This window comes from Argopecten irradians, chromosome 6 (genome assembly GCF_041381155.1).
Source record: "Argopecten irradians isolate NY chromosome 6, Ai_NY, whole genome shotgun sequence".
Taxonomy (NCBI): Eukaryota; Metazoa; Mollusca; class Bivalvia; order Pectinida; family Pectinidae; genus Argopecten; species Argopecten irradians.
In genome coordinates, this window is record NC_091139.1 from 13,901,789 (window position 1) to 14,190,146 (window position 288,358).

Sequence of the window (288,358 nt, forward strand, 5' to 3'; positions counted from 1 at the left end):
TCTGATATAAAGTCATATAATTCAGATTTTAAATTGTTAAGATTGGATATGTTAGTGTAATTTTATTTTTCTTGTTTGTCATTTTTAATATACATTATAGTTCTCTCAAAGTTGGTATTCAGATTCTTGTTGATAATCCAAGGACGAATACATACATGTGCATGTCATAACACCTATGGGAGATATAGATTAGGGATTACTTAAAGATGCTCCACCGCTGACAAATAGTATTTTTTCACTACCAAAAACAGCAGCAGACGATTTAGTATTTTTCTTCAGTTACAAAAGTTACTTACTTTACACCATTACCGCCCTTGAAAAGTTTGAGCTTCTAATTTTGCTTCAAGTTAAAAATATAAGAAAATAATTAATTGCATCCGGAAAAAATTCCGTGGCACTATATACTATATGAAATGAAGTACTGATTGCGCATAACCCAAAGGCAAATTAAATTATTTTATATTATTTTTTGTGTTAATTAGACTTATGTATATACGATTAAACACTAATTATTGTTCAAATAATGAATATCATTTATACTGTGTCGGCGGTGGAGCATCTTCAACAAAAGATCTGTAACAAAGAAGGATTTTGTAATTATTTGTTAACCAAGGCTCAAACTAAATTAGAGAGCCATTTCTAGATATGTATTTACCGTACTCACAAGATTTCGGTTTTATTTCCAAATGCAACACAGATTTTCATTTAACAGTAGTCCAATTTAAACAGTCTACTTTGACAGACAATAGGGCTTAAATATTGGCATACATGATGCATCATTTTGACCAACAAACAAGTTCATATAAATCCTATAGGTGTTAAAGACACTAGATGTCCTCAATGACCACCTGAGCGGATGAATGGACAGAGAATATAGGTAACTCTTTGGTCACTGTGCGACGTGATCACCAGCAATAAACACCAAAACTCTAACCTAGCTGCCATTCGTTCTACTCTGCAGGTAAGACCATTTGAAATTACTTTACTTGTAATATTTTTAGCCCACCATCATCAGATGGTGGGCTATTCAAATCGCCTTTCGTCCGTGGTCCGTGGTCCGTGGTCCGTCCGTCCGCCCGTCCGTCCGTCCGTCCATTAACAATTCTTGTTACCGCTATTTTTCAGAAAGTACTGAAGGGATCTTTCTCAAATTTCATATCTCGGTTCACTCAGGACCCTAGTTGTGCATATTGCATTTTGGGACCGATCGGTCAACAAGATGGCCGACAGGCGGCCATCTTGGATTTTGATAGTTAAAGTTTGTTACCGCTGTTTCTCAAAAAGTGCTGAAGGGATCTTTCTTTTATTTCATATACAGGTTCCCCTAGGACCCTAGTTGTGCATATTACATTTTGGGACCGATCGATGAACAAGATGGCCGACAGGCGGCCATCTTGGATTTTGATAGTTAAAGTTTGTTACCGCTATTTCTCAAAAAGTACTGAAGGGATCTTTCTCAAATTTCATATATAGGGTCCCCTAGGGCCCTAGTTGTGCATGTTGCATTTTGGGACGGATCGGTGAACAAGATGGCCGACAGGCGGCCATCTTGGATTTTGATAGTTAAAGTTTGTTACCGCTATTTCTCAAAAAGCACTGAAGGGATCTTTCTCAAATTCCATCACTGCGCCAGACGGAAAAAATGAATCATCACTGTTAACACAGATTAGGCAATCTGATTAAAATACAGATCCTTATAACCACTCCGTTGAATAGAGGATCTGACAGCATCCCATAAGGGGTCATGTTCGGATGACCTTTTACCACGTGTTCTTCAGATCAAATACATTTTCAACACATTGCTACGTCAATTGATAACGCAATTTCGACCCAGTATACATATGCATTTAGCTTTGTTGTGCACTTTGGGCGAGATGACTTCGTCTACAAAAATAATTCGGACTGCTTTTTCAAACTATTTCGTCCCCAGTCAAGATTTTGGCAGTGCCAATTTGATTGGCCATTTGCAAAGGTCATCGTGACGTGACCCCTAATGGGATGTTGTCAGATCCTCTTATCAAACGTAGTGATAATAAGGATCTATATTATAATCAGATTGCAGATTATGCATTTATTTGGTGTTAGGCCATCAATATACATTTTCTTGTTTTTAAAAATCTTTTAATTTTTATGTTGTAAAAGTAGTTCGCCTTTTATAATATTATTTTGTAATTATTGTTTTTTTTATAAAAGATAGAATTAAAAGTTATTTGTTTTCCCTGGCTGAAATTAATAAGTGGAACGAGAAGATATAATATATGGGAATAGTGTAACTGTATACTGTACAGTGAATTTAAAGAGTTATCGTCCTTGTGCATCATGTAAAACTGTCAAAAACAGTCTTAACGCGGCTATGGTGGCATATTTCTGCCATCGAGTTGCCGACTTACGACTTAATGGTGTCGACATAATTAAGGCATTATATACATGTAGGAAGATGTCGACATAAACAGACAAACATGTCGACTTACCACATGTACCTACCCACATAATGATTCCAAAATTATTATGTAGAAAGTCGGTAACTCGGCGATTAATCGTGTTTATGCCCTGCTCCCTGGTGTGACACCGACTTGTCAGTTATATTGATGTCGACATCTAAACTGGTCTTGAAAGTGGAACTTTCATGACGCACTGTGTGTATGCAGGCAAGGCACCATGCAGCAGAGATCGACGTTGATTTTGTTAATTTTGTCAACTTCTTCCTTTCTTATAAAAGTTTTTATTTATTTGATTACATGTGTATATGTCTAACCGCGACAATATAATTACATTTTCATGTAACACAACCATGTGTTTTTTTACTTAAACAACTGTATTCAGATCGAGCTCGGTTGCATAATGTATATGACGACCATTCACAATTTTAATTTCCTAAATGCAAGGTAAAAGGTAAATCTCGAAAAAAATTACCACGTTAAGAACGCATGAAAACCTCAAAATACATCGTTAATAATCATCTCATCCATTCCAATTCTTCAGTGTTATATTCGCAGGGGGAGACACCCCGGAGCCACCCCAAAAACCAATGTCTTCTGCGCATTCGGTGCGCTCGCAAATTCATCAAAAATCAATTAAGCCTATTCGAATCAGAAATAATATGTTTATTAATCCAAGATGAGGTGCCCGAGACCCGGATCCCCCCAAACACCAAAATTCTCCCGCGTCGCTATCGGGCGTCGCCCAAAATCATCAAGAATAATCGTAACATTTATCTCAGACTCATTCAAAATTACAAACATATATTCCGGGGTTCACCCTCCCGACACATCTCAAACAACAAATTCTCGACCCTTCTGGCCATTATTGACCGTAACAAAAAATATCTTGTGCCTTTATTTAAGTGTATCGAGGGATGTAAAATATTTATGTATTTTATACATATATGGATCAGGGCAAGCTAACAAGTAAAGCTGGTTTCCAATATGATGGTATTGTGTATCTGTACTGTGACACTTTTTGGACCAACATCAATTATAATTTCAACACATGATTTATTAGATGATGTTTCCAAGTCATTGTCGATGGTATATATACAGAACTTTGACATCTGCCATGGCACAACATGTTATCTTCAATTTTATCAATGTTTCACAATCAAAGTCTACTCCAAGCCTTCTGTTTAAATGGTGGAAATGAAATTCACGATCCCAATAATTTCCCAATAATGATACAAAACATGCGTTCTTTGTAGTCAAAAGTAGGTAAAACAAGTCACGTGATTATACCTCATTCATGCCATTGGCCGAAATAAATATGGAATTGTACTACGGGTAAATAGTGATCACATGAGTGTGTGTTTACTTCCAAATAGAGTGATTTCTCTGACCTGGTATTTATACATAATTAGGCCTTTTGAAGAAGGTCTTATTTTTCTCTGTGTTATATGTATATGTTCTGAACCGTAAAGCAGGTAATAATATATATAATTATAAAATTTTGAATTCTACGAATTTAGCCGGGAGTAGCCGATCTTCGCTGATTTTAGATTAGACGGTTAAACCTATTGAATTGGTCAATTCGTATTATATCATTTATTTACAAAACGTGAAAATGGCAGTTTTACAACTCATTTCAGTTCATTATTTATAGAAAAACAGTGCATATGTGCAAGTCAAAATGATAATGCATGCAATATTAATAACATTTTGGAGTCTAAATATTTTCAAATAAATCAATTTCTCCGAAGAAATGGCAAGCAAAACTATCACCATATTTGGAAGTAAACACACAATCACGTGATCACTATTCTACCCATAATACAATTGTATATCCGTGCCAATGGCATGAATGAGGTATAAGCACGTGACTTTTTTTTCACTACGTTTTTACTACAAAATAGATGCAGATTTTATCCGAGTTTGGAGCTAAAACCGCGTCCCGCGGGAGGATTTTTAGCCCAAAGGTTGAATCTGGCCATTAAGACCGTAACAAAAAATCGTTGTGCCTTTATTTAAGTGTATACGAGGGATGTAAATAGGTTATCTTATATGGACTGTGCAAGCTAACAAGTAAAGCTGGTTTCCAAATGGGTATTGTGTATCTGTCTGTGTCTTTTTGGCTTATATAATTACTGTAACTAGTATTTTTCGTGATTCGCAAAAAAATGAAAAAATCACATTACGGTATGTACCACATGAACTTCGTACATCCCGACCATGCAGCTGTAGCCTGCGTGTACGTAGCTGTTAGTCCGAGCTGAGGAAGTTAGGGTGCATTTCCATCCTCTTGGCTTTAATTTTTTATTAATATATATATTAACCGTGGGTTGAAAATTCGTTTAAAAGCTGTGTGTGTTTTGTGGATTGGCATTCGTACCAAGTCTATATATAACTATACTATACTATACTATATATACTATATATATACTATCTATACTATACTATACTATACTATACCGTACTATAATGAAAATGAAAAATGAAAAACAATGATTTTTCATGTTTTATTTTCTTGCGAATCACGAAAAATACCAGTTACGTAATTTAAAAGCTATACAGGTACACAATACACATTTGGAAACCGGCTTTACTTATATATATATACATATACATAAATATTTACATTCCTCGATACACTTATACATGTATAAAGGCATAACGAATTTTTGTTATTGTCTTAATGGCCAGATTCAATCCTTGGGGTTAAAAATCCTTCCGGGACGTGGTTTTATACTCCAAACTCGGTATACAACACGCCGCAAGTTCTTTGTAGTCAAACAAGTCACGTGCGTATACCTCATTTATGCCATTGGCCGGAATATACAATTGTATTATGGGTAATTAGTGATCACGTGATTGTGTGTTTACTTCCAAATATGGTGATAGGTTGCTTGCCATTTCTCCGGAAAAATTGATTTATTTGAAAATATTTAGACTCCAAAATGTTATCAATATTGCATGCATATCATTTTGACTTGCATATGTGTACTGTTTTACTATAAATAATGAACTGAATTGAGTTAAAATTCTGCTATTTTCACGTTTTGTGAATAAATGATATAATGCGAATTGATCAATTCAATAGGTCTAACCGTCTAATTTAGGATCAGCGAAGATCGGCTACTCCCGGCTAAATTCGTAGAATTCTAAATTTATATTTATATGTATAATTACCTGCTTTAGGTTTCAGAACAGATACATATAACATAGAGAAAATGATATCTTCCTTAAAAGGCCAAATTATATATACTAAATACCACGCCAAAGAAATCACTATATTTGGAAGTAAACACACACTCACGTGATCACTAGTTACCCATATTCCGGCATGAATGAGTTATAAGCACGTGACTTGTTTTACTACGTTTTACTACAAAGAACGCGTGTTTTGTACCATTATGGGGAAAAAACCCACGGATCGTGGTATCATTTCCACCATTTGAATTTGCTAAGCAATACTATCTTATCATTGTTTATTTTCCATATTCTTTCCAAGCAAATGGTTAAGCTTCCGCTTCCACTTAACTTTTTGGGAATCTAATACATGTACAATGTACTTGTACACATACACTGTACTAAGGAAAACTATGTGCGATGGGCTTATAATGTGCTAAATTGGAGCCTACAAATGTATATATGTGTAGGACCTAACTCATTATGCTTCGGTACATTTAGGTTGTCGTACACGCAGGCAACATCTGCATGGCCGGGATGTACAGGATCACAATTTTAAATTTTGAAATCAAATACATAATAACATGAATTGACAAAATCAACGATAAAATTACATGGATTGTTCATTTCAATATATGCCGAAGCTATTTAGGTATTATTTTTATATCCATTTTATTGTTAACACCGAAAATACTTAGCTTTTTTATTCGAAGCCTATCTTTCATATGGGTGCCGCCATCATGGAAAAATTCAAACGCGTTCCATTTGGCGGTGCCGTATCACGTTAGTACAACTGGTATGAATCCGCAAATGTAACGCACGGATATATACATTTAGTGCTATGTAGAGTATGCTTATTACTGTTTTTCCATCTAGACCCCTAAAACGCCTAAAAATGGTCTTAGGGCACTCTGGTGGGTCTTGTAACAAATTCTCAGATCCCTGTGCTCGGAAGCCACTTTTTTTTTTTAATTTCGGAAGCCACATCGTTTTTAATTTCGGAAGCCACATTTAATATGGACCGTAGCAATTGATGTACAATGCATTTTACAAAATGTATTTAAACGTTAGCTTTACTGCATATGACATTCTATTGTTGGAAATCTAAAAGTATTAAAATTGTTAGTTATAACATCTACATCAGATACAAATTGTCCACTAACCCCATGGTCATCCGGAGGTCGATGTATAACATATGAACTAGGGTTTCCCTTTTTTAAAACGTCAACTAAATGTTAGTGTTGTGACTTCATAGTCGCATCGATATTAGGCTTATGAACTCCGCTGTCGAAAACCATCAGGGTAGGGTTTGCATTTTTTAAGATATTTGATTTACTAATGACAATATTCTCCGATGCTGACAGCAGAAGATACTGTCCCGATAGAAAATAAAATAATGACCCCCAAAGTGTGTATACGACCTTGGTCAAGTTTAATTTAGAGTAATCAGGGTGGTATAACACCATAAAACAAATATTGACCTCAACAAATGCACACGCTTTTGCAACATTGGTCATATAATAACCGTTTGGTTTGAAAGTTGGTAATACAGTTGATTATTTCCTCATTGCTACGAAAAATGTACTAACCATTGTACGTATAATGTACGTTTCGTGTAATAACGCCAAAGTTTCGCATCATAACGTGATTTTTTTCTTCTACCAAAATGAGCGCAATCGGCTTTCGTATAAAAATCCCGATTCTTTTTAATCAATTTTTAAAATCTCGAATTTTCTGGAGAAAAAAAATCACATGACTGTTAGGTATATTCATCAGTCCATCCACCAAATACTTATGATGTATGACAACATCCATTTTCACTTTCAGTTGGTCCCCTGTGATGTGATCGGCTATAAATCACACTTTACCCTTATCGATTTCACTTCTCGAAAGTGCTGAAAATCATATAGGTGTTATTTGTTGTGGGCATGTATCATTTAAAAAAAATAATATGTCTGTTAAGGGTTACCCGATCGACCCTAATTTCTTACCCCTGACCTTAATTTGTTCCTACTTTTCTTCGAAAACAAAATTAAAAGTCGGGATTTCGATCTCATTAATTTAGAGTAAAAGACACTGAAAAAATCCTCGCGACCTACCGACCCTTTTTTTGCCAATGTAACCCTAAACAGACATACATATGTATTCCTTTTTTTTGCCTAATCATACATATATGGACATGACACGTCAATTTAACCATATCTACACCTAGAGGCACGTATTCTGATTGCTGGTAGGTTTATCATAATGTTTGTTGTTAATTTGTCATGTGGATTTCATGATCCTCTGTCATGCACAATCAGCACTCAAATATACGTACTAGGCCTAAACATAACTTACATAACTGACCCTGTGGTCCCCAATACACATATTATAAGCCAATGTTGTTCTCGCACATTCATATATTATTGCTGGAAATACATAGATCTAAAATGAGTTTGTTTTGTTTTCAGAATGTTGTACTACTTTGACCCACAACAAACATTTCATTATGTCTTTTTGTTTGATTAATTAACGTCCTATTAACAGCTATGGTCATGTAAGGACGACCTACCATGTATGCGGTGTGTTGCGTGTATGTTGTGCGAGGTGCGTGTTTTGGGAGACTGCGGTATATTCATGTTGTATCTTCTTGTATAGTGGAACTGTTGCCCTTTTTATAGTGCTATATCACTGAAGCATGCCGCCGAAGACACCAAGGAACACACCCCACCCGGTCACATTATACTGACAACGGGCGAACCAGTCGTCCCACTCCATGTATGCTGAGTGCTAAGCAGGAGTAGAAACTACCACTCTTATAGACTTTGGTGTGTCTCGGCCAGGGGACAGAATCCAGAATCCTCACGGGGGCGAACGCTCAACTCGAGGCCAAAAGTGAGGTGGTGCAAAGAGCGGCATTAGGAAACAAAGTCAGTAAGGAAGAAGAGAAAAAATAATATCCCAAAGTTAGTAGCCTTTTACGATCATGCAATAGGGGCAGCAGGTACAATTCTAACGCCCTATGTCGCTGTCGCTGATTTCAACCTTAGAAGACAGAAAAGATAAGATCCTAAATGTAGTCGCCTTTTACGATCATGCAATAGGGGCAACAGGTACAATTCTAAGTCCTATGCCACTGTCGCTGATTTCAACTTTAGAAGACATAAAGGTCGACAACATGGCCCAGGTAGACATAATTGCATACTTCATTTGTGCTGAAATATTCAGTTACATCTATGACTTTTTTTTAGCCCGCCGTCATCTTATCGCCTTTCGTCCGTGGTCCGTCCGTCCTGCCGTCTGTTAACAATATTGTTACCGCTATTTCTCAGGACGTACTGAATGGATCTGTCTCAAATTTCATATGTAGGTTCCCTAGATGTGCATATTGCATTTTGGGACCGATCGGTGAACAAGATGGCCAATAGGCCGCCATCTTGGATTTCAAGTTTGTTACCGCTATTTCTCAGAAAATACTGAAGGGATCCTTTTCAAATTTCAAATGTAGGTTCCCCTAGGGCCCTAGTTGTGCATTATTGCATTTTGGGACCGATCGGTGAACAAGATGGCCCAAAGGCCGCCATCTTATATTATAATAGTTGAAGATTGTTACCGATATTTCTCAGAAAGTACAGAAGGAATTTGTCTCAAATTTCATTTGTAAGTTCGACTAGGATCATAGTTGTGCATATTGCATTTTGACACCGATCGGTAAACAAGATGGCTATTTATTTAAGTTTGTTATTGCCATTTCTTAGAAGGGATCTGTTTCAATTAAATTTCGTATATAGGTGTTCTTAGGACCCTAGGTGTGCATTTTCCATTCATTTTTCATCTTGGTTCCTAGTCTGAAAAAGTTGCACATCTACAGGTCACCGAAAATGACCTCAAAATAGTTTCATATCACCAATCATAGACATTGCTGTTCCTAATTTATTTATTCTAAATGATGTGACTTAAAAAAACAACATTTTTATTCTGCGAAATAAAATGTATCGATTTGTAAAACAATGTCACGTCATCATTCAGGGGAGGCCACTCTTGTCAAATTAGGCTCTGTGGAGATTGGGGTAACTTTATGTTACGCACCCGCCAAAATTATATCTTGTTACATTTTTTGTTGCTCGTGGACCCTTTGAGAAGACCATTTCAGTGAAGTTAAATTCTATTTATTGTTGTATGTAGACCGTTTGAGAGGACCATTTCAATACAGAAGGACAGCAATGGTGACATTGGTTTCGTCTTCAAGGATGGAGCAATTAAGTCACTTGTAACAGATTCATCTGCAGCAAGGAACGGTGTACTCGCAGATTCCATGTCTGACGATATTCTGTGGTTTCATGTGATCTTAGAATGTTGATGCGACTCTATAAACATGAGGGGGAAAATACCGCATTTGACGTAATTAGCGTACTGTATGTTTTAACGACAGTGAAATGCTTATAACATCGGTATTATGTTCTTTATTACATTTATAAACTTGACTGCTGATTATTTCATCTCCTGGAATGACGGCGACAGGATTCCAGGAAATACACATGTTGACCGACATACTGTATGTGTAACACGTGTGCAAGAAAGCAGTCTTTTTTGCTGTGGATATTTCTTGCACATAGATAATATTTTTGACGTTCTTAATATTATTTTCTCAATTACAATTATGCAGAAAATCGTCAGGAAAATCAGTCCGCCATTGTATTACGATTGTAAACAACCACGCTTCAGTCGGCCGATTTTCCGTGAATTAAACAATTTTACAATTTAACATGCATCTAGTATGTAATTATTTTCATCTTCATATATTTTCAATACATATTATATCTTCTAAAACTTTACTTAACTAGTGTAACTTACGATTTTCACATGTGAATCACAACGTAATAATGCAAAACCATAGTCTGATTTTGGTTTTCGTTCACGTATAAGTCGCACTGGTGTATAGGTCGCACTCCCGACCCATGAAAGATATTTGGTCAAACACTGTACAAGTAAAATGACACAACTAACACATGTAAAAGATATTTGGTCAGTCACTGTGCAAAACAGTGCAGGACTAACGTCACACTTGTTATTTCTCCGTAGTATGATACTTTATTACTTCCTAAATAAGTAAATGTTGTACAGTGCTGTACACTATATAAGCTTGGTAAGGTTTGCCTGTATTACATCTATTTTTCACAGTCCATATTTCACTGGTATTGATGTTTTTGTTCCAGGATGTTGAACTCAGAGAAATCTTGGATGCTGCTGGCATAACCGTTACCATGACGATCATGCCAACCTTCCTCTATGATCATATGGTGAAATGGTATGTATAAACATTTGCTAATTTATCATGACCCTCTTTCTACTTTTGACAATAGGTACTTTGAATTATCGGGGTAGATGAAAATTCTTTTAAACATTAAACTGTTACTTTTCTGGATATTCTGTTCTAAAGGAGAAAATAAAGTTGATTTTGTGCTTTACGGCCCATCAACAGCCAAGAAGGGTCATTTAGGACCAAGACCAGATAATGTATTTATTTGCCGAAGATACAACATTTCACTCGTATTTAAATTAAGCTGGATAGAGAAAGATTGAAATATTTCAGATTTGACATTAATCTTATTTTACTTTGACAGCATGAGTAACAGCCTAAGAAAAAAATGGACCACTCCATCCCTGATGTGTTCACGACTCGTCAAAGTTGTAAAATAATATATTTATCATGAAGATATATTATTATTATTAAAATTATTTCTATTACTTTTATACTGCCTTGTCTCATACTGTCTTCTTTAATGACCATTGATGTATTGTTATTTTGTTACTTCAACCTGTATATTTGGACAAATTAAGTAAAGCTGCATCAGGTGTTATGGCGGTACGCTTCAGTCAGACAGCACTTTAAAAAGGGAAAAGTTCCACTTTAATAACCCAAGCCACACAAGCAAACATCCATCGCATGCAGAGGAGGCCGTCCATAAATAACTTTAGCTTTAAATAGAACATCGAGCCTTATACCAACCTGACAACATAAGATTTATAATGACCCAGTGTTATTGGTCGATTTATTTAGTAGTATACTAAAACAGACTATAAAGGATTGAAACATGTAATCTGATAAATCACACTGGCTACAATGGCTTTCCGGAATTCCGGACCAGGAAGTGTTAATTGTCTACTCAAGGCCAATACTTCCTGGTGGTCAGATGACATTGTATATAGCTTACCAGGTAATTCCCCCCTCCCCCCTGAAGACACATTTGGACTCTTCTAGTTAAGGACTGAGATATTCCATTATGAAATTACAGGGGTGATTGGGTAAATTTTTTCCCTATCACATCGTTTGACAACAATGTCATTTGTTGTAGCTAATATTACTCTTTACTTTTCAATTTTGTATAGCTCAGGAGAGTTATAAATAGCCAATAGTATGTATATACAGTCAAATCTGTCTATAAGACCACCAAAGCCACATGGGAAAAGTGATCTTCATAGCCAAATGGTCTTCACAGGGTAATTTATAAATGGCCATTTGGGAGCCAACAAAGTGGTCTTATCAATTAGGTGGTCTTTATATACTGAGGTGTTTGCAAAGACTGGTTTGACTGTATATTCAAATCTTTTCATCTCTATTCATCAGATCTAACCTAAATTCAAGAAAATCTTTTGTGGTATGGTCACATCCCTCCATATTAAAATTTCTATGCGATACAGGAACCCTATGGTAATCACCTACATTGTATCTGTCTGGTTGTCCACTGTTGCTCTCTGGAGATTTCAAACGTATACAGTTAGTTTCTATTTTTCCGGAAGAAATCTAAGATGAATACCGATGCACACCCCCAAGATCCCATATCACTCTTATTCAATTTCAGTTGAATGTTTTTTGGGTTGAGAAGAGTGACTCCAGTATAATATTTCTTTTATTGCCCCAATATTATCGGCATCTTTTCGTATTACAGAGTTGTTTCTCTTGGCAGGAAGGTACGTATCTCTGATTTTGACGTCATTATTTTGCGAGCGAAACCAGTCTTCTTTTCGCAGAAAACTAGAGAGTTCAGCTTGCAAACAAAAAGTCAACACCTACTAGCAAGGGCAAATAACTCCTTAATATGCAAAGTCAGAATGAACAGCAAGGAATTTCCAGTGACACATATTCACAAAATATCAAGAACAAATATAAGAAAATTACATGTATCACTTTTAATGGATTAAAAAAGATTCACTTACATAATTAAAACATTTTACGTAATCACATCAACAGTTGGTCTAACACTGAATGTAACAGATACATATTGTTGATATTTTAATCTCTTTCAAACAGATCTACAGCAATCTTTAAAAGGAAACTGCAGATATGAAGTTGCTTTATTTCTATGACAAAATTTTGTCAATATTCAGCATTTGAATGTATGTGTAAGTATTGTTTTATACATCATAATCTTTCATGTGTATTACAAATTTTGATTACAAGTTCATTACAAGTTTAAACAGATTTAAACGTCAACATTTAAATCTGAACTAAGCTAGCAACACTTACATCACATAAATGTTTGTCAGACATTGGAATGTGTTAAGTTAAGATCAAGCATGCATAAAACATTGATATGAGGGTAAATAATATATATATTTATAAACATGATGAAAATAAGAAAGATTTATATCTCGATAACAATTTATACATAAACCATGTTTCTCCAGTCTACTGAAGGATTTCCAAGATCAGCAATCATTTTACTCATTGTGTCATTGTTCACATCAATATAATCATGAAATGTTATATATATTTAATTCCACTGTTGCTCTAAGAAATAATTAAAAGTAAAATATAAAACTATAATTCCACTCTATACTATAAACCAGCTAATTTCCGTGGCAACTTCATTGCGTGTGTCTAATAACTTTGTCTAATATCGTGGTTTTTACTCACACGGTCCTACTGTAAATGTATTTGTAGATTTTCACTGCAATTATAATTGACATGATTTCTCTCATCATACATGAAATAAAAGATTATTAATAGTATGCGACTTTGTTTACAGTACTTACCTAACAACACTTTGTAGTGTTATACCATCCCCAGAAGCACAGCTTCAATGGTCACAAAGTAGAAATATAAAAAGTTTGAAATAAATATACTATCAGAATATGATAAAACATTACTATGTTAAATATATCTTAATACTGAAAAATGTTTGTGCTCACTTTTTTTTTTATTTATTCATAAAATAAGCCTGTAACAATCTGAACACAACTTCATGAAAGTAAGAAAACGACAGTTTCGTGCATCCTTGAACTCCAGGGGTTACGATCACATATGCTCTCTAACCATGGAGACTGTGGATGCATTTTGGAAGACAAAGTTCTATCTATTGTTCACAGAGAGGCTTTAGGTGGGCTAATTCATTGTAATGATTTCTTGTGTTGACTATTCTGCATTTTCATATGAAAGAGTTATCTGCCCTTGCAGGTAGGTATTGATTATGACGTCAGGTGATTGCAAGCATAACGTCATACTTTTTGGAGAAAACAACGTGAATTGCAGTCACAAAAAAATGACGTAACAATTGATACCTACCCACAAGGGAGCTAACTATGTAATATGCAAAGACAGAATAGTAACATTGTTTTTATGTGTGTTGACTTTACTGATGAAGACAAACTAGTACTTTAATAGACCATATAAAGAGCTATCAATATATCTTCATTTATCGCTTACTGTATAAAATGAAATATTTGTGTGCACTTTCTTTCATAGTTTCGAAGTTTAATATCATTTCATAGAAATAAATATTTGTGTTGAACCAATAGAATAACTGTAAAAATTCTTTAAAACTAAAATTCATTGTTTTTATATTTATGGTCTCGTAGCAACCACAAAAGCAACGAGAGTTTCTACACAACAAATGTTTCATTTTATACATTGTTCCGTCTTTGCATATTACAGAGTTAGCTCCCTTGTGGGAAGGTAGCATTTGTAACATCATTATTTTGTGAGCACAATTCACAACGCTTTCTCCAAAAATTATGACGTTACGCTCGCAAACACAAGACCTCATAATCATTACCTACCCGCAAGGGCAGATAACTCTGTCTGTAATTTGCAAATGCAGAATACACATCACTGAAATCAAATTATAGCAGGATAATATCTGATGATATACACTTTTTGGTCTCTGAATTATTTAACACATAAAACATGATCAGATATAGACACTCCCTAGCAATATGTATGGACAATCTTAGACAGTGGATTTGAGAGAGAAACATTTAAAACAATACAATAAATGGGATTTGCTGTAAGTAAAGCCGGACTAATTATGAATGGTTATATATTGCTGACATTGTTCATATGCTGTGCATAAATCTGTTTATGGTTCTAACAATACTTCTACTTCTAAAACAACACATGTACAACAAAATATACAATTATATAATATTCAATGGATGAATTATGCACTAAAACTTATAAAAAAATATGTAGAACGATACAAAAATATGCACTCAATTATAACATAGTCCTTTGGTCCACATACAGGATTTAAACATACAAAATATTATCAAATCATAAAACCATGATTAAACTTGCCATCATGTCCATTTGACCTTGACCTTATCAGTTCATCAGATTACTCCAGCCATCATGTCCATTTGGCCTTGACCTTATCAGTTCATCAGATTACTCAAGCCATCATGTCCATTTGGCCTTGACCTTGTCAATCTCACACAAACGTCTAGGTATCAATGTAAGTAGCAGTCCCATCCCACAACAAGAATTATCAAAAATTCAATGAAAAATATTTACAGTATAACTTATCAAAACTGGAAGTCTTCTAAACCAGTATATTTGGCGGGTATTGACAAGGTTCCGGATTATACAGGTTTTAATTACTACAGCTGAATACTAAAAATCCCATACAATTAAGTTGGTATAGACAGAGATCCGGATAAGAAAAGGGTCGGTTTTGACAGGTTCTACTGTAAATAAATATATATGTAAAAGCAGTTTCCTCGAAAACAAATTAAGTTTTTATGATAATCAAGAAATGAACTAAGGCACAAAACTGAGTTACGATCATGTTTTACGAATTCATTTGGTGATGTAGAGCACCTGGTATTGTGTATGTTATAGGTAAACATTGGCAACAGGTGGAAAGTATTCACTGAATAAAAACAGGTCAATCAAATGTTTGTCTCTAATACAAACCAATACACTTCTGTAAAGCATCCTGTGGAAGCTGCATCACCATAACAACTAGCTTGTATCTGGTAAATACTCCACAACTTTATATTTTTTTTAGTGGAATTATTTAGAAATGTTTTTTATTATCTCATGTTGACCTCAAACTTTTTTTAAAGTCTAGGTTTAAAATCAGCCTAATGATCCTGAGCTGACACAAATACAATTTATGGTATAAATGGGAAGGGGGGATCCAACTTATTAACCAATCAGCAAATTATTGAAAATAGATTTGATGTGTAAACTTTAGTTAGTCTCTAATGAGGCGAAAAACTGCAGCAAGAAAACAGCATATCTTAAGGTCACATCTCAAGGTCAATGACATTATACTGAGAGTACCATTTTAATGGAAGCCATATGAAACAGATAGCCTAACCTCTTCAGCTATAAGTCACCACGAACAAGCTATAGGTTCATGGTGAAGGTATCTCTATTTGAGTATGGTATGTATATGTATATATATATATATATATATACAAATGAAGAAAAGTATTGAGGAATCAATATGCAATCATTGCATAGAGCGTCATCAAAAATATAAAAAGAAAAATTATCAAAAAGATTGTATATCATCCAAACCATTATTTATAGAATATATAATAACAATTATAGGGTATTTACTCGCACAATAATACTTTAATGTAAACATTTATTGCTTTGAGTTTTCAGCACACTCTTTCTCAGATGATTTATATCTATTTCTATTCTACTTAGCTACGGCACGGTGATGTTTGAAGCAGAGTCTAACTACATGACCCCTTCACCTTAGAAGTCTCTTGTTAAAGACACACAACACAATCCTGATGGTACACCTATATGATTAATTCATTAGATTATTTTATAAACTGTATTCTACCAGCAATTAGCCCCCTCTACCCTAGAAATAAGTATTTTAATTTAATGGGAGACTGGCTACTGCCAATATATCCCAGTAATTCATGAAATTTCCCAACGTATGGTACTAGTGTCCATCAAAACCTGGTATCTAGGTGTGTTTCTATCAGTCAAACATCCAGTTGACCTGACGCCAGTCCTATAAGTATCACTTGTGTATCGATTGTCCTTTTATTGTCCGTCCTAAATGGACTGGAATGAATTTAACATGCCCCCTTCATTTCCCGCACACAAAACTCCTGTCCGAGTTAGAATTCATCCGATTCTTTGTAGTTTGGTTCCGTAGATACGAAATAATCGTCAAAGAAATTGTACAAGTATTCAAACGTTGGTCGGTTTTGTGACACCTTATCCCAGCACTTTTTCATTATATCGTACATAGATTCCGGACAGTTTCGGGGCTTGGACATCCTGTATCCGCGCTCTACCTGTTCCAGCACCTCTCGATTTGGCATTCCTAGTAAAATATCAAAGAAGAAAAATATATCTAGATAACATCTGTCACCCATCTGTTCTTTTTTTAATCTGATCTAAACACAAAACATGAAACCAGAGACCTTGTAGTGTGCACAGAGATTAGAAACTCTGTTACTGTCTTTGTTGAAGCAGAGTTTGATAGAATATTTTCTTGGCTAACTACTATTAGGTGTTTTTTAGTTTTAACACATCATTTTTGCATAAATATAAAGATTACACATCATATTATGGTTTGATATAGCCAGTTTTTCAGATTAACATTTTAATATGATGTTTGCATGAAAATCAGCAATTTTACTTTGTTTTTTCAAAAATCATGAATCCAAAAGGGGAAGTTCATTTTTTTTTATTGATTTTTCAACCAAAACATTATTTTTCTTTCAGAAGCTGTGCCTACAGATTTTTTTCCAACTCATTCCTATTCAATTTTATATAGCTAAGAAAAATTATAAATACCTAGAAGTATACACAGTCAAACCTATCTGTAAGACCATGCATAGTCCCTATCCTATATATTACTGTTCAAGAAGTACACATATACAGAAAAAAATACCCAACCTAGGCACGTACAGGAGTCCTCCGAAATTTCTTTGTTATAAACATAGTTTGTTATACACTTATTAGAAATATCTTAAGAGAAACCTATTCGGGAAATGAGAAGTACTAAGTTATAACTATGAATTCACTGTGTTTTAGTGTACACGAGTTTCTGCTAAAATTCATGGTTGTATACATGATCTTAGGCTGTGTAACTGTTTTACCTGGGTAGGGAACCTGGCCATGGGTCACTATTTCCACTAACAGAATGCCGTATGACCAGACGTCAGATTTGATTGTGAACTTGCCGTACAAAGCAGCCTCCGGAGCCGTCCATTTGATTGGGAACTTTGTACCTGTAGGATATTCAACATTTTACTTAGTAACGACTTTCACGAATTCACAATAAATTGGTAACCTGAACAACAACTGTAGATTATCCCTGCCTGTTTTGGATAAACAAGTTTTGCAAAACAATGTAGGCTCATTTGGATAAATATTTATTATACAATAACTACCAAAAGCCAATAAGAAATTTAGAAGTACAGTGATTTAGAATAATTTTCTCCAGTTTCAGTGCAACACAACTTTATGGTAACATTTCCATTTCAGTATAAATCTAAATATTGCATAATCTAATTTTGTACAAATTTTTATCACATAATCTACTGGATATCCAGTGATTCTGCTTGTGCAATATTTTTTAATATACTGTATTTCATTGCAAATAAGACCCCACCACTTATTTTGACACATTCCAAGACTGGTGTCTGAAAATAAGAACCCCTACCTATTTTTTTCGTTTACTGGATTGCGGATTTGGAGTGTTTTTCATTGACTAGAAATTCACTGTGACATCAGGATATAGACTGTCACCATTATGTCTGATATTACTGATCTACAACTGTTACCATAACAACAAACGGTCACCATAGCGACAGGTGAACTTACCATGCTTAGGATTGTACTCATCATCCTCAATGATCTTGGCCAATCCAAAGTCAGCTACCTTTGCTACGTTGTTATCACCAACCAAAATGTTTCTGGCTGCCAAGTCTCGGTGTATAAATTTCTTTTCCTCTAAAAAGGCCATGCCACTAGCAATCTGCAGCAGATAAAACAATAAAGATTACATTTGCATGACACATCATAGAGTTATCTCCCTGTACTTAACCATACTGTAACCACAAACATCAATGCTATGGATAAATGAAGTAATATCAACAGTGATATTCCAGATAGAACTAGCAAATAGACATCTACAGGATACAAATCACTTAAATACTTAATATATAGGGTAACAAAACAATTTTTACTGTGTGAGAAAAAACTTTTAAGGCAATTAAACACACAGAAAACACAAAAACAAAACTTGAAATAAGATGAGTAATAGTATTGAATAACATATCTCTTTGTGGATAAAAAAGTAAATGGTACAAAAAATATGTAGTACAGGTAATTAAAAACAATGAATGATTTGACAAACAACTACATGGATACTGGTAGTGTGTAGCTTGTGGTGACTGTGTTTTAGTAGACTAAGTATACTAACTGTGTCTCCTTGCGGTATCTCTTACCTACAGTATAGTGTCATCTCACTGAAATATACTGCCAGCAAAACTTGAGCATGACCATAAAGTTTAAATAATATAACACAGACAAGGAGATTTACCTGTGCTGCGATGTCAACAAGCTGGGGAAATTTGATGAGCATGCGCTCGTCTTCTCGGAGGTAATCCAGGAGACTGCCATGAGACATAAGCTCAGTGACAATGTAGATTGGCTCCTGTTCAGAGCAGACGGCATACAGACGCACCAACTTGTCGTGTTTACACTGCTTCATGATGTGAGCCTCGGCCAAGAAAGCCGCTGGGGTCATTGAGCCCTCCTTCAATGTTTTGATGGCTACCTCTGTGGTCTTGTTCCATGTTCCTATACAGAAAATTACAGAAATTAATCTTACACTAAAACAATTCTATAAATCAATTCTAATTATTCCTACTCTACAAATACTCATAGTTGCATTATATTTTAATTTCAACTTGTGTTTTCAGTTTTCCTACTTACCTTTCCAAACTTCTCCAAACTGTCCAGCTCCAAGTTTCTTTGTGAACTCCAGTGTGTCTCTACTTATTTCCCAGGCATCCTTAGTTTCACGCGATAAATCATCCATGACGGGTTTAGGTTTCGGACATGGTTTAGTGAGCATTCTGCACAATCCATCTGCTCCTTCTGCAAAAATTAGCAAGATCAAAACAGATTTATTTAATGAGTTCCAAAAAGTCTGTTCATACCAAAAATTCATAATTTAACATTTAAACACAAAATGAGGACACAACATGTTTGTTGGTGTGCCTATTGTTAAAAAAATAAAGCCATATGTGCTATGAACTCATAACATTCAATTGATCTTGGTAATAAGGTGAAATATCAAGACAACAAAATGTGCACACCTTCAGTTAATCCTCCACATCTTATTCCTCCTAATCTTGTATACCTGTGTTACCTGTGCTGTATTTACCTGAGTAATGGTTGATGAGTTCCGGCAGACTGTCCAGCACCCGTCGTGCTGCGATGTAGTAACCTTTGTTATCGTCCATATTACGGATTTTGTAGTGTTTGACTGTGTCCCCTTTGGTGGCCTCATGGTCGTGTACAGAGAGTACGTAATTACCTGTAAAAACCATAAACTTGGTAACCATAACCGTGATAACCATTGGCCATTAAATACAGACTTGTAACAATTCTGTTGGTTTTTTTGATCAGATACTGATTGTTTATCAAAAGTGAGAGTATTATAATATTTATGAAAATATAAATCAATGTACTAACATAAGATTTAAAGAGCACACGTAAGAGGAGATTACTCTGCAAAGGAGAAACTTTTCAGCGTGGTAACCTACCTATTTTCACTTTCCCTATAGCTAATATAGGATATTCCTGTATGCTGACTTACAATGTATCCTGTCTTATCAGGGCTAGTTTCACTTTCCCTATAATTAAGACAGAATATCCTGTATGCTGTCTTATCAGGGTTAGTTTTACTTTCCCTATAATTAAGACAGAATATCCTGTATGCTGTCTTATCAGGGTTAGTTTCACTTTCCCTATATATAATCAAGACAGAATATCCTGTATGCTGTCTTATCAGGGTTAGTTTTACTTTCCCTATAATTAAGACAGAATATCCTGTATGCTGTCTTATCAGGGTTAGTTTCACTTTCCCTATATATAATTAAAGACAGAATATCCTGTATGCTGTCTTATCAGGGTTAGTTTTACTTTCCCTATAATTAAGACAGGATATCTTGTATGCTGCTTATCAGGGTTAGTTTCACTTTCCCTATATATAATTAAAGACAGAATATCCTGTATGCTGTCTTATCAGGGTTAGTTTCACTTTCCCTATATATAATTAAGACAGAATATCCTGTATGCTGTCTTATCAGGGTTAGTTTTACTTTCCCTATATATAATTAAGACAGAATATCCTGTATGCTGTCTTACCAGGGCTAGTTTCACTTTCCCAATAATCAAGACAAAATATCCTGTATGCTGTCTTATCAGGGTTATTTTTACTTTCCCTATGTTTAAGACAAAATAACGTGTATGTTGACTTACCTGGGCTAGTTTCACTTTCCCTGATCAAGAAGGTGCCAGGCTCTGTACCGTGTCCGAGTAGAAGTCGTTCACTTTCCTTTCTAGACAGACTTCCCATGAACCACCTAGGGAAAAGGGAAAGGATATTTTGAACTGCTTTGATGACATTTATTGAAGCATGTTGTTTTAATATCAGTAGTAGGTAATAAATATTCTCTGTATATTTCAACTTTTGATAGGAGGATTTGCATATTTTAGATCTAAAAATGGTGAAAAAAAACACAGAACATTGTTTTCTAGTTTGAAGATATGACTATATAGTACAGAATGGCATGAGACTATAAATATATCAATATTATATTTGATTTGAAAGAAATACAGTCAAATCAGAAATTGCCAGGATCAAGGTAAAACTTTAATCAATTATCAGGGTTTTCAAATTACCGTACATGAATTTGAGGTTTTCAAAAGTGGATTCAATTGTACTCAGAAATTTCTATATTTTCAGGCTCCATTCTACTCACCTTTAGAAATCTACGATCATCCAAAAAGGACTAGAATTTGTTAACAAAACATCTGCTGTACTTACTCGTAGGCATCCAATGTGTCTTCCTTGGCGACATAATTTCGGGGGATATAACCTCCTTCCTGGTTACTGTATTTAGAATCGGTGTGTTTGGCTAGCCACCAATCAGCATCACTGTAACAGAGAGGAAACATATAGAACGCACAACTAATGAGTTACCTGGGTATATTGGGGATTTAAAGTTTGTTAATATGCTCAATCATCACAATCAATTGTTAAAGATGCTCCATTGCCGACAGAGCATAAATGATATTCGTCATTTGAACAATAATTGGTGTTTAATCGTGTATATACCTAATTGTGTCTAATTAGCACAAAAATAATATGAAATATTGTATTTTGCCTTTGGTGCATGCACAATCAGTACTTCATTCCATGTAAGATATATAGTGCCATGGATTTTTTTGGGATGCAATTACCACAGGTAATTATTTTCTTATATTTTTAGCTTAAAGTAAAATTAGAAGATTAAACTTTTCAATGGTGGTAATGGTGTAAAGTAAGTAACTTTTGTAACTGAAGAAAATACTAAATCGTCTGCTCCTGTTTTTGATAGAGAAAAAATACCATTTTGGCAGTGGAGCATCTTTAAAGGTAATTTCACAAAATTTATTTACAGTAAAACCTGCCTTAGGGACTACCTTTGTATATAGACCAAGACTACTCTCCTTGAGTCCAAAAAGGCCAATAACACTCGGTAATCGCGACCTTTTACCATGTCTCTTGGTTGTTTTTTTTTTTAATTGGTTTATTGAACAGCTGATCAATTATTCTAAAGAGAATAATTTCAAGAAATTTTCTAAATTACTTCTTGATTTTGGTTTGGATTTGATTAGATTGACATTCCATTCACAGCCATGGTCATTTATACAAGTGGTAATTTTTTTCATTACATAATACTGCATGTGCGAGGTTTATTAATGGAAACCAGCAACCATTACCCAGCAACTGCCCTCATAGGATTCAAACTTGCAACCCAGAGTTGGAGGAAAATGTGTTGGAGACACCCACCCCTCCCCACACACACTTTACTTCTTGAAATGATGTTGGGGTGAATAACATCCATAATCAAGTTGATAACAGTTTTGCTTTTGTTCCTATAGGGATACAAACTCATGACCAGGTGTAGGTAATCAGGTCACCTTGTCCACAAGACAATAGCAGAGGAACAATAGACCATGGACTAATTATAAAACACCTAAAATCAGATGATAACCATGATTTCCAGTGGTAAAACTATCACTAAAACTTCCCGGTTTGTGATCGGGAAGGACAGCAGGGTAATTATATAATGAGGAAGATATTTGACAGTGGGAAACAACAGGAAAACCCTCCTTCATCCACAACCAATTGACACCCACCACATGTCTCCCAAGGATGCTCTAGTGTGTCTCATACATACAGGATATCAGGATACGTACAGTCTTTTTAAAGAGTACAGATCCTTGTGTCTATCTAATACCTTTAGGGGTCAGGACATGTACAGTCTTTTTAAGGAGTACAGATCCTTGTGTCTATCTAATACCTATAGGGGTCAGGACACGTACAGTCTTTTTAAGGAGTACAGATCCTTGTGTCTATCTAATACCTATAGGGGTCAGGACATGTACAGTCTTTTTAAGGAGTACAGATCCTTGTGTCTATCTAATACCTATAGGGGTCAGGACATGTACAGTCTTTTTAAGGAGTACAGATCCTTGTGTCTATCTAATACCTATAGGGGTCAGGACATGTACAGTCTTTTTAAGGAGTACAGATCCTTGTGTCTATCTAATACCTTTAGGGGTCAGGACAACAGGAAAACTCTCCTTCATCCACAACCAATTGACACCCACCACATGTCTCCCAAGGATGCTCTAGTGTGTCTCATACATACAGGATATCAGGATACGTACAGTCTTTTTAAGGAGTACAGATCCTTGTGTCTATCTAATACCTTTAGGGGTCAGGACACGTACAGTCTTTTTAAGGAGTACAGATCCTTGTGTCTATCTAATACCTATAGGGGTCGTGACACATACAGTCTTTTTAAGGAGTACAGATCCTTGTGTCTATCTAATACCTTTAGGGGTCAGGATACGTCCATTACATCACTCCCAGAGGTTCATAACATCGGTACATTTTCAGTTCTTTCAATTTCTCCGACATAACAGTGTAACAGCTTATTGTCGTGCATCACATATTTTGTGATTTTAACTTAAAACTGTGATATTGCTTAATGAGAAGACACACTTTAACAATTTTAAAGAGCCATATATTTGATGTTATGTCAAATAAGATTCACCTGTCTTAATTATCAGATCATATTTACCTGCTGTATTGGATCATATTTACCTGTCGTCTATAAGGAAGAGCAGATCTCCTTTCTTAAAGCTCAGATCATCCTCTGCCCGAGCGTCATAGTCATAAAGGGCCCGTAACTGTCCTCTGTGGGCTGCAAAGACAACAGGATATAAGTCTTTGAATTCTTCCGATTTACAATTCATAAATTCCAACAAGATTTTAATTAAAGATGCACCACCGCTGACAGAGCATCGACCATACTCATAATTTGAAGAAAAAAAAATTGATGTTTAATCGTTTATACATGTATATACACAAAACATAATAGATGATAATTTATTTTGCTTTTGGTGCATGCTCAATCAAACTTCATTCCATATTGGGCAGTGGCGCAGAGTATTTTTTTGGATTCAATTACGGTAATTATTTATATTATTTTTATCTTTAAGTAAAATGAGAAGCTCAAACTTTTCAAGGGTGTACATGTAAAGTAAGTGGCTTTTGTGACTGAAGAAAAATACTAATTTGTCTGTTTCTGTTTTTCATATTTGTCTGCAGTGGAACATCTTTAAAATTCTAAAAAGACATTTATAATGATGAGATAAAAATAACATTTTATGATTCTATCAATGTGTAGCACTAATTAATAAATACTACCAATTCAGTAAGCCTTTATTTTAACAAGAATATTCTTATAAACTGAAATTAAGTTGAGGAATCATAGAATCAGCGATATTTTGATTTATAAATCTTCCTAATTCATAAAACCAATAAAGCATCACATACATTCTTTTCGTGCCCCAGTGCACACACATAAACACAGTTATAAATTTCCCACAGAAACTTTCAGCAAAATTACAACTTCATGACACAAAAACATTGATTTTTTTTAAAGTTTGCTACCAACTTCTGAACACAGAAAGGTAAACATACTACATGGACACTTTAATTATTATTTGGAATAATTTTAATTGTCGATGGTTACCAAGGCAACAGGAAAACTGAATCCATCTCAGGGTTAAATGTAAAGTTTTACCTATCCATAATCAAAGGTATAAATGATGAAACCTCAGATGATTCAGGTCTCCTATTATTGATTCATTTTTCAAATAAAATTGTAAACAGGAGCTTATTAGTGGAAACATTATAAGTTTATTTATAACCAGTTTGCAATGTCATCTAACGAGATAAACTTCCTAGTGTCTGTTGTATAGATTCACTAATAAAACCCGACGATAAACTGAGCCAAAATATTTATAACACACTGAGTTGTCTACTTGTGATTTATTGTGAAATCATACAGGTAGATATAGATAAATACGATAAACTTTGATCTATTACATGACAACCAAGTAATTTTCAATAAAAAAATATTTGCTATAGAATGCCGGAAGCTTTTATGTTATGTATATAGATGTATAGTCAAACAGATGACGTTCTTGTTGAATACAGATTTTAGAAATAAACAAGGAAGGAGATTTCATATACATGTATATCATACGTTTAGCATTAAGGATTCATAAAATTGATTCCACAGTTTGTTTGCAAAATTACATTACACCAGTAACAGGAGAATTGCTACTGTAATGTGCTGTTAACATTCATATTTTAATGACAATCATATTCAAGTGGTTTTCACTGTTTTGAAATTTTATGCCAAAACATGAATGTGTTGATGCACTAATTACGTACTAATTACCTGTTCAAAATCAGGTTTGCACATTTGATTGCACAAACTTAACTACGTATTTACTGTCACATAAAGAATTTTTTTTGAGATACCTTGAATTTGGTAGATACCGGGGTATATTTTCAACTGTGTTATTTTAGTATCTCTATTATTTTCAGTACAATATATGTACAGTTGGTTGCTATAGTCAAGACAGCTTCATCTGGTTAAGTTACATTTAAGCGTAGCTGTGAACGACTGCCTACCTGTGAATGCCTACCTGTGAACGACTGCCTACATACCTAGACTTTGACCTTACGCTATCTGTACAGGTAACTTCCTGATTGAGATTACAGTGATAAGTATTTAGGATGTAAATATCCGCGTTATGGATAAGGTGGTTATAATTAAATAGTTTGGAATGTGTAAAACATAAACTTATACCAAACTGATAACATAATTAACCAAACTCGCTATCAATAATAAAACTGAAAATATATTGACAATTAAATATAGAGATATTAAGGATAGTCGTCTCCTGATAAAAGTGAAAACACAAAACAGATCAACTCCTGCTGGTCAGTCTAGATGAAAACCAGGTCAAGAAGCTTATATATGGGTCAAGCTCTGATCAAATCTGTGTCAAGCTTCAAGTCCAATCAAGGTCAAGCTCTAGATCTAAGTCAAATCAATGTCAAGATCTATTTTAAATACAGCTCAATCTCTAAGTAAAATCAGGTCAAGATCTATGTCAAATACAGATCAATCTCTAAGCAAAATCAGGTCAAGATCTAGGTTATATATGGGTCAGGCTCCAATCAAATCAGGGTCAAGCTTAAAGTCAAATCAAGGTCAATTGCAAGCTCTATGTTAATTACAGATCAATCTCTAGGTGAAATCAGGTGATGATCTAGCTAGGTCACATATGGGTCAAAGTATGATCAAATCCAGTTCAAGCTCTAGGTCAAATGAGGTCAAGATCTAGGTCAAATCCAGGTCAAATCGAGATCAATCTCTAGGTCAAATCAAGGCCAAATACATAAGTCTCAAATATAATTAATCAATATATATGTATCTATAATTTTATTTTACCTACTTATTGATGACCAGATCATTCCTTTATTAAAAAGTTGTTGGTTTATAATTACTGATGATTCATTGTTGTCATTACTGGATATGATAAAGAAAGATAATCATGTTATAATGTATACATGGCATTGCAGTTCCAAAATGGAAAAAAAAGTTAACAATATATATTTGTATTTTATATGTGGCAATTAATACTGATAAAGCATCATTTAACATACAATACAACAGTATAGTGATATGTTTATAAGGTGTCTAGATCTGCCATAGAAATCATTTAATTTAACAGAAGTTTCCTTTTTCCTTATATGGGCATGCTCTAATCGTTGTAGTGAATACACATTTGTATGAATCAGACGACAGAACATTACTATAATTAGGTATACGTATTATAAGTAGGTCTTCAGCTATACGGTGTATACATACATACATCAACATAACATGTACACAAATCAAGTCTGTTCAATATCACAACATGTGGTTTATATTTATCGTATTGTCAAGCTAAACAAGGACAATGCAGATGAAATATTTTGCCAGTATTGAAAACAAACTCTGCATCTCATTAATAATATAAGGAAAGTCCTTGTATAGCCAACATGGTCTAATTCATTAATCTGTACAATTAATCTGCAAACCATCATGATACTAAGATCTGCATGTTTTTTATATGGATGGAACCTGCATGCATTGTGTTGTACTAAATATTGAAATATTCCTGGGCCAGATTGAGGATTGGGTTTTGTAATGATATGGATTTTTATCCTCGAAGGACATAGCTCTGTTATTATTACACAGGTCTAGTTAGAAAAGATTTGTTCTGCTTTAAAATAAATCTGCATTATATCATATATATACATTATATGATATAGTGAATTATTAAAGCAAATTTATGCCAATTTTATTCAGGTCACCCAGTACATGACATCCCACATGAATTCAGTGATTTTTTAATTTACATATTGGGAGTGAATAAAGGCCCCTTCCCCTAGAGAAATTTTGCTGTATTTTTCCAATTTAATGCAAATAGTTTCCAACAATCTCTTAAAACTCTCTAAAACATACATGTTTCAAGAAAGATGAAATGTAGTGTTTTCCAAATTCAAAAAGTACATGCCCCTGAAATTACTGAGTAAGAAATGTTAAAATCATACACATTTTTCGATCTAAAATAAATCATCCTAAATATCATAATTCTGATTATGCCGTGACAAAATGTCCCTATAATGGTGTACATTATGTTTTATATGTATCAAAATGCTTATAGATTACACATGGTAAAATTGTTGTATGTGTATATATACACTGTATACATTACCTCTAGTTCTGTAACCGTTGTAATTTGAAACTGAAATATCAGTGATCCATGTAGTATGATTATCAACACAGCAAGTTAATTTTTTCTAGAGTCTAATCTAAGATTTTTTTAACCTTGAAATCGGGATTGTGGCTTATACATGGACAAAAACTAAAATCCGACAATAGTTTGAAAAAGAAAGTTTTTAAACTTACATCTTGCTTGAAGAACTGGTGACAAAAATGATTTTGAGCTAAAATATAAATATATTGTGGCTCTGGAAATGTATGGTAAGTAACTAAAAATACCCAGTAGTTGATCTGAACTAGCTGTAACTGAGTTAGCAGATGTTTGGATTAAAACCCTTCTGAATGTTTAACATATGTATCAATCTATCAATATAATATTCATCAATACATCTTAATAATAAATCTCATACAAGAACTGCACAGCCGAGTGCACCCAATACTTCAGCATGCAGCTGATATACTGCCTTAAACACAAGCTTTAACCAAAGCCAATTATGTAACTGAATAAGATGTAATTTTCAAAAGTCAAATATATATTGCAATTTCTACTTCAAACAAGGATATCTGGATTTAATGACTATTTTTTTTTGCTTTGAAAATATTCGTTTATAAATAATGGTAATATTAATATTCATGTTCCTATGAAAATGCTTCTTTGAAGACTATTATCTATTTTTTTTATATATATATATGAGAGACAAAAAGTAAGTTGTACCTATGAGAGTGTGACAACAGAACTATAACTATAGGGAAACTTATGAATGTCCAACCCTCGAATGGCAAACCATGGGTTGTACGTTCATGAATTACCCTGCTGGTTATGATTTCGTTGTCACACCCTCTAGATAGGGAAATATTCTATTAAACCATGTAAAAATATCAGGCAATATACATACAGTACTAGTGTTATAACACAGTTCTACATGGAAAATATTTAACACTTAACGATAGAAATATGTGAGGATTCCAGAAACTCTCAAGGTGATTTGAGACGACATTAAACCAGTCTTTTTAAAATCAATGAACTGTAGAAATGCTGACCATTAGTTGCCGGAACTGTAAATTGAATTTAATGTAGAAATCGGTTTTAAGTTAAACTGATTTAAATGGTATTAACCCTTTTTTAAGGTCTTAAACCAATCTCGTTAAACAAAGCTATTACAGCAGTCACAGTGAGTAAGAATATTGATTTTCTTTGTGAGCGAGTCTGCCCTCAGAAGAAGAGTAACAATTTCTACAGACTATATCAGGGTGACTTCAGTAGGACAACATGATAAATGACTGTTTCACCTCGTACTGTGACTTTTTCATACTCTGTTGTTGTGGAAAGGAGTAGATATGATAGGACCAGTATTTGGTCTTAATTTTTCAGGCCGAAAAATATTAACACCGATCCTGATCAATTTCACATCAATAAATACTCTCATACTTGCCATTCATTAAAACATAACTTTTTTTAACGATGTACACGATATGCTCCACCGCTGACGTCATCAAATTGATGATTTTCCTCTTCTCGCCAAATTTTGCTAGAAATTCATCATCTTTAGGTTAGAAAAAGGCTTGAAATGGATTTGGCCGCCACCTTGGAGCAACTTTATATTTTGAATGAATATGCGTAAATACACAACGTATGAAAATCTCTTTCTGCTCCACGAAGGCGGCCATATTCATTTTTAAGGAAAACCACTCAAAAAGTATGATTTTTCAAGGATTTTTGTGAAAAATGGCGGGAAACTGCATGTTGATGACGTCATAGTGAACATAATTGGCACATGCGGGATGTTTTCAGGATGTAATGTGTTAGCAAATGTATTCAACTGTTATATGGCAAAACATGTTGTTCTTTACTAGAGAATTAATTTTGAGGCCATAATCGAGTCTTAACGTACCTTCTCCTTTTACAATGGTTCCCAAACAAATCGGAGATTACACCTGAAATTCTGATTTATATATAAACTTTTAAATTTGAATTTCTTTCTAATTAAGAGCTCACCACACCTAAAATTCTTATTTGATATAAATTTGAACTTCTGTAATATGAACTTCTATTTCAATTTGTATCTCTCTATTCAGTCTTTGCATATTACAGAGTTATCTGCCCTTGTGGGTTGGTATCTATTGTGGCATCATTATTTTGTATGCAAAATTAAAAATATTGTTTTTTCCGAAAAACAAGATGTTGTACTTATGAACACATGGGTATCACAATCAATACCTACCCCAGACAAGGGCTGATAACTCTGTAAAATGCAAATATCTGACATTTTTATTAAACCATTTGTGATCTGAAATTTTGTCAGAAATATAAATGTCTGGTTTGACATTAATAAATTCTGACAATATTAAACCTCTCTTATATAACCTAAATCTTTAAAATCAATTTTACTTACATAAAATTGTCACTTATATCAAATGTTTAAATTGTTATTTTGGTGTAAATCAGACATTGTACCACTATCTAAATTTTAAATCTAGTAAATTCCTTGACATTTAAGTATAAAGTCATACTGATATCATCTAAGAAATGTATGACAATGTTAGAAAAATAAATTAATTGATGAACAATTACAACTAACTTCCGTTTAACCAATCATAAATTAATGAATCAATTTTTAGTAGCAATCAAAATGTTAGTCATAAACAAATTTGAATTCAAAATTACTGAATAAAACCTTTCTGGATGCTATATATTATTTTTAATCAAGATATTCAAACTTGATGTAGCAGTCAAGTTTTAGTGCAACTGCGAAATCATGTAAATTAGGATTTATTAGCGTGGATATAATTAAATTAGCACTATTTGATGGACACCTGTTTTTTTTACAGAATTTAGCACTGTACATGAATAATCGCATCTATGTAACCCGAAAAACACTAGAATAAAACTACCGCTAAAATTAAGTATGCAAGTATGCTCACAGTATAACTGTGTACATATAATGTGGACCACCAGTCCAGTGTTAATATGATCCAGTGTATATAACAATACACATACATCACTAAACGCTTATCTACAAGGAAGATAGTATCTGTCCAACAAGGAAGCTTCTTCCCAGAATCATCCTACACACACCCTAGCTGTACAAAGGTCAAATGATCTGTACTTATACTGTGTCTTGATACAGATGACACGGTTCAAGTGAATTTAGGGGAAGAAATTCAAGATCAAGTTCTTTTTAATCAACAAAGAAAACAACCCTCTGATAATGTCCAGTAACAATCTCAACAAGCTAACCTCATCTCTGACAGGCTTTAAAAATTTAAGAGTTTAGTCATGCAAGTACATTTCTTGCTCATTGTACCTATGGACATGTTCAAAATCTTGCGTTTTTCCCCTAAAATGATTGCCCACGTTGACTTGTTGATTTTCCACACCCATCACAACACTTACAATCCTATATCAGTGTTGAAATCAATATCAGTTGTTATGGATACCAGCTTTTCAAAACTGACATTCAAACATTAACCTGGTAGTTTCTGCCCACTGGGCCTCTTGAAATTCTCAAATTCTTAAAATGCAGATGTCATCGAGTAGGGTGATTCCATAAGCCCCCCCCCCTCTCTATGAGAGCCAAGCAAAACATTTCGAAAAATTTAAATCATTAAATAACGAAGATTTGGCTCAAACTATAAGAATAGATACTAATTTGAAATGTGGATCCAGATCATTTGCTCTAATGAATCAGTTTCTTACTTTGGTAAAGTGCACATGTTGTAGTAGCATATATACATATAAAGGTCTCCGACGAAAAGTTTTCCTTGATGATTTAACATTAGCTAACTACAAAGACCAAAATATTTTGATGATTCTGACGTTCTATATGACATTTTCTATCATATTCAAATGAACTACCAACGTACTGTAAATCAAACCCTTTTGCGGCTACTTAATTACACAATTTCCTTTTCAAAACACGTTCACAAAGATTAAAATTTGAAGGTTTAAAAAAATGATAAGATTAAAATTTGAAGGTTTTAAAAAATGATTGGAAGTTCCTATCAGAATCAATAATGTAGATATTAGTTAGCAGAGATAAACTTTTGCAAATATATTCAGATCGCGAAATTCACGAAAGTAAATCCGACGTGACAGATAGTTGGTTAACAATATCTAAAACTAACTTATGTGTACAATGTAATCACTCACTCACACCTCAGTGTATGATAAAAAAAACCTCCAACCATGATAACAACCTATAGTAGTGATCATGACATGACATCTTAACATCTCAAAGTTACCTCCCTTACCTGCTGGTGCTTGTGATTCGCTGTTTTGGCGACCTGTAGTTTTGGTTGGATCCTCTGTGTAGCGTTCCTTTGTCTTTGTAGCTGACGCTGTCGATTCCTCCCCTACTTTACCATTGTTTATATCAGAAAATGGAATATTCGATGCACTATTTTTGTCCTTGCTTTGACAACAACCCATGACGACCGTTTGTTTATATAATATCACAGCTATATGTAGTAACAGATGGCCAATAGAATTTGTCCAGTGGTCAGCTAATGGTCAATGTAGGTATATAACGGTCCCGGGATGTTCATTCATCATGATCAATCTGAAATTAGAACCAACAAACCATGAATATAAACCTACATCACTTTCATTTACTTACAATAAGTCAGATTAAACCATAATCCATAATCTATTCAAAAGTTGTCTTTCCTTATGATCAATCATGCCTCCCTAAACCGCTTATAGAAATTCAAGATTCTTAAAAAAGGTCTTTGAGATACATAATTATAATTCTATGTCATTTGCTAATGAACAACTATTAAGTTATGACAAAATATGAAATGATTATTCAATATCAAAATAAACAATTATGATTATTTTATGGATTTATTATAAATTCACTTGTAAGTAAATAGTAAAAATTTGAATACAACGTCTGCGATTTCTTAAATAATCATTTTGTTTGTTTATTTCATTAATTAACATCCTATTGACATCTATGGTAATGTAAGGACGGACTCCCATGTACGTAGTGTCTTGCGCGTGTGTATGTTGTGCGAGGTGCGTGTTTTCGGAGACTGCAGTATATTCATGTTGTGTCTTCTTGTATAGTGGAACTGTTGCCCTTTTTATAGTGCTATATCACTGAAGCATGCTGCCGAAGACACCAAGCAACACACCCCACCCAGTCACATTATACTGACAACGGGCGAACAGTCATCCCAATCCTGTTATGCTGAGCACTAAGCAGGAGTAGTAACTACCACTTCTATAGACTTTGGTGTGTCTCGGCCAGGGGACAGAACCCAGAGCCTTCCTCACAGCGGCAAGCACTCAACCAAGGCCAAAAGTGAGGCGGTGTCAAGGGAGACATTAGGAAGAAAAAAGTAAGTTAGAAAGAAAGAAAAGATAAGATCCTAAAGGTCGCCTTTTACGATCATGCAATTGGGACAGCAGGTACAATTCTAACACCCTACCTACAATCACTTTGGCGTAACATCTGTATGGGACCACAAATTAAAGTACTAAACAAATTTTGTTGTTGTGGTGACATACCAGTAATAATCTATGACCCGTACATGGTCCTCAGATGGTCAGTCTGATATGAACTATTAACAGAGCTGAATTTCAATAAGGATCGCAAGGAACTCTGGGAAGCTTTGTAAGTCAATGGAATTTATCTTAAACTAGTGTGTATAATGATGAATTCATCCATTGGCAATGATATCTCTACATTTCAACATACTTAAAATGAAATATAATTAATGCCTTTATATCAGCAGTAGTGCTGCAACGATAAAGCGTGGGACTATATATCACGGTATGAACTTTATAGTTCGGTGAACGGTACTTTTTCTCTGTATCACGGTACGCTCCACCAATTTCCGGAGTGGACGATATCCAGAATTTTTATGCGTTTATGAGTATTTTCCTACAAACATGGCTGCGCTTTAAATACCTGGAGACACTATAGAATTAAAAGAACCTCCTGCAACTTCAAAATCCCACATATGGAAGCATTTTGGATTTCGTACTATTGAAAAAGAAGAGGTTAAAGTGAATAGTCGGGCAAAGAAAACCAGTCTAAATGCATTAATTGGCCTTCCAAAAGTTCTCGCATATTAATACGACGGTCAAGTTCTGCTTACGTTTCCCAGTTCTGACCATTGAAATAAAGAAAGTTGAAAGCATTGAAAGCGAGGCTGCGTGGAAATGTAACTACGGACATAGTCAGCCGGGAGGACGTTTTAGGATTGCTATACTTTAAATTAATTTCTTCGTACGTAGACAGATTTTGACGAGAGATTTTATTTTTCCATTTCATAAGAAATTATACTGGATACATTCACACCATTTTTACCGACTTTAGCCATCCTTGCCCGACTGTTCACTTTAAATCAACATTGAAAAAGTCAATAATATTCACTTCTTGACAGATGAATTTTTTTATTACAAATTGTGATACGCAATGAATCGTGAGACAAGTATAGCGATACGTATCGTATTGTCGGAGGAAGCGTAATGTGGCAGCATTAACAAACAGGGTGTCAAAAGTACTCAAGCTAAACTACATGCTTCCTTTGGCCAATAGAATATCTGCCATGATATATCTATAACATACAGTTGCATGATTTGTACTGGAACACTTCCAATCAACCACATCCAACTAAGGATTGAAATGACATCCTTTACAATATTATTCCTTTTATCAAATTGTCCGTGTTTTGCACCTCAAATTTTAGAATCCTTAATGTATTAAATAGCACAACATGATCATGTACAGACAGGCAATGTTAATGGCCAACAACCAGGAAGAGATTCCTTACGGAGTAAGTCTACCTGACTGACTTTACATGGAGTCTTTACAAAGAGACACTCTCATTTTATAATGGTTCATAATGTGAAACAATATTTGAATGTATCTATATGGTTATAATACATGTGATATGTTTGATACAACCTATTTATTCACTGTATAATATAAGAATATTTTTAAGGTATGTGTGTCTCATAGGTCAAATATTGGCCGGACATTTCTTATGTATATTCTATATGTATTTTAAATATGTGACATGAAAATGAAATATATTTTTGTATATAATATGTTATTATTATTATTATATATATTATGTAAGTTAATTATTACTTTACCTGTGTGTTTAACATCGAGGACATCCTTTGGATTGTACCATCCTCCATTTTTGTAACTTGGCTTCACTATATAACTATAACGGAATCCTCTATATTTGTAACTAATAAAAAGATTCAGTATGTATAACAAACAACCTCTTCCTTGTAGAGTTTGAAGTGTTTGTGCCCCTTGACAGGCCAGCATTTCCTATTATACTATAACCCATTGACAGTATATATATAGTGTATCCCTAACAAATACAGGATGGACACTGGTAGGCAGTACAACACTACACAGAAATCATATATTACAAAGTGTGTTCCGGGAAATCATCATTGTCTGGTTATTGCTTTAATTATCAGTGTTTTTTTTATCTTAATGACATCATGATATTTCCTATTAAAGCAAAAAATATTTTATTAAAGAAAATGTTGTATTATATATCTGTATATAGAACGAAGTAACAATGATTGATTCCAATGTAAAAATACAACAAATTAGGAATGATATTATACTTCTTTTGGAATCATTTGATTTTAACTCCAGGTCTGAACTTAACTCCAGGCCTGAATCACTAGACTTCAAAATCCATCCCTATAAATCATTAGACTTCAAGGCCTAAATCACTAGACTTCAAATTCAGGCCTAAATCTTTAGACTTCAAAATCCATCCCTATGAATAACTAGACTTTAACTCCAGGCCTAAATCACTTGACTTTAACTCCATACCTAAATCATAAGACTTCAACTTCAGGCCTAAAGCATAAGACTTCAACTCCAGGCTAATGGATACCAGGATATGAAATTAAAGTTTACAGTGCAACATCACTCAAAATTACATCAATGAAAAAATACAAAACAAAATTATTGAAGATATTCAACATCAACATTTCGGCTATCTTATTATAATTGCAGATCATGTTGTGTCTAGTAGATGGCGCCCCGATCACTCTGTGGCCTCCGTTATATCAACGTAATCTCAAGACCCCACTTGACCCTGAGCACACGAAATGGATGTATGACAATGCTGTGTGGCTTTAGCTGAGCATGCTTAATGACAAACACGCAAGGGGCCTATAGGCTGACTCCAACATCATTGAAAAAAAATGCAAATCTCTTGATTGTTGTTTATCACAACAAAACAATCTTAATGAGACAAAGATAAGTGATTTGTTCTTGTTTTCTGTGCCTTGTGACTTTAACACTAGTATATGTACAACTGTACAAAATAAATAACAAAGAAATTATACTACAACGTATCACTATTAACTATTATAAAATATAAATGTTCGTGGTTATTTCTTTCATAGATTTGTGGTTGACCTATAATGGAACAACAATCCCGAAAAAACTACAAAACCTTCTACAAGCAAACATTTCATGTTACCATAAAGCACTTCAAATTTGGGGGGTTAATATTTAACGGTTTCCTATATAGTGCATATTCATGGAGGTTAAATTTTAATGTTCACCAGTTTATATCATTCTTTGAGGTATTTTTCTTAGGTACAATGAATTTCTGGTGTATATAATTCATGGATTTTAATGAGAACGCACATGTAGCAAAAATAAACTACATATGAAATATAACCTACAACAGTATATAGGGTATCATGGGTCACAAATGGAATATCAAATAAAATTACAATACCAATCATTTTAAACATTTCAATTCTGTTCTAAAACCTAAGATTTGTCAGAGATATTAAAGTTTATAAGTCCCACTGTACAATAAATCTGCATCACGATGAACATCCTACATCAGCCATTATTTGGATTAAATTCTACTTTTTTCAGTAAAAACAGAAACCTGTTAATATTGTCACTTTAAAATAACGTTTGCTGATCTCATCGCTATAATGCTCACTAGATGCACGAAAATCAATACCCTCAGACTGGGTAAACCTTGATCAGGACTCCAACAGAGATAGAATCAGTACACAGTGGAGAATATCACTAGCACAAACAATCTACGTTTAAAGAATGATGTTTTCTTTTGTTTCAGTTGTGATAGAGATGATATGACTGGATCATGCGTAACTTATGCAATCACGGAAAAGCCAGGTTTGCATCAAATTTACACAGGTTCCATTCTCATTCCCTCATAACCTTTACAAAAACAATGAGTATCCCTTATATTTATAGTTTTCTGTGTGTATTAATAAGTATTTTCAGAAAATTTCTTCGAGAAAAATTTCTTTAATAGTTTCTTTAATATATAAGTTGATCTTCCCAGGTCCTCATCATCGTCAACTTATTATAATTAGATTTGATAGCAGATTCAATTAGAACTCAGTGTCCTAAGAATCTCTACATGTGTTGGGATAACATTAAACAATGAAGCAGATAACAATATTTTACAAGCGTATGGTCACTGAATCAACGTCTGTACAGAATATCCCTATAAAGGTGTAACTTGTAGTTCTTTAGTTAACAGCAGCCTTTATTCTAATCTCATGTAAAGATGAGGATTTATGGTCAGTGAAGTCTGATAACTCACTTATCTACAGCTCCTTGTAAAAGTTCTCAGTATCCTTTTGATGTGTACATTTGTTCAATTTGTATCTCTTGTAGATGGGCAAGCTTACCGTAATAATGATAGAAAACATATGTACTTAATTACATGTATACTATTTTTTTGTACAAATGTACATATTATCATTGTGTGATTACTGATAAATGTTCATGGTCATAGAAAAAAACCTCCAAAGTTTAACTGTACAATGGTGACAGTATAACAAGGTTTTACTGTACAATAGTGACAGTATAACAAGGTTTTACTGTACAATGGTGACAGTATAACAAGGTTTTACTGTACAATGGTGACAGTATAACAAGGTTTTACTGCACACCGATGACAGAATAACAAGGTTTTACTGTACAATGGTGACAGTATACCAAGGTTTTACTGTACAATGGTGACAGTATAACAAGGTTTTACTGTACAATGGTGACAGTATAACAAGGTTTTACTGTACAATGGTGACAGTATAACAAGGTTTTACTGTACAATGGTGACAGTATATATAACAAGGTTTTACTGTACAATGGTGACAGTATAAGAAGGTTTTACTGTACAATGGTGACAGTATAACAAGGTTTTACTGTACAATGGTGACAGAATAACAAGGTTTTACTGTACAATGGTGACAGTATACCAAGGTTTTACTGTACAATGGTGACAGCTATACCAAGGTTTTACTGTACAATGGTGACAGTATAACAAGGTTTTTACTGTACAATGGTGACAGTATAACAAGGTTTTACTGTACAATGGTGACAGTATAACAAGGTTTTACTGTACAATGGTGACAGTATAACAAGGTTTTACTGTACAATGGTGACAGTATAACAAGGTTTTACTGTACAATGGTGACAGTATAACAAGGTTTTACTGTACAATGGTGACAGTATAACAAGGTTTTACTGTACAATGGTGACAGTATAACAAGGTTTTACTGTACAATGGTGACAGTATAACAAGGTTTTACTGAACAATGGTGACAGTATACCAAGGTTTTACTGTACAATGGTGACAGTATAACAAGGTTTTACTGCACAATGGATGACAGAATAACAAGGTTTTACTGTACAATGGTGACAGTATAACAAGGTTTTACTGTACAATGGTGACAGTATAAGAAGGTTTTACTGTACAATGGTGACAGTATAACAAGGTTTTTACTGTACAATGGTGACAGTATAACAAGGTTTTACTGTACAATGGTGACAGAATAACAAGGTTTTACTGTACAATGGTGACAGTATAACAAGGTTTTACTGTACAATGGTGACAGTATAACAAGGTTTTACTGTACAATGGTGACAGTATAACAAGGTTTTACTGTACAATGGTGACAGTATAACAAGGTTTTACTGTACAATGGTGACAGTATAACAAGGTTTTACTGTACAATGGTGACAGTATAACAAGGTTTTACTGTACAATGGTGACAGTATAACAAGGTTTTACTGTACAATGGTGACAGAATAACAAGGTTTTACTGTACAATGGTGACAGTATAACAAGGTTTTACTGTACAATGGTGACAGTATAACAAGGTTTTACTGTACAATGGTGACAGTATAACAAGGTTTTACTGTACAATGGTGACAGTATAACAAGGTTTTACTGTACAATGGTGACAGTATAACAAGGTTTTACTGTACAATGGTGACAGTATAACAAGGTTTTACTGTACAATGGTGACAGTATAACAAGGTTTTACTGTACAATGGTGACAGTATAACAAGGTTTTACTGTACAATGGTGACAGTATAACAAGGTTTTACTGTACAATGGTGACAGTATAACAAGGTTTTACTGTACAATGGTGACAGTATAACAAGGTTTTACTGTACAATGGTGACAGTATAACAAGGTTTTACTGTACAATGGTGACAGTATAACAAGGTTTTACTGTACAATGGTGACAGTATAACAAGGTTTTACTGTACAATGGTGACAGTATAACAAGGTTTTACTGTACAATGATGACAGTATAACAAGGTTTTACTGTACAATGGTGACAGTATACCAAGGTTTTACTGTACAATGGTGACAGTATAACAAGGTTTTACTGTACAATGGTGACAGTATAACAAGGTTTTACTGTACAATGGTGACAGTATAACAAGGTTTTACTGTACAATGGTGACAGTATAACAAGGTTTTACTGTACAATGGTGACAGTATAACAAGGTTTTACTGTACAATGGTGACAGTATACCAAGGTTTTACTGTACAATGGTGACAGTATAACAAGGTTTTACTGTACAATGGTGACAGTATATAACAAGGTTTTACTGTACAATGGTGACAGTATAACAAGGTTTTACTGTACAATGGTGTCAGTATAACAAGGTTTTACTGTACAATGGTGTCAGTATATAACAAGGTTTTACTGTACAATGGTGACAGTATAACAAGGTTTTACTGTACAATGGTGACAGTATAACAAGGTTTTACTGTACAATGGTGACAGTATACAAGGTTTTACTGTACAATGGTGACAGTATACAAGGTTTTACTGTACAATGGTGACAGTATAACAAGGTTTTACTGTACAATGGTGACAGTATAACAAGGTTTTACTGTACAATGGTGACAGTATAACAAGGTTTTACTGTACAATGGTGACAGTATAACAAGGTTTTACTGTACAATGGTGACAGTATAACAAGGTTTTACTGTACAATGGTGACAGTATAACAAGGTTTTACTGTACAATGGTGACAGTATAACAAGGTTTTACTGTACAATGGTGACAGTATAACAAGGTTTTACTGTACAATGGTGACAGTATACAAGGTTTTACTGTACAATGGTGACAGTATAACAAGGTTTTACTGTACAATGGTGACAGTATAACAAGGTTTTACTGTACAATGGTGACAGTATAACAAGGTTTTACTGTACAATGGTGACAGTATAACAAGGTTTTACTGTACAATGGTGACAGTATAACAAGGTTTTACTGTACAATGGTGACAGTATAACAAGGTTTTACTGTACAATGGTGACAGTATAACAAGGTTTTACTGTACAATGGTGACAGTATAACAAGGTTTTACTGTACAATGGTGACAGTATAACAAGGTTTTACTGGTACAATGGTGACAGTATAACAAGGTTTTACTGTACAATGGTGACAGTATAACAAGGTTTTACTGTACAATGGTGACAGTATAACAAGGTTTTACTGTACAATGGTGACAGTATAACAAGGTTTTACTGTACAATGGTGACAGTATAACAAGGTTTTACTGTACAATGGTGACAGTATAACAAGGTTTTACTGTACAATGGTGACAGTATAACAAGGTTTTACTGTACAATGGTGACAGTATACAAGTTACTGTAATGTGGTAACGGTTTACTGTACAATGGTGACAGTATAACAAGGTTTTACTGTACAATGGTGACAGTATAACAAGGTTTTACTGTACAATGGTGACAGTATAACAAGGTTTTACTGTACAATGGTGACAGTATAACAAGGTTTTACTGTACAATGGTGACAGTATAACAAGGTTTTACTGTACAATGGTGACAGTATAACAAGGTTTTACTGTACAATGGTGTACAATGTGTCAGTATAACAAGGTTTTACTGTAAAACAGTGACAGTATAACAAGGTTTTACTGTATAATGGTTGACAGTATAACAAGGTTTTTACTGTACTGAATGGTGACAGTATAACAAGGTTTTACTGTACATTGTGACAGTATAACAAGGTTTTACTGTACAATGGTGACAGTATAACAAGGTTTTACTGTACAATGGTGACAGTATAACAAGGTTTTACTGTACAATGATCATGAATGGTGACAGTATAACAGGTTTTACTGTAAATGGTGTCAGTATAACATTGTTTTACTGTACAATGGTGTTAGTATAACATTGTTTTACTGTACAATGGTGTCAGTATAACAAGGGTTTACTGTACATTGATGACAGTATAACATTGTTTTACTGTACAATGGTGACAGTATAACATTGTTTTACTGTACAATGGTGTCAGTATAACATTGTTTTACTGTACAATGGTGTCAGTATAACATTGTTTTACTGTACATTGATGACAGTATAACATTGTTTTACTGTACATTGATGACAGTATAACATTGTTTTACTGTACATTGATGACAGTATAACATTGTTTTACTGTACAATGGTGTCAGTATAACATTGTTTTACTGTACAATGGTGTCAGTATAACAAGGTTTTACTGTACATTGATGACAGTATAACATTGTTTTACTGTACATTGATGACAGTATAACATTGTTTTACTGTACATTGATGACAGTATAACATTGTTTTACTGTACAATGGTGTCAGTATAACATTGTTTTACTGTACAATGGTGTCAGTATAACAAGGTTTTACTGTACAATGGTGACAGTATAACAAGGTTTTACTGTACAATGGTGACAGTATAACATTGTTTTACTGTACAATGGTGACAGTATAACATTGTTTTACTGTACAATGGTGTCAGTATAACAAGGGTTTACTGTACAATGGTGACAGTATAACAAGGTTTTACTGTACAATGGTGACAGTATAACAAGGTTTTACTGTACAATGGTGACAGTATAACAAGGTTTTACTGTACAATGGTGTCAGTATAACAAGGTTTTACTGTACAATGGTGACAGTATAACAAGGTTTTACTGTACAATGGTGACAGTATAACAAGGTTTTAACTGTACAATGGTGACAGTATAACAAGGTTTTTGACAGTGTAACAAGGTTTTACATGGTAGTATAACAAGGTTTTACTGTACAATGGTGACAGTATAACAAGGTTTTACTGTACAATGGTACAGTATAACATGGTTTTACTGTACAAGTGCAGTATAACAAGGTTTTACTGTACAATGGTGACAGTATCACAAGGTTTTACTGTACAATGGTGAAGGTATAACAAGGTTTTACTGTACAATGTTGACAGTATATAACAAAGCTGTACTATACCATGGTAACAGTGAATAAAGAACATAATTTATAATGCTTAAATTCTGATGGCATGAGTATTAACCATTAACATTGATAAACAATAAATAGGTGTTATTTAAGATTCATAATTAAACAGCAGAATCCTGTATTGGCTAGTACCGCCAATCCAATAAAATAAATTAATGGACTACAATATTCATTATCAATAATCAGTAAAATATTCAAGTAAGGTTCTTACGTTATGCTAAATATGTATATTTAAAAGAAAAAAAATCAAATTTTGATGTATACTAGTTCATTAATTAAACAAGACTTGTAAACATGAGTGATAATGACATTAAACTTTTATTCTAAACATTAAATTAATACATGTGAGGTGAGCAGTTGTCTATGGCCACCGTGCTATCCTGACAATACATTTACTCTTCTACATAAAGATAACAATAGTTTAAAACATTTTTATCTAAAAACAAATCTGTATATCTATCATCCTACATTATCTATTTCCATAAAAACAGGAAAAGGTATGTTATAACGAGCCTTAGTAATATATAGCTAACTGTTATGGAATACCGACTGAGCAGTAATACCAGGAAGGTTATTGTAAGTAGTCTGGGGTTGTGATCCAATATGTAAGTCCCTAAAATTTACATATAGACAAAAATACAGAATTTATAATGAAGTCGCACAACAATATTAACATAGAACTATTGTTGTGCACATGCGAGTTGTATTTGTGTCGCATGAACACATGTGAGGCATGTACACACATATAAATGCACTCGGATTTAGGGAGATTCATTAAAATAATATTGAATGATGGTAAGCCATATTAATATCCTTCATTCCGTGAATACATTTAACAAAAACTTGTAAGTTCACCACATTTAAAGAAAAAGTACAATATGATATACTTCTAGAGCAGAAATAAACATTGTCAGCAATGATTTCGTGGTTTGTCACTGACTTGGCCTAACGTTACTAGCTATTACACACCATTGTTTACAACACACATATTTCAGTATTTTACATCGAAAAATCAAAAACATAAACTCTCATGAAATCAGTCATCGAGGCCTAAGTTAGGAACATTTCTAAACTCGTGTTACTTTAGTAATGGCCACTGGTCAGATGATACACACGTTACGGATTATGCTACCCGGTTAAACCCGCTTGATTAAAGTAACCAGCTAACAGACAATATATCCATATATTTGTTTAAGTGTAGTTATATAATTAACAGTGTCGGTATGATTAATTAGCGTCATTGGGCCTTCCATTGAACAGCAAACATCGGCGGTCACCAACAAGGAAGTAGTGGACGAACCCACTTTGGAAAAAATTCTTCGCGTCGTTTCACGGAAACAAAACATATCAGCAAACACACAAAGCACGACAATAACTTTGTATTGTTTTAAGTAGGCTAACTCTTACCTGTTTCCAGTTCAATAAGTCTTCACTTTCCGCCTTGTGTAAGTCTGGGACATAGTTACTCCGGTTCGGCCGAGAGACTCTCTCCTGTCAGTTTCAGGAAGTAAATCTCACACTGATCGCAGTGCCCTACCCATCATTACGAAGGGGCGATAATCCCGTCACGCTTCTCATGGTTCGCGCCAAATATTTGACATTTTCGTTATGAGCACGTGTTATTGCCTCCTAAGAAATAATTCAAAAGCAGCAAAATTCCAAATTTGTACTATTTAACAACTTGATTTTTTAGTATTTACTTATCAATTACATTAATCAACAACCGTTGCAAGCGAACCAAATAGACTACGTATTTCATTTATACATTCTTTTCCAACTCATCAGTTTTGAACATATTTTTAACTACAGCAACTTTATATCATAATCTGCAAGAGCCTGTGGGTGGAATCGGCTTAGATTATTGTGTACTAGGGTCATTGTAGATTCTTAATCTGTCCACTCGATGTAGATATTGGCTTTCTGGATCACCATGACTGTATACAATTTGAAAGGACTCAAAATGCCCGAAGCAGCACCTGCTGCATGCAACAGGCACAATACCTGATCTCATGTACTCTTGGACAATAAGTAAAATTCGTAAAGGCGTAAATCATAATTTACCCTTTTGACTTAGAATGTCAGGGTAATTCATTTGTGGATACAGTAGTACCATTATCACAACACACAAAAGGCGAAAAAGCCACTTGGTTATGGCTAATTTGACCCCTGTGAAGAGTGAAAGTTGACTGCATTCAAGATTTTTTTTTTTTTTTTTTAAAGTTTGAAAATACTTTATCCAAGCCAACTACAGATACAATATCAGGACTCTTTTAGTGGACAAGATAGAAAGTGTTCAAATCTTTTTACCAAGATTCAAGTTTTTTATGGCAACTCACACAGAAGGTTGATTTCACATATAAAGTCATAAGGATAATAACTTGTTGCAGCAGATGGTTTTGATACATGATCTTCAATAGTCCAGGGGTTACTATTACTGTTGATAGTTATCCACGCCTGGAGCGCTGTATGTTAAGTTTCTGTAAGCCTGAGATTGGTCAGTTACCCATTGGATATCTAGGACGGATATTTATCCCATACTTGACAGGGTTATCCCACGGTTACTAGGGAAAAGATAACTCTGTCTTTCGCTAGGGTAGGGAAAAGACAGCTCACACAAGCTAGACCATGACGTGACGTCATCAATGTAGCGGGATTGGACTGGGTCGATCATCGGTGACCAGGTAGCTCAGTCGGTACGTAGAGCACTCGGCTAGTATTCGGAGGGTCCGGGTTCGAATCCCGGTCTGGTCGCTACATTTTTCTCCTCTCCTGTTACAGAATTGGCGCCCAACTAAATAACCCACGGTGGTGGTGTTTGGAAGGGTCTCGTGTGTCTTCGAGGGCGAAGACTTCGAGAAAGGAGGGAGGAGTGTAGCGGGATTGGACTGGGTCGATCATCGGTGACCAGGTAGCTCAGTCGGTAGAGCACTCGGCTAGTATTCTGAGGGTCCCGGGTTCGAATCCGGTCTGGCCGCTACATTTTCTCCTCTCCTGTTACATCAATACATGCGGGGTGCCTATTGCCGGCGACATCATTAATTTCGATGCACTGCGACGTTCCTTTGATTGTGGAGCTTTGGAAATGTTTCTAAAAACTGCATTTTCATGTTTTGTCAAAGTATGGGAGAAAAGAATCAAACATTGGTCTATCAGGTGTGGGTTGATCAGCCAAAATCTTTCACTACGGTTGCGATATCCCTGTCCACTTGACAGACCCATGTGATATTATAATTAGGGACTGGTGGTATAAAGTTGTAAATGTTAATCACACTTCTGGTAAATTTTCAATGCCACAGACAGGCTAAATGTCTTTATAGAATGATTCATTCAATACAAGGTACAAGTAACCTGGCAAATGCCCCATATGGGATTTGAACTCGGAACCCAGAAGTGGAGGGCTTGTGGTAATATATTGAGACATCTCAACCAGAACACTTACTGGTACCCATTATTGAATAATAACCTTGACCCATCTTAAAGGTCTTACAGGACATACATGTATGTCTTTCAAGCTCCAACTTCTTCCCATAATAATTCAAGGAACCACAAGTTATGACTTATACATAATTACCACATGACCCAGGCCTTATAGGATCTAGCCTCACTTTCTTGAAACAAAGTTAAGTAAAAACAGGGCTTTGAATTTGTTATACTTCATTTTATTACATTGTGAATAAAACTAAGTTTTGACTTAGGTTGGTATTTTTTGTTTCAAGAAATCTGTACCACACGATATTCAGCACGTTTCATCTGAGGAAAGGCACCAAGGGATCAGCATTGAAGAATGTACAAGTGTTTTCAAAAAACAACATAACACAAACTTATGATATCCATTTTTGTATTTGTTTTCATTTATTTAAAAAGCACCTTCATTCGTATTATTTATCACGCTCTACCAGTTGTGACGTGACTTACAATTCTTCAATCACTCGCTCTTCACATACTTACTTCTCCACATACACACGCGAGTAACCTGAATTTACATCGTCATGACAACCCTAATCCCGGGTATCACCAGTTAAGTCTACTGACATGTACACTGGACTAAAGACAGAATGTACAACATCTAAATACCAAAATTCTCCATTACAGTAATGTAACACATCATTACCTGTAGTAGAAGTTCATGCCAGGTAACAAGTCTATGATTGGAAATAAGCCCATTATTATTTAATATCTATCAAATTTTTTTCTCTCTTATTTGCTGTGTTGAGGTCATACATGGACCCTTTGGGTTTGTCATAGTATAAGTAAATGTAATGGTCACATCAGCTCAGTGAGACAACAGTGAGAAAATCCACTCAGTTAACAGGTACATTCCTATCCTCACATCTACAATGTGACAAATATACTATAAACAGACTTATTTTAACTGCGATTGAATTTCGTAATTGTATTGATATTAAATATTTTTTAAAAAGATTAAAATTTGCTGTTTGGACTGCTATGCTTCTAGAGCAACAGTAACCGTATTTGAAACATTTTGTTGAATTTCTATTGCCCGCGAATTTAATCTCGACCAAAAATAAGTTGGATAATAGTATCTACAATATGACCTATGTATTAATGGTAACAACCTTAAGTAACAGACAGGCACAACTTACTATAAACATACTTATTCTAGCGGTAGTTTTTTCTAGCACTTTTCATGTTATCTTAAAGCGCAAGATTCATGTACAGTGCTAAATTTTGGAAAATAATATTACTGGTATTGAACCAATGAATTGCGCTGATTTATATCCGGACTAATACATCATAATTTACAGTTTTGCCCATTTGCCCTAAAATTTGACTGTGCTCACTAAAATAAGAACGTTTACAGTATATTGCCCTTGACAACCATTTTAACAACGTAACTTTAAACAATGGAGAAAGAGTTCCTTATTTTACTTCTGTTTACAAATATAGAGAATGAATGATTTGAGATTTAGGAAATGAATTTAGAATTTTTATGAATCCTGTGGATGATTAAGTAGAAAAAATATATGAGAGCATTTGAGCTTATCGTACTTGAGACATGATCTATATGTAGTTAAATTAATAAGAGTTGTGTTCTTTCGGCACATCTGATGTATTTGTAGGAATCAAGCAGTAATTACCTGTCAAAAGTGACATTGTATTTCATGCTTTTACCATTCTCTTAGACAGAAGACATAGAATTACACTATTACAGCTGTTAATTCAGTTTTACAAATAGCTAAATACCGAGGTTTTAAACTAACAGCTTATACAGGAGATATTGCATGAAGCGAAAATTAGGAGAAAGACTACCGGTATATATATATAAACGTAGATAAATACAGAGATTTTATACTAACAATTTATAATTCAAAACGTATTTCATTAAAGGAAAAATAGGAAAATGACTATAAAATATATAAGTATTTTTTAGATGGTACACTGATCTGATTCTTAAGTAAGTAGTTGGGAATGGTCTATATCTTGATGTCATCGTCAAGGACCCAAAGGTGATTACACTAAATGTGCAATCAACTGTGGGTCTCCGACGATACTAGGATGTCCGTGCATGGGAAAATGTAAAACAAAGAAGCCAGTATTTATAACGATATTAAATATCTGGCGTTTTTATACAGCTAACTGCCATATATTGTGTATAGCAAACATTTTAGCAATTACAACATGTCTGGTATTAAGTCAATACATGAGAATTTGCATATATGTTCCAATTTATAAGCCAATATAAGACAACAATATTTGATTTCTGATAGTAATGTCCACATTTATGTAGCCATACAGTTATGACAAACAATAACCCAGAATTTAGCAATAAGGTCATGTATGGTAATAAACCTGAAGTGGTTGTTATATACCAATATATAACAGGACTATGCATGACCAATACATATGGTCCATATCTGACAATAAGTTTGTGTTTGATAATAAGCCTAAGTCCGATAATAAGCCAATCCCTGGTGAGGTTATGCCTGGTAACGAATTCAAATAAGTCAATGCTAAATGCAAATTATCTTTTGTAAATTAATAAACCCTGCATCAGTCCAGTAAATGTGATACCATATGCTTTTCTTATTGAATAAAACTCAATGCTTTTGCCTTAACAGTGCTCTTGCTCACTATAAGATAATTTGTTTTATGTCTTTCTATCCATCTTTCTCTATAGTGCAGACTTAAACTTGCAAAAAATAAATGTAACTTATATAAAAATAATTCTCTAAATAAACAACAAAGGGCTTCAACAACTGATCTTTGTACATGTCACATAATCCCTGTTTGAATATGCATATTCATATACCAAAAACAGAAAAGAATGCCTGACCAAAATGCCTTACGATCAGCTAAATGCTACGAGACTTGTTCCTAAACAAAGTTTAAATAAACATTCTGTATAATGTTAAATATAAATACAGAATCAATTAAGCTTTTTTTGATATTAGAGGATTAAGTTATTTACATTTACATTTATTGATAAATTGTTAGGCACTCCTCTCCCGAAAATACCTGCTGTTATGCTCCATTAATTGTAAGAAATGTAGCTATTATTTCAGCAAGGTTCTAATTTCTGATTTTATATAACTGTGCCATAAGTTATACAAAAAGTGCATGACAATGAATGAAATTTGTCAGAAGATAATAATAAATATCACAACTAGCAAGTTAAAGTTAAATACATTTTTTAAGAATCACAATATTTAACATACAAAAGATGTATTTAATACCATTATCATCTATACATAATATATTTTGTGGAGAAACTCCAAAAAAAATCTAACCTCACTGATTAGCGGTGTCACAAAGACTATTACGCGCATACGGTACAAGTCTAGCTCCATTTTTACTAGAATTCAGTCAAGTCTAGCTCCGCTTTTACTAGAATTCAGTCAAGTCTATCTCCGCTTTTACTAGAATTCAGTCAAGTCTAGCTCCGTTTTTACTAAAATTCAATCAAGTCTGGCTTCACTTTAACCAAAATTCAGTCAAGCTGGCTTCACTTCAACCAAAATTCAGTCAAGTCTGCTTCACTTCACCAAAATTCAGTCAAGTCTGACTTAACTTCTGCAACCGAATTTATTTCATTAAGGTCATACCATGATTCAGTTACATGCTATTCAGAAAAGATTCTGTATAGTTCGTCTGATAAATGAGCTTTTCTACCCGTACATTTTTTATGTAGATATCAACAAAATTTCATAAAGTTAAAAAATCACTGTGGCACAAACATCAACATCATCAAAATAGCTTACTTTGATGAAAACTTGAAATTTGTTAAATTTTGAAATGATGTATTTAATTTCCAAGAAAACTCATGTAAGTAATTTTTAAAACCAGTCATGAAAGATAATTGAGTGAAAATGCCAGGGCTACTAATTTTCTACTAGTTGTTAAAGAAACTCTATCTCATTTGGAAAAAAATCTTTTATCTAGTTTTTGTAATACCAAGTTATAATTACTAGTTAGAAGAAATACTTGTAGAAAATTGGACACAATAAAATGTAGATGAGTCTTTGACACCACAGTGATTCTACCACCTGAAGTGTATGTATGTAGACTAGATCTAGCTTACATTACATTTAATATTCCTTTGACAATATGCACATCGCACCTAGTTCTATATTAACATATTAAGAGTTATCTCCCTTGCAATAAGGTATTGATTTTGAACACATTTTTTGTGTGTGAAAGTCGTGACGTTTTCAATGAAAGAATAAAACATGAAATAATGCTCACAAAAACATAATGTCACAATACCTACCAGCAAGGGCAGATAACTATGTAATATGCAACGACGGAATGACCGAGAAATGTGCTTTATTGTGAGGTTTTATTGCCTGAATTGTACTGGCTTCTTGTAATAATTCATATAAATACTTAATACTTACATAAACAAGCGGAGTAAATAATACTTGTGTGAATAAATACAACATGCTCAAAATATCATACTTGGCATGAATGTGTACACATGAATTTGCTGTCAATATGCACACATTCTCAGTACACCATTGTATCATAACAAATACAGCACACATTCATTTACATATCATCAATACATTGTATCACATGTAACCAATACACACATCCATACACATGTACATTCACCACACACACTTATGTACATCTCCTGAACATCTATCGCATACAAACATCCATTACATCTCCTACATGCATGGTCCACCAAATTGGGGCTTGTAAGTGTTGAATATATTTATGAGGGCTAGGTAAATTGAAATGAATGACCTTAAATTGTAATAAATGACCTTGATATCAAATAAGTCAAATGTCTTGAAATCATATAAAAACAACCCATTTTATTATCATATCGGGTCAATGATAAGGTTGAACAAGGACAATAACCTTTTTTTCTTTTTCAAAATTTAGCTTAGCTTACATTAAAAGTTGTTAATCTACAGTTAGATATTCTAAATATCTTTTCCAATAAACAATTGTTTTCAATATCAGCAAGTTCTTTGACGTATTTTATGATGAATGAACCAAATGCCAGAGAGTCTACATTTTAATATGAATGAAGATGTTTGGCAGAAATAGTGCCGTCTTTTTTCGAGAAGCTACAGAATGTAGAAACTATAATCTATACTATCCCACCTGCCTTCAGAAAACAATACAGACACATTTAACATACATTTACAATGTATACAACATTATGTAATATACAGTAAATACGATATTGTAATGAGAATACAGTAAGTACATTGATATTTTAGGTACAGGTTTATATTCCTTTGACAATATGCACATCGCACCTAGTTCTATATTAACATATTAAGAGTTATCTCCCTTGCAATAAGGTATTGATTTTGAACACATTTTTTGTGTGTGAAAGTCGTGACGTTTTCGCTGAAAGAATAAAACATGAAATTATGCTCACAAAAACATAATGTCACAATACCTACCAGCAAGGGCAGATAACTATGTAATATGCAAAGACGGAATGACCGAGAAATGTGCTTTATTATGAGGTTTTATTGCCTGAATTTTACTGGCTTCTTGTAATGCATATAAATACTTAATACTTACATAAACAAGCGGAGTAAATAATACTTGTGTGAATAAATACAACATGCTCAAAATATCATACTTGGCATGAATGTGTACACATGAATTTGCTGTCAATATGCACACATTCTCAGTACACCATTGTATCATAACAAATACAGCACACATTCATTTACATATCATCAATACATTGTATCACATGTAACCAATACACACATCCATACACATGTACATTCACCACACATATTTATGTACATATCCTGAACATCTATCACATCCATTACATCTCCTACACGCATGGTCCACCAAATTGGGGCTAGTAAGTGTTGAATATATTTATGAGGGCTAGGTAAATTGAAATGAATGACCTTAAATTGTAATGAATGACCTTGATATCAAATAAGTCAAATGTCTTGAATTCATACAAAACAACCCATTTTATTATCATATTGGGTCAATGATAAGGTTGAACAAGGACAATAAACTTTTTTCTTTTTCAAAATTTAGCTTAGCTTACATTAAAAGTTGTTAATCTACAGTTAGATATTCTAAATATCTTTTCCAATAAACAATTGTTTTCATTATCTGCACAAGTTCTTTGACGTATTTTATGATGGATGAACCTAATGCCAGAGTGTCTACATTTTAATATGAATGAAGATGTTTGGCAGAAATAGTGCCGTCTTTTTTCGAGAAGCTACAGAATGTAGAAACTATAATCTATACTATCCCACCTGCCTTCAGAAAACAATACAGACACATTTAACATACATTTACAATGTATACAATATTATGTAATATACAGTAAATACAGTGATCACGTTTAGATGTTGTAATGAGAATACAGTAAGTACATTGATATTTTAGGTACAGGTTTATATTGTATATATGTATAATGTTGTATGTGACATTCTTGTATTTCGAGGGGCGACTTTTTTAAGTGTTAATACGACTTACTTACATTTAAAAATATACAAGCAAATAGGAGAATAATAAACACATGTACAACATGCTGTGACATGCAATAAGGTCTGAAATGCCATAACAACAACAAAAACAACAATAACAACAACAGATTATTGTTCAGTTTTAATACTTTCTTCTGTCCATGACCTCACAATCCCCCAACCCCCTCTGACCTTCCATCACCTCTGACCTCCCACCCCCTGACCCTTCCATGACTTGACCTCTCCCAATACTAGTTGTCCCTCCCCATATGAATCCTTCCTAATCTTTACCACCCCCTCCCACTGTACTGACCCCCTCCCCATTTTCACTCCTTTCCATCTTGACCCCTCCTCGTTTTGACCCCTCCCATACTAACCTCTCCTGATCTTGCCCCCTTCCCCCGACTCCTCATCTTGACTGCTCCCTATATATAACCATTGTAACAGAAATGGACTACTAATAACAAATTGATGTATAAATCATTTTGAACAATACTTTAAAATACAGGCGATTTACTCCTGAATGCTTCAAAGTTACAAGCGTAATATATATTTTACAAGTAACACCAAAATGAAATTAATATAATTTCAAACCAAACTTAACTGGCATGTCACTTTTTACTTAAAACACTTATTTTCTTAAATGGCACATTATTTTAGATATGTAGAAATATGAAAACGAAAACTCTTAATAACTGAAAAATAAAATACTCTTGAACATGATTTTATGTGTGTCAATATCACAATTCATTGTCTAAATGAATTCACAAAAAGTCACACTGATTTAACAGATTTTGTGCCGCCGTCTATCAAGTTTTTTTCCAAGCAAATTATCTGACAGCACCATATTTACAGCAAGTTCATGTATTCAATATGTCAAGTCCCTCATACTTGTCACTTGCTAAGGGTTCCTCTTAACTTCTGCAATGGAGGACAGATGTGTTTTGAACAGAGAACAGTTTCTTTACCCTGTTGATCTATGACATCAAAGTATAGCTCATAAAACTATAAAAACCATCAAAGTTGTTCTCTTCAAATGGAGTTCACCCCTGATGCATGTGGTAATAAATTATGATTTACAGTTTTCACATTTGCGCTAAAATTTGACAGCACTTAGATACCAGTAAGTATGTTTACATTAGTTTTTAGACTACACATGTCACCATGGAGATAATATCCTCATCAATCTATAAATACTGTATTTGGTTTTTTACATATTATAAAGTCATCTCCCGTGTGGGTAGGTGTTAAATGTGACGTCATTGTTTTCTGATCGAAACTTGTGTTGTTTTCTCTGAAAAGTATGACGTTACGCTCACAAACACATGACGTCACAATCTATACCTACCCACAAGGGCAGATAATTCTGTAATATGCAAAGAAGGAATAACGTGGAACATTAATGGGTACATGTACTTTCTTTTATGATTTTCTTATTATTCCATGTGTTATCGCTGTAACAATAACACTATTACTGTATTAAAGAGCTTTTTTTGTTTTCTATATTCCTGGCTCCATAACAACCACAAAAACATCAGACCTACCTATGTACCGACAATTTCCTGTTGTACAGTACAGTAATCTCAGTAATGGTCATTAATGTCATGATATTGTTCATACTGGCTTTACTATATAATGAACATCAAATTACATTGAACAGGTCACAAGGAAACTGATGTCATTCAAATATTATTATCCTAGCAAAAATTATGTTCTTTTGAGTGCATAATTTTATCTTTTATCGGGAAACATTATTATGAAGTTGATACAAGTTACATATTAAGGAGAAAACTTTAATTTTTGACTTAAGTCAGCCCTTTTTGTTTTGACAAATTGGGGCCAGATATCATCCCTATGACTGAGAAGGTCTGATTAAATTGAAAATTTTAATCTATGCAAAAACTGTTCTTGCTAGGAGAGAAAAAAGTAGAATCCTCAAATCATGCGATCACAATTGAAAGTCAGAATGATAAAAAGTAACTCTACCCTTATATTATAGAAGTATAGGCATTTCAGCACTATAGCAGTACCAAATCTGTTTACATTAAATTAAAATTGTACAGTTAATCATAGAATGTTTGTGAGAGAGGGTGCATATACATATAAACATTTCCCGCTATATAAAGGCCATTTTGACGACGTATTAACACTGTAACATGAAGTATACATTACTGGCAGCACACATGTCCTACCCTCACAGAATTAATATCACGAATACATAACATAGATGATACACGGCAATGAAATCTTGGTCCTCGACAACATCATCTTTTGGTAAACGTATATTTGGCATATTTGTATCAGGAAACAACACAGTCACTTCCTTTCTCCTCTTTTACGCGACTCTCAGTGTCATTTTCCACTGTGTTGTCGATGTCCATTGTACGCATGGCTTGTAAAACAGGAGAAATCTGGCCTTCATCCAGAGGAGAGCTCTCTATAGGTGTCGTACTCAGCTGGAGTGTGGGCGCCGTCTGCTCCACGAGTTTATTTAAAACCTGAATCTGTCCTCTAATGGCATGTAGGAATGGCTTGTACCCGAGACTGTAAGGAAACAGCAATACTAAAGTATCTTTCATATGAGAGCATTTTATAACATGAAATGTTCGTTAAGTTGAAACTTTCACTGTAGTTGTTGTAAGGTAAGTACCATAAACATTTCATGTTACAGTGTATATGTTATATGTGTCGGCCCAGAGTTGCCCTAATTTACCACTCTGTGTTGGCCAATAGTTGCCTTAACCTACCACTCTGTGTCTGCCCAGAGTTGCGCTAACTAACCCCTCAGTGTCAGCCCAGAGTTGTCCTAAATTACTACTCTGTATCTGCCCAGAGTTGCCCTAACTTACCACTCTGTGTATGTCCAGAGTTGCGCTAACTTACCACTCTGTGTCGACCCAAAGCTACCCTAACTTACCATTCTGTATCGGCCCAGAGTTCTAGGTAGGACAGTCCCTCCCTCATACGCGCCACAATTTCCAGGGGTGTGTCTGTCATACTGGCAGTGTTCACTGTTCTCACAACGGCAAGAGCATCACGTAGCAATATTGAAAAGATGAGGGCCCACTCCAGACATCCAGCCTCCAGGGATATCTGTAGCAAGTACCTGGTGAAAAAATCAAACGTAGCATAAATAGTTATAGGAAATTGGACGAGTAACAACAAAATACAGAGATCACCTTTACTTCATAAGGAGAGTTAACTTATTTTGGCAGGGGTATCAAGATCAGTTGTTGGCAATACCTAGGCCAACTCACTCGGATCCCTTGTTGGCCATCTTTAGGCCATCTAACTCACCTGAGATCTAATTCTGACTGTACGGACCCCTTGTTAGCCATCTCTAGGCCGTCTAACTCACCTGAGTTCTAATTCTGACTGTATGGGCCCCTTGTTGGCCATCTCCTGAGAGAGAATCTCTAGTTCTGGTGACAGAGGTTCTGTACAACTGCTCACATCAGCCAGATACTCAAACTCGCCCAGTAATGAACTGTTATCTGACACTTCCATCGTGGCCAGGCTACTTTCCTCAGCTGGAAAGACGAACAAAGAGATTCTAGAGGGATCTTTCTACCCACAACTAAGTGATCTATATCAGATGAAATATTTCTTTTCGACTCTTCCTTTTTTCTTTCCCTCCTTTACACGTTTGATAATTGTAAGAAAGATGACACATGGAGTCCATAAAGATAAATAGATAAGTGAATAAACTTCAATTGTCCAATGCTGCCTGTTGGTCATTGGTTATTTATTATATGTCCAAATTGCACAACAAAGGATTTAAGAAAATCAGGTTAAGAAATTTGAGAAAGACCCCTTTAGTATTTTATTAGGAATCGTAGAAATAAACATCAAACGACAAAATTCAAGAGGGCTGACTGTTGTGTTCTAATCAGTCTAAAATTGAAATTTGATTAGCATGGAAGTAATGGAAAAATATACAAATGCAATTTGAGAAAGATTCCTTGGTAGAGTAACAAGAATCAGTAACGGACAGACTGAGGGACAGACGGACCGATTGTGTCTTACTTACTGTGAGAGACCTGTGGTCGGAGGAAAATGTCGTCAGAGAGAGAATGAGACAAATTTTGTTCATTAGAATTTGGCCTGGTTGTGCCGAGGTACTGATTATACGTCCCTCCTCCCATTTCTTCTTCTCTTTTCCCCCCTAAATCACGTTCTTTCTTCCCTACATCTTCCTCTAGTAGTGACATTGATGCCAGACTTGATGTAGAAACTGTCAAAAAATAGTCGATAAGAGTTATTATTAATAAATGAACATGTCTTAAATCTAATATAACAACAGATATATAATGTTTATTGTCTTATTTAGTTTTCAATATAATTTTGAATTCAAAATGTAATTCTAATTGTTTCCTTGTTTTCTAAATTTATCTAAATGCTGAGGCCTTTGAAAGATTAATTAATGGTTTGATTTGGATTGTGTACTTACAAGTTTTGTTTTTAAGTTGTTGGAAAGCTGAGTAGGATAGTATAGGGAACGGCCACTGGAACTGATGATGTAGATCTCTTAATGCTGTCACAAAATCCTCAACCTTAGCAGCTCGTAGCCTGTATATATCGGATAACATGGAAAGAGCTATCATATTTTTATTTTAAGACTTATCTTCATCGATTTTCATTACAAATTATTGTTACAGTTATAGACCTAAGAAATATCTAAAGTAAACGTCTAATATTCGTATTCGGTATAGCTGGTTATTTGTAAGGAAATTTTTTTCACGATTTCGCCTTATTTGCAAAATATTGATTTGACAGTGAAATATTTTAAATTGGTTGAATATACTTTAAGCCAAATTGTGAAATTATTATTCCTTAAAATTTAATTTTCTAGTTTTAGGTCCAAATCGCAAACAATTTCAGACCTTGAAAATAACCGGCTACATTGCCTTCTAAACACTAGTTTTGACTATGTAACTGCATAAACATCAATATTCAATATAGTTGAGACTGACAACACCAAACGTTTTCCTCTCTCACATAAGAGCTGTAAAAGTATAATTAAATCCCCATGTATATGTCTTTTTTTCATTTTGTACCTTTCACGTTTGAGCCAGGATACCAGCTGAAAGTCCTCCATGTTGGCAGCAAAGTAGCCCATATCTCTCATCCTGTTAGTCTCCGCGAGGCGCCGACAGTGACGACACAGGATCACATCGATGTAAACTTGGTCAGCGGTGGCATCATCTTTAGGCTTCGGAGACATTCTACAATACAACATATCACCATACACATGATACATACATACAGTACAGTTGATCATACACATGGTACATACAGTACAGTTGATCATACACATGATACATACATACAGTACAGTTGATCATACACATGATACATACATACAGTACAGTTGATCATACACATGATACATACAGTACAGTTGATCATACACATGATACATACATACAGTACACATGATACATACAGTACAGTTGATCATACACATGATACATACATACAGTACAGTTGATCATACACATGATACATACATACAGTACAGTTGATCATACACATGATACATACATACAGTACAGTTGATCATACACATGATACATACATACAGTACAGTTGATCATACACATGATACATACATACAGTACGTTGATCATACACAGTACATACATACAGTACAGTTGATCATACACATGATACATACATACAGTACAGTTGATCATACACATGATACATACATACAGTACAGTTGATCATACACATGATACATACATACAGTACAGTTGATCATACACATGATAATATACATACAGTACAGTTGATCATACACATACATACAGTACATACATACTAGTACAGTACAGTTGATACATAATACATACATACAGTACAGTTGATCATACACATGATACATACAGTACAGTTGATCATACACATGGTACATACAGTACAGTTGATCATACACATGGTACATACATACAGTACAGTTGAGCATACACATGGTACATACAGTACAGTTGATCATACACATGATACATACATACAGAACAGTGATCAGACACATTAAATACATACAATTGAATCGTGTTAACTTGTACACATATCCTAATGAATTTCCATGTTATTTGTACAAGAATTGAAAAAGTATAATTTAACAGCCAAATTTTTTTGTTAACTCCAGATTTATTGAGATTTTAGCAAAACAATGCTCTTTTCAAAATCCTAAATATCCTTTAATTAAAATTTTTAATTATGGCAGTGTATATCATTAATAAAATAAATGAGAGTATGTATCTGTACTGACCGTCTGCCATGGGCTGGGTTATCTGACACGGTGTGTTTTAACTTTTCCTTGACCTTGACATTTTGTACGACATCTGTAGAGGTCACGCTGGAGCTGCGTACACGGTTGATATTACTGACGTTACTGACATTTGTAAAGCTGAAGCCGTCAGCATCAGGCGGGGAGATGGGAGGACTTGGGTAACCAGTGGCTCGGCCATAGGAAGTTAGATTTGTAGGAGAGTCCACATCTGAAGGATCTGTCATCAGACAATAAAATGAAATTTTAAAACATCACTTAAAACTCTAAAACCACTAAAACTGTTGTATCATCAGTAAGGTACTGAGCAGCTATTAGTGTCCTGTCAAATCTGACAGCTATAGCAAAGTTTTCAATATACGTTCCTAAAAATACGGACACTACTGAATTTAGTACATATTTTGTAATCAAGCACAATCTTATAAAATCTTTTCTTTGTGTCTTTTTCTCCCCTTCCTTTTCAATTGTGGGGAAATATAGAGGATGGATAAGAGTTGACAATAAACACTTGATAATTTAGTAGCCCTATATTTACATGTGTTAATATTGGTATAAGTGATAATCTATGGGGTAGCTTACCTATGGCTTTGAGGAAGCGAACCAGATCTCGAGCTAAATCCCACTTCCCTTTATCTAATGACGAGTCTAATAATAATGTGGCGTGCTGAAAATAAAATTTCAATTAAATAACAAAGTTGATTAAGGCAGTGATATGTCACAGTTTTCATTATAAGAACATCCCATGGGGTCAAATGACTGACTAAGTTCTGCATTTATTGAGTTAGTTTTGATGCTACTAAATCAAAATTTCAATCACCATGACAAACTAGAGTATCCATTTCTGAATCCCTTTATCCAAAAGGTTCATATCTCACCCTCTACTTGACAAGCCCTTGTATTTATTTGCAGCCCAAGCATGCTCCTTTCATATGTTTTCTCGAAAACTACCTGTATATGATGTGTCCATTCCCCAGCTCCCTATTGACTTTGCCATTTCTTTATGGTCACACTTATCTTTCCTTACCTGTCTACTGACGATGGGTTTCTCCAGATTCTGAAGGATGATGAGGTATGACGCCGCGGTCTCTAACTTTCCACTCATCAAACACTCCTGTAAATAAATCATAACTATCAGGACCAAATAAAGCGGAGATATACATATCAAAAGTAAACAAGAGAAACAAAGGGGAAATAACTCCATATTGTTATAAGTAGTTCAATAGAACACAAAGGGAATATCAGCATCATATACACTGAACTAGAAAACTTCAGCCAATCAATGAAAGTACCTGAAACAGATCCTTAGGGTTTCCCACCGATGAAAACAGATATGGCCATAAGGCAACCTCTGTTTTTCTGGCACAATGGACAACTGTTTGTAGGTATTCTGGGAACTCCTGGATAAATGCAACGATTCTTGGCAGCAAAGGATCTGGAAGTAAAGGCAAAGGTTAAAGTCAAAAGGTCAGGAAATACAGGACAAAGGTCAAAGTTTATAAATAATGTACAACAAAGAACAATGAGCTTTAACATAAACACATCAAACAGTCACAAGACCGCAATGTCTTACCAATTGTTACTGGTTAAGTGATAACAAGAATTTCCAATAATTGTGGCAACATCTAGAGAATTATCATATAATGTGTTTTCATGATCATCCAGTCAATATACCGTTAACCACTTCACTTTCGGAAGTTATGTAAATTGGTTGTATAAACGTATTTATGAATGCCAATCAGTAAGAACCTTTGACCACATTTTGATGTATTTGCAAATTTGTTGAAAATGACCAGGATGAAAAATATTATTTACGCAAAAAAATGCCTTTACGACTTACCAGGTATAGGTTCTTTAGACGTGGCCTCGGCCTCTAGGACCTCGTGAAGTAGGAGCTCCAACACATGTGGAAAATAGGAGAGTTCTTTACAGCTCCTGGCTAGGTCAAGGGCACTCACTCCCAGACTGTTATGCAAGGGTTCAAAGGTCAATAAATAGAAATATTACATTCTGGGACATGTAGATTTAATGAGTTAAAAACATATTATGGGGCCAAAAATATCACTTTCTGGGACATGAATGGCGGAGTTACAGATATAAGGTCATAACGAAGAACAAGGGGCATAAGGAAATAACACGGCTGGTCACAAGCAGGCAATATAACAGGTTTAGTCAAAGGGTCAAAGGTTAAAGATCAGAATATAACTTACATATAAACACACTACTGACTAAGTTAACATGACAAACTAATTAGGGTTGGCGTATTTATCTACACTAGAACAACAGCGGTTTCATTACTTCTGTCCTATACATACTGCTGGGATAATACAACAGACGTTACAATAGAAATGAAATATTTACATCTAGAATTTAAGTTTACATGTACTTACTTCCTTCGTAATAACTGTCTAAGAATGTGATGTAAATATATTTGACTCTGAAAAGTAAACACACATATTATAAATCGTACATATTGTAGTTAAATTTGGTAAAGTTACATAAATTACAGTGAACATGCATTCTTCACTAAACCATCTTTGCAATTTATTGGGCCATCATTACACTCACAAAAACATTTCACCTATGAAATATGAAATGTGTGAATTATATAATTTTACTCTAATATCCAGATCACAAAATTTTGATTAAGAATAAAATTTTGATGTTTCAGGTCCAAATCAAGAAATTTGTGACCCAAGAGAATAACTGGGATATACATGTATGGTGTCAGATAAATTTCCCGATCACATCATAAGTAAATCTGTATGTGATCCCAATCTCTTGGCGATATTAAGGATCCTAGCTTGTTTACATTGCAACTATTGTTACATTGTAGGTACCATATTCGCTGCAATTATCGCACAGGGTGCTCAAATAATTGCAACAAAGGGGGGAAGGTGGCACTTATTAGTGAACCAAAAGTCAGCCATATTATAAATCTTTCTGCACTCATGGTACATCAATCTGTTAAAGTAAAAATACATACGCCTTCTATTCTAAGATTCTAATTATTATGTTGTGATTCGCATGTGAAAGTTCATGTAATATGGGATACAATGTTGATGTTAGAGCCGTCACATGTTGTAAAACATTGTTAAATCAATGGAATAGGGGCTTTTATACAACTTAAACTCTTCTCCAGGAAAGGGGAAGGGGTGCTATTAGCGAAGAAATACAACAATAGCAATATTACATATGCCTCTGTCGACTACAAACTAAGGTTTTATATGGGTAAAATGTCAGCTGTAGTGATTTACTTACAGTTCTCTCCAGTATACAGAAAGGGAGGTAATGTGTAGGTTTCTTTGGTGAGGTGTCACTCGGGGAGTTGTATTGGTAAGTTAAAGCATCTCCCGCAGCTCCTAATATCACAGCATCCTCAAATAGTACCGCTACAACACACAAAATATCCTTATTCAATACTGCCACAATGTAATAAATATCTTTATTCACTGCTACAACATAAAACAGAATAAAAATCAAGAGGAAGATTTAACCTATGACATGGATGCAAATTTTCTTTAAATTTTTAAGAACAGCAATCTTGACTTCTGAACATATGACTTAGAAATCAAGGCTAAAGAAATTACCTTTGGATATTGGGATATTAGGTTAAATGTTGGCATAACATTTACATTTTGACGTTACACATCAGACTTACCTAAAGGATAAATATCCACCCTAAATGGCAGCATTATTCTTTTAGACATGAAATTTAATGCCTTAGTTTCGTCCCGAGGGTAGAGAGGAAGCCACACCTGTAAACAGAGTTGATGAATGTTTCAAGGGGAGATAACTCTGTAATCATTTTTAGTCCCCATATATACTTGTATATGGTATAGTATGGAGGGGAGATAATTGTGTAATCATGTTCATTACCCATAAATATATATATATATATATATATATATATATGGTGTAGAACAGATCAAATAATTCATCCATAGCATTTGAGTAAGACCTGGTTTTGAATTAATCTACACCCAAGTCTTGACTAAACATAAAGTAACTAACACAGTTTAAAACAGTTTTGATACAGCATACCGAGTAATTGGGTTTGACTTGCCCACTTGTGCTAACTTGTACGTCGGTCATTATCAACAAGAAGGTTTTTTTTTCTCCCATGATCTTATTGCTTTTAACATTGGAAGTTATCTGAGAACAAATGGTCAATTACTTTGTGGAAAATATAATCTATACTATATATATCTATAGTTTTGTATAATTCCTAACGACATTATAAACAAGAGATCCCAGAGGGATCTTGGCGCCCACCAAAGAATGATCTATGTCTGACAATGGAAAGAGGGATCTTTTCCCTGCTTTTCAAACTTGTTCAAACACACTACATATAAAATTTGAAACAGATCGCTATAGTACTTTCTAAGACATAGTGGTAACAAACTTCAACAATGAAATCTAAGATGGCGGCCGGTTTGCCATCTTGTTTACCAATCAGTGCCGAAAGGCATTATGGATCAGTCCTTAAATGTACTATGCACAACTAGGGTACAAGGGGAAACTATGCATGGAATTTGAGAAAGATCCCTTCAGTACTTTTTGAGAAATATTGATAACAAACTTTAACTATCAAAATCCAAGATGGCCGTCAGTCGGTCATCTTGTTTCCGATCGGTCCCAAAATGCAATATGCACAATTAGGGTCCTAGGGGAACCTGTATATGAAATTTGAGAAAGATCCCTTTAGCACTTTTTGAGAAATAGTGGTAACAAACTTTAACCATTAAAATCCAAGATGGCCGCCTGTCGACCATCTTGTTGACCAGTCGGTCCCAAAATGCAATATGCACAACTAAGGTCCTAGGGGAACCGACATATGAAATTTGAGAAAGATCCCTTCAGTACTTTTTGAGAAATAGCAGTAACAAACTTTAACTATCAAAATCCAAGATGACCGCCTGTCGGCCATCTTGTTCACCGATCGGTACCAAAATGCAATATGCACAATTAGGGTCCTAGGGGAACCTGTATATGAAATTTGAGAAAGATCCCTTTAGCACTTTTTGAGAAATAGTGGTAACAAACTTTAACCATTAAAATCCAAGATGGCTGCCTGTCGGCCATCTTGTTGACCAGTCGGTCCCAAAATGCAATATGCACAACAAGGGTCCTAGGGGAACCGACATATGAGATTTGAGAAAGATCCCTTCTGTACTTTTTGAGAAATAGCAGTAACAAACTTTAACTATCAAAATCCAAGATGACCGCCTATCGGCCATCTTGTTCAACGATCGGTACCAAAATGCAACATGCACAACTAGGGCCCTAGGGGAACCTATATATGAAATTTGAGAAAGATCCCTTCAGTACTTTTTGAGAAATAGCGGTAACAAACTTTAACTATCAAAATCCAAGATGGCTGCCTGGCGGCCATCTTGTTCACCGATCGGTCCCAAAATGCAACATGCACAACTAGGGCCCTAGGGGAACCTATATATGAAATTTGAGAAAGATCCCTTCAGTACTTTTTGAGAAATAGCGGTAACAAACTTTAACTATCAAAATCCAAGATGGCCGCCTCTCCGCCATCTTGTTCATCGATCGGTCCCAAAATGTAATATGCACAACTAGGGTCCTAGGGGAACCTGTATATGAAATTTGAGAAAGATCCCTTCAGCACTTTTTGAGAAATAGCGGTAACAAACTTTAACTATCAAAATCAAAGATGGCCGCCTGTCGGCCATCTTGTTGACCGATCGGTCCCAAAATGCAATATGCACAACGAGGGTCCTAAGGGAACCGACATATGAAATTTGAGAAAGATCCCTTCAGTACTTTCTGAGAAATAGCGGTAACAAGAATTGTTAACGGACGGACGGACGGAAGGACGGACGGAAGGAAGGACGGAAGGACGGACGGACGGACGGACGACGGACCACGGACGAAAGGCGATTTGAATAGCCCACCATCTGATAACGACATTATAAAAAATGTACAAAACAAAGAAAACTAGACATACCTTCATACCCTGGGCTCCACATCCTAACCACAAAGCCTCCATCAGCTGCATTTTACCCTGATTTGCTCGCGACGTTGTCCACATGTTTTCTACATTTGTGGCTACAACTGATGGCGGACAAAACTGAGGCTGAAAAAAATGGAAGAAAAAAAATGTCAGCTACACTGGAAATACTGAAAATATACTGACACTTGTCTCATAATAATTGACTTTGTCTATACTAACAAACCAGGGATATACCACAAATATATTGGGGAGTGTCATATGGCCGACAGAGTTATAGACCTTGACTGAGAGTTACACATACTGTATAGAAGTTTATATTCATAGAATTTAAACCTCGTAGGTACACCGACTTCTTGAATTTCCTACATAATGTCCGTGCAGACTTTACAATATTTCACATCATAAGATGCCTAATGCTATTCACCGACGTCAGCTATTTGTGGAAACTGACCAAAGGAGTAGATATGATAGGATTAGTATTTGGCCTTAATTTCTCAGGCCGAAAAATATTAACTCTTATCCACATCAATTTCACATCAATAAATACTCTCATACTTGCCATTCATCAAAACATAACTTTTTATAACCATGTACATGATGTGCTCCAACTATGACGTCATCAAATTGATGATTTTCCTCTTCTTGCCAAATTTTGCTAGAAATTCATCATCTTTAGGTTAGAAAAGGCTTGAAATGGATTTGGCCGCCACCTTGGAGCAATTTTATATTTTGCATGGATATGCGTAAATACACGATACACAACGTGTGAAAATCTCTTTCTGCTCCACGAAGGCGGCCACATTCATTTTTAGAGAAAACCACTCAAAAAGTATGATTTTTCAAGGATTTTTGTGAAAAATGGCAGGAAACTGCATGTTGATGACGTCATAGTGAACATAATTGGCACATGCGGGATGTTTTCGGGATGTAATGTGTTAGCAAATGTATTCAACTGTTATATGGCAAATTATGTTGTTCTTAACGGGAGAATTAATTTTGAGGCCATATTCGAGTCTTAACGTACCTTCTCCTTTGAAAAATATGCAGGTCATACATTGTTACATATTTCAAATAAATGACAAACATGTTTAAAACTGATCTTTGTAAGTGTGTGGTACTTACAGGTTTGTGTTTCGTTTGATTTTGATCTCTGACTTGTGACACATCTCTCTGAAACATCAGAAGTTTTCCGGCCACACTCAGTAGTAAGCTCTCGGCCTCCTTAGTGTTATGGTGTGTCCTTGTACCTGTGTAACAGTCCCATCATCAAATTGTTAAACTTTGTATTTACAGAAGATCACATTAAGAGCAAGTTTGATCAAAAACTATAGTCACCGTAGTGAAACTAATGTGTGATCAAACTTACTTCATTTTGTGCTCATATTCACAGAAACAAGACATTGTAATGCGCATGTCTTATCGACTAGAGGACAACCACAGATTTCCTTTAGTTGTTCTACGGCAACTAACCTTCCTTTGCGTATGCACAATATTTTTGAAAACATGGCAGTGATTGGATGTTGCTTATATACATGTGCAATCTCAATAGATAGAACAGCATAACCATAGTCACTAGTCAGTGATCGAACTTGCTCTATAACAAAGTCCTTATGAATATGTCCTGAATTGACTGTGTAATGTACCAAAACAACCTGTTTATGACATGGTTATACATAGACTGTAAACCAAAGTGTTTGACTGAAAATTAATTTTATATTTACAGGACAATATTTTTATGGTGATTTATCATAACGATTTACGTAAAACATTGTATAATCTCTTTAGCAGTGAATAATTTTAAGTAGGTTTCTTTGCCCGTGAAAAACATGAAAATAAATGACAAGCGGCTAAAAGTTGGTTTACATTATAGACCTCTCCCCTCTCCATGATTTCACGGCAAAGCGATTATTTGAAACAGATATTGACTTGAAATCGTAAAATATGTATGCTTTAGAAAATGTATATATGTAATCTTAGCAATCCAATATGTGTATACATACCATATTCTGTCTTTAGTGAGGTCAGGGCCAACCCTGTTACACAGACCGGGTGGGGCACATAGTTGTTTAACGACACCTCCTGTACCTTAATTATGTCCAACAGGGGATCTACAATGTACAATATCAAGGCTTATTATAGATACAAATTGGTCTAAACAAAACTTGCTAACACTAACTGAACTAAGTCAACGGCAGGGGTTTCAATATCAGGCGGTACCTGGTACTTTTTGCAAGTTAAACCTGGCTGTGGTACCGCCTGATTTGGGCTAAATTACATTAGATAGCATGCCAATAGTAATAAGTATAGAAAAGTTCCCCCTGAATTTGCAATTGTACCGCCTCTCCTGAAAGATAATGAAACCCCTGCAATCGCTTGTTGATATTTAGTAGCCAGAACCTGAAATGAACTGAGCCAAAAGTAATAAACATTAAATGAACTGAGTCATAACATGCTGACACTTACTTGACTGAGTATTTTTCCTTTCCATGTTGTATAACATGATGTGTGAGTCTATACAGAACACGATTAAGAGATCCCGGAATGTGTTAAGTAGCAGCACCTGAGAAGGAACCTTCGTACTGATGGCAAATGTGTTGTCGAGTTTACAGCTACGTGGGTAACACTTAATCTGAAAATAAAGTATATAGGTCAAGTACTTTTAACTGATCAAGGGAAACTTTTAAATTAGTTTTTTTTTTAATCTTTTTTTTTATTTAGAAAAAGCAATAAAACTTTCAAAATTAATCAAGCTGGTCAACAAAACCACACAAGGGAGAATGGAGAAATGGCCAGGTGGCCTTTAAACAAAGGTCAAATTGTAATGAAATTTGTCATATTGGACCCTAGTAAAATGGTCTTATTAAATTGGTGGTCTTAAAACAGAGGTGGTCGCTAAGGAAGGTTTAAGTGTATTTAAATCTAAAATGAATTACTTCATCCCTCTGACCGACGATATTGTAACATGCCACACAAATAAAGTCCTTCCACCAGGCCATTCCACCGGATACCACCAGATCCCGCTCCTGGTGATGGATAGAAGAGGGTACTGTATTTATTGTAATAGACCATACATACATCAGATTCACTGACACACTTTGACAGAAATTACTTAAATATAGAATGTCACATATAAATACTTCACCACATAAACCAGCGATGCTTACAACATTTACAGGGAACATTTTGAATGCTTCAGGTTGTTACCATAATGGAATATACCTGCCAATGTGAACAAAATACCTTGTATCAGGACAAACTTATACACCTCACCTGTGTCTCATTACCAAACAGTTTCCACTTTCTATTGAGGAAATTATAATGGGCAAGTCCTGTTTTACCGGCCACAGCCAAATACTGACCGCTTCTGTCCACCGCAGCATACTGCAATATAATCAGATATAGATAACATAAAGAGAAAAAACACAGGCCTCAATTTCTCAAGAATGTCACCTTTCCATAACATTTTAGTTCAAAGTTTTGTTTTTCAATTTCAGTCTAGTAACTATAATTTGATACCAAAACATATATAAAAAAAATAACATTTATGGACTTCAGCTCATATTGCTAGTTATAGATAAAAGCTCATTTTTATAAAATAGTAGTTTTTAATCATTTTCTTCAATGGATATTTGCTATATCAAATATCTAATTGTCATTTACATTTCAAGAGTTATATAACTCAATAATATCTTTCATAATATCACAGTAAAAATGTTTGGGAGAGTCCAGATGCTTTAAACTAGAATTCAGTTGTAACATTAGCCAGCTGTTTGTTGTTATAATAGCATAAGATAAGACTTACCGATTGTTATACTTACTCTGATTGGCCAGTTAGTTGCTAGGTAACTATGAGATATGGGTATGATCTACTAAATTTATAACACTTACTCCGATTGGCCAGTTGGTTGCTAGGTAACAATGAGATATCTGAGAGACCTACTAAATCTATAACACTTACTCTGATTGGCCAGTTAGTTGCTGGGTAACTATGAGATATGGGTATAATTTACGTAATTTGTTACACTTACTCTGATTGGCCAGTTTGTTGCTAGGTAACTATGAGATATGGGTATGATCTGCCAGTGTTTGTTGCCCACGAGAAGGTGAGATTCTGTTCGACTAGTAGATTTCTGGGACACATCACTGGTGTTCATATATAGTTTATCCTCTCCCTGTAGGAACACATGTTCGTGGTTGGCCTGGCAACAGAAAAAAAAATGTAGATATTACAGTAAAACTCTCAAACAACAATTAAAGTGAACAGTCGGGCAAGGATGGCTAAAGTCGGTAAAAATGGTGTGAACGTATCCAGTATAATTTCTTATGAAATGGAAAAATAAAATCTCTCGACAAAATCTGTCTTCATACGAAGAAATTAATTTAAAGTATGGAAATTCTAAAACGTCCTCCCGGCTCACTATGTCCGTGGTAACATTTCCACGCAGCCTCGCTTTCAATGCTTTCAACTTTTCTATTGTTAATGGTCAGAACTGGGAAACTAAGCAGAACTTAACCGTCGTATTAATATGGGAGAACTTTTGGAAGGCCAATGAACGCATTTAGACTGGTTTTCTTTGCCCGACTATTCACTTTAAAGATGTGCATTTACGCTCAATATTCATTCTTTGCAAATATATTCTATTTTTTTTTGTATTCTTCCTTGGTTTTAAAAGTTATGACAAATATTTATTGAGTAACTCAATTAAAGTATAAATCATTAAAAAATTTAAACATATCTCAGAATTGCTTCAAACCCACAATAAATTGAGACTTTTAACCTTTGTCTTTAGTAATGGACTCATTACTGCCATTTATGATGTTTAAAAGAATATGTAGGAGCTAATCTATAGCAAGATTTTCAAAACTAGATTGATGATAGTAAGACAGACATTACAAGTCTACCTACCATACAGGGGTTAACTGTAAGGGCACTCTTAACAAACTGGAGCTGCATGATATGTGACATGTCCCTGTGTCCATGGTAACCAACATATCCCTCTAATTCTGTCTCCACGGTCTCACACACCATCCACAACTGGTACCCCTCAAGTCCCCACTCCTGTAAAATCAAATCTCAATATAGACAAAACACTAATGATGATGTTATTTTCAGTAAATAAGTTCACATTCTGTTTTTAATGAAAAGCTACAGCTACTAGGCCTTGAAAATTTCAAAATATTGAATTTGAAAATTAAAAGGTTCTTTAAAGCTATTATCACTATCACAATCGGTTAAAAACAAAGATTTTTGACACAATTTTTCTGTAAGTGCTCTGTCTATACAAGTCATTGTTCCTTGTGATTTATATACCTTAATTGAGCTATGTATAATTGTTATGTAAGAATCATGATCCATTTTGTAGTACACTTTTCATTACAGTAAATCAGGGACATGACACAGATTTTAATGTTCATTTCACTTGTTAGCTAGATAATAACTGTCAGACAAACCAGCTGTATGGTTATCCATAACAGTATTTTACACTTACCAGTGATCGTATCGGAGGTGGAAACAGACGAACACTGTCATTTGGAAAACTGTAAAACCAAAACATTAACATTAGTAGTAGCAGTGTACACTGTATTTAAAATCAACCTACTTATTGGCAGGCCAATGAAATCCCCAAACAGTTATATACAATTATTACACAATTCTGAGAATTACAATATCATTTCTGTGTCTCTATATGGAACTTTATTAAAGAAATTTATCTTTTCGTATGAATATCACTATTAGTTAAATATGATAAAGTATTGAACACACCGATATAACCTTGACCTCCATACCTATAGTCCCTCATAGAGAACACCCTGATATGACCTTGACCTACATACCAGTAGTTTCCCTACATAACACACCCTCATATGACCTTGACCTACTTACCAGTAGTCTCCCCAGGGGAACACACCCTGATATGACCTTGACCTACTTACCAGTAGTCTCCGCCTAGAGAACACACCAGCAGTGAACCAAACACACTCCACAATGAGAAGCCTCCGTTTCGCCAGCACATGGCTAGTGCAGTGCCATCTGGTGTCCACTTCAGGCAGCGTACTGGGCCAGCCGTCTGTGCTGCATCTGTACAAACAAGTAGTAAACAGGGAAAATCAATATTATCTATATAATGGAGAGAAACGATAAAATCTCAACATCAATTTCTAAAGAACAGAGAAACTTATCACAAACTTAATGAAGTGGATAAAGAAATGTTAAAATAACATACTTTATGAAAATAGTCAATAAAATCTCAACATCACTTTAATATTTTCTTTTCTTTGAATTTTAATATACACTTGGTTAAACGAGTATATATGGGGCATCTATCTTAACTTGATGATGAAAATGAAACTGATAGAGGAGTGAATAATTGTTATTACCTGTAATCTCGACTGGACATTGTTAGTTTATACTATTTTTACCTGGGTAACCCAAAAGCCATTTTTACCTGGGTAATCCAAACTGAACATTATTAGTTTAAGCTATATTTACCTGGGTAATCTCGACTGGATACTATTATTTTATACTATTTTTACCTGGGTAATCCCAAAGCTATTTTACCTGGGTAATCCCGACTGGACACTGTTAGTTTCAGCAATTTTTACCTGGGTAATCTTGACTGGACACTTTTAGTTCATGCTATTTTTATCTGGGTAATCACGACTGGACACTTTTAGTTTCAGCTATTTTTACCTGGGTAATCTTGACTGGACACTTTTAGTTTCAGCTATTTTTACCTGGGTAATCTTGACTGGACACTGTTAGTTTATGCTATTTTTACCTGGGTAATCACGACTGGACACTTTTAGTTTCAGCTATTTTTACCTGGGTAATCTTGACTGGACACTGTTAGTTTATGCTATTTTTACCTGGGTAATCACGACTGGACACTGTTAGTTTATGCTATTTTTACCTGGGTAATCACGACTGGACACTGTTAGTTTATGTGACAGCTCCAGAGTTCCCTCCAACTCATTGATAACATACACATTACCATGGCCACTAGAGAAATACAAAATATCAAACAAAACAATAAGAAAGCAATCTAACATTTAAAGACTGATGTATGTTATAATGATTGCTAAAGGGGAATGAACTGATCAGGTTCCTTTGAAATTCTAAGGACATTATGCTAAAAATTAAGATATTTCTTGACCACTGATCTTAAATGAATATCAAGGTCATTAATTATTGAGAAAAAAAGTTTCTTTACAATTTGATCACATTTGATCTTTTTAACTTTGAATATGACAGATAGTCATTCACTTTTTCACAAATTTGGTTGCCCTTTATCAGACCCAAAAGTCTTAGTTTTTGGCTATTGCTTGTAAATTATCCCTAAGTGTACCCAGTATACTTGGTGACCAGATTAATGAATTAAGTAAGATGATAATTGTAGTAAGATGAAGAACATTGTCACATTCTGACTTACCTACAACAGCCGAAGGCCATCAGTCTGTACCGGTGGTTCACACATAGACAGGTGGCATCCTTCAGGTCCTGTACCCAAACACCCTGAGCCACCTGTGGCAAGGTCAAAGTTCAAAAATCAGGTACTTGTTCACATAATAATCTTAATCAAAATTTTCAAATTATCTAGTAATTTTTTAAAATGTAGACATTTTATTTGTTTCATTCTTTTTTAACTTTTATGTCAGAATGCTTATAAGTAAATCATGATCAAGTTGTATGCATGAATCTTGATCTCTCTCAGAATACTTCAGGTTGCAAAGCTGATTGATTTTCAGTATCACAGGAAAAGTTTGGTTCAACTTAGATGAAAATATAAAATTTTTACAAGTTAATATCATAATGTATCTTATTGCTGCAATGTTGTCAATGACGAAGGAAATAATATTTCAGCAATGGAGACTTAATACTCACGCTGTTGTCGACTCGTGAGGATGGAGGCATGACAAACAGGCCCCGCCCACTGGACAGCACCATGATGTAACCTCCAATAATAGGACTGTACTCCATGTGGACAACATGGCCGTCGTCTGCTGTTAGTTTGGCAGCTGTAACAAATGATGGTCCATCATAATAAGACAACAGATATTCATCAGAAAGACCCTCTTCTCCCCTTAGATGTAGTAAATAATGCAGAATACTGGCTCTTTCCAAACCTCTTCAAAGCTATGGTATCCAACGTTTCTATGCATAGTCCCCACACCTCTGTATGCCAATGTTCAGGGTCCTTGAACCTCTGTATGCCAATGTTCAGGGTCCTTGAACCTCTGTATACCAATGTTCAGAGTACCTGAATCTCTGTATACCAATGTTCAGAGTCCTTGAACCTCTGTATGCCAATGTTCAGAGTCCCTGAACAACTGTATACCAATGTTCAGAGACCCCACACCTCTGTATGCCAATGTTCAGAGTCCCTGAACAACTGTAAACCAATGTTCAGAGTCCCTGAACAACTATATACCAAAATTCAGAAACCCCAAACCTCTGTAAACCAATGTTCAGAGTCCTTGAACCTCTGTATACCAATGTTCAGAGTCCCTGAACAACTGTATATCATTGTTCAGAGTCCTTGAACCTCTGTATACCAATGTTCAGAGTCCCTGAACCTCTGTATACCAATGTTCAGAGTCCCTGAACAACTGTATACCAATGTTCAGAGTCCCTGAACCTCTGTATACCAATGTTCAGGGTCCTTGAACCTCTGTATGCCAATGTTCAGAGTCCCTGAACAACTGTATACCAATGTTCAGAGACCCCAAACCTCTGTATACCAATGTTCAGGGTCCCTGAACCTCTGTATGCCAATGTTCAAAGTCCCTGAACAACTGTATACCAAAATTCAGAGACCCCAAACCTCTGTATACCAATGTTCAGGGTCCTTGAACCTCTGTAAACCAATGTTCAGAGTCGCTGAACAACTGTATACCAATGTTCAGGGTCCTTGAACCTGTGTTACCAATGTTCAGAGTCCATGAACAACTGTATACCAAATACCAAAATTCAGAGTCTCCAAACCTCTGTATACCATTGTTCAGAGTCTCTAAACCTCTGTATACCAAATTCAGGTCCAAACTCTGTATACCGATGTTCAGAGTCCTGAACAACTGTATACCAATGTTCAGAGTCCCTGAACAACTGTATACCAAATACCAAAATTCAGAGTCTCCAAACCTCTGTATACCAATGTTCAGAGTCTCTAAACCTCTGTATACCAAACTTCAGAGTCCCCAAACCTCTGTATACCAATGTTCAGAGTCCCTGAACAACTGTATACCATTGTTCAAAGTCCCTGAACCTCTGAATACCAATGTTCAGGGTCCTTGAACAACTGTATGCCAATGTTCAGAGTCCCTGAACAACTGTTTTTACCCCAAAATTCAGAGATCCCCAACCTCTGTATACCAATGTTAAGAGTCCCCAAACCTCTGTATACGAATGTTCAGAGTCCCTGAACAACTGTATACCATTGTTCAGAGTCCCTGAACCTCTATATGCCAATGTTCAGATTCCCTGAACAACTGTATACCAATGTTCAGAGTCCCTGAACAACTGCATACCAATGTTCAGGGTCCTTGAACAACTGTGATACCAATGTTCAGAGTCCCTGAACAACTGTATACCAAAATTCAAAGACCTAAACCTCTGTATACCAATGTTCAGAGTCTCTAAACCTCTGTATACCAAAATTCAGAGTCCCCAAACCTCTGTATACCAATGTCCAGAGTCCTTGAACCTCTGTATACCAAAGTTCAGAGTCCCTGAATCTCTGTATACCAATGTTCAGAGTCCTTGAACCTTTGTATACCAATGTTCAGAGTCCCTAAACTTCTGTGTACCAATGTTCAGGGTCCTTGAACCTCTGTATACCAATGTTCAGAGTCCCTGAAAAACTGTATACTAATGTTCAAAGTCCCCGAACCTCTGTGTACCAATGTTCAGAGTCCCTGAGCCTCGGTATACCATGTTCAGAGTCCTGAACCTTTGTATACCAATGTTCAGAGTCCTTGAACCTTTGTATACCAATGTTCAGATCCCTAAACTTCTGTATACCAATGTTCAGGGTCCTTGAACCTCTGTATACCAATGTTCTGAGTCCCTGAACAACTGTATACCAATGTTCAGGTCCTTGAACCTCTGTATACCAATGTTCAGAGTCCCTGAGCCTCGGTATAACGATCTTATGGAAGTCTAACAATGTGTAGATTTTGACATCTATAAGGGTCACTACTGCCATTTTGGATTTCCAGACTTCTCCAAAACCTCTTTCTAAACCCTTTTCAATGTATATACAGGATACCCACCAGAGGCTGCGGTGGCCAAGTGGTACTGACATATTACCACAAGTCCTATACCTCAGCGATCAGTGTGTAGTCCTTTAGTTTTTTGGAAGTCTAGACACACTAAGATACTCACCTTTAGTTTTTTGGAAGTCTAGACACACTAAGATACTCACCTTTAGTTTTTTGGAAGTCTAGACACACTAGGATACTCACCTTTAGTTTTTTGGAAGTCTAGACACACTAGGATACTCACCTTTAGTTTTTTGGAAGTCTAGACACACTAGGATACTCACCTTTAGTTTTTTGGAAGTCTAGAGACACAGGGATATCCTGTAACACCAGGCGACCCTTTGGGTTGAGTGTTCCGCTCCATTTGACTCGGTTAAGACTACCATCAGCAGTGGCCAAGACCAGCTCCTCTCTCACACACAAACACCTACAAAGGAACGATACAAGAAACATATATACACACCAGTTTAACACTTTCATAGATCCTTCTTCATATTTTTGTCTACATCTAAAAATCTTTGAAAATATACAAAACCTTGAAGATTTTGTATTTCCTAGAGAGAGCCAGTCAGCAGAACTACAATATAAACCGGTACTACATTTGATATACTACTAGGAAGGTTAAGGTTAATTCCTTGTTTGCATATTACAGAGTTACCTGCCCTTGAAGGTAGGTATTTATTGTGGCTATGTTCGATTCATGTTGCAAGCCGAGTCTGGGATTTGCAAATCAAATGACCCAAATGAATTCGAATGCGACTTGAGTATACTTGGGTCAGGAACACACTTACCACTTTGCCGGGAGTGAACAGGTGTCATGACCTCACAAAGTGGCAAAGGAAACACGGATGTGAAGTGTTTAACTGATGAAAATCACTTTATATATCAAATATGTTGATGTAACACGCAAAATATGAAACTTGCATGGAAATAAAAACAATTTAAACAAAAAATTCTAGAATTAAATTGCTTTCTAAAATTTCACTTATAATTAATCCCAAAGCCGCCACTTGTTTACACTGATGTGTTGCTCTCTTGAGTTTCATGTGTAATTAATCTCACATTACGCTTGTATAAAGACACACTCACTCGACTGAATCGAATGCAGCCTGTGACGTCATGTGTAAATGTAAAATCAATTTTGACAGAGAAAATAGTTAGTTTCCCCCCACCAATTGATATCTTCCCGCAAGGAAATAACTGTACATGTCATATGCAGTTGTAGTAGTCAATAGACAGACAAAATATAATTATTTCAATGGACACACCATTAGTATGATTCATGTACACTTTCTTATTTCATTATCTTATAACTACGATGACATTATAAACTATACAGTATCAACACCAATGACCAACTGACCATGTGATTTGGCTGGAGAGTTTGAGTTGGGTCACCGGGGTCAGTTTGATGGCTGGAACACTGTCACTGTCCGGGATACCATTTCTGTACCATTCAATGTGAGGGTGAGCTCTGTAAAGTAAACAATGGTACAACATAAAATGTAAAGTAAACAATGGTACAACATTAAATGTAAAGTAAACAATGGTACAACATAAAATGTAAAGTAAACAATGGTACAAATTAAACAAGTTGTAAGAATCATTACTTTCCTGTGGATTTGTGTATTCCGAATTTGCATATTACAGAGTTATCTGCACTTGCGGGTAGGTATTGATTGTGACGTCATGTGTTTGCAAGCATAACGTCATACGTTTTGGAGAAAACGACATGAATTCCGCTCACAAAATAATGACATAACAATCAATACCTACCCGCAAGGGAGCTGACTCTGTAATATGCAAAGACGGAATATATTTGGTGATAATTCATATTCCTGAACTGACGCCAAATGCCATGAAAACGTTTTATGCAATACTACAGCTTTTGAGGTGTGAATCTGCTGATTTTTTAACATCTTAGATTAATATGTCTGTTACTCTATAAAATAATAATTGAACTACTGCATGGCAATGTTTGAGCACTATATGTTGTACTAGTATGTGTAATTGTGGCAGAGTTTTTATTGATACAGGCATGTACAGTGTCAATGTAAGGAGAGAATATTGTTTATATACATGTAATTACATATAGCAGAATGAAGAAAAGTTTCAGTATGGACTGTTGATACAGACATGTACAGTGGCAGTGTAAGGAGAGAATAATGTTTATATACATGTAATTACATATAGCAGAATGGAGAAAAAGTTTCAGTATGGACTGTTGAAAATGCATTGTATATAAGTAAACATTATGTTGTATGATGTGACAGCATAGCAAGATGGAAGTGTGTGTAATTGTGGCAATAAAAGGAGCATATACATGCAAACAGTGGCAGTACTTATAAGGATGGAATATTGTTTAAATACGTTGTAGTGGCAAAATGAAGTAAACGTTTCAAATTAGAAAGAGTAGTTTAAAAAGAGCAGAAATCAAACTTATAAGTTATAACCCAGTTCCGTACCCATTCCTGTTGAGAAAGCTCCATGTGATCGGCATGAGACTGTCAGGTGACCTAGGTGTGGCGTTTGTCGTATATTTGTTGTTTGGCGGGCTGTGGAAGTTACATGTGTAGGTGGTGTGTTAGTGAGCATGCACAGAGGTTTATGTTTTTGTATTTATCATTTATAAAGTACAGAAGGAGACTGGGTATAATATATAATGTGTGGTTTGAAATACTAAAATATGTGTTATCTTTACAATAACTATTTCTCTTCATGCGGCTAAGTTTTAAGTAAATTGTGTATGCATGTAACACAGTCTTTAATATATGAGAGCAATGAGAAAATATTTCTTAGATATCAAATTATTGTACACATACATGTTGTAGCAGTTATCTGATTTTAGCACTTACATGCTAAAACTGCTATGCTAAAATACTAAGGAGCTAATTACCATATGCACCGTAATTAGTACCCAGGGCACTTAAATAATTGTAACTAAAGGGGCACTTATTAGTGAACCAAAATGTAAGTTGTAGACGTAAAAAGTTAGCCATAGTTTAAATCTTTCTGTTATCATGACATGTCAATCTGTTACAGTAAACATGCACACGTCTTTTAAATTTGAGGTGTATTATTATGATGTGATTCACATGTTAAAGATTCGCAAGCTCATGTAATATGGGATACAATGCTGATGTTAGAGGCATCGCATGTTGTAAAACAGGGTTATTTCCATGGAATGGGGGCTTTTATACAACTTCAACTATTCTCCAGAAATCGGGAGGGGTGCTTATGGGGGGAAGGGCACTAATTACGGCAAATACAGTATATTGTTGGTATATAGTATAGCTATTATGGTGAATGTGTGAAATCATCATTACGCTAACCTGTACAAGATTGAATTTGTGCTAAAAATTTGATTGACAGTACTGAAGTGGATTAATAACTTCCATATGATCAAACTAATAATGTATGATATTCTATTCTGTTATCTGTCCTTGTGGGTAGGCATTGATTGTGACGTCATGTTTTGTGAGAGTAAAGTTATACTTTTCAGAGCAAATGATGTGAACTTAGTTCACAAAATGAGGACTCACAATGGATACCTACCTGCAAGGGGAGTGAACTCTGCAATATGCAAAAAAGACTATTTACCTTCCTTCCTGTTGTACGTACAAACAGTGATGGTTCGCCACAGATATATCCAGGTCGACTTTGAAAAACATCACATGTTGCTTGGTCGTCTGGATAGAATAAGATATCAGTGAAAATATAATGCTTCAATGTATATGTACTTAAACCACACCTTAACCATTAGGCCAATGTGACAAAATAAAGATGAAGGCAGCGGAAGAATGTCAAATACCTTTACCATTAGGCCACAGTGGCTAAATTAAAGATGACACTGCAGAAGAATGTCAAACACCTTTACCACTAGGCCACTGTGATCAAAGATGACAGCAGCGGAAAATTGTCAAACACCTTTACCATTAGGCCACTGTGATACAAGATGATAGCAGCGGAAAATTGTCAAACACCTTTACCATTAGGCCACTGTGACCAAATTAAAAGATGATAGCAGTGGAAGAATGTCAAACACCTTTACCATTAGGCCACTGTGATCAAAGATGGTAGCAGCGGAAAATTGTCAAACACCTTTACCATTAGGCCACTGTGATCAAAGATGGTAGCAGCGGAAAATTGTCAAACACCTTTACCATTAGGCCACTGTGATCAAAGATGGTAGCAGTGGAAGAATGTCAACCAAAGTGATCAAAGATGGTAGCAGTGGAAGAATGTCAAACACCTTTACCATTAAGCGAGACATTTTTAGCCCCATTAAACACTATAAACATGTTTGATTTTTGCCAGTGTCATATATGATGTGAAATAAAAATAAGTTGATACAGAAAATCATAAGGCAGGTTACTTTTTTAGAATTGTGGTTATACATGCGTGGCCTGTTTGTACATATGTCCTTAGAGAAAATCATCTTACCATGACCGCAATCATTGAGGAATCGGGCTTCCATTCCGCCAGACAAAATCCTCCGATACAGGCAAGATCTCGCTGGGACTGGGTGTAGTTCACAATCTGTACTGTAGGCTACAACAGAAAATAATTTCTCTTAACCTGGGCAAAATTTAAATGTATTTATTATGTCAACTTTCCTTGTTATTTGAAAAGATTAGCTGCCAGTTAATGTGACCATGTGGGGTATGCTTATTCTGGGTGTGCTTCAGTAAGACAGCACTATAAAAAGGCCAGAGTTCCTTTATTACAAAGAGTAACAACAAACATACTGCAGTCTCCCAAAACATACACACACTTCCAACATGCAACACACAACATACACATGTATAGTAAGACTTCCTTAAATGACAATGGCTGTTTATTAAATCATATATGACACTAATCTTATCAAACAATCTGTGTGGAGTGAAGTCTTAAGGAAATGCTATGTTACAAAGCTGTACTTATAGTATACCACATATTTGCACATGTATACAGTAGATGTTTTATATATATACAGACTATAAATCAGAGAGGACTATATACTGCACTGACCTAACCCATCTAGGTCACAGGACATATATATATATCAACTGTCTGTATTTATAGCCAGGTTTAGGCCAGCTCTGTTTACATAAATGTCGCTCCCTTTTTGTTCTATATTTAGCATCCTCAAGTGAGGAGTCCTAAAGTAAATCACTACCACCAATTAGTTTCTGTATTTTGGACTGTAAGACTACAATAAGATTTAGCTAGCTATAGGCTGCCTTTTTAAATACTGAAAGGTTAACAGGGTGGGGTCATTATTGTTCATCTCCTGTTAAATCTGCGATGGGAACTTTCAGTTATCTCAAATGTCGATGACAGATATGCAAAGGTAGTTAACATTTCATGGTTCAATGATAAGTGAAAACAATTTCATATCTCTCTCACTAAGAGGATATGATCCGTCTTGGGGTCATGGACCGTGACTGACAGGTCATAATTATAACTGATGATATAACTATTGGTAAGGTAAGAATCCTTTAAGGTTAACGAGAGCACTTAAAGACATCCCGCCCCGGGCACCAAAGTTTATATACAGAAATCGTCACGCTGGTATTTAGCAGACTGTACTATCATTGTAGCTATGTGACATGCTTCAGCAAACATTTGCCTTGCAGTGTTAAATTATACAGCTTTGTTCTGATAAGTCAGATGGCTGTTTTAATCTATAATAGGAACAGTGTTGATCAGGTATTAGTAAAACTTAAAAGGTGTTTATCTGTAACATCTAACAAGAAATAAGTAAAATTCAAAAGGTGTTTATCTGTAACATCTAACAAGAAATAAGTAAAATTCAAAAGGTGTTTATCTGTAACATCTAACAGGAATAAGTAAAATATAAAGGTGTTTATCTGTAACATCTATAAAGAATAAGTATGCAAAAGTATATTAAAGGTGTTTATCTGTAACATCTAACAGGCAATAAGTAAAATACGAAAAGGTGTTTATCTGTAACATCTAACAAGAAATAAGTAAAATATTAAAGGTGTTTATCTGTAACATCTAACAGGCTAACAAGAAATAAGTAAAATACGAAAGGTGTTTATCTGTAACATCTAACAAGAAATAAGTAAAATTCAAAAGGTGTTTATCTGTAACATCTAAATAACAGGCAATAAAGTAAAATATTAAAGGTGTTTATCTGTAACATCTAACAAGAAATAAGTAAAATACGAAAGGTGTTTATCTGTAACATCTAACAGGCAATAAGTAAAATACGAAAGGTGTTTATCTGTAACATCTAACAGGCAATAAGTAAAATACGAAAAGGTGTTTATCTGTAACATCTAACAGGCAATAAGTAAAATACGAAAAGGTGTTTATCTGTAACATCTAACAGGCAATAAGTAAAATACGAAAGGTGTTTATCTGTAACATCTAACAGGAAATAAGTACAATACGAAAGGTGTTTATTGGGCAATAAGTAAAATTCAAAAGGTGTTTATCTGTAACATCTAACAGGCTATAAGTAAAATAGGAAAGGTGTTTATTGGGCAATTAGTAAAATACAAAAGGTGTTTATCAGGCAGTAAGTAAAATACAAAAGGTGTTTATCTGTAACATCTAACAGGCAAAGTTAAATACAAAAGATGTTTATTTGGCAATAAGTAAAATACGAAAGGTGTTTATAAGGCAATAAGTAAAATACATCTAACAGGCAATAAGTAAAATACAAAAGGTGTTTATCTATTTACACCTATAACAGACAATAAGCAAGAGGACTGAACATGGTTAAAAATATAGAAAACTAAAATGTGTTTTATTTATCAATGACACATTCCTTACAATTGGCAATAAATTGTTAAAGGCTAGCGCTGATTATATATGCATACATGTACATAATGTTCATCAATCATCCTCAATCTTTGTGTCTAGATTACAAATAACAATAGAGAATAGAGATTCCATATTGTACAAAAAATATTCCAGTAATAGGTATATTTACATGTATGTACACTAGCACAAAATATTATGTTTGATACAGATTACTGTGAGACTACAGTACAGCTAATGGAGACAAATTTCAATTTATATTGCTTTCCCTAATAACAACAAAACCCATCTACATTTTTATATGTTATAGAGAAACATCCTGTATGTGTTCATATTGGCGATGACATATATATGATGACTACATCCTGATGAATCCCACCTAGTTACTGGCCAGAAGAGGGTGTGTGAAGGTGAGGGGGGGGGGTGGCCAGAAGGGGGTGTGTGAGGGTGAAGGGGGGGGGGTGAGGGGAGATATCAAGCCAACACCATCACAACATTTATACCTATATAGCAGTAACTGGACCTAAGATTGTTAAACCCAATACAATATAGTAATAAAGCTACTGCATACAGAGATTCATTACCAAAGATATTTACAAATTGCAAATTGTTCTTATGAGAACTATACATAGGGATCTACAAAACAGCCCACTAAAACATCAATAAACACACATATATACAGACTGAGACAGCTCATTGGCTATAGGTGGTGATACAAGAGCTAGCAACGTTAACAGGTAGAGTCAGGTAGGTGGTATAAACAAGTCACGAATTACCGATATAACGAATTACCAAAATGGTAAATTAGTAGATTGTTTAGCATGTTCTTGCAATTGATTTTCTGGAGTACGAAAGTTTGAGGATATTCTAGCATTTTTGTGATTGTGTACATCAGACCATAACACACATACCTCCTATATCAGTCATTAATGACCGATTGTTAGGCCCATGTAATATTAATGTACGTGTGCTTCATAATGACACAGTGTGATGAACTGAATAAAACACAAATATATGATCAACAATAAATGTTGTTGTTTTTTGTGTAAAAATTTAATTGGTTTATATACCTGTGTGTATCGCAAATGTATATTATATAATATCCAATATATTAGGCTCACATACAATAACATTTGTTAAATTCTGTACCACAACAAGATCACATTCCTGGTCTAGTCATGCCCACAGCCTCAGGCACACTGGCCAGCACACATAGTAAAGTGTCAGATCCGGCGTGATGTATGGATTGGTTATAATTATTATACATGTACAATTATATTTTGGATAACATTTCTTTTAGTAGATGGTATTAACTCATATCATATAAATATATAAAATTGTTGCAAACTTGGTGTCCATCTAAAATACGTACCCATATGGTGGTGGTATAAGGGTCTTGAGGGGGAAGACTTTGAAAAAAGAGGGAGGAGCATGGTGGCATATACATGTATTGGACTGCATGGGTCAATCATCATGATCAGTGACCAGGTACGTAGCTCAGCGGTAGAGCATTTGGCTAGTGTACATGTTCAAAGTCACAAATTTATAAATCCCGGTCTGGACGCTATAGACTGATATTTTCTCCTCTTCTATTGCAGAATCATATGTACTTTTCTTGATGAGCACATATTTGTGATAGTATGTTTTGGGTCTTAAATCTAATATAGCTGTCATAATTATTACACTGGCAGTCTGAATGGAATTTGCATGGAAAAATCATACACACTGACACAAGAATCGTTTATGAATGAAATGGACACTGCATCATGGTAACAGAGGAAAATGTCCTGTCAGGACAGAGTTCGAACCTGAGACCTTCAAGAACTAACCGGATGCTCTACCAATATTAATGAGTAATATGGTCATCCACAATGAAATCTGATCTCGAGCCATGGTCATTGCAATGCAAAATAAGATATTAAATGCTGTGATTAATTAAGTTTGAAACTATATCTTCTCATGGAATCTACAGTGACAGTATATAGATGATAGAGCTTTGCAGACAATCTTCATAATAGGGATATTTCATATATTATACAGGTTTGACTTTATTTATATTATCAACTCATTTTGGGGGTCTTTGCATTAAAATTGGATAAGTTAGACCATGAAAACTGTTTATAAACAACAAAATAATCCACAATATATGGAACATCCATTTTGATGATGATCTATATCAACATTGATGATGAGGCCATTATTTTTTCTTTTGAATTGACCGACTAATTTTTGTCAACCTCCAATTTTTTATCCATCTGAAAATCATTTGTTTTGAACAATCAATTTAGTTAGTTGCCAAAATACTTGAAATTACAGTGGTCGTTAATAGTGTTTGACATTCAGTACAGTGAGGTTTATGGATCCTCTTTATCTAGATCTACAATTTATTTAAAAAAACATTGTCTTTTTTTTCTTTTCTCAAATGAAATAAAACAATTTCTTCCTAGCTATGGATCATGATCCACTTTTCAAACTGTAAGGTTGGTCCATTCCACCATTTATAGATAAATGACAATGAGAGTAATAATAACCAGGTATGAGTTTGATTTGTTATATACCTGGTACGTATATCAATGCTACAGATGAACATTTACAGTTACACAAACTATCTACAGAAACAATCAAATTTTAGATATATGATTTTGATCTAACAAATTAGCTTCTAAACCAATAGTTTGTTGTATAACCTGACTGGTTCAATGAGCATGTGATTTTTTAAAGTGGAAACAAGAGCTACAGCTTATCATGGTGGGGAATGTCCAGTCTGGTGAGAGTTGACACTACACTGTACCTGTATAAAATAAAAGTAATATGAAGCTGCTGAATGTGCATGCTTCCAGTTACCAGGTATGTACGTACAAGAAGAGAGAAGACATTCACCTGTAAACAAATCATTGGAGCACAGGAATGATTGACCATCATCACTAATACTGTGTGTGGACCCCAATAAAAAAAACCTGATCTGATGCAGCTTATTTCAGATTGATGCTATAATAAACGCAATAGCTTCAATCAGTGTTTCAGATTGATTTCAAAATCTTTAGGCCATTTTGGGGTTTTTACAAACAATTTTTAAGGACATTCAATCTATTCTCATTGGAAAGGGAATAATCCCATCTCCATTTTGGTGTATGACATTTAAGGATTGGTCAGAAAATAAGGAAGAAATAGCTAATTTAAAATTTACACTGCATGTACAGTAAGCAAAACCACCAGTGGGCAGAGCTTAACTGGCCATTTTGACATCACTAAATACTGTATGAATGGCGTGATGGGCTTATATTACCATGTCTGTGCTATGCTAATCACATGGGCTTATATTACCATGTCTGTGCTATGCTAATCACAATGTCTGTTTTTAAGGTTTATCAGCCTGAACCTGTACATATCATCACAAAGATGTAATGGATAAATACTCATCCTGATTAGTGTCAGCTGATATATAATTATATCTACCAGCGTATAACTTGTAATCTGATTTAAAATGACATTAATTAGGTCATTATGCCCCCTAGCTTAAAATAATTATTTGTTTACACAAGCATATCTATTTGTAATCATTTTGTTGGAATGATATCTAGTTATTATTTAGATTTTGAAAAAGTGTATGTTATTTATATTATATTTTATATATAATAAGTGTACTTACAGTCATAAGAATAGCTTTAGTGAGCTGAAGTTGCTTTGTTGTAAAACACGACTTTAAATAAAAATTCTTGTATCTTGTGTACAATACATTATTTTGAATGCATTGATATGTATATATGTGTGTATCATTGTAATGACAAACATCATATAGAACTGAATATGTTGATACAGTGAAATGTATAATTTGACACATAATGACATATACATTATAAACTTTGTGTTTATACAAAGTAAGATATTGTATAATATTAATGACATATACATTATATACTTTGTGTTTATACAGTATATTGTATAACAACATAAAAAACGATATTCTTGTAACAATTAAAAACAAAAACAAAGGCGATCATGACTGTACTGTACAATAAACTGACGATATTAGCAATAAACACCCTTACCATTATTATTGTATCTACTTTTAACATGTTGATTAATTAGCTTGATGGTGTACACATACAAACCAGTTATTTCCAAACACACGAAGAACGTCAAAAGGACTGTCACATTCTCCTTCGTTTCTTACCTTGCAATACCAAATACTAAGAGTATCTTCCGAAAGAACGGCAAATAGCATTCGATCACAGTTACTGATAACATATTGAAGAGGTGGGGAATCTCTCTGAGTTTCTTTTAGATATTTAGGCCATCCAATAGGGAAATACATCGTTTATCAAAGCTAATTCCACCTGATCCCTGCCACAACGACATCTCAGGTAGCCATATTGCTCATCTTTGATTTTTTCAAAGGAGATCGCTGATTGGTCAACTAGGAAATTCCACGACTAATGAAAACCCTTCTTACATTATATTGCCGGAATGGCGTAGAGGTGTTTCCCATTTTCTACGACGCGTAAGGACCTGTCAAGACAATTACGAATATCTATATTTATTTAACAATTTGACTTACAGTTAAAGACATCCATAAAATACAGCTCAATAGTAAAGTGACTATCCATGAATATATAATATATTAATTATTTTCAGGAAATAATACCGGTAGAAGCTTCTATATTACGGGCACCTGTTACGAAATCGAGAATTTTCCTTTCGTGCCACAAAACAGCATCTAGTCTCCAAGCAACTAAAGACACTGACTGCATTCTCCTATTTTCACATTGTCATCTGTATACAAATTGAATAGGAGGGAAATAAGGAAGAGGTATGTATCTGTTATCATATCTGTAATACTTATTTGTTTAAGTATGAAACTAATACAGCATGTCAAGAAACATGTTGTAGAAGGAAATATTATTTCACGGAATGTGTAGACCTACTGTAGCCTAGTCTGTAGTAATCGGGAAGGGCCATGATACATGTGTTCAGACTGGCCAGGTGGACTCGACATACATGCTTCTCCCATAAGCAACCTAATTATATATTTATTTTACTTAAAGTTCATGTTTGTAGAAAATAATTATGACGTTTGAAATGTATTTATATATTGCCTGTAAAATATACCCAATTATTTGGAGAGAAAACATATTTGCTACAATTTTCAACGGCTGATATTCTAAACTCGGCCAATGGTATGCATTGGATTTGTAGTGATTTGGAAGTTTTATATTGGGCCAGATTGAAATTTAGTGCACAATGATTTTCACACATATACTGAAAATCAACTTTGAAAGATAAATGTGTGTAATCACCTTATATCATAAACAAATCTGTCTATAATACACAATATTCCATATATTATAGATATGATATTATTATGACATAGAGTGAATTATTTTTTTCCTAATGCATATTAAATTTGATCCTTCAAAATTGATCATACTATATTCAGTGCATAACTGCAGATTCATGGTCTCATATATGATATATACTTAATTGTTATTACTGAAATATTAGAGGTATATATAAAAACATCATGTTTGAATACATAGTAATCTCAAATATAAGCTAGACTGAATTCAATAATTTTAAATTAATGTAATAAAAAAAGTTTTCCCGAAATGCTGTCAAAAAGGCATGTGTACATAAATGATACATTCTGTTTGACCTACATTGTAATTATCTTATATATCTTCAGTTAAATTATGAAGTTGACCAACTTGTAATCACTCATTTATCCACTGTAGTCACCACAACTGTCTCTTTGTTAATTATAAATCAATGTCATGATCATAGACCCTATTGTGTTATTTTAATTCAATTTATATGGTCATCACCATTTTCACTCCATTTCCATCTTCCAGTCAACTGAATAAACCTATTTTAGTCATCGCCTTTGACCCTCTTTCAGCCACAACTATTAACCCTCTTTTAGTCAACACATTTGAGCCTCTTTCAGCCACAACTAATAACCCTCGTTTAGCCATCACCTTTGACCCTCTTTCAGCCACAACTATTAACCCTCTTTTAATCAATACCTTTGATCCTCTTTCAGCCACATCTATTAACCCTCTTTTAGTCACCACCTTTGACCCTCTTTCAGCCACAACTTTTAACCCTTTTTTAACCATCACTGCTGACCCTCACTTTTAGACAATCATTGATCCTCTTTTAGCCTCCACCATTTACTCTGTTAACCATTATTATATGCCCTCTATTATCCACTTATATTGGCTCATTTTTCGCCACCCTCTTTTATGGGCCCTCTTTTAGCAAATTGTCTTTTAGTTTCTATACCATGTGCTCTCTCATAGTCCCATGTCTGAACTTTTATGGGAACATCATGAAATAACATATTCGTTGGTTCATCAATTTTCCATAAATAAGAATAGTGAAGACCCATTATTTAATTTAGACTTGATAACTAGAAGTTAACTGTATATAGGTTTAACCATTCTGACAAGGTGGTGACAAGCCTTAACAGAACATCTGACTTCTATGGCCTCCTCCTAAGTTAGTGGTAATACTGCCAAAAAAGCTTGGCAGTTGTTAATGTGTATTAGTTGTCTATTATCATTATTAATCATCAATTATATTTTAATCATAAAACACAATAGACTTAGATTGATATCTTTCATGTAAAGAGTAGAAAAGCAATGACCTGAACAAGATTTGAGATTTATTAAGGTGATCTCTTAAAAAAACACCCAGTTGCATTCATAGGTGCCATTTAAAATACAATTTGCAAATATTGATATAAAAATTTTGATAGTTTTGGCACTGTAAGTGTTGACAAGTACTGTGCTGTAGGTTTTTTGTTTAAGACTGGTTGTTGAATGGTCTGGTGAGTTCTTTGTCGGCCCTGTGTGATAATGATCATGATCAGGGTTGAATTTAGATTGTACAGTAAATCAATATGGAACCCAATACTTATGTATATATAGACACTATGCAGACAAATATGCATGTCCACAAATTGCAACGTAATCTTTATTTAATTTTATTCAAGAATAATTGGAACTGTTCTCATGCTTGATTAAAAACCAGTTTTTGAAAAGTTTACATTGATATAGACATGACTATGGAGTTGCTGTGTTAATATAGGATATCTATAAGAGAAGCTCACATATAGAAAATATATTCTAGGTCATCGCCAGTGCTATAAGTGACAAAGGGTGTTCATTAATACTGTGACAGAAGTTAAGTCTTTTATGGCTATATATGGAAGTGTTATACTACTTATGATGTTTGATTGTAGATTTATTTATTTATGTAAATATATACCTTAAATTTGTAACATGCTATAAAATCACCTGACTTGGGTAAAAGTAGCTTTAGACACATTTAGTTTTGATCTGAAATCAAGTCCTTGACTGGTAAAATGAGCTTTTGATAAACCCTCTGACCCAACCCCTCTGTCCCCATCCCTACTTCTCTGTCTCCATCCCTACCCCATTACACCCTATACCCCTCTGTCCCTAACGGTATATCCCTATGTCCCAACCCGTTCCTCTCTGCCTCACCCTTGACCTTCTTTTTCCATCCTCTACCCCTGTGTCCCCATCCCCTACAATTCTGTCCCTATCCCTGTCCATCTGTCCTAACCCCTCTGTCCCCATCTCTACCCTGACACCTACCCATCTCTCCCTACCTGTCCTCTCTGTCCCCTTCCCTACCCCTGACCCCACCCCTATCCCTCTGTCCTCATCCCTACCCTGACACCTACCCCTCTCTCCCTACCTCTCCTTTCTGTCCCCATCCCTACCCCTGACCCCACCCTTATCCCGCTGTCTCCATCCCTACCCCGACACTTACCCCTCTCTTCCTACCTCTCCTCTCTGTTCCCACCCCTACCCTGACACCACCCCTATCTCACTGTCCCTATCCCCAACCCCTCTGTACCTACCCCCTACACTTCTGTCCCTATCCCTGTCCCTCTCTCCCTACCCCTCTGTCCCCTTCCCTACCCTGACACCTACCCCTATCTTCCTACATCTCCTCTCTGTCCCCATCCCTACCCCTGACCCCACCCCTATCCCACTGTCCCCTTCCCTAACCCCTCTGTCCCCATCCCCTGCCCTTTTGAATCTACATCTACCTCTCTGTCCCCATCCCCTACCCCCTGTCATCATCCCTAACCCCTCTGCCCTACCCCTACCCCCCCTCCCCCGCATCCCAGACCCTTCTGTCCCTACAATTACCTCTCTGTCCCAATCATTACCATCTGACCCCACTTACATTTACAGTGGTGAACATGTGACAAAGGGCTTCAGTTGTCAAGTGTTCCAACATATTATTACCACTATTGTCTTTCACCTCCCAATCCCACATTGCCAGGTACTGGTGTTTGGTGTTTTTTCTCAGGGTACATCGACTTTAGTCTACCTCCTCGACCTGGTCTTTAAATCATAATGAATCTGTCTGTTAATAAGTCATCATTATGTAAACAAATAAGCAGACTGCACATTTTCAATTAAGCTGGTAAATAATAAATATAGTGGTATATAAGAGCTCATGGTTGTCTCAGGTTTTCTTTAGGTATGGAAACCAACTTTAAAGAATAAAATTAAAATAAATTAGTTTTAGGATCCAATTATAGATATACTAAGCTTCATTTTTGAGGATCATTTAATACATGTAATGCATTGAGTTGTTTAGATTATTCATATTTTGTAACATAATAACAAAAACTCAGGTATATAGGAAATGGAATATCCAGTAAATATCACAGGTACAAACATGTTAGGAATTAATCACAGGTAACAATGATATAACAGGAAAGTACTATTCCTTGATGTTATCTATAATTGGATTTTGGTTTGTGCCGCAATAACAGTCAGGAGAATAAACGCCTGTACGTTTTATTGGTTTTTATTGCTTAGTAGGTATATATTAGTATTATATTCTGTTATTCCATACAGAAGTTACATAGAAGTGTCTTGACTTCGATTTTATCTTCAAAACATTGGTGGCGTATTCAGTAGCGCTGTTTGGTACAAGGTAATACATTCTGTTGTACAATATTTTCCTTAATAAGGATGTCTCCATGGTTTTGCCAACTCATTTCATTTTGTTGTACATTGTTGAACTTTCATCATTGCAGACACTGATGAAATAATCATAATGTTTTGCATTTGTTTGATGATTTAAGCATCACTATTGTGTTGGATGATAACTACAATTTGATTTTATCAGGTACTTTGGGTGTGTTTATCAAATGTTTGTGATATTTAAGTGGATAAGACCTGTTTACTGCAGAAACGGGGTGATTTTTTGTTGTATGATGATAGTTGGAGAGGCTTACTCCACTGGAACATGTGGTTCTCTGTACTGTTTCTGTTAAATCTGAAATTGGCAATATATATGTTACCCTTCAGGATTTGAAGTTTTTTTTTTATGATGATTGACTAGCAGGGGTAATTATCAGATAGGAATTGAATATTTAGTGTGATATTATTTTGTTTTTAGGGTAATTAAAAATATAGAGTATAGGGTAGTATTTTATTATGTACAATTATGTTATGTTTTAGGGGAGGATATTTTCTGGAAGAAACATTATTTGAGAAACATACACACAGTACAGAAGACTTCAGCTATTCCCATAACAATTATTCAAATACCGGTAATTTGAATATTTGCACAAAATTCTGTGGTCCTGATTTTTTTCTTTCTCTGTTTTTGTATTTCAACTCTTTGTATTTACATCAATATTCACGCTTGTTCGAATAAAAATTTGGTAGATTCTATTTTAAATGGACATTTTTCAATTTTTCAGCATATTTTTGCTAGGTAACTGTATTTTGAAGCAGTTAAATACATGATTCATTATTGAAAATGGTAATTAAATAGTAGATATAGGCAAGGAACCGTTAATTCGACCCTAAACAGAGTCAAGTGGGAGATTATAAACACAAATAGACAAACAGTTTTCAATGGCAGATTATCTCAAAGTTTATTATAAACGGCAATGTATGTGTTTAATGACATGATCTATATGTTGTATTGACAGATCAAGGTAAAGTAAACATACCATACAATGGCCCCATCCTGACTTTACCTGGCTTTTGTCCGCTATTTGTGTTCTATTATCATCCACAAACACACAATCTACCTGAGTTCACTTCCATCGCAGTTAAATCACCATGATCTTTTGATCCCATACTGTCAAAGGGTTGATTTAAACATTCACTAAGACTTGAATATTAGTTTCAAACTGTTTGAACTCTAGTAAAACTTAATTCTCAAACAGATTATTTTTATAGCATTTATTACTGTCTCCTGGAGAGAAGATTTCAAATTTTGAATTTTTTGCACACTTAAAGTAAACACAATTCAATCAGGTATCTCCTTGCAGCTTTGTTATTTTGACTTAGATAGCTTGAATATTAAAAAATGGTTACAATCAATACCGACTCAAATGCCATGCCTTAACGTTAATGTTGATTGCACAAAATAAAGCAGAATGTTTTGCGATTACATGTAGGTTGTCATGGTGATTTTATCCTTATTGACTTCATTTTTTTTCAGTTCATTATGAATTAAAATGATCTTCATTGACTCCAAAATGTCACCTACTATATTTGATTGAAAAAAGTAAAACAAAATAATTCAATGGAAAAAATTGAGTTCAACATATTTTTTTTTCTTATTTTTTCAGTGCAATAAGCTGTCGTTGCTAAATTGACCATGACGAGTGAGGTAGCACGCGACAAGGCGGCCCGTCTGCTGAAGAAGCAGGGGTCAATGTCTTCTCTGGCCAGTAGTGATGTTCACCGAGGCAAAAATCTGGGGTAAGTCTGGGATAAATACAAGATACCTTCAGGGTAAAAATCTGGAATAATACAGGATGTCTTCAGGGTGAATATCTGGGATAAATACAGGATATTTTCAGGGTGAATATCTGGGATAAATACAGGATATCTTCAGGGTGAATATCTGGGATAAATACAGGATATCTTCAGGGTGAATATCTGGGATAAATACAGGATATCTTCAGGGTGAATATCTGGTATAAATACAGGATAATTTCAGGATGAATATCTGGTATAAATACAGGATGTCTTAAGGGTGAATATCTGGGATAAATACAGGATATCTTCAGGGTGAATATCTGGGATAAATACAGGATATTTTCAGGGTGAATATCTGGGATAAATACAGGATATCTTCAGGGTGAATATCTGGGATAAATACAGGATATCTTCAGGGTGAATATCTGGGATAAATACAGGATATCTTCAGGGTGAATATCTGGGATAAATACAGGATATCTTCAGGGTGAATATCTGGGATAAATACAGGATATCTTCAGGGTGAATATCTGGGATAAATACAGGATATCTTCAGGGTGAATATCTGGGATAAATACAGGATATTTTCAGGGTGAATATCTCAGATAAATACATGATATCTTCAGGGTGAATATCTGGTATAAATACAGAATAAGTTCAGTGTGAATATCTAGGATAAATACAAGAAATCTTCCGTGTGAATATCTGGGATAAATACAGGATATCTTCAGGGTGAATATCTGGAATAAATACAGAATATCTTCAGGGTGAATATCTGGGATAAATACAGAATATCTTCAGGGGGAAATATCTCAGATAAATACAGGATATCTTCAGGAGGAATATCTGGTATAAAAACAGAATAAGTTCAGTGTGAATATCTGGGATAAATACAGGAAATCTTCCGTGTGAATATCTGGTATAAATACAGGATATATTCAGGGTGAATATCTGGGATAAATACAGGAAATCTTCCGTGTGAATATCTGGTATAAATACAGGATATGTTCAGGGTGAATATCTGGGATAAATACAGGAAATCTTCCGTGTGAAAATCTGGGATAAATACAGGAAATCTTCCGTGTGAAAATCTGGGATAAATATAGGATATGTTCAGGGTCAATATCTCGGATAATTACAGGATGTCTTCAGGGTGAATATCTAGGATAAATAGAGAGTATGTTCAGGGTGAATATCTGGGATAGATACTGGATGTCTTTAGGGTGAATATCTGGGATAAATACAGGAAATCTTCTGTGTGAATATCTGGTATATAAATACAAGATATCTTCGGGGTGAATATCTGGGATAAATACAGGATGTCTTCAGGGTGAATATCTAGGATAAATACAGGAAATCTTCCAGGTGAATATCTGGGATAAATATAGGAAATCTTCCGGGTGAATATCTGGGATAAATATAGGAAATCTTCCGGGTGAATATCTGGGATAAATACAGGATGTCTTCAGGGTGAATATCTGGGATATAAATAAAGAATTATCCCATATGTTCAGGGTGAATATCTCGGATAAATATAGGATGTCTTCAGGGTGAATATCTCGGATAAATACAGGATGTCTTCAGGGTGGAATATCTCGGATAAATACAGGATATGTTCATGGTGAATATCTCGGATAAATACAGAATTTTGTCAGACTCTGTATCTTTAGGGTGAAAACTAGACTGGCCACCAGACCCTAAGTTATTGATAAGATTTTCTCAGCAGAATTCCAATACAGTAATACTGTATTAAATTATCTCCCCCTAGTTTGAAAAATAGAACCAGACATGTAGTAGATAAAATAGTATCAAGCCAAATTTTAGTGATGTGTTTAATATCCTAGATATATATGTAGATGTGCACTCTTGGTAAAAATCGCTATTAGCAAAAATTAGGAATATGTGCTATATAAAACACGAGACCTGCTGAGATTGATTGAGAAAGATTTTCCTCAATACTGTTTGAGCTAGAGAGATTTAGGAAGAAGTATGCAATCATTCCAATCATTGATAATTAAAACTTGCTGTAAATTTTGTGATGAGGTAATCCCTACATCATAACAATGCTTTTTTTGACATTTAAGTAAATGGTTATTTGTCAAATTTTGTTTGATTTTAAAGCAATTTGATGTTTTCAAAGAAATCCTTATTTTGTATGTGCACACATAATTTTGAATACGACTGAAATTCATGCGGATACCATATGGACTTCAAGATAAAGTAAAAGTGTTTTTCATTACAGAAGAGTTTCACTTTCTAATATGAGACATTGTATCCTGTTGCACACTAAAATGCTTCTTATTGTGTGGCCACACAAACACTGAAATTTGCTTTGTATTTTGGGTTTTAAATGTATCACTCCTAAAGGGGAAAATGCATTTTAAAATCAAGGTAAAATATAGTCTTATAAAATCATAATGAGGTAAAAACGGTATAAAGCTGGTATATAAATAATCCGAAATAAAAGGCCAAAATAAATTCAAAGTAAAATCAAAATCTTATTTGAAAGGTCAGCAAAATTGGGTAGACTTTAATTACTATTATAAGTCAAATAAGTGGTGAAATACAATTGTATATGGTGTGAAAAATTATTTTACCTTTCATATACAGTAAATGTTATTCTTGTATTTGCTCCTCCATTTCAGTTAAATATTAAATTGTATGCACTAATTCATCAATTGATATCCTTAATACTAATAACGAGAATGTATGCATATCACATTATGTATCAATTGAAATCATCACTTGATTGGTATGTTAGCTTGTTGTACTATTATTGTCTGTGTTTGTATTATTGGGTACCTTTTCTTTGCAGTCTGCAGATAGAAAAAAGTATAGACAAAAGTCTACCTGGAGAATGGTAATAGCCAGTGTTTACTGCATGCTTGTGTTCATAACAGGATGTTTTGTGCTTAATTCGCCAGGTTTAGTGATGGGATGTCACCCGGAGACCTTTTGATATCATAGTTAGGGGATGCATCTATCATTATAATCTATTTCTAGTTTAACTTAGAGAAGCTAGGAATCGACCCAAAGGTCTAGAATGTACATCCCATCACATGTAGGCAGAGTGAAGGTGGTGAACAGTTCGCTGCATGTTTGATGTTTTGATATAACAATAATGGGAAAGTAACGTTCATTTGCAGGAACTCTAATAGCTGCCAGTCAGCAGATGGAAAATTCACCTAATATTGTTAACTGATCTGTGATATTTATAATTTACCTAATACAATCTGATGTGATATCGATGATTGACTCAATATAGTTTTTCTGACATGATATTGATAATTGACCTAATACAGTTTTTCTGGTGTGATATTGATAATTGACTCAATATAGTTTTTCTGACATGATATTGATTATGACCTAATACACTCTGATGTGATATTGATAATTGACTTTTTTTTCTGACATGATATTGATAATTGACCTAATACAGTTTTCTGGTGTGATATTCATAATTACTGACCTAATATAGTTTCCTGATTAAGATATCTTGAAATGTGATATTGGTAACAATTTCAATTTGTATCTGTATTACCCGGTAGTGTAGACTGTCAATAAACCTGTGGCCGTATAAATCTGTATGCTGGGAAATCACAACATGTACATAATCTCCTCTACAACTGTTACAGAATCAGACCTTGTTTTTAGGACCTTAATGCGTACCTGTACAGGTAGTGCACATATGGGTGAGATCAAAGGGAAGCATGTACTCAACGACTTCCAAGTTTACTTTAAAGTCATAAACCGGATTTTAAAGTCTGCTTTTGTATAACGTTCAATGGTGATGATTTTGACTTTTTACATCAAATACAATCAAAGTCATTTTTATTTTATTTTTTGTCCCTTTAAAGTTTTATTTACCATATGTCTCCATATGTCTCAGCCGGCGAAATAGGGGTTGGGATAGGGGTAGGGGTGGTTGTAATGGTAATGTTATACTTGTCTGTCTGTTCTATCCCATCCTCTGTTCCGTTTGTGTTCTTCTTGTCCTGACCACTTTGATATATGGATCCTGATATACGTGTTAGAGTAATTTCTAGTTTATTTATTATAATTCAGTATTGTGCTTGTGTCTCTCAAATTTTATTATTGTGTTGTAAGTGTTGGTATCCACATTGTAAATATAACCATATTTGACATTATTGCTCTAGGTTATTATAAATTTGTTTTTATATTCTTAAATATTTCTTGATAAAACCATTTGTCTGTAAAGAGGTCTGTAATGAAAATTTATCTATAAATCTATGAATAGGTTTAATTATACCTCCACCTCCCCACAATGTAGTTAGGGGGTATTCTGATTCAGGTTTATTTTCTATCATTCTGTAGACTTAGGGATTGACTTAACTACTCCTCCTAAACTGCTGGAGGGATTTCAATGAAACATGGATGGGGGGAGGAGGAGTGGTTACGATAGCCTCCTGGATAATGGCAGTTCTAGTTAATCAATGATTAGACTTTATCTACTTATGTGAGTTCTTTTGTAAATTAGAATCGGACCTTTAAATGATGGGATACACTTTCATACTGTCATTATCGTAATGATCCCTTAATCTGGTTAAGTACATCAGTACATAAACTGTCATTTCCTCCGGAATTCACCCAGATATACAAAAAATGTACCAAGATTTGAATTGGAATAGTTTTTTGCAGTAAATGTTCCTTGGTCCTCATATACTCTTATTGACCTCACTTTCATGTTCAATCTGTTACACACAGATATTTGTAACATGAAAGCCTTCTGAGGGTCGACTTTAATGTACACAATCTAACCATCTCTTCTTATTGAAGTATGCGTTCTATTGAAGCTCTTCTTACTGATGTTCTTGGGATTTGTAAAAAAATGATATTAAATATAAACAAATATGAATAACATACAGATACAATATAGCATTGTTCTGTAGTTATAGGCTATTCTTATTCTGCACTGTTGGCATTTTAATGTTCTTGGCTTTTCAATTTGATAACATGTATAGGTTTTCATTTCGCTTAAAAGGCAACCTCACTTACCTTTCATTTACACATAAATCTGATTGAAACTTTAAATAGAAGTAAAACCAACAATTGATAATTAATATGCACCAGTTTTTAATTGAGTATTTTGAATTCCAGGTCTCGAGGCTGGACAGATAACTGGTAATGCTTTTGCCCTTTTTTGGGCATCTGTCCGATAATGCCTTTGTCCATATTTGGACAATTCTGTCTGTAATTGCTCCCTGATGCATGTGACCTTTAGCTGCAGTGCCCCTATCTCTTGACTTCTGCATACCTGATGAACTTGCCATTTCTTTTTTTTCCTGTGAAGATGATCTTGCCCCTATACCGCTATTGATTGCTCTATTGCCCCCTGACTGCTGTTGTATTCTTAATTCTGACTTCGGCCACAGCCTCCTTTTGATCTGGTACGTCTGTCTTTCCTACTCCACAGAGGTTCATATCCTACAGTTGCTGTACATGCTTTTCATCATTCTATCTTTTGCAGTGTATTTGTGTTATTTGAAAATAATCTTCCATGGATTCTATGTTGTGATATGTATAAAATACTGTATGTTTCGTAAATCAATTACATTGTAGTGAATCAAGGGAGATAATTACTTGAATCCAGGTTTTTTGTCTGCTGATGAGATATGCAGTTCATGTCTTGTGTCTTGGTATATTAAGACAGTTCGGCATCTAAAGACAAATTAAGATATCATGTATCTGAAAGTCTCTATACATGTACATCTATTTAAAATGACCCTAGTTCATGGTGAAATCCCTAAAGTTGTGTGTTTGAGTTAACATATACATTCCTGTATGGCATGCCACCTGTCAGCTGTGGTTTGATTGTTTGGTACCTGACAAAGGTGTCTGGGGAAAAACAACTTCCACTTCAGTAAATGTAACAATTCTACAACATATCGTCCATTGTAACTGGATCGAGACAAAATCTTAAAAACTAGTCAAATACTGTTACCTTTTCAGGAGCCATAAGCTTGCGAACAATTTATAAATGTCTATCTATACATATCTAGGTATACAATAGCTTCTATTGTTTAAGAAGAATGCTTTTGAATTGGTGGTTTTTGGTTTAAATAGAGCATGTGTTTACTCACAATTAAAAATTCATAAGGGAAATGAAAACCAAGGTTCTTTCATGACAAGTTCCAGTAGGTAAATTATGTATGTGTAAGAGTAGCGTTTTAAATGTTATAATAGACCAGTGTGTGTTACTGTATAAGCTAGCACCTGTGAACGTGGTCAGGTAATGTTAATCCCAGGTAAACTATAGAGAATCAAGTCCAAATAAAACCACCAGTAAAACCTTGTAATGTCCTGTGTATAAATAGGTTTTTTTTCATTATTGTTATTAAGGTCAAGTGGCCTCAGAATACCTTAAAGGGACAATTCAGTCTAAGAGAACATTAAAATTTGTACACAGATTGGAAAAGACCCAGTTCTAATGGGAATCAGATCAGGCAGTTTTACTGTGATATACCAGAAAAACCCATGGTGGTGAAATACATATATATGAAATGTTCAAACTCGCTCGCTGTCCGCCATTACACATTGTAGTCGAACATCTTGTATGCCGAAACCTGACCCTTACTCGCAGAGTAATGCTACTTTTGTCTAGAACTGCTCAATCGCTCTGACAGTAGTGTGTTTACCTTATTAGGTGAATTGTCTTGCCTAAAAACTCATTTTATCACCTCCACAGTGGTTATATAGTTCAATTGTTTAACATGCGTGACTTTGACTCGGATATGGGTACAGCATACACATTGTACCTGCTTAATCGTATTGATCAACGATTTGTAATTACAACAGTATAAATTAAAATACTAAAAAATGACGTGGAATTTGTCAATATTTTATGTTATATGTTTCATAAGAAATGTAGAACAATACGTTTATGCCATAATTTGCTTCTTGGTTATGTGAAAGAATGAGCCTGAGCGAATTGTCCCTTTTAAGCTTTTGATAGATTAACGTCACAAATGTTTTTCATGATTTAATTATATAACCTGCAAGATGAGACAAGTTTACAATGTTAATCCTACAGAATGTCCATGTTTCTTAATTTGTATAGTCTAGATTTACTGTCGGAAGGAATTTGTTAGTCTTGTAGATTTACAATAACTGTTGTATCTCTGTTTGATGGACAGTTAATTGTGTATCAGGTTTATATATAGCCTTCTAAATTGTCAGCCGGGAATTTCCCGTGACTGAATCATGTAGTAAGCTGGGGTCATGGCTTTAATCCAGCCTTATTTATTGAATAATTGTTCTCATTTCAATAAACAGTTTAATTTCTCAGTTTTGTCAACTAGATTATAATGTATTGCTGGATGGTACATACCAGCGGATAATATATGTTATCAACTGTTTTGTCCTATTTCGTTCGTCCCCCTACATGAAATAAGGTAGAACATAGTGTTACTCAATAGGGGTCGTGGTGGCCCAGTGGTTAAGATGTCTCGACATATTACCATAAGTCCTCCACCTCTGGGTAGCGGGTTCGAATCCCAAGTGGGGCAGTTGCCAGGTACTGACCGCTGGTCGGTGGCTTTTCTTAGGGAACTCTGACTTTTCTCCAATAACAAACCTGGCATGTCTTTAATGATTCTGAATTTTAATAGGACGTTAAACTAATAAAACTCAAACCTGTGTTATTCAATTACCCTATCCTGGCTGCCTTAAGAAGTGTGTGTGCTGAGGGGAGTTATATTTCTTATATTTGTTCCTAGTTTAATTAGTCTGACACCTTTCATATAGTAACAATTTTATATAGGATATGTGTATATGTACCTTTATAAGTGTCAAGTAATATAATCAAGTTAAGATCTTGTGAAATACAATGTTATTGCCCTTTATATTTCTTGTTATTTTAACATAGAATATCTATAGGATTATAAAGCAGATTTTATGGATTTTTGACACTTTCCTCTGATGGAATTCTTGAACACCATAACTGAAGTCACAATAGATCTACTGTCAGGGTATAATTGTTTGATTCCATTCCAATTTACATTTCCTAGTTATAACACCTCGTACACATAGCACAATTTTCAAATTTGGTGAAATTCCCTTGGTAAATAGTTCTATTCAAGTCCACAATAAGCTTCTATCTCTGAAATTAAATACAAGAAAAAAGGCATTCAGATGCAATTCAAGATGTACATTAGCCCTACAACCCTGAGTGGTTTATATAGCGTATGTATACATGTATAATAAAAGGATCGCTGTGCTAGGGGCCAAGTGACACACATTGTAAAACATCTGTTTAATTTGATGTCACGATCATGACTGCTTCTTCAGTTCTATAACACTAGGGTATAAAGGAAAGCTTTCTATGATCGTCAGTCACATTTCTACTTTGTCACAGTAATTATATACCATAACAATGAAATCTATTGTTGTAACTATGAAATCTTATATTTCATGTATTGTTTGAAATAATCGGAACAAATTGAAAAAAATTATGTGCCAGAAAATGTTGAATAGAGATGAAATAAACATTGCAGTAATCCTGCTAGGTTTGATATCAGTTTGGCTAATGTCTGATGGTGACGGTGCTATTTTTCTAGAACGTCATGTTTGAATATCAAACCATTTTCAACTTTACAAGTCAACAGAGTACTACAGCATATTGAGGCTGAAGGTAAGTTTGGTCTTAGATAAAGGAGAACATGTTTTTTTATTGAGTTGTTAATTCCACCGCCAATGAATGTAATAACAGGAGCAGAGGAATGAGTATTTTTTAATCAGTAGGAAAAGTTACTTACTTTACACTGTTACCATCATTAAAAAGTTTGAGCTTCTTATTTTATTTCTAGATGAAATATTTAAAATAATTAATTATGTCTTGAAAAAAGTCCTGTTATAGCACTTTGCAACATATGAAATGGAAGTACTGATTGTTATGTACATGCTTAAAATTTTTGTGTTAATTAGACATAATATACACGAGTAAAGACCAATTATTGTCTAAATGATGAACATTGTTGATGCTGTGATGGAGCATCTTTAAAGACATGATTTTTTAGTCTACCCAGATCTTACAAAGTAAGGTACAGGGGTACTCTTTTTTTTTTTTTAATAAATGGCAATAGGATCAGAAACTGAATCTTGCTTTGAAACAGATTTTTAGATCTATGTATAATAGCCTACATTTTGTATATACAAACAAAGCATATCTTGATAAGTAGATCTTGATAAGTAGATCTTGATAAAATTCGTCAATTTTATACTTAATAGGTTATCTCTCTTTACCCATATAACTTGAAAAATCAGAGGGCTTACTTGGAATTGCTAATAGGTCAGATGGTCAAAAAAGATTATGTCCTTGTCGTTCCATAATTCATATTGCCTTGGTCTGATTTAGTTCAAACTTGATCCAAATTTTCTTTACCATCATGCATATAATTATCACTTTTCGGAAAAAAAAGATCAACTCCACGAAAATATAAAATTTATTTCCTAATGTGATCACAAGAAGTCTTGTTTACTGTAAATTTGGGTACATGTATCTGTTTTTAGTTTTTGAATTTTTTTCTGAAGTCCTTTTGGTATTGGTGGTTTAGAACTGTCAGTTTCTCTGGAACTTCAGATTTAAATGCTTAGATTGTATTGTGTTAAGATGATTACAACAGAATCGAAAAACAAACAAGCGACATCTCAAGTTACTCTAGGCCTATTTGTTTATACTTGAGAACCTAGATTTAGAAGATAATGCAATGTAAAGTCAGAAGAGATCAGTAGATTAAATTTTTATAGTGGGGCGGTACTTAGGGCCTGAAATTTAACACTTGTGGAGAAAGTAATGGTGTTTGTGTTGGGTTAAGGGGGAGCTGGGGTAGTGTACACAACCGTGTGTACGAACTGGGGATCTATATAGCTCTGTTGTTTAATGTCAACAAAGATGGAATGTTAAAGGGTTAACAGTTCTAACCATATCCTCATGCTGGTCATAAGCTGCCCTAAATAAGCTCTTGTTGACAACCCATTAATTAATTCACCCCTGAAGAAACATTTGAACTCTTATAGGACGGGACACTTTGTAATGAATTTTCAGGTGTGAATAAATTATTACTTTCTGTGTCATATTGTCTTAGCTTCAATGTCACAAATTTTTTACCCTATTGAGTATACATTTTCCTTATGATTTATGCAAAAGGAAAAGCAGTCGGGTGTTCTGTGATCTAGAGTTATGTTCCCTTGACATGATAACTGTCCTTTTGTTTTTGTTTGTTTATTTATCTGTGGGGGTTTATCTCCCTGTCAACAGCGAGAGGAGTTTTGAAATGGGTCTCACAGAAGCTATTGGAAATTTGTATAAAGTATTTGGCTATAGACCACTGGAACAGAGGAAACGAGCCATTTCAGGATGTTTAGGAACTTAAACCGCCGTAGGTAGGAATTGAAATTCTAAACCTGGATCCATATTCTAATTAGTTAACATAATTTCATCCTCTTTGGATGGAATCTGTATTTTAAGATACTGAATCATGATGTTGTAATAATTCAGCAATAGGTAAAAGGTATTGAAGGTAGATAACTCATGAAATGGTAGATAATTAATGAAAAGATCAACAACAACAACAAAAAACACAAAAAAATAGCAAATTATTCTGCTGCTTAATATATAGAAACTGGGGTATTTGGTAATAGAATTTAAATAATATATCAGAAATTTTGATGATACAACTCTCATCTTTGTGAATTGTCCCTGGTAATAAAAATCAGCTGAATATAAACAATTCGATATGTTATACTGTTATTTTTTATTTACATGTGTCTGAAAATATTTGACTTTAAATTTCATATAGACTGATACATTTCTGTCACTTTTCATAAAGCAAAATTTTGAAATATATTGAGAAGCTAAATTTCTTATTAAATTTTTAAGATCTAACTAGTCTACAGTATAGAGCTATTCTAATTTGTTATTGTACTGCTGTGTTTGGTTGTGGCTTTGTCAGTAGTATTTATAGCTACAGTAAATACAGTCTGTCAAACAACCAATGAAAAAAATGCAGCATTAACATCAATTTGTAAAACAGTATATCTGGGAAATTGATTATTTGTAGCCAGTACAGGTATGAATTTCTTGACTTAATCAAGATCAAAGCTGAATGGTTGAAATAGGACCCAAGTAAGAGAGATATCATCTGAAATATGATAATAATTGGTTATTATCAATTAATGAGAACGGTCTTAATTAAGAAATCAGTAGGATAGCATTGTTGTTTGTTGATTATTTTCACCTGGACATACCTTTATTATAGCTCGTTTGAAAATTCTGTCCTCAATTTAGCATTTTGAACATCATTCACGGATCTATTTGTAAGTGTTTGTCAGTGTTTAGGAGGTGCACATTTCACAGGGTCATCCAAAATGTCATGGATGAATGAATATTTCATGATTGTTACTGAAGCGTTACATATTTTTTTGATAATCAAAAATTTGTGTGAGTGCATGGAGGTTGATGAATTATTACCTGGAATTTCGTCAAAAGGACATTTTTATTTGAATGGTTCTGTTGAGTTTGAAAATTTCAACTCAAGGTTGGAAAATAACTGTAATATGGTATTATGTGAACCTGTTGAAGTGATACTGTTTTAGATTTAATTCCTCCTTGCATGAAATGTTATCTTTCTCAAAAGCAGAAAACTTGCATGATTAATTGTTTTCTAAGCCAAATCTTTTACTGATGATACTATAGTTTTATGCATGCAGTAAGACAACATTGAAGAACTACAGTCAAACTAAACATTGAAATGTGTTGATTATCTATATTATTGGTAGATGTTTCTAACTTTTTGGAAGAAAATCATAAACATTTTCATTGATGATTTTCTGCTTGAGTCCATATTTCATTTAAAGGATAATAGAATTTCAAATGTAAAATATTAGTGATTTTACAACAAAGACAAAAAAAGATCCATTGGTTTCATAGATAATGGTAACACATATCTGACTGTAGGTCTAAACTAGAATAGTAAAAAGCATGGTTTTATTTTCAGCCACAAGGAAATGACCAAATTATCTGTAATGATGTTAACATGTACAAATTGCATCTGAAGGTACTACTATTAGGGTTGTATTCAGATGACTGTCACAAACAATTACATTGTAATAATATGTTGGCCTGTAATCAATAAGGATCAAAAGTGATATCTCATTGGCTTGAAACTGGGAGAAAAACCCAGATCAGAAAATCAGAGTACAATAGCCTCAATTATAGTGTGGTGAAATGGTCCTCAACTGAGTTAATTGTGCTCCAATGGTGTTTCAAAAATCCAAAGGCTACAAGCTGATTGGCTAATATTAAAGGTCATCTACATGTGACCTTGATCGTAGTACCTTCAGATGATCATGTGTATAACAAGATGATAACAAAGCCATCATATGATTTTAGGAAGATTTGATTGGTTAATAATCATGACTGCTTGCTATTTTTTTTGTAAAAAGTGGTATTATAATACAGTTGAACATATTTTTCCTCAGGTGCATATAGCCTGCTCACTGAAAGGATACAGACTATATAAGTGTGGCTATTAGTCACGGTTATGATTTGTAAAACAATAGTATTAACATATAACACAGCATTCATCTGTTGATTAATAAAAGTCATTATTCTACCACAAATATTAACATCACATTGTGTTTTTCAATTTATAATCTGTGATAATCACATTTTTTGCTTCATTGTAAAAAACAAGATTTAATACTGCATTTATATGGAATAAGCTCATGGCTGGTAATAAGTTCATGGTTGGTAATAAGCCTATGGCTGGTAATTAGCCCATGACTGGTAATAAGTCCATGTCTCATATTGATTTTGATCTAATTGATATGGATTTGATCTTTGTCGGATAATAACTACTGTGTTTAAATCACATCCCTGTATGTCTAGTAATTATGCCATGTCTGGTATAATAATTACATGTCTAGTATTAAACCCCCATATCTGGTAATAAGCCAATATATCTGGTAATAAGTCCCTATGCCTGGTAATAAGCCCCCATATCTGGTAATAAGTCCCTATGTCTGGTAATTAGCCCATATCAGGTAATAAGCCTATATCAGCTAGGTAATAAACCCATGTGACTAGTAATATATGTATATGACTGATAATAATCCAATAAGCTCATGTCTATTGCCAATGATAACATACATTTGTCGGTAATAATCTTGTTTGATTTTTGAAAACTATTTATAATATGTATACATTACACCTAAACCAGTCTTAGAGCTAAACATGATGTGTTGGCTTGTTACAGGAAAGATAGGTTCATTATAGTGAAAAGAATCCCTAATAACATTTGTCCATATTTTATCTTCAGCTCTATGAGTACTGTTTCCTTCACTGACGACCCGAATCACGATGACCCTCAGTACCGACCTCCAGTTAAATATGAAAACACTTACCAGACAGCCCCCAATTCAAAGTTTCCTACTGCCAAGATCCGTTACATCATTAGTGATGTCCTTGAAAGCTGCCTTCGCCATGAAAAATATGAACCCGAGCTGTGTCGACAGCTCTCAAAAACCACATCAGAGGTAGGTTATAATTTGGAAGTCAAATGTGAACAGTTCAGTATGTGTGTTGATTTTTATGTATATAATTCTGTACCGTGTCCATACATGTTGATTGACATGCTTTATTTTGTTGATGATACATTTTATTTCTTTTATCATACTTTTGTTCTGTTTTGTTTGTTCCTATTTGCTTTAGGGGTGGGGGAAGGATTGTGAACGTCCTTGGAAGGATAGTCTTATACTGAAGTAAAGTAACAGAGTAGATAATTTTATATAAACATAAACACTACCTCCTGTAGGAGTAAAACTCTGGATTTCTAGTCTAGACAGAAAAAGTGTCGTCTTTCGAGCTACAATTGGTGCCTATTACTGCTAATGGAGCACAGATGATCATGGAAAACATTTTTGAAACGTTTGTATGCATTTATGGTACATGTTATTATTTTATATCACTTACCTACTAGGCAATGAAACTGAACTGTAGAAAATATCAAATTCACAGTGAGACATTATTTTCATTACATATACATCTAAAGGTCTTTTCGAAGGAAATTTCTACGGCAAGTCTACAAATTGTGAACTTGACGTTATGTTAGCGGTACGGTAGATACTAAGAATGGTTGTTATGTTTGTTTTGGACAAAAATAATATATAAATGCATTTGTATCAAATGATTGAAGATCTACAAAAAAGTATAGAAAAGTTTGCCTGAGTGATTTTCTGAGGCAGCGCTCCACTAGGACACATAGGCACCATTTCGTACCTGGCCGAAAGGTATAGTAGGCCGGGTACGTATATTTGTTCTAATATGTTGTGGCAAGTAATGACTAGTGTTACTGTGATTTACTCAAGGTATTTATAACACCATTGTGGATAAGTTCGAAATAGCATTGGTGAGAATAGGACACAAATATAAAGTTCTGATGATTAGAGTTGTTTCATAGTTAAAGATGCTCCACTGCCACCAAAGTATGAATGATATTCCTCAGTTAAACAATAATTGGTGTTTGATCGTGTATATGTATGTCTAATAAACACAAAAAATAATGTAAAATAATTTATTTTGCCTTTGGTGCATGAGCAGTTTGTACTTCGTTCCATATAGGATATAGTGTCATGGAATTTTTTTCGGGATACAATTAATTATTTTTCATATTTTTAACTTGAAGTTAAATTACAAGTTCAAACTTTTCATTGGTGGTAATGTTGTAAAGTAAGTAACTTTTGTAACTGAAGAAAAATACTAAATCATCTTCTCCTGTTTTTGATAGTGAAAAAATACTATTTGTCAGCGGTAGAGCATCTTTAAACTATAGTAAGAATTTTCCATCTTACACAAATGTAAGCCAAATGTTATAACAAGGTACTGAATGTTACATGATGGTTTTTTTTTGAAGATCATTAAGACACGGGTGAGAGAAATGAACATCCCTCGCTTCAAGATCATCTGTCTCGTCCATATCGGCCAGCTCAACAACCAGGGCCTACGGATTGGTAGCCGGTGTCTGTGGGACTCGAACTCTGATACCTTCTCCTCCTATGAATTCCGTAACAACAAGTTATTTGCCATAGGTTCCGTCTACGGGGTGTATTTTGAATAAATCTTAAATTAGATATTTTAGGGGAAATAAATGATCAACTTGATTCGTTACTGTACCGTAATTTTTGCAATTACTTATGTTATTCATTTTTATTTGATAATCAGGTTAATGTAAGAAATAGACGTTAAGCTTCTTGTAAGATACATTTATTTTTTCAGATCAATTTCAAAAAGTGACTTTGACGTTCATGAAATTCAAAATTTGAATACTGTTAGATATTCCCTCATGTTATTTTTATTAAATTGTTAGGAAGAATGATCACAAAGCGTTTCTGTATATTATAGTAGCAATTTTCTCCCAATGAATTAATATTGAGAGTTGTTAAGAATTGTCCCACTTTTCATCAAAACAACTATGATCGTGCAATAGTGTTTTGCTGAACGTCGCGGTCACCTGTTCCGACCATGAATCTGAAACATTGTATGAATGAGAATGTATGATGGAGATGTTTTATGTTATTTATAAGTGGTTCTTTATAACATAAAATTAACAAATAAAGTGAATACATGTTATATATATGCAGTTATGTGTGATAAAAGATTTTAGGAAAAAAACTATCGAAATTCTTTTCTTGTTGTGTAATTGTATTTTATTGATTCATGAAATATTGCAAACTCTTTCCCTATGATAGGGATCACATGTAGAAAACAATATATTAGATCTGTTTAAAAGTACCCATTCCTTATACCATAAGACATAAAATCTCAATAAATACTTTATTTCTTACAATAACTAACTCCTGTATAAAAAAGTGCTATCTTTATTTATTATATTTATTCTTTTTTTCTCTAAGAAGTTTTATCTCCTCATATGAACAAGTTTGGACTGATTTGTGGACATTACTGTATGTTCACAAGGGCAGATAACTCAACTCTGGTGTGATTCTAGAACAGAGTTATCTACCCTAGTCAGAACATGTCCTGAGAGGTTTTAGGAGAATGACGATGTAAAACATTCCATGTATACATGTATGATAGTGGTACTGTTTGTGTTTTCATTCCGACACGAAATCTTGACTCCTGGGGTGATCATGTCCCTATATCATCACACGAAATTTAACCTACATGTACTTGTCCCCTACAGAGGTGAATTTTAATACACTTTGCCATGAGAGATGAAATAATAATACTTTCAACAATTTTATTTTTGAGAGATACAAATAATAACATTGTTTTAAAAACAGATTGAACGTGATTCAAATATTTATAAACATACATATAATGTAGGATTGTCGGTAAGAGCTTGATTATATTGAACATGATGATATGGAAGATGCGCAATACTGAATCAGGAACAATTAAGTGTTTTACAGTAAGTAGCCACTATTTTGGGTTTGAGTGAAGCACAAACAGTACATGTGTGACTGTAAATTATAATTTTGATGATTTAAACGTGTTCACTTGGTGTAGATATTTTGTCGGTTTTTATAACTCCAATTTTGGGTGGGTTTTTATATCCCTCTATTTTGTATATATTATGTAGATGCTATTTATTCACTGCTTAATTCAATTCTTCTATTTTACACATTTAATTGTCTTTTTTGGGCAAGCATGTTACTTTTTTTCTTCAGTTTATTGTAAAGGTTTGTTAGAAGATGCGGGATGCTTAGGGCAAATTCTAGGTACTGTAGTATTTACACATGTTTCAGTGTATCTATCTATTTTTTTTTTTTTTTTTCTTTTTAAATAGGAAGACATAACTTGTTTAACTGCTCCTTGAACCAAGGGAGAGAACCTGTGTACATACGAAATACAAATTTAAATATAATGCTTGATAATTGACATCAGGCTGGAACTCAGTTAGACAATTTTCCTGAAAGCATTCAGTTCTTTTTTGTACCAGGAATCTTTGTTTTTCATAATGATAATCAACATAATAAATACAGGTTTCAATTTTTTATCATATTACCCATGGAAGTAACTTTTTAGCTCAGTCATCCCATACAAGACAATTGAACTTTTCTAATTCAAAGAAGGACTTGGCTCATTATGGAAATTCAGGGATGACTCAGTTATGTACCTATATGGAGCAGATTTATTTGTACTGCACCTTCCCAAAATATGGGAAATTTCCTGGTAGACATGAATTATTTCTGTGCCACATAAAGGCTATGATAAGGTACCAGGTACGTTAAATGAGATCAATACTGGTGGTGGGGCTATTTCTGTAGTGTGTCAGTATTTATCATCCTTTCAATATACTTCTCAGAGTTTTTTTCTATCTTTATATTCTTTTGTTCGATGGTACAATCAATCAAATCAAAAAAGGTTTACTATATAATCTTGTAAGTGCCTCTACTATACACTGTACAATGTCTATAATCTATCATCTATGCATCAATGTAGTAATATTCAATAATTCTGATCTTGTTTATCAAAGATTTTTAATTTTGATACACACATATTGTGAATGATTAAATCAAGACAGAAGCCATTTACTGCTGTAATCATTGTGTTCATTTAAAGAAAAGTGAAATTAAGGTAAATATTTAATCTAAATTGTCCAGTGTCTCAATATATTTGTCTTGATAAATGTGAATGAAAAATTATTTCTTTCCAAATTATTAGTTTTACTGTTTTGCTATGGATATCTTTAAATGGCATTTGATTCTTGTCGTTTTTTCACTGTCCATGTTATGTATGCTTGGGTATTTGCTGACTATATATTCACGATCAATCTGTAACTAATTCTGTGATAACACTTTACACATTCCATATATTCATTATGTATGTTTTAAAGGAGCATTTTCCATCTTATTTATTTGATATGAACCTATTTTGAGCTATATACGTTTTTCCTATGATATATATTATGTACATTATGTATAACACTGATATTTTGATTTATCTACTCGCACAATCAATAAGATAGATATGTTGATGATTATAAGTACTGCTGATTAGAGTTGTCTCCCCTACTTGTAACGTACCTACAACCCCGGTATTACTATACTTGTCATAGAAGTCTTTATAGTGACTGTGAACCAACTTTCGTTTCCGTGCAATTTACTTTTGCGAATTTCGCAACTCAAATAAATTTAAAAAATTTTCTCTTTGAAAATGATTATATTGATTTCATACAATTATTTTCATTCAATTTTTAAATCCACGAATGTTAACAATCTTCGTTAACTTGTTTTGAAATGAAAAGCGTGAAAACAAGTTGTCACACAAAAGAAAGTTGGTTCACAGTATAGAAAATTTTTGATAGATGTCAAAACCAAAGAAAATTCCACATTTGCTGATTTTTACAACGAACATAGGTAACTCAACGAAAGTGGCTAGAGACAATTTTTTTCGTCTCAAGAAAATAAAATACAGTATTTGGCAGTAGCTTGTCTGTGAACAGGATTAGATTCCAGAAATTTTTGTTAAAGGCACTACCTTCCGGAGCAAAATTTTTTTCTTAAAAAAATAACAGAAGTCAACTGCCGCGCGGCATTTAGGACGACGGGGGAACATAAAACGACCCGCGTTATGAAATTAACATTTTATTTATTCTAATTAAACAGTTTTGAAGGTGGTTTTTAGTAAATGTATAGATAATAACTTCTGCGACTCTACAAAAATATTGATCTCGTTTCACATTCCTATTTTAAAAATTAAAAGCCGTTTCGGAAAGGTAGTGGCCCTTTAATATCCCAGGATTTTGTTACATTTTTCTGTTACTATGGAACTATTTTGCTGATTTAGGTTGCACCGTGATACGTTGCCTGGTTAACACTGTAAGGGTGTGATAGGGCTTTACCACCCATTAAATTTTTTTCTCCTGCTTTATAGACAGAGAACACTGTTTAATAAAATGACAATTACCGAATTAATCCTGTCTCTGTGGTTTATATCTATCTTATCCCGGTGGCTTCGGGTTCACCATTAGTCGAGTCTCATAATCTTTTAGCAAGCTATTCACAGAGTTATCTGCCCTTGTGGGTAGGTATTGATTGTGACATCACATGTTTGCAAGCACAACATCATACTTTCAGAGAAAAGGATGTTGTGTTTCCCTCACAAAGCAATGATGTCACAATAAATACCTACCTGCAAGGGAAGTAACTCTGCATATGCAAAGACAAAATAGTTGTAATTGTACTGCCAGAACAAAAGGGAGATAACTCTAATGGACCAGAATGTGTTCATATGATTTACTGAATCTTCCACCAACATCATACTAGTGTGGAGATGTTCAGAAAATTCATATCATAGTGTGGAGATGTTCAGAAAATTCAAAAAGTAGGAGCAGAAAAATAAACAGCCAGACCAGGCACCATTTGGATGTTAGTTAGTGTCCCCTCTGTTCAGCAGAAAATTCAAAAATAGGAGAGAAAAATTAAACAGCCAGACCAGGACAGAAAGTGTCCCTCTGTTCAACAAATTTAACAAAATGTAGTAGAAGAAATCTGCATGGCCAGACCTCAGGATTTGAATCTTGGTCCTACAGAAGCCAGCTGGATGTTCTACCAATCTTAGTTACTTGGTGGTCAACCTGACCTAAATCAAATTGTAGTGCATATACATGTACATGTCACACTTGATATTAATTTCTTATGATAGCTCCGTCTTATCCTACCCAGAATGTCTCTACAGAAAACCAAACAAACACTGTCACAGGCATATAGAATCTATATTATCATCGATGCATGCAGAAGCCGTACAGTACACTGGGATTGACATTTATTTGATTACTGTCTGTAAGAGGACTTGCAAAAAAAACACTTGAGCATACCACTTTTAGTTTCGCATTTTTTATGAGCAAACTCATATGTGAATTCTAAAGTTTCCAAAATAAATGTTATACAAAAATAAATGCATGATTGTTAGAAAGAGCCTTTGATAACAAATATATATACAGTCGAAACTCGTTATCTCAAAATTCAACGGACCAACAAAAATAATTTGACTCATCCGGAATTCGACTCAAATGTAATGTAATTAGGTTTGAACAGAACATGTTTTTTAAAAATCCTTATCTGATGACTATTACAGCCGGGTACATGCCTATTACTGTGATCAGCATATAACATGATTTTCCAACTGATAAGATTTGTATTAAATCACTTTGGTTACATGTTTTCAGATGTTTTTGGAATTTTCTAATGCAAAACTTGAATTACGATAATATGATTGTCACGGAAATAGACATGCACCCTGATTTCCCATAGGTGGTATACTGACTTCAGTGGTTCATACAACAAACTTATACGAAATGTAGTAATTGAAAAAATAAAAACAAGCGTTACGACAAACTGTAGGTGAATTCCCATTATTTGTAAACATTGTATATTTACGTAATTGATTTTGATTTTTTTTATTTGAAATTTTGACTGAAATTAAATTTGAGATGTCCACTTTTTTTCGCTGAATTTCCGTTTTAAGGACCAGGAATAACCGGAATTTCAAGTCATCCGATCTTAAATTCATATACAAAGAAGAGAAAAAAACGGGACTTCAAAATTAATTCGAATCATCCGGAATTTCGAGTCAAACGAGTTTGAGATAATGAGTTTAGACTGAATTAGCGATTATGCTGGAAATGACAAAGATAGGAAATATTGCTCATCCCGAAATAAAGCAGTTTACAGTAACTAAAATAAACCACTTCGAAATCCTGAGGTATTTCCATCATTTATTTACGGTAGCCATGTAATTTTACATTGTATATCACAGATCAAACATAAAGCAAATTGTAAAGAAATCACATCCTACTAGATTCTACACCATCATGCCTATAGTCTATTCCTGATTTATAGGTTACTATATCTTGTTTCACAATTATAGTTTATCAAATTCCATTGACGGTGCACTCTCCAGGTGAAGCATTTCAAATCCCCATGTACATGTACATGTGTTGGATATGGGTACAAAATTTTCAATTTTTTAAAAACTTCCAATATAAGGATTGATCTTGTGTATTTTTTCCTTCTCCAAGCAGGAAAATTTATTCTAAAAAAGAAAGATGCAAAAATGTAAATTTGTGAATATTGTTACACTTTTGCTCTACTATGAAAAACAGCACAACATGAAAATTCCTGGAATGTTAATAACAATGACAGATGAACAATGTGATTTTATATATATATAGGGTGGTTTTGTTGTTTTCTGATGTCGCTAAGATATCTGTACACTATGTACACAAGACAAATACAGTCAGAGTTCATTTACATACAATGACAAAAAAATAATTAAAATATATGTATAAATTAGACATCAATAAATAAGTCTGCAAATGTCTGTCCAGCAAATAAATAAAATTTAAAATTTTTAAAAATGTTTAATTTCATTTTCAAATTAACTCATTTTATTTTTAAGAAGTATTTGATTTAACAAATATCCTCGATCATACAAAGTAATATTGATTAACGCTTGTTCAAAGGAAGAAACGGTATTAAATAATTGGCGATTATCATATTTGACATATTCATCAAGTGAAAAAAAAATACAATAAAATTACTGACATTATGTAATCATTAGTAGCATATAACAGGTGCTTGTTTCTTACATCATAAACAATCTTAATAAGGTATATAACAGTAAGATCACTGCATGTTGCCTGGTGGTGTACCATTTGCCTTGGACTCTGTCGGCCTAAGTTCGATCCCCGTTACTGAGGTGATTAGGAAGGTCAGGGGTCACTAGCCTGATCAGGTGAGTTGAGTTATCTCCCACACTAACATCAATTGAGCACTTTTATATCCAGGCGCTAAATTGATTTGTATAACTTGTTTCGGACTCAATGTAAAATGAATTGAGTGTGGAGTTTATATACATAACTTGGTAGATAAATTAGACAAGACCTTTAGGTAGATTGTTAATCATATGATAGTAACAGCAAACTCTCCATTGCACAGAAAAAGAGTAAAATTCTACTTATCAATTATCAATAGGAATAAACTAATGACAACAAGACCAAACAGTAATAACTCTACATGATCAATGAATACAAACTACTGATGCTAGTTGCCGTATTCGACCCAATAAGCGCCCAGGGCGCTTAAAAATTTCATAAAAATGAAAAAGTGCTAATAAGTCAAAATTATTGCAAATTTATACCGTTTTATGTAGTTTTGGTCCTTATTTATGTCTGGGCAATTGCAATTGAGGCCTCAAAAGGGGGAGGGGCGCTTATAGGGACATGGGCGCTTATTGGGTCGAATACGGTACATACTGAGACAACCAACATAATACATGTTATACACATGTAGTTATAAAAACAAATCTTGTGATATTTATAAAACTGATGAAATACTTGGTATCCTAAATCTGTTTTACAATAAATCCATGATTCATGTGATTTAACAATTTTTATAAAGGTGATGTATATAGAAAATGTGTGTTTGATTTACTTTGATTATGATATAATGATAGTTTAGTTGACATTTGGCAGAAATTCTGTAAGAGTGATAGACATACGTATGTAACAAACCCTCTATACTACAACAAACAACACGTATAAATCTCTCATTTACTAACAAACATTACTGGTAAAATTCTCTCATTAAGTACAGTCGACCCTGTCTAATCTGACATCTGAGTACACCAACCTGTTGATAAGCCCAACACCATATTACTAGATACATGTACATGACCCTATTTGATGTGAATGTGGATACACATTTAGAGCCAACAGTTTCTCTCCTCTTTTCCAATGTAAACTGAACCTAACTCAATTTGCCTTCACTACTTCTAGAATATAACATAGGAGTTTGACATTCTGTCAATAACATATACTATATTAGGGGTATTTTTTTATATATATGTAGCTATATATTATGACAGAAGGTCAAACTCCTGTGAATATAAACTCTGATCATTAAATTTGTATCTCCTCTGCTTCTGTAAGCTTTGCCATATATTATATGATGGAAGATCTTCTACAAAAACTTCTCTTCTTACAAGAATGCAATAATCAAGTTGGCCTCTAGAGTACAGATTGTCTCCCCTTTTTCTATGTAACCTGGCATATATATTGTCTCCCCTTTTCCTATGTAATAAACCATAGATTGTCTCCCCTTTTCCTATGTTATATGACATACAGGATTATGTAACAAAGTTTAAATACCTGATGGTTTTCTACCCTTCTCATGTGTTATGAGATAACTAGGTTGTCTCCCCTATCATGTAACCTGTCATTGGGTTGTCTCTGCTACATCTGAGTAAAAGAGTACACTAGGTTGTCTCCCTTTCCCAATATTCTGTGACCAACAGGTTGTATTATACAGTTAGTCAGTTTAGACAGGCATCAATGTACACATGAATATTCAACAGCTACAGTACTTTTTTTCATAATGTATTCAACAAAAATTAATTGCACAAATCCACTAATACTGACAGGCTATGCCTTTACATACAAAGCCACTAAAATACAAAGTATATTCTTCTTCAAGCTCTAGATTTACATAATAAATTATATAATTCAAAATCACTGTTGAGCTCCGTTAATCTGGATATCTTCCTTAGAAAATCCCTGAAAAGGTATCATAGTTTGAACTCAGCATTTATCAGACAGAACTTGATGTGAATACAACACATCACCATTTGACCATTGAAGACTGAAAACCTGTTGGGATTAACGAAGCTCACACATATGTAAATGAGATCAGTTATCATTGTATGTTATATTGCCAATTTATAGTGTAAAATCCAAATCAGCTCATTATCTCAAAGTCAGCAGAGCTGTGGTAAAACTGTGGGCTACACTTAAAGTTAGAATGGTAACAAGTTTAGCTATGATCAATAAAATACTGTGAATGAAACAGGGTCTTCATTTGTCGAGATACAAAAACATCTTAGCACTTACCGCAACATTTCGTATGATAAGCATCAAGGACGATCAAAAGTATTTTGTACAATGAGATAGAGTGCAAAATAAAATTGGGGGCAGGGCATGAAAAGAACTAGATAGGATGCATATTTTACAAATGGGATGCTAACTAATCTAATAGAAACACACATATTAGCTTATTCACCCCTGAGGACACATTGGATCTCTTCTATAACAAAGGCTGGGAGAGTTCATTATGAATTTTCAGGGGTGAATGAGTTATTGTTTCTCATAGATGATGTTTACATAAGGAATTAAATGCCAGGCACATCATCAATCAGGTCATATATATACAGACTAGTTGTATGTCTAAATTCACTGTAAAGTACACTGGTAAAATGGGTCAAACAAGAAAAATAAATCAATCTGCTCTCTATCAAATATTATTGATGACAATAGCACAGAAATGCCTCCTTTAACAATACACAATGACAAATAAAACAAAATCATTGCACTAAGAATTGCTGAAATTGAGTATGGTAATTAATGGCTGCAGATGATTCATATATAATCCTGCTCCATTTGAACAATTCAAGCAGAGTGTTCAGATAATAGGTCACCGTGACCTGGATTTCAAACAGTTGTATATAATCATGCACGAAAAGATATTTATTTTATTGATATCATATGAATTATAGGAGATATGACATTATAGTGGTCCATTAAGTCGACTATAATCTAGCAGTAATAATCTTTACTCATGATGAGGAAAAAATTTATAGGCGAAGAAAAAAAATTATCACTATCATATAATGCCATTTCTGTAAAAGATAAAGCCCTGTTAACACTAGTAATCTCCTGATTAATATGTCCACGGTTGTTAATTAATCTATTAGATTCATCAGCTGTAACTAAAAAATAATTTGACTACAGAATCTTTAATCCCCATAAATCGCGTAGAATTTATGTTATATATACAAATTATTCCACAACCAAACCAATACATCTTCAGCATTATGAGTATTTCTTGTATTTGTTAAACAAAAATGTTAATAAATGCTTGTAAACACTTTTATATATAAACACCGAATGTTAAACACTTGCCGTTGATGTATTTTATGTAACAACTCAGCGCTCCCTCATTGGTTCTGTAACACACCATGCTAATTTCTGGGAAAGAAACAACATTTCGATTTCAATCCTTGCAACTATGAAAATGGAAGCTTTTTAAAATGTAATATATGAATATATAAGGGCCATTTTTTCACTTTTAATTCACTCAATCATTTTTTTTTAAACAGAGAAGGATGTCTAGGATTAATTAATACTATAGTTCGGGAGATAAACAGCAAACAAAAAAGGGTTCTAAGATAGCCTATTACATAATACCTGCATCACCATGACCTAGTTTCACAAACATACCTCCTTTAGAAACCAATTACATTTGTACTCAAACTTCTCCATAGGAAAGCATTACAGATCTTAAGGAATACTCATTAACTATGTAAAAATGTATGTGTGATAACTGATTGAACTTTTATTTCTCTTTTTCTTCAATAATCGATGGAAAACCTAAGAGGTTTGATAAAAAAGTTGTAAAAATCATTCAACAGTGAAATCTATTAAGTATTAGTCGTTTTAAGGTTTTTTTCTTTATACTAAAGGAATGCTTTTCTATGGAGAATTTTAAGTTAAAAAATTCTTAACTTTAAGGATTGTTTATGAAAATGAGCCCAGGTAGGTAGATTGTGAAATATCTCGGAAGTAATATTTATACATTTGTAAATGCGATGGAGCATTCTCGATATTCCAGGGGTTCCGATCACATACGATCTCTACACCCCTGGACTATCTCATAGCAAAACTGGAGGCAACCGGAAAGAACAGGTAATTTAGTCCTTTGATGTACATCAAAAGAGTCGTATAAGGGTACACTGTGGTTGACTGTGTGGCTTTGAAGTTAGGCGTCACTCTCTCTGTAGTCTTCAAAGGAAATTTTTGCAGGCTTGTGATTGGTCAGAAATTTTCTTCTGACCTGCCTTCAGTTTTACTGTGAGATAGTCCAGGGGTGGATATAACGTCAGTTATGGTAACCCCTGGAGTATCGAGGATGGCGATGGAGTTGCTTTCATTAATTTTGGTCTGTAAAATATGAAAGGTTGACAAGAAAGTACTACAGCAATAATAAATAAAGATAAAAACACACAACCAGTCTACAAAGTCAATAATATATTCATAATCTATCATAACAACCTGTACGGATCCCAATTTCTCAAAACAAACTTACTCTGGTAAGTCAAAATGGAAGTAATTTTTTTTACTCAAGTTACATAATGAGTTCAGTCTGCACTTTTTTGTTTCGAGATATCAGAGTCAAGAACCTACATTATAGCCTCAAGTCTATTATCTAACATTTCCTGTCTATTAACATCTTTTTATCCTCTACAATTGATTTTGTTGAGAATCTGTAGGGCAGCCATAGTGAGATCTTTACTACATTTTCATAACCTATTAAATTTAGGGATATTTGTTTTATTTTCTTGAGCATTGATGAGCCAAAATTAAAACCTTAAGATATCTTTTGATTTCATACAAAACAATTAAAATTTTTATCTAAATAACACTGATGGCATATGCCCATATATTACTTAATACACTGGAAAAATTACAGCTTTCTACACCTTCTTTAAAAAACAGTTTTCTTTTTGAAATGCATGTAATAAGAAAAAAATCTATGTGTGTAAATATATCCATTCAAAACTGACTTTTTATGTATGTATAATCTTTTTCGGTTCGTTGCCAATTTTCCTCTCAAATCAAGATGTCCTTTCAGCCATAATGATATCCATGAATACAAGGCATGCATGGTACAAAAGTATTTAGTTTCAAAACAAAATTGATGTTTGAAATGAAAACTGCATTGAATATATTATGTGTGAGATGCATTATGACAGATATCTGCAGGAATTACACTGATCGAGTGACGTCACCATGACGACACTATACCCTTGAAGCTTTGTGTTACCATAGACACTCTGTTTCACACTAATGTTTATGGCGTATTTTGGTCCAAAAAGAAACATTCTGAAGTTTTTTCACATCAATCCTCTTCCTTTTTCTCTGCTTCTTTCTCAATTTCTTCACTTGTTTCAGGGTTGGATTTCTCTTTAGGGGCAAACAAATTCTTTTCCTGAATTGTACATATAGCTTCTTCCCAACATGCAAGTGACTGAAATGAAACACAATTAACACAAAATACAGTAATTTTACTATGAATGAATCACAAAGATTTTATGAACACAAATTGACATCTTTCTCTTTCTCATCTTAGTAAGTAAAGTCAGAGTGTGTATACAGTTTCATAACATTTTCATCCGGGCCATCGAAAGTGATATGTATATATGACATGTTTTGCAATCAATATAAAATAAATAAAGTTTATATTTATATAACATACAAAGTCTATTTAGCCTTGCAATCACGGTGACAGTAGTAACCAACTGTATTATGTCTAAAATTAAACAGAGATATAAACAAAACATATTGAATTTCATTTACGCACTCCATAAAATATATATCAAAATGAAGATCAATCCTTAACATATTATTTTTACAGTTACCAGAAATCTGATAGAGATACTGATTCTCATTCAGTTATGGAGAAAAACTGTAAAAGTGAGATTAGAACCAGATTTTTAAATACAACTGTACAGACATCTGATTATTAATACATTTTGTAATAACTTTCAACTTAACAAAATAAAATGAACACAAGCAATATACTTTGATCCATCCCTATATTTTTGGTAATTTGCAAACGGAAAGTGTTAGTTACAAATCTTTTAATGTCTTTTTATAGTATGATATTGTTATGATACTTATCCTTTTGTAGTCTTCTATTTATACCTACCCTTTCGTAGTACGCTTTTTTATACCTACCCTTTCGTAGTATGCTTTTTTATACCTACCCTTTCGTAGTATGCTTTTTTATACCTACCCTTTCTTAGTATGCTATTTTATACCTACCCTTTCGTAGTATGCTATTTTATACCTACCCTTTCGTAGTATGCTATTTTATACCTACCCTTTCGTAGTATGCTATTTTATATCTAACCTTTCGTAGTAAGCGATTTTTATACCTACCAATTCATAGTTTGCTATTTTATACCTAACCTTATGTAGCATGTTATTTTATACTACCATTTCGTAGAATGCTATTTTATACCTACCCTTTCGTAGTATGCTATTTTATACCTATCCTTTCGTAGTATGCTATTTTATACCTACCCTTTCATAGTATGCTATTTTATACCTATCCTTTCGTAGTATGCTATTTTATACCTACCTTTGGTAGTATGCTATTTTATACCTACCTTTTTGTATGCTATTTTATACCTACCCTTTCGTAGTATGCTATTTTATACCTACCCTTTCGTAGTATGCTATTTTATACCTAACCTTTCGTAGTAAGCGATTTTTATACCTACTAGTTCATAGTTTGCTATTTTATACCTAACCTTTCGTAGCATGTTATTTTATACGTACCAGTTCGTAGAATGCTTTTTTATACCTACCCTTTCGTAGTAAGCGATTTTTATACCTACCGGTTCGTAGTATGCTATTTTATACCTACCCGTACGTAGTATGCTATTTCATACCTACCCTTTCATAGTATGCTATTTTATACCTACCCTTTCGTAGTATGCTATTTTATACCTATCCTTTCGTAGTATGCTATTTTATACCTACCCATTCGTAGTATGCTATTTTATACCTACCCTTTCTTAGTACGCCATTTTATACCTACCCATTCGTAGTATGCTATTTTATACCTACCCTTTCGTAGTATGCTATTTGCCTGTCTGCTAGGTTGATGAAGAGCTCCTTGAGGTCGCGTTGTTTGTTTTTGTGCCACCGCTCCATGTCCACACGGAGGTCAGCATCAGCACAAGCCGTTTTATCGTTTAGAGACTCCATCTGAGTGGTGAGCTAGAAGAGAGTGTAGAGAACTTCATCATCAGTGTTCTTCCCTTGTGGAAATATAGTACCTAATCTCCTATCTAATCTTATTGAAAACTAGCCTATCTAACATATATGGACTGCAGTGACTGAGAGGTTAAGATGTTCTGATACTTGTTACCACAAACCCTCCACCTATGGGTCAAATCTCATGCGAGACAGTTGCCAGTTACTGACTGCTGGTGAACAGTTTTTCTCAAGTAACTGAGGCTTTCCTTTGCCTCCTAAACCTTTCATATCCTTGAATGACCCTAGTGTTAACAGGACGTAAAAATATTAAACCAAAGACAAAAATTAATTTCCCCCTTTTTAAAAAATTATTTTGACCAGCCTTATTTATGTGAAATATGGGTCCATCTTTTCAATGATTAGCACACCTCTATATGTAATAAGGGTGTTACTATTATCAACTCAAGTGTTATGAAAATAGGATTTAAAGCAATAATCAGCAAAGTTTACACAGCAAATTTCCCACTTTTGAGCCCTATCCCTATGCCTCATGGTACTTGGGTTGTTGAAACCGATTACAAAATGCTTACATCTGTAATTTGTTGTTCTAATTTGTCTTGTTTTTGTTGTTTTACATCCTCGGGATCTTTTCCTAGGAATGCTCCAATGGAGTAGGTCTGGTCTGAAATCTTTACCTGAAATAACGCCATCAATTATATCTCCCTAGACTTAATCATATACTCTACAATTATCTAGCACATTGTATTTTTACATTCTGATCAATATAAAATACAGCGTAACCCACTTAATTTGAAATCGGTTATATTGAAAATACTGCTTAATTTGAAATTGGTTATATTGAAAATACTGCTTAATTTGAAATCAGTTATATTGAAAATACTGCTTAATTTGAAATCGGTTATATTGAAAATACTCCCTGATTTGAAATCAGTTATATAGAAATAATGCTTAATTTGAAAAGAAGTATAATCCTTGATTACACATATATCCATTGACTTTCTCCTTGTTAACAAAATATGTAAAATGATTTAAGACAAAGCAAACTATCCAGCATTAAGTATATAAAGAGCTTTCACCTGTTCTCTTTCATCCTTTTTCTTACTCAGCTCCTCTATTGTCATATCATACTCCATTTGGATAGCATCTCTACGTCTTAGGACAGCCTAGATATACATCAAATAGTTTGTCGTTAACTCGTTCGGTACATAAACATCATAAGTAAACTATAACATCTCTTTCAATAAGCGTCCCTATAAATGAGTAGCCATCCTTTCCTTTGTATTGTTAATATTTTATGTTATAAAACTCATCTATATTATATACCACATACTTATTATACTTATTTATATATCACCGGTAAATTACATTAACTTTTGAAAATCAAGTGATCACTTGATAAAACATTTTAACATTAAAAAGAAATTTATTATAAAGTAGTTTATGCTGGGATATTCAGACCAATAACTACAATAGTAGACATACAAGTTTTTTTTCAGAATCAAGGCACATGGTTTAGACTTACCTTGATCGCATCACAGTACAGGGTGTATTCTTTGAGGGGCTGGGAGAAATTGGCTTCTGTCCTCTCAATCTGTGATCATCAAAATTATTGATTTATACGATTTATACCATCCACTGACAATTTGAAACGAAGACTGAACAACCATTTCTTTTTAATGGGTCAAAGGTCAAAACATTAAGTCATGGTCATGAGTAATCTTGGTTTAGCAATTATTTTCTACATTAATGTATCAACCGATGGGACTATTTCATGTACCATGTGATACCTGTTATTGTTTATTTGAGCATGACTTTTGTTTTGATAGGTGATGGAATGATGCTAAAAGATGATACTAGTCCCACACATACGTTATCAGGTATCACATAGTACATGAATTAGTCCCATTGTGATAATCATACTTGCCAAAAAAAACACACAATTTTTTTTTTCTTGAACTGTTAATATGAGGCTAAAGTATGTTGCCTGATAAATGATTTTATTGTCAGTATATAATAGGAAGGTGTTCTGTAGCTGTTAACTGCAAAAAGCAATACATACGACTTCCTTGAGAGCATCACAGCTTGTGTCGACAGCCTTGGACATGGCCAGCAGTGAGGTGGTCAGGTTATCCTCAGAGTTAGCCCAGAGTGTATAGATAGGTCCCCAGTCCTTCATCTCCAACAAATACTCTAGAAACATCAAACAATAATGTAACATTCATTAAGTAAAAGACTCTTAATATGATGCCATGTGTTATTACAATTAAGTAATATTGGGTTTTTTGTGTGTTGTAACACATGGTCACATATCATCACATGCATGGATATGTTAATGAACTAGGCTAACCGTAGAAAAGTAGTTTAAATGTTTAAACAGAGGAAATTTACCCCATAATAACAAAACAATTCATTAACATCTCTATACCTTTTTATACTTTCTTTCCTTTAACATTTCTACAATTATGTGTTAGATATGTGTTAAGTTTTGTATATCTGCAGCCATAGAATTTCCTAATTCTAAAAATACCAGAGAACAAGATATCATATATTCAAGTTCAATACCATGACATCTTTTGTTGGTTGAGGCAGATAAATATCAGTAAAGCAGGTTTTCCCATCATTGAGTGGATACAAGTATGTTTTTTAAGCTTTTTGGATTCTAGAACTAAATACTTTATCCCGTAACAAATTGTCACATGTGTATATTTGTCACTTGTGTATGTTTGTCACTTGTGTATATTTGTCACTTGTGTTTGCATATGATTACCTCCCTGTTCCTTAGATACCCTTTGTGATATCCGGTCCAGGACACCAAGCTTGTCAGCAAATGACTGGACATACTCATGCATCATGGTGAACTCCGGAGAGCGGTTCTTCATCATATAGGCAGCACTGATGTTGTGTATGGAGTCAGATACACGACTCAGGAGTCCTGATCCCTGTTTCTTGTGGGCCTGGAATTCCTGGAAAATAGAGCAACCTTTCTAAACTCACAATATGATTACTACAATATAGGGGAACCTCTCATAGCTGATGATATTATACCTCACTTTCATTTAGAATGTTCTGATCGGCTAAAAATTGATCAGATGACATTCAATAAGCTAGATATTTCACCAGGATTGGAAGGTGAAGGAAATAAACCCTAGGGAAATAACCCATGGGGGAAATAACCCCTTAGAAACTCTGCACATGACCGGAGGTTGAAGTAATCTGCAACATCAACAAACAATGGCACAGCTGTTACTTTTTTTCTTTTAAGCTAGCCAAATTTAGCAACGTTGTTGGGAAATATCTTCATAAGTTCTTTTACCAGAGATTTAGATAGCTTGTGGTTGCAACAAATTCATGGATTTCATTTAATTTTTTCTGTACATGTATATTGAAATAATTATAAGTATGTCCCTATGTGTCGGGATACATCTAAATTTGTCTCCATGGAAAGAGTTTTTTTCTTGACGGCGTATCAGAGGGCCATAATTGTATAATATCACTCCAATATATTGAAAGATAGTTAAACTTCATCAAGTTCATAAAGCAGGAAAACTCAGTAAATCTCATTATTCTGTATTTTATAAATGATTGAATTTGATAAAGGCATTCCGTTTTCTTTTACCTATATTGATCAAGATCAATTATATATTGATCTAAAACTGATCTACGTCAAACATATTGATACTTGGTACCATATAAATTCATCCTAGATAATTTCCATCTCATTACAGTAAAGGTTATTTCCATGCCTAATGATAATTTTCTGTGGTAGTCTAATGTCTGTGGAATATTGTATACTTACTTATTGTTGAAATTATAACAGATTGTTTGTTTTTACAAAATCTTTTTGTTTGTTTGTTTTTTAATCTATTATGCAAAAGACATATTTTACAGTGCATACAGGGTGGACCTAATATGACAGACTCTTACCCAGGCTTTGGCCGTTAGGAACACATGGAAATTAGTGTCAAATGATAACACTGGATGATCGGCGATTCTTGTTAGGAACTTTTGTAGGGCCGACTGTCGCACTCGTAAGAACTCCTGACTGAATCTATCCAAACGACGGAGACTGTGCTTTTCTGGCAATGGCTACAAGTTGAAAGGTTAAAAACAGTCAATTGTTCATTGAAATTACAAAGTTGTATAGACTTAAAACATTAGATATTAATCAACAAGTAAGGGGAGGTAATCCAAAAAATTGTGTAACTTGCATGCAATCTTTTATTAGTATCAAATTAAATTTATATATTGTCAAATAATGACTAAATATGGAAAATATAAAGAAGAACTTTATCATACACTTACAGGTACAAGGTGTGTTGGATAATTTTCTTCTAGCCGTTGTCGTAGCCACAGAAAATCATTATACCTTCTTCTGACTGAGTACTCACTGTCATCAAACTCACTCCTAGTTGTCTGTGTTGAAATAATAAATCCATATACTTTTTTGAATTAAGAATCATGGAAAAAAGAAATGAATGAAAAGAATTATATAATAATTAAGTTGAAAGTACATTTACAAACATAATTTGCTGAGTTCAAAGATTTGTTCATGTTATGAATCTATCGATAGCTGTATAAATTTATTTATTTCCTTATTAGGAGATAACTCTCATTGGTTTTTTTGCTAGACAGAGTGCATGCACATATCCTTAAAAGGAAAGAATTCTAGGACTTTGAAGTCAATGAATAAAAGAATATATAATCTTAATAAAAAGGTTAGGACCTTATAAGTAAACCCATGACCTAAAATATTCAAGTTTAAAACATGTGTGGTGTACATGTTTATACCTTCATGTTGATTCTAAATGTGACGTAGGCTTCCATTGTACTGGTGTGTTTCTCTGGGTCATCAACCACAACAAAAAGGTCATGGGTCTCATCATCAAGGTCATCATCATAGCGACTTAAGTTGGCTATCAGACTTGAACTGCGGGACACACTGAGGTCAGATTTTCCAGACGCATCCAAACTGAGACTCTCCATCTGTAAACCAGGATACATGCATATAAATTATGAGACAGACAATTTACTTAAAACATTAATCATGTGTTTTCCCCTCAGGAGGATGAGCATGACATATATCACACTTATATAGACCTTATATATAAGTTGAAGTGCCTGGTCAATGGCGATCCAGAACAGTTACACTTAATCAGTACTCCTCACTCCTTTGTCTCAAAGATTTAACACACAACCCTGGGCCCAGTTTCATGAACTTTAAGGAAACTTTAAGGAATTCCTTTAGTTAAATTTCCCCATAGAAAAGCATTGCAAAAATTAAGGAAAAAATCTTAAGTTAAGGAGCCTTCCTTAAATTCTGTAATGCTTCCCTATGGAGAATTTTAAGTTAAGGGATTCCTTAATTTTAAGGAATGTTCATGAAACTGGGCCCTGGTTCGGGTATATGCGTCCCCCGCTAAGCATACAACCAATGCTAAAAACAGTGTTTGGTCACAGACTCCAAATTTAGTAGGTGCAAAAAAATACAAGACAAGACCATGGTTCCAACCGAGAACCCTCCAAACCCTATAGTCGGAGTGTTCTACCAATTCATCATCGGCCCAACCCAGAACCATTACACATGTACATATAATGTCATGTTCATACCCGTTTTTATTTTTCATCAGACAACTTAATGAGTATATATATTCTATTTGGTGATAGTTGAAAGAAACTCAATGCAATTTTATCAATATCTTTCAGTAGACAGCAAAATATAACTATCAATGTGTCAGACAGGAATTTTTATTTGTAGTACTGGTATTGGACTGGGGCGATCATTAGTGACCAAGCTAACTACTTCAGTCGGTAGAACCGCAGTCTAGTTTTCAGAGGTCCTAGGTTTGAGTCTGCGGTCTAGAAGCTACATTTTGTCCTCTCCTGTTAAATATCTATCCAAGTTTTTCGACGACATGATCTTATTACTACTGGCATGTATATACAGTTGGTAGTAGACTAAAGGTTACACATTGTGCACACGGTGTGAACTACGAGTGGACACGGAGTGCACGAGGTTTAGACTACAGGTAGACACGGAGTGCACGAGGTTTAGACTACAGGTAGACACGGAGTGCACGAGGTTTAGACTACAGGTAGACACGGAGTGCACAAGATTTAGACTACAGGTAGACACGGAGTGCACTACGTGTGAACACGGTGTCCACTACAGGTGGGTATCGTGTCCAGGTAAAATGTTCACTACATCTAGACCACAGACAGACTAGATGATGTGCCACAGAAATATGAGAAAATATGAATTGATTCTGCAGTCTATATGGACTTTGACAGATAGAAATAGTTATTGCGATCAGAAACATGATATTTATTGCAACATAAAAATTGCCGTTAATTACTGGAAATCATTCGTACTGTAATGTTTATTTGAATAGATACATATTAAAGTAAAATGTATCAATATATATTATCATACAATTTAATTTATAAATAAGGACGTTAATTATATAATTTATAAAAGCAGATTAACTGCGTACGTTACACCACATACTGGTTATGTCTCATCAATGGATAGTTCCCAGTAAAAACTATTTTTCTTAGCTAGTGATAAGTAGTTTAAAGCTGAAATTCTTTTTCGTACGCATAAAGTGATGAACCTTGCGTGGAGTAAGATTTTTAGTATAAGCAAATCGTCGCCAAAGAGATATTTTGATCGGCAAATTATTTTGATTAAAAAGAATATATTGATGGGCATAATAAAAGCAAGGACATATAAACATAAACAAATTAAATTCTTCATAAAATGTTTAACTATGTATGTATGGAATATAGTTTTCTAAACGGCAAGGTGCGCGAAATAGTTTGTATAATACGTATACATTTGCTACATGGAACCTGGCGCGTTGCAAAGCATTGGAAAATGAGAAATCGTCCATAGACGTTAAAAATCGGCATTAGAAATTACACTTTATTACACTCAACCGATTGAGGAACCTGTAAGCACTGGCTTAAGAAAGCAAAAATTTATTATCGGGCATGTGGCTGCTCGTGAGCATCAACACTGTACATGTTCAAAGGACCGATCGCTAAAATGTAGGTCACATGTCTGATAACAAATCAAACAGACAGAATCAAAATAAATCCAACTTCTACCCAGTTAAACTGTAGATTCATAGTTGTTGATTAGATTCTGAATTTGTCATAATTATTTTAATTCTAGAAACCTTGATAATTTGACAATATCCTTATTTTGACCTTCTTTTACAAACCGCGTGAGTTATATGATAACAATATATATATTAATGTATGATCCATACATGTAGTATATTGTTCACTTAAATTTGCCTGCTCGAAAGGTAGACCCCTAGGCTAGGACTGCAGTTGCCATGGTCACTTGGACTTCATACTGTTCCATCAACCACACGGGTATGATAATCTAAATTACCTAACATTGGCCAGAGTGGGACCAGGGGCCTGGGGCCTTCTTTGGGCACCCTTCAATATGTTCAGTCAAGTGTATCACAGACTAACAACACCTATATACATGTAGTACCTTATCGAAGCCCCAGGAGGTCCATTTATAGCATGCTGTACATGTACTTAGGTGGCAGCCTCTCTACATACATACATTGTAGTCATCACACAAATACGTACAGTTATACAACAATGCTAGTCAATAGGGATATGTTAGTGTTTTAACTAGTAGTGCATTTTAATTTATTTGTTAATGAAGCTTTATATATTAAAATTAAAAATAATCTAAATACCAAGTGTATAGTTAACTAAAACATTTATTTCAAGATTATTGGAATACTATATTTCATCCAATATCTTTTCATTAATTTATTTTTTACACTGGTTTTTTACATATATCAGAAACCTGATTATCATGACTATGTTGAATAAGTTCCTAATCTACATTAATTTTGATTATAATATATACATGTATTATTTGTTAATTCAAGGTTGTGACAGACATGCATTATTTACGCATTGTACAGCTACCGTCAGCTCCACTTCACGCCCCCCCCCCTCTCCAGGAACCGGTGTACATGTTTACCCAGGCTCTACAACAAGCATGTACATGTATCTAATAAGAATGGTACTTATGTGTTTCAAACCCATGAACCTATGTGATTTTTAAACGGTAAAGTATATTTGTTTGTCTTAACAAACTTCCATAGAAACAATTCTAAAATCACATATTATATAAGGATACTGCCCCCATTCTCATAAAGCCGTGCAAACACATAAGGTAACGATTCTGCCCTCTGGCCATCTATCGATGGTCACCTTGAGGTACCTGTATAGCTGGATACTGTGGCTTACCTGTATGTTTGACAAGTTATAATTATTGGACCATGACGCAATATACGATCAAGATAACTTGCCGGGTTGGGATCATAAACTTATTGTGTGTACCGGTAATTAAGAATCAAAACAAGCTGAATTGGGTACTTGTAGGTAGACTAGCCACCAATTAGTGGAGGACGTCATATAGTTTGAAGTGGATTTAATTCTGCATGATCTTTTAAAGACGTTCAGTTTTTAATAAAGAATATGTAATTAAGTTTTTTTTTACGTACAATACTTTTAGAACTTAAAATAGCAAGAAAAATATTATAAAAGTGTATATATTTTAATGAAAGACGATCTACAAGTTATCGCTAGACAACTGATTGATAGGCACCAAATCTTTTTGTTTAGAAGCTATGTATTACCCGGTATATGATTGTATTATTGATAGCTTATTATAAAAGAAAAAGTATCTCAAAAGCACATTAGGACTGGTTTTTGCTGCAATTCAAAGTTGTTTTTGGCTTGTGAAAATGCTTGATGTAAGTGATTTATATATTTACCCATAAAACATTTACTTTTGAAAACGTAATATAGACAATTTAAGATAAGAAATGGAAACTACTGATATAATATTAAATAGACATATACTTAATGAATATAAATCAATCTTTATTACTTTTGCAGTGAAAAGGTTTTATTCATGTATACTAAAACATATTGTATTGTATAGTTATATATACTGTACATTAAATTGTAAATGTTGTAATTAAAAAAAATAAACACTTAAAATTATAATTATGTATTATTTCAAATTGAAGAACTTATTCTTCCCCGATCCCTAACTGTAACACATCACCTTGTCTGTCTAGCTCTCAATGTACCTGGACACGATGTCCACCTGTAGTGGACACCGTGTTCACACGTAGTGCACTCCGTGTCTACCTGTAGTCTAAATCTTGTGCACTCCGTGTCTACCTGTAGTCTAAATCTTGTGCACTCCGTGTCTACCTGTAGTCTAAACCTCGTGCACTCCGTGTCTACCCGTAGTCTAAACCTCGTGCACTCCGTGTCTACCTGTAGTCTAAACCTCGTGCACTCCGTGTGCACAAGGGTGTAATCTTATTACTACTGGCATGTCTATAGCTAGATCTAGCCCTAATTAGGCTTATACATATCTATAGGCTATAGGCCTACTCACTGTACTTCAGATTTACATAGTACTTACATGTAGGTCTAGTAACAACGTTACATGAATTTTTACAAACAACACCTATCTATTGTATTTGGAAGTTGTAGAAAATAAGAAATCCAGAGAATTATGAGATGCAAAAGGCGACGCAGTTAACATTGACAAATATTTGATCATCAAAACGGGACAAAAACAGTAGGATATACTAACGTTAATGACACAAGCACAAATCAGAAATTAATCGATATTTGTGTTTTGCTGAGAGTAGCAAAGCCAAAGGTGGGATGACGCATTCTAGGCGCTAGATGCGGGTACTTATTTACCTCTCCGTCGTCACTTGGATCGAGACCGCTGATCAATGGATCTTTGAATTTGTGCTGATCGTTTGATGCATCAGAAGATGTATTATCGTCTTCTTTGCCGAAGATGTCTTCCGAGCTGGCCATTTTCAGCACCGGATCCCTGATGTCAATGATAATCAGCTGTTTATGTATACTTGATTTTTATTGGCTTAAGTATTTCTCATAACCAATCAGAAACTCCGTTACATTCCCCATTTGGGAGACTTTATTTTCAATGTTGCAAGGGGCACGTTGCAGACGAAAATCGACGAAGAGAAGAAATGGCTTTTCAACCACCGGGGTCTGGACAAGGTATTACTGATAGAAAGCTTTAACTTAAATAAATCATAAGATTACATACGTTTTTAGAATGTCACTTCATGAAGTAGACCAGAAATCTAAAAAGTTACACATAACTTATGTCTGTAGTCTAAAATATTGCCACCACGCACTGACTGTTTCAGTGTTTTCCTTTTTTGTGAAAATGCTTTAGCCAGTTTGCTCTATAGGACGATAGGTATACATAAGCATTACCGATACACAACAGTCTTTATAACATGTCTCTGTATGTATCTTATAGCACAAGTTTTTTTAGCAATGTAACTCCTAAAATTGAAACAAACTTGTCCAGAATTCTAACTGCAGAATTATCTCCCTTGTAACAGAAGAGTAGAAAATGTAGCTGCCAGACCTGGGTTGGGTCCAGGGACCTCCGAACACTAGCCAGATGCTCAACTGGTTGAGCTTCATGTAGCCAATGAATTGATCAACCCTTTAATAAGCCATACTGTTGTAGCGGAATTAAAAGAAACAGTAGTACAGTACCTGTATTGGTTCTGTAAGTGTTAGCCTGCTAAACATCCTACATATACATTAATTGGGTTTTTTTTTTATGTTGCAAAGTAAAAAAAAATCTAATATACATACACGTTTAGTGAACTATGTAAATGTATGTCAGAAGTGTAATACACATATGTAATAGGCTCCCCCTAGTATGGAAGTGATTTAAAAAAATAAAACTTTAAAAAAATAGTATCCTTTTCATTTTCTGTGCTTTATAAAAAGATATGGGGATGACATTACTGCAAACTCTGACCATGAATATATAGTACCTCCCAATGAGTTTGACACACTTGTCCTCTTTTGAAGTCATGCACATTGTAACCAGATCAGAATAAGTGGTTCATTGTTTGGTAACAATGGTACATTGCTCCAATTGGAGATGCCAGGTCAGAACTCCTGCCTGGTTTTGTAAAGTTTGATGTCCTAGCTATTACCATTCTCTAGCTAGGCCTCATTTAAGGATGTGCCAGGTTTAAAGAAGATGGAAAAGCCAGAGTAACTGAAGAAAACCTAACAACCATCATTCATTACCCAGCAATAGGGTATCTTTAAATTAAATAATAATAATAATAAAAAAAAAATCTTTAATAATTTGACAGGTTATCATTGCCATCAATTAAAATATTGTAAGTGTATCTTGTTATGAGTTAAGGATTGGTTCCAAAAATCTTGTTTTTGATGTGAAAATTATCATATTTGAAAGAAATCCTAAAAGAGACAAATCATAATAAAAAATAATCATTTCAATTTATAGAACATAAGAACAGAAAGATATTAGAACAACTGGAGGAGCAGAAAAAGAGGTTACGAATGCAGACTCATGGAGGAAGTGGTGGTGGAGGTGGAGGAGGAAATGGAGCCACCAGTGGTGCTACTATGGGACCTGGGTAAGTTAAAATCGAATGACATGTATCAGTTCATGCAGCTCTGTAAATTCATAATCAACTGCTCCTTTCTTAGAATTAGAAGATTGTTTATGTTCAGTTCATGTTTATATTTGGTTATAAATAAAACAGTCGATCACCAAAACAATTGACTACGAATTGATTGTTACAAACAAATGAAAATTTTACTTGAATTATGTCAAATTTAAATTCATTTAGATTTCTATAGGAACCTCTAGTCATCATTTCTATTGACGCAAGATTTAAAAAATGCTTCAAATTAATTGAATATTTACTACATGTATATCAATTTGTATCTGTATACTACATTATTGAATAGGTTATATAGTACATGTAGTCAATATGCCATGATGCGGCGTCCATAGTCCATCCATAAGACATGCACCTTTTCCTTTTAAACAACTTTGTAAAATAAAATATAACCAAGTCCACCAGAGACCTGATATTGGGCCTGTAGCGATGTGATGAAGGACCACCAAGTTTGTTCAAATAAATGATATTGACCTTCATTCATGGTCATGTGTCAAATAGGTTAAGATTGATTTAAACATATTTTATTTGCCTTTTTTTGGTATTTGACAAAAAGAATTGGGTATAAGTTCTTTCAACTTATGGATAAGCCCTCTCCAAACATACATACAAAATATACATATTAAAGGCTAGTTGCTACTTAGTACTGAAATGTACATAAAGATAGTTTGTTTAAATAAATTTAAATAACAAACTGTGATTGTTGACAGTTGTTTCTCGATGTACTCATATTTGTTACTTCAAGAGATTTACATCAGTGGTTTTCATGCACAACATTTATATCTAACAAAGAAACAGTGAAATGTAGATAAGGCGTCTATCAAAAAAGTGCAAGATAATGAATTAAAAACGGTTTGTATCTTTAATGTATTTACATACGTAACTAAAGATTTGGATATTCTTATCAAGGGATAAGATTGGGTTTATTGGGTAAATTAGGAATACCAATTTCAATATTGATTAAAGTATAATCTTGTATAGATTGTAATTTTATTTATAGCTTGATCGAGCATTGAAAGTAGAATCTGTATAATTGTAATTTTAGAATGTATAACATTTGATCTAATTATGAAATTTGTTTTTACAGTGTAGCAAGTTCAGTGAATCAGCAAGCCTCTCATTTATCAAATGTAAGTACATGTATATTGTTAATCTGGACAACTTAACGGCTGTCTGACACCCTGTCTCCAAAGTATAAATGTCAGTCACATATCCATGTGTCATTCAAAAGTCTGTGTCTGTGGCCACCTGAACATTGCTTTCCTAAAGGTCACCAGTGATTTTATTAAAGTATAATGCAGCGTTAAATTGTTCTTACACGGTTTGTATAAGTAACTGTTTGTGTGATCAGTATAATAAGGTCAAAGGTTAGAGATGTATTGGACAGGTAACATGTGTTTTAGTGATTGATTTATTGTGCAGGCATTTTAAAGATAATAAAAAGTAGATTTTTTTTGTTACACGTACTCATTACAAAGGTAGTTAGAAGTGATCATATAATTCTGAGGATTTAAATGTCCTAAAGGTGTAAATTTAACCAAGTCACAAAAAGTGAGGTCATTGATTAGCGATAGGAATTAATTTTCTATGTTGTTTTTCTGACACTGAGTCCACTTGTAAAAAATCCTATCAAAAATTAATTAATATATAGAAAAAAATTGTAACCATCTTTTCTTCAGTGGATTTTTAGGTCACCTGACCAGAGGTTATGGTGACCTATTGCGAAAGTCTTTTGTCCATCGTCGTGCGTCGTCCATCATCCGTTGTCCGTTAACATTTGCTTGTTAACGCGATAACTTGAGTAAATATAAACCAAGATTAATTAAACTTTGTATGTAGACTAACATTGGAATGATATCTCAGATGAGTTTAAAAATCAGCGTGATTCAACTGTAAGTTACGGAGTTATTGCCCTTTGCACGAATAATTATTATTAGACCTTGTGAACGCGATAACTTGACTCAATATAAACCGATTTCAATGAAACTTTGGATCTATACTAACATTGAAAATATCTCGGGCATGTTTGAAAATCAGCTGAATTCTATTGTAACTTACAGAGTTATTGCCCTTTGCAATAGTAATAATTGAAGATTGTGAACAGGATGACTAAATATGAACCGACTGAGCTTATTGAAACTTTGTATGTGGACTAACATCAGAAATTACTTTGACAGTTTTGAAAATGAACTAGATTTAACAGTAATTTAAGGAGTTATTGCCCTTTGCACTAATAATTATGATTTGACCTTGTGAATACGATAACTTGAGGAAATAAGTACCCAGCATAATTTGAACTTTGCATGTAGACTAACATTAGAAAGATCTCGGACGAGTTCAAAAATCATTTGATTTGACTCTAACTTAATTAAGGAGTTATTGCCCTTTGCGATACTAATTATTGAACCTTGTGAACATGATACTCTGAGTTAATATGCACCAATCTTAGTGAAACTTTGTATGTAGACCTATCAGATCTATGTTCTTATTTCATGAACAAAAGACATCAGTTGGCTAGTAAATGACATATACCTTGGTAACTAATTTTTATCTCACCTGGCCCGAAGGGCCAGTGAGCTTATGTCATGGCGCGGCGTCCGTCGTCCGTCGTCCGTCGTCCGTCCGTCCGTCCGTCCGTCCGTCTGTCTGTCAACATTTCCTTTAAATCGCTACTAGTCATAGAGTTCTGCATGGATTGTAACCAAATTTGGCCACAAACATCCTTGGGGGAGGGGGAACAGAACTTGTATAAATTTTGGCTCTGACCCCCCGGGGGCAGGAGGGGCGGGGCCCAATAGGGGAAATAGAGGTAAATCCTTTAAATCGCTACTTGTCATAGAGTTCTGAATGGAATGTAACAAAATTTGGCCACAAACATCCTTGGGGGAAGGGGAACAGAACTTGTATAAATTTTGGCTCTGACCCCCCGGGGGAAGGAGGGGCGGGGCCCAATAGGGGAAATAGAGGTAAATCCTTTAAATCGCTACTAGTCATAGAGTTCTACATGGATTGTAACCAAATTTTGCCACAAACATCCTTGGGGGAAGGGGAACAGAACTTGTATAAATTTTGGCTCTGACCCCCCGGGGGCAGGAGGGGCGGGGCCCAATAGGGGAAATAGAGGTAAATCCTTTAAATCGCTACTTGTCATAGAGTTCTACATGGATTGTAACCAAATTTGGCCACAAACATCCGTTGGGGAAGGGGAATAGAACTTGTATAAATTTTGGCTCTGACCCCCCGGGGGCTGGAGGGGCGGGGCCCAATAGGGGAAATATAGGTAAATCCTTTAAATCGCTACTTGTCATAGAGTTCTGAATGGAATGTAACAAAATTTGGCCACAAACATCCTTGGGGGAAGGGGAACAGAACTTGTATAAATTTTGGCTCTTGCCCCCCGGGGGCTGGAGGGGTGGGGCCCAATAGGGGAAATAGAGGTAAATCCTTTAATTCGCTATTAGTCATAGAGTTCTACATCGATTGTAACTAAATTTTGCCACAAACATCCTTGGGGGAAGGGGAACAGAACTTGTATACATTTTGGCTCTGACCCCCCGGGGGCAGGAGGGGCGGGGCCCAATATGGGAAATAGAGGTAAATCCTTTAAATCGCTACTTGTCATAGAGTTCTACATGGATTGTAACCAAATTTGGCCACAAACATCCGTGGGGGAAGGGGAACAGAACTTGTATAAATTTTGGCTCTGACCCCCCGGGGGCAGGAGGGGCGGGGCCCAATAGGGGAAATAGAGGTAAATCCTATAAATTGCTACTAGTCGTAGAGTTCTGCATGGATTGTAACCAAATTTGGCCAGAAACATCCTTGGGGGAAGGGGAACAGAACTTGTATAAATTTTGGCTCTGGCCCCCCCGGGGGCTGGAGGGGTGGGGCCCAATAGGGGAAATAGAGGTAAATCCTTTAATTCGCTACTAGTCATAGAGTTCTGCATGGAATGTAACCAAATTTGGCCAGAAATATCCTTGGGAGAATAAGAACTGAGTTTGTAAAAATTTTGGCTCTGGTCCCCGGGGCAGGAGGGGCGGGGCCCAATAGGGGAATTATAGGTAAATTCTATAAATTGCTACTTAATTGTCCAAGAGTTTTGTATGGATTGTAACTAAATTTTGCCACAAACATCCTTGGGGGTAGGAGAACAGAAATTGTATAAATTTTGGCTCTGACCCCCAGGGGGCAGGAGGGGCAGGGCCCAATAGGGGAAATAGAGGTAAATTCTATCAATCGCTACTTGTCCTAGAGTTCTACATGGATTGTAACCAAATTTGGCCACAAACATCCGTGGGGGTAGGGGAACAGAACTTGTATAAATTTTGGCTCTGACCCCCCGGGGGCAGGAGGGGCGGGGCCCAATAGGGGAAATAGAGGTAAATCCTTTAAATCACTTCTTCTCATAGAGTTCTGCATGGATTGTAACCAAATTTGGCCAGAAACATCCTTGGGGGAAGGGGAACAGAACTTGTATAAATTTTGGCTCTGGTCCCCTGGGGGCAGGAGGGGTGGGGCCCAATAGGGGAAATAGAGGTAAATCCTATAATTCGCTACTAGTCATAGAGTTCTGCATGGAATGTAACCAAATTTGGCCAGAAATATCCTTGGGAGAATAAGAACTGAGTTTGTAAAAATTTTGGCTCTGGTCCCCGGGGCAGGAGGGGCAGGGCCCAATAGGGGAATTATAGGTAAATTCTTTAAATTGCTACTTAATTGTCCAAGAGTTTTGTATGGATTGTAACTAAATTTGGCCACAAACATCCTTGGGGGTAGGAGAACAGAACTTGTATAAATTTTGGCTCTGATCCCCCGGGGGCTGGAGGGGTAGGGCCCAATAGGGGAAATAGAGGTAAATCCTTTAAATCACTTCTTCTCATAGAGTTCTGCATGGATTGTAACCAAATTTGGCCAGAAATATCCTTGGGGGAAGGGGAACAGAACTTGTATAAATTTTGGCTCTGATCCCCCGGGGGTAGGAGAGGTGGGGCCCAATAGGGGAAATAGAGGTAAATATTAAAATTCCTTCAGAAAAGAAACAATGAACCTGTATTCAGAAAATTATTTGGCATTACAAACCAGGTGAGCGATACAGGCCCTCTGGGCCTCTTGTTTCAAATCATCAGGTGACCGTTAAGGCCCATGGGCCTCTTGTTAGGTTTATCATATAAAATAATGGCTTGTTTAGCCATGTCATGGTGTAAAACATGTGTAACACATCTAAGGACATCACATGTAATTATAAATTTAATCTAGAGGAAGTGGTGAACATTTTAGTTATCGTTATGGCTGGATACCAACATTCTTGCTGCTCCTATTCCCAATTTGCATATTACAGAGTTATCTGCCCTTGAGGGTAGGTATTGATTGTGACGTCATGTGTTTGCGAGCGTAACATCATATTTTTCGGAGAAAACGGCGTGAATAGCGATCATAAAATAATGACGTAACAATCGATACCTACCCGCAAGGGAGCTAACTCTGTAATATGCAAAGACGGAATTTAAAGCATGTGAATCTGGCTCCTCACTAAAGCTTTCATACATACACCATGTGATCTGGTGGACACATTGCACTCCTTAGATTCTGCTTCTGTACGGTCACAATAAACCATTACAGGTAAATAAGGTTTATACCTACATAGTGTATATGATGTAGCTTATCTTCTATGACATTGTAGGAAAGTAAATGTATTTTACATTTGAAATATTATTTATTGACATGACCTTATTTTGCTGTGTTTACAGATAAGCATGGTGATGGAGACGCAACACATGACTCCAGCTCAGAGAGCAGCTTTACAGGTAGGTATTGTAGGGATTTACCGTAATCTTTGGTGGTAGATATTGTAGGGATTTAGGGTAATCTTGTAGAAGGTTTTATCTTTGGTTGGTCACGTTTCAGAGGTATATATCTTTGGTGGTACACATTTTATTCCTTCATCTGTTCAATATTTTACAAAATAAACTATTTTCTTCCATCAATAAGATAAATTTTACCAAACTCTTTAATACTATGGTATTAGGATATCAAATAAATAAATTTTCTTTCAACTGTTTTTACAACCATTGAGTTAGGACATATATATAGATCAAATGTACAACATAATTATACATGTCAAAGGCATTAACACAATCTTTTTATAATAGATTTCCTAAAATATTTACAAAAATATCATCTGGTCCAACTTCAAATCTCGTGACAATAGTTATGAAATATACATAAACGTATATGTTTTTATGTTTGTTTTACAGCATGCGAATGCCAACTCTGTGGGCTATTTTATCACACAAGACTCTTCATTTGGAAATCTCATTCTACCCGTTCTTCCAAGATTCAACGAAAAGACGTGACAGCAGACATTTCAGCTTCTCATTATTTCTGTTCTGTTTCATTAATAACATGATACAATCATCATTATCATCTTCCTCATCATCATCATTATCATTATCACCATCATCATCATCATCATCATCATCATCATCTTCCTCATCATCATCACCATCATCATTATCACCATCATCATCATCATCATCATTACCATTATCATCATCATCATCATCATCACCAATATTCAAGGAATGTATGAATTATTTGAGTAATTGAAGAATTGCCAGACTAAATGGAATGCAATATACATTAAAGGCCCCCTACCTTTCCAGAGCAAAATTTAAAGGTTTCTTAAAATCATTAATAACACAAGAAAATGAGGCCTAAGATGAGGCTACAACACCAAACATATGAAAGACTTCCTGCGTAATTTATGATAATTGTGGAGATTCAATTCGCTGTTTTGCCGTCTGGCGCAGTTATATTCAACAACTGCGCAGTATTCAGGACGGCGGCGGGAAACATAAGACGACCCGCGTTATGAAAATTAATATTTTATTTATTTTAATTAAATTGTTTAAAGGGAGTATTAAAAGTAGGCTAATAACTTATTATACTCTACAAAATTATCGATCTCGTTTCACATTCTAAATTTTAAAAATAAGAATAAAAAATATGGAAAAGTAGTGGGCCTTTAAATATTTACAAGTGGTTAACATCAATTAAGTTTTTGTTCTTAACTGATTTTCTTAAGAAAATGCAGCGAAATCTATTTCTAAGACCGTGATTAAATGTTTCTTGATGATTGGAGTGAAGAGAATTAAATTAAATGTTGATATTGAAATGTTTTTTTCAATCAATGAAATAGAATACAAGATTATAAAGTGATCATTGAATTGCATGATCGTATTCATACAAGCAGGAATAACATGATTGACAATCATGAACACAAGAAATGAAATTGAATTGTATGCTTGTCCTGAAATTAATAAACATGATACCATATACTCAGTTTTGATGCAATAAATGATTCAAATGAAATTGTGATTGAAAAGGTAAAGTAGATGTTGACCTTGTATGTAAATAAGATGGATACTTTAGCTGTATGCTTTGTCGTTTTGGTGCTGAATGTGACATCATAAAAATATGAAATAAAAAGACTGAAGACAGTTTCTGTTGTGTGTGTTTTATTACTCTTTTAATGAAAATTTGTGTGCTGTGGTCCTCCACGGGCTGCCTGGATACTCATGGTCTGCTAAACCTGCTATATTAGACACTAGGATACTCAGAGATATACAGGTTATTGAAAAAGTAGGGGAAACTATGATTCAGAAGAGACCATCTCATCGGGCAGGAGACGGGTATTTTTTCGAGATTTATTCAGGTAGTAGGTTCTATAATTTGTTGCTGATTCTCTGAAATTAACATTCATAAACTTGAAATTTGATTTACCTGTTTTATATATACAATAGAACTTTCCGGAATGGGTCCTTGTCTTATCTTTGTCAATTTTGGCATAAATGTATAGTATTTACGTTCTTAATTATAGAGAAGAAAACCTGTATAATCTGGAACCTGGGTATACCGGCCAAATATACTGGTCCTGGCAACATTCCATTTGGAGAAGTTATACTATATAAAGAATGCTCTTGTCATACTCCTATTTAAAGTGTTTTGAGTTGCTGAGTCTATAATTGAACAGATTCAGCACATTATTAGTTTGTATACGTTACATAATTGTAACAGGTGTCTAATTGGCTAAGACTTTATATAGTACACTTGTCTGTTTGACCTAGATTTGGTATGGTAGGTTTCGTCTATAATTGACCTAGATTTGGTATGGTAGGTTTCGTCTATAATTGACCTAAATTTGGTATGGTAGGTTTTGCATGACCTAGATTTTGTGTGGTAGATGATGTCTATGATTGATCTAGATTTGGTATGGTGATTTCATCTATAATTGACCTACATTTGGTATGGTAGCTAGTTTCGTCTATGATTGACCTAGATTTGGTATGGTAGGTTTCGTCTGTAATTGACCTATATTTGGTATGGTAGGTTTTGTCTATGATTGACCTAGATTTGGTGTGGTAGGTTTCATGACCTAGATTTGTTGTTTTAGTTTTCATCTAAAATTGACCTATATTTGGAGTGGTAGGTCTCGTCTATGATTGACCTAGATTTGGTATGGTATGTTTCATCTATAATTGAAGGACTAGATTATATAGACGGTTAGACCGATCGAATCGGTCAATTTGCATTTATAGATAAAAAATGGAAATGGCAGTTTTATGACTTATTTCAGTTCATTAATTATAGTAGAACAGTACATAAGTGCATATCAAGTTAATATGCTTGCAATGTTAATAATACTTTAACGGCTAAATATTTTTCAATAAATCAGTTTGTCCGGAAAAAAATCGGAAGCAAACCATTTGCTGGATCATGGCCGTTTGAGGGAGATATTATTTCCTATATGATGTATTTTTTCTATCTATTACATTTGTTAATATTAACTTCGTTATGCTCAGATGTGCTTTACGTAGAACTTTACAGTTTAGCTTTTCTATCATATATTTTGTATGGGTTTTTACCGTTTCGGATATAAGACTATGTCAAAATGTTGTGCATGTATGCATTTTTTTCCAATATTATGACATGCAGATTAGCATTATCATCGAAATTTCTTTGAGTCGAACTTCCAAAAATGTGCTTTTATATCATTAATAACACGGAAGACCAAAAATCTGGCCACGACATGAGTAAAAGAAGCTTTATAAATATGTTCTTATCTGTTCAAGACAATGATGGTTAGAATATACCTCTGGCCACGACATGATTAAAAGAAGCCTTTTAAAGATGTTTTTTGATAGTTAAACATTCCTATTGTCTTCATCGATCTGTAGCTTTCGAGCCCATGTGGATCTCCTCATCAATTGTTATATCTGTTAGGACTTTGGAATAGCAGATCGATCTACAAATGTAAAAAGTTTCATTATTCAATTACTCATGTGTTTTATTGAACTTGTTGCATTCCCTCCAGACTATATGATAACTGTATCATTTTCTTTGGCTACTTTTATCTATCGAATTCGCCCTACACCTGACAGCCATTATGTCCATATCATAAGACATACATGTATTACACAGTGGGCCAACTCAATGAAAATGGATGTTGTCATATTTGTTTTGTTTGTGGATGGACTGATGAGTATATATGAAAGTCATGTGATATTTTTTCAAAAAATACGAGATTTAAAAAATTATAAAAAAATCGATATATTTACTATATTTTTTAATAATCTTTTAAATCTCGTATTTTTTTAAAATCATACGACTGTTAATTATACTCATCAGTCCATCCACCAAACACAAAAAAATCATGACAACATCCATTTTCATTTAGTTGGCCTCCTGTGATGTATTACACAAATCTTCCGTTGTTTCTGCGTTCACGACCGATTCTGGCAACATTACCAACCACATTCACCACTCCTGTTGTTGGTGGATATTGGTGTTTTTAATGTATTATTTACTCATCTATATTCATTGATGTATATTGAATCACTATAATGTGTGATGCATTACTTTTTGGTGTATATACATTAATGTGTAATGATTCGTACATGAATATCGGCGATACTTTTCCTCTTGAAACAGTTCATAATCATAATACATCATAACTTAATAATCAATAATACATCATAACTTAATAAGAAAATATTACCGTATGTCATCATTGTAACAAGCCAAACTATCATAGACCTGTTTAATCCATTGTTGACACTATTGGTTGCGACAATTACAGGGGTTAGTAGTATAGTTCGTAATCGCCATAAAGAAATCAGAGTTACCGGAATTGCCTTCACAGAGAAATAACATAAAATGAAAAATAGTCCAACTCCACTTTGTAAGTGACGACATGAATCCAAGTTAATTTATGAATGTTATAAACTTACTTTAAGATGTTCTGTTAAATATCTAAACGTTAATTTTGGGTAGAGATGCAGAGATATATGTAATAAAAATATTAATAATTAGCAAGATCGATTTTAGTTGCTATATATAATGAAGTTCATTTCTGGTGGTAAGTTTCTTTCTTCTTTCAAACACAGGTGCATAATGTACCAAGGTGTAATCAAAGCTCCCCTAAACCCTGATTGGCCTTCCCGTCTGATTGCCCTGACGTAAATGTAGAGTGTTACTACACTTGTACATCTACTTATGTACACTTCCTGTTTCTTTCGTTGGTGGGTGGATCGGAGGTCCCTAATATGCTATGGCTAGGCTATTTCTCATAGGATACAAATACCAACGATTGTGTCCCGTTTTTGTAGTATGGGTGACTAGTCGTGGTGAGCTGATGAGTGAGCTTGTAAGATGACAGGTGATGCTGAAGTGAGTGAGTGAGTGAGTGAGCTGGAGAAAGAGAAGGGAGTAATTCTATGGAGTGGAATGAGCCAAAGAGAGGGTGTCTGATGAATAGAAAAATGAAGTCGTGTATAGACGATTTTGAAAATATCACTGTATTTATCATCACTTTGTTAAATATTGCACCATACTTGTGTTATCAACATTTATTCCTTTACAAATGGTTATACTAAGGCATGAATTAAATTAACTATTATATTCTGAATACATCTACAATACTAAAAGTATCCAGAAATACAGGGGCGAGAATCCTGATTTTCAGTATTTATTTGGATTTTATATACTGCCTCATTGTAAAATATATCAAAAGCTGAGTTGTAGGATTTTTTTATCCGGTTTCCTGGATTGTTTGGACTGTTCAGTGACAAGTTGCTTTGGAGAGGATTCGGCAGTAAATAACATAACATTGCATCCGCATTGCTTCAACCCTGACTACGCCCCTGGGCACATAACTTTAATGTAAGGTATTTGTTTGGTTTCCAATCTTAGTTTCAAATGTATTTGTATGAGTTTACTTAAATAAAAATATTTTTTAACCAAACGATATTTTCCTGTGATTTTATGATAAATGTTTTGAATGAAAATTTAATAAGTAATAAACTGTTACAGGATGGGGTATACTGTTGATATGAAGCCAATCCCGTTGGAATATATATATAAATATTCACGACGCATTAACTGGCACCACTCTATTTACATAAATGTATCTTCCACCCGGATTGGCTTCATATCAACTGTACAATATGTATATCCCAATCTGGTAACAGTTTATTGCTTAAATATGATTACCTCTAAACAATACATTTACAGTAACATACACGAGAAATTCTTTGTTTACGTTAAAACCAGCATTCGTCAGGTGATTCTGTGTTTATTATTATTATATAAAGATCGTATATAATAGTGGACATTCTTTCAGCATTTCATTAACGTAGAAAAAAAAGCAATTCACACGAAATGATTTGTTTACGTCAGATGATTCAATGTTTTATACACTTTGATAATCGTAAATAATAAAAGACAGTCTTTCATCGTTAAATCAACGTAGACAATTAATAAAAAACGCAAAGAACATGATCTTGTATTGTGTTTTTTCATCTTCATATTGAGTGATGTTCTAGTATATTATTCCCAAACGCCAAACGTCTTGTTGGGTGGTGTTTTTTCTCAAAGGTCTTGTTAGGTATGTTTTCTCAAATGCCTGGTTAGGTATAGTTATATAGATCGATGTATGTATACGATTTCGTGTTCCGTTGAATACATATGTAGGCTAATTTATACCAAAGTTATGCTACGCGAGGGATACACTAGAGAAGAAAAACGAACTACATCTTGTGTTGAAGTAAATGCGTGGATGTTACTCTGTATACAGATATGTACAGAGTCAGCCTCGGGCGTTTTAATCATTACGTCTGCACATGCATGTTAATCATGTATTGTAATTATACAGACGTAAATCGCTCTGATGTCATATTTTTACCTGTGTGCTGAGTGAAGTTGGCTTATTTTTTCACCATGCTCACAAATATAAATTATTCCCGACGTCCATATACCAGGTGCATCTTTAACATACTTTAGTAAACTTACAAGATGCTAGTTATGTGTGCCATATATAACTGTTTCTTCAGTAATCTATTGAAGACCATATGTTTTGATGAAACAAAATGTAAAAACCATTCAAATTCACTGCCAAACATGCGTAATGCTTTATGAACATCGACAAACAACACATGCTTATGTTTCGTGTATGGTTAAATTAAATGAAAACATTTCTGAAGAAGTCATTTTTATATTTATTAATACAATGTGCAATGCAATTGTAGACCACTAATTAGTTTCTTGTTTTGATTGTATGTCCACATTTCACAGCTTTGTAAACGTAAATATAAGATTTATGGCAATACTGCTCTTATTTGGCTTTGTGAAATTAAAACCTATGCATTATAAGTATTGTAATTTTCAAAATGTTGGTAATTTTTGTGTTAAACAGCATATCAAAATCTCTCTTAATCTTCATGGTTTTTGTTTGTTTGTTTGTTTGTTTTTTTTTTTTTTTTTTGCTTTTTCGGCAAGTCTCGTCATTATCTTAGGCGGCATGCTTCAGTGAAATAACACTATAAAATAGACATAAGTCCACTATTAAAAGACACAACATGGATATACCGCAGCCTCCAAAATATACACACAGACATTCACACACACAACACAATGTATACAGGGGAGGGGGTCGTCTTTTAAGAACATAGACAACAATGGTAGCTCAGATTAACTGAGATGAAAGGAACATTTCGTGGTGGACAACGATAGTAAAAATGTTTCTACTTCTTATGGTTGAATGAAATCAAATTCTGATCTCATGTGGAATTCTGACTTGACCAGAACAAACCTGTCAATAGTTGTTACCGATGAAACATTTAGCCATCGCTTTGCCAGAATACCTAGACTCTTTTTTTCTGTTTCTGGGAAATTTCATTTTCTTGAGAAATTTTTATTAATTTTCCTACCAAATAATCACAACCCATTTGAACGTATCGATATATTTTACACTCAATATTGTTACAATGTTAAAATAAGAAGTGATATCTGAGGAAATATTGTCATTTACGTCGCAATGATATTTTTTACGTTTTCTTGTTATTTAACGTGGCGAGGGATTATAAAAACCCAATTCAAATACAATTTTTATCTATGAAAAAGCTTACATATAAATGTATGTTTATCCATCACGATAATAAGATTATAAATGAGTCACGTAAGATCCAAATATCATTCATTTCTTGTGACTCATCGAAAATCTTAGAATGTAAACATAGCTTTTTGCGTAGATAAAAATGGATTTGAATCTAACAAAGATAAATAATGGTTTCACAATTTATCTTTCAAAATCGAAAAATACAGCTCTTTTATAACAGACAATTGGAAACGCACAAAACGGGCAAATAAAAAAGTTCAATTTTAAGTCCAAAGACATGAGTTGTTTTAGATTACAATACATGCTTATTACATTGCCTAGGAGATGACAAATGAAATATTGCAAAGAAAAAACAAAACATGAGGAATAGAAACCATCAGGAACAATGGCCGTCAGATTGATTGGAAACGTTTCATGGTCGACAACCATCAATGATCGTGAAGTCGATATGTTCAGGATTCTTATGGTCTGATCTCATGTGAAATTCGGATTTGGCCAGCACAAACCTGTACAATATCAAAAGTTGTTGCCGATGAAGCAGTGTTCCATCACTTTCCCAGAGTATCCGGATTTAATTCTCCAAAGAAATAACTGTTAAATATAATTTTTTTGAGACAATGTTTATTCGTCCCCTCCACCAAATAATTATAGCCCATTTGAACGTATCAATATATTTTGCACTCAATATTGTTACAATGTTAAAATAATAAGAAGTGGTATCTGAGGAAATATTGTCATTTACAACGTAATGATAGTTTTACGGATTATTGTTTTTTAAGTGATGGTGGTGGTGGTGGATTTAAGACCCGGATTCAAATCTATTTTTATCTACACAAAAGCTTACATATATATGTATGTTTATCCATCACGATTCTAAGATATAAACGAGTCACATTAGCTCCAAATATCATTCGTTTCATATGACTCATTGAAATTCGTGTGAACATACGTTTTTGCGTAGATGAAAATGAATTTGAATCTAACAAAGTTAAATAAATAATGGTTGAAATCTTATTTATTAAGACGAAAAATAGAGCACTTTTATGAAAGACAATTGGAAAATTGGAAATTGAAAAACACAAAAACAAATCAAAGTTTAAGCCCAAAGACATGGATGTTATTTAACAATAAATATTATTACATTGATTAGGATATGACATATGAAATGATGTTAAGAAAAAAATATCAAGAATAGACAAATATCGGGTACAATGGCCATTGTGACAGGGAACGTTTCATGGCCGACAACCATCAATAATTGGGAAGTCAAAATATTCAGGTTTCTTGCGGTGATGAAGTCACCTTCAACCTCATGTAAAATTCTGATTTGACCAGAACAAACCTGTTAATAGTTGTCGCCGATGGAATAGTGATTCAACGCTTTCTCAGAACACATGGACTCTTTTAATTTTAAGAATTTTCTTTTTTTGAGACGATTTTTATTCATTTTCCTAAAAATAATCATAACCCATTTGAACATATCAATATTTTTGCACTCAATATTGTTACAAGGATAAAATAATATGAAATGGTATCTGAAGAAACATTACAACTCTCGACGCAATAATTCTGTATTTGCATATTACACAGTTATCTGCCTTTGCGAGTAGGTATTGATTTTGACGTCATATGTTTGCGAGCGTAACGTCATGCTTTTCGGAGAAAACTACGTAAATTGCGCCCATAAAATAATGACGTCACAATGGAAACCTACTCGCAAGGGAGTTAACTCTGTAATATGCAAAGACGGAATAGTTTTACAGATACATGTTCTGTAACGTGATGGGGAGAATAAAAACCGGATTCATTTTTTTCTACGCAACAGCTCAAAAACCTACACATAAATGTGCGTTTATCTATCACGATTCTAAGATTATACATGTAAATGTGTCACATAAGATCCAAATATCATTCATTTCATGTCACCCATAAATATTCTTGTAAACATAAGTTTTTGCATTGAAAAAAATTGAATCTAACAAAATTCGATAAGTAATGATTTAAAACTTTATTTTTTTTATCGAAAAAATAATGTATTTGGAAATTTAAAGATGCTCCACCGCCGACAGAGCATAAATGATATACATCATTTGAACAATAATAGGTGTTTAATCGTGTATATATATGTCTAATTAACACAAAAAATAATATAAAATAGCTTATTTTGCTTTTGGTGCATGCGCAATCAGTACTTCATTCCACATAGGATATAGTGCCAAGGAATTTTTTCGGGATGCAATTAATTATTTTTCATATTTTTAACTTAAAGTAAAATTAGAAGCTCAAACTTTTCAATGTTGGTAATGGTGTAAAGTAAGTAACATTTGTAACTGAAGAAAAATACTAAACAGTATGCTCCTGTTTTTGATAGTGAAAAAATACCATTTGTCAGCGGTGGAGCATCTTTAAAGTCTCACAAACACAAAACAACCACATTAAAATAAAGATGAATTCTATCTCTGTTAAGCGTCACTATCACAAAAAATCTGCGGTACCGAATTAAGTTATTATTCCATTTTACAAAAGCTGACCCTTTGAGTCCTTTTTGACCGTGTCATATGGGGGTTAATATAATATACAGGAAAGCAAATTCGTCCACTACTATACCACTACTTTTGATCAACTTAATTAATATGTTTAACAAGATCAAGTAAGTGATCTATATGTGTGCACAATATCTCTAGCTTAAACAGGGGATTAAAATATCCTAGAAAATTTTTTGAACTCTTGGAGTTCAAAACACTAAATTTACAGGACCAATATACTTCTTCTAAGAAAAAAAGTGAGTGGGAAAGCGATGTTTTTTTTTTTTTTTTTTTTTTTTTTTTTAAATCTGTCTCTGTAGTACTTTTATATACATTTATGTGGAAAAAGCAAATAAAATAAAATAATAATAAAAAAAAATATCCTACACTGATATGAATATAACTACATATAGCTATAATATATATAACAAAAAATAAAAAATAAATAAAAATTAAATAAAAATTAAAAGAGAAACAACATTAACAATCCCAATTCTTTATGTGAGCCCGTTCTAAAGCATTAATTGTTCCGATGACATAACACGGAAACTCTCTTAGACCAGTAACGATAAATCTAGGCAATGCATGTATGCCTAGACTTTTACACCTGCTCTTGTGGTATCGCGGGCTCTTCACCAAGGACCAGAAACGGTAAATCAACTGGAGATGTCCAGAGTTGAATGTCGGAAGTGTTTAAACTTGTCAAATGTCCATCACATGTTCTTCTCTCGGACACTGACAACGTCTTCACAAGTCAATGACCATAGCTGTGTAGCCACGGGCGAACAATGCACGTTATGTACAGTAATAAATGCATATGATATGAGGTAATATATTATTGACTTAGTGTAGAGAAAACACTTTTTGGATTATTTCAATAAGGCCAAAAATATATATGTCTGTTCAGGGTAACATTTGCAAAAAATGGGGTCGGTGGGTCGGGAGTTTCTTTTTAATGTCTTTCAATCTTAAGTAATGGCCGGAACCGGAGTCTGAGATAAAAATCCCGACATTTATTTTTTTCGTAGAAAAATGGAGAGACAAAATGGGGTCGGGGGTAAAAAAATAGACATATATTATTTTTGGCCTAACAAGAATGTTAATAATCAAAATAATGAATTAATAAATAGATAAAAATATAATTGTATCGTAGCAATGAAAGTTGTGCTTCATGTATTATGGTCTCAATTTTATTGTCCTTTTTATTTTCAGTTTCCTTCGTTTTGATCGGTTGAGTGGTTAATGATTACCGACATTTCCCTCAAAATGATACTTGGTGTGTATTGCAGTGTATTGAAAGTTTCAATCAAGTCAGTAAGAAGCCCATATGAGCTGTTCCAATATACCAGCATATATAGCTACATATTAAGTAAACAGTCCTCGCCCCTGGCTACCAATGAAATATATCCCTTGTAGGGTTATACTTCAGCGTAGTATTGGTCAGTTTTACGTGATTCCCGTAAATCAAGCCTTCTAGCCAAAGTTTATCCTATCTAACAAATGCTGCCATTAGTTCCTATTGATATGTAGATGTAATAGAGTTATGTAAAATCTCACAAATAGAAACGTCATTTAATATAAGCTTTACAAGGGCCCAGTTTCACGAACATTCCTTAACATAAATAAAGGAATTCTTTAACTTAAATTTCCTCGTAGAAAAGCATTACAAAAATTAAGGAAAAACTGTTAGGTTAAGGAGCCTTCCTTAAAATTGGTAATACTTTTCTATGGAGAATTTTAGGTTAAGTGATTTCTTTTTTAAAGAATGTTTGTGAAACTGGGCACAGAACGTATTTAAGACTGCATTGTATTTAATTTTACCATCTACAAATTGTTTGAACCAATTTATTTTTATGTGTGATCAAATTCCACGTATTCTGCAGGTGGTTAGAATCTGCGGATTTTTTTAAGGAAATTTATAAATCATATATTCATTTATTTAGGTTTTTTTTTTAAAAATATGTTCATTTATTTACTTTCGCTCAAACTCATCACATTATGAGTTTCACTTTATATCAATATTTCAATGGGAAACTATTGCTTAAATAAGCTTTTCGTCACAAGACTTAAAATCAGAATGAAGTTTTTCGCAATGTTCATGATATTCAAATACTAAACCACTTAGCCATTTTTTGAAACTTGGTACGCATATGGATTTACCTTAGTTATTGTCAACACATTCCAACAAAAACAAAAACAAAATAATTTCTAGGAAAATAAACGATGATCAAACACATCAATATCTATATCTATATAAGACACCAGTGCACCAAAATTGGTGATCCCATTCATCTGATTGCTGTTTTATGAAACACTATTATTTATTATGATGTAACTGGAAGCTAATTACCTATAATTAATAAGTATGATTATCTCTGATATAGATATATATATCCAGGAAGAGGAGAGTTGTCCGCCTCGTTCCTAAGAAGACATCCGGAACCATTGGGCGTGCTCCGTGCGCCTATCACTGGAGGCACTGCTGTTTGATGGATGTCCGTCAGCCTGCCGTGTCTGAGTAATATAACTAACGTCATAGACTCGACGTAAACACTCAGAACACAGCACACAGCTTTGGGAATTACTTACCTGCAGTTTCACCTGGAGTTTTACCTGGATTTACATAGATTTGTTCAATTATTCATTTTACGCATCTTCGTGAAAAGCAGGTGAGTTTGAATATTTTTAATGTTTGTTGATACTACTGTTATAATATTTATAAAATTCCGCCCCATGAAGCCAGATGGTCAGTTTGTAAGGCTGTGGACAGCCTGTGTGGTGTATACATGGATATGTAAATACATATTTGAGCCTAAGGAATGGGTTTTATCTAGATTATAATTAATATAAACTTTTGTTTAAGACATATACATACATAATATAGCTCGTACATATTATAGCCGACATTATAGTGGATATAATAAATATTCCTTTCTCCGAATAACAGAATAATTGGAATGAGGCATTATGTAATGCATGGAATTTATAATTTGTTTGATTATTTCATAATGATCTGAATATCATTTAACAAGTCGTTTGATCAACTAATATGTATTGTAAAATGATTATTGTTTTATTAATATCTTAATAAAATGCTTTTGATCTTACAATAAGAGGACTGGAAAACAACAATCCCAAAACAGTATTTTGTTTTAGCCCGCACTAATGTCTTACTTTGAGCCAATTTTCTTTTCTTATCAGTGCTTTCTATTTCCTTTAATTTTAAATTCTAGTACACCTTACAAAACTTTTAACTCCTTTCTGTTTCCTAATAACCTACAGGTTCTATCATCTTAACTCTTATTTGGCTGTTTTTATATTCCTTCACCAACAGATAAGATTTAAATAATGACATATAATAAACTATGATGTAGATAAACATATTTTACATTAACTTGTTGTTTATTAAAACAAACATACATTACTAATTACTTTACAAAAAACATTATTTGTCTGTCCTTATAGTTGCCATGACACACAATAAGATATGTTTTTACCATGACGACTATCCTATCCCGACAGACCAATAGTGTTGTAACAGAGTCTAGTGTTTAAGTGATCCACCGATACACTATTAGATACCAATGGGAGGACAAGAGTTAAATGTTCTCAATTGATGCATTGTTAATTAACAATTATAATTCTGTTACAATATTACAAGTGACAGTTGTCTCTATATCTGCACTGTATTTCCATGACTAATTATAATTATCAACCTCATATTCACAATAAAAACTCTTAACAATCTCATAAGAGTATTTAGAGCTCTTTTCACCCTCATATGAGCAGTTAGGAGTCATCAACCTAATATGAGCATTTAGAATTCTTTATCTCATATGAGCATTTAGAAGTCGTCAACCTTATATGAGCATTTAGAACTCTGAACCTCATACATGTATGAGCATTTCTAACTCTTAAACTCGTATGAGCATTTAAAGCTCTTAACCTCACATGAGTATTTAGAACTCTCACCCTCACAGTATCATTTAGCTTTTTATCACGCTCATATTAAAATTCAAAATTCTTAACTCAATTGAGTTATTTATAACTGTTCTTTTTTCTGGTAAAAATGGATTGAACAGAACAGACAAATAATTTGAGCAGGTGATTGATGATGATGGATGAGTGTAACTAAACAAACACAATGGTGGTTTGAACAGTCTACTTACTGGTTACTTATCATCGTTACATAGTGTTTACATCAATACGGTAACCCTCGGGGAACCACCAAGTCACTTCCTCTAGCATACTCTATGTAGATCAACATACATAACTTCCTGAAACTAAAATTCCTTCTAATATTCTACATATTAAACATATGACACACTGATTTTCTAGGAAATTCCTTAACATCGTATGTAGTAATTAATTTGAATGAATGTAAAATATGGTATTGAAATCTTGAATTTACCTGAACTGTTCTTATTCTACAATTTTTCAAGTTTAAGTTAGACATAAATATTAAAATTTGATTGCAATTTTTTCCAAGGTCATACGTGCAATGTCAAATAACTAGAAATGTTTTTTAATAACTCTTCTTCACAGTAAGTCAACCCACTACGGAAGGCCGTGATAAATGTCATCTTACAATGCACCTTGTCACCTTCATGGACAATAAAAGCCTCCAGCTAAACGGGTTGTCAGGGCTAACAGCAATCACATTTTCTTATAGCTAAATGAGCGGTTCTGTAAGTTGTACATATTTCTAAAATAAACACGGGTGGAAATATTTCATTTATTGTAAATATGGAATTATTTGATGCAATGAAAACTGTTGTATCGATGGACAACGTCACCTTTTGCTTATATATAGAATGGCTTATAAACAGTGGCTTGATCACTGATGTGATGTGAAGTAGATGCATTTCGACCATCCTATCAGTATCACATATAATGTGATGGTTAATGAAGCAGTGTACCAGTTGTAAACAGCTCTGGGCACTTTACAGTCTATGGGACCAGGCATAGTCACACTTCCCTGCATACATGAGTTGGGTTGTTGTTATTGGTAATTTATAAGCAATGTTGCATCAAAATTTATATCAATATAGAACTGAAATTTCAAGCACTTTGACTAAACAGTAATTACCATGTGCTAAAATCATTGCTGTTATTTATTTTATTACGGAACTGGCTTACGAAGTTGACCTAGTGTAAAATGTCTTCTGAAAGATTATCATCTCACTCATCATCAAACATTCTGTGCGCAATCAACCGTGGATCTCCGCCGATGAATCTCATTCGCTTGACCTCATTTTTGTCCTTAAATCCGAAATACTATATATCAACAGAATCATCATTCTATTTTCCCCAAGTTACTTCCCATGGTCGTAAACATGTTCTCTGGTAGATCAGAATGTGGGTTGTTACATGGAAATGCTTACATGTTCACGTTAACTCTGTATGTTAATGCAGATGTAATTTTCCAGTAATAATTAGGGCATTACCTTTGTTTATGAATGTAGATATGATTTTATTGTATTAATTAGGGCAGTGTCCCTTGGTAATAGGTATTTATTGTTTATTTACGCTTATGTACGTAAAGATGTACATAGTATTATATTGTATCCATTATGTTAACACGTAGTAATAATAATAATGTTATTATTTACATCATGTTTGGGAAGATGCTATTTTATAGCCATACCATACTGGTTGGTACTGCTTACAGATTTCGATGCATGAAGTATTTAAAGCATTTACATCTACACAGCAATTAAAGCCGCGCCAGAATTGAATTATGAAAACAAATATCTATGTAGCGACAATGGAGACTAAGAATCTAATTAGGGACATGGATATTTATATAGAATTCGACCACGCGGGGAAAAATGTTTTTGATTTAGGATTTATGTATTACATATTTTTAATTGATTAAATGATGTCCAGTTAACATGGGAAACTTACAACCCACAGACATACTAGTCGGAGACGTGACAGCAATGGCGGCAGACGAATGTCACTTGTCCATCTTATCCCAAACACAAGTCACTTCTGACAGAAAGGATAGTTCGTTGACATCTTTGTTGTCAATAACGACCAGCACGTGCTACCTACGATACATACACATTTTATCTACAATGTACTATATCTTTATTTGAAGCTAAGATTCTCTTTATAATTAAAACTAAATAACACGTATTTAAAGTATCTAGGTTAATCGAAATGTTAACCAATGGAAATATGTATATAAATGTCGTCAATTATTTTTTATAAGTAAGTGAATACCTACACTGACGTGGTTAAATTTCCATAATTATGAATTTGTTATTTGTGTCGAAAAACAAAACATCTCATGAATAAAGGTAACTAATAAAAAGGCATTAAATATCTCTTAAAATCGGCAGTAATACGTATCAACGTCTGCTAGTGCCAGTGGCTTATTGAAATGGATCCCTTTTAAGATTGCATCTGTCACTGGAACTATTGTAATGGTGTTATAGAAGATTTATTGTGCTGTTGACATCACAACTACCTTGTTAGGTCAAAGATTTATGTGTAATGTGAGTGCGTGGATGAACTAAACTCATCAATTAGGTAATTAAGGCTGATTAATGTTTTAATGTATTCATGATTAATACTGTCACATGATCTCTAACTTACCTTGCGTACTCAGTTTTCAATATGTTTAACATTTACATGTATAACGTTTATAAAACGTGATGTTTCTCACTGTATTTAATATTCTATTAAACGCACGTTTGTCTATTATTTAACCAGTACACAAAGGTGCATATTATTATGTTTTCTTTCATAAAACGAATTTCCTTTCCTTTTCGTATGTCATTTCGATGTGATAACGATTTATATTTCCATTTGTTTATAGAAACAAAGGTATTTGACATAAACTATAGACGGGAAATATGCTTGACATTTTACGAAAATTTACTAACAAACAGATATTAAATAAGTATACAGGTATATAGACGTGATTCATAAAAGCAATTATTGCTCGCAGTCATAAAAATTATTTAGACGCGGATCATATGCCTCACGTAAAATCTTATGTTATTCGTGATGTTAGTAAATGGATTTACTTCATTAGATGTTCTATTCTGACCAGTCGGACACTAATGGCTAATGACCCCAATATCAGAACCATGTCTGTCTGTGAATAGACATCACTCACTGCCAGCTCAGCAGAACACCATTGTGTGTTTACTTCTCTGCCCAGGGCAATGGCACCATGGACACTAAATAAGTCTGTACATTATTTGGCTATATTTGTATATCTATATTAAGAATTACAGAACTGACATTACAGACACACCAGTGAAACCATCATTATAGATAGTATAAAACTCTTCTGAACCATGCGTCTCTTCAGTCGACAGTGATATTAGAATAATTATAATGTAAGATTTGCTTTCCACCAAATGGTTTGCCTTGGGCATTTTGTGCCTTTCCATTGATGTCTTTTTGTTTTTGTTGATGTCGATGACGAGTCTTAGAGAGATAAACCTGATGTGTGATGCCTATAATGTTTTTGATATAGCAAACATAATTTTGTATAATTATTGTGTATGCATTGACTTTTCACTATTCTAATTGGGTAAATATTGACACATGGAAGCCAGGATTTTTTATTAATGAAATTTGACTTTCAGAAATATAGCGAATATTGCGTTTATGTCGGGAAAATAAATTGAATCGAAAGTTAATCAATAATCAAACGGGACATAGTATAATTACCGTTAATTCTTTGTTGCAGAGATAAAATGATTCATCCATAACTTAAAATTTGTGTTATTGTTTCATTTTTAATTCCGTATCCATTATCATACATTGGTATAAAATGAATAGCTCCAAGAGCTTTATGAAGTATGCAAAGGTTCAATAGATATTACAGTAGAAGTAGTAATGTGGAATATCCGGTGACAATTCATTGATCTCAAAATAAGTCTAAACAAATGCAAATATGACTGCAAAAGTAAAGTAAGACTTTAAGTTTTACAGGCGAGACCGATTTTTTTAATCCCAGATATCAGCTTTTTCAGCCTGTATAAATATTGTTTTATGATATGGACATGTATGAGGATAGATGAATGAAGCACTTGTTTGTTTGATAGCCCAGTATTTTATATTTCCGATGATATGATTCGTTGACATTTTAATTAGAGAACGAATTAATATCAAAGCGTATATTATGCAAAACCATGGTATCAAAGCCTGCCGAAACCATAATGCTTAATTACAAATGCACGGTTATATTAACGTTTTATGTACATGTATTCAGTTACCGACCATTCTGACAGATACACCCATATATCTGATATACCTACCATATATTGAATGTGGATATATTATCGCTGAGATCGATGACTGAGGTCAAACATAGTTCCCCGCTCTCTAATGTTGTTATGTAAGTGATGACCCTACATACATTAATCTGCTTAAAGATAATTATTACATCAAAGAAGCGAGTTCTTTAGATGTTGTAGGGAAAAACCGAATATTACAATATCCAAATTAGTTTTTGATATATTTGACCCAGTAGTAACTTTACTGAGAATATCATTCTTCCTAAATTCTGAACCCTCGTCAAGTAATCAATGTTGACAGGTGTATCGAACGCGCCCGAGGGTAATACACTACCTGGTATACTTAACATATGTCCTCTCTAGTTGTGTAGGTACGACCCCAAGTGACCACGGTAAAACACTAATAAGTGGTCAATATCTCACCTGTCAAGACCATTTACCTGGCTAATTACACCACAGAAATTCGACGTTATGCCAATACGGACTATCTATGTTCCTTGCTGTGGTTACCTTTGATGTCTTTATGCACGTGCTCAAAGTGGCAGTTTTTTGTGTAAATGCAAATAAAAATAGTCGAAGGTGAGACTTTTGTCAATTAATGCCATAAATATTTATTACTACAAACGCAAAATTAATAGAAAAAAATAACAAAAAACACGCTGCGCATAAGTTGAAACTGTTTTTTTCTTAATGTTCAAAGCATATATACATGGGAAGTATATCCATCATAGATTGATTACTGTTTATATGTTGTGAAATGTATAGTAGTTGTATATAAATTGTAAAAGGAGTATTCTGGGGTGTTAAAAGATTAGTGTCTTCATGTATCAGATGTGTTCTTGTCAATCCGACATCTTTTCTAAGCAATTGTTCATGGTTTTTGTTGTCGTACTTAGTAATGCTAACTGTTTACAGTTCAGTGAACCATCCGCTACATCACACGTAGGAAGTACAATAAATATCCCATGTAAACACATGTTTCCAATCGTCATTATCTGTCAGTTATAATGACAATAAAAAGAGAGACAAATGACCAAAAATTCACCGAGAGTGGAACGACCTGTTGAAAGGCGACTATCTATTTTATTAGGTCTATAAGGAACGCCCAGATGATTTTATATTTGCTTAGCACTGTAAGGGTTAACTGATTATTGTATAAAATCTAATGAGGCTGCATACTTTATAACAAATAACAATCTTCGCCTGTCAGAAACTTTTCACGCTTTTTTAAAGAAAATATAAGTTAAAAGTTTAAAGCAAATAGTTTAAAGAATATGAATTTTGTTCAGTTTGGTATCCTATGCTGTTTTCATAAAACCTTCTATAAGTAATCTTTGGAATCCTCTTCTTGTGTCAATACCAGAAGTTTCATTAGTACAAGAAGGTCATTATCATTTTTATAAAAAAAAATATTTAGATAATCAGTATTCTGTATTAATATAAAACATGATGTAATTAATAATGATTTTTTTTCGTAAATCAGACATGTTTAATGCCTTTTTAAACAAAATGATGTTTGATATAAGCTGATGATCAAATGCAAATTATTTTAAACACGAACTTGCTAGTGTAATAAAATAATAAAAAGTAGCATTGTATGCCTTGTGACTTACATAAACTGATGTTATGGAGTCATCGCAAACATGTGAAAATGAGGAATTATATGTAAATATGACAGGCATGCAATCCAAGAGACAAATACGTCGTTATCATAACTATGCTAATTAAAATTCATTTACTAATGTAGATTTTGTTTGATGTTTTAAGACTTCCTAATTAATTATGTGATGTTAATATCACATGCTTTGTTCCCCATTAATTTCAATTACTAGTTTACTATACGTTATAAAATTGTGACATATCTAACTCTTTACGATGACAAGAAATGCATATGTAAGTATTCTAAATTATTCTAAATAATATAGGCAATTTGATGATGAATCAATGTTATCGAAAATGAACGAACGAGGCATTGAAGTTAACAGTAGTACATATCTCTTGCACATCGGATGTACAAATAGAAAGAGTCCAACAAATGTTCTATGATTAGGCGTTAAACGATCATAAAACCGTGAACACGTGTAAAATAAACGAACAGCTGACCCAGGTCGTATCACGAACTGAGTAACGACATGTCAAAACTGAGGGATGCGTTTTATTTGCGACTTGTCAAAAATGAGGGGTGCGTTTTATAAGGAAGGAATAGAATAGCGTCTTGTCAAAACTGAAGGGTGCGTTTTATTAGGAAGGAATAACATAAAGACTTGTCAAAACTTAGGGTGCGTTTTATTAGGAAGGAATAGAATAGCGACTTGTCAAAACTGAGGGGGTGCGTTTTTTACTAGGGAGTATCATATGGGTTATAAAACTACTAATTTGATTGACTGTTAAGAACACTATACGAAGACGAGTTATTCACTATGTTCAATATTACATATTGCTTATATAAAACAACAATCTCTGTATATAATTAATCTCGCCATATGTTATTCTAAGTCTGGAACCATTAGCTTGACTGGTTTGACTGGATGTTTTCAAAACTTTTGTTCCGAAGCCTACTGACGAACAGTATCCACGGATTATTATTCAGAAAGTAACGCAAATAAGTAACTACTTGAAATAAGCATGTATGTTCTTTTGAAGATAACCTACTTTGAACTAATTTTGCCAGTCAAATATTCCGTGATGTTGACTTTAAACGAGGAACTCAACTTTGAACGAAGTCATGATTTCGCGATCTGTCTACGAGATAATGAATCTATTATTTAATAAATGAGATTTTCGCGACCATGTAAGCGAAAATGTCACTTCTGCGAAAATAATTGGCTATGTGGTAAGTTATTACATAAACTTGTATACTCCTGATTAATTAACTAATGCCAGATTAAATCCAATTATTGCTTTTAATCAACCTTTGAACTATAACGAACAACAAGATTACGTTGTTTTTCATGAAATTTGTTTTGAGTTTAGTTTAATGATAATTTCGTTTCTTGTTTTCATGTTTGCAAAAAAAAAAAAAAAAAAAAAAAATCCTTGATGAATGATATTATGAACGGCTCATTGATAAACTACTACACCTTTGAAGTGTCTTTTTATTTCGGAGTGTCATGTCACTCCATGTTGACCCAGCACACATTTACTGTTCCGTGTACGATAGTTTACGAGGGGCTCCGGGCTCTACATTATTACATGGCCGTTGTAATAACATGGGCTATATACCTGCATGTCTCCTGCTTGTCCAAGCAAAGGAGCGGCATAAAACACTTGTCATGGACCTTTTAAAGACTAATTTCCGGAAATCGTCAACCGTCTTTCATGTACAGCGACATTAAAGTAATGTTAAGGGTTGATTGCCATTAGAACATTACCATCATTGGCCGTTTGTTGTATGCCCATTAACAAAAAAAACAGAAAAAATACATGCGCAATAGAGATTGCCGAAATTTAAATGGTTGCATCGTAGTAATCACTGATAACTACAAGTCATTATTTGTTTGCCTTTCACATAATGTCATTGAATGACTTGAATGTAATTTTCCCCATAAAAACACGAGAGATTTTGACGATCCCAATAAACCCAAACCTTAGAAAATATTACATGGAAGTTTGAGATTCTAGAATGACCTGGCCACAGGAAAATGAAAGAATTTAGACTTACGATATCAGAAATGATTGTTTTGTAACGCCATCTTTGATTGGCTAAGAGAGATTTGGATTTAAGTCAGTTTCGTGATCCTGAATACAGGTCCTAGTGCGACTATTCCCACCTTCCGGCGATTGTGACAAAAAAAGCAATCACATTTTGACGTCACAATCACTGTCTAGTGGGACCAATCGTTGGAAATTATTGATACTTCACTAGTGTGATTTTGGCATAGGGAATAGACGTACATGTATTACTAATCCAGGAAAAGAAATATCAGAAGATAGATCTTCTTTTCCAACTTCTTGTGTCCGTGTCCTGTACCATACTTTGAATTGTTTTGGCCATAGTGGTTTCCACCTTTCCAAACATACCTTCCACCTTCTCAGCCACAGTGTCCCATCCTGCTCCATGGTTTCATCAATTGAGCCGTTTATGCTACATTTCCAATGTTGCGCTCTAGCTTTTGACTATACTGTTTCATTTTCGTTTAATGCATTGGTGTATAATGCCATTCTGGTAAAAAGATTTAAAGATTAAGATTAAGACAAGTATAATTATCATACCAGAGAGAGAGAGAGAGAGAGAGAGAGAGAGAGAGAGAGAGAGAGAGAGACAGACAGAGAGAGAAAGAGAGAGAGAGAGACAGAGACAGAGATCAATCAGTACAATAAGCAATACGTGGTGATATTTCACGGATTCGCTGTCACGAGGACAGTTAAATTTATACACACACCGCACACCTTGGTTAATTAATATATCGTGTTGTGGCGATTTGGCACATGCGGCCTAACAATTCAAAGGGTCTTGACATATGTTTCCCAGTCCTGAGTTGTGTTACTGGATTCATTTCCTCCTAAAGAAATACACGTGATAGGTTAAACTGTTTTGACGTGACCAAATTCTTTACTACAGCCTACACGGAAACTCTCAATTCACCAAGTTCTGTCATACTTTCAGATGAAAACATATGAAAGACATCTAAAACGTGTGTATTATTTTCTTATTTTTTTTTTCAATGAATGGTACAATGAATGTCTGCGAGGGAAAAACAAGTTATTAAAATACTGTCAAACGTATTATACAACCATTTACACTTTTCAAAACTTACAACAACAGTGATTAAAACATATTTAAAAAACCAACATATTCTTAAAAAGGTAATGGATTTTTTAACAGATGAATGATACAAACTATGTCTGCGAAGAAAAATAAAGTTATGGAAAAATTATTACGCAACAATTTACGCAATTTTCTAAACTTTAACGACAAAGATTAAAACATGTTCTATTCTTAACAAACTAAATGCTAGTAGGATTGTTTCACTTTCAATTGTCAATAAGTTCTAAAAATATATTGACATATAATGGGAATCTATCCATTTTCTTATCATCAAGAGTTACATTTTTTAACATGGTTCTACCAATAATAAATGGTTTAAATTTATGTGTGCCATAACTGAGCGAAAATTTGATCATTTTTTTTTATTAATCTATAGAACATCAAAGGGTTTGATAATTTTTAAAAGTTCTGAAAATGATTCAAAGACACACACACATATATATGATACATTATTAACATCAGTTACAACACGGAAAAGTGAAATTGTGAGGTTTTCGTTTTTATGCGTTACGCATGTGTAGATGAAAATATCTCTGAAAATCACATTATAATTACTAATAGCAATGTAAAAAGAGTTAAATGGAATTGTACACCAATTCCACAAAACTCTGTAAAACCACAACCTGGTTTCATGGCCTGACCGTATGTACTCATTTCACTGCAATGTTGACGTAAATAGAATTGTTTATCGCAGTACTGCCAGATTTCATTTTGATGTGTTGTTTGTCTGTGTAAAATAAAAACCTATTCATTGCAAGTATTGTAATTCTCAAAATGTCGGTAACGTTTGGTGGTGAATAATATGTGAAGAGCTCTTCTGATCCGTCGGAATGAAAATAACGGCTCATATAACTTTAATGTTTTCTTTATAATGTTGTTGTATGACCTTGGAATGTGAAAGACAGACGACAACTGACACACTTAAGGAAGAATGTCACAATAATTCCGTCAGGTGTTGAATATATGCATAAGAATTATTCCCTTGTAGTGAAAACAAAAACTACACCTTACAAACTGTCTGTTGATGTATTAGAGATGCAGCGAGAACAAAGACTACATGTGTCTGCTCCTGTAATTCAGACAATATCGTTACACCATTGATACCTGGAAAATAGTAATACCGACAAATCAAATGATGAAATCTGAAACATTTCTTTACTGGCGATGTCCGAGTGATATCAAGTCTATGTGAATGGTTTTGGTAGAATCCATCACTTCTATAAGAACAATAGAAGGTACCCAATACTGTATTTCATAAAATATTCGTGTGTACCTATTTCTGTGGTTTAGTGTATTCAAAGTATTAAGTGAGTAGAAATACTCGTGGTTGACCTATAAAACAGTAATTCCAAATGTATATCAATAGTTTAAATAGAGGTTGCAAAATGAGTGGTTGTTGAATATTGAATTTATTCCACACGTGTGAGTTATTTTTTAAAGGTAACAAAAGACACGAGCTTTCAATATTCAACAACCACGAGTAGTGTGACCTGTTTCTACCACAATAAGATTCCTATTTAGCCGATAGAAATACGGCAGGGATACGGTAACGTCTATTTACCGAAATATGCAATAAGTTATAGTTATATTTTCATCAGCAAAAAGACACTAATTAGTATTCAAAAGTCATCGTTTGATAAAAAATCCATCGATATCAAATTTTTCTAATTGGGAACATCTTCAGGGTTAAATAATACTCATTTAACGTCCTATTGAGTTAAAACTCAAAATTGCTTCCAGGAAATAAAACTCAATGTCGGACTACATGTATACATGTAAAAGCATTCGCATTGTCTATTTCCCGCCAGATGATCATTAAGCCATTACCATCAAGATCAAGTTCGTTTCATACACATAACATCAGGAAAATTCTTGTCCGTCAAGTTGTGTTATTAGTACTAAATGTCAATTTAATATGTATGAAAACGTCTCGTATTTTGACACAACGACCACAACGCATACGGTTTCCAACAGCGGGTTCGGACGTCATGCGGCGATCCCAACATAGAATGACGTCATTTGAATATTGATGACGTTGACAATGATGACGTGACACTGAGAAATAAGTTGTTCGGTCAAAGTTCACCGAGTCAGCCAATCAGAATGCGTACTGAGTTTATACCACGTGTGATATAAACAAATTGTTGCAGCTGCAGTGTTCATTCAATGTCCTGAGAGTGGAATAACACCGCCTATTGTGGTAGAAAACTGGATTATCAATGCTTACAGAGATAGAACTATATCTAGCTTTCAATGGAATATGCCATATAAACTTGACCTATCGGATTGATAACCCTTTCTATAATACATATTTCAAGTAATAAACCTTTGGTTAGTTGAATGGGATTAACGTCTTATAGATTAGGTATTATGATATTAGGGGCTTCGGCATGTTTTTCTATTGTTTCCTCGTAATAGTGTATAAGTTTATTTTCCTTTTTATAACGGTATACATCGAACAACACACCTAACGTGGTCATGTTATACTGACAAAAGGCGAACCAGTCGTCCCACTTCTTTTACGTTGAGTGCTAAGCATGGACAGAGACTACCATTTTTATAAAATATGATGCGTCTCCGCCGAAAGAATGAACTCAGATCCTCCTTCAATGGGGCGAGAGCCAAAATGAGGCATTTGTCGGGTGAAACGTTCAGGACAAAATTGGTTAGGGAAAAGAGGAAGAACTTAGTCGACATTTGCAATCAAGCAATGAGGGCAGTAGGTACAATTCTCACGCCTTACTTGCGGGGCGAAAAGAAATAAAGTCATGATGACTTGCAAAACAAGGTCTAGGGAAAATACCCAGTTTATTGAAAATTATGTATATTTACATTATACACCTTGTTATGGCAGGTAACAAATCTCACAAAGCTCAAATATAAAAGAGAACTTACGTTTATGAATAATTTAATGTTTTTTCCCTAAATACGCATAATAAAAGTAGACAAGACAGATCCTTTATTCTTATTATTCTCAATCATCTTCCGTCAATCACAAAGTGTACGTAGAAATAAGATCTCTTTGTTCCAATCTATCATTATCATTCATTTGTTTAGATTTTAGCGTTGCCTTTATGGCTATGGGTATTCAGATATCTGTCGTTCTACGTTTTTTGTATTCTTCAAATACCATTCCCATTCCAATGTCGCTATAACTTCATTAATAAACTTACATTTAGGTTACCCTTTTCCCACATAGGGATGGTCGCCATAACTTTATTAACAAACTTACTTTAGGTTACCTTATCCCTGGGAATAGGGATGGTCGCTATAACTTTGTTAACAAACTTACATTTAGGTTACCTTATCCCTGGGAATAGGGATGGTCGCTATAACTTTGTTAACAAACTTACATTTAGGTTACCTTATCCCTGGGAATAGGGATGGTCGCTATAACTTTGTTAACAAACTTACATTTAGGTTACCTTATCCCTGGGAATAGGGATGGTCGCTATAACTTTGTTAACAAACTTACGTTTAGGTCACCTTATCCCACATAGGGGATGATAATAGACACCTGTGAAATACATGACAGTACAATGTCAAAACAGAGAAATAAAGTGACAGAGGTGACATGTGAACTAACTGAACATTCACAGCTAGTCTATAACAATGTCCTCGTATTTTATCACTGATAGCAGCCCTAACGACATACAACGTTGTACTATAGTGACGGTTCACCGATATTAAGGTTGATTGGAGTTTTGACTGGAGTACATTTTGTTGTCATGTCTTACCAAAGCGTATATTGCTTTTTATGTGGAATGTTCATCTTACCACTGGTACATGCAATGTCGATTTTGGCCAGTGTTAGCATAAAAACGAAGCAGATATCTGCTAACATAGAATGTGTCACATCATTCAGCTTCTCATTAAACTATTCTAAAAATGATTCAAAATAATTTTAAAGCAAACAATGGATTTCGGCCATGGAGAGCTCTGCTTTTAATTTACATAGCTGTTTGAATACTGTGTATGATTATTGCTTGGAATAATTTTTTTATTTTTTAACGTTTGATAACAATCAGAAGCAGACAATGTGAATTACAAACTATAAAATTCCAACTGCTACTAACATGAAAATATTCCTTTGACAGTGAGGAGGCCCAGGATGTGGTGGTTGGTGCTACTATCTGCTAACATAGGCGTGGCCTGGAGTTATAGTATGGGGGCGCCACCGTCGACATGTTCTACAATGTTTCCTGTGCACAGTGGTAGCCCAGCCCGGACGGGACCAACACCCTACTTCTTCCAGCTGATAAAATCCACCTATTCCCCAGAAGAATCGTTATCAGGTAAAAAATTAAAAAGTAATGAGTAATATGTCGGTTTTTAACGTCATTTTTGATTGGCTGACACAAGGGCGTAATAATTTCAAAGCAAAAAAAGTCCTCGAGCAATTTGCGATTTCACATGATTTTGTAAAGTCAGTATTGAACTATAACGATTGTTCTGAATAATTTCATTATGATGAAAAATGTGTAACGTGAAAGTGGAAAACTCTCTCATCATAAGTTTTCTAAGTTTGCAGTTTTCTAAGATATTCTCTGATTTTCGTTCTATCGTTGTGTTATATCTACATAATATAAAATCGATTCCAGTTAACGCTTAAAGATATTATAATGGGAGATTATTCTTACTTTAAATAAGGGCTATTAGATGTAACAATAAACGGGAATGTAATAAATGGTCAAACCTCGCAGGGTGTCGAGGTTCAAAATGAATATTCACATAGGTTTATGGAAAAATGTTCACGGTTCTTTTGAATTATGGTCAGACGAAAGCATAACGCGTTAATAGAAGCTGAAAATCACGTATTGTAACGCGCACGAGTTTGGTGGGCAGCTCAGCTGTTTTGTGGACGCCAACTCTGTAGGTGTCGGTACTATGTTAGTGCATTAGTGTTAGAGAAAGTGAAAGAATAGTTACTTTAATGAACGCGCACATATGTTTCTATTATATGTCAATATTTGCGCAGAAATTTTTATACATATTATACGTCGTCTTATCAGCTTATAAATTAATCTTGTTTAATATTACGATATTTAATTTTCAATTCCTTAGTGAATTTGGTCGGGAATGGAGCCCTGATGAGAGGATACCAGATTCAGGCCAGAGATGGAAATGGTAATGTGGTGGGACAATTTACGTCAGCCCAAGGGGGCAGGACTATCAACTGTCAGGGCCAGATGGTAAGGAGGGGTCTGCTGGAACATTTGTGGGCTCGGGATAGAAAATTAAATGTGAAGGAGGTCGAATGGGTTTTAAGAACAAAGATATTCAAGGGCGGATAACTCTATCTATTGTTTTATATTTCCGAAAAAATGTTTTGATAAATATGCAATTGGTGGGTCTAATGCCAGATATTCCTATATCAATAAATTTTCGTCATTTTCTCGCTCGCTCGTGAACCACGAATATTATTGTAGTTCCATCCGCTAACCAGGAACATTTCTATCCACGAAATGATTCGAAAGCTTCAAATCACGAAAGAAATATCCACGTTTAAGACAACGTAAGCATAACAGTATTGTGTATTCATCTCTACAGAATGGCGCCTTGACCCATGCAAACCCTATGGACAAACAGGGCGTGAGCTTCACGTGGAAGGCCCCGAGTAATGCTGTAGGAAGCATCGTATTCATGTAAGTTTTATAATGTAAAATTCACTAGATGTTATTCCGTTCACTACAGATCTCCCTTGTGCATTGTTGCGTCATGTGTTTGCCGTGTCACACTTTTTGAAGAAATCTACGTGATGCGCTATAATGATGTAACAATCGATACCTACCCCAAGAGCTAACTCTGTAATATAAACCATCAATATCTTTGTTTTCGGTGATTTACTCGGTAAGAAATAAGTATCAGGTCATTTTTTAAAAGTTGGGATTTCTAGTGATATATAAACTGGTTATTTTACATCAATAAGTATACGATCAAACATCTTCTACTTTGCAAATATCATGGGAACGTTATGTTTCATCAGACAAATCCACATTACAAGAAATGCAGCATCTTTGAGTACTGTAACTTATTATGTGTGCGATTTATTTTCACGTAAATAGCAATACCTTATGTACGCGAAAAGAAATAGCATTGAAAGTGATTCAACTGTAAGCAAAAATTAATAATTTAGCATATAAATCCCAAAATTAGGTCGCATTGAATATGTATATACGTAGTTGGATATGAAAATGTCGTTAGATATGAAAATTTCGTTGGATATGAAAATTTCGTTGGATATGAAAATTTCGTCGGATATGAAAATGTCGTCAGATATGAAAATGCAAAATTAGTTCGCCGCTAAAATATTTTGGTTTACAAGATACAAATGTTCTTCAGGCTACCAACAGTGTTAGAAGTTGATTGTAAGGTATTTAAAAATATGGAAACATCTGCTAACCGTTAATCAATTTGTCAATCAAAATCGAAAAATTTCTGTTTCAGTGCTTCCGTGGTTCAGACGTACAATGTGTTCTGGGTGAATGTAAAATCTCCAGCAATCACTCCACTTACGATACCTCCCACTCGACCACCAACACAACCTCCAACACCACCACCAACGACGACCCCTGCGGTAACAATCCCAATCCCTACACAGCCCCCAGTTACCCCGCGACCACCACAGGTCACCACGACGACCGCCAAAACAACCACAACCGTGGTTACTCAGGCGCCATCTGTAGTAACGACAGCCCCGGATGTAGACACGGTATGTATAAATTTATATTATAGATCAGTAATGTGAAATCAGTTTGTATTGAAATTGAAAATGGGAATACTAGAGAATAACTTTGTATACCTGTAAATTTTTTTTTGAAAATAATAATTAACTTAAAATAGCAATAAAATATTTTGGTATGATATGTTGACAATACTGATGTAAAATAGACTGTGTTTCAATTTTTTAAAAAGCTCGTAATATCAATATATTACCTTTTCTAAATACATACATACAATCACAAATTTAAAAGACAAAATGAATAAATAAATAAAAATAAATAAAAATGACAAAAAAAAAAAAAAAAAAAAAAAAAATATGATGATACATAATATTTATAATGGCAATGGGCATCCAATCTAAATATTTAAATAGGATTTTATGTTTTATGCTAATAAAGAAAGTGTGAACCTACTTAACGACAAATGTTTTGTAGTCTACTCCGGCGGTGGGGAGAGTAACTATGGACGACACCTGTGGTATCAGTAAGGGCTGTTTTGTGAGTTGTGAGGGGGACAGCTGTGACTATGTCGTTACGTGGAAAGACGGAGCTGACTATGTCGACTTCGAGGTGTCGTCCAAAGTCGAGATGGACAATGTTAACTGGATTGCTATTGCCTTCTCCAGCGATTTGAAAATGGTAAATACTTATTTACATATCCAATAGATAGTACGTTACTTAATGATACCAATTGTTTAATTATTTTGGAAATTAGCATAGGCAAATGTGCCATTTATTAACACAAAACGGTATTCCGTGAGCAAATTATGTAAAATAATTTGTGAACTATCGAATTGCTGATCGTTTTTTAAAGTAATGTTTTAAAACAATTGGTGACGTATTTAAGAAAAAACATATACACGAATGTCAAGTAGCAATCTTACCTTTGCCAATTCAAAAAAAAACAATAGTTTATAAATCGGCAATAAGTCTTATTGTTTAAAGGCGTTTCTGACCTTGTTTTATGCATTTTATTGTAGGGTGATGATGATACTGTGGATTGTATTGCTAAAGGGTCAAAGGTCATTGTGACACGGTCATTCAACAAAGGAACACAAAACATTCCTCTCGGTCCGGTAAGTATTCAGCATAAAGGCCACTGAAAGAGACACATTTTTAAAGCAAAGAGTGGTATAAATATAGCACATATTTAACAAGTTGAAATAAGTCATTTTCTCATCCTCATTGATGAACAAAATGAAAATATCTGAAAGTAGCATTTGCATATAAGGTTACTTTAATGTATTTTCAATGCAGGTGCATTGATTTGAGATGTGAAATAATATAACGATATATTATAGATTGGCTGTATTACATCCAAATAATTTGTCGTTTGCTCATATACTTAACCTTCTATGTGCTAATTCCGGATTTGCATATTACAGAGTTATCTGCACTTGCAGGTAGGTATTGATTGTGACGTCAAGTTTTTGCGAGCGTAACGTCATACTTTTCGGAGAAAATGACGTGAATTGCGCTCACAAAATAATGACGTAACAATATATACCTACACGCAAGGGAGCTAACTCTGTAATATGCAAAGACGGAATATATAAAAATGGTGTTGTAAAAGCTGTTTTGTGTTAGTGGTAAGAGCAACTTATATCAGATAAAGCCTATAATATCAAAATGATTAATATAAGATTCAATTTTCACGAGTTTTTGAATTAAATGTCTATATTTCTTTATCAGGTCGATGGGGTCGTAGGCCTTTCGATGACAAGTGGGACGTTCCAGGATGGAATTTTGTCCTGTAAATTTAGACGTTCCAAACCCAACCAGGTCACCAGAAGAAAACGACAAGTTGATCCCTCACAGTCTATGTTTGATTTGAATCAGAAATGGTACCTGATGTTTGGTCAGGGCTCGGGATTCGAAAACAATAATGGCGGTATGTACTCTCACTGTTTAAACCTATACACCATAATCTCACCCATAACGTCACCAAGTGTCTCCATAAATTGGTTTCATGAACAACCAAACTACATAAATGTGCGTAAAAAATGTTATCATCTGTGATGGCATAATTCCCTGGTTTTCCTTACAGAGTTGACTAAGTTAATGCACAAAGAGAACCCGAAGGTCACACCCGCCCGTGTAGACTTCCAGTCCGTGGGTGTTATCGGTGAAACTGCCCGCTATCCACTCATTAAAGTACATGGTAAGTACTCAAACTCACTCGTTCTCAAGCTTCACAAAAACCAACTTTGAATTATTTATTATTTTACTTGATGTTTTTTCATCCATTTTCCATATAACAACAGTATATTACTAAAATACAATCCCTTTCTCTCTATCTTGCTTAGTCCTTAGAAAGGGTAAAAAATAAAATAAAATTACGGTATTATAACATAGAGAAATACTATTCCAGTGTAAAAGGTAAATTATATTCATTTTTCCCCGTAAATACAGCTTATTTCAAAGTCTCATGTATGTTTTGTTATTGCTTGTATATATCTTTCTTGATACTACGTCAATACACCATATCAGCATGTATCAGCATGCCTCCCCCCCTTTTAAAAAATATAACCTGTATTTATTACAATGACCTCTTTGTATCGGCATGTATAAAAAAGGACTATAAAGACTATTAATGTGTTCTTCTCTTACCTGTTTCTTTATCTTTGACAGCCATTTTGATGATCATTGCGTGGATCCTGTGTACAGGTGTTGGAATAGTTGCCGCCAGATATTACAAACCCGTATGGACCTCTACAAACGTCATGGGTCAGAGGATATGGTTTCAGGTAACCAGACATAGAAACATATCTCTCGTGTTGTTGTTTGTAATTCTCAAACTTTTATCCTCAATATTTGGTAAATAACATTTCACGGTCGTGAAGACTTTACAGTTGCATTGAAGAAGTAATGTCTTTTAACAGTAGAATAAATGTGATGCAAGTATTCAAAGAATAGTGGAGGCTGTTATTTTTTAAGATAATACTTTAAATCATACTTCTTTTTTTAATTAGGTAATAATAGTAAAGGTTGTGACTGGCATTTATCAATTTAACCTCGTTTATAATTTCTATATTTTTTCTAAATCGCAGATCCACAGGACTCTGATGGTGACAGCACTTGTACTGACTTTAATCGGCTTTATTATCATTTTCGTTCAGGCTGGAGGATACAGTCGGGTAAGAACAAATATTTCTGCTTCTATAGATCGGAAAATGATCTTTAAAAGATTATGTTTCGAAAGGTTTCAAAAATGTCTTTCACTTTATTGTTGAAAAAAATCTATTTATAGGTTATCAGAATCCGTAATGAAGAAATTAGTACAAAATAATATTCGTTTCAAATGAAAGAACAATCTCTTCAGCATTATAATTGCCAATACTAAACTATGTAACCGATTGCTTACTTTAAATCAATATATAAACCTCTGATGATTAAAGATGCTTCACCGCCGACAGTGCTAAAACGATACTCATCATTTAAACAATAATTGGTGTTTTCTCATGAAGATATATCTTAAAAACAAAAATGATAAGAAATATATAAAAAATCGCTTTTGGTGCATGTGCAATAAGTACTTCATTCCATTTTCGGGACGCAATAAATTTTAATTAATATTTGAAATATTTTCATCTTGAAGTTAAATAAGAAGTTCAACCTTTTCGATGGTGCTAATAGTGTAAAGTAAATTACTTTTGAAAGGGATCATCTGCTTAAACATTTATCAAAATTAGATACCATCATGAAATGTATTGTCAAAATATGTTTATACCTAGATAGATTATATTGTCGGCTTTTGTCCTACATTAACATGATTCGTAGAATAGAATGGCTGTACTGTAGTATGCGTTACTTAATCCTATTTAGATCCTTGTTGATATTAATCATTTTCTTTTTCAGATTCCAAAGATTGAAGGAAAAGAATACTTACAAGCCCATCCTCCATTGGGAATAATAGTCACTATTTTAGCTATAGTAAATGTAAGTTTTTCACTGGATTGTAACTAAAACGTGTAAATACAATTTGATATCATGCCGACCGGTACCACTAGATTTTTTGTCTTTGTGAAGAAGTCGAAATTAAAAAGTATTATGCGGTATTTCATGCAATAGAAGACATTTATGTTCCAGGATTTCAAAAATATTTTCGTCTATATTTTATTAAACTTTTGTGTATGAACTTAAGATGCTTTGTTTAAAATATAGAATTCGAAATTCATTGTATCTTATTTTTCAGCCGATAATGTCAATATTCAGGCCTGGTCCTAAAGACGAAAAGCGGCCGATATTTAACTGGGCACATTGGTCAGTGGGCATGCTCGCCCACATCCTGTCTGGTGAGTAACTCTAGCTCATTCTTATTTTGAAGATGTAATGCATTTTAGATATCAGAAAAAAATCCATACAGATATAATGGTGAAAAAAAAATAAAAAAAATGAAAAAGAAATATAGATAATAGATACTGACATAAACATGAAATGACAATAGATATTCCGACAAAACAGTAATGCAATTAAGATAACTTATGTCGACATTCCTACCCTAATTCGTGAAAATACCGCTGTAATAATAGCGCCATAATCTACAATGTTCTGGTGACAATATCTGTGTCACATTCAGATTTAACATAAATGTCAAATTATCAATATCACCTAAATAATTTCATTTTGTCACAACATGTAATAATTAAAGGTAGCAATGACTATGTTAGAGGTCTTTCCCAATCTAAAATCTATTTCTTGCAGTGGTGTTTCGATGTCATTGAAATAGTTTCATTTCAAATGAAATCATGGCTAACGACAAAAAAAGTAAAATTAAAAAAGTGTATATTTATTTTTCTTCAGTATATACAATATATTTTACAGTATTTTATGCCTGTATATTGTTTGTTCATTACTTTACAGTGATATTTATACATTTGAATATTGTATGTTCATTACTTTACAGTGATATTTATATAGTTGACCTTATTTGTTCGTTACAGTGGTAGCTATATGTTTTGGGATGGAGATGAAGAAATCCACGGCTCCCTCCTACTCTGTCTGGGTTGTCGTTGGATACGTCATATACCACGTGATCATGGAGATCATTCTGAAATCGTTTGATTTGTATCTAAATAGGACAGATACAGGTAAATATTGTTATAAATTAGTTAAAACCGATATAGATCTATAATGGAAAATGGACGCCTTTCATTGGTTTTCACATGATATTGATAGATAGAGAACAACGTTCTTGGAGAGCAATTTTCTGATTTTCTGTATTGAAATGGTTGCTAAGATATAATCTCCTCTTTTAACAATATAAAAAATTGAGAAATGTAAACATCATTTCAAGTGTGTTTGACACTTGTTATCTTGCTACCGTCTTGTCATAGATATATAAACAAAAAATGCTACAGATGATCTTTATAATATAATTGTAATGATTTTCTGTAAACTATAGGTCGTATAGACGCCCTGGGAATGACAAACACAGGAGCATCAGCACAGAATGGTAACCACTTCAAAGTACCACCGCCACCTGCTTATACAGAAAGAGACACAGTTAAGAACCCAAAGGTAGGTCACACATTGTTCCACAATAACAGTCAATGTCAGTTAGAACCAGATTATTGCAAGAAATCTAACCTGGTCGCGAAAGGAATTAGTATCAAAACCTTAATAATTTTTTTTATTCTATATTTTATTGACAAGTTCACAATAACTTATTAGTGAATGATGATAATATTTTGCACCTACAAAGACCTTTTTGGTTTGTTCTAAAACAATTACCAATAGCCTCTTGGGTAGGTGATCCCAACAAGACACACTAACAGACAAGAAAACAGGCTTAACTGAGTGATTTTGGTTTCGTTTCCAGGACAGCACGGTGAAGAAGCTACTACTCGCCTTCCACATGGCCATAGCGACGGCCTTCACCATCACATTGGTGTTACTTGTGGCTCTCTACGACTGACCACTGTCCAGCTATATCATCAACAAACCCTGACTGGTCACAATGTGTCACATTTAAAAAAAAAAGGGGGGGGGGGGCAACTCAAGACATGATGTTACAGAGTTTAAACCATCAATACTTGAACATATTAATCCAATTAATAAGCTCTAAAAAGAAATTTATGGAATATTTAAAGCAATTTAATTTGCTTTAATTCTATTTGCTCAGTACTTTACATCCATGATTTGTCAGGTTATTGTTTTACTTTTGATTGACCATTTAAGTTATGATCTCTATTGCAGTGCTGCAAACCACTCTAGATTTATGACGCCATTATATTAAAAATTTCAGTCGCCTGCTATTCTGTTAGCATGCATCTGTGATCCCTTACGAATATTTGACTTCCCCCTATGAACCTTTGACCCCTAAGAACTTTTGACCCCCTAGGAACCTTTGAAACCCTAGGAACCTTTGAACCCCTAGGAACCTTTGAACCCCTAGGAACCTTTGACCCACTAGGAGCCTTTTAACCCTAGGAACATTTGACCCCCTTTATGAACCTTTGTCCCTTCCAATGACACCTTTAATGACCAATGTGATTTTCGTGATAATTTTGTGTTGACCAAACTACATAGGATTGATATCCCGAAAACCAAAGGAATCATGTCAGGTCCCCATTTCTCGACACAAGACTATGTCAAAAGAAGACTTGAGTAAAATTTTGACATATTTACATAAGAAGATGAATAAAGACGGTGTTTTCAAACGTTTTTGTTTCGTGAAATCGGGACCAGGCCTTGTACTGCAAAGTCAACTGTGTAATATGAATGCATAGTAATGTGATAAATGTTTCAGTAAAACGCTCGATTATAGTGTTCTACTGTAACTATATGGAGTTTGAGATTTGCCTGGAGAGAAAGGCCTAACTACAACACAACCTGTACACCAGGTAAACATACTGTTTATAATATTATATAACGTATAAGTGCTTTTATATTGAAGATGTTGTTGATATTTTTATGTTGTGATTTTAATTGTTTTGTTATGAGAGTGAGGATGGCTGGTGCCTTGCGCACAATTATGCGATTTGTATAATGCATGTATATCACACTATTTCAATGTATGTTAAGCTCCAATGATGTTCTGAAAACATGAACACTTTTATAATATACTATCAAGAAAATAAAAACCATTGCTCGATGGCTAGTGCAAATTATTAAATCGTTCTACAGTCTTTTAAAATAATCTTTGAGCGGTTCGTCGGCTCAACGCCTTTACACGGCAAAAGGGCAGAATAATGCTTACCTGTATGACATTTTATCAAAGATTTTAACATCTTCGGAACTTATTATTAATTTACTAAATAAGTGGACGACTTTCATTATTATTAATTTACTAAATAAGTGAACGACTTTCATTATTATTAATTTACTAAATAAGTGAACGACTTTTTTAAATCAAATATCAATTAAAATTAACAAGTAAACAAAAAATCTAGTCTGTGATTGCACTATGCTATCAGACGTATACTAAATAGTATGTAAATGAGTATGTTTGAGATGTAATGTAAATTATTTTTGTGTGACGTAAGTTATTTCAGGTGTGACGTAAAATAAAAATAATAAATATGACGTAATTACTCGTATATTCGCCATGCTTATAAGATCATTTCAAAGAATGATGTAAATTTTATCCCGAGATTGGCGTAAACTGCTGACAATTGGTGACCTTTTTTATATATGGTGTATATAATATATTTATGTGTGAATTAAGCTTGAGTGTAGTATGATAGAGCAAACAATGCAATATATGTAGTTATATGTGTACACGATTGTGGACCTGAAACTAATGAGTACATTTCAACGCTACACGTAAGAATCGAAAAAAAGAATATAGGTTTAAGAAATAACGATTATGAAAACAGATATTGAAAGTTTTTTTATGAATGTTATCGCCCAGAATTCCGCTTGAAACTTACTGAAAGCGCAAAGTCGTCTACAGGCTTGCTTTTATGACACAAAAGGTGATGGTATACGAATGGGTAAGTTTACAAATCAAGGGCATATGGGTTAAGTGGCGTTGTTTTACTGTACTTGGATTATCTCAAAATAATTGTAAGGTATACCACATCTTCGATACCTCATGGGTTACTATCACTGTCGTATACTGAAGGCATTTCAGGAGCAAACACCCTTACCAATCGCTAACAGATTCATCCTTTGAAGATTATGTAGAGCAAGACGTCCAACTTTAAAGCCATACTGTCAACCGCAGTGTACCGGTATTCAATTCTTTTCATATGCATCTAAGGACCGATCTAGCTGTCTCATCTGTTATCGCATACGGAGCCATCAGGCTATATAGTCCTGGGGTGGATATAACGTCAGTGATAGTAACCCCTGGATTATCGAGGATGGGTATACCAGTAATTCATAAACACTGCCATTGCTACCTCAGAAGACTAAACATGAGGTTGATAGCTGAACACGAAGTTAATGATCTTTTAACGTACCTCCTACTGACGTGTTACTTCATTGGTGTTCAATGTGGCGATGTTTCTACGTATGTATGTATGAAGTTTATATATGTACAATGTATTAAAATGATGGATGTAAATTAGCTTGATTAAAGTAATATGATGTCTTTGATGCGTTTGTTTTGTCATGTTTATATTTATTTGTCACTAGTTACTATAATACAACTTACCAAGCCTAAGTGAAGTCTATGATACAATAAATTCAATTCAATTCAACTTTATTGCTTCCTTACATACGTACAAAAGGGATCGATAGCAAAACATACATGTACATAACACACAGTAGATCAAAACAACAACTTAAAACATTTATCAAGCCAGCTTTCCTCAGTTCATAATAAGGAAAGAGTGAACGAACATTCTGAAGCCACAAATGTCGACATGGAAATCTCAACTGATCACTGTCAAAATGGTTGTTCTCTATTATTTGTTAAGTCTTCATTGAACTCCAACAAGACCTTCAGCGTCATAGACCACTATCCTCGTAAAGAATTCCACTTTAAACAGTTTCATCTCTATACTAAAACAGTACCTCCATCGCTCTATTTCTTCAACATATCTCACCAATTAACACAATATATCAAATTATAGATACAATGTACACACTTGAATCACTAAACTAAAGTATTTCATCTGCCGACTACTTCACCTTGGCATTTTAGAAATGTTAAAATTTTCAATCTACAACTATCAACGAGAAAGTGAGTCTGGTACTAATGTCAACACGCTTCAATCATGTTAACGTTTATAATTCATCCACTAAAACACAACTAGGCCTATATAATTTTTAATACGATAGAAAATGTCTGGTGGCCTTTGTAATTTGGAAAATGTCTTTTACTTTTTACTTTTAGACGACCTTCGGATAATAGTAAAAAAAACGAATATGGACATTAAATAATGTTTAGGAAACAGCATGTTGTGACGTAGTAAGTGCTGTCGGTTGCTACATTGATGTCACCTATTACATCACAGGAAAAAAAGTCAGAAGTTTTTTAAAAGCACAGTAAGATATGTCCTTGTTCCATACAATTGTACGAAACATGACGATATTCTTAATGTTTTTAATCATATCCGATATGAATGCTATGATGAGTAACTTAACCATCCAGATTCACAGAATACTCTTGTTGCTCCAACGTCTTCTATGCCATTTCTTTTAAAGTCGATTTTTTAACGTTGTCTTGTTGCGAGAAATCTCCTTTTCAGTAAGCTTTCGCTCCTGTGATAAGAAGGCTTTAGATTCTACGGAGACCGAGATCGTCTGGAAGGTGCATGGTTTGTCTGTATTCCGTATACGACTGGGGGCTGTGTGTTACTCGATCTCTATTGTGGTGTGCCTTAGTATCGGAGCACTACAAAGTGAACACGACACATTTTATCGCCTAAATAGCACAGTGAATATTCTCCTTCTATTATATAATTTGACACTCCAAAGGGTGTTACGCAATGGCTAAAAACCAACAGTAGATGTATTTACAGTTAAATCGTCAGGTGCCTCATATCGCTCCAAACTAGGACGGTGGTAGTCTGCCTAGTTTGTTGTAAAATCCATCCAGGTTGGTTTCTTCAGCGGATGATTCAAGAAATCTTTTCCAGTCTCGGATGGTTTTAGGAAAATTGATGTTGTTTAGACATCTCTCCAGGATGATTAAGATCATTGTGGACAAGGGAGTGTTGGGAAGGAATAGCTACTAATTGGCAGTAAATCATAGCTCTCCTAATTGATAGTGGTTATCAGTCAAATTGCTGTAGTAATGTTGTCATCGTGCCAGGATTTCTATTTGTGTAATTTCCACTCGTAAATCTAACCTCATTGTGTTGGTTTGATTGATTTGTATGGTTGTCAAAAGGTCCCAGACTGACGAGGCATATTCTAGTGTGGCTTTACCAGTATTTGATACGCTCTTGGCCTTGCTGATGTTTTCCATCCCCTCATGTTGCGACGAAAGAATCCGATGGTTCTGCTTACCCTGGAAGTTACAATGTCGATATATGTGTTCCATTTAAGGTCTATCATGACTGTCACTCCCAAATACTTACTGGGTTCTACTTTCAATCGAATATGGCAATGAAAGGTGCAATTAGTCTTTAATTTGTTTCCCTTTCTTGGTAATGCTATTGATTTATTGATTTTTTTGCCTATACATGTATATTAGGCGAAAGACAATGACGTATATGAGAAGGATAAGTCACATAGGGTTTTGGGCAAGTACGGTGCTGGAGCTTTTTGCGTTTGTGCACTGACCGTGACGTTGCATTGGGCGACGACTGATTTTCCTTCGATATCCGCCGGCGCAGCCATTGATGATGTAGATTGCGTTGGCGATAGTTATTGTCTTACTCTCTGATGCGTGCTGTCATTTCATGAGGTGTCGCATTTTTCTTAACGAAAATTTAAAACATTTCTTCTAAACCTTCGGTCTTTAAAGCAAGTACTAAACGTTGTGAAATTTATTTAACTTTACATTAGTGTTTCGTTTTACTCGATAAGACAAGTAATTGTTGAGAAAAATGGTTTTTATTCTCGGTTCATAGGCATCTCGCGTGGTATTTATTAGTGTAAAGAGACAGTGACGAATCCTTCTCACTTATAAATGCTTGGCGTTAAAACAATGACAGGTTTAGCGGACTCGGATAAAAATGACGAGCAACATGAAGGGAATTAACCCTGGTCAGAATGCGTCGTTCTATAACAAGTTCTTAGCATGGCTGTGGCTTTAGACTTGTGATGTTTTCATACTGATATGGTTGTGTGGTCGTCATCTAGCAATTCAAAAAAAAATAACTACAGAAATGTAATATAACTGACTGTGAATTAATTGAAACAAAGATTTATAAGTATACGCCCTTGATTGAAAGAAGAAACAATGAAAATGGAATATAATTAAATAACTGTTTTATTTGATATCATTGCACAGTTGCTATTGAACATGTATATATAGTTGCTATTGAACATGTATGTGTAGTTGCTATTGAACATGTATGTGTAGTTACTATTGAACATGTATGTGTAGTTCCTATTGAACATGTATGTGTAGTTGCTATTGAACATGTATGTGTAGTTGCTATTGAACATGTATGTGTAGTTACTATTGAACATGTATGTGTAGTTGCTATTGAACATGTATGTGTAGTTGCATGAACATGTATGTGTAGTTCTTTGAAATGTAGTTGCTATTGAACTGTATGTATTTATTGAACATGTATGTGTAGTTGCTATTGACATGTATGTGTAGTTGCTATTGAACATGTATGTGTAGTTCTATTGAACTATGAACTGTATGTGTAGTTGCTATTGAACATGTATGAAATGTATGTGTGTAGTTGCTATTGAACATGTATGTGTAGTTCTATTGAACATGTATGTGTAGTTCTATTGAACATGTATTGAACATGTATGACATTTGTTAGTTCTATTGAACATGTATGTGTAGTTCATTGAACATGTATAGTCTGAACATGTATGTGTAGTTGCTATTGAACATGTATGTGTAGTTACTATTGAACATGTATGTGTAGTTGCTATTGAACATGTATGTGTAGTTGCTATTGAACATGTATGTGTAGTTGCTATTGAACATGTATGTGTAGTTGCTATTGAACATGTATGTGTAGTTGCTATTGAACATGTATGTGTAGTTGCTATTGAACATGTATGTGTAGTTGCTATTGAACATGTATGTGTAGTTGCTATTGAACATGTATGTGTAGTTGCTATTGAACATGTATGTGTAGTTGCTATTGAACATGTATGTGTAGTTGCTATTGAACATGTATGTGTAGTTGCTATTGAACATGTATGTGTAGTTGCTATTGAACATGTATGTGTAGTTACTATTGAACATGTATGTGTAGTTGCTATTGAACATGTATGTGTAGTTGCTATTGAACATGTATGTGTAGTTGCTATTGAACATGTATGTGTAGTTGCTATTGAACATGTATGTGTTAGTTGCTATTGAACATGTATGTGTAGTTGCTATTGAACATGTATGTGTAGTTGCTATTGAACATGTATGTGTAGTTCCTATTGAACATGTATGTGTAGTTACTATTGAACATGTATGTGTAGTTGCTATTGAACATGTATGTGTAGTTACTATTGAACATGTATGTGTAGTTACTATTGAACATGTATGTGTAGTTACTATTGAACATGTATGTGTAGTTTGCTATTGAACATGTATGTGTATCTCACATGGACATCAGTACGATTCACTTGTACATTATTTGATAAACAACCATGTAACAGAGCATAACTTTCACAAATACAATCATTCAACATCAACTTTCAAATATGTCCAGAATAAAAACGATAATTGTAATTACAAATGTCAACATTTGGTCAAACCAACTGAATTTATCCTACATATGTATTTACAAATCAGGATCTTAGTGTTGTATAATGCTCAGTGATGTATTTGGTATCACATTTAAATAACATTACCAACATTGATTCTCATAATTAAAGATGCTCCACCGCCGACAAAGCATAAATGATATTAATCAGTTGAACACTAATTGGTGTTTGATCATGTATATATATGTCTAATTAACACAAGAAATAATATAAAATAATTTATTTCGCCTTTGATGCATGCACAATCAGTGCTTCCTTCCATATAGGATATAGTGACACGGAATTTTTTCGGGATGCAATTAATGATTTTTCATATATTTAACTTGAAGTAAAATTAGAAGCTCAATGGTGGTAATGGTGTAAAATAAGTAACTTTTGTAACTGAAGAAAAATACAAAATTTTCTGCACCTGTTTTTGATAGTGAAAAATTACCATTTGTCAGCAGTGGAGTGATTCTCAAAATTAACTTCTTCCTAGTGCTAGGAATACTCTGTGCATTTACCTCCAAATGGTTACAATATAACAAGGGTTGAGACAACATACATGTACAAGGCTTTAGCAATATGAGGGTGTTCATGTGCAGTTCAAGGTTTTAAAGCATGATCCACTACCAGGTTTACATCAAATCACTCATGCATTCTTAATAACAGATTATACAATTAAGGGGAGAGAACAAAAACTGAAAAAAAATTACAATGATATTAGAGAAGTCTGTAAACAAGACTTAAAAAAGAGTATTTGTTACTATTGTAATAAATCGAGCTTTGATTTCTTATTTCTGATTTAATACTAAATCGAGCTTTGATTTCTTATTTCTGATTTAATACTAAATCAAGCTTTGATTTCTAAATTTTTGTGTTACATGTAATACTAAATAAAGCGATGAATGATGTCTTCCTATTGCATTAATACAACCGGTAAATCCAAGCTTAATGGAAAAATAAAATGTTAATTTGTGTAGTAAAAAGTAGTTAAAAAGTATAAAATTATCATAACATACAACAATATAGAAAGTACACATAGCTTAGAGGAAGTTTGGTCTTGTATTTAAAAAACGCATTTCTTTGGTAGACGTAGTAGAGGAAAGAGTTATGGCATTGATCCCTTCCCAAAAATAAATAAATATATAAATATATTTTCATCTCAAACTATGGTCCAATTACACTGTACTGAGATGTAACCTTCATACTACTCAAGCACCAGAATGAGAACAATGTCTAAATCCTTATACAGTGTACATGTACATTACCAGAATTCATTAAAAAGGGAAAATTTGTTCTTTGATATATAAGTTATTCTGGAATGTATTTTTCTTATTCAGACAAAAAACAATACAAAACCAAGTTATCAAAACAATACCTATTCATATTTGTATTTTACAAAATTTACCAGGTAAATTTGTGTAACAGGTTAAAAAATAAATTGTTTTTGATCTTATCAGGTCACCGTAGTAACTCAAATATTCTCTACAATACCCTGTGATTGAGTTTATCTTATCATGTACAAAAAGTTTTTGATCAATTGAAAGTAAAATTTATATTCCTCATAACACATCTCCAGAGCATGTTAATTAGCAAATTACATACATGTAATACAATGCATATTGAAGGAATAAATACTGTACTTTAGGTACTTCACAGATTCATTCAAATTTGCGAAATTTGATAACTTGCATTTAAAAAAAATTTATTTTACTTGTCACACACATTTAAACATAAGATTGACAAAAATGCCACAAATATGATTTTCAAAAATAAACCCCCGACATAAGGTTTTCATCAGTAATTCGCAAATTTTTTACCCTCAAAATTATTACCTCATAATAATTCATTTAGGTGAACACCTAAAATAAAAAGTTTGTCAAAAGCTAGAACACTTCAATAGTATAATGGATAAAGACTTATTTGGTATAACAGAATAAAATTTTCAGAGAAAAAAACCCAAAAACTTCAGAAATAAAAACATAAACTAAACCTAGAGTATTTTCTATAGCTCATCCTTTGGTAAATATCCTCCATAATTTGTAGCCTGACTGCCAACGAACTCATCGTGTTTATCGACCATTTCCTCCTCTGTTAGTTTACCATCCTTGTCTGTATCTGCGTGCTGTATAAGATGTTGAGCCTCCTCTATGGCAGCTTCCCTGTTGCTAGGTAACACCCATTCCATGATCTCCTCACGGTTAAGTTTGCCATCCCCATCCTTATCATATGTACTAAACTGTTCCTCCTCGTAAATCTCTATCTCCCGTTCTGCTTCACCGTCTGAAAAGTTAACATGCATGATAAAGACAAAAGGGGCAAAACAACAAAACACATGAACATAATCATGATAGCTTAAAGGATGTAAACAGATTTCACCAAAAAAAAGCTCAACGATTTAGCTATAGCAGATTCCTTTACATGAATCGAAGTATACTTACCTTTCTTCACAAATTCTAATTTAGAAATAAATCCGTCTCCATCTTTATCGTAATCTTTCTGTGCTCGGGCCAACTCTATATCATGCATGTGTTCATAGTCATATGGATGTGTAAAGGCTCTGTATTCTTCTGCGTCTAAAACCTCATCCTTGTTCACGTCGGCGATTTTAAACTTTTCATGGTCGTCTGATACTACCTGGAAAATATTGACACCAAAATAAGTTGAATGAAGCCCAAATATCATCTCTGATCTGCCACTGTTTAGATCTTTAACATATAAGTTTCTATAATTTAGGTGACTATACCATTTACCTGGTTGAAGTCTTCAAGGTCCTCGTCGGTGAGTTTATTGAAATCTTCCATGTCCTCTGGGTTGTAACCATACACTTCGCTGATGTACTCACGCCAAGTCAGTTTGCCATCATTGTCTTTATCCTGCTTCTCAAATTCTTCCAATGAGTCTTCTGAATCAAGCTTCCTGTGAACGGAGACAAAACGATGAAATAGGCTGAAATATTACCACTAATGTGAACTCATAGTTAAAATGAAAGTAGCTGAATCAAAATGAAGCTGTAGAAAAGTAATGTAGACATAAACAACCACTACATGTGTGTTTATCAGAATGTCACCATGTATCTTACACTGACCTTGACCTTCCATCAGAGGAAAATTTTTGGTGTTGCATAAAAAAAAATTATCTTGATTATAAAATAGGCCGATAATCATGTTTGACTAGGCCAATAATCATGTTAAACTATATATATAGCCAAATAATCACGTTAAACTAGGTTAATAATCATCTTAAACTATGCCAATAACCATCTTAAACTACGCCAATAACCATCTTAAACTACGCCAATAATCATGTTAAACTAGGGCAATAATCATGTAATGAGACACAAAGCCAATCATGTTGAGGACTTACTTGAATGAGCCCATGACCCATTTTGTGAGTTCCTCTTCAGTGATAAAAGCGTCCCTGTCCTCGTCCATTTGTTGGTAGAGCAGTCGTAGCCTCCTCTTGGCCTCCTCAGGGGCCAGTGTATCAAACTCTTCTTCTAGCTCCTTGGATCCTGTTAAACATAAAGACAGAACAAAATGGTTAAGTGATTGTAAGTGAGAAAGAGCTTTAAAAATATAAAAATATACAATCTTTTTCATGAAGACTAGGAGAATATCAAATTTAATCTACTAATTCCAAGGGGTGTCACGTATATATGAGTCACAATAAATATATTTACCGCTATATCTGTACCTGTAGTTTCTTTCTTAGTCTAAATCCTGTTATGGAGCCATTCAGATACAAACCTAAAATTGCTTCATGGTCGAAGTGTGGGTTGTGCTCTCCACCATCATCAAAATGGTGAGAATCTGACTGAGTGTGGTGACTACCATGATGAGCGTGCTCCTGTTCTCCACAGCTCCAGTGGCAGACGGCCAACAATAGAATGGTGCAACACAACAGTTTCATTTCTGTAAAATAGGGGGATAACTCAGTATTATACAACAGCTTTATTACTGTGTACAACAACTTTATATCTGTAAGATAGGGGCAGATAACTCAGTGGAACACAACAGCTTTATATCTGTAAAATAGGGGAGATAACTCAGTGACATGCAACAGCTTCATGTGTGTAAAATAGGGGAGATAACTCAGTGACATGCAACAGCTTCATGTGTGTAAAATAGGGGAGATAGCTCAGTATTATACAACAACTCCATGTGTGTAAAATAGGGGCAGACAACTCAGTGTTGTACAACAGCTTCATGTATGTAAAATAGGGGCGATAACTCAGTATTATACAACAATTTTATATATGTAAAATAGGGGGGAATAACTCAGTGTTTTACAGCAGCTTCAAGTATGTAAAATAGGGGAGATAACTCAGTATTATTCAACAACTTCAAACTTGTGTTTAAAAGGGGCAGATAATTCAGTGTTTTACAACAGTACATATGTGTAAAATAGGGGCAGATAACTAAGTGTTGTACAACAGCTTCATTTGTGTATAATAAATTTAGGGGAGATAACTTCAGTTTTATACAACAGCTTAAGTTTCACGTCTGTAAAATAGGGGAGATAACTCAGTGTTATACAACAACTTAATGAGTTTAATAGGGGCAGATAACTCAGTGTTGTACAACAGTGTCAAGTTTGTAAAATAGGGAAGATAACTCAGTGTTGTACAACAACTTCATGTGTGTAAAACAGGGGCAGATAACTCAGTAATGTAAAACAGCTTTATATCTGTAAAATAGGGGAGATAACCTCAGTACACAACAGTGTCATGTTTGTAAAATAAGGGAGATAACTCAGTATTATACAACAACTTCAAGTCTGTAATAAAATAGGAGAAACAACTCAGTATTATATAACAGCTTCATGTCTGTAAAATAACAAGAGGGGGAGACAACTCAGTGTTATAAGACAGCTTCATGTGTGCAAAATAGGGTTAAATAACTCAGTGCTATACAACAGCTTTAAAGACCTGCACAAACATACAGACAGTGATCACCATGCTTCAAAGACATTTATGTTATTAGATTCTTTTGATATAGCATTTGTACATCAAATGACCGAACTACCTGCATGTCTCATCTTTTGTCACACACAGAGGTTTTATTATACTATGGGCTGGTCCATGATATTCTAACAAAGATAATAACCCTAAACCCTGAGGATGACAATATATATACCTAGCTACAATTTTTACATTGTACAATATTTGCAATTTGTATATATACCTGGATGACTAACATTGACAGTGGGCTATCATTTAGACAATTAAAGTCTGTCAGTGCTGAAGGTAAAGCCAATTATTATATTACCACATTCTGTGTACAAACAACAAATGGCGTCAGTCTGATGAACGCTATATACATAAAAATTGTATGATATAGATAGTGGGGAAACAACTTGTGACCAACTTGTCCTATAGTGTTTGGAATCGGTTGAAATTTTATGGTCGATTATCAGTTTTATTAACTAATCGATGATCGATTAAAATTGATTATTTTTTTCCTTGATGTATAAACAAGTCTCACATAAAGATTTCCGTCAAAGGCTCACGATCGCAAGGCCTCTCTGTGCTGTCATGTTTTCTTCACAAATAGTGCTCATCTGAATGTTTACATTACTACGTTGTGCTTATGTGCTCTTCAATTCGTCTTGACGCTTAAAATTTGAAATGATATGAGTGACCACACACAAAGGAATGGTTTTAACAGGTTGGCTATGATTTTGTTGCATGTTTTATATTAGTGATCAGCTAACTTTATACTTTCGTTTATCATGGTGTCTTAAAATTCCGACAAACTCGATTACAGATTTCTTCAATTAATCGATCAAACACCACAAACCAACGATACTTGACGAACTCGATTAATCGGAACACCACTATTGTCCTATCATTGTAGCATTTATCTGGTTAGTGTTTGGCAGTTCCTGTATTTTACCCCCAGTCTGAACATGTATATTTTCTGCCACCACCCTCCCCCCTCCTTATGTATACAATGTATGTACATGTATATTCATTTCAATGCTAAGGTTGACTTGAAACTAGTCATATACTACACTTTTGTCAGCTTAAAGAGATGTGATATGCGCATGCTTTTATGCTGAAAGCCTAAAATAGTAGCTAAATCTATACCTTTCAAAATCTGGATGAATCTGGGCTCCTACCATTTCATCAAATAACCTGATAACGTGCATTTTACACGAGACCGAAATATGTTTCATATACAAATTAATAGGGTTTGGTTTGGCTACACACTTGCATCCTCTTTACTTCTCAATAACGCAACGCTACCCAAAATGGAACACATTTAAAATACTTGACAAAACAAACAAACTAGGTAGATGATAAGGATAAATCACTGGGGGTTTTGAACATATATGTCACCAACGCTTTTGTGTTTGTGCACTGATCATAACGTTGGGGGACGACTGATTTTCTTTTTATATCCGCCAGCACAACCTTTGATACAGCTTGCGGTGCGAGGGTTACCATCTTACTTTCTGAAGCGGGCCGTCATTACATGAATATCATAATGTTTTAATGAAAATTTACATGACATTTCTTCGAAATCTACCCTCCTCAAAGCACGGATTAAAAGTTGTGAAATTTATTAAGGTTTAAATTGGTGTTTCATTTGACTCAATAAATCAAGTATTTGTTGAGAAAAATGTTTTTTATTCTCGGTTCCTAGGCATCATGCGTGGTGTTAAGTAGTGTAAAGAGACAGTGACGAATTCTTATCACTTATAAATCCTTGAATAAACTAACAATATAACTCTAAACTGCCCTAAGCAAACTTTAAGTAACTTAATTGACATGTAGTAACTGTGACAATTTTATAAATCATTCTCTTATGGTGGTTATCTACAAGCATGATTTATTATTATCTCAATTTTTTAGAAACTTTTTTTTATTTTTTGGGTACTTAGCAAGTAAGTGGCATGAGTACATGAACTACTGACACATTTATAACAAAATATGAAATGCAAATTAAGGTATTTATTTGTGAAATACGTGTGCAATAATATATTATGAAAACATCAAACATTTTTACAAGCTTAAGTGTTCCAGTTTGGTAAGTGACAATCTACTATACCTGTCAACTATTAAAACACGTGATGACCACAATATAAAATACACCAGAAGTGAAAGTACGTCCATGCAGAAACGACGCTTTACAACTTGTAAACAATGTGTAAACAATATTTTGAGTTCCTACCTTTCTCCTTCTTTGTCCTATCTGATCACGCTTGAGCTCTCCTCGTTGCCTTTGGGTATATCTCTCTTCCGGTTCAATGTATATTACACGTAGTCCTTGAAATAATCGTTATCACAATGTTTTGTTTCAACTTGCAACGTGGCTAACAGTGATTGATCAAAGGTTGCAAGTGATGACAGATCTTCCTCGCTTCGTTGGCCGGTGTCGCCGGAAGCGGAAATACTTGTAGGGAGAAATCGTTTATTGAAAGATAACTAAGGATTTATGTAAAATAAGAACATTGATTTATGTAAAATAAATAGTGCACTATTTAACCATATTTTAGCTTTATAGTTCAGACGAATGTCTTTTTGCGCTGTTTCGACGACGAACAATTTAAAAAATGATAATTTGGAGCACGGACAAATCCTCGTTTGAAGGGATCATACGATGAAGGTGTCACACCACTAATATCGATCGTTACACACGATTGTGTACATATCACTTAGTAATCCTTGGTTTTATTGGTTGTTCGTCTGTTATAGGTCAATATTTGTTTCCCGTATTATTATATTATAGATTGATGGAACATGTGTTCATACAACCAAAAGACATTGATTTGGTAGTTTTGTTCGTGTACAAAATGTACGACACAAAATTACCTTTTTTAACAATTAAAGCCACACTATACGTAACTATCAACAAAAATTCAAGTTAAATTCGACTCCGATATTGTTAGTATTTGTAGATGTAGTTGAATTAAGATATATTAAAGAATATTTATAATGGTTTTTTTTTAATAACTTTGGTACAGCAGTTGCCTGGAACCTGGAGTGATACATGTAAACATGCCTTCATTTTAAACTTGTCGCCATAGAAGTTACGATTATTGCCGAACGGAAGTCGGAAAGTTCATGACCCGTTTTCGGAAGACTTCGGACAGACGTTACGTAGTTACGTAGTCATATGACGGTCTCCGCAACGACGTTACAATGTCGGCTAAATTCGGGTTTTTTGACTATGTGGGACCCACCTAGCGATGTATAATATATATATTTGATTTTTATCAAAATATTCCGAATCGTAATCGCTCATCATGACTTCGATTTTTTTGTTTCTGCATGATTTACATCAGGATTTTTTTTCAACATTTACATTCTTCTAAATCATGAAAAAAATAAGAAAGATACGGATATTGGGCCTTTAAGAACTAATGTGAAAATCGTAATAAGCGAATAAGTAAAGATATTTTGACAACAAGTGGATCTATAACATACAAAGTTAAATTGTATAAGTGATAGATACAACGATGTGGACGATTATATATTATTGGACCTACATGTACATTATACAACGTATAATGTGAATCTACTTGTATTTCAAAAGACAACTATTCAAATAAATGCGTTTCTCCCATTTTTTTTTGTCATGATCATGTCGCACCACACCCAATATGTATATTTATGTTTTTCAATCCAATAGTCAACGTGTCCAGTTTATTGCATCGTGATAACATTTTCATACACTTTTTCCATTATATTGTTACGATATCCCTTAATGTTATTGATTTTGACAGAGAAATGTTTTATCACACATGTATTTTCTCAAATGAAAAAAAAGAAACGTATCGGGACATGCTAACAAGCATGCAACCAATATTTCGGTGTTCAAATCCAGTTTTACTTGGGTTAGGGCTAGGGTTTCATGGTACGATATTGAAAGATTTTTTTAATAAATTAAATGTCACATGATAGAAAACCAAGGATTCTAATAAAGAATATGAATGAATGTTAATTCAACCAACCATCGTTTTAAATACAATAAACTTAGGCCTAAGTTTATAACCTTCAAAAAGTGAAAGTTTCGATGTAAAAAAGGAAAAGTGAATTAATGAAAACATAGGAAGCATGGTAATTTCCTGAAGTTTGATACTAAGTGCCTTAAATCACATGTATATACAATGAAACGGCATACAGTGTAATAACCTAAAATGTAAGAGTTTATAGTGTAAGAGCACACGATGTTCATGTACTCGCCCACACTCTACAATGTAAGAACCTGCGTTTTAAAGCACGGGGTGACCGAATGGTTAAGATGTCTCGACATTATACCACAAGCCCTCCACCACTGGGTCGCGAGTTCGAATCCTATGTGGGGCAGTTGCCAGGTACTGACTGCTTGTCGGTAGTGTTTCTCCGGGTATTGCGGCTTTCCTCCACCAACAAACCTGGCACGTCCTTACATAACGATTGCTGTTAATAGGACGTTAAATTAATAAAACCCAGTCGCGTTGTAAAAGCCGACGATGTAAGCATACATGGTAAGGGCCTACAGTATATAAGAGCCTATGATGTTGACATTGTTGACAATGACAGGGCAGAAAATGTAATTATGATTACGATATCATAACAAAAGCTACACAGTTTTAATGTGCTTCTCACAAACAAGTTAACTTATGGATTGATATCATTTTGCGTTATTGACCTGTACATAGTAAAACACAAAAGGACTATATGTTATATGATACATTTTGAATTTTGCTTATTCAATACACTTAATATTGCCTTGCGTGTAGGGGGTTAGAATTCTAATTGTTGTAACCATGGCATGATCGTAAAAGGTGACTAAATGGAATATCATGGTCTTCCGAACGTCTCCTTTGATTTGACCTTGTGAAGAAGGTTCCAGGTTCTATCCCAGAACGAGACATACTGTTATTGTAATCTATAAAATTGACATGCTGGTCGATATTTTCAGCGGCACGATTCACTGAGATAACACTATACAAATGACAACAGTCCCACTATTACAACACAAATATGCCACAGCTTCACGAAACATGTAGACATGCATTCACGCATTGCATACAAGGGAGGCCGTCCTTAAATGACCCTAGCTGTTAATGGGACTTAGTCCCTATCAATCAACCAAAAATTACATAAACAGCATTATTAGTAATTTGTCAAAATTATGACATAAACACTTATTTACATAAATAATTAAGCGTTTCTTTCCTGTCCAATACAATCCCAAATAAGAAGTACCCAAAGCATTGTACAATGTTACGTTTCCTTCTATATATAATTACATCAGAACACACGAACTTGAGATGTTTCAGAGTTTAGCCACCGTTACATATCCCCCATTTACATAACATGATAGATGGTTAGTGAAGTGGCGAACACTTCAGGCTGGCGTTACCGGTCCTCTAGTTAATGATGACTGCTCGCTGTCTGTCACTAGCTCTATAGTGACACAGGCATGCATTACAAATGGACTACCTTCTTATTCAGCTATTTAACATATCTAATGAATGATGCACGTAAGTATTGTTATATTCATCATTTATTATTTATATATTATAATAAATTAACTTTAGCAAAAGTCGATTCTTCGTACCTCTCCGTTTAAATATTTTTAACGGAATGAAGAGCACAATATATGTTTATAATGTTTTAAATATCTTTATGTATTTGCCAGTCTGTATGTCAAATAGAAACAGTTCATAGCCGCGCCTTATTTTATTAATTTGCAACTGTCCAATGCTAACATGTGTTCGAAAATAATTGACACAAACACTTTGTTTGTTACGATTTCACTTTAATTTTCAACCATTTCGGTTTAATTATGAGATATATGTTACAACCTGCGTTTTTCTCACGATTCAATCAATTTTGACGTTTTATGATCGCCATGCTTTTTTACCTTAAATAGTGTGAAACCTAAGTAAACTAACCTCCAAATCAACAAAAGCTTTCTTGGCGTTTTAACCTGCATATAAGACTGTAGTTTTCCCTAGAAGTGGACTCCCACGCAAGCGTACGGATTAATGAGCGCAGCTATATGATCTCCGGTGAACTTTGGCCAACGTAGATCTTTACAGTATAAAGTATCCATACAGTCTACTAAACTTCACACGGACACTTACACGGAGAGTATATCTTATTTATGGGCCTATACTCAAACAACAGACAAAATGATGGAGGCCATTGTGTTGTGATTTATTAGGGATCCTACTTTGATTAGTCTAGAGGAAAATATGACAGGTTTTTTTCAAGATACGTTCAGGCGCGAGCTTGCAAACGACTTCATAGTAATCTCAAAGTTTGAAATAGTTTATAATCGTAGAATATACATCATGTGGCTTATTAAATCATCCAATTTAAAGATTACTTTGACAGACTGATCACTTTTAGGGTTGTATATAAATAGATATTGTAATGTAACCAACTTATAATAAAATTTGCGGGGCTTAAGACAAACGCCCTATTAACAGCCAGGGTCATGGGTCATGTAAGGACGTGCCAGGTTTGATGGTGGAGGAAAGCCGGAGTACCCGGAGAAAAACCACTGACCAGCGATCAGTACCTGGCAACTGCCCCACATGGGATTCGAACTCGCGACCCAGAGGTTGAGGGCTTGTGGTTTTAATTTGAGACTTTTTAACCACTTGGCCATCGCGGCCCCACTGCAGATTTACAGGGATGTGGAAAGGACTAATAGGGATCCACACAAACATTTTACTTAATTCAGATTAAAATCACTCTATATATTATTTTTTTAATCCTTTATGTGAGCTTTTATTTTTTTTTAATTATTATAAGATTAATTTAAAGGTTATTTGATAAACTACGTAATATGTATAAGTTTTAAATAACTTTTTATGCGCCTCGTAAAAAGAATGTGCTGCGGACAAACATAACAACACGTTGATTGATGACATTCTTTGTTTAAATAGCGGAACAGGATATCATAACATTATGATAAATGATTTTAGTTAAAGTGTCAAGCATTTCGCATTAGTATGTACTATCATTAGCAGAGATATATTTATTAGTTTTTTATAAGATATTATAAACTGAAATTTGACACCAAACAGTTTCCAACAAAACAACATCCATTTATTTCAATATCGTATACACGCATTTGTAACACCCCCTTAGAAATAAATCATAACATATAAACCAATAAAATCCACGTCTCAAGCAATAGTGTGTTGTTCTGAGACGCTTTCTGGCCCCTCGCTGAAAAGCAAATACATATGTATCTTGTATGAAGACACCTAAGGGTCAGCTGCATATCATGTACTGTTCACAACATTTCTTTTTTTGTTCTGGGCTCATGGTTACTCTGAGACTCATGTGACCCCAGGAAAAAATCAATTTAGACTGTGGAAATTTAAATAGGCGATAAACATTAATTAAAAAATAATAACCATCGAAAGAATAATTTCCACAGATGGCGGCTCCTGTCCCGAAAACTGTGTGTCGAACAGTTGTGATGACCCTGACGAAGGCTGTCCTAAATGTGAGAAGAATTGGTGGGGGAGACAATGTAACAATCGTAAGTATCTATTGGTGGGAAGACAATGTAACAATGGTAAGTATCCATTGGTGGGAGAGACAATGTGAAAAAACGTAAGTATCAGTACTTAAGATTTGATCTGGTCCATTTGAACTACAGAATTATAAAAAAAATCGATAATTTTCATACATTTTGATAAAATCAAAGAAAAATGAAATTAGGTTTTCTATGAGATAAAATTTCCATCAGTATGGTAACTTAAAAGGTAAATTTTCCTAAAGGTGTCAGTATGTCTGTGTACAGTATGATATAAATGAACAACTTAATAATGAGAAATGTATAATTACTGTTTTTATTGGCAAACATCCAGTATGTTGAAAGTTTGTAGTCAAAAGTTATCCTAGAATGTTCAATAATCACTTGATTTGGATTAATGCCTTCTTTCATTTAGAGAGAGATTAAGACAAAAAGTTTTTAGTGTTTATACGTCTGCAGTAATCTATCAAACACAGTTAAAGGTCAAATTTCCGGGTCACGTATTTTAACTGAGACTAAAAAACCATCAAACATGCACATAAAAGATGTCATTTTAAATTAGGTTCTTATATCGCCTTTACTATTTCTAGTGTGCTCAACAAACTTACATGTTAATGTTATTGTTTTTCTATAAACGCCTCTTTTTATCACAAAAAGTATACTAGCATACGCTGGTGTAGTTGCCATGCAGATTTAAGAGCATAAAGTAAGTCATATACTGAAATAACCAAATGGAAATATCATTTCTTTTAAGGTTTATTATTGCAACATCTATAAGTAGAATTATTGAAGATTGAAAAAAGTCTTGGTATTAGTTTTGATAACAGCTTCCCTGTGAAAACCAGAGGGCAGCTACACACTGCTCAATAACTTCCTTCATAGGATATCTTGGAGATGCATTATGCTATTATATATTGCTTTCTCAAGCAAAAATAAATTAAACTTGTTAAAATAAATTAAAATGCTCGTTTCATCAAGATTGTAATATTATATTATGAACAGCTATGGGATGTTACTGGGCGGACGACCCTGCATCCTACCGTGGTACTCTGTCTGTGACAGTTAGTGGACGGGTCTGCCAACAGTGGTCCAGCAACACACCGCACAAACATAGGTTCAGGAACTTCACCCAAGTAGCCAAGAACTTCTGTCGTAGTCCAGACGGCCATCCCAAACCATGGTGCTACACCGCCAATAAAAATGTGCGCTGGGAGTTGTGTGATGTGCCGAAATGTGGTAAGATATCAACACTTACAACTTGTATTAAAAGTACTCTACCGTTCCGAAACAAAAGTTAAAAGTCTCCTAAAACAATAACCACATAAGTAAATATATCGGTGGCCTAAGATAAGGTTACACCACCAAACAAATACAAGATTCCTTGCGTAATCTATGTTAACATTGAAGATCCATTTCGCTGTTTTGCTGCCTGGTGCAGTGAAAATCAAGTAACGCGCGGTAATTGGAACGACGCATGATGAAAATGAAAATTTGAATTATTTTAATTACATGTAATGAATTGTTCAGAAGGTAATTATAGGTGTCGTATCCCCTACAAAATGACCAGTTTCGTTCTACATTTCCATTTCAAAAATCAAGAGCCGTTTCGCAAGGGTATAGTGGGCCTTTTCATATCTTGAAACTTTATGCAAGGGATAATTGTTACTGTCATACCATCAACCACTGGACAATATCATAGCAAAACTAGTGGCATTTCAGGAGTGAAAAAAACCATCAATCACAAGCCTACAGAGAGTTTCTTTGAAGATCACATAGAGTGACTCCCAGCTCCAAAGCCATATAGTTTACCGTTATTCGATTTTTGTGAACATTAAAAGGCCGAACTACCTGTCTCATGTGGTGTAATACATAGAGCCATCACGTTTGCTATGCCATAGTCAAAGAAAGGATATAGGTAGTGTTGGTAACCCCTATGATATTGAGAATGTTATTAACAAAGACAAAGCTGTGTATTAAAATGCATGATATGGAAAGTCTTTGACCGGATATATGTACTAAAAATCTTTCATTCATTAAATGACGATAATTTAACCTTTCTTTAATAAAGCCCTTTATCAAGGTTATCAAGTAGTAACTAAAGATAATAGTTAGTCTTTAAGGTGATAATATCGGTATAAATAGTTGTCAACATTTTCTTTCACCTATAAATGAAATGTACGTACTAAGTCTATGAACGTTTCTGTTGTTTCGAAGAGTCCAATACATTATGCCCCATCCCAGCCATTCCTGTCCAGAAAGTCCTACCAGAAGGCGCTCCTTTTAGCAAACCTTTTGTCGCTGGGACCTCTTTGCGCGTGGTGAGATCATGCGGAAACATAACAAAAGAAGCGACAATATGGTGCCAGTTCAATAGGACCTGGGCTTCCTCAGGGGGCTGTAAAGGTGAGATTTGTAAAGTTTTTTGATCCGTTGATTTTTCCCATTGTCTCATATGTTTTTTTTAATTAATCACTACCTATAACTTCTGGAAAGTAACAATTGACATACATAGTATATTCACTATTGTTAATTGCTTTGCCATTACTTTCTCAGCATTATTTTACAATTTCCATTTTATGTACATATAAACCCATTTGTGAGATAACAGATATGACTCCCTTCTGCCCACGTCCCGCTTTGGAGAAGAACAGCTATATCCTCGATGATCATGACTCGGCGTATCGTCACAATGACACCTTGGAAATTCGCTGTCTACCAGGATTTACGATCCAAGGAGAAACTACCCTGGAATGTACACAGGACGGAACATGGAATGGAACTCTTCCCACCTGCTTTATGAATGGTAAATTTCATTGGATTCTTTGAATAAAAGTAGCATATATGAAGGCTTGATATTTTCATTCTTGTAATATTATTAATATACATTTTCATTCTTGTAATATTATTAATATATTGTACCTGCTGTATGAATGGCAGATATCATTGCATTAATCATCCTTTGAATATAAAAAAACCATATACGAATGTTTTGACAATTTAATTTTCATTCTGGCAACATTGTTGATAGATTTTACATCTATGTTCCTTCAATAGATAAGATAGTAACGGTCATTTTGTCGTAACGGCTTATGTAGTCTTGGTTTCCTTTACTTGTTTTAAACAATGTGGACTAATGCTAGAAAACTGTATATCACGCGTTCTACTGCTGATCGAATTGTTGTCTTAAGTATATGATACTTGAAGATGATTCACCGCTAACGAATTGTGTTTTTCTCTATCAAAAGATCATGAGGAGACGAATTAATATTTTTCTTCAGTTACTAAAAATATTTACATTTTTACTACAATTGAAAAGTTTGAGCTTCTTATTTTACTAATATTAAAAAAAAAATAAAAACAATTAATTACGTCCCGAAAAAATCCATGGCACTATGCGCTATATGGAATGAAATGCTGATTTTGCATGAACCAAAAACAAAAAACAAATGATTTAAATTTATTTTTGTGTTAATTAGACACATACATACACGATGAAATATCAGATTTGTTCAAATGATGAGTATCATTTATGCTCTGTCGGCGGTGGAGCATCTAAAACGTTATTCTGCATATTATAAGAAATAACGTGTTTCGTAAACTAATAAGAGCACATGTATACATTGTATGCTGTTTCTCTGCGAATGAAATAATTTGTATAAAGCTGGTAACATTTCTCTGTCATGGTCGAAAGAAATTTGCTTTAGAATAACATCAATGCACATATATACTGAAATTTAATGTTAATATGATATAGGTAGCCATCATTGTCCGCCCATGTGTGAGGATGACATTTCTTGTGACAACGAAGACAGATGGTGTTCGAAGTGTAAGCCGACACGGTGGGGGAGATTCTGCCAGTTCCGTAAGTGTATATGCTAGTAATAAATATGTATTATTGTTTGGGAGGAAAAGAGTAAAATCCTAATAATCATAATATACAATCAATTATCTCTTGTGAAACACCATTTCTCAGTTGTGATTATACTTATTAAAGTAACTTTTTGAATACGATCGTTTAACTTATACCTCAAATGTATTCATGACTGAAAGGCATAAATAGTGTATGTTTCGTGTTTAGGTTTTTTTATAGAATCAGTGATGTTGTGTGAGTCGAAAGCGATGATAGTATATCTAATATCAGTCTGCGACATCTAATTGAGAAGTTATCATCACTTCTTTTGAAAATGATGTGTTTAGATGTGGAGTGTTATAACGTGGAGCGAGGTCCTGACTACAGAGGGATACAGAACAGGACATCTAATGGCCTAACCTGTCAGAGGTGGAGTGACCAATCTCCCCATAGCCACCCTCTCAGTGATAGAGTAGACGACGAAGCCTCGAACTATTGCCGTAACCCTGACCTTGAACTTACTCCATGGTGTTACACAACGGACCGTGAAGTTCGTTGGCAATCATGTAGCATACCAAAATGCGGTAATTAAACATGCATAACATAGCCTTTGTTTGGTAACAGTAATAGATATATCCAGTATCTACCTTAATTTGTAAAGTTCTGCTTACATATGAAAAGAACTTCCTATTTTCAAATTTTTTTTTTCAATCATGTATTGATATAATGTTTTTTTTTTCTTTTCCTAATTTCTCTAAAGTTGAATGACTGGGACCCCAGTCTTATCCAAAGGCAGTGATCACGACATGATCTAATGTACCTAACTGGTGATCCAGTGATATTCTCTGCCTCTTCTGATATTGGTTGTGGAAGGACAGTCAGGGTCGTTATGGCCAGTAAGCAGCAGCTTACCAGTGACAGCAGACGGCAGCCCAACCATTCACTAAAATGTATTGCATTTCAGCGCTTCTTAATGACAAAAATACATTTTTTTTTTGCTAAATAGATACTGTGTGCCCGCCTCCCACAATGCCTAAGTTCAGTCACCCTGGAGCAATTGCGGGGAAGTCGTTCCACGTGGGTTTTGTTATGATGGTGGAGATGATATGTGACGGTAAAAACGCTAAAATGACCACTGTGTGCCAGGAGGACCTGACTTGGTCTCATAACGTGTCATGTGACGGTAAGCCAATCGACACTTAGTTCAGTGTCAACTATATTCTCTATCTGCTGGTAGATATAGGCACTCTGTTCTTCTCTTCGTCAATATAACCGTCACACAAATCTAGGTCACGGCAACGTTCGCTATACAAATCTAGGTCACAGCAACACTCTCTATGCAAATTTAGGTCACAGTGACACCCGTCATACAAATCTAGGTCAGGTTGCAATGTCGTGTTTTGTATGATAATACTGAAACCAAAAGGCATACCATTATATTTTTTTTATTTTCTTGTATCAAACGTTTATGTTAAATTTATTTCCCAAATTATTTTAATTATTTTTATATGCGTCACTTACATGATAAATAATGAACTATGGAATCATTGGTTACATTAACAAGTTTATCGACTTATCATATTCATTTATGGAATTTTGATATGGAATATTGAACACAACGCCTCTACTTCATTTATTATCCTGTCAGTACATTCATGAAATAGTTTATGGAAAACATTGTCGCTTAATAGCTTAGTAGTGTGTTCTAATTGGTACGAAATTACACTGTCATGGCTCCCATTAAATTGATGATATCTATTATTGAAAGAAAGAAGTTTTGATATACAAAATGTACATGCAATGTGAAGTGCAGTCGAGTTGGTTGATTCAAGAAAAATATTTTTATTTATCTTAATAAGCAAGATATGTAAAATTTCTCTTTCAGTGATCCACTGTGAAATTCCCTCTCTCTACAACAATAGTTTTATAGTCGGTGATGTGTCCAGCCGACTTTACGCCGTCAATGATACAATTGAAGTTCAGTGTCCGGAGGGCTTCATCCAGAAGGGTGGTCATTTGTTTCTGTGTCAGAGTGACCGATCTTGGAACGGAACTATGCCTATTTGTGATGGTACTATACAATTAAGCTAAACATTTTTTAGTTTACGCGATATCACGGATGATTACCCCGTATTCACGCAATGCTTCTCGTAAAAACCTTATCAAGGAAAACAAAATAATCTGAAATGACTAAGCTTGTATGCTTAGCAATCAGCGACTTTAAGCACTAGTCCGATGCCCATGACAATTAATTTAATGGCCGGACTAGTGCCAATCGTAATGATCTAGTCCGTCTGGACTATAGTGGCTCCCCACCCGATTAAAATACCAGGTATGTAAATACTAAATTTTCAAGACACATTCTGAGTGCATTCTGTATGCGATTTGTTTCTGTTCGTATGCATATTTGTGTTCAAAAACGCATCCAGACTGTAATTTGGGCCAAAAATCATAAGCTTAACATCACTGAAACAACTGTATATTTAATTTGGACTAGTGATTAAGTAGTCAGACTAGTACAATTTGGGGGTTTACTTGTCCAAATGACTAGCAGAAAAAAAATAACGTTACAGACTGGCTTAGTGAATGATGTAAAGATGTTCAACAACCGATAGAGCATAAGCGATACCCACCATTTAAACAATAATTGGTGTTTAACATGTATATAAAAATCTAATTAACACCAAATTGATAAAAAATAGTTCATTTTGCTTTTGGTGCATGCTCAATCCGTACTTCATTCCCAATAGGGCATGGTGCCACGGAGTTTCTTCGGGACGCAATTGAATATTTCTAGTATTTTTATCTTGAAGTGAAATTAGAAGCTCAAACTTTTCAATGGTGGTAATGGTGTAAAGTAAGTAACTTTTGTAACTGACGAAAAGTACTAATTCGCCTGTTCTGATTTTTATTGGGGGAAAATACTATTTGTCAGCGGTGGAGCTTCTTTAGTTGATCTATACCTAACTTTTAAAGGAGGAACATGTCCATCTAATTGCGCGGAAGGTGTACCTTGTTTAGAAGCCGATGGGGCGTGTCCACGATGTAAACCCGGCTGGTGGGGACGACATTGTCAGTACCGTAAGTGTACAGGGTGATATTATTACTTTTATATTCCGTTATGACTGACTCGTCCCGTCACATCGAATCTCGTTCGGACTTTATAATGTCTTAAACTCGTTATTTTACTTTCAGAACCTACGCAATTGGCTCTTTTAACAATGAAATCGGTATAAATACCATTATAAATGTTTTGATTTTTTGATTTTTGATATTTAAGTCGTGAGTATTCCAGATACTATTTTTTATTTTAAGCTGCGAGTATTCCAGATACTATTTTAATGATTTTTATTTGATATTGAAGTTGTGAGTATCCCAGATACCATTTTAATGGTTTTTATTTTATGTTGAAGTTGTGAGTATCCCAGATACTATTTTAATGGTTTTTATTTGATATTTAAGTTGTGAGTATTTCAGATACCATATCAATGGTTTTTATATGATATTTAAGTTTTGAGTATTTCAGATACTATTTTGATGGTTTTTGTTTGATATTTAAGCTGTGATTTGCATTAGATTGAGAGCTATTACTCTAAACGACTTTTTATAGCTTTGGAGTGTTATTATGGACAAGGAGCGGACTACAGAGGAAAAACCACAATTACTGTTGGTGGTAGGAAATGTCAAAAATGGCTGTCCAATTCCCCGCATAAACACAAACTAAAGCTGGAGAACTCGGATAACTTTTGTCGGAACCCAGACAACGAGCCTAAACCCTGGTGCTACACTGTAGACCCCCGAAAAAGATGGGAAGTCTGTCCTGTACCCAGATGTAGTAAATATGTTTACAATTTTTACCTTGAATATATACTGTAATTAATAATGTCTACTGTATAATGTCAAACATTCAAGATACTTATGTAGTTTAATATGATTTGCATTTTTTTTGCGAAAATTACAATTTTAAAACTTCTTGAAAACACGTTTAGCTATTTAACTTTAATTTGAAAAGGGACGTAGTAAAATGAATTAATTGGCTTATTTTCTTTTCATTTTCTGCTATATATGATAACGGTATAATCGATATTGTATTATCTTTAAAACTTTGGTTAGGTAACGACGCCCTATGTCCCCCGCCTAGCCTGCCTATGTACTCGACCGTCATATCGCCTGTAAATATGGCTTTCTACACTGGCTCCACCTTATTGGTGAACATCACCTGTGGAAACACACAAAAAGAAGCTAACATTATTTGTCAGGCGAACAGGAAGTGGACTATGGATAGGCTGTCCTGTTCTGGTAAGTCCTATACATTGATGTGTAGAGCGTGCATTATGTACTGTAAAAATGAATTATTTGTGGATACTTTATTTTGTGGGTTTACGTTTTAAAATTATTTCGCGGATAGCTGACAAAACTAGAATACTAAAGATGTATAAACTATATTCGTTGTTTTTTAGTAGTGGTCCCATTGCAACCATTAAAACAACAATCATGTATGCACAACTAACATTTCAGTATTGGGGATCAGTTTACTAATCTATGGATCTCGTGTATTTCAAAAACAAGTGACTTCATACATTTGGTATGCAGTAAATAAGTCTCGAAGAAAAATCTAAAAAGAAAAATATACAAGTAACTTCGTTTGCCATGCAGATACTCTATGCCTTTTTTTTGGTATTTCGCCTTTTACTCATAATACTGAATAGTAAAGTTTCTAAAATATAAAGGTTCAAATATAATGCGGCAGACATACAAATGAACAGAATAAGAACGGAATAGATTTCAGCAAATCTCATAAAAATGTTTTGCCATTCAGACAGTTACTAAAATGACTGAATACTTAAGTAAGACTATTTCTTTTCTGTATTTATTGCTCGTCATAGTATCGTATACTTCAATCATTATAACGGTTGCATTTTTGTGGATTAATTATTCTCGATCCTTAACGATCAAATGAAATTATGGTAATAAGCTATTAATCAATTGTATTGACTTTAAAGCCAAAAAGGCATTTTGAATTCAATTTTAATCTAATTTAGCAGACATTTGAACTGTTTTTTATAATTATAAACCAAGTGTGTATAATTTATACATTTGTATGTGTAACACTACATCGGTGATATTAATACCATGATTAATATCGATTTATTATTTATTTTGCTATATATATATTACAATCAATGACATGATACCATTCTTGATGTTGATTTTATAGAAATTTACTTACGATGTAATCAAAATTGTTTACAGTGTTATGCTATTTTTATGATGCAAAAATATTATTGACCACGACAATGAGATATTCCGTCTTTGCATATTGCAGAGTTAGCTCCCTTGCGGGTAGGTATCGGTTGTTACGTCATTATTTTGTGAGCGCAATTCACGTCGTTTTCTCCGAAACGTATGACGTTACGCTCGCAAACACATGACGTCACAATCAATACCTACCCGCAAGGACAGATAACTCTGTAATATGTTAATGCAGAATTTGAAGTGATATTTAGAAATCCTAAAAGGTAACGTTATTTACGATGAAATTAAACTAGTATACAGTAATGTTATAATTTCGTTCACGGTGATGTGGACATATTATTTCAGTGGTGTTTTGTCCTAGTCCTTCACTAAAAGACAACAGTAGTATAATAGAAGACACAGGCGGTCCGTATCAACAGAACGACACTATTGTGGTAGCTTGTGATCCAGGATTTGAAACCAAAGAGCAGACATTGTTCAAATGTCAAAACAACAAAAGCTGGAACGGAACCATGCCAACATGTGAAGGTATGAAACTGAACACTTAATGTAAAGTCTAAATTGTAAACCATTAAGCCATATCAATATCAACATCCGATGCTCTTTACTATCTTTACGTAATTAATTTCAGAAGATGAAATTTCAGTTATAGTATTTGCAAATCGAAAGCAACAAAATGAATATATTAATTTCAATCAATTATTTTATGTATGATTTTTAAGACGAATCCAGAACACTAATTTTCAAATTCTGATGAGTCCCAGTACAAAGGAATGTAGAGGGCTCTCAAAGTTCCAAAGGAGAGTAATGAGTTTAGGCGAGTTCCGTCAATCACTGAAACAATCACTGAAATCTGAATCTATGGAAACCTATGCAGGTGTGCAATGTCCCAAACTTCGTCCAACTGCCAACAGTCACGTGAAAGGTACGGCTACACAATACCGATACACCGATATCGTAACGGTGGGATGTGACGCGGGCTTTAATCTAGTGGGGGACCAAAATCTACTGTGTCAGGCAGACGGCACGTGGAATTCGTCATTTCCGATATGTCAAGGTACGTTTGAAACTCTGAAGATTTAAGGAAATAAACAATGACTGGTCAAAAGAAATATAATATTTTTTATGTTAACATATCTTGTGCTTTTCTCTCGTTAAAATAGAAATATATGATGTCTTCGATTTATGAATTCCTGTGAAACGTAAATATATATTTATAGTTATGTATGGATGAAAATAAATTTTGTTTTCACAAGATCATGCAATATAAATATATATATTCCAAAAGTAAATAATTCCTTTATTTTGTTCTTTCCACAGCTGTGGTTTGTCCTCCACCAACACTAAGCGACAGCAGCTTTATAGCGAACGGAAGTATGCCGTACCGATTCGGCGCTGTTATAACTGTAAAATGTCAACCAGGTTACCAACTTTACGGATACGATACGTTTGAGTGTAGAAGTGATGGTACCTGGGATGGGAACTTCCCTGTTTGTAAAGGTACTTGTGTCTTATCAATGTAGAGCAGTCTCAGGAAATGTGTATTGGAGTGTGATCATACGTTTAGGCATCTTCCCATCCACGATACTGCAGGGGTTCCTATCGCTATTGTTATATCCAGCCCTGGAATATATCATAGCAAAACACTTAATGCAGTTCTGGCGAAAAAAAAACTTATCAATCACAGGTCAGTAGAAACTTCCTGTGAAGATCACAGGGAGAGACGCCAAACTTCAATGCCACATAGTCAACCACAATGTACCGTTATTCGATTCTTTGGATAAAGACCAAAGGACCAAACACTGTGACATATCCGTGGTCGCAAACAGAGCCTTCGGTTTTGTTATGAAATATTCTAGGGGTGGATATAATGACAGCAATAATATCCCATGGAGCATCGAGGATGACATCGTCGGAGACCCATAGTTGATGGCACTACGCGATGTTAAGGGCATTACTACTCGCCTCTTCGATGTTGATTCCTTGTGCATTTTTGTGGTACTAGAACACAAGTTTGTTTTTGGCATACGTTTATACAATTGTAACTTATCTCCTTATCCTTTTTCTGTTTCCATACCAGGAGGATCGTGCCCTTTACACTGTAAAGCTAAGACATGTGATGATACGGACGGTGGATGTCCGGAATGCGAGCCTGCATGGTGGGGAAGACATTGCCAGTACCGTGAGCATTAACCAATTAATCTATATATTTGTACCTTAGTTTGTTCTTTTGTTATACAGTAAAGTCGTTAGAACTTTTCTTCTAATAATTATTTTACATGTCCAATGATAGAAGAAACCGCATATGGTTACCATTTTTTTTCTTAAATAATTTTTCATTATTGAAAAGATACATTATTGAAATTTGTTAAAAGTGATAATATTAATAAAGTGTTGTTTTTTTTCTTTCAGAGTACCTTTTTCCTTCTAAAAGATGCCCCACGTTGAATATATTGTATCAAAACATATGCACATTCAATCGATAATCAATGTCATTATCATAGTAATCGACAATTTTTCAGCTATTGGATGTCGCCTGAGTCGGAATGGGACAGAATACCGGGGAGAGATGAACTCTACAGTGAATGGGCGTATCTGTCAGGACTGGTCCAGTACCAGCCTCCACTCTCACAAGTACGCAAAGTTCGTGGACAAAGGTTCCGGGAACTTCTGTAGGAACCCAGACGGCGAGGCTAGCCCCTGGTGTTACACTCTCGACCCTGATGTACGCTGGGAGGTCTGCCCTGTTCCTCTCTGTTGTAAGTAAAGTTTGTATTACGAACATAGGACGTTTTCCCTATCAGTTTTGAAACGAATTAAATTGCCGCAATACAAAATTTCAGCGCAAATTTGATTTTGTACAATTTAGCGCAACGATGAATGAGCGCATTCGAAATATTTATTGTCGATGACCTAAGGACATGCAATTAGTGCATTAATATTTTATCGATTTATATGCAAAAATATCGCAAAAATATAATCACTTCTAAACATATACGTTTCCAATATCATTTTCCTTTTTATGTTTCTTTGAAAGTGATAACTTAAAATGAAAAAAAACAGTTATTCATTGTGGCTTGTTCCGTACTGTAGCGACTTTGAATCAGTGTCCTCCGCCAGTGTTACCACAGAACGTCACGGTAATAAACCCACCAAATATAGCCTTCTTTATTGGGTCTGTACTGTTGTTGGAGCTTCAGTGTGGAAAAGGAATCAGTACCGTAGCCACTCCGCGGATATCCTGTCAGAAAAACGCCACCTGGAAATACAGCATTCCCACCTGTCAAGGTTAGTCTTCGTCAACCAATAGTTCATCCTCAGGATTGTCATGGTCAGAGACCCACGGGTGATCGTACTATACTACCGTTCACTGGTAAATACCAGAACACAAAAGTTTACGTTGTTTAAATGTGAAAATTGGCTTATGTTTTTTAAATACGTATAGTGAAATATTGTGCAGAAATAGCGTTGAAAATGTATACCGAGAACTGGTTTACCGCTAATTTGATTTGCTTGATATTGTCCAAGGATCGCACGGGTCGGTGTAGCATGTACACACAGGAATATGAGAAATTGTTACAATTCATAATGATATGAATAAAAACAGTTATACATCTTTTTTTATTAAGAATGAGATGTTCCTTATTTCTAGACCCCTAAACATGGTCAAATACATATAAGATTCACATGGTCCCTATAACATAATGTTGTGCTTATTTTTGAGACGCCCCCTGATAACTATCGTATACGCGTCCGTCTACGTGTATGTAGTACGTTTACGATCAGAACTACTGTAGTACGATCACCCGTGCGTCTCCGACGATACAGGATGAGTAGGTAATTTCAGCTGACTACTTGTCAGGATGCCGAATCGAATTCTTATTAGTAATTTAATTTGACTTTAATGTAACGTATATGTATTGGACACGACCATCGCTTATGAATCAGGAACAGCTTACACTTTAGATATACCCAATCGTTCCCGATTTAAATCAGAAGCATCCAAACAGAACTTTATTTTGTTTGTATTTTCATCTATTCAATCAATTTGAATTTGTCGCTACTTTTTTTGTTTCACTTCTTATTCACTATAAAGATACTTTACTGAGCTACTGAGACATAATCATAAATGACGTAACTTTTAATTTTAGCTGTCCGTTGTAAGGATCAGCCTCTCCCTGACCACAGCTACGTCACGGAGACGTCAGTCACCCATTATCCATACATTTTGTCTGTAGAGGTCAAATGTCAACAAGGGTATACACTAGTGGGGCCTTCTAAGTTGATCTGCTCTGAACAGTCCTATTCCTGGAACTTAACAAAAACCCAGTGTAAAGGTATGAAATCGGAATATAAAATGATCTCACACGCATCTTATACTGATATTTCACTTCAATTAAAGTTTTAATACATCCTTCTTTTATGTGTAATATAGTTTCGGGTATAAGCTAGATACTTCTGTACGGAATTATAAAAAAATTGTGATGGCTATGACGTCACTATTAGATATAAAACTTGAAAGAAAGAGGATGTTACAATCGTACAGTGATCCAGACAATAATAATCGAAAGTCATTGAAATATATTATTATTTTTTCATCAGTATACTATGAAAATGTTTTTCTCTCTGTCAGCTGTAATGTGTGCCAAACCAAATCTGTCAGCGTTTAGCTACGTTACCCCCGTGAAGACTGAGTATCCATACGATACTCAGATTACAGTAAGCTGTACCCGACAATACACAAGAGCTGGCCAGGGGACATTTAGATGTCTCTCCGATGGTCGATGGGACGGCGAAATGCCTGAATGTAAAAGTAAGTTATTGAATTGATATTGTTTAGAGCATTTGTAGTGTGCATCTTACTTCACCTATCCTTCTGTTCAATAAACCTACTGCATCTGTAAAGGCCATATATAGTTTCCAGATGTTTGTTCCATGAACGTGCATGTCATATTGATATAAAACTATCTTTTGTTAACATTTTTAAAATATTTTTTGGCATGACAATGATAAATTTGTCTTCCTATATCTATTTCTAATTTTCAAAGACCATTGTTCAAAACTTCCACTGAAAAATATTTCAAATTATTTCAATGATTCAGTCGTTTTCATTTTTAAATCGCGCAGTTTGTTACCATTTAGTGTTTTTTGTTTAATCAGCTCCAGTATGCAGTCTGCCCGATGTGCCTGCTTCACATGTCGTTGTTGTCCGGTCCCATACGGACCTCACACCCGGAGGTAATGTGACAGTCATGTGCCGTGGCTTCCACAACAGTACATCCGTCTTCCGGTGTTTACCTAATGGGACGTTTACCGGCGCGTTACCAGCGTGCAACGGTGGGTTTATATAAATCCTCTTCATTGTCGTCCAACAGGACACTCTCTCAATATGTTGGCAAATAGTAACAATAGTGCGATCATTTAAGAGCACTAAAATATTTATCGGAAATGCATGCTGCTTGAAACACCGCAAAAGTGAAAAATATAATTTAGAAATAAGATGACGGACACAATATGCCATATGTTTAATTTAAATCAAATTTGAATTGTTTCTATGATTATCAATACAAATTTCATTTTCTTTGATATGTAAATAAATATAATTGCTGATGTAAGGAATGTGGGCTACAATTACATTACTTCTACAGTATTTTCCCCTAAATGTGTGTCATTAGTTTCAAATAAATCTGACTACACCTTCGTTCTAGGAGTGAAATGCCCTTTGCCAACTTTATCAAACAATAGTTACGTAGATCACCGTCAGTTGACCTTCGTGAACGGGGACATGCTGACGATCTTTTGTAAGACAGGCTACATTCCCAAATCTTACAACGTTCTCACATGTCAGATAAATGGATCCTGGTTCGGTCAAGTCCCAGAATGTGTGCGTGAGTATATTTACCAGTCCTTTTGCAAACCAGATAAAAAGAAAACAAACATCATAAAGATACAGAAGAGGTTAATTTTTATAATAGGAAGCATACTATCAGTAATAAGGTCGTATATGAATGCTATTTAAGGTATCTCTAGAAATCATTTTAACACTGTAATTGTAATGTTCTCTTGAAGCGGTAACGTGCGGTCCACCAGAGATGCCAGCCAACAAGTACGTTGTGGTGAACCATAAGAACGATATGAATGTCGGTGGTACTGTGAACATCAGATGTAATGACGGTATGGAGCTGAGAGGTCCTGTTCAACTTACCTGTCTGGCCAACGGTTCTTGGTCTACGGATAGTAGTGAATGTACAGGTGAGTGGACTGTTAGAAGTAACGGAGATCATTTTTGAGTATTTCCTTCCCTCTATCCTTAATCAGAGCAAACAGCTGTCCACTGAATTTCTGTTTCATAATTGTTGTTTTTTTTTCGAAGTGAAAATTGCAAAAAGCGAAACATTAAATAAATTTGATTCTATTACCAAATAGTCCTAATCAATTAACTTTTCGTATTGAGACTTGTATCAACAATATTTGTTATTTTAATTAAAATAAATGAAAATCCGCTTAATGTTTGTGACATGACGATAACGGGTATTTCACTTATTAATGAAATAATGTAATTATATATAAATAATTCTACAATCAAGATGAATATATACATGTCAAACACGCACGAATTATTTCTCAGTTAGGCAAAAATTGAGATGACGATTATAAACTGGGAATATAATCATAACTGAGCAGTAAGTTGTTTGAAATGCAAAGAAATATTTGTTTCAGTTGTGAAATGTGCGAGTCCAATCCTTCCCGACCACAGTGTTATAGTTCGGGGGACGAAAACAGTTTACCGATATCAGGATTCTGTCCTAGTGATATGTGCGGAAGGATACAGTCCCCAAATTCCGGTCACCTTAACATGCCAACAAGACAAAACATGGAATGGAACAATGCATAGATGTGATGGTAAATAATAAGTAATTACATATATTGTTTATCTATTTTATATGACCTGGTAGAATAATTCAAAGTGCATTACTGTATAACCGGCTATTTTTGCAATGATCGCGAAATATTATGAAATGATTTATTCAAATTTGCCTTTTGAAGTCAGATTGCGAACATTTATAACCACTGATTTTCTGACTTTTAGCAAAAATTGTGGAAGTTGTGACCAGCAAAAATAGCTGGTATACGTACATTTTTTAGTAACACCAAACATTTGGTATTACAATGTTGCAATGTGTTAATCGGTATCTCTCTTTTGTACAGCTCTTTCGTGTCAAGTGCCTACACCCCCAGATACGTTACAATATATCATCAAAAGCTCCTCAGACCTACAGTTCGGCGGGAAGCTGACAGTCGCCTGTAAGTCTGGGTACAAGACTCTCGGGAATGAAGAGATGATCTGTGAGGCAGACGGACATTGGGGAGGCCATCTACCGGACTGTCAAGGTATGCAGGTGCGGATCAGGAGAATCTGACCGAAGGCGGATGGGATTTTTTTTGGCCATTTATACCTATATTTCAAAAATGGCCTCAATGATTTGACGAAAATTCTTTATATTTCTTTGTTAACAGCAATTCGAGAATTGTCAAAATCGTGAATTAAACTGCAAAATGACTTATGCGTTTTTCAAAAAGGATTTCTGCAGTTTCAAAAAGGATTTCTGCAGTACGTTCATGGTTGTGTTAAGTATAGATTTCAAAAAGTTAAGAGGAATAACAGCATTGCCTTAACGTATTTAATTGATAATGTCAATGATGATATAAAAACAAGAACCTTTATTACAGCCATGATGTGCTCGTTACCAAGTCTACCCGCCGATCTGTACGTCATGGTGGAGCAGGGGAAAGGAAACACCCCCGGGGATGTCATATCGATATGGTGTAGGCCGGGGATGAGGGTGGTGGGCTCCTCCTTTCTCAAGTGTCGTAAGGACGGGACATGGAACGCTTCTACTCCGACATGTGAACGTAAGGATCTATGTCAAACCAGATTCTTCTCGTGGATAGTTTGATGTTGATATAAAAAATAATAATAGATAAATAAAAAATATCAAATTTGGACGAAAAAAAATCATACTATCTCTTTTAAAGTTAAAACTAACTTTTTGTTTATACATTTAGACTATTTAAATATGATTAATAGTTAGCACCCTTGCAGATAGGTATCGATTGTTACGTCATTAATTTGTGAGCGCAATTCACGTCGTTTTCTCCGAGAAGTATGACGTTACAATCAATACCTACCCGCAAGGGCAACTAACTATGTAATATGCAAATACAGAATAAAACGTCATTGGTTTTGTAGATATAACGTGTTCTCCTCCTTTGGAAGTCGACTACACTATTGTCCCAAAAAAGAAGAGTTATATATATAAAGATACAGTGAGTATCGTCTGTAGGGGAGGGCTGGAACTTCAGGGATCCCGCACACTTCAGTGTGGACTAGACGGCACCTGGGGCACATACGACTCGAAATGCACAGGTAAATATATTACATTTTTTACATACTTCGCAACAAAGTGCGTATATTTTTAATATTAATTGCAATAAAATTATTACATAGTAAAGTGTTAGGCAAGAAGTATCACTCTTTCATACAAATAATACATATTTATTACACATACCCGCGCTTGTTCGAATGTGTCGGCCTCCACGTAAGTATCTCTCATATCGTATTGATTACATCACGACAAATACAAGAATTTTATGCTTATTCTTATGCTTTTTTTTTAAATTTTTTTTTTGGTTTTAGGATTTATCGCTTGTAAATAATCTTTCTGTGTGTCCAAGTCATATTCTGTCTACCAAGGATACTGATTTTCCCGTTGTCAATATTTGATTTTAGCCTTGTGATTATACTTTCAGAGGTAACATGTCCACTTCCACCACTAAATACATTCCACGTGATGAGGCTGGACGGCAGTGCCTCTCTATCTGTAGGAGGGGTAATATCTGTCGGCTGTAAAACTGACAAGAAGTTTATTGGTCTGATGTGCATGAAGGATAAAGGATGGAATTCATCTTTACCGGATTGTAATAAAATAAAAGGTTAGATAATTCTTTCTTTGCTTATTTAAGAGTTATCCACCCATGTTTGTACGTATTGATTGTGACATCACTTGTCGGCGAGCAGAATGTTAACGTAATATTTTTCAGATAAAACGACGTTAGTTTTGCTCACAAAATAATGACTTCACAAATCCATATCTTTCCGCAATGGAGACAATACTGTAATATAAAAAGACATAATATTCTCCCATACTTCACAGGGATATCCTAGAGAAAAGATAACTCTATCTTACACAGTGGGGTGTAAGACAGCTCACACGCGCTAGACAATATCGTGACACATGAATACATGCAGCGTAGCCGCGTCGTGCATTGTCGATGACGTCATCAATTTTGACGCAAAACGACGTTCCTGTGATGGTGGAGCGGTGAAACGCTTTGAAAGAAACGAGAATTTTATATTTTACCTACTAAGTATGGGAGAAAAAGAATCAAACATGGATCTGTCAAGTGGATAGGGATTTCTCCCATACTTGACAGGGTAATCCCGCGGTTGCTAGGGAAAAGATAATTCTGTCTTTTACCGGGGTAGGGAAAAGACAGCTTACTCGCGCTAGAAAATGACGTGACGTCATCAATACATGTGGTGCCTATTATCGGCGACGTCATTAATTGTGACGTTCTGCGACGTTCCTATGATGGCGGCGCTTTGGACATATTTCTAAAAACTGCATTTTCATAATGTTTCGTGAAAGTATGGGAGAAAAAGAATCAAACATGGATCTATCAAGTGGACAGGGATATCTCAACCCTCTTGAAAGATATTGGCCACATACCCTCGGCAAACCTCGGGTTGACCAGCTACAATTTTTCACTCGGGTTGAGATATCCCTATCCACTTTACAGACCCATGTAAGATTCTATTAGTCTTTACAGTTTGCAAACAAAGTTTCTTCCATGCCACGTTGATTAATTCTAATTAATTTTGATGATATGAAATAAGTTTAAACGTACGATTCCATTGATGTTCCAATGGATATTTTTTTTCTAAATCAATACGCAACGTCGACGTCTTTATTATGACGTCGGGTTTTCGCGCAATTCTCGGTTATTTTCTTCATAATATATGAAGAAAAAGAAACTGCCCATCAGAAAGTTGAATTAACTATGAAAACAAATAAAAAATGATTAGCAAATTATGATTAATTAAAAAAAACAACAAAAGTTATCTATAACATTCTGCGATGCTATCAAATTCCGCATGATTCCGAAATAGAAATACTAAATAAGTGATATTTACATTAAATTAGTTACAAATATGACGCAGGTTTACGCTGAGAGCGAACTATATATACAAATGTATACACAAACTTGTTCACTCTTCTTATCACTTTTCTTATTATATGTAGCTCCATTAAAAGTGTCACAGGAATCAGATGACGAGGAATTAAGCATTTTAGACAAAGGTATTATCTCCGCGTGTGTCATAACGATATTAGGTGCAGCGATAGCAACGGCAACATATTTCCTTGTTCGGTAAGTAAAAGATTACACTTTATTTAAAGATAGGTTACTTGATATACGTTTCCAATTTCTAAATTGAAGAAATTTTGCATTTTGCATGAATACCATATTTACTAATTAATATAAAATTAAATTAGCTTTTACTCAAAATAATCTAAAACTAAAAATAAATACAAATTGATTGATTAATGATTAATTGCTTAACCTGTGGTATGTTAGTGGACAAATTCAGTATTTATTTAACACCAAGTTTATATCTGATTCTCAAACGATGCAGGAAAAATAAAAAATTAAGAAAAAAATATTGCGAGCACGAAAATTTTACGGGAACACGTCTGAAATAAATGATTGTATCATTTTGTTGTCTACTTGTGTACTTTTAATTTTTTGTCAGATATTCTTAATGACGCAAAGTAAAAATAGATCAACAAATAAACAAACATACATTTCTTTACCATTTATTTCTAGCGGTACCTTTCAAAAGATGCACTGACTGGGATTTTATTTTTCCATTTCAATATATGTGTGCATGTAAAAATGATGTTGCCAATGACAATTTTATAAACAATACATATAGGTATGTCTGAAGAAGTTTGCTTTTACCAACTTTTGTTGCTTACAAATTGCAGAAAATTCCGAAAGAAGACACGACGACAGAGTTCTAATATAAATATTACATATAAAGATATGGAAGACGGTAAGTGAAATTGATAATCAGAGATATAACATCCCAATATCTCCTTCTGTAAAACGATGCTATATAAAGGCCATATAAAAAGAAACAAATGTAGCAACACACGTCAATATCAACAAGTATTTGGTAACTTAATTCCAACATTATATATTCATGCTGTTATGATATTAAAAAAGCAATATATTTTATGTTTTCAGAGTTATAACAGTAAAGAGTCAAAACGAGAAGAGACATATCTTTTATTTGAACACTACAAAAAGCGTCAGGTGATAATGAAAATGATTAATCAACATACTACCTACACAAACTTAAACGTGAAAGCTTAATGAGATATACAAAGGGACGTAACCGTGGTTTTCTTCACGTGTGACTTACGGAATGGAGGGTGAATTTACAGAGGACTTTGATTTTTTTGAATATCATACAACGAAAAAAAATGTACTATTGATATTGAAAAATATTGTAAATAATATAATAATTGCCTATATATGAACTGTAGTGACAGATACAGTATAAAATCCATACTGACCCGCTCATTTTACATTTATTTGTACATAGACAAGTGTGTATAGTTTTCACCCAATGTCATGATTTTTTTCGGGATCTAATTGCCTAGATACATTAGTGAGTTATAGTTTCCATCAGACGTTAATCTAGGGTAGTAAACAGATTCATAGTTTAAGTAATTCGTACCCTTGTGTTACATACTGTTCGTATGAATATTTATTTATTTTTGATAATTAAAACTCCCTTTTGATAGAAAGAAAATTTAGAAAAAAATAATAAGATAATACGATAATAAATTAATTAAATACTAATTATTTAATACTAATTAAACACGGATTATCTGTGTCTCCAGACTACCCATAATTAAATGACTTCATCAAATTTAAATACTCTGATGCTTACAGGTCACCAAATTGAAATTGATCATTATCTTTATGTGTTCTTACTTAGTGATACTCACTAATCATATACATATTTGAAGATGTCATCTTTTTAATTCAGAAGAGAAGGTTGTGGTCTGTTGACCAATATATAATAAATATCGTAACAAACATGTGATATAACATTACAGTGATCAGCTGTTAGCTTTGATCGTAAGGGAGATAACTCTGTCTAGTATACCACTTCAAATGTTTTACTGTGGCTTCTATCTCATGTCCAAAATATTTATATAGTATAAGCATTTATATAGAGCACGATATTGATGAACAGACATTTACTTTAGAACTAGATATTATCACAGATAATTCTTACCATATACTTTCAAATATGGCATGTTCAAAGTGGAACGTTTTATTCATTTTTAATGAATACACCCATCATTGATGCATGTATTAGTCTTAAATCTATAATGATTTGCTGTAGCTCATATATTGAAATAAAAAAGAGTAAAATCTTTTGACAGACGTTTATTCAATAGTAAGATTGAAACAAGGCAGTATGGCAGTTAAATCAATAACATAGTGTAAGCTTAAAGAGAGGAAAACAAATATAGTATTCAAGATAATTCTATTTGTAAACATATGTTTTCATTCGTGCTCACTTTTTCCGATTATTGTATAGTGGTTCAAACAGTCATTGCGGGTTAGATACATACTCGGTATGTTCACATTGTATTCATTATTTAATTTTTCTAACATCAAGGTTCAACTTCACCTTCTGTGGTAAAGACCACCCTCTAGAAAGAACACTCGAGTGATGCCCTATATTTCATTAAAAGTCACCGTAATTTAATTTCTGATGTATATACTACCTTCTTTATTTGTACGATACCTGGTTCACAATGGGAGCCTAGTTAACACGACCCTTACATCAAATACTATTGTTACTTTTATATATAAAGTCAACAACGTTTATGACGGTATGCCGTGTGACGGTAGCTCTACAAGTCACGTTGATTGAATCTGATATGTTGATTCCTCTGTACGTCCTTACTCCTTGTGATACGGCTGTATTTACACAACGTCAATACGCCCGATTCCTCCCACAGAACATTCCGCTATCTGGAGACACATATATTTCCACCTCCGCATGTTTATTTTGACCCAGTAAGCTCAGTAATAAATTGTGTCCAATCCATCTTGTATTTACGTTGGTTTTCTTTTATCTCCATTCTTCAAAAGTTGCGATAGTTTCACCCTTTTGTATGCTAAATTTGAAATTTTTAAAACGTCTAATAACTATCTCATTTTGAATCTTGAAATGCCTATGTATAGTTTGGGCGCTTTTCGTCTTCAAATCTATCGAATTTCCAAACGTGTTACCTAGTGATTAAATTATTGATTATCAAATATCGAGCACATTTTTGATAGAATAGGTATGAAAGTTATGTATCATTGTTACTGTAGTTGGTAACCATCCGAAATATGCGAGAATTTTGAACATATATGGAAATTCAGCCAGTTTCGAAGTTTATATTTCTCCTAAAGATATATCTGCGGTACCTACATAGTCTGAATAAATATTAAGTTTGTTCAAGATTGCAAAAATTAAAAAAAATAGGCAAAAAATTTCATATTCAGTTAATGTATTACAATTAAATCAGGGATGTACTAAATATTCAAATGCAACCATTTTATTTCTTAATACTTAGTTTAAAAATCTATAGATTTGGGGTCCAAAAGGGTCAAAACCATACATAGTTCTTTTAAAATTTGAATCTACGAATTAATTTTCATACATTTCAAGTAATATTACCCATGTAGAAAAGCCAAAAATATTAATGATTACTGGAGTTAGATCATTCACTTATCTAAAGTTGAAATGAACTTACTTAATTAAAATATATTCAATTCACCAGCAAAATATAACAATAAATTTCACAATTTTTAGTCCTTTGTACTTGCGCATTTACATCTTTATTTTAAAGTAATGTTGAAGACATTGGGCCCATATAAGGACAGTGGGATTGAAAAAAAAAATCCATCCCCAAAATAATAATAATAATTTTACTCCATTTTAATTCATTTTCTGAGTAGAATGACTGAATTCTTCTATTTAGACAAACGTGGAATAGAAGCAATTTATAAGTACTGAAATCTGCTCACAACAACATTTTTCACAGAGAAATAAAAAAAAAAGTAGAAATCTATAAATCCCTTGTTATGTAAACAATACTCTTAAAACAAAGTCAAGGCAATCGGGTGCCAATCTCAAATCGGTAAATATACAAAACGAAATTTGATCTTATATTAAAAATAATAATTATTATAAAACAATACTTCTATATGATATAGATTTTGTAGTGTAATTTATTCACTATTTGACATCTGAACAATGTGATGTCCTGAAATAAAATAAAGAAGGGACACACAGTTTGGTATTATTTAAGGAATGATTTTTATTGTTTGTTGTTTACTGGTATGTAAACTGCATTTTTTTGTACAGATATTTTAAATGACGCGCGTTATGTTGAAATATCTGTACAAAAATGCAGTTTACACACCAGTAAACAACAATCATTAAAAATCATTCCGTATATTTACATTTCGACCGACCATTTCATTTAAATCCAGTGTTCAAATAAAATAAAATTCTGTTTTTCAATGTTATACGATTGTTGGAACAGTCGGTCATTTGATGGAATCCCTGAACAGCTGGCTTCAATTTGGTGGGAAATGTTGTCAAATTCAGAGAGTACACAAAATATAGTTCCACATTTACTTTATCTTTTTCATCCCATTTACATAATATATGGATTTTTTTTATTTGCTGATATATAATCTTAGATTTACATTACATTAATACATGCAATATATTGAAGATTTTTCATACAGATACAATAGGCCTAATCAGTTGCGCATGTTCCGGTGTGTGTATTCTGCGCTGCAACCACTGCGTTTACGTGAACGATTTCGCAGTTGGTAAGGTTAAATAGTATAGAGAAAACGGAAATGTATATATAAGGTTTTAGTCGGTATCTTGTAGGACAGATTGTGACCTGCGGAAGATAGATGGATGCTACTAAAGTGAACATTAACGATAAAGAATTTGAAATAATAATCATTTTTATGGCAGAAAAGGCAAAACACCAATAGATTATCGGATATACAGGTGCATATTAAATTAGATTTTTTATGAACAAAACAACACAGATGGTATACTTAGCCTATCTATCACGATTAATGTTACCCATGGTTATTTGAAGAAAGATGAAACTGTTAAAGACTAGAATTGCCATGGTTTCATTGGAGTTTAATCTTGTTTCCTGATCAAAGATATTTATTCTGGTAAATGTTCATTCTAATGGAAAAGTCGATGACAGAGTTCAGAAGACAAAAATGTTCAGTACGAAAACCTTAAAACGCCCATATCCATAACGAACATGAGTAACCGTTATTTAGGCATTCACTATTGTCTCCTGCTATGTTATATACCCGTCCCTCGTGAAGGACGTGGATTTATGAATTGATTGTATATCAATAACAGACAAAACATACTTGTAGGAAGCGAAAAAAGGCCCACATGTTTTTGTTGATGATACATAGAACCCTGCATTGTGTCGATTGTGGCAAGGCGGACCGTATCTAAGTACACCCTATCTACCCAGATATTGGTCGGCTCACCTATAACTATACATTTCAATTCGGTTATGAAAAAAGCTTTACGCGGTTCAAAAATAGCTCACGTGTAGAGACTCGTGTATAGTTATTGGTGTAATACACCAACGATAACAAGTTACCTTTATGTGTATTGGGTGTAGAAGCCAGTGGGTAAATTAAAGGTATACTGCAGATTTGTGGAGATTGAAATAACTCTGTTGTGATTTCAGAAATGAGCTCAGGATCTGGCAAATATCCAGGTTAGGGATTTGGGAGTTTGTAAGTTATAAACAACTACGGCTGTCAGACTCAGTTTAACTGTATCGACGGGTGTAAGCGGGCGTTCATTTGTACCGGTAAACGACTAGAGTGTTGTATACAACATGTAAAACGCAGTGACATTAAACCATCGTAACATAACAGTTCTGAAATAATTAACAGTACTGACATCGAACATAACTTGTTCATCTGGAGTAACATACGGTCAGAGTTGACTAGAGTGACGAGGAGTGTCCGTGACAATCACTACCTCATTGGTATGGAAGGTGACAGTGACCACAGTACGGAAGGACTTTCACGCAGCCCATCACCGAATCAGAGAATCCCAATGAGGAGGGGATCCGACGCATTTCAGATGGTGCTGAAAGAACTGAACTTCTCTGACGAGGAAAGTTTGACCAACTTAGATCCAGAAGTTATGAAGTTTTTGGACGGTATATCACGAAAACAACTGGAGAAAAGCTGTCTACCTACAATCCCAGACTCAGACGAATACGAGAGCGAACAAAATACTAAGTGGTCGGCAGACGCAAACGAAGGAAGGGCGCGAACGAAGGGACGTCGGTCGACGGGACGGCGAGGATCAGAACACCATGTACAGTGGGTGGACGAGCGATTTATTGTTCCTGTAGCATACGAACCGTGTGATACTGATAAACACGCAGCGAGAATCTACATCAAAACTGTTCCAAAGTCTATACTAAAACAGGAGCCACCACATAAACAAATGCTTCTCACAAAGTGAGGGAGTGTGATATCTCGGACAATGCAACCCATGTGTTCACGCCATGATGTGTGCTACTACCTGCAATCTGTTCAGAGACAAAACAAATCTATTGACCTGGAATTGATAAATCAGTGTTACGTTTTTCCCCTATGTAACTTATTATTGTGTTTTTCACACCACTTGCGCGCTGGTATGTTGACGCTCGTGTGCCCCAGCAGCGCCAGTAACAATGTTCACGAACAATGAAGAAGTGTTGTGAGCATATTAACTCAGCATTGATATCTCTTTGTCGTGCCTTGGAACTACGCGGAGGTCCGCGCTATACAAAGCGTCTCGGCCTTGCTTGTTTGTGAAGACTCTATATTTGGCACCTTCACTGCCTAACTGCTTACGTTATTAAAACTGTCAAAGACAGGATACGTGATATAATTATAGGCTGAGAGCAGTCACAAGGTGTCTTGAATTGATGGACATATAAAGATTGTATGAAATTACGGGTATATAGCTAATACTTGGTGTGTGAAAAACGTTCATTATGGTGATTGAATGGACGTGGCTGTATTGAATGAAAGTGATCGAGTATGGTAAATGGAAGTATGTAAGCATAGAATAAATTGAATGTGAATTTGATATTGCACAATGAAGGGATAGTATGTATACATGTTTATGAATATGATTGAATATATACACTTCGGAGAGTAAGCGTGATTTGATCGGTAAAAATTCATAGAATTTTACAGTATGAACGTGGTCAATATATTAAATGAACGAACACGATTGAAAGATATAATTTATAGATTGTCCGCGATTGAAATGTGTCACATTTCCCTTTGATATTTTCATATGATTTAATACTGCCTTCAATGGTTTTAAGGGAAATATTATATAAGAATCATGTTGATTTAAATATATACTCATATTTCAAGTGATATGCAACTATGCATGCATAATATCACATTATGAATTTATTACCTCGATATAAAGTGCTTTGCAAAGACTTCAGGCGAAAGTGACATTTTCAAACATCTTTTTGTATTCTATTAAAGATTTTTAATGTAAAATATTTCATAATACATTTAGTACATATACATGTATATGTAATACTACATTAGTATTTACATATTAAGACATATTTCAATTATAACAGTAGATGTGACAGATTTTCCAATGTTTGTGGTGCTAAACAAGGGGCCTCTGTAAAGAACAATGCACATTTTCGTAGACCACGTGGTCTAGAGGAATATGTAAATGAGATATTGGAAAGTTTGTTTGAAATTTATTGGAAATTGTGACTGTATTGTTTTTTTTTATATTATCTTATTCAATAAACATATATGAATTATATACGTTTTCTTTCTTTTATGAAAAACATTAATACGGAGGTTTGAAAATTTCAAATATAAACTTCCTTAAAAAGTACGACACCACGGTAGAAATTGTTTGGTTCCGAGTGGAAAAACAGTAATGGCTGAAAAACTGATATTCATCCTCGATACTCTAGGATTTACTTTCACTGACGTTATATCCACCCTGGACTATCTCATAGTTATACTGGAGGTAATTCAGGAGAAAAAATGACAAATCACAGGTCTGCAGAGACTTCTTTTGCAAATTACAGAGTGAGTGATGCCCAACTTCAAAGCAACACAGTGAATCACAATGTAACGTGATTCAATTTCTTTGATGTGCATCAAAGGACAAAATTACCTGTGTTTTCTGTTGTCTTCAATTTGGCTATGACATAGTGATATTACGGCAGCGATAGTAACCCTTGTAGTATCGCAGATGAGGGATATCTTACAGAGCTGTTTGATAGCGTTAGGGACACCATTTCCGGTTGGTTCTTGGACACTTTATACAGTTTTATTTGTTATGACTCGTCAGTGATAATAAGGGAACATATTTAGTGTGTATCAAAGGAAGCGGAAGTGACGTCATACGTCGTATCCATCTTCGCCATTGTTTCTTTAATGATGACTGTAGGCGACTAAAACAGAAACACTTCATCTACCGAACAAAATATCAGTGTGTTGACGAAAAATGTAAATAGAAATTATACAAAACTAGTTTGAATACAAATGTTTGTAATGTTTCTAGATTAAAAACACAGCTTATATTTTATATTTTATCTCGACGCCATTGAAGGTAAAGGGAAATTTATTAGGTTATACTAAGGTTTATCCAGTTGTGACTTGCCCAAATCTTCAATACACATGCACAAAAAATATCTTCTGTTGCCGCCAATATGTCAAAGAGGAAATTAGGGGTTTTGTTTATTTTCTGACCATTCATGCGATTTTCAGCAAACACTTAATTAATTAAGTAAATATATGGATATTTTGAAAAATACTGACCTAAGATTTTGACCAGACGTAAGATGTTATGGTATAACATATTGAATTTATTTAATTTGTAAAAGTACAGGAAACAAATCCTAAAAGGGCACTTACATAAATCCCATTACTTAAGACCCAAACCATTATGGGAATTATGAGCTATCCGAAGAAACAATCTAATAATCGTTAAACTTATAAACATATTTTGATGTTTCTCTCGCGGTGTTTTCAACACAAGTTTCAAGTCGGATTATGGTATTATACCATTGTGTATTACATCCACGTGTATTGTTCACAAGTGCATGTACGACTATTAAATACAGATTATTCTAATTCTTATTAGTACATACTTCACCTCTAACACAATGGAAAACTCACTCTTACTAACTAACTAGCCTGGTGATACCTGGTAACTAATCCACTTACGTTTGTTTCTGACGTATTGTAGACGTACCCAGTTATGGTTGTCGGTATAGGGTAGGCTATTGATATGACACCTACGTTATCGACTAATTGGATATATGGTATTTGTGTGTATGTATTTGCGTGTGATTTCGACTGTACATTAATAATCTCTGGAGATTAATAAAAATAAAACTGAACTTCCCATAATATGATTTGTTGTACACCACTTATATGAACTATAATAAATACGATAAAGTGATTTCAAAGTTTGTTTAAGTTTTTAGTGCTGGAGAGACGTCAAAAAATATTTGCACTAAAACAAAAGACTAATACATAGTACATTAGAACAATGAGCTTGTCATAAACAAGGTTAATATATCCGTTGTGTCAGTGTAAACAAGGTAGTTCTATCCCACGTACCTACACCACTCACACGTGTCACCCTATCAACTCACCTGTGTTGAGTCAGTACCAAACAACTAACTACAATGTTAACAAACAACAAATCACATATATGTTTCTATTCATTCATAAAACAACAATTGACAAAATGTGAGTTTTATAATTAAGTCCACCAAACACAGTTAGGGTAACTTGTTTCCTTTATTCCATTTTCGCGGGATATTAAAGACAAGACTACAGGGGCGTTTGAAAGACTGTCATAACAAGTACGCCTTAATTAATAATGTCTTTGCTTGAAGATTTTCGCCTGAAAATCCTGATATAGATATAATATTGATCTAAATATCCTTTAATATATTTTAGATAGCTTTAATTACAGATCATGGATATTCCATTCACCAGTAATGTCGAACTACATTGCAGATATCGGAATTAGTTCCTTATTTTCCTTCCCATTTAGTATAGTAATTTTGATATTATTAACTTATTACAATGAATTTAAGTACTTATATTGATTTTGATTTTGCGGAAGAGAAACTCTATTCATATGTTCAACATATTCGGCTATAAAACTTTTTAGGGGGAGAAACAGAACTCACTGGTAGATTTCATGAGCAACAAACCCTGTAACACAACATGGAGATGTCAAACACTTTTATTATATATTCATAAACAATGGTGTCGTCATAAGTGTGTATATTTACCTTGTTGCGTTGACACAGACCTCTGATTCATAAGGAATAGACACTTGCTGAAACAAACCTGTATATTGACAAAAGCGTTTCTAAACATGCATGAAGCTGTAGGAAATCCGATAAGTTGCAAAATGTAATTATCAGCCCACGTGAATCCCCTCAACGCAATTTTACCATATGACTATATTGACCTGATATAATACATAATAATATTAGATTACATAGATATCAATAAATTCCAATTGAGGAAGTGATTTGCCAATTACTATAACTGACTAACCGATTTCATACAAACTCCTATATGCATTTAACAAAACGTTTTCTCAATACACATGCTTGTTTCACATATATCTCGGTTGGTTTCCATTCTTTATATCTCAGAGAATTTAATCATACATATGTCAAAAACCTATTACGACACACAATTTTAAAGCAATACACCGGACAAAACTAACATGCTTAAAAAATAAAGAAATTAACAATGTTCATCTCGGAAGAAATAATGCAATCACCCATTTCGACCAAAATAGGAAGTAGAAATAATAGTTCTATTATCATATCATAAATAACAGTTCATGAAACTCACTGTCGTTAATTAAGTATCATTTCAAGATAAAAAAATTCTTAATGATCTGTATGTGTTGTTTTCATTCAACATGCTACAACAAAGTGTCCCTTTACATTTTAATTAAGCCTTATCCTGTTGCCTTGAAACTGCTATAAATAAGTTAGAGTCCTTTATATTTCAAAATGTATTCAACCTTGTTTACTAGTACTTGTGAATAATGTCACGAGTTCATGTCTTTCGTAGATCGGTATCTGTCAATACTGGACAAAACACAGCATTATTCGTGTTTTAAATACCCGATATGGTAATGGACTGTCTATTTGTCACGTTATGATAAATGCTGTATTTGTAAATGTAGTTCCTTTGTCTGAAGTAAGTAAACAGATTTAAATAGTTCTCATATTCCCCAATTAAGTTTAGGTTCATGCAAAGTTCCCAGATAAATCATCGTTTTTCTATATCGTATGTCTGTTTTCCTCATCTCGAGTTGTTGATAGATCTAATATGTCTTTTTTCCCGATTTGATGTGAAGAATACCTTCAAATGATGAGGGCAGTGAGACTGTAATTGAATCTTAATCCGAAAGAAAAAGTGAAGAGATTCGTTTATTACGTAGACAACATAACATTACCGAGCGTTTGATAACTTGATACAGTGATATTGCATTATGATTTTTTTTACATCTCCATACCAATCTATTTAAGTTATTCATTAAAATCCAATCTAATCTAGCGATATTCCAAAGTAATCGAAGGATTCTTTTCTCATAGATATCAATATTATCGTTTTATCAGCCAACCAGATGCGATGTTTTAAAACGTCGACGCCATCTTTTACGTACCGAGATTCTAGCTTAATTTTAAAGGCTCATTACCTTTCCGGAGCAAAATATAAAGGTCTCTTAAAAACATTATTAACATCAGAAAATGCATACCGATGACCTAAAATAAAGTTACGACACCAAACATATGCAAGATTTCCTGCGTAACATATGAAAACAGTGGAGATGTCAATTCGCTGTTTTGCCGTCTGGCGCAGTGATAGTCAACTATCGCGCGGTATTTAGGACGACGGCGGGAAACATAATACGACCCGCGTTATGAAAATAAACATTTCATTTATTTTAATCAAATCGTTCAGAAGGTACTGATAAATGTAGTATCAACGGTAAGTTAATAATTTTTAAGACTCTACAAAAATATCGATCTTGTTTTACATTCCCATTTTAAAAATTAAAAGCCGTTTCGGAAAGGTAGTGGGCCTTTAAGGCCAATGAAAAGGCCTAATAAAGGCCGGATTGAAATATATTGAGAAGATTAAATTTCATTTTTTTATTACTAAATCCAACTATCATACATGGTACCTTTATGAAAAAGAATCCGAGAATAGCTCGAAAATCCGACGTTATCGTGACGTCACAATAGATAAATTGACAATGATAACAATCCCCCCTTATCCCATAACTATGCATGTTTCACAATGGAAAAACCATGTGATAAATTCAATAGCAGTTGATTATGCTTATGTTTACACACTCCAGTGTGTAAACACCTACGGCGCCTCTGATTGGTCAATTCCATGATCTCTTGATTTTAATTGGCTCTCAACTTCGGGCTACTTTTCATAGCGCATTTTCTTTTAAATAGCATTGTATTAACTGTTTAGCAGGTAGTTGCTTATTCAAAGTATCAAACAATAGAATATTGGCTCCCTATTTTGGCACTTATTTTATGGCGGAAAAATATCACTACACAATGTATGGTGGTAAGTTTCCCTGAATGAAAACCAGAAAATGGTCACCATGGTATAGATATAGAGCTTAAGTTATGGGATAAATAAGTTCCCCAACGTTAGTTAGTCGTTAGTTAATTTTCAATTTTTTAAAAGACATTCGCTAATTCTCGAGTCTTTTCAAAATTTGAAAACTAACTAACTCAAGTTTGAAAAACATAATAAACAACGTAACAGTCACGCGTTGGGGAACCTCTGTTTATCTTATCAAGTACACTAAAAAATTAAAAGAATTGATGTGACTTTTTAATTCCATGGGTTGTGAAAAAGGGCAAACTTTTGTCAGAATCCGCTACAGTTTGTATTCACTTATTTTGTTCATGCCACTATGAAATGAAAAAACAACAGTGAAATCAATGCTGAAAAGAATCTTATTTTAAAATCAAAAGACAAGAAGAACGCCAACACAACATATAAAGTGTTGTCAGATCTTCATTATAATAGTTGCAGTTCCTATGTCTACCGTTGTGTTTAATTGTCTACACAAAGAGATACTTTACCCTCACCGCGACTGATAATTCAGACTAGGGTAAGAGAAAATATAAGGATAAATTTAAACGAAAATACATTACTTAACAAATATATTGTTTCTTTTGTACCTAACCAACACCGAGAGTGTTGATATTTCATTCTGAAGTAAAAGGAAACATAATTATCAAGGTTAATGAATATACTACATATACGTATTAATATGGTGTTCCTTTTCCTACTCCTCGCGCAGATTTCTAATCTATTATGTATCGAGCCGAAAAACATTGTGTACCGACATATAAGCCAACATATCAGAAACTTTATTGTTTTCTCAAACACATCCAATACGTGTTTGTACTAGTGATTCCCATTCATGATTTCTTTTGTAAAATATCGGTCAGTTTCAATGTTGGCAATATGTCAACTGACCAATGTGTCTAATGACTGGGTACAATGCTTAACACCCTATACAAATGGCCATAAAGATATCATATCAGTGTCGGGCCTTCATATGACCAACTTCTCGGTATTTATGTTGGGGATTTCAAGTCTGATGAAACTACTTTGTTTACATCAGGAATGGAGGTCAGGACTGTCTGCAAGGGAAGTGACGTCAAAATTGAAATACGCATTTTAATCCGCAAGTAATCTATGAGTTCATATTGGGAATTTGCCAGACTGTGTGGTAATAACAGCAATGTTACTGATTTCCTTCGCTGTTTGTTTATATCTATACAGGTTTACCTAACATGTTATTATATATACTTGGTCTTTATCCTTATAACCTTAACCTTGTCCACAACTAGGGCATTATACTTGTACATGCCATGTCTACGTTGTATAACAAAATATGCAAATACTCTTTAAAAATACGTATAATGGTGTTTGTTTATGGAAATTCTGTAAATGTTTAGATATAAACTTTGTCTTTTAATTCAGTTCATTCTAATTTTGTAAGGCCACAGACACTTATGGTAATGTTGGTGACATTTCAAGTGGACTACATTTGTCCCAGAGTTATATATTAACACACTTCTCATCTTACATAATGACGAAACTGTTGTTTTGATTGTTTGCAGGTGCACGTATCAAACGGTGGGGATAGGTTTATTGGTCAAAATATCTGATCGACAATGTTTTATTTGGCACAGTTTAGATTTGTGATTGATGACAGCGAGAGAAACCTGATATTCAAAATAGACGAATTTTATGGAATGATTTAAGTGACATTGCTTACACAACGACGGGCACTGAACTCCTACATCAAATTACAGTATTCCTTTTGGAGTATCATGGTAATACAAAATAATCAATTATTTCAACGCGAGTTCAACAAAAGAAATGTTAAATAACGATCAACTTTGCTGACACTGACATAAGTATTTCATTCCTAGTGCTAACAGACGTAAAACAACGTATAAATGTTATACCTAATCTGATTTAGTTAACATTAAAATGTGTTTGATTGAAACATTTGACATATAAATTAAATATTATTAACTGGTGACACGAAATTAGTTAAGTACCAGGACACTTACAAGCCATGAAATGAAAGAAAGAAGGGATATCACTTTTGACCGTTTACGACAACTAATTGATGACTAAACTATAACCTGCTTTAATCATGGACAGTTCAAAAGATGTTTAGTGGACAGACTATACGATTCGTTACAACATGACCTAAGCTATCTTCATAACCCAGTTCATGTAACACTAGGTGTAATCATCTTAAGCATATATTGAAAAGATCCACAAGAAGTAAGGGTCAAACATATTTAGTTATCTTTTACGAGTATGCAATAAGGCAACAGAAATAATCCTAACATCCTGCTTGCAGTGTAGATGTTGCTGGAGATTCTCTCCAGAATTTTTTTTTTAAAAAGCTGCTTTAAAATGGAAAAACCGAAGATGCTTAGTTACCACATCAGATGACGATGACGCCATTTATTGAATATGACCTGCTTTTCATTTTATCCCAGTCAACCTGTCCATGTGAGTTATGAATGTACCTTAACCATACTACATGTAACAAGGTAATGTCCAGATCAACATGCAAAACTAAACATTAATGTCAAGCTATCAAATTGTTGTAAAATTAAAGTTTTCAGCAAACACTTTTTAAAGTTTTCAATGTTAAAATAAAAAAACCAATGCTTATACGTGCCATAACTGGGCGTACATTTTGACATTGTTGTTTTCTTCAGAAATGTATTTAAAAAACCATATGGTTTGATGAATTCAGCTGTGAAAAGTATTCAAATGTATAGAAAAACATGTATGATGCTCTATACATAGTATATACACTTAGAACTTATGCTATGTAAAATTCTTGTTTTTTATGCCTGATGTATGTTTAGATGAAAACATACCTGCAGAAATACTAATTACACTGTAATATTGTAAAATGATATTGTAGACCACAACTTGGTTCCATGGGCTGACCGTATGTACTCATTTCACTGTATTGTAGTTGTATTATAATTATCTTTTCCAGGTCCTTATTTGTACTTGTAAAATAAAACCATTTATTGTTAGTATTATAATTATCAAATTCGTGGTAATTTAACTAGGTCACTGTTACCTACTTCTGAAATTGTCCATCTATTTTCTGAAATGAAATTCATAAACCTATTTTTTGTAGAACAAACTGCAAAAAGAACTCTGAAACTACCATGAACCCAGAAAAAAAGTCAGATAGCAAAATTTGATTTAATAGCAAACAATATACAGCTGAGAATTATCAGTGAGTGGCCGTATAACGGCACAAAGTAATACCCATCCTTAGAAGACACAATTTAAAGCTATCACATATATATCATCTTATTCCAAATGTTGAACAAAAATCAAACACTGTTAGAAAACACAACACATGAAATAAAGTGGTGAAACAAAATATTTAGGCAATATAGAGAATACAACACTGTCTGAATCGACACATATTACAATGCAGTATAGGATACCATAAGGCCAGGGGAAGGAAGTTACACCTGTTACATTATCCTTACATGTCCATCAGATATATCAAAGGTTATCTAGCATATATTTCGGATATACCTTTTTGACCTGACCATAAGCAGTCGTCTTGTCTATGTCAATGCATAAATGGTTTTGAGCATTCCCCCTGTGACAGGTGAGAAAACTTTGATATTTTGACAATGCCTTGTCACTAGAACGCCACACTATGTGATTAATTAATCAAGTTTGCTATTAATTCATCCAACAAATACTAATCCTTCAAATTATAGCGTGTGCTATCACTAATGCTGGGTAACACAAAATAAATCATAGGATTTACTGTATAATTGATATCCTCTGTAATTTCTATAGAAACACCACGTCCTGTACTTAGTTTTCATTTACGCCTGATTTAGAATAACAGATAAAGGTCGTATTCTTCATTCCCGTAGGATTTATAATAAAAGATAAATACTTACATCCCTACTCACCAGGACACATGGCATTGACTCGTAAAGGAGAGATTACATACATTCAACGAACTAAATACTTAATAATATAATATATATGGCATGTAGCTCAGACTCAGGGATAATGTGTCCTATTTAGGATTCAAAGGTTTTAAAGGTACATTTTCGAATAGTATAATTATTTCATCAAATATTGAAGACGAATACACTTCAATTATTTAGTGTAATTGTAATGGTAAATAAAAACATCATATATTGAATACCATATCATAGGAGAAAAGAATTTTATTGTTAATAAACAAAGGACGTTTTGGTCGGTACATGTAATCTTTTATAATTCTGTGGTAATTATCTGGGATTTAATTAGTAAATCCATTTTCAATTGGATATTACAATATTTCAAATGTAAATACATGTATGCTTCAAGAAAGGTATCAAAATGTTGCCATAGGTATCTGATAAATCAGTTCTATATATATACTATGATATTATCAAAACTCAGTCCAATTTCTAACTACAAGTATATTTCTTTGCGTAACTTTGCGAAGTAGTTTTAATGTTTTGCGAAGAAAAAATATATAAAACGATAATACAATTTCACTGAACAGCTTGATCGCACTTTCGTATTGGCGCACACTTGCATATGTGAAATTAATGAGCTCTTGATCGTGAAAATAAAGTGACATACGTATACAATATTCAGAAAATTCACACGCACTCATAATAAATATCAAGGAAGGATTGTTGGTAATATAGTCGAGCCACAAACATCAAATTCGTCATAAATTTTATGTTTGATTCGCTATAATTATATCCTTGGCATTGTTAGAAGTCTTACATACTATAGCAATCCTCTATCCCGGATCGATAACGGTTAAATACGACCTTTCCCAATGACGTTTCATTCCGCTGTCATTCCAGATACACACAAACCATTGTTGAAAAGACATAGCGCCAATCAAAGATCTTAATATGTGCTTAATTAAATATCGTTATCTGATCAAGAATCCTTATTTAGAATATATCTATAAATAGACATGTTATTGTCCTTGGTATGGCGTATCTATGTACATACCATGCATTGTGTACAATAATTAATCACATTCATGGTATCATGTTACATAAATGGTTATCACAAACATCATTGGTGCATACCTTTGTCGTATAATACAAAGCCAAAACAATTTATGTACAGTACAAATTCTACACTTTACTACCATTTTATAAATCACAGATAAAAATTCAGACATTCGCTTACGTGATGAAATTGAATAAAAAAGACACAACCTATAAAGCACTTTCAAACATCTTGTAATCACATAGTCGTTACCACCTTCCATGATTCGTCAGTGTTGCTAGGGACACCCTACAGCTGTTTCGTCCTTTAGGACTTTTAGTGTATAGACAATTGATTACGACTTACGATCGAAGGACAGTTTCATAATGGAATTGAAGGCCTTTTTTAATAAAAAAAAACCCAGGTCTTTCGATTCTCTTTACTTTTACAAAATTCCGATGGGCCTATAATAACAGTCATAAGACGTATTTTGACGATGATATCTAAAGATGTTAGCTATGTACCATTCGGTACTATTAATATGTATTATTGCCAGGTGTATATTTGTCCGAAATCGCTGATCCACATTAATGTATTTTATGTAAGACTATTAATCTTGACTATTTCTCTATGAATTATGAAAAGTATGAAAATAAATTAATCAGTATTGTCTTTGTAAAAAATAATTACAGAATCGACACACAGAATTTTCTCTATTGCTCATTATGATATGATGAAAGATTTTAAGATTTTTTTTCCAAAAGTGTTGATGATCACACAGTCTGTTGTGTATACACTATATAATCTTTAGTATATTTGCGTCCCTACTTAGTTTAACACAAGTATTTAATGAATTACCATTACGCTAAGTTCCATAACTCTTACAACACATTGTTTGTATGAATGTTCTCTCTATATATTTACTAGATTAATGGCTCGCTCTATAGACCTTTAAATTCCATAATACCTTTTATTTTGTCAGATTCTATATCAAACAGACCTTTACGTGACCCAGCCGTGACCAAAATTTCACACATATAGAATTTTTCATCCGGAAGATACATGTGCAAAATATAGTTAGAGACACACCTGTTTAATTAGGGATAGGTAATAAACGACCCAAGCCGTTACCAATAAACACTTATAAAACGTTGCATCCAGTAATACACTTAGTACTTTCTGGAGAGCTTTCACGTTATTTTCAAAGTTTACTGGATCCAATTTTACGAGCATGCCTTACCATACAATTTTCCACGGGGCGGGGTGTCCGAGTGTTAAGATGATCCGACATATTCTCCGGCTTTCCCCCACCAATAACATGAAACGTCCTTAAATAATCATGGCTGTTAACTGACAAACTTATAGAGCATTATAGACGTTAAGGAAAGTTCCTTAACTTAATGCTTAACTTCATTACGGTTGTTTTCTCTCATGCTTTTCTTTGGAAAATTATAAGTTTGGGAATTACTTAAAGTTAGGGAATGTTGTTAGTGAAATTGATGCGTGGCTGTTCGTGATAAATAACTTAACTTTTTAGTTTAATTTGGCATGGACAATCAATCCTCTATTCATTGGCTTAAAAAGACATAATAAAAGACAAGAAAGAAAGAAAACAACATTTTCAACGAAGTTTTATCAGACTGCTGTTCAGATTTTAGAAAGCGTATGGTAAAATTGTTCAAGGTTTTAGTGTTAAATAGGACTCATCTGTAGAAATATAGCTTAAAGTATGTGAAATATTAGCATCAAGAGGTACAATCAATGATGTAAAGACGTCACAAAAACTTGTTAACGCACAGGCGAGATTATATGGCAGCATCTCCAATAAACAGAATCATCTAACGCCTACGTTACGGTAATAAGATCTTTCGTTTAGAAAATTCTTCGAGAACATTCTTCACATGGAAGCGTTGTGCATGAACAAGTAGTCGAATGACAATAGAATTAATATTAACTGTCTCATGTAAATAAAAATGTAATTGTTGTAAATCTTTTAAGATTGAACAATTGTTTAATTACAAAATTATCACTTAAATATATAATTTCGTTACTTTCATTTCTTTGACTGAATGAATAGATATATACTGTTACCCTCTCCCAACCTCCAGATTTACTCTGACCTACACTGAAGTTTCGCCTAGCACGTGGGCGACTCGTAACACACCTTTGCATGACATATATTAACATTAAATTCGACACCATGAAACAAACTTTAAGCTGTCTGGTGATACATATATAAATAAATCATTAAAGTACTTAGAACGTCCAATATTTAGGTCTTTTCCGTTGTGTAGCGCTGATGCGATATCTATTTTTATAACATTTAGTTTTAATTTTAAAATACAATAAAAGATCATGATTCGACAAAACGGAAGGGGTTACGAAATATATTGTGTAAACTTGCACACAGGAAAATAACAATAGATGTAAATAATATCCTAGCGATAATTGATTAAATGCCGTTTATAATTAGCATTACAGTACATTTTCGTGATCAATATCCGTATAAATCATGGTTTGTTAGTAATATGATATAAGTAAGAATTTTGACCTAGGTTTTTAAAAACACTCAGCGCAAGGTATAATACTGCTGTGACTGGTTAGCTTAGTCTACAGCATGTCCCACTAGCTGACTAGTTGATATATCCTCGATACACATTTCAATCATATATTTCATGATTCAGAACAAATAGGGTTCATTTTTCCTCTACAGTACATCAGCGGCTTATGTTCTGTTTTGAAGTGTTTGCAGAAACTGCAAAGAGCGTTCAAACCTTCGATCACTTAATGCACACAATACCTAGTACCCTTTAGTGGGTCATGTTACTGAACGCATCAATACACTCAGCGTTCGCCATCAATATTTACTTTTGTATCTATATTGTGTGAAATATCAATCAATCACTCCTGGTGATTTTTTGGTGTTAGCGGATGCTTAAATGGCTAATAATCGGGACATGATGGTCATTAAATAAACACAGACACGATGAGGTTATCTATTTATAGATCACATCAATCTGGCCGAGTACACATCTCTGAAACTCCATGATATATGTTAGGGTAGCCCTTAGTTCTGTTAGAGTCTGTTTTGTTTTTGGTCTGTATTTTTTAACCATCCTGACTATTTTTGGTTCTGATAACGTCACTCTCCCCCCTCTCTCTCTCTCTGCTTGGTTGTTTGCATGTAAGATGGACGGACGGAGGACAGACAGATAAAACTGTTGTTTCGTGTGATGGGTTTTTTTTCCACTCAAATACAAATTTAAGAATCTGACCTTTGAAAGAAATTATTTGGTTTATTTAACGTCTAACAGAAAAATGTTATCTCACTCAAATACTTATAATTAATTTTTATTTATTTTCATACCAGATCCTACTTTCTGATTGGTAGATTCATTTTCTTCATATACGTGTACTATGAAAAAATCTGAGAATGGCGCGAAAATCCGACGTTATCATGACGTCACAACAAAGACATTGCATATTGATTCAGAAGAAATATCCTTTGGAAAATCAATTGAATCGTACGTTTCAACATTTAATTCTGTTTGCAAATTTTTTGTTAGACTAATTTTGTTTGCAAACTGTGAACGCATAGCGGATTCTCACAAAAAAAATGTAAACAAAATTTATTTCATACCCCGATGAAGTTAAGAAAATAGTGACATCAACGCTTAAATTAAAAAAAAACTGACAATGATCTATGAAAGATATGATTTGTTTTATCTATTGTCTTATGAACAACAGAGTAGTTTAATGACATGCCACATTTACGGTAGAAAAATCTGTACACCACTTATAAACTGTAATTAGTAACTACTGACTGTTCCATTAGATACACACCCAAAGTTGGAAAACTAATATTATAGAAATAGAATGTTAAAACACCATAGCCATTTGACCGTTTCGTTTATTGAACTACATTACTCACCAGTAAATGTTAATCATTCACTAAGTTGTCGGTTTTATTTACAGTGTCAACAAGTTTTATTGATCAACTTAGAAACCAAAACACATTTATTATTTCTTTCCAAAAAGATTTTGGACAAAAAGGTGCGATTTTGTATTTCTCTGGTTGCAAAGAGACAGGCTTTCGTGGATTCCCATTCAACGTTACTGACATAACCAATTCAAAACACCTCCATGTGTGTTTAAAAATGACTTTTGTCAATATGCCTGGTTGTTTCAGAGATATATATGTATGTAGTTTTTCAATTCTTATATATTCGAGAATGCAATTTTACATATAACATCAAAATTAACGATAAAAGAAAGCCTGTATCGTTGCAATCAGCCATATATGTACAAAATCACATGTTTTGTCCCCCAAAATTGTTTACGAATGAATGAGGTCGGTGTTTGGTGTTTTATTTTTATTTTTGAAATGAAACTTATGGTAAATGTGTGTTACAGAACTCATTGCTCATGAGATCGACACCTGATGAAAATAGTTAACTTTAACAAGTGTTAATCTCTTAAGAGCAGCCAGACGGATGGAAAGTCAATTGTGCAATATAGAATATGTCAATAAGACAACGGCTGTCCTCAGAAACGTTGACCTGGTACCCTTTGTACGTCCGGTCAGTGACAGCCACAAGGCATTGGGACAAGTTAAATCGTCACAATGTTATAATCAATAAATACGCCATCTGGTCTGATTACAGCAGGAGGTCAGATAATTATGTCAGGTCAACTTTAATGTCCCCACTGTAGGGTCACTCACTCGTTTTATGACCATCTTTTATTGATATATCCTTTACTGGACTAAAGGCGACATAAAGGTTAAGACCTCAACAGGACGCATGGCTGTCGTACCTCACAACAAATGTATAACCGGTGGATTAAACGAACATCGCTATACAGTGTCTCAAAACAAATTTTGTTCCCGACGCATTATAGGTCGCCTGAAATAACATTTCTTATCATACAATTAAGTTTAAGGTGAATGTGGACAATTTAATCTTGGTCCACTGGAATGCTTACGTTCGAACTGTTATCAATAAGAAACTGATATGGTATTTGTGTGTAAGAAACATACCCGGAAGAACATGCGAGTACAAGTTAAATGGGAGAGGGTCTGGTAATATGATGTTTTAAACATTTTGCCTTGATTCATTTAATGCTAATTGATTTTAACATATAAAAAATGGGGATTGAGACCCTTTCTTCTCAACTCACATTATAACCCTAACCTTAATATTAGTCAAACCACTGAGCAGGCGGATCCTTGTATAAATTTGCCCTTAATTACTTGACTCTAGACCCCTTGTTAAATTCTTGGATTAGCAGAATATTGCACGCATTTTGAGGTGAGACGAGATAATTTGAATCAGAGAGGTCATACTCAATTAAGTTGTCAAACACGAGGCTTTGCCAACGTTTAATTTATAAAAATTCTATCCCAAGGGTTGAGATCTCCTATCACAACCCAAATAGAGTGATTTTTTTTCTTTCTCTTACCCTGAACGCCACTGTGTGTGTGTGTGTGTGTGTGTGTGTGTGTGTGTGTGTGTGTGTGTGTGTGTGTGTGTGTGTGTGTGTGTGTGATAATGACGTGACGTCAATACAAAAAATGGATGACGTGACCTGAATTGCATTGTTGTCATGACGTCACGCTTCTGTTACCGTCACGTCATGATATTATTGCTGCTACGTCATTATTATTGAGAGCAAGCGTATAGCTTAGATTTTACCGTTAGTGTTCGCTTAAACAGACATAACTCCAATATTTTGCTTAGAAAGTCTACTTGTTTATTAGACAAGCTCCCTCAGTTTTCGCTCAGATAAAAGCCTTGTATATGAAGCAGGACTCCTTTGGTGTTCGTTTTGATAAAGCCTTTGAATATGAGACATAGTAATCTCTAAATATTCCCTTATATATAGAACGCCCTCGGTGTTCGTTTGAATAGAACTCCCTCGGTGTTCGCTTAGATAGAACTCCCTCGGTGTTCGCTTAAATAGAACCCCCTCGGTATTCGCTTAAATATAACTCCCTCGGTATTCGCATAGATAGAAATCCCTCTGTGTTCGCTTAAACAGAACTCAGTCGGTGTTTGCTTAAATAGAACCCTTTCGGTATTCGCTTAAAAAGAACTATTGGTATTCGCTCGGATAAAAATCCATCGGTGTTCGCTAAAATAGAACTCCCTCGGTGTTCGCTAAAATAGAACTCCCCCGGTGTTCGCTTAAATAGAACTCCCTCTGTGTTCGCTTTAATATAACTCCTTCGATGTTCGCTTAAATAGAACTCTCTCGGTGTTAGCTTAAATAGAACTCCCTCGGTAATCACTAAAATAGAACTCCCTCGGTATTCGCTTAGATAGAAATCCCTCTGTGTTCGCTTAAATAGAATTCCCTCTGTGTTCGCTTAAAAGAACTTCTTTGGTGTTTGCTCCGCTGGAACTCCCTCGGTGTTCACTTGGGTAGAACTGCTTCGGTGTTCGCTTAGATAGAACTCCATTCTTCTTCACTTAGATAGAACTCCCTCAGTGTTCAGTTAAATAGAACTTCCTTGGTGTAAGCTCTGCTGGAACTCTCTCGGTGTTCGCTTGGATAGAACTTCTTCAGTGTTCGCTCAGATAGAACTCCCTCGGTGTTCGCTTATATAGAACTCCCTCAGTGTTCAGTTAAATAGAACTTCCTTGGTGTAAGCTCTGCTGGAACTCTCTCGGTGTTCGCTTGGATAGAACTTCTTCGGTGTTCGCTCAGATAGAACTCCCTCGGTGTTCGCTTAGATAGAACTCCCTCAGTCTTCGCTTGTATAGAACTTCCTCGGTGTTTGATCAGCTGGAACTCCCTCAGTGTTCGCTTGTATAGAATTTCTTTGGTGTTCGCTTAGATAGAACTCCTTCAGTGTTCGCTTAGATAGAACCCTGACCATTTGCTTTCTTCACACCTCGGTGTTTAAATACATTGTAATTATGTGTACTCATATCGTTGAATTTTGCTAAACGATATCCAATTATATCTATAACAAGTTCTGTTTAGAAAAGGGGTCTGGATCTCAAAGTCTTTTTAATGATATTCTCTCAATTATCGAGTTTTGCAAAACAGGTAAGGGAAAATGAATACCTCTACCTGGGCTTTCGATAAAATAATCCCGCTTTTATTGTCGAATTTGTATACGTCATTTTGATATTTGTTTATTGTGTTATTTGTATAGGCTAGCTATATGGTATAGCATGAATTGGGTAGCAATACAATATTTTTTTCAGATTTCAGATTCATGACTATTGACACTGGAATTACAATGGCTGAGCTAGCAATACAATCTGTAATCATCAGAAAATATTGTAATTATATTATAATCTAATTTCAATTTATAAAACATATGTATAGTGAACAAAACCTTAATTTTCACCTTGCATTTGAAAGAAATGCGGATTTCCTAAGTAAATAACAACGTTTGTTGTAGATAATTGTGGTCAACGTTAAGAAAGTTAAAACCAGATTACCGATAATGACCGTCACAAACATTAAAAACTGCCAATTTATTCCTAAAGCATTACAACATGCCTTTGAAATGTTCTCGTTCGCCTCATCGAGCATATTAAAAGAGTTCTAGGGCATTGGAAATGCATTTAATGGTATATCGATAATTCTCCAGATTCTAAATTAAATGTTTAATGAAGCATGGCTTTCTTTATCATGGCACCGATAAAGTTTTATTAAAAACTAAAAACGTTTCACACACCTGTTTACAAACAATGGAATTTACATAATACATATTGATAGACATATCATATACAGAAACCAGCCAATTAGCTCTTGTATTGTGCCTACCATCTACCTCTCTTTTAAACCCCCTAATATATATCTATTTTGGTCCCGTGTTATCCCTTTTTATTTATTCCGATGAAAAAAATCAACATTGTGATGTTGATCTGTGTATTTGTCATCAGAACAGCCGACACGGTGTAGTGAGCTGCGATATTAGGCAGTTTGTGATACCGATCCAGCACGCTGTGTTATATATAGTCTAGCGGAGTCTGATGCTCTCAGACAGTTTATCACGACTATCACTATCGGGGTGGCTGTGATTTCAGGTATTAGGTTTTCGCGCGGAGTATTTTCTGATGGTTTAAAGGGTCCGAGTGGTCCACGCTGTATGAGGAACGTTTATCACACAAGCTAACGAGATCTGTATGACAGTTGACTACACGAAAGTAAGATTATTCAATTTACTGCTACGGCCGACTAGGTTTCTAATGCTAACGTAAACACCTGTATCTCTAAGTCGATCACGAATTTACAAAGTTGTGTGATCAAGTGCGTCCCTGGGCAGTAATAATCTGACAGAGCCGGACTCGGACTAGGCTGATTGGCGGGTTGCTGTGAAAAGGATTTGAAGTGTGTTCATCTTTCTCTCGCTATTACCTGTGGTTTCTCTAGACCTCGGCAGGACAACAGGGATGTCAGTTCGTACACACACAACAAACGCATTTTGTCTATTCGTCTTCTAGGAATTATCAAGTGATAACAAATCATTATCAAACTTCCCTTGACAGTAATAATACACTAATGGAGCTAGACGATTTCCGAAAATCATCTGTCAGCTCCTTTGAGGACATCCGACAGGAAACACCGTCCCCTTTTAGGGCAGTTCCGAAAGGGTCGGACGTATTCCAGAAAGCGATGGTGCAATTATATACTGATATGCAAAAGGAGAGGGAAGTGAAGCGGCAAAGGAAACAAAATGCGAATCTACTGGACGAGGAGGATGATTTCAGTGATGAAGAAAGAGACAAATGTACTGATATCAGACAGTTTAGGAGATTTTCACAAGATTTCTCAGCGAAACAGCATCACTTCCGACGGACAGCAAGTCTACACCATGTGATTCCGAATAATTCTACGGTTACGAAAACATCACTAACACCTGTAGCTCAGAACCCTAACAAACTGTCTAAAGTGCAGGAAATACGGACACAAGACAAAAAACAGTCTCAAATTCTCAGACGTCACAGTATTGCTATACTGCAACAAACGGACTAAGCGCTTGTGATTTGCTTCTATATGGATGTACATGGAACTGCATAATGTGATGATATAAATGGCTCTCATCGATCCTGGATAAGAAACTTCAAAAACCCTTTCCATATGAAATTTTATAAACGATTGTGTTTCTCCAATGTGCGTGCGAATGTTATGTTGCCTCATTTCCATCATCGATACATGTGCAATTAGAAACATTTTGCTTTCGGATTAGAAACACTTTATACATGCATGGAGCTAATTTGTAAAATTGTCTGTGATATTATGGGATATATTCAGGGAAATTAGTGTGTCATCCTTCACTTGAGCTTCACGGCGTTGGTACTTCTGCACCCGCGGAAAAGCTCCTTATTGCCGTATAAGTCCTTCATCAATACCAAAGGAACGATCTAGGAATGAATGGATAGGCAAATGCTTGCTGTCATTTGGCCTAGTGACCCCCGAGGGAACTTCGTTCATAGATCATCAGATATACTAAAGATCTCATTTACGTATTGAACTAGATACCAATGTCTGTAACCAGGAAGAAATTGGTATCCACAAGTTACGCAAACTCTTGGAAACTCCAACACAAGGATGGAAATCCCACAGAATATATCAGCTCCATCTGGGCTGATCTCTGATTTACAGAACTGCATTGATATTGACGTGATGAAGAGAACAAACTACAAGTTTATTTTATTTGTATGCAATGTCACGTGAATTTTTTTTAAAGTTGTTTTAAACAAAGATAGATGAATCATTGACTGTTATGTTGATAGCTAATATCCTGTCTTTTATTCAATACCACTATCTGAACATTTGTTTAAATGGACACTGGTGTATAGAGATAAATGCTTGTGATATACTGGTTAATGCTATCTCCTAACTGTTGTTTTCATTTTGTGCATAATTTTGTGAATAATCAGAAATATGTAATTGTTAGGACACATTTTAAAAATGAATGTTTTAAAATTTGTTGAAATATCATGTTTTCATTTCTGAATGTGATCTTTAAAACAATTTATCTTACACCACATTTGAAAATCATAATCGTGAATTCAAAATAAATCATTAGTTCATATGAAGGATAATGACAAAATTGCATAATACAGAACTGTAAACTGCCTTATTTTCGCGTCTTCAATATTTCACATATTCGTTATTACACTAACATATTCACTAATGCATATATTAAGTAAAGTTAGACAGTTATTCGTTATTCGAATAACGATTAAGGAATAACTGTCCAACTTTACTTTGTCCATATATTCACCAAAGACTCTTACTAAAAATCGTGCATTCATTTGACGTTTCGTAAAATTATTCGCGACACATTTGAAATCGCGTGCGAGCGCTATCTCGAAATAACGTGAAAATTGGTATCTCGCAAAATTGGTATCTCCCAAAAATTGGTATCTCAAAAACAATGTGGTTAACAATAACGGATTTTTTTGACGTCATAACTTGAACAATGATGTGACGTCAGGATTCGATGACGTCGTGACAAAATGGCGGTCGAGGCTGAATATTATTTTCACTGAAATTCTTGTTAATTGCAGCTGAGAATTTATGAAATTTGATTTGTTTAAAAAATCCATAGGTAATGAACACTCAATTAAGATCCTCTATATACAATATGGAAGATTAATGCTTTGGATGGACCTCTTTTATCGTTCGGTTAGTGAGAGGAAATGTTTAGAAAACATCTATTGGTTCATCATATGGGCCCAGTTGTTTGAAAAGTAATAAGGTTTATATGGACAATTTTTTATGAAATTTCTTAGGTGTCAGTTTCCTCTCCGTATATACCATTTTAAAGAAGATATATTCAAAGTTTTACAGCGAGTAATAAATTCTTACTTATCAAACAATTATGGAAATTACCTTTTAACTACTAGGTCATGTTCCTTTTTTAACTCATGATAGTGTGATTGCTAAATTACGTTTTTCGACCCCAATGTCGCTATCATTCTATCAAATATTCAGTGCAAAGATAAATATTTTCATAAATGGTGTATGTCGGAATTAAAACGATGACACCACTGATTTGCACGCCGTTGCCGACCTAGAATCACTCTGTCAATACAGGGTGTCGTAATAGGCAGTGTTTCAACACGCTGTAATAACACTTGTTCTATGCACACTGATGTAATCGGGCGAGTCGTGAAGTCGGATTTACAAGAAAACACTCAAGTTTGTGTAACCTCTGGACTTTTAAATTTGAGGAGCACAGTCATTGACTTTGTTTGGTTATCCCTCTATCAACAACAGACTTTGTAAACAAATAGACAGACTTCTACAATATGTACTTTTCTACTTACTTACATATTCATGAAAACGTAGATCTACAGAAATCGATATTCTTGCTTGTTGTCAGCGGAATGTTGAGATGGGTTCTGCCAAATTAATTTCGCCCCGACAATGTTATACACTATAAGTACTTAAAAACTAGTTTTCTTACAATCAGCTGATTTAATTTGATTTTAGAAATAAAATTGGGTTATAAAGTTATAAATGTATCTTACCTGGGTTAGAGTGCAATTGAAAAAGACCCTAATATAAGTTCATACGTTCCTGGTTGTTAACGGTGGTGGTGATCGTAAATGAGAAATCCTGTCGTTGTGTACTGTAATCTGGTGTGATATTGTAGACTACCGCTAGTTTCTGTCATCCAAAACAGGTATATCAAGATGTACATAAAATGTAGGTAGCATTTATATTAATAATGTTACTGATGCTTTAACTAGTTATACCCGAACCAATGTAACTCTATTATACCGTTGTAACTGGTTTAAGTGGATATTATTGTTATGGGTTAATGCGTCTTCATTCAACTTCCTGCAACATCCTCAGATGACACTGACTGGTATTGGGACATGCAAAACAAACAAATCAATGCACATATATGCATCTTCAGTGGTCTGTTCGGGTATTTGATATAGATGTAATATTTTTAGAGGGGTAACGTTGAACTTACTTTTGATTAAAGATGGGAAATAACAGAAGACGTTTTGCAGAACGGCCAACGAATTATGAATAAAAGGAAAGGGAATCATGTATGTTTGATACTCTTCAAACATAGCCGACGGTTTTACTAAAAATGATTTTAACGAAATCAAGCATTTTTGATAATGCAATTAAATTATCTGGAGCTGATCCTTTAAAGATAGTTTAAACATACTTTGAAATAATCATCGACAGATATTTAGGATTTGCACAGTATAGTTTTTTATTGTTTAGTATACTGATTATATGTTATTATGTCACTCGTGTGTAGTCGCTGATACTTCGTTAATAAGTGTTCATCATGCATCCGTGTGACGAGTCATGTTTATGATAAAAGTTTAGTCCAAAACATGTATAATTATTGATATTAATGAGGAAATCAAAAGCATAGCAATGTTTGCAGTAAAAGTATCACAAACCTTTGATAACAATAGGACGACTATTGAATTTAAAAGCAGATCGATGTGTGTACATTGCAAAATGTTCCTTTGAATTGTTTTTAAATCATCGCGACATTTAAATAGGTTGAATGATTTGTTCCAGGCTGTACTGTCTCCGCCGTTTGTAGTGAAATCGCCATCGTCTTATATTTACGCACACGTAGCAGGAAGGACGAAGTCCTGCCATCTCTAACATCAAATGATTAATTTTCAGTTGAGAGAGACATGGCCGGTAATAGGTTTGTTCCTACCTGTGGCGTGATGGTACCACAGCCAATTACCATTGTTACAGAACCACACGGAATAATAGTTCAAACAGGCCGCCACTTCAAACAGCAAGGGAAAGTTCGCAACTACCACTTAAATCTAACCGGAGTAATTTCCACATCAGCATTGATGATAATTGAGAACGATTTCCTCTCCGATTTCTGTCCTGTTTCTTTTCTCCTTCCACTCTGATCTCTCTGGAGTTATATATTGCAACTCTGGTATCATTATGAAGACTTTACAAAATTATTACTTGACGTGATATTTTTTCTCTATCAGGCCGAGATACTTATCTAAGATTTTATTCCAAATTATATATGATAAAACACACTTTTTCTCATTTCTTTTATTTTTTGTGTTTAATGGGTATTTCTATTAATTGATAGTTAAATCTACCTCACATCAATAGCAATGAACGGCAGAAAAGCTGGAAATATAAATTAAGTAATTTGATTTACTCCATAATTGCCGTCTTTGTGTACCATTGTTGAAGACCTTAATGAAATCCACACCTGATTGACCACTTTTAACTTTTACCAGTGAGTTATGTAGCTCATCCTTATAAGTATATTGAAATGTGTGAGTGGTCGGGGGGATGGTGCATGTTGTCTGAAAAGGTATGGTTCAGTAGGATAGCGCTATAATTCTGGGTTAATTTGATAGGGCGGAGATGTCCTACTGGATACATTTAATATTGTACCTCAGTGAAGTATTCTGATACGCAGTCTCACATCTAACACGCAGGTGGCATTCGGTACATCATGTTAAACAATACAAATGAAAACCAGCCCATGGAATACTGCAAAACAATACCACAAAAGTTAATGCTACGCGTGCGGACACTCGCAGAGATTTGAGTGCTAGCATTAAAAATTAGAAATACATAATTGATAGCCATAAAACCAAAGCGTGAGGTAATACGCGATTCTGTCGGCATACATCACGCAGATTATATACAAATCGATATCGAACGGCTATAATACTGTTGATATTTTCTAACGTAACGGCTGATCATCGTCATATTACATACGTCACAGCCCCGGACCGAGATCGATCGGTGCGGGCTACCGGATATGGCCGATGTTAGCCGATTGCTGTATAACAGCGTGACTTCCAGTAAAGATCTATAACTTAATTTCTACTAAAACAGCTACTCAGTACTGTTAAACTCTGGGTAACATCAATGATTCATAATGTTACTGCTTACTCCTCAAGATCTCTGTTTTACAAGCGTATTAAAGAGGTGTTGATATGATACAAACATCAAGTGTTACGTTAATAACGTTGTGGGTCGCTTATTTGTTATTACTTTTTGCATTTTGATTATGGGTAAACTGTCAAGATTATATGTAACCCGGCCTACTATGCTATCCGTCTGAAGACGACGCCATTATATGTCTATAAGTCTTTAGATCTTCAATATTGTCAGGATATTCCCTTGCGTTCGACTCGCCGAGGTCAGTTTAATAGCGGTAAATTATAAATTAAACATTTTTTTATTACTTTGGTTATGGACGTTTGTCTACAGGAGACAATCCGAGCACTCGATGGAACTTTCCTGGCAGAATAGCTTTCATCTATCTAAATCAGATCGGTGAATCGAGAACTTCTAAATTGGCTGCCTAGGTGAACTATGTGAAAAGACTGCTCGATCACATCAGCATTTCGACACACAAATAACTATTGGTAAAGTGAATTCACTCTTTCCATATCACTTAAAGTTTGCGAAGGTAACGTATTTGACAGTTTGTTGTACCACAAACTATATCAGTATAAGTCAACACAATGCCCCGATGAACCTTGGTATTTGAATCATTTTACTTTTTGTTCGACGTCAAATATATTCAACCGATCTGAATACAAAAAAATAATAATGTCATTGAAGTTTCTTCACGTTTTCCTATTTACGTGGACGGTCAAGTCTTCATAGCTCGCTTTAAACACTCTGTCATGAAGAAAATTGCGGTAGATGGGTGTCAATAGGTGTGTATTAACGTGTCTGCTGTGTGGTGATGCTTACAGAGATCAATGCTACCTCGCTGGGATAGGTAAGCTGCTTGCGTCCTCTACATGGTGAGGAACGGCTGTACTTTTAACGACCGACTTCAGTTTGGGAATTACAAAATGATGACTGCTTTTGATAAAAACAAGCCTGAATTTTCAAACACCCTGGTCTTGTCAGTTCCCAGATCTAGGTAAAATGTCCAGTGTTTTTTGTCTGACCGAATTGGTTAGGAATATTCTGTCCTATAACAACAGAGGGGTGAAACCAAACATGAAAATATAAGGAAAGGACAAATAAATTCTTCAATTGTTCTTATCCATGCATTTTAAAGAATAAAGTAGTCTAAAGTGCAAAGGTGAAGAAAGGTCGTCTGTGTTTCCGCATTGATCATAGGCAAGTTTGAACATTCGAGAACTTTGCCAATCTTCTCAAAAGTTCTGAATCATGGACTATATTTGACTGTGCTTTTGTCCCTTAGGATAACTCAAAGTCTACATGGCTGTTATTAACACCGACGAAAATAAACATACCAAACTAACAATGCAATATGTATGTAATCGATAAATAAACCATCATCTGATTAACATTATAATCTCATATCATCGACTATTAGCTATCCACCCTTTATTCATATATCGAGTTTCGATTAATTTCGGGATTTATCTATTGGAAATATTGACATGCCGCAGACTTTGTGAAATATAAGCGACAGGTATTTTTATGAGTTATAGAGCCTGATTATCCTATAATGATCTAGTCGGCTTTACAGGTAACTTGATCTCGGGGTACATTAACACATGAAATGTATTTATCGATCACAGGCTCACAGCCGACATGTCAAAATAAATACATAAAATAAACTCTTTAGAACGTATATATTTAAAAGCCCCAATATTTAGGTAAATGCATAATCTATTGCATTTCCTAGTTAAATCAGATAGTCCAGAGGCGTGTGTAGTCACGCTCACTATTGACAAATAAAAGTGCGCAGTCTGTTTGTAGAACAGTAAACACATTCCGTAGACTCTTCTCTGCATGGATGGCAAGAAAAAAACTTGTCGTATTTATAAACACGATAACGGCCGCCTTTCTGGGACAAACTCAGTCTATATAATATTAAATCCACCTTGTCATTGAGTAAACACTTGGTTGGCAATTTGTTTTACTATACAACAGCATTTACAATTTTAAGCCTGTTTACATATGTAGTTTCCGTGGGCATGAAAATAGAAACATTCCACTTATGTTTTGCAATATAATATTTTATTGGACGAGTTGATTAATGACCAAAAGGGACGTCGGGGATTTAATAATATATATATATTAACGTGGATAAAGTAATTAGATGCTGAATGTAATGCCACACTAAAATGCACCATTGAATGTAACTTTCAATGTCTTGATTTGAAGAATATATAATATAATGTGGCGCTACCCGGAATATGATTTAAACCATTTCAAAGTGAATGTGTGCATTCCGCATTTATCAAATCCCAGGACCATGGAATATCTTTTTGTCAGAAATTGTTTTAACAAAAACTTATATTTTATATAACTTCGCCAAATGCAGATGACGTTATCAAATGTTACGTCATTTTTCACTGAAGAAGTAAAACTTTTAATCTAAGATTGTTTAATTATTCTGGTGTCGATACTCTCAACTCTCGTTTTGTTTGTTTTACATATAAGCTATACATGGCTGTTTAAAGATGTTCCAACAAAGCATTTAGAAAAAAATAAAATGTTGCACTTATTTAAATATAACTATAATGTGACACTACTTGTAGATCTTATTTAAACAATATCAAATTATGGATGAATTATCTAAAGGCCCAATACCTTTACGAAACAAAAAATAAAAGTTTCTAGAAAGCAACAATAGGATTAGAATATTATAACGATGGCCTATGATGAGGTTACAACACCAAGTAAATGCATGTAAGTTTAACATTTCGCTGTTTTGGGCCTTTAACCTATATATACTACAGCATACTGTATGTGTTCTTCACAAGTTAGCAACACAGAAATATCTGGGGGAAGTGAATTAATATAATGAACAACCCGCCCAAATCAACGGTCGGAAAGAGAACACCAGAATCTACATGGAAGGTTCTAACAGATTATTGATCTATTTCATTTGATTGTCGTTGTAGCTGTAATGTTTTCAGGTGTCCCCGATCTTAAGTCGTATATAAAAGGAGACAACTCTAACATACATTAAATTACATAGCATTTGTCGGCCTTATATGGTATTTTATCTAAGTAGATACTATCCTATTTAAACATTACTTGTAAAAATGACAAGATAGATAAACTGGTCTGAGTTACTTGTTAATATACTTCTACTTGCACACACCAACATTGCTTATTATTTTAAAACAATATACAGCACAAGTGAAATAATGATTATAGCTTATTACATTGAAACAATAATCCAATAAACTCAAAAGATGGGCCTACTAAAGAGGAATTAAGGACCAGTGATTCTTCAGGTATCGAAATTTTGGTATAAAAGTTAAGTATCTTCCGTTTTCTCTCCAAATCGATTGCTCTGCAGGTGGACATAAGACTTGTACCTGATGTCCATATTGCATGATTTCAAAAGGCGACTAAATTTAGGATATCATCTTTCCTCTTCTTCCTAATTTACGTTCTTCCATCTAACGTCTCCCTTGACATCGCCCCACTTTTTGGCTGGATCTGATCGCTCACCACTTTGAGGAAGAATCTGGGTTCTGCTTCCACACCATAGTATATAAAAGTGGCAGTTTCTGCTTCTTCTTAACGCCCAGGATATACAGAGTGGACGACTAGTTTGCCCGTTTTCTGTATAATGTGACCGGGTGCGGGATGGGGCGGCTTGTACATTGTCTATGACCTCATGCGTCAGTGAGATAGCACTATAAAAAGGCATGATGTCAAACATAACAAAAGAGACACAACTCGAATATACCGCAGACTTTCTAAACACGCACGCACGTCTCACACACACAACACATACACCGGAGGCTGTCCTTAGAACCTGTGTTGTTAATAGGACGTTAATTGATCTAATCAATAAATTTCAAATCTACATAGATGGGCTACCGTTTATATTACAGCTAAGCAAATAACTGGTATGAAAACCAAATCCAAAACATGGCACAAAAAAAAACTAAAAAAACGTCGTAATATCTCGATCATTAAACTTCATACGGCCTATGATGAAATGACATCACAACGTAAAAACATAATATCTAAGTTTGTAAAACCAAGTTTATAGAAGGTTTCTTACAGAAATCCTGTAATAAATAGGTTATTCTATAATGACGTAAATTTTGTTAAATATATACTTCAGTCTTAATAGGATGTAGCTAGCTACACTTTGATTTGCTATTGAATATTCATATTGCATTACTTGAATGTGTATCAGGAGCAGTGGGAGTGTTCTGTGTGGGAAGACATTGTCTGGTATTACAGGACGTACATTCCTTAATTTTTAAGAATAGAACCTGTTCATTTCTGACTTACACATACATTATGTATGTAAAAGATACGATAGATGAGATATGCAAGCAAGATTGCGACAGAAAATCACATGACATCATAATGATAATACGCAGTTGTACATGAAACATGGTATTTAACCACTCCTTTGTTCACTAGATCTTGGGCTAGACAGGAGACTGTGTCAACCATTCATGTCAGGAGATGACCGGTGAATCTGAGACAGGGAATATCTTATCAGTCTATCTACTGGCAATGCAAAATCATACAACTGCGACATGAAATGGGATGGATTAATTATAAAGGGCTGGAAATGTATGGTCTCGGATCACAGTTATTTTATGAATTATAAGGAAACAAATAATCATGAACAAAAACAAAATATGTAGCGTAGATCGCAGTGTTACATAGTTTCATCAAAATTGATTTTTTATTCACATCTAATGGCGTAAGGAGAATATTTCATTCCCCGAGTCCTTATCATAAGTAATGTTTGTTTTTTTTTTAATATATAAATAGATGGAGATGTTTCGTGACAAGTTTAACAGTTGATTTGATTGAATACCATAGTGTATTTAAATTAGTAACAAACTAATGGAATAATATTTTAATCATCACTGCATGAAAATATTTAAACAATGTAAATTAATTCAATATCTGAGAAATATAAGAAGTTATAAAATATTATCCAAAATATTTTTGACGCCAACAAACTTCCTAAAAATGTCGAGTTTCATCACAGGAGACTATGCATTTCATCTTTCTAAAAACCTACAACTGAAGGTCAGAAAGCATATTAAACTTTCAACTAAAATTTACACAGAATTACTTCAGTATTAACTGTGTGATACAGAAAGAAGAACGTTTTGTTAAGAAGCTAGAAAATTTCTAATTAACAAATATGGCAATGTTTCCATTAGTTACTGTTTATTTACCTATAAAAGCCAAAGTATGATATGAATTTCGTAGACATCAGACAATAATGGAAACATTAAACTTTCAAAATGCTATTTTTGTTGCAAATCAAATAGAAGAAAAAAGTTTCAAAGATTGTTGTGGCTTGTATTCAATTAAATACTAGATTTAGAATAAAAATATAATTTCATTACATGTAGCAATTAGACACTTAAAAAGGAATATGTTCCGAAGGGTAAGCATGCTGCCATAGAGAGTGTCTTGGCTTAAATATAATTAATACCATGTCGAAATACTTCTTGTTATGTTTTACCGTACAGTCGTACTGTCACTTGATTAAAAGGGAAAAAGAACCTGGTAAACCATGTGTACTGCGTCTTGTTAAGGAGGGGAATTGTAACATGTTTTTCGGAAGAGGAAGCGTTCTCTATATCAAAACTTTATACAGTTGAATAGCGAAAGCGAAACCAAAATGCATTTTCAGAAAATCTTATCAAGTCCTGTCTCGTATTGCAAACATATCGTATTTGATGAGATTAGGATGGCTATCATAAAAAGATTCACTATCATACACCTCTCGAACCAGAAATTGTGTCCCGTCATAGGGGGCATGATGTTACTAACAAAGTAGATTATTGGATCACCTGGGACATGTAAACAACGTTGGTGAAGCAGGGATGTTACTATCCGGAAATGGAGAACTCTAACAAGCATCCAGCTTAGCTGTTATCAGTTACAGTCTGTTAAAGTGCATATCAAGGTGAAATGATGATATTGTTGAGGAAATTATCAATCCAAACACAAAACATTTAATGCAACAAAATTTTATAAACAAAATACACCCAGGTTAAATACCGGGTATGAGGCATGTATAGGTTTATGATGCTTAAGTAATAGAGGTCTACATGTAAATAGTGCATGCAGTATCAGTTGTATATCATTAGATTATACGTTCCAGCCGTTAGTATTATCTATTTCGTTATGGTTTCATTTTAGTCGTAAGACATTGTGAGAAATCTTAACTAAGCACACGTGTAATATCAATTTGTCTTTTGACACCAACAACCAAAGACTCGTGTATGCATTTATATTATTTCCTGATAATATTTATTAATTCATTTCACTCTAAAATGTTCACGTAATATTCTATTCTTGTTAGTTGGGGGTATCCATGAATCATCCTAATATTCGGCATACAATTACTCTCGTTATTTCCATATAACAAATGTATCAACAGTATTCACAATAACAAGTACTATGAATTTAGTATTCTTTTACAAAGTTAATAAGCTACCATGTATTTCATAACCTAATCTTACATTGATACCTGAACGTGTTCCGAATTAACCTTGTTAAAGCTTGTTACGTTTGATAACAAATATTCTAAACGGTAATGATATGAATAAACAAATAAATATGGGCCTTTACCGTTGGTAACTATAAATAATTGTTAATATAATATTCTCAGTCAAAAAGAGTGTCATTCTTTTTTCACTGGCCGTCCTCGTTTGAGGTTACACTTTGGCCACTGATTTTGGCGCTTGGCCAGGCACTCTATGTAGTGATGCTCATCACATGATGGCGCCTGAACTTTGACCCACCCAACAGTAATTGTCTGCATCTTTTGTTCTTTTGAAAGAGTTTTCATGTATTTGCCGATTTCCTGAGCGTCGTATCCCGCTAGATGACTCAATAGTCTTTCCCTCATACAGTCACCGGATTTACCAATGTATATAATAACGTTGTTTTCCTTGATGACGAAAATTCCTCTCGTTTCCGGTTCCGGTAGGTTCCGTATACTATGATTTTGTTCTATTAGTGACTCGCATTGGTATTCAACACAACCACGTCCGCTCTACAATATAAAAATTAACTTTTATTGGAGAAGATTACAAGATTCCTTAAACTTGAACTGCTCTCAGTTTTTTAAAGAATCGTGACTTCTGCTTTCAAATGTAAAATCAGACATATTGAATATTATATACTTTTGAAACACGTCAAAACTTGCGTAATAATGTATATTAAATAGCACTATTTCACTGAATCGTATCGAATATTTTCGGCAATTGTCAGAATGGTTCCAGAACTAGTTCGCTATTCACCATATATTGCATATTGGGGAACGTTGTAATTAGCATTAACATGCAATACATTTATTATCCAAATGGATTATATTCTTGACAAAATTATTCCACGTTCGGAAAGTTACATGACAAAACAAGACCAATAATTAGACATGGAGTTTATAACGAAACATTGAAGTAGCATGCAAATAAATAGCATTTACTTGTATTCCTGTAGTGATATCAAGCTTACATGAATTTGAAGCACCAATGACAGTTATATAGATGACTCATAGAACAAGTTGTTTTTTCATGCATACACAATTTCTAAACTTCGGTGGCTATGATAATCAACGTATTGAAATGGTCAACAAAACATTTGACAAGTAAATATAAAAGGACATAAGAATGCAGATGATGCGATTTCATTATAAATGAAAATCAAAGGAATAAGACAATTCCATTTTCCTTTTCCGTTTCGAAATTTTCTCCTTGAGAATACTTTATTGGTAAGATACGTTGTTTTTTTTTTTTGTTCTTTTTGTAGGATTCTAACTGTGTCATTTGAGATTTGTTGCTTTAGATTGAGAATAACAACTATCGTCCATCTGTTTAGGCATGACTTTTTAATAAAAAAAAATCACTTCGAGATATAGAAGTACTAGTAGCTGAAAATATAATGTCTCTTATGATTAAGTTCATACAAAGTGCAATGACTTTTCGCTATTAATCTATACTCCAAATGTTGGCAAGTACGTCACTAAACGGATTTGCGAAGGATCGGAATTATATGTACATTTTTATGACGTAGTAGATTCGCCACATACAAACAGTTCAAACGCTCTACTAAAGAAGAACAGGAAGTTTTAGAAGTGACCAAGTGTTTCAACGAATCGCCTGAATACTCTACTACGTGGAAATATAAAGTTCTGACGTAAGCAAACACAAAAACACCTTATTAGGATAAACTAATACACAAAGTTCTCTAAAACATTTTTTTTCATTTGTTACACCGTTTTTGCGAGAATACATTTAGGCTTTGAGCTAGAGACGATGTGCAAATTGTGCAAATATCTGAAGAAACATATTCGAATTATACTTGAATTAGGATTTATTTCTATGCTTTAAGATAACGTATTATAAGCTTATCATATAAGATAACTAATACCGCCCTCAGAAATACAGTGTCTAAACTCCACTACGTTCCGTTTATCACCCAGTACAGATTGATTCGGTAGGTTACTGACGATAGCTTTATTACAAAATTTTAATGATAATCCCCACTCAAATACCACTAAACAAAGGAAAATATGAATTGATCATGGACTTCCATTGAGAGTTGTAAACAAAGCGTCAGGACCAGGCACGCCGGTAGAGCAAGCATTCTACGCTACGTTGAACAAATTCACCATACAAATATAAGTCAGCTCAGAGACGCCAAGTCAAATAAACGTAATGAAATTAAACCCATACTGCATAGCCGGTGATTTTCAAGAGTAAAATTTTCGCTATTTTAGCATTAAAAACAAGCAGGAATTTAATTTTGACGAATCATAATATGTAATTTATCAATTACTTATTACTTTACTAACTTTCCCTCCAACTCCCAAAAATGTCCCCTCTGTCCCCTTATCTATAATTTTCAAGAATACATATCTAATCTATAAATTTTGCAACGTTTCAAGTGCCATAGACGTTTGGAAAATATATAAGTTGCTATCAGTTGGTTTGGTTTGGTTTGTTTATTTTTACGTCCTATTAACAGCCAGGGTCATATAAGGACGTGCCAGGTTTGTTACTATCAGTAACATATGTATGGTGATATGAAATGATGAATGAGGCAGAATGATAACAGGATAAGTAACCTGTTACACTGGCCTAGATTTCACTTTCGTTCTCTTCTCAGAGTGAAAGTGAAGGTAAGTAAGCCGAAGTCAGCCTTTTATTCAATAAATATGAATTTTCGTAGCCTGTTATAGGTAATAAAGCCAGTTAAATTCTTTTAGAGAAATTCCATTGACTTTTGAAAAAAGAAAACCAGCATTGCCCAAAGGACACCCGAGAGCCATTCTTCCTGTGCCAAAACGTGACGATGTTGGGAGTTTTCCAGAATGTGTCACACCTATTTTATTACTGGCAATTGAGTTGGTTATGATGCAATCAATGCTCTATTTCTCTATTTGTCACGAATTAGTGTAATAAATACGTGCATTTGCAAAGGTTTATATCAATTGTAAAAAATAAAATAAAAAATACGGAGGCTTATAAAAATTTAATTGATTATACTTTCTCGTCTAAAGTTTTTGATTCAGTAAGAATTAAGTTTATGCAACACCATCAACAATAGTTAGACTTCCAGTTACTCAATAGACTTATTTTATCGTATTTTTTACTGCTTTTTGAGCAGAACTGTAACTTAAAAGATGTCTGATTTGTATAATTATAATTATTCATTTTCAAAGTAACTGTTTAAATTTGGAAAAAAAGTTAGATTGCGTTAAAGTTTATTTTAGATTATTGTTATCGGAATCCCTGGTATGACAATTATATCACCCTGTGATCCTATCACCTAGATGATAGTTAAGCCTTCAGTAGGGATAGTCAGATAACAATACATGTGCATACCTTTGGAAGATAACTTGTATTACAGCCTAATGTTTCCAGTATGCTAGGTATTCCACAGAACCTCAAAATCTAATCCAGATATCAGTTCAGATACCAAACAGTTTGAAACTATCGGTACACCTTGCGTACGTCACTACATCTGTCGTCGATAAAATAAAAAATAATAAAATATTGCATTGATACTTCAATTTTGAAGGTTATAATTTATTGTATATTGTCCTTTCTGTTGATGTTTAAAATAAATACACGTACCTTCACTTTTAGGTTTGTCAAGAGGTCAGTATAGTTGGTAAGACAAACGTAACACAATGAAAGACATTATTTCAGTTTGTATGTACAAATACTATGCTTTCCTGGAACTTAGGCTGTATCTTCTAAGTATTCGTGCCTCAAAATGACGCCAAAAAAAAAAAAAAAAAAAATAGAAATCCACCAGCTGACCGGCAGGCTGCATACACTTGATCTTTTTTGGGGGGATATTAGGGTCTTACCAATCAAAGTGTGCAATTAATCATGGAACAAACCATAATTATAACTCAATTGAAAAAAAAATAATACAAGTTTTGTTTCACAATCAAACTGATAAAACTGGTATAGGACTAAGTTAAAGTTAAACACTTCAAAACACCAATACGATGTATGGATAAGGATATGTTAGTTCTGATTGCATCATAAATAATAAACTTCTTTTGCTATAATGGTATTAAAAAAACTGTGAAGAAAGAAAAAAAATGGAAAAAATAAAATGGTTTGATATTAGCTCAACTAAAAAGCACATTATGCGACTACTTTCAACGAATTTAACAATGCAAATAAGGCAAACTGCGTATTTCTGCGGCCAGTAGTAACAGACCACTATATAATGTGTTTCTTTATATTATACGGATAGAAATGAATATTAAGATAAAATATTAATTATGAATTAACGCATTTACAGTAATGAAAGTTGAGTTTTAAAATCAACAATTGTTTTGATTTCATAAACCTATCTTAATCTTTATAGTTTTTAAATTATAACTTTTCCACTTTACAGTCGTATTTTTGTTTCATATAACCAACTATTGTGACGCCTTACATGTAAATATATTGATTTAGTTATGGGACCTTTCCATATGGAATGTTCATGAGCAAATAAATACATATAGCTCATAATTTCACATAAAAAATAACCAAACATTGCATATCGCTAATATAGCTTTCATTGAGAGTACTTACAATGGCGACAGGCATGACTAAGGTCCTCTTTAGATGGAATTCGTGACTAATTCAGAATCTACAGGATCACTGACCTTTTATAACAATGCTTTAATGCTGTCAGGATTTCCAAGAAACCCGCTATTAATAGCCAGAACGGCCAGACTAATATTTCTCTTTCCATATTGGTTTGGTAACAGAAACAGAAAGTGGGTTGGCCTGGTACTGGTTTTTATGGAGATATTTAAATGTGATACAAGACTTTTGTTATCACTTCTAATTTCTCATTAATCATAAGTCAAATATATAATCATATTTTTCTGAGCCAACACTTAGCGCTATTTTATGTACCCTATGCACAATTTATTTACTGTTTAGTAGTGCTTACATTTGTATAATTCATTTTTACTGGGTTTTTTTTTGTACTGTTCACCTGGTTTATTTTGTGTTTCGCTTTTTTGATGTTTTTTTTTTCATTCTACTACGTGTATTGTATGTATTACACGTGCTCAGTTTGCTTTTATTTTTGTTATATATACCGTATAGGTGTCAATACATATTCAATTATTGTACTTTAAGTCTTGTCTACGTGGTTGTATAAATTCTGTTTATAATGTTGCATGAAACATCTTGTGCAGCATCACTTTTAGTTTCGATTTCTTAATATGTCCTGTAAAATGTATTTATCTTATATAAAATATGTTAATCTTTAAATTGGTAACTGCATACTGTGATATTTAAACGTAATATTTATCACTATTTTGTCTTTTTATATTTATTCAATTTCTTTTACCTTCATTTGTTGTAAGAATAATTCTATAGACTTATTGTTATTCAGTCATTGTAAGTACATGTATATGCTTAAATAATTGTATATTAAAGCATTATTTTTTTGTTTTATCTGGTATCTTATTGATTCCATGAACCTTAAATCTATCAGGAGAATAAAGCTGAACTAAAGATTAATAGTGTTTAACATTGACCAAATTACGATTCCCATTTAAAAAAAGGAATCCCTACTTTCGGTTTTTAAATTTAAATAGATCAAACCGCGGTCTACTTCATAAACGTCCTACAGCTATACAAGGAGCGACAACTCGTGGTACGGAGAATTAAACTAACGCATTCGACCGAATAAGCACCCACGTCCGTATATATAGCATCCCTCTCCTTTTGAGGACTCAATCAAATACATACTGAAACTATGAAAATTGTTTAAGTTTCTCTTGTTTTTTTTATTTTGCATTAATTAAAGTGAACAGTCGGGCAAGGATGGCTAAAGTCGGTAAAAATGGTGTGAATGTATCCAGTATAATTTCTTATGAAATGGAAAAATAAAATCTCTCGTCAAAATCTGTCTGCGTACGAAGAAATTAATTTAAAGTATGGAAATTCTAAAGCGTCCTCCTGGCTCACTATGTCCGTGGTTACATTTCAACGCAGCCTCGCTTTCAATACTCTCAACTTTTCTTTACTTTAATAGTCAGAACTGGGAAACTAAGCAGAACTTGGCCGTCGTATTAATATGTGAGAACTTTTGGAAGGCCAATGAACGCATTTAGACTGGTTTTCTTTGCCCGACTATTCACTTTAAGGATGTACACCTCTGAGAAGTCAAAATTTTCTTGTATTAAACTTTTTTTCTCATATAGATTTTTGGAAAAAGGAGTTCATACCATAAAAGAAAATGGAAGAAAAAACATATGTCCGTGTGCTCGTTTTTGAGCTTTTGTCACTCAAAGACACCTAGTTGACAAAATATTGGATTTTATGGGAATTTTGCCGTTTTGACCATATAAGATAGAGATTAAAGCCATAATTTCCTAATGAGGTGTTTGATATGTATGAATGTTTGTAGAATTCATTTTCTAGTAGTCTTCTTTAAAAATATACCAGTTTTGATCAATTAGACTAATATTTTTTCTCAGAATAATAACATATGCTACCCCTACCCCTTAATTTTGAGCTACAAAATGCACCATTTTCAGCCATTTTTGCCAAATTTAACACTTTATAGAAAAAGTTCTGGTATTAAACTTTTGTTATTATTTTGCATATCAATAGGGAAACGGTTGTTCTTTCTAAATCAGGAAGAAAAATTGGGGGTCCGTGTGCTTACTTTTTTGCCCCATTTGAATTTTTGTTATTTTTCAGTATTTTAGAGTAAAAAATAAAAGTGCCCAAATTACCATTAAATGTAAACATAAAGTCACAAAAGTGTTTCGTTTCACATATTAATGCTCAATATTTTAATTACTAGGAACCAAGTAACGATTTGCAGCAAAAATTAGCTAAATACAGCTAAAAATGCTGGCGCAGTGATGATTTAAGTAAAAACAATTTCAGTAAAAAATGATAAAACTGTGGCTCTACTTGAAGCGAAAAAAAGACACAATTTCAAAATGGCCGCCAAATGGGCCATTTCTTAAAATCCCTGTATAAAAAAATCTACTAAAAATAGAAATGTAATTTTTTGACAAAACTTGCGTCTGGCAACTTGCTACAGATACTGATAAATCATATTTGAAAATCTCATAACTTCTTTGATCTATGTTGAAACGAGACTTCAACGGGACTGAAACCTCAGAAGAATACATCCTTAATGGCTTACTCTATACACTAATTTTGTGCAATGTCAATCCAATTTTGTTCACTACACATATATATTTAGATATGCTCTGTTTTTCCACTATTTTCATTACCTAGTACATGGTCACGTGACGTTCAATAGATACCATTTTGACTCGGTGTTATATTCTTTCGCGAACTTTATTGCTCATACGCCGCATTCTTCATGGAATCGATTTTTGACCAATATTTGTCTTGTAATTAATATGCACATTAGATATTGTTTTTGACATTTGTTGAGGAAACGACATATCTTTAAATATAAAAAAATAAGGACCTTTATTTCGGTCCACATGGTGTTATATCGTTCTTGTAGAATTTATAAATAATTCTTCTATGGCGATCTAACACAATATGGACTTCCACACAGGTCCTATATCATGACACCACCAGTATACGAGAGGTTTTACATAAAAATGTTTTGGATTTCAACAGCCTGAATCACTGATTAATATATTAGATATAATACTGTATTGCAAACAGAAAAGATAAAAGATAAAAACATTGTTTTTTCTGTTTCCATTTTATGGTTTTCTTGGGAAATGGATCTTACTAATTTTAAAGTAACCGTAAATTAATTTACTAATTGTTGCCGGTTTGTATTTATTGATAATGCATTTTTGTTGTTAAAGGAAATAAAGGGAGCACAGCGTAAATATTCCCAGAACTCGCACTTTGTCCACCTGCTACAGTTAGTCCTACACCTGCTACATTAAGTCCTACATCTGCTACAGTTAGTCCGCCTGCTATAGTTATAATACACTGTACTTACACTGTTGAGTGTGTTCCTAGAACTCACACTTAGTACACCTGCTACAGTTAGTCTTACACCTGCTACAGTAAGTCCTACATCTGCTACAGTTAGTCCGCCTGCTATAATTATAATACACTGTACTTACACTGTTGAGTGTGTTCCTAGAACTCACACTTAGTACACCTGCTACAGTTAGTCTTACACCTGCTACATTAAGTCCTACATCTGCTACAGTTAGTCCGCCTGCTATAGTTATAATACACTGTACTTACACTGTTGAGTGTGTTCCTAGAACTCACACTTAGTACATCTGCTACAGTTAGTCCTACACCTGCTACATTAATTCCTACATCTGCTACAGTTAGTCCGCCTGCTATAGTTATAATACACTGTACTTACACTGTTGAGTGTGTTCCTAGAACTTACACTTAGTCCGCCTGTTACATTTAGTCCACCTGCTACAGTTACTGTACATAAAGCCATTCTGAACGTGTGGTTATGATGACAGTGCATGTACTCTTATATATAATGTCATATGGGTTGCTCATGTTTATTTTTAGCACAAGACAATACATCCCACATGACTGAAGATATCGTTCCCAAACAAATATACAATAGAAATGTTGTTAGGCTACATAAACAAAGCGAGATGTTTCTGTGCTTCTTAATTGAAGAGGCTGTATTGTATTGCGTTGAATGGATACAAAAAACTGTCCGTTTATAATTAGTGCGCAGTAGAACTGTGTGCGCATTTTCAACTGTTCGGGGATTTCCCTTTTCTGACGATTGATCTAAAATTAGCCTAAAGTGTGTCACTAGGCCTCAGGTGTTATGAATGGGTGCTATATATAGGTAAACGTAATGCATATATAATATATGTTGTGAATTTAGATGTGAATTATGTATAAAGCATGAACACATAAAATGTTATACATGTCTAAATTATCGGTATATCAGGCAGTTCACAGGAGCAAAGAAATAAATAAAATTATTACCACCAAGACAGCTACAGCTGTGTGAGTCAATATAATAAATGTTAATTGGCATTAAACCAACGATTAAGCACAGCATAATGTACCAAAATATAACATGCCAGTGCGCAAAATATCTAAAGATAAACATTATGTGTTTTTCTGTACTATGTTAATTACATTTTGTATAATATATTTATGCTTAAATGTTGGTATAGGTATTAAAATCAAACAAATACTGTTAAAGTAAAAAAAACAGAGATATTTTTCCGTCCCATTATACATGTTATCTTAGAAATTACTTCAATACCGTAGTGCTGAAATAATAGCATATATGTTCTAAAATCCAATGATACATATACTGAATATGTCATAAATAAGACTCTAATAACTATAGATATAAATTAGATATAAATAAAGTTCATGAAACGTAGGGTTTTACTTTAATTAGACTAGAAAAAATAATTGACAAAGATACTTGTTAAAAGGAGAAAATGACCTCATAGTTAATTGAAAAACTGTGTCATTGTCATCAAAGTGGTAATTTGTCAACTTGAATCGATTATTATATAGTGAATGCAGCGCAGAATATACGTCATAATGCATGTACATTATTTTTGTATACCAAAAAATGTCTTTGGTTACGATTCTTTAAATCGTCTATGTATACTTTTAGAAGCAAAAACATTGGAACCAAAAAAAACATTATAAATATTTTGTTTGGAGCCAGGGAAATATAACAGAGGTGGTGACGATATGAATAACTTTTAACTATATACACGAAATATTAAAAAAAAACACAGCAAAATGTAGGTCAGAATGCATGTACATTATTTTTTATACAAAAAATGTCTTTGTTTACGATTCTTTTAATCAGCTGCGTATACATTGAGAAGCGAAACCATTGGAACAAAAAAAACAAAACAAAAAAAAAACAAAAAAAACCCAATAAATTAAAAAGTATAAATATTTTGTTTGGAGCCAGGGAAATATAACAGAGGTAGTGACGAGATGAATAACTTATAACTATATACATATACGCAACATTTAAAAACATAACAAAACTCATTGAGACACGTGCATGTTTCCTACGGACAACCACGTGCATTCACATGTGTGACAACAAACATTGTGTGCGTCAATATACCATTATCCGTGCATGAATGCGAACATCTTTCTTCTGATTCCATGTATTACAAAATGTCTTCTTCTGCCTAAGCCAAGAATTACAAATATTTCCATTGGAAATTTTATTTGGGATTCCCCAGTATATATAGCGCATGCGTATGGAGTAAAATATCCTAACACGTTAGATAGTATAGTTATAATAGTTGTTTCTTTTGTAAACATATCTATGCACTAGAGGGAATAACCACACTTCAATCCTTTCTCCGCTGACATCTGTCAGAAATTTTCCTTCTGGTTTTCATAGCTACAGCAGATATATTATACATTGATCTAGATTACATGACGACTCTAGATCTGTGACGTCCGTGTAACAGTTGGGGAATTAACTTAATTGCGTTAATTAAGCTACACATGGGTGGGATGAGGTGGTATATATCCCTATTGATTCCGACCACATACAATAGAAATTGATAATAATACAACTTTAATGTTATTTGTCAAACTATTTGAAAAAGATACAACTATATAGATAGAGAAAGAAATAAATGAATGTAGTTTGATTCTATTTGAATAAGTTTGCAAAATCTAAGTGGTGTTTTTTTTCTTTTCTTTACATGATCATGATCAGATTTACATAATAAGGTCAAGTGTAAATAGAATATGATGATTTATTTTTGAGGCGGCCAAATAAAACGCCTGTATCGATCATGGGCATTTGCAGACTATTTAAAACATGTTCAAAAATAATCTGATAGGTCCAAACGTAGATTTAGAAACTAATTCTCAGATCCCTGCGGCCAAAGTGACAGTTTTGACGAGTGGGTTTAGACAAAAATGATGTGTGTTTCTTCTTCTTCTTGTTTTGGCCAGGTCGTCTAGTTTGAAGCGGTTTTCAATAGAGCGGAGTGGGAGTATTTTTTTTTTTTTTTAATTTTTTTTTTTCCATTTCGACTTCTCAAAAGGTGTTATATGCCTAATAATTCAGTATCAATATCATAAATAACTGAGCAATGACTACATTAGTTACGAGTGTTTATTACGCATCTAAATTAAAATCGTATTCAAAATCCCGAATTATTCACAATCCGGAATTTTTGCGATCGTCCTGTTCCGATTTAATTTTATAGTTACAGTTGTATTTCCGGTAAAGAAAACACGTGAAGAGAAAATATTGCACCGAATCATGTCCGAGAGCGACTTTTCTTCGGACCAAGAAAGTAATGATTCGGATGCTGAGGTAATATACTCTATTTTAATGTCGACTTTTTTTTCAATATAATCGGCCTTCTTCTGACATAGGCTAAACCCGACATTTGATTTCTGCTGTAAGTCTACTGTGCTAGACCACGGACAGCTGACCGAAGTATATCTATTCTGTATTGTAGAAGTAACTGATGTACACAGCATAAACATGTAAAATAGTTGAAATGATCCAGATTTAATTTCCAATTTCAAGATACATGTATAATATAAGCATCGATATTGGTCACGAAATGCAAAAAAGAAAGAGCTTCTGGCTGTGATCACAGCTAACATATAAAACATATATTTTTTTTCCACACCCAGGAGCAGATCCCTGCGCTGTGTCTATTTAATCTATCAAACCAGAAACGTATGTTTCTGTCATAACGCTGACTGTCTCACTCAATAGCTATTATGAACAACCACACCACACTACATTTAGAAATTAAAAAAAAAAGACATTGTATATCTAAATCCCGAAGTCAATAGGGTGTATGTTTGTCAAGCTTATATACATGTATCATTCAGACACTTAAGCAGATCTAGATGGCATATCATTTAAGTATTTAGCTCTTTCTGGTGTAGTAATAGGGCATTAACAAATGCATGGCCTGATCAGGTTTGCAGACCTCAGGACCTCTAAACAATAGCCAGATATTATGCTCTACCAATTTAGCTACACAGGTATCAATTTTACAATGTTAAACCCAACTTCTACATATATTGGTTTTCTTTGATCATAAACATCCTAAAGATATCATTAACCTTAAATCAATTGTAATTAAAAAGGTAGTAGCATTGATTCAGAAATTCTGATTGAACCATTTTTATTACAGCTACAGTTAGCTTTTGCTGAAGGAAAATTATCTGGTGGATTGAATATCCAGCAGGCAGCACCAAAAGCCTTCACCAATGACGTGGTAAGATAATGTATTTATTAGCTATTCTTGTGCTATATGTATGTGTTTGTCGTCTATCTGTCGGTGGTTTCAATATCATGTGGTACCCAGTACTTTTTACATTAGATAGAATGCAGATAGTATAGAATAGTACCCCATAAAATTGCGATTGTACTGCCTTCCTCGAAAGATAATGAAACCCCTGATCTTTGTTCGTATTTACCTGTCTTTGTAGGTAACTAAGTAAGTGTGGTGTTGAAATGAAAAAAAAAGTTGCCTGCATATTTACATGGGTTCCATTTATCTGATCGATATCTCAGACATTTTGGTACATTTAAGTATCAAACGTTTTTCAGTTGGCATTCATAGCCAAGATGAATATACAGTAAAACCCCTATAACTCGAACTGCAGGGGACCAGGTCAATAGTTCGAGGAATACGGGGTATTCGACTCATCCGAGGTTGGTCAAGATCGACAGTTAAAATGTCCGGTTTCAAACTATGACAAACAATGCACAGCAATGACATTTTAATTACCCTATCTTTCAGCATTTTGGATTTCTTTATTTAAGTGTTTTATTGATAGCAATATCAAGTTGAAAAAAATGTATAACATAAATTTAGCGTTTGGAAAAGCTAACGAGAAAGCCCTAAATCAAATGTCATTCACATCAGAGTAAGCGCTCGTCATCAAGGTTAATGTACAATATCCATATTGGTCAACAAGGAGTACATTTTCTATTATTTAATTATCACAAATTATTTAAAACATTTACAAAATACATACTCACAATAAAGTTATTAACCAGCATATTAACGGACATAAGGAATGATATCTATAGATGTCTATTTAGTATTTACGAGTAAAGTTACAAAAAATACAATTTACATGAAAAGATACGGAACGCACTGATAAAATGTACTTTGCATATATCGTTTGATATCGCTTTATATCTTTCGGCAAATAACATTGTGTTAGCCTGTCGAATGAAACCAACGAAGAAATTTAAAAAAAAAAAAACTTTTATAATTAGGCGGACGTCAACAATATCTTCTGCCTCTTTTGTCATTTCACAATGCGTACTTTCTATTTACAACGAAGATTATTACGAGAGAGAAACATTAATAACTTAATGCCTTTTCTGAAATATTTAAATAAAGTTAGCATTAAACAACGGCTTGCGATCGTTTAGGTAGGTAATAATGACACCGTTAATCCCTTAATTACCTAAAGGCTTGACACGCCAATTGTATAAAACACAAGATCATGAGCAATTATCCATGTTGGTCGGTGCAGTCAGGTGTGACACAGGTAAAAAAAATCTCAAGGGCCGAACACCTGTTCGACGAATACATGGGTAAATACTATGTATTTGATGCAACGGGGGAGGAATAAGGGTATGACGAAATTCGACGCATATTTACATGGGTTCCATTTATCAGATCGACATCTCAGACATTTTGGTACATTTAAGTATCAGAACGTTTTTCAGTTGGCATTCATAGCCAAGATGAATATACATCATAATAAGCCGATGGCAGTTCATAGACTGATGATGAATGCCAACTGAATCGAACTTGATAAGGTTTCATAGTAGGACTGCATTGCAAATGTAAATATTCTTGTATGAGATATACATGTTTCAGGGAAAAATTGAATAAAATATGTCATGCAAGCAACACTAGAATTTTGTTAAATTGATATCATATACTTGTAAATGTTAGCAATTTTTCGTTGAAATAAAACAAATAGAACCAGTTGGTTTCTGTCCCATTCAAGGAAAATTTAATGAAAAAAAATGTTTGAATATACATTACAAGTAATAATGTTAACATAATGATCTCTTAAAGGTGACAAGTGACAATTGATCAGTAATGTCACAAAATAAAAGACTTAAAAAGTTTAAAGGTATATTCTGAATCTCCATTTACACATCCATGTTTGTTCCTTACTAATATCACTAAAACAGCTAAGATCTACTGTTGCTATTGCTATTATTATGTCATTCATTAATCAAAGATTTCAATTCTGTTGTAGGAAGGGTTGAAAGCCAAGCTGGCAGAGCTGAAGAATAACCTAGGTTGGTTGGAGAGGCTGGACCTGACCAATAAGCCAGCTCCTGCACAGCCAGGCACAGAAATGGTTGGGGACGACGATGTACATGATGACTTCAAAAGGGAGTTAACATTGTGAGTGAGATTATATACATTTGTAGTCCTGTAACATTTCACAGATCTATCAATCAGAATAGCATTGCTCCTTCAGTTTATGAGGCATGTTTTGGAAAAGTTTGAAAACAAGTATGGCATGCATTTGCTTTACTTTGTTATGTTACTGAAAGTAATGCTAGATTTAGAGTACAGTATATTTACTAGTTTTGTACAATTGTAACTGATATAGTAAGTTTATAGTATGCTATTACTTGCATGTAACTTGTAATTATAAAACCTTTATCATTTTGAACTATTGAGGCATTCGTCCCAACACTATTAAATAGCGAATGATTTATAACAACAGTTGATGATACATGTTGTATCCTTTCCTACAGTTACAGACAGGCTCAGGCCACAGTTCTACAGGGAATTCAACAGCTTCATAAGTTAGGCGTGAAGACAAGACGGCCTGAAGACTATTTTGCACAAATGGCCAAATCTGATGATCACATGAAAATGGTATGACCTTGAAACAAAGGATTAAATAATTCACCGGTATACACTCAGTCGAACAAATAGATGATGTGATTTGAATTTCAATAGACCTAAGTATGTCAGAATGAGGCCGCGTTGGCCCGAGTGGTTAAGATGTGTACATATTACCACATGTCCATCTGGGTCGCGAGTTCGAAATCCCATGTGTGGGGCAGGTTGCCAGGTACTGACCGCTGGTCCGGTGGTTTTTCTCCGGGTTCTCCGGCTTTCCTCCACCAAAAATTGGCACGTTTAAATGACCCTGGATGTTAATAGACGTTAACACTAAATCAAACCAAAAGTCAGAATATGAATACAATACATTGTACTTTATATGTTATGCTAATTATTTGTATTATGTAGTGAATGATGATTTTTTCCTTAAATTCCTCATCAGAGAGGTAAAACATATGATGTTTGAAGAAATATGCAATATGTCTCAAAAATAAAAAATTCTATGGTCTTTGTTATTATTTTCATTGAACTGAACAATTTTACAATTTTTTTGTTTGGGGGGGGGGGGAGGGGATTGGACAAATTTAAATTATGATCTGAATCATCATGTTTTCTTTATTTATGTTTGATCCGTTAGGTGAGAGAAAAGTTATTAGAGAAACAAGTGTCAATGGAAAGGTCTGAAAAGGCAAAGAAAATGAGAGAGTTACGGAAATATGGTAAAAAGGTAAGTAACATTAGTAAGAGTCACAATTATTACCGGTATATTAACTGATGAATTAATGTTAATGCTTCACAATTGGTACATCTCATATGAACTTGATCAATAATGTTTTAAAATTGTCCATTAGTTATTGCCCTTTGCACATTTATTGCTATTGCTCATTGTAAACAAGATACCTTGGGAAAATACAAAATGAATTTTTAGTTGAAGGAATTTGAATTATAGCATTACTACATTAAGATTTTGAATGAGTTGTTAATGGGACTGATTCATTGGTAATTGATAAGAGCTAAGCTCTTTCGACGTGCAAAGCATGTCGAAAATCGAAGCTCTTTTCCGGTAACATATATGTAAGCAAAAGTAGTTTACATATTGAGATCAATGACCTGCATACATGGATGGCTAAAATATTTTCGTACTTCCGGTTTAACATGTTCCGGTTTGTGTGTTGCTCTGGTACTGCTCTCCCCAGTAAATATGTATTTAACTAATGCAAATGCATAACTGTACTATGTATATTTCATGCTCAGTGACATATCAGTAATTTAATACTTTGATATCAATCTATAGAAGGATACCTTATATATATGTATGTATATTGCATCCTTTTTTTACTACCATACAACTTTCACTTGGCATGCATTCAGTTCCCATACTTAATATATATAGGTATTCAATACAGTTTTTGTGTAGCTCTCTGCTCTGTTTAAAAATTGAAATAAACAATTTAAATTTACAGGTGCAACATGAAGTTTTACAGAAACGACAAAAGGAGAAAAGGGAGATGATGGATGCTGTTAAAAAATACAAAAAAGGTACAGTGTACTACAATCTACCTGGGAGGAGAGGAACAACTAGTAAATACCTGTCTGTCAGGTGTTATGGGTGACTTTTGTAATCCTTTTATGGATCATCAAAAGGGAATTGATGTGCTCCTTTCATATGCTTAAAAAATAATGGCGATTTTGTTTAGTCGGACAAATTGACTTATTGGGGTCACCATTCTTTGATTTTAATGTGCAGAACTTTAGATACGGACACGACAAGAAAACCAGGCTGTACCCTTCCATCAGGCCCTTGAATGACATGTTATATACTACAGATGTATAAGAAAATACTGTGATGAATGCTAATAAGATAAATGTACTTCCAACTAACTGATTGTCTTATGACATTAAACATAAATATATGCTGGTTAGTACCCTTGTAAAAGCAAGAGATTTATAGATTATTGGTACTCATTTCTTGTTTATTCAGAATTGACTAAAATATTTTGGGGGAAACTTTGTGTAATGCCCCTGTGTGTAGTTTATGTGTATCATTACAAGTTTTCCTTGATAAAAGGCAAATCAATGATAGTATTTAAAGCTATATCAATAGATTGATGTTTTATTTACAGGTCAGAAGGACAAACTGGATTTCCTGGATGATAAAGGACCTCCAAATAAAAAACAGAAAACCGGCCATAAGCAAGAGTAAGCTAAAAACTGAACAGGGTTCAATAATAAAATAATACCACTGGTAATGCTATAGGAAACCTAAATCGTTTAAAAATGCTTTAGGCTTTTTTTGAATTTATTTTAACCTGTTTCAATGATGGTACCACAATACAGTATATCCAGTTATTTTCACATATAGTTGCAAAATTTATCTGTAAAATCATTCGTAAATATATACTGAAAACCAGATTGCTAAAAAAAACAATGGGAAAAAAACCCAACCCTAATTAAATTTTCTCTTTTTCATGTAAAATTGTAAATTTTGACTTGCATTGATAGCCAGCCATAAGGTATTTGGATTAAGGAATTATTACAGGGTTCTGCAAAACGTCTTTAATTCTAGGGACATGTGTCAGACCTCTGAAATATGAATATTTATGTCTGCATTCATTGCAAATATTACATACAAAGTTGTATGATTGTGATAATGCTTGTGATCATAGTACAAAAATGTATTCAATATTGTCTGATTTGTTGATTGTGAATATAATATTCAAAGTTGTCTGACATATTGCTTGTGAATATAATACTATATTCAAAGTTGTCTGACATATTGCTTGTGAATATAATACTGTATTCAAAGTTGTCTGACATATTGCTTGTGAATATTATACTGTATTCAAAGTTGTCTGACATATTGCTTGTGAATATGATACTGTATTCAATTTATACTGTATTCAAAGTTGTCTGACATATTGCTTGTGAATATAATACTGTATTCAAAGTTGTCTGACATATTGCTTGTGAATATAATACTGTATTCAAAGTTGTCTGACATATTGCTTGTGAATATAATACTGTATTCAAAGTTGTCTGACATATTGCTTGTGAATATAATACTGTATTCAAAGTTGTCTGACATATTGCTTGTCACTGTAAGTTGTGAATATTATACTGTGTTCAAAGTTGTCTGACATATTGCTTGTGAATATAATACCATATTGTCATTCTAATGTATGAATTTCGTTGATATATTTGAGTTTCTTCCTTTCAGTGTCAATAAAAAACGTGAATTCAAAAATAAGAAGTATGGTTTTGGGGGACAAAAAAAGAGATCTAAGATGAACACAGCGAAAAGTTCTGCTGACATGTCTGACTTCAACCCTCATGTAAATCAGAGAAAACAGGGCAGCAAGCCAGGAGGAAGGAAACCAAACGCAAAGAATAAGGTAGGTGGGAGGAATTGATTGTAAAAGAGAGAACTTTAGTATATAAGGGATAACTTGATTGTATTGGGAGAACTTGTTTGTATTGGGAGAACTTGATTGTTAGGGAGATTTATATGGTATGGGGATAACTTGGTTTAATGGAACTTAATTGCATGGAGGAGAATTTGATTGCATGGAGACAAACTTGATTGTTTAAGTTAGGGCTGTAACGGGTACAAAATGTTTGCCCCGGATATCTGACTGTTGCAACCCGGCTCGTACCCTGTTACCCTAAGATTTATGTATCAGAACATGAGACATTGACAGTAAAGATCAACATATAACACATTCTTCTTATACGAAAAAAAAAACCAACCTTAAAGTTCTCTTTCATTACTAAAAATATAATAATTTGAACTGTCATGGTAATATCCAGAAGATGTAAACGATACTGATATGGACCGTTCATCGATTCTATTTTGATCATCGAAGCCATGTTGATTGCAATGTTTATGCGCATGACTGAAAGTACTGCCTACTTTCTTTCAAGGCAGAGGAAAACGAAAAAAATGTTTAAGAAAATTCTTAATGGTTTACACAAAGTATTAAATTTTTGAATACACAGAATTAATTGCTTACAATATCTATGTTTCAAATTAATAGTTTTCTGTTGTCAAGTCAATGTTTCTCTAGTACATAAGCATTTACTCTGTATTGCCATAAGCCAAGCTTACGTTGTGGATTCTCGCGATCAACAATCAGGCATGATCCGATGTTAACAGCGTGTGAAACATGGTAACATTAAATCACTGAAACACAGTTTAACTATCGAAATGTGTGTCAGATGAAGGTACCATTCTAAAATACTTTATTTGTACTTTTAATTTGGTAGTAGCTGCTTAAAAAAAATGCTTGGGGCTTCTGGTACACATTTTCCGACCCAGGTAGACTAAAACCCGACCCGTAACGGGTAACCTGGGTACTCATTACAGCCCTAGTTTTAATAGGTAGAACTATATTGTATGGGGAATAACTTGGTTTTATGGAGATAACTTGATTAAATGAAGGAAAAGTTGATAGTATGGGGATTGTACAGAGAACTTGTTTGCATGGAGGATAATTAACTTGATTGTATAGGTAGAACTATATTGTAAGGGGGTAACTTGGTTTTATGGAAAGAATCTAATTGCATGGAAGAGAACTTGATTGCATGGAGTAGAACTTTGTTGTATGGAGAACTTGTTTGTATTGTGGAAATTTTTGTTGTATATAAGAGAACTTGATTGTATGGAGAGAACTTGATTGTATGGAGAGAACTTGATTGTATGGAGAGAACTTGATTGTATGATTGTATATAGGAGACTTGAATTTATGGAGAATTTGATTGTATGAAGAAGAACTTGTTTTTATGGGGAAAACTTGATTGTATGGGGAAAACTTAATTGTATGGGGAGAACTTGGTTGTATAGGGAAAACTTGATTTTATGGGGAAAACATGATTTTATGGGGAGATTTTGATTGTATGGAGGAGAACCTGGTTGTATGGGGAGAATTTTGTTCTATAGGGAGAACTTGATTGTATTGGCAGAACTTTATTGTTGGGGAGAACTTGGTTGTATGGGGAGAACTTGACTCTATTGGGAGAACTTGGTTGTATGGGGAGAACTTGGTTGTTTGGGGAGAACTTGATTGTATTGGGAGAACTTTGGTTGTATGGGGAGAACTTGGTTGTATGGGGAGAACTTGGTTGTGTGGGGAGAACTTTGTGGTATGAAGAAGTAATTGTTGGTATTGGTTGAACTTGGTTATATACATCTATAACCGTTTGACAAACAAGATCAAAGTTGATTAAGCTTGATTTCTGTTTTTTCTGGTTCCTTTGATTAACAAACAGGTAGTGCACTGTACTTGCCAATTCTGTTGAACAATTCCACAAAAAAAATTCTCTAATACAAACTGAAAGCGAGGGATTATTGTACTGCTAAATTCTGAACTAGATTTTGTACATAATTTCCTATCATTATATTGAAAAAGAAAAATGTTGTGTTAAGTAGTTCATTTTCGTGGCTGATCATTTACACTTTTTTTCCTTTCGTTCTACATTACAGAAAGGACCAGCTATGAGGCCTGGGAAGTCAAAGAGACAGAAGATGAAAAGCAAAAAGCGATGATCTGTGAGATTAGCATCTTTTGTGTAAATAAATGTAAAAAAAACATATACCTCAGTGGGTTTTGTTTTTTGTTTTTTTTTTTTTATTACAATTACCAGTCAATCATTATCTTAGAAGAAATCTTTTAATTCATTTTATTCACTCTTGGAAAAAAAAAATGTGTATGTGATCATATGACATATAATTGGACATATAATTGGAGTAAATTGCTATTATAAACAGTTAGATGAAAAAGGATGAAGATGAAATCAAGTTTTTCAATTATTTATTAAATATTCTGTTGTAAAAGTTATCTAATGCAAATAACATAAAAATATAAGGATACTATTTACATATCACATGAAAGCATGATCTTAAAATAAATCTTTTACATTGTTAATCAGAAAAAAATAATAATAAAACAATCTTTATTCTTATTATCAATAGAAATATAAAAGCAAATAAATTTTGGGAATTCCATTGAATATTCATGATCTGGGAAATAGATGGTATTTGTTCTGCAATTTGTTTTGATACTAATTCTGATTCCATTGGCAAACAGTTCAGTTTGAAATCAAAAACAAATATAGAACACAGAAACGTTTGCACAGTTTCATGATTATCGAAAATATTGTAAGGCTTGGCAGTTCATACCTATTCTGAGTTCATATTTCAATTCGACGAGACATAATTACACTTGTTTATTTTCTCTGCAATCAGTTATTTGGAAAATATTTTTAAACTTTGTTGTGGCACAACTGAGGCATCTCATTTATGCATATTGCAAATAACAGAAAAGTCTTAACAAAATTTGATGGAATTGCAAACAAAGTGTCTAAACATCACAACATTGTGCCACTCAGATGGTCAGTTTAAGAAGGAATTAAAATTAAGGCATCATTAGTTCATGTTCTCTGTTTGTTCCTTTACTCGCCACGCCGCATCCATATATTTTGTAATTGCAGTATTCTGTCGGAAGAAATTAATCCTTTTATCCGATCTGTCAGTATCAATCTGAAAAACAAAGATGGATAATTGCAGTGGGACTTGACGTAACAGAACATGTACAAGTTTGAACTGATGTAGAAACATGTAAAGGTATAAAACCATGCATTTTTCAGTTGTTTTTCCAAGAAAGAAACTACTTTATTTGTTTGAAATATCTTTCTGAGATATGTGTGGATCGATAACAAAGAAAAATTACTACACTGTGAAACTTGTTAAGTGACAAAACAAGACATTCCGATAGTGAATATTAAGTATGAAATTATGTGGACAAAAATTTCAAATGTACATGACATTACTTCGTCTGTGACTTTACTATGGCATTACTGTTGTTACTATTATACAGACCAATGGTTGTGTTATCCATCCAATTTCTTGTGCTTCTGTCTGTGGAAAGGCATATTTTTTCACTGGTTCTTGATTGGCTCGCTCTATCACCTTTTTGAAATGTGCTACAAATAAGAAATATGTGACATTTTATTTCATTTAAATATCTTTAAATTTAAATGCATTTTTCATTGAGTCACAATGACTTTGCAAGTAATGCAAGATGAAAAAAAGGACTTAATTCTTTTGGAGAAATGTATGGAGATTTGAAGTGGGCAGATTTGGAGGAAATGGGATTTTCTTATAAAATTGAGTGTTAAACATTTAAGAAATTTTTCTTCGGACTGATCCCTTTACAAAATTTTAACATCACTTGAAAACAGGCTACCTCTGTCACTATGAGAGCCTTTAATTAAAAATTTTGAATATCCTACCATAGGTACATATATAGTTTAAATACTCTTTTACCAAACCAGACTGAAAACTTTTTAAACACATTTTGTATATATATACTTTTTGTCCTTATTCATTTCTAATGATTTATAAAAGACCAGCTGACCATTCCTCCAATCAATACTTACAGTCCTCTTCACCTTCTTCAGTGTCGTGTTTAGAGTTTGGCTTTCCAGATAAGGCATGTACTGAAATAAAAAACAATAAGTATTGAAATGTCTAGTTGGAATATAATATCACATTGTTCAAACTGGTTTTTTCCCCATTTCATTGCTGATCTTCTAAATACTACAGATCCAAGACTCTGGTACTTAACTCTAGTTTTGAACATATGATATACTAGAGTTTTGTAAGCAATATGTTTTTTTTTTGTTTTTGGTTTTTTTTTAATATTTGTTTTGAAATAAGTTCTAAGTTGCAATGCAGAAAATCTAACAATATGCCTGGCATGTTATGGATTTATGATAGGACTGTCCTTTACATAAATACCATGACATTTTTCTGGTTTGTATATGCTAAAAGTTTGTGGTCAAAGACAAAAACTGAAATTTACAGTGCATTATAGTTTAGTAATGGTTTGAAATCAGATTGGTCTCTGGTGACCCGAGGTATGTCAACTGTTCAGAGGTCCAGGCATAAGTGTTTAGCATGCTGGTAAGTCAAAGACCAACTGTAGACTACTATATATAGAGTCTATACTGGGTCAAACACTTTTATCCATGTATTTTGAGCGAATCTTGAGCAAATGTTGACTTACCAGCATGCTAAACACCTATGCCTGGACCTCTGAACACCTATGGTTCAGGGTTTGACTTATTGTGATAGTCTTTTGTCTGTCGTCCGTCGTACGTAGTGCGATGTTCGTTTACATTTCCTTGTGAACGCGATAACTTAAATAAATAACAGCCGAGCTTAATGAAACTTTCAGTATGTATACTAATATTGGAAAGATCTTCATTACGGAGTTATTGCCCTTTGCAATAATAATTATTGAAACTTTTAAACATAATAATGTTAGTTAATATGCACCCATCTTAATGTAAATTTGTATGTAGACTATATATTGGAAAGATCTCAGACAAGTGATTCGACAGTTATTTACGGAGTTATTCCCCTTTGCACGAATAGTTATTTTTGGAACATATGAATACAATAACTGACCAAGCTTAATAAAATCTTGTATGTAGACTAATATTGGAAATATCTTGGATGAGTTTGAAAATCAGTGTGATTCGACTCGAACTTAATTACAGAGTTAGCGGGAGTTATTGCCCTTTGCAACAATAATTATTAAACCTTGTAAACATGATGATGTCGGTTAATATGCACCCAGCTTAATGAAACATTGTGTGTCGACGATATATTGGGAAGATCTTGGATGAGTTAGAAAACCAGAGTGATTTCCACAGTTATTTACGGAGTTATTGCCCTTTGCACTAATAATTATTATTGGACCTTGTGAACATTATAACTTGAGTGCATATGAAATGAGCATATGATAATGAAACTTTGTATGTAGTCTTACATTGCAAAGATCTCGGATGAGCTCTAAAATGAGCTTGATTCGACTTTAACTTACTTACAGAGTTATTGCCCTTTGCAATAAACTTTATACAACCTTGTAAACACGATTATGTTAGTTAACATGCAGCAAGTTTAATGAAACTTTTTAGGTAGACGTATGAGATCTATGTTCCCATTTTGTGAACAAAAGACATCAGTTGGCTTGTAGATGATATAACTAAGCCTAATTTGTATAAAAATATCAGGTGACCATTAAGGCACAGGAGTTTGACGTTTTGTCAATAATTTATAGTATACAAACAATCAACTTCGCTAGCCAAGGGTAATACATCCTCGATACTCCAGGGGTTCCGATCACTTACGATCTCTACACCCCTGGACTATCTCATCGTAAAACTGGAGGCAACAACTATCTGGCTTTGAAGTTGGGCGTCGCTCTCTCTGTAGTCTTCAAAGGAAATCTTTGCTGGTCTGTGATTGGTCAAATATTTTCAGCTGAGCTGCCTTCAATTTCACTATGAGATAGTCCAGGGGTGTAGAGATCGTAAGTGATCGGAACCTCTGGAGTATCGAGGATGAGGGTAAATGATAGAGAATCCGACTAATACCCTTGGCTAGCAAAGTTGACAAACAATAAATATATATAAAAAAATATTTTTCTATATAGTTAGTATAAGTTATTTTATTGACAGAAGCTCCTGTGGTTAAGGCCGATGGGTCTCATTTTTGTTATTCACTTCACATTTCAAAAGATATATGTTGGTTTTGTTGAGTTTTGCTGCAAAATGATACTGGAAACCAGTGAATCTACTCTAATGTCTGAAGAAAATCAAGTTTACAGTCAATTTGTTTGGTTGTCAACTTTGTAAACTTACTTTTCTTGTATGGATTCACACTGAAATTTGTGTATAAAACTTGGTGTCTCTGCTCCTTCATTATAGTCTCACAAAGAATGGCATTGTGATGCACAAAATTTGGTGGTTCCTTCTCTCCTTTAACGGCTGCTTTTGCCATGATGGTATGTTTCACTTTTTTGAATAATGGTTAGAAAAAATAACTGGCCGAATCAAGAAAAATATTTTTCGTCAACATACAAACCGGAAGTGACGTTGAATGTACATAGTTGCCATAGGTGACACAGGTTTTTACATTTATTAAAATGTACTTAGTAAGTTTTTCTTATTTTGATAGTTATTAAATTTCTATTTGACTTCCGAAAATGTCCAATTGTGATAATAGAACTCTTTTACAAAATAACTTTATGTTCGCATAGCAGACGCCTTCCCATGATGCACCAGTGCCACCATATTGCTTTTATGGAAACTGAAAGACAGTTTTATCAACGTCTGTACGTTTATTTATATTTTGACTTGTTTGTTTTTAATTATATGGGTAAGTCTAGTGATTTAGTTTATTTCTAATTAGGGTATTTCCATTTTTTTAAAATTTATATTGAGTACATACCACATTATACCAGATAATGCAATAATTTGCACGAAAGCGGCTTGATGTTTTTGTTTTGACAGATCTCGTTATAGCCTAGGAGCTCGCTGACGTTGCTGGTTTTGGAAAATTAATAACATAAGGTTACCCATACCTATACTGTATTAAATTTATTCCACTTTCTTTATGACATACTGATTATCCACTCGTAGTTTTTTTGTTCTGTATGCAATACAGTTTTCCTTTTAACTTATTGAAATTATTTCAGTTTCAGTAAATTACTCCGTCAACAATGACAACATCCTATTTTTGTTTACTGTATCCTTCTGTACACCAATACAATAATATTATAAAATTATTAATCACTGATTTTACAAAAATAAATTTACAGGGATCAAACAAATCTCGTCAATTTGACAAAGTTTTACTGTAATGAATTGGCCTTTGTGGATCCGTTACTTACATATTTTTGAAGCAAGACTGTTACGACTTTCTGAGTAACATGGTTCCAAATGGTTCTCAACCTAATAAAATGTTTATGTTAATTAGTAATATGAAATTTTAATTGAATTGATTAACATTTACATATGTTGACTATTTTTATGCCGAGCATTGCTCCAGCTGTCATTAAATAGAGGATCGATGGGGACATGAAGTGTGCCTCTCAAGCTTTTATATCATAAAATAAAATGACTCTTTTTCTCAGCTTTCTTATTATAGATATCTAAATTTTGTACAGATCTAGAAGAATGCCATTATAATATATATAAATAATAATATATATTCATTTAGTGTATTCTGTCAACTAATATTAATTACAACAAGCTAGGTTGAACTGGTTTGTTTGAATTGTAATTTAATTTTATCCTTCCTTTTATTGTTACCTAGTTGTGAAGAAATGAGTGATTCTTGAATAAGCAAATAAAAGATGGATCCAGAATATGAGAAGAGACTTCTCAGACAACAAAATGGACAGGTGTCACCTTATGCCTCGGTAAGTAAGAAAACAATCTGCATATTATATATATATATCTATATAAACTTTATTTATTTTACATTGATTGAGAAACAAGTTATACAACTTATGTAAATCACTCTCGTTGGCCCGGATGTAAGGGAGCGAGGGGTCTTAGTGTGGGAGGAAACTGGAGTGCCCGGAAAAAACCCACGTAATGGGGCAGGTAACCCTTAACCTTTTCACGTCCGTGCCGGGGACTGAAACCCTGGCCAGCTAGGTGAAAGGCAAGCGGCTTAACCTCTACACAACCTGACAACCATATTATGTATATAATTATTACACATAGCAAATTGACATGTCTCAATTTTTTTTAATTATTGACATAATTGCTAGCCCCCTACAAGATTACAAATATCATAATAAAAGTAATTAAAAGAAGCTAAGAAAAATATTAATATCGCAAGTAGGTAACAATTTTAAAATATCAACTTAATTGATTAGAAAAGATTTGTAAACTAAGTATTCTTGGCGCATTTTAAATTGGTAATCGTTTTTGTGTTGTAAGAATTATTTTGCTTAAATAGAGATTTAGGTTATCGAAAAAATCTTATCATATAAGTTGAAAATATTTGTTTTGAATTCACTGTCTTTGTTTTCAGCCCCTGTCATTAAGTCCAAGCCCAGTTGCATCCCCTAGTAAAGATAAATATGGAGACCGATTCATTCCAAGCAGAGCTGGGGCAAGCTGGCACATCAATTTTAACATGTCAAAGGTAAGGTCAAGAACGTCTGGTACAATAGAAAATAAAATATCCATGGAAGTATTTTATCAAGAGAACAAATATTAATCTAAAAAAAAGATAACTGTAAGACTTGAGTGAAAATGATGAATATGTTTTGTTTTGTCCAACAGGAGAGTCCTATACCTTCACCAACACCTAGCACAAAGTCAAAGGAACAGACCACCAGTGATAATGTTAAGGATGGACTTGCTTACTCTTGCCTTTTGAGAAATGAATTGTTGTCTGCTGGAATAGAAGATCTTAAGGTATATTGGATTTGATACTAGACTATGTGGTGTAGAATTGGTAGGATAACTTAAAAAATGGCTTCAAGGTTCATGGGAATCTAGACAGCTATGACATAAATATATTATGACTTAATTAATTGGAAATGTTCATTGTAATAATGTGTAATTACCAATTCAGTATAAGGAACATATGAGGGTTATACATCTTTGTGTTTTGTCGTGATAATCTTAATATTTTTTTTAATTACTTAATGTAAACATATTTCAGTCTGAACAACATATGTTGATACTTTACTATTTAGGATATTTAATGAGCATGTGTACATTTCTTTGTAGGATCAACAACCAGATGAAAGAAGAATTCTGGTGCCAAAAGAAAGTAAAAAAAAATTTATTTAGGGTAACTTTTTTTTTCAAATCTGAGAAAGCAAGACATAATAAGTAACAGGTAAGGTAATTGATCTACATTATGTAAAAACAGGTATTTGTAAGATATATTATATCATGGAAAGATTTGAAAAGGATTGGCATGGCATGACTTGAAATTTAACTAATATGTTTTTTGTATCTTTGATTTTAAAATAATGAACACTTAATCTGCCACATATGAATACCTGTATCCTTGTCAGACTGAGAAGTTTGAACGGCCTAGAACTTTCTATGTCTTTATACACTTGAATTAAACATGTTTATTATTTTATACAATAGTTTGTATGGTAATTTGCTGTTTCATTTGAAATTTTCCTTGACAGTATCATGTTCCCAGACGAAGCCTGGACTTCAGCGATTCATCACCATATTCATTGTCACCAGTTGGTAGTAAAAGTCAGAAACTTTTGAGATCTCCACGCAAGGTAAATAAAGCAAAAGCAGAGCTTTTTCTGTTTTTTGTTTATCATGTAAAATATCATATTCTTCCCTGTAGAAGCATTCAGGAAAACAGTTTTATCTTTGATGTTTTAAACTTGGAATGCCTATTTATTTTGCATTCGTTATGAGGAAATTCTGTATATGTACAATAACAATTGTTTGATAATTATCCACAGGCTGTCAGAAAGATCTCAAAGATCCCGTTCAAAGTTCTAGATGCCCCCGAGTTACAGGACGATTTCTACCTAAACCTTGTGGACTGGTCGTCACAGAATGTATTGAGTGTAGGGTTGGGCACATGTGTATATTTGTGGAGTGCATGTACTAGTCAGGTGAATATTGCCAAATACTATTACGAAATAATAAAGTGTAGTTAATAAATTGTCCTTCTCACAATACATTATATTACAAGGGTTTGTGTTTACACAGTATGCTTTCAAGCACAGAAAATGAAAAGAACCTCACTTTTTTAAAGTTTATTCAAATTATACAGAGGTCCCCTTTTGTATCAGATAAAGATCCCATTTATGGTGCACCCAGCACAAACTCTGATTATCAGCTGTAAACTTGTCTCGTCATACAATGTGTCTGTAATTTTATATAATAAAAGTTTGTTTCTACTTCATATTTCATGGTTATTTTATATAACAGGTAACCAGACTCTGTGATCTATGCAATGATGGGGACACCGTTACATCAGTATCATGGTCAGAACGAGTAAGTACAAAGATTACTACTATGGATTTCTCACCCAACTGATATTGATAAACAATTTTAATGCAAATATGATGATGTTAAAGTTTTAAGGTACATCTTTCTGTCGAATGACTGTTTACACGAGTTGTGAGGTTTTGATGATGTTAGACCCAAACTGTACGTGATTTCTCCTCCACAGGGCCATTTGGTAGCTGTAGGAACACACAAAGGTTATGTACAGATCTGGGATGTGGCTGCTACCAAGAAGTTGAATACACTAGAGGGCCACAGTGCAAGAGTTGGTGAGACAACAAATACAATTGGATCTTGACAACTTTAACTCATAAAACTTAAATACTTTATTTAATTTAACAGTATTTTGTTGGTCCCATTCAACTTGTTACACTTCAAGTTAAAGTCAAAGCTCCAATATTCAGAACTTTGACTTCCGTATTCTAATATTACACAGCATTGTCTGTAAAATGTCTGGTAAATTTCAATAAGCTTGGTGCAATAGTCTATAGTTTCTTATAGTTAACAATGCAGTGATGGTATATGGTGAAGTTTTGACTATCAAAATCTGACTAGAAATCAAATGTTTATGTTTGCATGTTCATACCAGAAAATAATGTTAACAAATTATATATTTCATCTTTGCATAATACAGAGTTAGCTCCCTTGCTGGTAGGTATTGATTGTTATGTAATTATTTTGCGAGTGCATTTCACGTCGTTTTCTCCTCTTATTTGGCCCTAAATGACCTTAGTTGTCGATGGGCCGTAAAACTCGAACAAACAAATTCTACACGTATGACGTTACACTCGCAATCACGTGACATCACAATCAATACCTTTCCACAAGGGCAGATAATTCTGTAATATGCAAATACAGAATAATGATGTTATTAGTATTTGATGGTTATTATAACATAAATCTTTGTTTTATAGGAGCTCTGGCCTGGAACACAGATGTACTGTCCTCGGGTAGTAGAGACAGACTGATTCTACAAAGGGACATACGTACACCTAGTTTAGTACCAGAACGCAAATTAAGTGGGCACAGACAGGAGGTTTGTGGACTGAAGTGGTCACCAGATCACCAACATTTAGCCTCCGGAGGCAATGACAATAAACTGTATGTGTGGAATATGAACAGTACTAGTCCTGTACAGACTTATAATGAACATTTGGCAGCAGTAAAAGCCATCGCCTGGTCCCCCCACCAGCATGGCTTGTTAGCCAGTGGTGGCGGTACTGCTGACCGTTGTATTCGTTTCTGGAACACTTTGACTGGTCAGCCCCTCCAGTGTGTAGATACTGGATCACAAGTGTGCAATTTAGCCTGGTCAAAACATTCTAATGAATTGGTATGTATTTACTCTGATCTTATCGTATTTACTCTCATCTTATCATGTTTTAATTGTATTAATCGTTTAATCGTATTTACTCTATAATTATCAAGATTGATGCTCTCTATTTTAACAAACCAATTTTTTAGTAGATATGAAGGATAAAGATCAGACATAGCATTTGCTTTTTTCATATTGTAAATTTGTTTATTCCAGATTTGAATTTAAAATGGGAAGTAACTCTAGTATAAAATATGTTAACGCTAATACTCTTCCTCTTCCCTAAATATTGCTAGAGAGCTAATATGAGTATTTGGTATGAATGCATTGTTTTAAAACTGAAGTTGGATTTTAAATTTATTATAATTTGATTTGTTGAATTAATGATTTGTTATGATTAGGACGCTAGAGATTGGTGCACATTTCAACAGCTTGAGATAAAAGAATGTTAATTAAAAATTCTCCCCATTTTCAGGTCAGTACGCATGGGTATTCACAGAATCAGATACTTGTTTGGAAGTATCCTTCATTAGTTCAGATAGCCAAACTTACCGGACATACATACAGGGTGCTGTATTTGGTAAGTAGCTAAGGGTAAACTTCAATATATTGATAGTTATGTACTTAGTGAGTATTGGTATATTTACTTTTATACTTAGACGGTATACTATATTTAGGTAAGTCTTCTTAAGAACCTGTTGTATAAAAGTTAGTGGTTCAGGTAAGAGATTGATTTACGAACTTGTTGTCAGCTATTTAAAATAGACACAGAACCACAAGACACTCCACAAGATTAGTAAGGGAAAATATTGATAACTGTCTACAAAAAATTCAAGTTTCAAACTTAATTAATTAATTAATGCATCCTAAAAAATTCTGTGATACTCTCCATATAGAATAAAGTACTGATTGTACATGAGCATGCTCCGAAAGCAACACACATATTGTTTAATGGACCAGATTCCCATGTTATTAGACAGATATCAATTTGCTTTGTAAACGGTAAAGCAACTTTACAAGTTAACAGCTTAAAAAACTTATCAAAGGTTAAAAAAAAAACACACAGTAAATTATGTAAGATATATTCTCCTCATATATAGTGGATAACTCTGTTATGGAAACAAAAAAGGACAAAAAATAAGATCTAATTAAGAAGATATTGTGGTGGCCAAACTGATTATGTTAGAAGATTGATGATCAGTTGACACTAACAGATTATAATCTCAAGTGATAAATACACTTTTCATTTCAACTCATTGTTAATATGTCATTTCAAATCTGCTCGATGTACGTCTGATATTTTTATTTCTATAGTGAAAGAATTGGGGAGCTACACTGATTTCAAATTTTAGACATGTACATGGGTGTCTCTAGTAAATCTTAGAGCTATCTGATCTTGATAAGTCAACAGTTGTATATGTTCTGAAGTTTGTCATATCAGTACATATATTAATACAGTTGTGTCATTAAACATAGTAGTGAAAATAGTGTTTTTATCATTAATATATTGTGATTTGTGACATGAATCCTGGACAGTTTGAGGAATTCAGTGTAATTTTACTTATAATGCAAACTATGAACTGAAACAACCTATCAAATCTGATACATCAAGTATTAGGAACCAGTTCAGCCTTTACACTTGTGTATTAACTGTGTAAATGCACTGTCGTCGTTAGATTGGAATCTGTATACGCTGATTGGTTGTATGTGATTTATCCAAACAAACTTAACCGGTATCACTTGACTGTCTTGCTGAAAGTAGTTCTCCTGCTCCACTATATCTAAGTAGTCCATCAGATTTAGAGAGGGGGCTATATAGGACATGTCTCATATGGTGCACTCTATATATATGTACTGTACATACATTATATGATAATAAGTGTACTGGTTGACTGTTGGAGGAATATCATTGATTTTTGAGAGACTGAGGACCCTGTACATAAGGAGACAGTGGTGCCCCATGATGGATATATATCCCCATTTACATATGGTTTGTAGATAGGTGTGGCCCAATGGTTTGTAGAGGGAATAAGTTTTGGCCCCTTGTGGTTTGTAGTGACAGTTATGTCCCTTTTGGCTTGTAGAGACTACTGTTGTACCCTCCTGTGGTTTGTAGACAGTTGTGTACGACCCCATTGTGATCTGTATAGACAGTTGTGTCTCCATGTGATTTTTAGAGAGTTGTGCCCCCTATGATTTATAAAGAGTTGTGCCCCCTATGATTTATAAAGAGTTGTGCCCCATAGGCTTGTGCGTGGTTTGTAGAGGTTATTTTGTCCCCTTGTGGCTTAATGAGAGAGTTGTGTCCCATGTGGGTAGTTTGTAGAGACATATACCCCTTTTGTGGTGTCTAGAAAGTTGTGCCTTCTGGTTGTTTGTTTAGGCAATTGTGCCCCCTTTGGTTTAGAGATAGTTGTGTCTCCTTTGGATGGTTTGTAGAGGCAGTTGTGCCTCCTGTATATTGTAAAAATATTTCTAGTACTAGCTATCTGTATCTATCGATTGTAACCATCTGTATACTAGTGGTCACTTATTTACACTTATACAGTTGAACGTATATGGTTAAACAGGTCTTCCCAAGCTGTGGCTAGGGGTTGAACCAGTCTGCTACAAGCTGTACATGTAGATCAGCTGGTTCCCAGCTGCCTGCTGCCGTATATATTTATCAGATGTTGAGTGTGTGTTGTTCCCAGCCAGGGGTGGATCATGTTTCTGCCTCCAGCACCGACCACATCATTAGCTATGATGACTTAGTTGCACCACTGACAAATTGCACCTTGATTAATGGATCATATTAATATGCTGTTGAAACATCATTTGTTTCCTAACACCATCACAACCAATTAGACGTGCTATATGCTTTCTCAGATCGATGTCAGATAAGGAGGTTGTGTGTTTAGAGACTTGAGATAAGTATCTCCTGACATAATTTATGTTGGAATGTCTAGTCTGCTGCAATAAAACTCTCTACCTTGTACTTTTACTAATATGTTTTACATATGGAAAATGGTGATAGTTTTGTTGGTGAAGTAGTAAAGAGAGCTCAGCATCTACACATTTAACTGAACTAGACTGGGATTGCTTAAAATAAACAGCAGGACTGGATTGAAAGTATAGTAGGGGGAAAATATATTTCTTTTATATTGGAACAGTTCTAGTTCACTGATCCATGGTATGAGTTTAATACCAATTGTGCAGCATTCCCTAAAGCTATAATATAAAGCTATTGTTTGGTGACCTATAGTAATCATAAACGTCTAGCTACGTGAAAAGTCAGATTAAGATGATTTTTTTTTCAATTTATTATGATTTGTCATTTTAAACTACTTGATTGAAAATCAAAGATGGAAAGTATTTAAGTCTAATCAAATAAAATTGAATACAGTGTTCCCTCTCATAAAGTCCAAGTTCCTGTTACATGTTGGTGTAGATAATTTAAGTGACAAAAAGACTGCTGTTTTGAAATATGATGTTGCTCGAGCACAACTTATTATAAGATGTTAATACGTTGGTTGTTTACAGGCAATGTCTCCAGACGGAGAAGCAATAGTAACGGGTGCTGGAGATGAAACTCTACGTTTCTGGAATGTATTCAGCAAGACAAGGTCAACTAAGGTAAGATTACACTTGCTCACACTTATAGAATTCCCTATATCTTCTGGATTATTTGTTAACATGAGACAGTACTCGGACTCATATATAGTGAACTTGACGGAATTAAAAACTTTCTGTAGTCAAACTTTATTGTCCCTCAGTTGACGGGTTCGTGGGAAAACATACCTTGTATTATAAAATTTGAATGAGGCAGTAAAATCATTAGGATTTTTTAGTTCAGTAAGATCAAAGTAATGCAATATTTCAACTGTATTTCTCAAATTTGGTTTTCTTCAATCTTCAAAATAAAACTTGTTAAAGTTTGTTCAGCAGATGTTAATTTTTGTTTCCATATTTCACTGATTTTGATGGGAATTTTTTTTATTGCAGGAGTCCAAGTCTGTGTTGAATCTGTTTACTCGGATCCGCTGAGGACCTTAAGGATGTGTAGGGACTACTCTGCCACACTGAGACTGAGTGTCACATGTGCCAAAGTATGACTGTGTCATAGTGATAGTCAGTACATAGCCCAGCTAAACTATACACAAGTAGGAGATCTGACAGACATATCCAACCATTCCGTGAGAGGAAGGGGGTTGTACAGAAAATCAAAATGTCAGATCCATACAACTGATGCAGCATCTGGCATTTTCAGACTGGTAATAAAGCAGTCTAATGCATCTGATATTGCGAATCTCTTAATGTTAACAAAGCTGGCAAGTTTCAGTGTTTTGTATATGTATTTGTCTTCAATTCCATCATTAGGTCCAAATTCTGTGTTCAAAAAGAATCTTCATTTATAAGAAGAATTAACAGATACTCAAACACTTTAACTTCACACATACCCTTCCAGATAGAATGTGTTTGAGTCCAATCAAAAAGTATTAATATAGCAATCTTTATGTGGGGGATGGTGAGATGATTTTCATGTTGATATACAACGTGTCACTAGTAATTATTGTCGTTCAGTCATGTTATGTTTGTTTGTGTGTGTGTGTCCATTTATATACAAGGATTCTTGCTGCCAGGTGCAATTCATGACTTGTTTAGAATTTGTGATTTAATGTGATTCACACCTGAAGTCCGGTGTCAGAATTCCCCGCGGGGTTTCCTCTGTAGGAATATCAACCAGGGGGGTATGATATGTTTCTATTACTTATTTAATGTAAAGTTTACCGGCAGAGAGCATGCCTTGTTGTTAATAGTTTTCATACATGTTTTCTTTTTAATTTATTTCCCCCACTTTTTATATATACATATACGATATCCTGATATTGAGTTGTTGTTTTGCTGGCAAAAATACTCTGGCAACAAAACATGAAGCTTGGAGCGCAAAAAAAATGATTAAAAATCCACAAAAAATATACAATATATAGCTATTAATATATGATTGTTGACTATAAATAATAAGTCTAAATATTGTGGACTTTCCTATATACACGACCTAGGTGTCCCTGGGAAAAGATCAGTTTATTCAACATTTTTATTGTTCCCCTCTGCCATTACACATCATTATAACAAATCCCATATATTTCATATAATAACGCTGCCAGTCATGGACCACTTATCCCATATTAACAAACCTGTGTTTTATCAAGTCGATATTTTTGGTGCTATTTTGTTGAGATTTTCGTTAGTATTTGGTGTAATCTTATCAATAACATTGCTGCCATAATCTTAGTTGTTGCATTAAACAATTACAGAATTGGGAACAAGAGAGACACATCAATCATTTAATATCTGTAACGTTTCATAAGTACTTTGAAGGAAACTTGTTCCTTTCTAGTTCACTATCTTTCCATTTTGAAATTAATATCCTGAAATTTCTTAACATTCATTTATGTTTCATAAAATGGCCAGTTTTAAGGTTAGAATGAGGATCAATTAAACATTTTCAAGACTTCCATCATGACAGGGTGTGTTTAATGATAACAGTAGGAAAACTACGTCACAGTTAAAAATTATAATACATGTATACAAATCTGACTTGTATTGATTTTATAGCAAGATTTTTCGTAATTTTACTTTTACAGTTGGAAAAATACTTTAGCTCTGCAATGAATATTAAACTTATTTTTATAAACTGTTCAAAACTTCTTAAGGTAAAGCACATGTATTACATGTTAGATTCAATATTTAAAAGTTTTTACCATAATGATTTAATACTTTACTTCAATACTTATTAAAGCTTCCTTTTACACTGTAGGAAAATTTAGGTCACTATTTTTGAAATGTTTGATTTTATGCGCATTATATTCTATTTGACCATGAAGCATTTACCCTCCGTTTTAACAGTAATGATTTCATTCATGAAGTGTTAGATTCTCCGATCATCACATCTAGATTGTTTGCTGTTAAGGGACGTAGTTGAGTGTATGATGTTTTGTCAGGGAATGTGTATAGGTACATGTGCATTGAAAGGTACAGTATCAGAAAACTTAATAAAAACTGAATGAAAACATTTGACGTTGACTTGTGATTGGTTACAAAGTTCCTGATCTTCAGATATAAATGTAAGGAATCCAATATCTAGCAAACGTAAAAAGGGACTTCTGAAGACGTTGAACCAGTAGCATTATATTATAATTAGTTTTCATGTGAATAGGTTTTGTCGGAGTAACTTCCCTTGATGTAGCGATACAGTATATCCAGTAACAATTGCTGACTGATAATGACCATTGCAACTATCATTATAACTATTCAAGTATCTAAATGCACTCGGGAGAGTCATCTTCCACCATAAGTTCAAGCTTCCCTGAAATTATTCAAACATGACCGTGGTCGTGTAGTCGCTAAAAAGACGCATTTGAAACTTCTTGTCTAGTTGAAGTGTCGCCATGGATGGGGTTCATGTTACAACGAATATAAGTACCCGGCTTACCATACCTTTCGGCCGGGTACGAATTGGTCCCTATGTGTCCTAGTGGAGAAGTGCCTCCGAAAATCACTCGGGCATAATTTTCTATACTTTTTTTGTAGGTTTCCAATTAGTTTATGCGTATACAAGCATTTACATAATATATACACATAATA

General features: G+C 34.2%; 12 protein-coding genes and 1 long non-coding RNA gene across 18 annotated transcripts; 7 read left to right on the forward strand and 6 right to left on the reverse strand.

Annotated features, from left to right (window-relative positions):
• The first annotated feature begins 9,614 nt into the window (after window positions 1–9,614).
• On the forward strand, window positions 9,615–11,351 carry LOC138326284 (uncharacterized). Its single transcript, XR_011208882.1, has 3 exons — window positions 9,615–10,007; window positions 10,814–10,905; window positions 11,222–11,351. It is a non-coding gene; the product is annotated as an uncharacterized lncRNA (long non-coding RNA).
• Window positions 11,352–12,773: 1,422 nt separating this feature from the next.
• LOC138325063 (proto-oncogene tyrosine-protein kinase Yrk-like) lies at window positions 12,774–44,406 on the reverse strand. 2 transcript variants are annotated; one of them, XM_069270441.1, is made up of 11 exons: window positions 44,271–44,406; window positions 32,535–32,842; window positions 24,254–24,353; window positions 21,923–22,033; window positions 21,355–21,458; window positions 20,255–20,407; window positions 19,801–19,965; window positions 19,406–19,665; window positions 18,685–18,838; window positions 17,958–18,089; window positions 12,774–17,176 (listed from the first exon to the last, which is right to left on the reverse strand). In XM_069270441.1, the coding sequence occupies exons 2-11, from the start codon at window positions 32,710–32,712 to the stop codon at window positions 16,968–16,970; spliced, it is 1,566 nt and encodes a 521-aa protein (XP_069126542.1). In that variant the 5' UTR covers window positions 32,713–32,842; window positions 44,271–44,406; the 3' UTR covers window positions 12,774–16,967. The 2 variants fall into 2 exon arrangements, with proteins under 2 accessions (XP_069126542.1, XP_069126543.1); XM_069270442.1 differs by lacking the exon at window positions 44,271–44,406 and adding an exon at window positions 35,392–35,544.
• Window positions 44,407–53,147: 8,741 nt separating this feature from the next.
• On the reverse strand, window positions 53,148–86,481 carry LOC138325064 (guanine nucleotide exchange factor subunit RIC1-like). Its single transcript, XM_069270443.1, has 32 exons — window positions 86,285–86,481; window positions 79,777–79,884; window positions 78,934–79,022; window positions 76,697–76,807; window positions 75,618–75,760; window positions 72,959–73,092; window positions 72,507–72,598; window positions 71,988–72,076; window positions 71,011–71,155; window positions 70,566–70,614; window positions 69,983–70,135; window positions 69,105–69,275; window positions 68,347–68,457; window positions 68,010–68,099; window positions 67,540–67,705; window positions 67,077–67,184; window positions 66,199–66,323; window positions 65,071–65,199; window positions 62,752–62,848; window positions 62,352–62,482; window positions 61,481–61,527; window positions 60,931–61,055; window positions 60,383–60,525; window positions 60,118–60,204; window positions 59,673–59,757; window positions 59,076–59,313; window positions 57,856–58,023; window positions 57,249–57,367; window positions 56,829–57,032; window positions 56,157–56,328; window positions 55,716–55,904; window positions 53,148–55,342 (listed from the first exon to the last, which is right to left on the reverse strand). The coding sequence occupies exons 1-32, from the start codon at window positions 86,423–86,425 to the stop codon at window positions 55,099–55,101; spliced, it is 4,203 nt and encodes a 1,400-aa protein (XP_069126544.1). The 5' UTR covers window positions 86,426–86,481; the 3' UTR covers window positions 53,148–55,098.
• Window positions 86,482–86,776: 295 nt separating this feature from the next.
• On the forward strand, window positions 86,777–110,983 carry LOC138325066 (dynein light chain Tctex-type 5-B-like). 3 transcript variants are annotated; one of them, XM_069270444.1, is made up of 6 exons: window positions 86,777–86,920; window positions 92,753–92,885; window positions 95,701–95,745; window positions 98,004–98,027; window positions 106,223–106,439; window positions 107,816–110,983. In XM_069270444.1, the coding sequence occupies exons 2-6, from the start codon at window positions 92,782–92,784 to the stop codon at window positions 108,017–108,019; spliced, it is 594 nt and encodes a 197-aa protein (XP_069126545.1). In that variant the 5' UTR covers window positions 86,777–86,920; window positions 92,753–92,781; the 3' UTR covers window positions 108,020–110,983. The 3 variants fall into 3 exon arrangements, with proteins under 3 accessions (XP_069126545.1, XP_069126546.1, XP_069126547.1); XM_069270445.1 differs by lacking the exon at window positions 98,004–98,027; XM_069270446.1 differs by lacking the exons at window positions 95,701–95,745; window positions 98,004–98,027.
• A 4,797-nt stretch (window positions 110,984–115,780) lies between these two features.
• LOC138325067 (sorting nexin-30-like) lies at window positions 115,781–131,675 on the reverse strand. The gene is made up of 11 exons (XM_069270447.1): window positions 131,531–131,675; window positions 126,554–126,748; window positions 126,068–126,178; window positions 125,690–125,851; window positions 124,533–124,728; window positions 123,825–123,955; window positions 123,288–123,356; window positions 122,842–122,928; window positions 122,335–122,439; window positions 121,613–121,765; window positions 115,781–120,005 (listed from the first exon to the last, which is right to left on the reverse strand). The coding sequence occupies exons 1-11, from the start codon at window positions 131,651–131,653 to the stop codon at window positions 119,877–119,879; spliced, it is 1,461 nt and encodes a 486-aa protein (XP_069126548.1). The 5' UTR covers window positions 131,654–131,675; the 3' UTR covers window positions 115,781–119,876.
• An 83-nt stretch (window positions 131,676–131,758) lies between these two features.
• Window positions 131,759–140,829, forward strand: LOC138325068 (SOSS complex subunit C-like). The gene is made up of 5 exons (XM_069270449.1): window positions 131,759–131,860; window positions 133,146–133,278; window positions 134,414–134,456; window positions 139,077–139,133; window positions 139,584–140,829. The coding sequence occupies exons 1-5, from the start codon at window positions 131,830–131,832 to the stop codon at window positions 139,680–139,682; spliced, it is 363 nt and encodes a 120-aa protein (XP_069126550.1). The 5' UTR covers window positions 131,759–131,829; the 3' UTR covers window positions 139,683–140,829.
• Window positions 140,830–151,828: 10,999 nt separating this feature from the next.
• LOC138325069 (putative ferric-chelate reductase 1 homolog) lies at window positions 151,829–177,602 on the forward strand. Its single transcript, XM_069270450.1, has 16 exons — window positions 151,829–151,976; window positions 166,434–166,631; window positions 167,401–167,528; window positions 167,887–167,981; window positions 168,784–169,048; window positions 169,494–169,697; window positions 170,039–170,134; window positions 170,751–170,949; window positions 171,106–171,219; window positions 171,690–171,805; window positions 172,109–172,195; window positions 172,917–172,997; window positions 173,254–173,353; window positions 174,002–174,148; window positions 174,463–174,578; window positions 174,880–177,602. Exons 2-16 carry the CDS (start codon window positions 166,448–166,450, stop codon window positions 174,973–174,975), a joined length of 2,028 nt encoding a protein of 675 aa, XP_069126551.1. The 5' UTR covers window positions 151,829–151,976; window positions 166,434–166,447; the 3' UTR covers window positions 174,976–177,602.
• Window positions 177,603–182,307: 4,705 nt separating this feature from the next.
• On the reverse strand, window positions 182,308–189,238 carry LOC138325070 (reticulocalbin-2-like). Its single transcript, XM_069270451.1, has 6 exons — window positions 189,014–189,238; window positions 185,585–185,749; window positions 185,202–185,349; window positions 184,589–184,754; window positions 184,277–184,472; window positions 182,308–184,118 (listed from the first exon to the last, which is right to left on the reverse strand). Exons 2-6 carry the CDS (start codon window positions 185,745–185,747, stop codon window positions 183,841–183,843), a joined length of 951 nt encoding a protein of 316 aa, XP_069126552.1. The 5' UTR covers window positions 185,748–185,749; window positions 189,014–189,238; the 3' UTR covers window positions 182,308–183,840.
• Window positions 189,239–192,174: 2,936 nt separating this feature from the next.
• On the forward strand, window positions 192,175–216,021 carry LOC138325071 (sushi, von Willebrand factor type A, EGF and pentraxin domain-containing protein 1-like). Its single transcript, XM_069270452.1, has 31 exons — window positions 192,175–192,314; window positions 194,231–194,335; window positions 195,335–195,568; window positions 196,547–196,735; window positions 196,941–197,135; window positions 198,087–198,194; window positions 198,530–198,766; window positions 199,189–199,365; window positions 200,068–200,253; window positions 201,159–201,263; window positions 201,793–202,017; window positions 202,296–202,481; window positions 203,784–203,966; window positions 204,316–204,495; window positions 204,759–204,938; window positions 205,519–205,620; window positions 205,961–206,197; window positions 206,532–206,726; window positions 207,590–207,775; window positions 208,072–208,251; window positions 208,599–208,775; window positions 209,147–209,326; window positions 209,508–209,690; window positions 210,159–210,341; window positions 210,648–210,830; window positions 211,170–211,352; window positions 211,690–211,866; window positions 212,250–212,432; window positions 213,803–213,929; window positions 214,547–214,614; window positions 214,809–216,021. The coding sequence occupies exons 1-31, from the start codon at window positions 192,254–192,256 to the stop codon at window positions 214,814–214,816; spliced, it is 5,103 nt and encodes a 1,700-aa protein (XP_069126553.1). The 5' UTR covers window positions 192,175–192,253; the 3' UTR covers window positions 214,817–216,021.
• Window positions 216,022–251,217: 35,196 nt separating this feature from the next.
• On the reverse strand, window positions 251,218–261,881 carry LOC138325074 (uncharacterized). 3 transcript variants are annotated; one of them, XM_069270455.1, is made up of 3 exons: window positions 261,792–261,881; window positions 260,669–260,685; window positions 251,218–252,264 (listed from the first exon to the last, which is right to left on the reverse strand). In XM_069270455.1, exons 1-3 carry the CDS (start codon window positions 261,832–261,834, stop codon window positions 251,890–251,892), a joined length of 435 nt encoding a protein of 144 aa, XP_069126556.1. In that variant the 5' UTR covers window positions 261,835–261,881; the 3' UTR covers window positions 251,218–251,889. The 3 variants fall into 3 exon arrangements, 1 of the variants encoding a protein (XP_069126556.1); XR_011208728.1 differs by lacking the exons at window positions 260,669–260,685; window positions 261,792–261,881 and adding an exon at window positions 260,100–260,662 and having other exon boundaries at window positions 252,124–252,264; XR_011208727.1 differs by lacking the exons at window positions 260,669–260,685; window positions 261,792–261,881 and adding an exon at window positions 260,073–260,662 and having other exon boundaries at window positions 252,124–252,264.
• Window positions 261,882–262,443: 562 nt separating this feature from the next.
• On the forward strand, window positions 262,444–272,152 carry LOC138325073 (probable rRNA-processing protein EBP2). Its single transcript, XM_069270454.1, has 9 exons — window positions 262,444–263,009; window positions 263,851–263,934; window positions 265,952–266,103; window positions 266,463–266,586; window positions 267,194–267,283; window positions 268,020–268,095; window positions 268,680–268,755; window positions 269,774–269,948; window positions 272,036–272,152. The coding sequence occupies exons 1-9, from the start codon at window positions 262,956–262,958 to the stop codon at window positions 272,096–272,098; spliced, it is 894 nt and encodes a 297-aa protein (XP_069126555.1). The 5' UTR covers window positions 262,444–262,955; the 3' UTR covers window positions 272,099–272,152.
• A 194-nt stretch (window positions 272,153–272,346) lies between these two features.
• Window positions 272,347–276,506, reverse strand: LOC138325076 (cilia- and flagella-associated protein 144-like). The gene is made up of 4 exons (XM_069270456.1): window positions 276,262–276,506; window positions 273,991–274,050; window positions 273,431–273,534; window positions 272,347–273,091 (listed from the first exon to the last, which is right to left on the reverse strand). The coding sequence occupies exons 1-4, from the start codon at window positions 276,398–276,400 to the stop codon at window positions 272,978–272,980; spliced, it is 417 nt and encodes a 138-aa protein (XP_069126557.1). The 5' UTR covers window positions 276,401–276,506; the 3' UTR covers window positions 272,347–272,977.
• A 149-nt stretch (window positions 276,507–276,655) lies between these two features.
• Window positions 276,656–287,784, forward strand: LOC138325072 (fizzy-related protein homolog). The gene is given in 14 exon segments (XM_069270453.1): window positions 276,656–276,778; window positions 277,718–277,823; window positions 278,447–278,560; window positions 278,701–278,835; window positions 279,154–279,198; window positions 279,200–279,217; window positions 279,570–279,671; window positions 279,864–280,019; window positions 280,339–280,404; window positions 280,583–280,685; window positions 281,331–281,749; window positions 282,207–282,311; window positions 285,254–285,346; window positions 285,716–287,784. Coding segments are annotated over 13 exon segments (1,464 nt in total). The 5' UTR covers window positions 276,656–276,778; window positions 277,718–277,757; the 3' UTR covers window positions 285,758–287,784.
• The last annotated feature ends 574 nt before the right edge of the window (window positions 287,785–288,358 follow it).

Coding starts and splice junctions, on each gene's coding strand:
- LOC138325063 (XM_069270441.1), bottom strand. CDS start 32,712: ATGGGTTGTTGTCAAAGCAAGGACAAAAATAGTGCATCGAATATTCCA. Junction 20,408..21,354: donor GGAAAGTGAAACTAGCCCAG/GTAAGTCAACAT, acceptor TGGTTTTTACAG/GTAATTACGTACTCTCTGTA. Junction 18,839..19,405: donor TTGTTGACATCGCAGCACAG/GTAAATCTCCTT, acceptor TATCTGCTGCAG/ATTGCTAGTGGCATGGCCTT.
- LOC138325064 (XM_069270443.1), bottom strand. CDS start 86,425: ATGTATTTCCCTATTGGATGGCCTAAATATCTAAAAGAAACTCAGAGA. Junction 57,033..57,248: donor ACAACTTAAAAACAAAACTT/GTAAGTACACAA, acceptor ATTTTTTGACAG/TTTCTACATCAAGTCTGGCA. Junction 55,343..55,715: donor CTCTGGGCCGATACAGAATG/GTAAGTTAGGGT, acceptor GTTTCCTTACAG/TCTCGGGTACAAGCCATTCC.
- LOC138325066 (XM_069270444.1), top strand. CDS start 92,782: ATGACGAGTGAGGTAGCACGCGACAAGGCGGCCCGTCTGCTGAAGAAG. Junction 95,746..98,003: donor AAAAGTCTACCTGGAGAATG/GTAATAGCCAGT, acceptor TTTGAATTCCAG/GTCTCGAGGCTGGACAGATA. Junction 98,028..106,222: donor CGAGGCTGGACAGATAACTG/GTAATGCTTTTG, acceptor TTTTATCTTCAG/CTCTATGAGTACTGTTTCCT.
- LOC138325067 (XM_069270447.1), bottom strand. CDS start 131,653: ATGGCCAGCTCGGAAGACATCTTCGGCAAAGAAGACGATAATACATCT. Junction 126,179..126,553: donor CATTTAGAATCAACATGAAG/GTATAAACATGT, acceptor ATTTCAACACAG/ACAACTAGGAGTGAGTTTGA. Junction 120,006..121,612: donor AAATAGCATACTACGAAAGG/GTAGGTATAAAA, acceptor GTTTCATTTCAG/TCACTTGCATGTTGGGAAGA.
- LOC138325068 (XM_069270449.1), top strand. CDS start 131,830: ATGGCTTTTCAACCACCGGGGTCTGGACAAG. Junction 131,861..133,145: donor ACCACCGGGGTCTGGACAAG/GTATTACTGATA, acceptor TTCAATTTATAG/AACATAAGAACAGAAAGATA. Junction 139,134..139,583: donor CTCAGAGAGCAGCTTTACAG/GTAGGTATTGTA, acceptor TTTGTTTTACAG/CATGCGAATGCCAACTCTGT.
- LOC138325069 (XM_069270450.1), top strand. CDS start 166,448: ATGTGGTGGTTGGTGCTACTATCTGCTAACATAGGCGTGGCCTGGAGT. Junction 171,220..171,689: donor TCCACTCATTAAAGTACATG/GTAAGTACTCAA, acceptor TATCTTTGACAG/CCATTTTGATGATCATTGCG. Junction 171,806..172,108: donor GTCAGAGGATATGGTTTCAG/GTAACCAGACAT, acceptor TCTAAATCGCAG/ATCCACAGGACTCTGATGGT.
- LOC138325070 (XM_069270451.1), bottom strand. CDS start 185,747: ATGAAACTGTTGTGTTGCACCATTCTATTGTTGGCCGTCTGCCACTGG. Junction 184,473..184,588: donor ACCTTGAAGACTTCAACCAG/GTAAATGGTATA, acceptor AATATTTTCCAG/GTAGTATCAGACGACCATGA. Junction 184,119..184,276: donor ATTAGAATTTGTGAAGAAAG/GTAAGTATACTT, acceptor TTAACTTTTCAG/ACGGTGAAGCAGAACGGGAG.
- LOC138325071 (XM_069270452.1), top strand. CDS start 192,254: ATGCATTACAAATGGACTACCTTCTTATTCAGCTATTTAACATATCTA. Junction 209,691..210,158: donor GGATAGTAGTGAATGTACAG/GTGAGTGGACTG, acceptor TATTTGTTTCAG/TTGTGAAATGTGCGAGTCCA. Junction 211,353..211,689: donor TTCTACTCCGACATGTGAAC/GTAAGGATCTAT, acceptor TTGGTTTTGTAG/ATATAACGTGTTCTCCTCCT.
- LOC138325074 (XM_069270455.1), bottom strand. CDS start 261,834: ATGGAATCAGAAGAAAGATGTTCGCATTCATGCACGGATAATG.
- LOC138325073 (XM_069270454.1), top strand. CDS start 262,956: ATGTCCGAGAGCGACTTTTCTTCGGACCAAGAAAGTAATGATTCGGAT. Junction 267,284..268,019: donor TACGGAAATATGGTAAAAAG/GTAAGTAACATT, acceptor TTAAATTTACAG/GTGCAACATGAAGTTTTACA. Junction 269,949..272,035: donor AACCAAACGCAAAGAATAAG/GTAGGTGGGAGG, acceptor TCTACATTACAG/AAAGGACCAGCTATGAGGCC.
- LOC138325076 (XM_069270456.1), bottom strand. CDS start 276,400: ATGGCAAAAGCAGCCGTTAAAGGAGAGAAGGAACCACCAAATTTTGTG. Junction 274,051..276,261: donor TGTGAATCCATACAAGAAAA/GTAAGTTTACAA, acceptor TTTTTATTTCAG/TACATGCCTTATCTGGAAAG. Junction 273,535..273,990: donor TGAAGAAGGTGAAGAGGACT/GTAAGTATTGAT, acceptor TCTTATTTGTAG/CACATTTCAAAAAGGTGATA.